Source organism: Mesoplodon bidens, assembly GCF_964165515.1.
Source record: "Mesoplodon bidens genome assembly, chromosome: 18".
Classification (NCBI taxonomy): Eukaryota; Metazoa; Chordata; class Mammalia; order Artiodactyla; family Ziphiidae; genus Mesoplodon; species Mesoplodon bidens.
The window spans coordinates 2,621,767-2,910,124 of record NC_138175.1 but is presented as its reverse complement, the minus strand read 5'-3'; the positions used below and the strand labels follow the sequence as shown (position 1 = coordinate 2,910,124).

Genomic DNA, 288,358 nt, shown 5'->3' with positions numbered 1-288,358 from the left:
GGCAGTTACTTAAAAACTTAAACATTCACCTACCATATGATCCAGCAATCTCACTCCTGGTATTTACCCAAGAGAAATAAAGACATGTTTACACAAAAACCTGTACACAAATGTTAACAGCAGCTTCGTTCATAATCGCCAAAATCTGGAAACAATCCAAAAGTCCTTCAACTGGCGAACGATAAACAAGTCACGGTCCATCCAAACCATGGAATACCACTCAGAAAGAAAAAAGAAGAGCCGTTGATACATGCAACGGCTTGGCTGGATCTCAAAGGCATTGTGCTGAGTGAAAGAAGCCAGCCTCTAAGGTTCCATTCTCTATGATTCCATTGATATGACACTCTGCAGAGGACAAAACTATCGTGATGGGGACTGACCAGGAGTTTCCAGGGGCTGGTGATGAGGGGAGGGTGTGACTGAACAGGGGTACATGAAGGAGATTTTTGGAGTGGTGCAGCTGCCCTGTATCTTGATTGCGATGATGATGACACAAATCTATACATGTGTTAACACTCATAGGACCATACAACAAAGAGAAAGTCAATTTTAGCATATGTTCACTTGAAAAAATAAAAAGGTAGGAAGGAGTGATGGGTGTTAGAGCTCTGTGGCCCGCCACCCTAGACCCTGTGTTAATGAAGAAAAACGTCTCCCAAACCATGTGACTCCAATCAGAGCAGTAGGACCCTGGCTCTGCATCGGTTGGTGTCCAGGAAAGGGGGACAGATCCTCCCTGTGCGAAATGGAGAAAATTCACATTTGTTGGAAATCGCATAACCATGATTCTCCCGCTCTGCCCATTTAGTCCTGAACCTAGAATGAGGTAATAATTATGCAGCCCAAGGAATCTTAACAGCATGGAGGAGAAACCCAAGCAAAGCCGGTGAGGGGGAAGTTCTACCAGAAACAGGAAATTTGAGCCTGACCAGAGGTCTCAGGGCTTTGCTCCCTCCCGCGATTGTGAGTTCTCAGCCAGGGTACTGTTAACCCCAAGGCGGCTCCGAGACTCCAAGTCTGCAGCAAACGTGCTTCAAAGGCAGACTTTGGGGTAAATCCCCACACATCGCTTGTCCTCAGCCCGCCACAGTGGTGAGATGGGTCTCGATGTACAGACTGACCACACGCACTGCAGGACATTTGTATTCCTGGTCCCTCCCCATCACTGTCAGAGCCAAAAGTTCCATCCCCGTGTTTGTCCAAACAACCCTTGGGCGGTGCCTCTGCTTGAGTGGCCGGAAAAAGAAAGGGATGTTGAGCTGGAAAAAACTGCTCTCTTCACCCTGATTGGAAGAGTGTCCCTAGGGCCCAGGGGATAACACAATTTCACGCAATGAGATGAAAAATCTTAATGTACAAACACCCTCAGTAGTTTTAGTCCCCTGTGAGGAAGGATGCCAGTTCTGACCACATAACCCCTCCCTTCCTCAGTGCCCTTTGAGGAGTGGTCTGTAACCCTCAGACTGAACTCCATGAAGGTTAAAGCCTTCAGCAGGGCTGCATCTGGACCACAGAACTTGCGGTTCAGACCATCAGCAAGGCAGCCTGAGGTCAAATAGAATGCCCTGGATTTTGAAACAGAAAACCTAAGTCCAAGCCTGGACCTCACTGCCTCACCTCTCTGAGCCTCAGTGTCCTCATCTGTAAAATGGGGATAACAGGACAAGCTCTTTCCCACGTCACAGTGCTTCCCACGTCACAGTGCTTCACACATTCTGTTCCCTCTTTCTGTGGATGCTCTTCCCAGGCTCTCACAGCTGTTTCCTTCCTGTCCCAGAAGTTTTCTTGCAAAATGCCACCTCCTCAGAGGCACTTTCACATCCAAAGTAAACTCCCACCCCAGTCACTTTGTATCACAGGGTCCTGTTGAATTCCACCAGGCATTTGTCACTACTTGGATCGTCTCTGTCCTCTCTAGGCCGTTGTTCTCTTCCAGACGAGAATGCAAGCACCAGGAAAGCAGAATCCTGGTCGTCTCACCTCCACTCTATACACCAGGACCCAATACACAGCACACGCACACTGCATTTTGCTTGGATGAGTGATGATTCCCCAATTTCCAGGGTCACTTCAGGGTCAGGGGAGCCTGGGCAAGCAAGTACTCTGCACCTCAGAGTTGGTGGGTCTCACTAAGTAGACCTCTGAGACACCCACTCACATGCTCCCTAGGAAACCAAGAGCAGGAGTTTGGTGTAAAAAGCCTCAAATCATAAGATTCGGAATGCTGCATTTCGCCAGCTTGCCAGAGTACAAGTTTGCTAGGAAATAAAAATACATAATATTGCCACAAAATTCAGAACCAGTAAGAGTCCCAGTTTATTAGCCAGACCAGATGCATCTTTCCCTCTGTGTCAGTTATGTTCACCAAACATTCAGGAATCGACTTACAACATTCTTTCAAAGCAGGAACCCAGCCGAGGGCTCCACACTGGAACTTAAATTACATTTGGACGCTAAGCTTAGCACCTAAAATAAAACTGAACTTCTCCATGGTGTCTCAACACCCCACCCGCCCGAGAGTGATCCATCAGCTGACATTTAAGTTAGGAGAGCAGGGTCTGCACTTTGTAGCAGTCAGACCCCAAGGGCATCACCCATCCTCTCAGTGCCTCAAATTTACTCATCAGTGAAATGGGGATAATACTCAGTACATAAATAGATAAATGGACACCAATCCTTACAACAGCGTTAGCCCATGGTAGGCACTCAATAAACACTCCTTGTGATCAGTATTCCTCGCCGGGAGGCTCTGAGCAAAAAGCCGTTTCACTTTTTGAGCCTCATTTTCTAGTCTGCAAAGTGGGTACAGAAATCCTTTCCTGCTTGCAAGGTTGCTGAGACAGTCAAATTAGATCACTTCCGAGAATGTGCTAGCTCCCCAGGGATGCGTGGTCTCCCCTTGCTGACTGAGGGGAATTAGAGAGAGGCTAACGAGGTTTTAAAAGCATTTCTTCTCTAAGCAAAACCCGTGGGGATGAAAATCCTTTCCTGAACTTGTAATCAGAGCTATGAACCAAGTGCTAGGGGAAAAGGGGGAGGGAGTGGGGGTATGTGCTATGATAGGCATTGGCATGGGGGTAACAGGACAGCAAGATGGAGTGGTGGCTAGGGATGCAGGCTCCAGGCCAGCTGCTGTAGGAGGGGGGAAAAGGGCAGTGGGGCTGGAGATCTAGAGGGTCTAGCTGCACAGCACCACAGCTAGCCCCAGATGGCACCCCTGTGCAAATTTCAAAAAGATATCCCTTCTCCAAGATACTTTGCTGCCACTTTCTGCAAAACTGACACAATAAATATACAAATCTACAATGACTATTACATGAGTGGTGCCTTGGATTGTGCAGTATACAACCTATACAACTGTACTTAGCAGCCCAAGGAGCCCATGCACCCAGTAAGGCTTAAGGAAATCAGCTGAGCACAGATATGTGGATTTTAAATGGTTACAAAACAGAACATGGAAAAGAACCTCAGCAGATGTGGAGAAATAGGAACCTTTATACATTACTGGTGGGGATGTAAAATGACTCAGTCACTGTGGAAAACAGTTTGGCAGTCCCTCAGAAAGTTAAACATAGAAATACCACATAACCAGTAATTCACTCCTAGGTATATACCCAAAAAGAATTGAAACAAAAAGTTGTACACAAATGTTCATGGCAGCATTATTCACAGTAGCTAGAAGGTGGCAACAGCCCAAATGTCCATTAGCAGAATGGATACATAAAATGTGATTTATCCACACAATAGAATAGTAATCAGTCATAAAAAGGAATGAAGTACTGACACATGCTACGATGTGGATTAGCCTCGAAAACATTATGCTGACAGAAGCCCATCACAAACAGCAGCATGATTCCATTATATGAACTGTCCAGAAGAGGTAAATCAAATCCACAGACATAGAAAGCAGACTAGTGATCGCCAGAGCCTGGGGAGAGGAGGAAACAAGGAATGACTCTTTAAAGGTACTGGGTCTCCTTTTGGGGTGACAAAAGTGTTTCAGAACTAGATAGAGGTGATGACTGTACAACGTTGAATGTACAAAATTCCACTGAATTTAACACTTTAAGATGGTTAAGTTTGTGTAATGTGAACGTCACCTCAATTTTCAAAATCCCTCAGTAGTTACATTTAGGAAAAGACAACAAGGACAGAGAATGACACACAGACCAGGTGCCCACCCCTTATGCTAAAAGGACACATAAGCCCTGGCATGAACTTAGATCCCCTTGGGACAGAGAAGAGAAGGGATGCAGAGGAAACTGACTCTCCAACATGAGAGTCTTAAACTCGGTGTGACCAAGTTCCTTGGAACCGGCACACTGGATCTTCCAGCACTCAGTGGAAACGGGATCTCAAGAGAGAAGTTTGATGATAGAGAAATAGGGAAAGGCACAGCTGTGCACACCAGATTCGAAAATGTGAAAGTCAGCATCTACACTTGGAGTAGAATCCTGTTATCATTCCCATTGCACAGACAAGCTCACCAAGACCTGGGGAAGCTAAACCACCTGCCCAGGAGACACGGGTAATCCCTAACAGGCGAACCCAGGCGGCCCCAGACTGCAAGCCCCAGTCTGGAACCACTCCCTCTACCACCTCCCACATGAAAAGAGCTCGTCAGGCTAAAACGGCTGTCAGAGCACAGGAGCAGAGGGTTAAACTGGAATGCATGCTTCTGGGGGTATTGCGAAGCTTGATCTGGGAGATGATGATGGTGGGGACGATGCTGATTATGAGGATGACAGTGATGACGATACTGATCATGAGGATGATGGTGATGATGGGGATGGGAAGAGTGTGCACAGCACAGGATAGTTTTAGTGATTGACTCAGGAAAAATATTTAAAACCCTTTGTATAACTTCTGGCATACAATAAAGCCCTCAGTGAATGCCATCTATTGTGACTGTTGCTGCTATCATTATAAACTTCTGGTTTTAACTGACTGGTAAGCAATTTTAAGTAGATTTTTAAGCACCCCTCAACCTGTGACCTGTATTAATTAAGACTTGAGGCCCATCTCAACCTGGCTCATGCCAGTCAGGGGATTACTTGCTTCTCCTAATTAAGAGTCTGTGCTGCAGTTAATATGGACGAGGCTCACACAGTGCTCCCAGGTCCCGGTCTCCCTCCTTCCCTCTGCTGTTTTCCTCTGCTCCGGGTTTCATTTTGGGTAGGCTCTCCCACAGAGATGGCAAGGAGCTTCAGGCAGCCTCACGTCCAAATCATCACAGCTTGACAATCCCAGGGCAAACGGAGCGTCTCTTTTGCAGTGTTCCAGCAGAAGACTCCTGGAGGGCCCTCACTAGATACATTTGGGTCATATGACATCTCCGAATCAGTCACTGTGGTCAGAAAGGGTGCAAAGGGTGTTCTTACTGCTGAGCCCGGGTCCTATGCTCCCGCAGTCCAGTGGACCGGGGGTGGAGGGAAGGTGATTCCTTGAAGGGGAACAAAGGGGAGATGGGTGCAGAGTGGGCAAAATCAGCAGATAGCCACTGCATGCCCAGGGCATTGGGAGGTCCAGGCATGGACAGCCTGCTCCTTAGGGGAAGCATCTATTCAGCTGGCATCTACTGAGGGCTTGCATGCACTAAGCAAGTGGACCATTTCCTGCAGATCTGGAGAAGCTGGCCTCTTACCCGCCTCCAGGAGAGAAGCTGGGGTCCACCACAGCTGTGGACGAGAGAAGACACTGCCTTCCTGGCCCTTCCACTACAAGAAAGGGTTAAAATCTTGGGGAGGAGCCTCCCCATTCAGGCAGCCCGATGGGAGGGAGCCCACCCACAGGCTTCCTGCAGGGGAGGGAAAGACTGGGTGGCCTGAGGCAAGGTATGCTGGGGTAGGCCTGCTTACTCAGAAAGCCCAGAGGCAGCAGACCCTGGGTCAGAGTTTAGCCCCGGAGAGAGCCGCTGGGTTGAGTTCATTCTTCTTAACTGATATCATGATGCATCTTCTGGAGAAGAAGGAAATGATCTCCCAGGAATGCATGTAAAGATGGTCTACGGGGTGTTTCTGGGATTACGCAGGCGACAGGACCTGCAGGATTGAAAGTGGTGTGTGTGTGGGAGAGCGAATGAGTGTGTGAGTGCGTGTGGTGTACAAGGAGGAGGAGGAGGAGTGCAGGGACCACCACTGTCTTAGCCACTAACCCCCTAAGACAGCTAGGGTCACAGTGAACCTCCCCTGAGTGCTGGGCACAGAGCCAAGCGCCCTGCTCTGCTGTCGGCAGCTAAAGTGAGGCGAGGCGCAGACTAACTCGGCTGCCATTTCTCAGAGACACTGACTGACCGACGTGGCCAGCGCTGCGGTCTGGGACTCACACCCAAACCTTCTGACTCCGAAACCACCACCTTCCCACTACAGCCCGTGACCTCCCATCCCCGACAAATGGCTATCTGTGTCTCTTTGTCCAGGCTTGGGAAACTCACTGAATTTGAAGAAAACAACCCTCCAGGCCAGTGGGTGCAAACTAGGGACCTTTGGGCTGGATTCACCCCTCACGTGGGTTGTGTTGGCCATCACTGTGTTTGGTAAAACTTTGGACTTTATTATCTTCAGGAAGTTCATCGTAGCTCACCACGCCATATTTCCTTACATCCCCAAAGGCCGATCATTTCTATTATCTGCCCTGCTACTCGGGGCCTTTCACGGAACAGGGAATAATCAGCTGTTGACAGTGCTGTCAGATAGGTCTTTGTCAAACTGAGCTGTGACTTTAGCCCTCCGGGACATAGTTCTACCTTGGTACACAGAAGGTGTCTAGTCCATCCTCCCATGATGATGAGGATGATGACAGTGATAGTGCGTAAGGTGGTGATGATGATGTTAAAGAAAAAAACCACTCATGACCCTTGTTAAAATGGTGAGGCAGCCTTTTCAAGACTGTTGCAATAGGTGTAGGGTCCACTGCAATGAGATTTTGCAGGAGGAAAGAAAGAGAGATTGGGTTCAACTCTGAATTCAACAATGAAAAGTGAGAATTTACAGCCAGTGTCAACAGATGGAACATTAATAGTAGAAAGCATCAGGGATGGACGAGGGAGACTCTGGCTACCCAGACCCAACAGGATTCTTGCTGAAGGCAGCCCAGGGGGTCAGACATCAGCAGAGAGGGTGGGGATGAGGAGCTCGGGTGGTCAGAAATCAAAGGTGGGCGATTCTGGCTAAACCGACTTAACAGGCTTCTTGCTAAAATTGGGCTCTTGAGGACAGGCCCAAGGATGAGGCCTCGTTGAAAAAGTGCTCAGAGATGCCTGACTAGAGTCTGGTCAAGGGAGAGTGGGTAAGTGGTGAGTGAGTGACTGGCCCCAAGCCCCACCCTCAACACGCCTGCAGTTGTGCAGCCCAACGCTGCCAGCATCTGCTCATCAAGTCTGACCAAGGCAAAGACAACTTTTGGCTGTGGTTTCATTTCAGTTATAAAGACACATGTTTTGAATTTTGAAACCACTCACAGGCCCTTCTTTCTCACCTTCACAGAACTCCCAGGGTCCTAGGGCACAATTAGGAAGTGCTGGTCTAGAATAAAACTGTGTTCCGGTCCCCAGTGGTAGGGAGTGTGGTCAGCTAGCTGTCAGTCCATTCAGGTCTGTCCCAGCTGCAGAGAGCTGCCCGGCCAAGCCAGCCTCCCGGAGGCGTAGGTATAAGGGCTGGGCATTTAAGCCGACAGACTCTCTGACCACAGTCCTCACTCCAAGTGCCCCATCAGACTGGCCCAGGCTCTACCAGGCCACATCGAAGTTCAGCTTCTTCCTCTACCCAGTCCTGCTTCCTCTGCCTTCCTTTCAAAAGTATTAATCCCCCCAAAAAGTCTTATACCCAACCTGTCTCAGTATCTAGTTCCAGAGGCCCACTTGTGACAGATGCAGTGAAGAATTCTGGGGCTTCCCTGGTGGCACAGTGGTTAAGAGACCGCCTGCCGATGCAGGGGACACAGGTTCGAGCCCTGGTCCAGAAGGATTCCACAGGCAACTAAGCCCGTGCACCACAACTACTGAGCCTGCGCTCTGGAGCCCGCGAGCCACAACTACTGAGCCCGCATGCCACAGCTGCTGAAGCCCACACACCTAGAGCCCATGCTCTGCAACAAGAGAAGCCACTGCAGTGAGACGCCCACACACCGCATCGAAGAGTGGCCCCCACTCGCCGCAACTAGAGAATGGCCACGCAGCAATGAAGACCCAACGCAGCCAAAGATAAAAAAAAAAAAGAAGAAGAAGAAGCATTCTGACCTTTCTCCCCTCACACAGTCTCAACGCTGGGGGTCATGGGCGCATCTGCTGGACACCTCCAAATACAGAGGAGAGCCTCCGTTCTCCGAGACAGAGCAGCCGGGCTGATGATGGAGATGGGATGAGGGAGGAAGGGGGAGGGAACCAGAGCCTCTGTGACCCTCCAGTTACCCTCTCCTGGCTGAATACACTGTGGGAAATCAGGGTTTACAGTTCCTTTCTCCAACAGAAAAGGAAGTGCCTTCAACACTAGAAAAAGACATTAACACGGGATTTTTAACACAGTGCCTGGCAGCCAGTCGGCCTTCAGCAAGTCGCAATTATGCCTGTCCCACCACGAGGGGTCCTCCAGATTCATTTCCATCACTGGAAAGAAACAGATCAGACTTTAAGTCTCATATCTGGAAAGGGGCACTGAGAAGGACTGTGTTCTTGCACAGACGGCTCTTTCTGCCGAGCGGGGGCAGGGAGGCCAGTCCTCTGTTGCAGGACTTGATTTCCAAGTCCAGGTTGCTGCTCTATCAACAAATCAAACTTTGTTTGGCAGCGAGCAGACGCTCGTCCCTTCTACCTTGCTAATCTGCTGCCTGGAAGCCTGACATAAAAAGCTTCTATGGCTGAGTAATATTCCATTGTATATATGTGCCACATCTTCTTTATCCATTCATCCGATGATGGACACTTAGGTTGTTTCCAGCTCTGGGCTATTGTGAATAGAGCTGCAATGAACATTTTGGTACATGTCTCTTTTTGAATTATGGTTTTCTCAGGGTATATGCCTAGTAGTGGGATTGCTGGGTCATATGGTAGTTCTATTTTTAGTTTTTTAAGGAACCTCCATACTGTTCTCCATAGTGGCTGTACCAATTCACATTCCCACCAGCTATTTGTAATGAGGTGGATAGACCTAGAGTCTGTCATACAGAGTGAAGTAAGTCAGAAAGAGAAAGACAAATACCGTATGCTAACACATATATACGGAATTTAAGAAAAAAAATGTCATGAAGAACCTAGGGGTAAAACGGGAATAAAGACACAGACCTACTTGAGAATGGACTTGAGGATATGGGGAGGGGGAAGGGTAAGCTGTGACAAAGCAAAAGAGAGGCATGGACATATATACACTACCAAACGTAAGGTAGATAGATAGTGGGAAGCAGCCGCAGAGCACAGGGAGATCAGCTCGGTGCTTTGTGACCGCCTGGAGGGGTGGGATGGGGAGAGTGGGAGGGAGGGAGATGCATGAGGGAAGGGATGTGGGAACAGATGTATATGTATGACTGATTCACTTTGTTATAAAGCAGAAACTAATTAAAAAAAAAAAAAGCTTCTAGATTTGACGCTCTCTGATAAAAGAGGAAAACATCCCAATTCCCCACAGCTGTGAGGCCCTGTGTCCTCTGCAGAGGGTGAGTGACACAGCCATTGTCAGCCCCAAAAAGGGTTCAGACAGGAAAGGTCGAGCCCCCAGGGACAAGGTGGAAAGGTGGGCGTGGCCCCATCAACAAGTAAGGGTTACCTGAGAGCTGAGATAGGTCTTGCAGGCCCTGTGTTTCCTGCATTCCAAGGAGAGAAGCATACACATGGACATTCCACGAATAATCCAGAGGCTCCACAGCCTCTCCTGGGTGTCTCCTTGGGTGCACACACACACACACACACACACAGGTCCAACTCACACCTGATCTTCCATTTTGTGTCAGCAGGAAGGGTGCGTGGGAAGGTGATTTTCCAGGTTGGAGGGTCACTGACCCTAGAACGCAGCAAGCAAACATCCTAAAACACCACAGAGAGCCTCTGGAAACTGATTGGAACCATTTGTGTGGTCGACAAGAATGAGGGCCGCAGAGGACTGGAAGGCCAGGACAATATCTGCTCTGTTCTGAGGCCGGGAACAGATGCCAGCGTTCTTTTGACTTTACAGCTTTTTCTTGGCTTGTGCGGGGAAAAAGAGGCTGATTAAAAATGGGGCCCGCACTGGCTGACGAGAAGCCTGCCAGAATGTGGCACAAGACACGGTGGGCCCGGCTGGAACCCTCGTTGATTCCAGCTCCCACTGGACACATGCATCAGGCAGCTGCCGCCAGCCTCCAAGGCCAAGAGGCCCCAGGGATGCTCCTTCCCTGTCTCTCGGGCCTTCTTCCTGCCCCTGCACCAGAGGCCAGGTCCAGGCTAAAAGCAGAGCTACACCAACACCCGTCCGCCTTCCTCCAATTAATAAAACCTTTCAGAAATGGATGGAAAGATATTCATCCCCTCCAAACCCATTTCTTCCTGTAGCGGTGTCGTAGGTAAAACTGAATAAGCCCAGGGCATTGAGTTTCACTGGGCGAGTCACTGTGTGGTCTGTTCTGAGAGCCAAGACTTTCCAACCATACATTTCAACGGCGGTTACTCAAGTTTGGGTAGGAAAACACTTACCCAATTTCCGAGCAGACGGTGAACCGCGGGGCCTGTAACAGATAGAGAGAAGGGGCACGCGTTTCCCGGCAGCGCCCGGCTCCCAGGCCCGCGTGCACGTCCATGGGGCTGATACAGGATGCGGCCAGGCCTGCCAATTAGCCTCTGGCCCCTTCAGTTGGAGATGGGGCAAGGTGCCCCCATGTGCAATTCAGAGAATTTCACACGGTGCCCGCTCCCCTGCTAGAGGGGTCGAGGCTCGCGGGAGGAAGCTGGAATGCAGATTGGAAAACGAAAATATTCTGTTAATGAGGAGCCAGAAAAGACTGGAAATGCCACAGCTAGAAGGGGCCTTGGAGAGGGGCGAACTCAGGTCTTGGGGCCTCGGTGGCCTCGTCCATAAAATGAGGGAGCGGGGGTGGAGAGGGGACTGAGGCCAGCGGTCCAAGGCCACCCAAGGTGTTAGTGGCTCAGCTGGGCTCAGACCCCTGACCCCAATCCAAGGCTCTTCCCAACACGTCATGCTCCCCGTCCAGAATGGAGCCCAGTGAGTGCTCAGCTCAAGGCAGCTTCCATGCAAGTGTTTGTTCTGCTTACACCCGAGTGGTAACTCTCCAGACCAGAGGATCGTCTGACCTTTCCTTTCCACAGCCCTCTGGGACGGATCTGACCCCTTGAGCCACTTCTAACCGGGCTCCTTCATTCATTCCACAGTGTTCTGAATTGTCCCACGGTGTGTGTGTGTGTGTGTGGTATTTACTGAGCCCCCGCCAGCTCCATCCCAGCCAGCGATGTGCTGCTCCTGTTCTGGGCTCTAGGGATGCAAGTACAAACAAGGCACCACCCCCACCCTACAGAAGTTCTAAGCCAGCTGAGGAGGCAGATGCTGAACCAACAATTGGTGCTAGTGTGATGAGCAGGACAGTAGTCCTCACTTTCCCACAGACTGGCAGTTCCCTAAGGATGGGGCGATATGTTCTCTCCACCCCAAAGTTCACTGATGACCAGAGGACTGATAGCAACACACGCTGTTGGTTGGTTGGTGGCTGGTTGACTCATGACTGGTTGGTTGTCATTGGTTGAGTGGGTGGTTGTGTTCATTGGTTGGCTGCTTGGTTGGATGGATAGTTAATTGATAGACTAATTATTGGTTGGTTGTTTTTGGTTGGGTAAATTGTTGTTAACAACAGGTTGGTTGGTTGGTTGGTTATATGGAGGGATGGATGGTTAGTTGATGGACTGTTTATTAGGGCGGTTGTTATTGGCTGGGTGGTGGTTGTTCATCAATTGGTTGAGTAGTCGATTGGTTGGCTGGCTAAAAACAAAAGCCAGATCTAAACCAGCATGGTGTCCTAAAGGGAACATGGACTTTGGCGTCAGAGAGCATGGATCGCACTCCCAGTTCTGCCACTTCCAAACTTTACAACCTAGAGCAAGTCCCTTCTCATTGACACTTCCAAGCCACAAGACCCTCATCTGCAAAACAGAAATAACAGCACCTACTTTGCAGTTAATATACGTAAAGTGACGAGTACATCAGTGGCACTCAGCAAATGGAAGCTATTATCATTACTATTATTCATCATGGAAATCAAGAATTAGAGTCTGTAACTTGTAAGGTGTCTTTCTTTCTCACACACCCCCAACGTAATGTCACTCACTTCAAGATCTGCACACGATCACACAGGCCCGTCTATGTGGTGAGTGATGGGCCCAGAAAGAAATAGGGCTCATCACAGCTGTTGCATAATAAGAACTAACCTGTAATTTAGTGCATAGACCTCTTAAAGGAGTTTTGAATGGTATTGTCTTTCAAGGCTCCCCCCGCTTGGTCATTTGGGATTAAAAGCCAGCACCAAATACAAGCATCTGATGGAGAGAAGTTCCCCGCAAAGCTCGCCTACCCATGATTCACAAGCATCCAAAATACTTTATGGTTTGCAAAGCACATTTATATCTATAGGTCATGTGACACCCGGTATACTCCTGGAAGGCAGGCAAAGCTCAATCAGTCTCCCCACTCTACAGATGAGGAAACTGAGGCTCAGAGAAGGAGACTTACTCAGACAAGTCACACAGCATAGCCCAAGGGAAGTCCTATGCCTTTGTACTGGGGCACAAGTTTAATGGGTATTGAACAGGAATCCTCCGTCCCAAAACATCTCTGAAGTTGATGTTCCAATTTGAAATCCAAGGCAGGTGCTTTTGTCAACATGCTCTCCAAGGACAACCCACTACTCAAACACAGAAAGGTTCTAAACCACCATTTTTAAAAATTTCCCATGAAAATCCAAAGAACCATAAATGAAAATAAACATCTGGATATTAACATTAAGTCAAACATCATACAATTCTGGAAAATACCAGGGTAACAAGATGCCAGCTCAAATGACACTGGCTCAGCTCCCATGACATGTGTGGCAGGGGCCAGTGTCCAACCTATCGCTCCAGGATTCTGGGAAGTGGGCATGGCTTCCTTCTTCTTCCTAGTCATGTCTGGCTCCAAGCTCTTGTTTGCACTGAAGTTTTCCATTTATACATCGTGTCACTGTCCTACATGTGACCGTCCCTGTTCTATTGGCCTAGTACAATAGATTAGACCCAGGGAAAAAGAAAATCAGTTAATTAGAAGATAGAGCTAAAAGATCACATAGAATGCAACATACAGAAATTAAGAGGTGGAAAATATTAAGAGGAGTTTAGAGACATGGAAGACAGAATGAAAAGCTCCAACAAATATTTAATAATATTCCTTAAGAAGAAAGTAGAGAATGAGAGAAAAGAACTTTTAGATGAAATAACACCTAAAGTTTTTCCAAAATCAAACAAGGACATGAATATTCAGACTGAAGGAACATACTGACTCACAAGCAGTTTGGGATGGATGGATGGAAGGATGGATAAATGGGTGGATGGATGAATAATCTAGTGGTGGACTTAAATAATGACATACCTGTGAAAAGATTCCCTCAGCTTAAAAAGAAACAATAAAATCCTAAATCACCTTGCTGCCAAGTTCATCTCCCAGAGGATGGAAAGAGATCTAAAACTCTTAAGCTCATTCTGACCAATGAAAAAGAACTAAAGAACTTCTTCAAGATGTGGCAATATAGGAATTTCTATAACAAAAATTAAATCCCTACCTCACCTCATAGACATAAATAAACTCCAGATGCACTAAATGCTAAAGATGAAAAGCAAAATATTAAAACATTTGGAAGAAAATATAGGAGAATAGCTTTATGAATTTTGAGAATAATTTTTTAAACAAAAGGTAAAAATATAAAGATGCATCATCATCATGATCACCATCATCAAAATCATCATCACCACCATCACCATCATCACTATCACCACCACCATCATCAAAATCATTATCATCACCACTATCATCATCATCACTACATCATCGTCATCACCATCATCATTATCATGAACAACTAACACATAATGAGCACTGACCATACACATTTAATCCTACACATTCCATCTGCATCTGCTCATTTCACGATTATGAAAACCATCAGAGGCATACGTAAAAACATTGTTCCCATTTTGTAGATGAGAAACCTAAGGTTCAGAGAGGTTATGAGACCTGCCCCTTGTCCCACGGCTGGGAAGTCATGGGTTTGATGCCAGGGCTGGCCCATGTCCATGTCTTCCATCCTGCCTCTTTAGGTCCTGGCTCATGCCTGTCATTCTGAGCTCTCCACCAAATGTCTATGACCTGCCACCTTGAAGTCTATCCTCTTCATGCAGGGGCCAAAATATATTCATTCACACATCTCACAGAGTTTGTTAAGACCTGCTAGGTCCTGGGGGTTCTGCAAGACCCCACAGAGGCTGATTTCAATTTCACATGACTCATTCATCAGACTGATAGGAAACACGAGGGCAAACATTTTTTTAAGTTTAGAAATACAAACAAACATACTGAATATTCTCCAAGGGTTCCATCATATAAGCATTGATATGAGGGCACTGAGCCTAATGGAAAGTGAAAGATCGACGCTGGGGAGGGTGGGAGTGAATAAACCCTCTCTGCACCCCCAGGTTTGCTGGAGAAAACTGTTTTTGCAGGTGGGAAAATGACTACATTTCAATCAGGATCAAATTCCGAAGGCTTTGCCAGCACTCACAAGTGCCCACATGGTATAGAGCCCTGGCCTGGCCAAGTTCCTGCTCAATAACCTATTTCTACAGCTCTTTGGATGTTAAAAAAATGAAACACAAGATAAACTCAGCTGAAACCCAAACGAATGGATTCGTTCCCATTTTAATGCCATTTGAGGGTGTTTTATAGCCTGCACTGTGTATCTATTGCACATCTATTTTTAAATACTGCAAACTTAGTGATCATGATAAAACATATAAAACCCTGTATGAAATTCCATCTACACAATTACAGCAAGATCTAGGCGGTAAAAATGTGCAGTCAATGTTGTTAGGCAGTGATGGCAGGGCCTGAATTGTACTGAATCATTCCTGTGAACAAGGGGCACAAGCTAAAATATCTTGGTCTTCTTCCTGAAGGTTGTCCCAACTGTAAACCCACCCCCTCCATGAAAATGCAGCTGAGTGAAAATGGGGGTCAGCTCATATTCTCGAGACCATCCTTCTATGAGGAAGGCCTTCTGCCACTTTAATAAAACCAGCTAACACTTAATGCAGGCTAGGGGCTTTTCTACATGCTTACGTATATAAATTCACTTAAGACTCACCACAGCCCTGTGAGACAGGTAATGTCATTGTCACTACTTTACAGAACTGGAAACTGAGGCACATAGAGGTTAAGCAAGTTGTCCAAAGACAAACAGCTAGTAGGTGGCAGGCCTAATGGCTCTTATCCCCGCTCTTAACCACCACGCTCCCTGCCTCTTGTGGATGCCTGCTAACAAGGTCATACTTGATTGTTGGTACTTTGCTGCCCGAAATAGAGAAAATATAAGAATCCTGGTTTTACCTGTTAGAATACGATTCCCTCCTTCCAGAAGAAGCAGGCAGTGATGCCATCCAATAACTGTGCCACTACTAGCCCATACAGAACTCTGGTGTGAATTAGAAAAAGGTACCCCTTCCTCAATCTGTCAGAAAATAGTCATAATATACTTTTTGTTGGAACAAATCACTTTATTACCAGATTTTATTATGAAAAGTGTCATAATAAGCCCCCATATCTATGATATCTGTGATGCAAATGGGGTCCTTAGGGTTGTGCAGTGCACAATCTGAGCAACCATACATAGCAGTCCTACCCTCCATCCTCAGCCAAGTCAAAACAAATGCAGTTTGGACAGTGTCTCTGCAAAACCAGAATGCAGTAAAGCAGAGACACTAGGAGAGTGGTCCCTAGAGTCACACCTCACATAGTCATTGTTAGGATTCAGCAAGGTAATACAATTGAAGTGTTTCTAGAAACTGCTCGACAGATGTTAGTTATTGCTCTCATTAGTCCATTCAAAACACCTTCCACTTTCTCATCCTCAGTTGCAGCCCACGGACAGCATTAGAGAGACTGGAAATTTCTCCTCCAGGGAGAATCCTCAGACAATCAAGTCTTAAAAGAACTTGCTCTTCAAGGAGGTACTCAGCCAAGTTTCCTTACATGTTCTGTTAAAACTTCACCACAATGTTACTTCCCTTTTTCCCCTTCGTGGAAATGCTGGGTTGCTCGTAAGCAACATGACCCAACATCGGCTTCGACTCTTCACCCCCCTAAGTACCATGAGCGTGCACTAACCCTCAAGGCAACACTCTGAAGGAGGTATTTTATGCCCATTTTACAGATAAGAAAACTGAGGCTCTGCCTGGGGAGCTGAGGACCAGACCTGACAATTCCAACCTGATGTATTTGCGCTTCATAGCTATTGTTCTAAACAAAGTGGTAATTCAGCCAAAATAGCCCATTTTGTAAATGTTATAGATAAAGCTGACAGCAGTCAATCACAGCCCCGAAGCACACACAGCAAATGAAGATAGTGGCCCTCCTTGGACAAGAATTACTTCTACTCACTTTCCTTGAAAGAAATAAGGAGAAACAGAATAGGTGATCACTGTTCATGGCATTTGGTTTCTCGTGGAAACAGAGGCTAGAACTCAAGGAGCTCTGAGATTTTTAATACCTTCTCAACTCAAAGCACCACATGGAGGGCTATCATGTGTGCAGGGAAACATGCTTTTCCACGTAATATTTCCCTTTCCAGTAGGACCCCATCACCCTTTTTTAAGTAACAGTGTTATTGAGATCTAACCTGGGCGTTTTTATAGCTGTCGTCTCATTGAATCCAAATCATCGTTCCACTGAACAGATCTGAAAACTGAGGCTCAGAGAGGTCAGTGTTCCCAAGGCCACCCAGTTGCTCCCTGGCAGGAGTGGGATTTGAACCTGGATCTGCCTGAGTCCATCTCCAAAGATCTTTCTACTCCTCCACGTTCTCTCTGCTGGAAGAGAAGGATGAGGCTGGAGGGTACAGTGACGGCAGCTGCGCTCTCACTATTTCACTGTGGGACATTTTAGAGACAGCTACAGAACTGCACTTTTATTTGGTTTACATAAACTCAAACGCATGCAATTTATCACTTCACCCATGCGTATCCTTGGGTTGGAGATGTGCCCACATCTAGGGAACCCCTAGGAACAAGCATTACACAAATAAACTTTTTTCCTAAATTCCCTCTGATTCCTGGAGCTACTGAAACAGCTCGCCAATATTTCTGTAACTTTTTAAATCCCACAAAAGAAAGTTAGTGTACAACAAAAGCCTCTGTGGTTCTCAGCTGCATCCTAACCATCCTCATGCCAAGTTTCTGAATAGACTGGCCCTAATAGTGGAGCCCGGGAGAGGACGGCCTGCCTAAGAACACTAGTTCTGATATTTTACTCTGAAGTAGGATGCCAGCCAGTGCTGAGGAGTTGAAAACAAGGGAGACAGGAGCTCTCAACAAACATCCTTCCATCATGGACCTGAGGGGCCAACCAATGGTTTAACCGTCATTAAAGCCAATGAATTAAAACCAGTAAAATACCATTATTTTACAATAAATTAATTCAATGCCTTAAAGCCAATTAATTTATTTTACAATAAATTTCAGCCAATAAAATACAATTGAAACCAAAATTCATTGCCTTTGGCACAATTACAAGACAACTGGAATATGATCTAGAGAGAGTGTCCTCAAGTGACAAGATCATGGACCAGCAAGGTGAGGACCCAAGGTCCCCAGGTGAGGACCCCAGGTCCCCATCCCAGACCCACTCACTGTCTGACAGGCCCTGGCCGACTTATTCATCAGTTTTCTTGTGGTAAAATGGGGACACAGGGTGTGGTATGGTATGAGGCTGTGTAAATGGTGTAGCACTCTTCAGGTGTGTGCTCCAGCTTGTCACTAGAGGACACTGTGATGTTTAACGTGTTCCTTCACAAATGACAACGAATGTGGGATCACGGAGTCCAGAGATGGCAAAAGGGTCAAGTCTAATGACTCAAGTCTAATGATTGGAAATGGAGAACTGTGCTAAGAAGGATTCTGAGGCCAAATGTAAAGTCGGTGGGATGGAACTCTGGGATCAGTCAGCAATGTCTGTCATGTTTGAGGTGGGGGGGAGGACTCAGGTTAAACAAACGATGTACACTCCCCATAAAAAACAACACACGATCACCCTCCCCAAACTATGAGGTTATTTTCTTTATAAAAATATTCAAAAAGTGAGACCTTTGGTAATATATTCCAGGCATTAGCCATTCTCCACAGGAAACGCTCTCTAAACAGGTTTAATGCTTGTGACCTTTCCAAGGAAGGCACAAATTCCATCTTTCTCTACTCCAGACTTGATACCCTAATGGAACGGGTGGTTTCCATTTTCTCAGGCCTCCTACTTTTCCAAACAGGACACAGAGATGAGCAGTCTTCAAAGGATTTTTCATGTTCATACAAAAAGGCAGATTTTCCCATCTGCCTGGAGGTTGCTTTTGGGCCAAGGCCATGGGAATCACAGAGAGCACTGCGACATTCGACATTCCGACGAGCTCCCCCGACAGAGCGACTTCACCCCTGCCAGGGAGGAGGGACCCTGCTCTGCACTCGCAGAGGCCACACTGCCCCCAGACGGCTCAGCTCTGCTCTCGGTCCCAAGGCCTGCAGCCCCTGGCTGCCGGCTGCTCCCCAGGCCGCCGCGTCCTGCTGGTGGAGCTGGCGCTGCTCAGAAGGCCCACATCTGCAGCCCTGGCCACGAGCGATTCGCGCTCCCCATCGCCAAGGGCTGCAGTGCCAGCCCCACATCGAGAGCCGGATTGCGGTGGTCTGTCTGTTTGTTGAAATTGGGCCGGGAGATACGGCCTCGCAGTCAAGATTGCCTGGAATGTGAGCCTGAGCGCTGTGCAGACGGCTCTGTCAGCAAGCTCAGGAAACGGGCTGGAAGGCTGGGACAAGGCCCAGGTGTGGACCACGCAGCTCGCCCAGGAGCATGCCATCGGGGAGGGGGAAACCGAGGGATGCCGCCAGTACAGACGTCCCTTCTGTGTTGATGCCGTCCTGCCTTCTCTCGGTTTGCAGCATGAGGCCCTGATTTCCTTGACCAAGTGGAAAACCCAGTAGGAAGCGCTGATTCTCTTATGTGAGCAGGAGGGCTTTTTCCAAAAGGGAAGATGAGTCCTGCTGACTTTCTGGAGAATGCTAGCACGTCTTACTTTCAAAGGCACAATCTCTGGGTCCCCTTCTTAAAATAAGAACAAAACAACATTCGTAGTAATGAAAGAAGTGCCCATTTACTGAGCATTACTAGAGAGAGTAGAGTGATATGCAAAATGTTTGCCCACCGCTAAGCCATAGGCACCGGCTATGCAAAGCACTGGAACGGGCCTCAGAAGCCCCCCACTCTGCCAAATGCTACTCTTCAGTTGCTGGGTCATGAGGTTTGGAGGGGGCAGCCCTAGGGGCATGGCGGGGGCAGCAGTTATTTATGAATGAGTGTGGCAAAACTGCAGCATTTAACCACAGCTGTGCTCCCAAAGCCTTGTCCCTGAGTGTTAGCCCCGCTGAGAAGCACCTGTGCAAGGGGATCTCCAAATGGCCCCCAACAATTCTGCCCACCTCCTATGCACAGGCCCTCTTCCCAGGACTCAAGAGGGCCTGTGACTGCTTGGCCAGCGGAAGTGATGTCTGGGGTCATTCGAGCCCAGGTATCAGGAAGACCTGGCCCTTGGAGGCCTGCGTCTCCTCTTAGGAAATCCAGGCCACCCTGTTGGAGAGAACAGCTGTGCGAAGAGACCTGGAGAACGAGACACCATGTGGAGAGAGGCTGTGGAATCACGAGGCTCACCCGAAGGCTGTTGTCTTCAGCCCCTGGGCGTGAGGACGGTTCGTTACGCAGCACTAGACAACCAGAACAGCACCTCATATAAGTCCCCTTCTGTATTCATTATTGCTGTGAGGTGGGCGTTATTATACCCATTTTACAGACTCAAGAGATTAATGCATTTGTCCAAAACCACACTAAATCCTGGAGACCAGCTCCGCTGGTCCTCTGACACCCTAAACCATCATAACTTACAGAAGAACCCGAAAGCTCCTCTCAGGCCCTCCCTCTCAGACCCCCACCCTTCACCAAATCATTTAATGTCTCCAGAAAACAGCTGTGTGCCCCGTGATTTCTGCTCATGACCTTGTCAACCTTCCCATTCTGCCCACTAGGGGTCTTGGCCCTGGGTGAACATCCCCGGTGCTATTAGAACCAGCAAGCCCACCGCTGTCCTGGGTGTAGCCTCCCTCACTTTCGGAGCCCCCACCCTGCCCCCTGCCCAAGCACCGTCCTGGGAAAGCCGCCCGGCCACATGACGAGCTCTGTGGGTATATTTAGCTGCTGGGAGACTTCTCAGGATGGCATTGTTGATCCTGGACCCCAAGCCAGCCTGAGTGGGAGAGCCGTCATGCGGTTTTCTCACTGCCCGCTCTTCATGTTTTACACACTCACTCCTCAAGTTCCTCCGAGGAACGGAGATGTTGTATAACATTTATGAGCTTTATTCCTGCTGGTGCTAACGGAACTGGAAAAAATTTTCTCCTTTTTTTTCCCTGCTGGAAAGTACTTTTCCGTATTTTTCTCTTTGTTATGAAATCTCCCCAGCTATGTTAGTTAATTATTCAAAACAAAACTGCCCAGTGAGACTGAATTCATACCACCAGAGGGTCAAGTGTTTTTATTCCTGTTGTGTGGTGGTTCCCGCCCCCACCCTGCTCTCCCCGAGGCCCTCATTAGGGTGATGGATGCCCGGTGTGTGCCACAACAGGCTGAGGAGGGGAAGAGAAGCACACCATGCCCCCCCATCCTTCATGTTCCTGCCTGGCCCCATTCTCCTGCTTCTCTGTGCTCATCCTTCAAGGCTCAGTTCAACTGCCACCTCTGCCAGGAAGTCCTCAGGGAACACTCCCTCATCTTCACCTACCATATCCTCATTGGTGCCTCTCATATAACCCTGAGTTCCTGTCTCTCATCTAATTTCTCTTTTTAAGGCTCATCTTCTCAGCCAAATCCTACGCTCCAAATTCCAACCTCATGTTCTTGCAGATGGCATCATTGTCATCACACACCCCACATTCAGACCCTATCCCCAGCACTTCCCAGGATTACCTCATTTCATAATAAATACACTGATATCCCCATTCGGCAAAGGAGAAACCCGGGCTCCAAAAATGTGCCCCATAAGGCGTAGCTGGGATGTGAGCCCAGGTAGCCTGAGGTCAGGATCTCTGTTGTTAACCACGTTAGTAATTAACCCACAACCCTAACTGAGCATTATAGGACAAAAGGAGAAAAAGCGGAAGAGCACAATCTAACTTTTTCCTGCAAATAAGCAGTAGAGAAAAGGACAGCTCTCCAGTGGGGATACCCCACACTGGACAAGACATACTGAGACAGGACCTCCATCACATTGCTTGTGAGAGTCAAAATCCATACACACATTCTCGGATTTGTTTTGGCAGTGTAGTGCAAGAAACCTAAAATCAGCCAAAAGATTTTACTCTATGACTCCTGCTGTCCAAATCTCTCTTAAGGATATGAGCAAAATGTGGGTCATGATTTATACACAGTGACAGTCACTGCACATGACTTCCAACAGCAAAAACTCGGAAACAATCTAAACAAACAGCAATAGGAATGGAGTGTGGAAACATGGTGATGTTTACTTTCTTCTTTCATTTTTCTGCATTTTCCAAATTACTTCAAAAGGCATGTGCTGCCTACAGGATCAGGGGAAAAATCAATAATGTTTTTAAGGCAAAGCAGGGACACAGGTCACGTCATTCCTGCTGGCAGAGAAGCATCTCTGTGGAGGGCATTCTAGCAGCACACATCCCAGTCCAGCAATTCTCCTTCTAGGAATTCACTCGATATAAATCCTGACACAAATGCTCCAAGATACACGCACAAGGACATTCAGTGGAGCATGACTTGTAATGGCAAAAGACTCAAATCAACCTAAAAGTTTACCCAAAGGGAATGGTTAAATAAATTATGGTACATCCATACAAAGGAATACTGTGTGATTAAAAGAAAGAAATGGAGTATAACTTGAAAAACTGGCCATGATATATTGTTGAGTGAAAAAGCAGGTTGCAGACCTGTATGCATAGCATAATCCCATTTGTGTAAAATAGTATAAATATATGTGATTGTTTATATAGACGTTGGAAAGTCTAGAAGGATATACATCAAACTCTCAACCAGTTGTTACCTGGATGGGGAACAAGGTGGAAGAATGAGGAACTTTTGTGTTTTACTCAGTTTTTATATTGATTGAATGGTTTCCAAACGTGGTATTGCTTTAGGTAAGTAAATATGTTCTTTCTTTACTTTCTGTTATGGAATAATAAAACATATGCAAAAATAGAAAGAACAGTACAATTAACTCAATGTACCCTACTCAAGGCTTCCTCACTTTCTGGTTGTATGACCCAGGGCGAGTTCCTACCCTCTCTGTGCCTCAGTTTCCCTGCTGTTATATGGGGATAACAAGGTCACCCACTTTCTAGGGTGGTAGCGAGAACTGGATTAGGGAATATGTAAAAGCTGCTGAAACCATGCTGGTACATCAGACGCTAGCTTATATTCCGTGACCTGAAGCAGGTAGGGACGGAGCCCAGTGAGCCCACGATGGATTAGCAGATCCTGGGGCATCGCATGGCAGGTAGCACAGTGGTGACAACTGTTTTGTTATGAAATCAGCCAATCATGGTGGTGCTACTTCCTACCTTTTCAACCTTGGGCAAGTTACTTCACCTCTCCCAGCCTCAGTTTTAGTATCTGTAAAATGGGGTGGTGATGAAACCCTAGCCTCATAGGGTGCTGTAAAGATTTGATAACCTAAAGCATGTAATGCTAAGAGCCAATGCTCATGGGAGGATGACTTTGCTCCAAGCACCTAGTTCCAGGCTTTGTCTGTCTTACCGCATTTAGTGGCACCAGTGCCCTGGGAGAACTGGTCAGTTTTTACCCCGTGTAAGGTTTCTAGAACTCTGCCAAGGATGCAGGACTTTAGCCGGTCCACAATCCCTTATCTAAAATCTCTGGGGCCAGGTGTGGTTCAGAGTTCAGAGTTTTGGGGATTTAAAAAGGCAATGAGGCATTCATCCCGTATGGTCTTCACACTCCAGCAGGGTCTGGGGCAGCCTCTGGGATCAAGCATGTTGACACCCTGACAGCAAAACATATGAACATTCCTCCACTAATTGGGATAAACAAAGACCCAAATCGACTCACATCAGTTCAGGTTAAGTTTTACCACCCAATCAGTTTGGGGCAAACTTCAGAAAAACATTTCAGTGTCCTGATATTCTGAGATTTTGGCACTGCAGAGAGAGGCAAGTGGGCCGACAGTATAAACATCAGAGAGACCACACATGGGGTGCAGTGGGCAGCAAGAGTGATTCATATGTCAGGACCTGGTGACAGGAACATCAGGCCAATAAGGGGCCTTGAAGACCCCCAGGCCCTTTCACAAATAAGAATCCCAAGAGCCCAAGCTTGGATAATCCTCTGGACTGTGGGGAGGGTCAGACAGTAATGGGGTCCAGGAAGGCTGAGATGAGGGTGGGGACAAGGTCTTTACCCTTGGTATCTTTGTCCATGCCCTCATTGTCAGGGGGCACTAGGATCCCTGAGCCCCTGTGAGGGCCACCAGAGGTGCTGTGGGCTCCAGCCTCCCTCGAGGCCCTGGGATCCAGGTAATAGCAGGGCCATGTCAGGGGCATGCAGTAGAGTCTAGTCTTGTCACTAGGGCGTCCCTCCTACCTTCCATATGACCCCTCCTCCTGATACACACACTATCTCTCCCCAACCCCTTCTTCTAGTGGGGGTGGCCATACTCTGCCATGGCTTCGTCTCTGTGGCCACAGCTGATTGGCCCAGGGGAGAACCTATGAGCCAGTCAGAGTGCTTCCTGAGATTTTTCTCGGCAACTGGGAGAAGGAGCAGGAGCAGCCCCTCTCCCCTGCGGCCTTATGAGCCAGGAGACAACAGCTCAGATGCTGTCTTTCTGCCCTCATGTGGAGGAATCTGTTTTGGAGAGTGAGTGGAGAGTGACATGCTGACAGAAGTGGATATGGGAGAGGCAGACATTTCTCTTGCTCCCCTGGCTGAGCTGACACAGAGACCCAGGTCCACACCTGCCCTCCCCATGGCCTGGATTTCATCCTTTCAATAAATCCCCATTTGTACCTAATTTCCATTGAGCTGGCGTGGGAACACGATGTGGGGGAAGAAAGGGTCCTAGCAGCTGGCCACGAGCAGCTATCTGGCTTGTGAATGAGAGCTGTGTTGCAAAGAAAGTTCCTCCTTCTGTATTTGTTCAGGAGGCTGGGGTGGGGGGTGGGCACATCTTACCCCAAACCCACCCAGCACCTGTTGAGAAACACTGATCCCACTGCGGAGCTTGGATTTACACGGACTCTGTATAACACCTTATAAAGAAAGCCACTGGTGCAGAAGATTAAAGAACACCATTAAGTTCCTTGTTTTATTTCTTCTGAGACTGAACGAAAGCTGGAAAAGCATAAGGAAACGTTGCTGAGTTATTCACTCTCTGTTACCAGGGGCCGTGCATCGCCTCACAGAAGCAGCCCCAGTCGGTCACAGTGGTGGTTTATAAGGTGTAAATGTAGGGGGAGCCAGTGCCATCCAAGCGAAGCTTGGTGCAGCCACACAGTCCAAAGAGAAGTCTGTGCCAATAAAAGCTCCTGGGGCCGGTCTGGCGTCCTGGCCCCGGAGGGACCAGGAAGGAGGCCTGTCCAGCTCCACGGAGTCCCTACCATTCCTGGGTGGAACATGTGTCAAGACCCTGCCCACTGGGGCGGCTCTGTCTCTTTATGGATTCTGCAAATATCTTTCTGGAGCCCAGGGCATGTGTCAGAGAGAAAGCAGCCCCTTTCACTTCTGGACCCCGTGCGGTGCGTGAGGAGGGGCAATTCACTCTAAGACCGAAGGAGGCTCGTCCCACATCCCACATGCGAGGCTATCTGGGCTTCTGGCCTCCCTTTTTGCTTGCTCCCTTTATTATCTTGGTAAAGCACCTGGGAGTCGCAGGGGACTGAAACTGACTTGAGTTGGCTGAAGCCAACTCAAGAGAGGGATTTGTTGTAAGGTGATATGGGTGGTTCATGAGACTCAGGTCTCAGAGGGCTGGAATGGAAACAAAAGGCCTTCAGAAATTGGGGCCCCCGTCACTAGGTTACTCATATATGTGTCCCATGTTCTTGCATGGGCATTTTCTGTCTCTTCCTAACTTCAGACCCACTTTCTCTGGTTCTCTGTGTGCATGGTGGAAAATGAACGCCCCACAGCTCCCAGCAGTACACCCACACTTCAAGCCACCTCTGAGAGCAGTTTCCAAATCCCAAACTTCTACATGAAAGAACTGGACTGGCCAAACTGCATTCAAATGTCCACCCCCTGCCCAAGTCATCGTGGCCAGGGGGCTCACATAAAAAGTCACCTGGAAGCCATTCTCATGTCCAGTCAGTCAACAAATAACACATTGAGCACCTACTGTGTGCAGGCCTGGTGCTGGGGGGCAAGAGGGGTGCCATGATGAGCAAAAGAGACCTTGTCCCTGCCCTCAGGATGTTGCTATCTTGATGGGGAGGGGCGGGGTGTGCAGATAGGAATTTAATAAGCACACCAATGGAGAGGAGAGGGTCACAGTGAAAATAACTTGTCATGGCGGGGGAGGGTGGGGAGTTGGCCTAGGATCTAAAGTGACACATGAGTTAAAATCTAAATTCTTTAGAAGGTAACCAGGCAAATGATGGAGAAAGAGCCCCCATGCAGAGGAAAGTGCAGGCAAGGCCCGCAGATGGGAAGGGTGAGGGTGACTGGCTGAGTGAGGAGGGGGACCTGGGGAGCAGGCAGGGCATGGGTGCAGCTAGGGGGGCGGGACGGGTGCCTGCAGTGCTGCCAAGGCACGGGCAGAATCTGATTCCCCATAGAAACAACAGCAGCCACTGGAAGGCTTTGGACCGAGAAGCAAGTCAGGTGTGGATGGGAACTCAGAGCGCAGCGCAGCTTCAGGTGAGGCTATGAGGAGCCCACCTGAGTCCAGTTCCTGTGAGTTTAACTCCCCAGGTCTCCATTCTCAGTCTCGGCTCTTAACTTCCATCATCTACCCAGAACTCTACCCTAGAGTGCCCAACGGTCTTCCTGACTCTCAGCGCCACCTCTGGCTTTCCCACCCTCAGCCCTGGGAAACTCACCAACATGGAGAAAAATATTTACCTTATATTTAGCCACATCTCCACCGGATGACTAACATCCCATCCCCACGCCACAGGGAAACACAGACTCAGCACACAGACTATGGGACAGCAGGCTGCCACAGCTGGCAGCCCTCAACCACAGAATCGGGGTGAAGGAGGGGTGCTAGGCAAACCATCACAAGACACCCATGACTCCCCGCTTTCTCTTTGCCTGTTAAGACGCAACTTCAAGCCTGAATCTTTGAGCCTGTCCAAGGAAAGCTGTGTGATAGCGGGTGGTGTGAGAACAGCTCAGACAGTGTGCACCACAGGCCAGGAGCTGCCACAGCACTGGGCAAGGTTAACTGGCTTGGCCACACATCCCGATGCAGCAGGTACTGTTATCTCGCCCATTCTGTTGATGAGAAAGCAAAGGCACAGAGAAGTGGAGCTTCTCGTCCGTGGTCACCAGCAGGCGGTGAAGCCAGTTTTGAAGGCATGATGGGGCTCCAGGGTCCCCACTTTTCACACTACAGACGACTGCCTCCTACAAGGGACTCCATGAATACAGACCAGATAAGCTAGGTTGTGTTTTGTTAATTATGTTCCCATCGAACGTGCAGTCAAATTCATACTCGAGACTGAGGCAGGGCCTGCAGGACCAAGCCCCGCCCATCCTGCCCACACTGGCTCCTTCCTGCCACGTGGCCAGGCATCCACACCCACCCTCTAAACCTCCTACTGAAGCTCATGGACAAAGAACACCCTGCTCCTCTCCCTCACAGCACCCTGTGCTCTTCCGTTAGAGCATGGATCTCCATCTGGAAGGTTACACTTACACGTGTGCTTAATTCTGTGATGGGACTTGGAACTTGCAACACGCAGAGACTGTTTCTGTTCTGCCCACTGCTGAATTCTCAGCATCCACTGCACGGATTAGAGCATAGGATTATTTATGGATAGAAGTGCGGGAGAGGGAGGGAGAGAAGGAGGGAGAGAAAGGGGGAGGTGAGACCCCAGTGGCCCAGGAGCGCACAGCGTCCACCAGCACCGACACAGCACGTGCCTTCCTACTGCCTCTCTCTCTGACGAGTTGGTCAATAGATATTTGATATAGTTTCAATTGTTTGAAAAGGAGACTTTAATAACTGTCATCAAGGATGGCTTCCGGAGGAAGATCAAAGATGAACTAGACCTGCAGGATGGCCTGGGTACGTGGGTGGCACTGGCCCATCAGGCAGAGGCAGGACAGTCCTCACCAGGCCCCAGGGGGCCAGCCCCACCCACACTGGTCCTCCTTTTCTACTTGGATGGTGCATCTATTTTGAATGTTACATCAGACGGAAAGACATGTTAGCAGGAATGGGTAAGATATTTTTAAGGAAAGAGACTGAATTATTCTGGCTCCAATGAGAGAAATCATGTAGGAGGAAAGTAAACTGGATGAATCTGTAGTGGTTAAATAAACCACTGTGCATCTAGATGATGGGACAGTCTGTATCATGGGCCAGAGTGAGTAGATATGTCTGCGCTGATACAGAAAGAGATCTAAGATATATTAAACATAACCTATTCCCAACAGTATCTGGGACACACGGGTAATTGTAAAAAAATATATAGTATTGAAAAAGTGGTATGGGTAGAATGATACCATTTATGATTAAAACTATACGGCTATGGATGTAAAAGTAAATATGATTTTCTATATCAAGAAAATTTCTAGAGAGATGATAATGAAAAATCACCCCCAACTTGGTCTCAGACAGAACCTTCTTCCATGATGTCATTAACAACCTCTTTTTGGGAAGAAACTGGCATTCCTGATAAATGCTAAAGCAATTTTCAAATAAACTTCAAGTTCACCCTCAGTCAGCAACCAATGATTGTCAACCAGTTATTCTTTTTTTCTTGTGTCCATGCTAAAGATTTAGGAGTTAGAAGAAGCTCTTAGTCTGTATTTGATATGGTTTTGTAATCTCTGAATTTTTTGCCATTGCCATCTATTATTTTAACAAATGGTTTTGAAGATTTAAACATATATCATGGCCAGGTTGTGGAAAAGCTTAAATGCCACATGGGAGTATCTAGAAACTATCACACTAGTGATAAGGAGCCATGGAAGGTCTTTGAGCCAAGAATTCCCTGGACTAAAGTGTCATTTTTAGAAGATTTACCTTGACCTAGTGGTGCCTTTGCTCCTTGCCTGACTGTGTTCTCCTGAGCTTCTCCTAAAATGAGGCTTGGAAATTACAGTCCTTCCATGTGAATATTCACAGTAGATTTAAATAAAAAGTGGGCCTCCCTGGTGGCTCAGTGGTTAAGAATCCACCTGCCAATGCAGGGGACATGGGTTCGAGCCCTGGTCCGGGAAGATCCCACATGCCACAGAGCAACTAAGCCCATGCACCACAACTACTGAGCCTGCGCTCTAGAGCCCGCGTGCCACAACTACTGAGTCTGCATGCCCAAACTACTGAAGCCTGCGTGCCCTAGAGCATGTACTCCGCAACGAGAGAAGCCACCGCAATGAGAAGCCTGCACACTGCAACGAAGAGTAGCCCCTGCTCGCAGCAACTAGAGAAAGCCCGCGTGTAGCAACAAAGACCCAACACAGCCAAAAATAAATAAATAAATATTTTTAAAAAAAGAATATGATCTCAGTTTGGAAAAATAAAGTTACCTATAAAAAATTAATTAATTAATTAATTTAAAGTGGCTGTTAAGAAAAATCGTGAAACACTCTGAAACAGACAAAGGATATCACTGGAATCAATGAAATCAACTGACTGAATTGAAATAGTAATGGACACTTCATTTGAATGCTGGGAATTGTCTTACAAAGCCTCTGGAGTTGCCCTGGTCTTCAAGTATGTATTGTACACACTACAAGACAAGTGTGTATCATAGAACACAGACTAATGCAAATGACTTGCCCCAGAAGTGCAAATAAATTCTGTCCTGTAGAGATACAATTCATTCACCCCGTAGAAAAGATGATTCCAAACACACATATTCCACCCCAGAGATAAAAACTAGGTGTGCACCTACTAGGAAATTCACTTCCATTTGCCTGATTGCCTACAGACATGTTTGTTCTTCACACTCTCCTTTGAACCGGCTGTAACATCATATCAACTTATTAGTGACCTAAATAAAATCTCTAATCTGTGTTCATTTTGTATTTGCACGAGAGACATGATCTTACCTTTTGAAAACTATATTTTAACATGACCAGGTCAGAATGGAAGAAATGAGACAGTGGCTCTGCCCCCCAGTTATCATCTGAGTAGAGAGGAATGAGAGATGACCAGAATTCAGGGCCTGAGTATATTATGACTGAGCGTATCAGGCAGCCAGGACTGGAAAAGAGATGTGAGTTGGAAACAGTTCAGCAGTCAGTTGGGCATGGAGTGGCAGGGGACTGCTCCAGATGTGGCAGAATGGGGTGGGGGTGGGGAGCAGATGGAGAAAGAGTTGGGAACAAGAGAAAATCTGATTATCAGTTGTGCAAACAGCTTACAGACATATTTCTGTAATTATGTGATGCTAAACAGGACAGAAAGAATGAAGAAAAATGAAGAGCTGAGGGGACTGGATGTGGAGAAACTTGTTATTCTTGAATCTGAACAATGAGATGTTTTCTTAGATAATCAGATAAGAGAGCAAAAAAGAGACTTGTTCCAAACTGCACCCAAGCCCATGATCAGACAATATTTACATTGAATTTAAAAGCTAATGAAATTACAGGTCAGTGATCAGGAAAGCAGTGTTTGCCTGTTAACCCCACTCTTCCTACCTGGGGACAAATGGGCAGGCAGGCTGTATTTTGAATAATAATAACCCAGATAGCACCAAGAAGGGGTGAGCTTTGGGGAGAAGATCCAGCCTCTAAGGGCTAGGTCTTCTCGGGGTGAAGGTGACCTCAACGAGGAACAGAAAGGAAGCACCCGGAGTCCTTTTCCTGGACTTCAGCAGCACTTGGGGTTTGGGCTCTGGGACACTGATTGCCCAGACTGTCACACACTGTGTCACTTGCTTTGCAGGGCAGGGAAGGGACATCCACCCAACTAGAGTGGGCTTTTTGCTCCATTCCCTCAGTACCTCTGTGAGGTTGGAAGAGATTTTCCTAGATGGACAAGGAACTGAACCTTCCACTGGTTTCATCTACTATGACCACAGACCAGAACAATGCTTCAGACTGAAACCTCCTGTTTTTTTCTTTTAAATAATGTGACTCTCTTGGTCTAAAACTCACATGGGGATCAGAGGAGTACAGCATTTTGGTCGACCCCAGAGATTTTGAAGTCAGGGCTCAAATTCTTTCAGCTTCTGCTTGTTGACCTTGGGTGGGCTCACCTTTCAGACCCTCAGGTCCCTTGTCTGTAAAGGGGGTTAACATCCCCCAGAGCTGGGTCCACTGGGGGCCCGTGACTGGAGAGCACTTCGCATGGTGCTTGGCTTACACTGGACGCTTACTCAGTGGCGGCTGAACTTCATGATGTTGATGGTGAGTAGTTGCAGGAATAGTAAAGTAAAACACACAAGCTGGATACCATCGTTGCATTAGGATAGTGGGAGATTGCTAATAATCGTTTCTTTAAATTTGTCTTGAGTTTTGTCACATTGCAGTCTTTTCATTTGTAAAATGAAGTCTTGGATTCACCAGGATTTATTTCTAGAATATGTAAATAATAATTAGTAGCACTTACTGTGTGCCCAGCACTGTTCTATTTAAGCCTCACAACTAATCTACGTGGTTGGTGTTATCACCGTTCCCATTTAACAAAGGGGAGAAGCCAAGGCCCAGAAGGGCTAAGAAAACTGCCAGGAGGTGGCAAGTGGAATATGTACCCAGCAGTCCAGCTCCAGGAATGCAGGGGCCCGTCTGCGGGGAAGACACTCCAGCCAAGAGAGACAGGGAAGGTGGAGGCCAGCACAGACCGAGCCTCTTGGCCGACAGCAGGCCTTCGGCACACCAGGCCTGAATGTGCCTCTGAGCTGAGTTAGGGGGTCCCTCAAAGATGCCCTGAAGGCCCTAGTTCCCTGCACCTTCCATTAAGACTGAACCTGTTCTGGCGGCCAGAAGCCAACTGCCTCTTCGTGGCACAGGAGAATCCCCCAGCTGCCTTTGTCAAGAAACACGCATGAAGGAGCAGCACCCTGGCCCAGCTGGCAGAGTGTCTGCTGTGGGCAGACTGCAAGACAGATTTCAGCTGGGACAGACAGCTTCTCCTGCCCAGGGACAGCCCACGCCAGCCACCAGGTGGGGGACCGATTAGCTCATGAAATCAACTTTCAAGACCCCCAGTGGCAAAGGCAGCATCCTATGCACACAGTTTTCCATTTGTGCAGGAAGCGGCAGCGATGAAGAGAGATGAGCCTGGAAGTAAAGTCAGGTTCGATGATTTTATTGAGGCCGGGGCTGCACTAACCAGCTTCATGGGCACCATGCCTTCCTGGAGATTTGGGAAGAGGTAAGCCAGTATCTGGAGATCGGAGCATGAAGACATCCGCAGAAGGCAGTGTTTGGGCACAAAAAATATGCTTCTGTGTAGAGCTTCAGGATGCCTGGGCTCGGCTCAGCCAAGCTAACAGAAAGACCTTTCATGGGGCTCTCAGGAGATATTTCAAAAAAAGAAAAGTAGAGCCTTTCAAAGAAGAAAGTTCAGCCCTCAGCAAAAACTGTTCTTTAAAAAAAAAAATTAATCAATTTTTGTGGTTTCAATAAAAGCAAAGGATTTTGTGGTTTTCCCTGAAACTTTTCACCATTTTCCATAAAAACAAAAGGCAATATTTGAAACCATTTTTTTCCCCAATGAAAGTGGCGATGTTTTTGCTCAGGGACGACTTCTTGAAAAAACCTCTTTGCAGTTTTTCAGCCTCGTGATAACCCTGTTTGAGCCCGAGAAGGCCTGACACCGTTGTCTGTGCCGATGTATTTCACCTGCAGCCAAATGTGTACACCTTGGATCACAGAAATGTGCTTCGGTTGGAAAAATTCCACATGATGAGATGAGATCTTTTCTTTCAAGAGGTTATATTAGAAGGGGGCCATTTTACTTTCTAGGGAGTCCAACAAGGCAGTCTCAAAGCGATTTCTGAGATGCAAGCTTTGTGCCTTAAGCAGGTCTGATTGTGGACAACAAAAGAATAATCCCCCCATACCATTATAATCACAGGAGCAGAACTCTCACTCAAAGGAGCCTGGTTTAACCCTCGTATTTTACTGATGAGGAAACTGAGGCCCAGAGAGGCTGTGGGACCTTCCCTAAAACACAGAGATTATTGGCAGAGCTGCAATTCAAACCCAGGTCTCTTTACCTCCACCCAGTGGTTTGGGGGTTTGTTTTGGTTTTTTTCCATATCACACATCCTCTTTCGGTAAGATTTGCTTATTTTTATCAGTTCTTAACTCCTGGGGAAAAATATCATCTATACTTTTGCCAGCAAACTTTAACATTTTTTGAGTACCTGAAACTGAAGGTCAGTAACTTTCAGCTTCTTGGATTTGAACTTAAGCAAGAGATTCCACACTCTCACAAAATCTTCCTTTTAGACCAGGATCAAGAATGTTCCAGGAACTTTAAGGAGACAACTGAGGACCGTCAGCCCCTTCTGAATTTCTGCCTCCCTAACCTTTAACATTAACAACACTCTCCTAGTTTTGCTTTTTTCCTTGGCTGCTAGGAAGCTCAGAGCTAAGTTGTATGCTTAATTCCCTCAGTCTAGATTTTGTAATATAATTTCTGTCTATCTCTGCACCTTTATTCTCCTCAATCTTGCCTTTTATTCTGGATTAATGATTTTTATGCTTTGTATTTTAGTTTAAGTCATTCTAAATTTCTTCTGAAATGGGTTAAGAATAAATATTAAAATAAATAAATACTTGCTCTCTCAGATCTCAAACCAAAATAAGTAATAAAATTACTCTGTGACAGAAAGAAGTGTGCAAGAGAAACACAAAAGTAACTATAAAAAGGATTTTCCCCAAAAAGCCAGCGAAAGAAAACCAATATGTTACTGGTCAACCTTTCAGAAACACAGAGTTTTCACTGTAAGGCTCTTGTCCTACTCTATTAACTGCCATGCAGAAGCAGTGAATCACATCTGTAATTCTGAATCTTAAACCTGAGGATTCATTCTTCCTCTAGTTGCCCAGGTTGTCAGAACTGGCAGGACTGCTGAGCCTATCAATTCAATTCCACAATTAACAGATAGGGAGAATGAGGCCCAGAGAAGGTAAGTAACTTTTCCAAGGCCACACAGCTTGGAAGTGGTGAAGTCAAGATCTGGGGGTTTTCTACAATATCACATCCTCCTTCACAAACCAGCCTGGTTCCACTAAACCACATGAAACACACTTAAGAATTTCATTCACTGACATAGGGTTTTGTAGCTGTTGTTGTTTTCAGGACAAGCTAAAAGCTAAATCAGAAGAAAAAAGGCTAAGTTTCTACTCACCAATCTATGACAATCAACAAGGTGTGTGTGTGTGTGTGTGTGTGTGTGTGTGTGTGTGTGTGTGTGTGTGTGTGTGTGTGTGTGTGTGTGTGTGTGTGTGTGTGTGTGTGTGTGTGTGTGTGTGTGTGTGTGTGTGTGTGTGTGTGTGTGTGTGTGTGTGTGTGTGTGTGTGTGTGTGTGTGTGTGTGTGTGTGTGTGTCTCCAAGTACCTTTGTTGGGGTAGGACAGATGATCTAAAATTCCAAGAATCTTTGTAGGTAAAATTTAGGAAATTATTTGTAAAACAAGTTGTCACACCTATTCAAGGAGCACTTTTTTATTCAATAAATATTATTTATTTATTTATTTTTGGCTGCGTTGGGTATTCGTTGTTCCACGCGAGTTTTCTCTAGTTGCGGTGAGCGGGGGCTACTCTTCATTGCGGTGCACGGGCTTCTCATTGCAGTGGCTTCTCTTGTTGCGGAGAACAGGCTTTAGGCTCGTGAGCTCAGTAGTTGTGACTTGCAGGCTCTAGAGCGCAGGCTCAGTAGTTGTGGCACACGGGCTTAGCTGCTCTGCGGCATGTGAGATCTTCCTGGACCAGGGCTCGAACCCGTGTCCCCTGCATTGGCAGGCGGATTCTTAACCACTGCACCACCAGGGAAGCCCTATTCAATAAATATTTAACAAGAGCCTCTTAGGTACCCAGCACCATGGAGGGGAGGGCAGCAGTAAACAGAACAGAAAGGTTCAAACTCTATGGACCTCCACATCCTTATTCCCAAGGAACTTACGTCTGAGAAAATACACTCTGTCCAACCCAGTACCTCGAAATAAACTCCAAACTGCTGGATGTTGAAGCGTGAGAGAAACCCACAGCCTCTCTATGAAACCAGTCTCTTTTTGAACAGAGAGAAGGAGAGCTTTACTTTCCATAAGCAGCTGCTCCTGTAAGGTGAATTGAGACAATACGATCATTTAAACTTTCCCCACAGAATGTGTGGTATCGCAGGAATGTGTGTTTGCAGCCTGGAAAACTTAGACTCACTGCGCCCACACAGTCAGCCCCTCCATCTTCGCAGAATCCCTGCTTTAGTGTCTGCTGAAAACTTAATGTCGAATTAAATGGCTTTCCCGAAATCTGGGACACACAGAGACAGGCTTGGGATCTAGAACATTAGTTTTCTGTGTGTTCATGGAGAGGGATTGATTTAAATATGTTGAGGGCGTCTTAGTGGTAAAAGCGAGTGGATTTTTTTAAGGAAAATTTTATTGGGAATATTTTTTCCCCTTAGGTGTGAAGTTTGGCAGGTAACTGCATTCTCTGATGGACTGTTGAAGACTCGGTTAATTAAAAACAAGATTTGGGTCCAAAGTAAACATCTTGAGCCTGCTAAGTCTTCTTAGGATGTCTGTCTGAAATGCTTCTGAAAATAGTATAGCTTTCTATAAAGAAATATTAACCGGTGTTCATAAATGGAGTTGACTATGTTCTAACTCAGCCCTTAATAAATTGGTATTAGACAAGGGATTAGTCTCTGATTTTATTTGAAAATCGCAAGAGGAAAAGCAACTCCAACCACTGCTTTCTTATTCATTTTTCAGAAATAAGGCAATGAAGCCTCCTCTTTAGTCAGAGCTGTGGGAGATTAAAACAGCCCCGTTGCCTTGGTGCAGGGAACGGGCACAGCTAATTGCCCTCCGCCTATTGATACAATCAGCTGCACAGACAGGAGGACAACGGCTCATCCATGGAGTCTTAGGTCGGGCCACCTAATCCTCACTCGTGCACCTGTGCATCACGCAGCCAGGGGCCACCTTCACCTTGAGATGCTCTTGTCTTCTCCATTCAACTTCCCTTAGTTCTTCTTTCAGTCTTCACACTACACCGTGCTAAGACAAATTTCAAGCCCCCTGGAATTCCCACGAGGAACACAGAATGAGAACAGTACCCTTTGATTCGGGGGAACAACACCCCCAGGAAGCCTTCCATCCTTCTGGGCTGGACATCCGAGGCCTCCTGGATGAAAGACAGTGAGCTTCTGCTGAGCACCCTCTGGAGGCCAGGCACCAGGCAGCAACACTCCCCCATTTTGGGGTAAGCTGATGAGCAGAAAAGTTAAGTCAATTGCCCTCCTGCCCACAACATGGTGAAAGGGGGATCTGAACACAGCCATATGGAGAAATAGGCAAGATAGTAAAGAGGACACAAGTCCCATGCCTGAGGACACAGGTCCGGAGTGAGCTGAGACAGTGGGAACTCCACTGCTCAGAGCAGAGGGTCAAGCAGAGAATGAGGACCCATTCCCAGGCCTCAGCCATGACCCCCAATCATGAAATCATAACTTCAGAAGCCGTAAACGCGTAAGCAAAACGAGTCCGGAACAAAAAGATGCGTGATCCAGTTACAGCCAGCTCCCCTGTGGGGGCGGGGCAGGGCAGGTCTCCTTCCCTGCAGCTCTGCTGGTCTGACTGCCCACGCCCCTCCTCAGCTGTTCACCAGGAGGCCCCACCCCCCCACCCCAAACGCTGCCAGTGCTTCTCCCACCCCCTTTTCTGGCGTTCACCAAGCTTTGCACAAGGACAAATGAGTGAGTGTACGCCTAAGCGCCGTCTCAGTAGAGTCGTCATTAATCACCAGGACATCAGCCCCAGGAGGGCGGGGATCTGGGCTCATTCACTCAGTACTAATGATGATGCCTGGCCACAGTAGGCGCTCAATAAATAAAAGTCAGACAAGTGGATTATGCAAAACCTATGGGGTCTCCTGGGTCCCCGTGCCAACTCAACGAGACTCCATCACTTCCCTGAGCACCAAAGGGATCTGATCCTGCACTCGGCCCCTCAAGCCCAGCCATACTCTGCCTTGTTCCCATCCACCTCAGGCCGTGAGAGAGAGAGGAGAAGCAGGAGCTGCTCCCTGGCTTCCCCTAAACCCTGCACGTGGCAGGGGTTTCTGGGAGAGGCCCCCAAGCCTGGCAGGCAAGGACTGGAGGTCACAGCCCCTGGCAGAAGAGGACCGGGACTTTGCTCCATGTAGCTGACCATATCCAGCCCGGGCATGAGGGTCCAGCCTCCAGGGCCCAGGCTTGTCCCGCTTTACCCCTGGTTCTGGGGTGTCCCCCGTTTTCCAGAGCACATGGGAGGAGGAAAGCTCACCCTGGCCGAAACCCTGGACATCTGTTTTCAAGGTTGAGGCTCTGTCCAGCAGGAGACACTCTGTGAGTGGGGAAGGGTCCCTCCTGCCCACAGGGAGCTCCCACCCTGGCTGGTACCTGAGCATCAGGTGAGCATCACTGCCTTTGTGGGTGAAAAACGAGGCGCTCCCCCTTGATCTCTGTTTGCCCAGAGATGGGGTGAGAAGGCAGGCCCTAAACATCAGCAATAAATTATCCAGTATGTATGAGTGTCACGTGGCTGCTGTAACAAAACTGCACAAACTGGGGCACTTAAAATGCAGAAATCTATTCTCTCACAGTTCTGAAGGCCAGAGTCCAAAACCAAGGTGTTGGCAGGGCCACACCCTCTGACACTTGTGGGAAAAATCTGTCCTATGCCCCTCTCTCAGCTTCTGGTGTTGCCGGAGGTCCCTGGCATTCATTGGCTTGTAGATACACCCCTCGAATCTCTGCCAACCCCATAGTCACATGGCCTCTCCCTGTATCTCTGTGTCTCCCTCTTCTTATAAGGACACAGTCACTGGATCAGGGCCCACCCTAATGACCTCATCTTAACTGGATCACGTGCAAAGACCCTATTTCCAAATAAGGTCACTGTCAAAGGTACCAGGGGTTAGAACTTGAACATATTTTTTCAAAGGAAACAATTCAATCTGCAATTGTGCTTGGAGAAAATCAAGCAGAAAAAAAGAAGTGCCAAAGTCGGGGGCAATGTGTGCCTGTGTCTCCAAATGGGGACATCTTCAGAGTTCGTGGTCTTGGTGTCCAGGACACGAGTGAGACCATCCCCTTCAGACCCTCAGGATTCTGAGGTCACTGTACCCCCTTTTCTTCTCACTCGCCCCCTCGAAGCTGAGGTGAAAGTCACCAACAGCATCATTTGGTCACCAAGCCTCTGGTGGCAACACTCTCAACCCCGCTCCACACCCGGGCATACGTCGGGCATGGGGGCAGGGCTCTGTCCAGCCTGCACTTTGGGCAAGAGGCTGACACGTCTCCACTAAAGCTGCCTCATAAAAGCTGGAAATATACTGAGCAGAGGGTTCCATTTCCTGTCCATGCCAGCAGGCGTTCATACCAGGCTTTCATTCTCAGCCAAGCACTCCGGGAAGGTAACGCTGCAAACCATTTTTCTGAATAAATGTTTACACTGTATAATTTTCCTTTGGTGCAAGGCATTTCATCTACACGGGAAAACAAGCCGGAGACAAGGCCGGCGAGCTGTGTAGAGGCAGGACTCTTCAAACTGAGGTGCGGGGGGGGGGGGGGGGGGAGGGGGAGGGGGAGGGAGGGAGGGCGGAGCATGCGGGGGGGGGAGGGCGGAGCCTTGAAGAGTCGAGTTAAAGGCAGACATAGCCACCCCGCAGCCCTCTCGCTCCCCTTCCTCGCCCTGGAGCTGCAAACAGCGTGCATCCCAAGATACCTCAGGGGGTGAGGGTTCTACACATTCACCCAGTTTCTCCTGGGCCCATCTGTCCCAAATATCCTAGATAAGTTTTTCTTTTGTTAATGCCCCCTTTGTTTAAGGGGCAATTTTCCTGAACAGACCAGGAAAGATTTTTTTTTTTTAATTAACAGACTTTAGTTTTTAGAGCAGTCTGGGATTTACAGAAAATTGAGCAGAGTTGCCACACGCCCAGGAGGCGGGCTCCTGCCCAGGCCGTGGCCGCCAGCTGATGTCCCATGTGAGGCAGGCGACCAGCTGTGACCGAGGCCACCGTGGGAGTGGGGACACCCCAATGGGCCCAGCCAAGAGGACCCACTCCCCGACACTTTGATTCTAGAGGGAGTGCAGACAAGTAGGCGAGAGGAGCTACTGCTAATGAGTGTATGACAAAGGGGATAACCAGGACAGTGTGACAGACACTGAAGGGGGAGCCTGCTCCAACCAGGTGCTCAGGAGCAAAACTTTTACATAGTGCCATTCGTGGCTGGCTTTTATTGGTGATATTGAAAAGTTAGAAACAGCCTCAAGGTTTAAATACAGGAGTGTAGTTAATTAGCCTCAGTACCCAATGAATGAAATACTACGTAGCCACCAAAAATAATTTAAAGACTGCGTAATGCCTGGGGAAATGCCTACAACATAATTTGAAGTGAAAAAAAAAAGCAGAATACAAAACTGCACTCACATGTACCAACTAGGAGCACTTAAAATATATATATACACTGGAGGACTTCCCTGGTGGCAAAGTGGTTAAGAATCTGCCTGCCAATGCAGGGGACACGGGTTCAAGCCCTGGTCTGGGAAGATCCCACATGCCGTGGAGCAACTAAGGCCATGCACCACAACTACTGAGCCTGCACTCTAGACCCCGCAAGCCACAACTAGTGAGCCCGCATGCCACAACTACTGAAGCCCACGCCCCTAGAGCCCATGCTGCACAAGAGAAGCCACCGCAATAAGAAGCCTGTGCACTGCAACTAAGAGTAGCCCCCGCTCGCTGCAACTACAGAAAGCCCATGCACAGCAACGAAGACCCGATGCAGCCAAAAATAAATAAATAAATTTATAAAATTTAAAAAAAAAAAAAAAATATATATATATATATATATATATACACACACACACACACACTGGAAAGAAACACATCACATTTAACAAGGGTTGTACTAGAATACAAAATTGTACTACGTGTACTAACTAGGAGTACATAAAAAAAATACACACTGGAAAGAAACACATCACATTTAACAGGCGTTGTATTTAGCAGCTGAAGAGGTGGAGGTGCATCTCTTTAATGAGTATATACACCGTATACAGTAGGTGGGAAGAAGTTGTAAACAAAGAAATGACCCAAAAGTTCAAATCAGTTCTGATGTCAGTCAGAGGCTATGATTTAAAAGTCAATATTTAAACCAGTATTACTGCATTTGACATTTAGCTATTTCTGATCACTCACTACTAGCTAGCCTAAAACCTGTGCTAAGATAATACGCATATATATCCACATGTATATATTTATACCTACACACATATATGTGTGTGTGTATGTGTGTTTGTGCGTGTGTATATATATCCATCAGGATTTTCTTTCCCAAGGAAAAGTTATAAATCTTAATTTGTTTGGAAAAAAAACCCCTAAAGGTGGGCTCCAAATGGTCTTATGAAAATAGATGACCAGCCGGGATTCAGGAATACACGATGCAGAGAGGAATAATTTTACACATGACATGTTCCTGGCAGAGTGTCAGCTATACATTTTCAAAATTATTTTTTAATTAATTTCAATAGTAAAAAAAAGGAAAGAAACAAGTCATTGAATAATTAAATTCCCTGCCTCTAAACATTTTCACTTAAATAGATTCATTTGGTTTTTAACTGACTCAGTAGAAATTCATAGGCCAAAAAACTGAGGTCTGAGCTAGTAACCCCAGCCTCAGACCGTAAACCTGGCTACTCTGAGCTCTAATCCGGGCCCAGTTTAAACTCCCCCTGTGGTCTGGGCAAGGTACTCAGGCCTGGCTTGCCACTTAGCAGAGAAAGTTAAAAATCACTGTGGATTCTGCAACGTTGGTTGTTGGCTAGTGAGCCTGGGTCTAGCCACAGTGTGGGCTGCAAACCCCTCTGGGCTCCACAGAGAGTACCCACCTGCCACTTGCCCGCTAGAGAATGTTCCTCTCCAAGCCTCATTTTCCTCATCTGAAAGAATAACAAAAGCACCTCTCGCATCAAGAGTGAACAAAATAAAACCGGGACTCATGTGTCAAGGGATCCCATGCAATGGTTTTCACTTCCTCCTCCCAATTCTTCTTTAATAATTGATTCACCAAATGACTGAGTTGAACCTTGTATTTTTTCCCTTTGGCAAAGGCTGGTTTTGAGCAAATGATAATGGTTAGTTTTACTGAGCACTTACTGTGTACCAGGTTATGACCATATTAGTACTACCCACATAACTCCACCAAGAGCCCTAGGAGTTACTAACCTCATTTTCCCATTAGACAGATGGTGGGAGCTGAGGCTCAGTAAGAGAACTAGGATTTCAACCCAGACAACTGGGCTCCAAGCCCACATGCTTCACCCCTCTCCATGCTACACGTGAGGGGGAACAGGAACACAGGTGTGGGTGACCTCACTCTCCACATGCGAATGCTAACTAGGATCAGCGATCCATAGGAATCCAAACAGCTCCCTCCTCCTGCCCACTCCCACCAGCCCTCAACTCCAGGATTCTAAGGTTAAGGATTCCAGTCTTGACTCCACCATTTGCAAGCTGTGTGATCTTGGGTGGGCTACTGGACCTCTCTGTTCCTCCTTTTCCTCAGTTTCAAGATAACAATAGAACCTACCTCATGGGCTGCTGTGAAGATTAAGTGAAATAATGTACATAAAGTGTGTACAGATCAGGAACTGAGATTCAGAGAAGCTGCATGCCTTGCCTGACACTCCATAGCCTAGTCCCCAAACCAGCTGTAATGGAAGCTGGGAGGTGAGCCATTGGCTTAGACCTGGGTTGGCAAATTGTTTCTGTAAAGGACCAGGTAGTAGGCATCTTGGGCTTTGTGAGCCACACAGTCTCTGTCACAACTACTCGACTGTCATTGCAACGCAACAGTACTCACGGAGGAGCCGTCAATGCGTGATGTGTCTGTGTGCCAATAAAACTTTATTTACACAGAGAGGTGGTGCCCTTGGGTTGTAGTTTGCTGACCCCTGACATAGATGGGGCTGGGGTTGGGTGCCCTGGACTAGGTCAGAGTTCTGGTGAGAGGAAAAGGAAGGGTGGATACTGGGTAGAAAAGAAACAGAATGTGCTGTCATCACTAAGCTAAATCTATGTATCAGGGGCTACAAAGTGCAACACAAAGGAAGAGCTGGGGGCACTGCAGAACAGAAGACGAGCTCTGCCCCAAGTGCACGGTGTTCCTTGCTCCATTCCACCCTTGGGATTCCCCAGCACACCCCAGTCAGGTCTGCTTTCTGGGACGGAAACTCCCACTTGGCTCCTAACAACATGGGCAATGGTGGGCACTGTGCCTGCTGCTGGGCAGTTGGGTGGGGACAGAGCTCCTTTCACAGTCAGGGTCTCCCACAGAAGGTCTCCTCTGCCAGTTTACGCCTGTGGCGCAGACTGGGGTCAAAATCCCCAGGCTCCTTCTAGTCTCAGGGCCTTTGCACATGCTGTTCCCTCTGCGTGCAGCACCCTGGCCCCTGTCTGCTCTTCACCTGGCCAAGTCCTCCCCCCTCAGGTCTCAGAGCAAGCATCAATTCCCAGGGACCACCTCCGTTGGCCAGACGCCACCCCCTTCCAGCTTAGGGCCCCCTGTACAAACCCCGATACACCTGCACTCCCCTTGCAATCCCAACCACACTGTGGTTCTGCAGTATTTACTTGTCTCCCCCACTGAACTCGGAGCCCCATGTGAGCAGGGACCTCATTGGTCTTATTCTCTGCGGTTTCCCCAGGTCCCAGCTCAGGATCTGACTCAAATATTTGTTGAACAAATTAATAAATGAACAGAAAGAAAACTAAATGTGCAAGTAGAATTCTCCCGTTCCAAAGGTGATGTTACACTCAACAGCATTCCATCATCAGAGTAAGCAGTGTGTTTTAACTCTTTTTTCCTCTTCTACATTTCCCCACTTCCTTGCTTTCCAAATTTATAAACTGAGGTAAAATGAGCTCACATAAAGGACTAAGCTATTTTTGAAAAAAGTTTTTCAGTGACTGATGTATTTCATTAGCATGGAAAACAAAATAGCTACATTATACGTTTTATTCAAACTACTAATCCACATGTGTGCAAATCTGCCTCTGAGGACCACTTAGTATTTTCACAATATGCTTTCATTATTTCCCCATTGTTCCAATGTAATTTTTTTTTGCTATTAAAATACATAATAGGGCCTCCCTGGTGGCGCAGTGGTTGGGAGTCCGCCTGCCGATGCAGGGGACACGGGTTCGTGCCCTGGTCCGGGAGGATCCCACGTGCTGCGGAGCGGCTGGGCCCGTGAGCCATGGCCGCTGAGCCTGCATGTCCGGAGCCTGTGCTCCACGGCGGGGGAGGCCACAACGGTGAGAGGCCCGCATAACGCCGGAAAAAAAAAAAAAAAGGTAAAAAAATACATAATAACGTTCTAGAGAAGAAAAAAGTGTCACTCTAACCAAGTAAAAGCAGAAGACTAAGGGCTTACAGATCCACTTTTCCCTTTGTCTTTGACAAGGGAAGGATCTGAAATTAACTTCACCACCTGGATTACAAAAACATATGGAAATGGTCATAGACAGGCTTGAACCCATCACACTACTTCAGCTTCCTTTCCTCAAAACGAAGAGGCTCAGCTCATCCTCCTCTGCAGAGACACCGCGATGTGCAGGTAAACATCCAACATCGCTTCTAAATCAGGGAGCCCTGTACAGGGGCATCTGTCGACTGCCCACTGTACCCTCACGTTGAGGAGAGAGCTCTGGCCTCTTCCTCTTCTTCTAAGGACACTGACTCCATCTTGGGGGCCCACCTTCACGACCTCATCTAACCCTAACCCTCCCAGAGCCACCACCTCCAAGTATCACTGCACTGGATTTGGGGGGACACAAACATTCTGCCCAAACACTCACTGATATTTATAATATTGATAATATTTTTGATATATTGAGTTAAATAAGGTATATTATTAAAATTAATTTCACTTTCACTCTTTATAATGGGCCTATCAGAAAATTTAGAATTATACATGAGTTCATTTATATTTCCACTGGATGGCACTGGTTTAGACAGACCATGAATGTGAATTCCATTTGCATAATGTACTGTGTGACCTTGAGCAACTAACTGTGCCAGGTTCCTAATCTATGAAATGGCCGTCATTCTGGCACATAAAGGTGAGCTGTTTTAATGTGCATCACCTGGTAAACAGCCCTTCCAAGTGGGCCACTTTCCCGGGAGCAGGTGTGTCTGCTGGAATCCTCTCCCTCAGTGAAAAGCTCCCCACTTCTCTTTAGTCCTAGCGACCTTTGGTGGTGAAGAACTGATTGGCAGGGAGACACTAAGCAAGAAAAATAAACGGGGCCCCTCTCTATGAGGTTATTTAAGAGAAAGCTTGAAAACAAACAAATGAAGAAAGAGGCAGTCGAGAAATCTAAGTCGTTAATGAGGCGCCCTTAGAACTCACTCCAAGCTCCAGTTTGGGGGTGGGAGGGGAGGCGGGCAGAGGAGGGCTGCAAAGGGCAGTGGAAACGGGGAGGTGGGGGGAAGATGGGGAAAGGAACACCCAGCTCAAACCAACACAAGTCTGACAGGCGGAAGCTGACAGGGAGCTCAGGTGAGGCGAGGAAGGAGGCCCCCACGTTTGAAGTAATTACTGAATCATTTTGCACCTTTCAAAAGAGCGAAGGGCAATTTCCAGCTCCAATTATCTTTGCAACATTCCCCACTGCAAAGCCACTCTGAACCCGGCTGACTGAGCAGCACTTTGAGCATCGGCTCTGCCAAGCTGGGCTTGGAGAGAGGGGCATTCTGCTGGGGTCTGTGTGCTGCCCTAGGGCCGGGGCTGCAGAGCAAAAATGCAAGGATGGTTTGTCTGCCGCCACTGGGATGGAACCAGCTGGAACCCACTCACATCCTGCACCAGACGGTAGTCACGCTGTGATGGATGAGGGTCAAGAACCTGCCCCTGACCTGTGTTCCTGGGGGGCTGGACTTTGCTTAGAGCTCCTGGGTCTTCTGGGGGGAGGGGGCTGAAGCTGGCTGAGCCACATGGCAACAGCTCCTGAGCCACTGAGAGGCCACTGTCAGTGGTATTCTGTGGATATTCTGATGACCAGGTGAGAGACTCTGGTTTTGCAGAAGTAAAGTCCTACATCCTGTTGGTTTCAGCAAGGACCGTGCCCTCGCACCCCATATGCCACCTGGAAATGCTGGTTCCTAAGCTGCTGAAGGACCAGGTCTAATGGAATTACTCACCTGCCTGCTTTTTCAGACGATTCTCATTAAAACCCTGCCTAGGCCAAGCTCACCAAGTCCAGGCTCCTCCCTGCCTCTGCTCTGCTCCCTCTCACAGCCCTCCACGCCGACCACATGCCCCGGGAGTTTCCCCAAAGGCACTGCATCATCACCTCTTCATGCCAAACGCCCCACCCTCCTCCTCCTGACCCCCTGGAGGAGGCTTCCTGACTTTCTCCTGCTTCTGAGTTCAGTGTTCCCCTCACTCCATTGGCCACTCTGGTCCCTGCACAGCTATTGCTGCCCTCTACTCTCTGCATCATAATTATTTCTAGGTTTATTCATTTCCGTGTCTGGCTGCCAACTCAATGGGAGGCCTATGAGTGCCTCTATCTAAATCACCTTGGCATTCACACAGCAGAGGTGCTGAATGCAAATGAAGAAGTGTATGAATGAATGAACAAATAACTGAATGAATGAAAATTGACTAGGCAGACGTTTCAGAGTCGTTCAGAGCCTTCCTCTTTAACAAGGAGCACAGGCATCAAGAGCATGGACTCTGAAGCAGCTGGTCTGGGTTTGAATCCCAACCCACACCCCCTCCGTACTATGTGACCTTGAGCAAATTACTTAACATCTCTGTGCATAACAACAGTACCCACTTCCTCCGGTAGGAGTAACCAAGTTACTCTATTTGAAGCCCTTAGAGCAGTGCCAGACACATAGTAGAACCAGGGACACTACATAGTGTCAGCACAGCATACAAAACCAAATGCTTTTTATGAAATTCTGATGTTGATCCCAACAGCCCACTTTGAGCTCACTGCCTTAAAACAGAAGGCAAGGAGTTAAACCCTTCAGCCTCAGGAAGAGGGATTAGCAGCACTGTGTCTGCTTCGTTATCCAGCTCACTGCCTCTCCAGATGAAAATATCCTTGAAAGAGTAGATCATGTAGTGAGAACTACAGCCACAGTGCCGAGAAGCGTTGCTGCCGCCTCCCAGCTAGGCTGAGGTCTCAGGCTAATTTCCCGTAGGTGGTCTGGACCAGATTTCCTGGAGGCCCGGGACAGAACAAACAGCCTTTCCTGTCCCCCAAGGATTATAGCGTGAAAGCACTTTTTAAACCTTAAATTAAAAAACTGAAAGGCCATGTCCATTCTGCACACTCCACATACTTAATTTTTAAAACAGCAACACGTCAAAGAGCTCTCACAAATGACGGGTCCCTGCTTTGGACTATTGTAATATGTTCTCCTTCAAGAAAAATAATTTAAGCAGAGTGACATGTACCTGAAAAAATGATTCAAAGGGCATCTCTCTTCCTCTGGAATGGTCTTCCATTCTCCAGGTGTCAGGGCTGTGGAGATGGTGACAAGCGACGCTTGGGAACTGTTCATACTCTGATATTATAATGTTCCAAGGGAGTCATGGCTTAGCACCCCTGGAATAGGAAAATCTCCTTGTTCCAGGTATGAAATGGACCATCATATGGAAGAGAAAAGGCCTGGCTTTCTGTCAGAGGTTGGAGATGGCTATGTGCTTCCTCTTCAGATTTGTGACAACTCCCAGAGACACTCACATGGGCAGAGATCAAACCTTGAGCATAGCAGCCAGACTCCAGATGGAGTTGAAATGGAAAGTTCTTGGGTAAGCATTACAAAGTCTGAACTCAAGGCTCTGCCGCTTCTGGGACCCTGGGGCAGTTTCACGACTTCTCTCAGCCTCAGTTTCCTCACCTGTATAATTGTAGAACTATCAGTATCTGCTTCCCAGGCTGGTAGTGAAGACTCAGTGAGAACTTGTACTTGAAGACTCTGTTTTGAAAACTGTAATTTGCAATACTATGGTATGCAAACGGGAGGGAGTCTCCTCTAGAAAAGGCTTGGTGTGTTGTGTCTTGCTGCCCTAAGAATCTTTTCTTTTTTTTTAATTTTTTTGATGTCGACCATTTTTAAAGTCTTTATTGAATTTGTTACAATATTGCTTCTGTTTTACAGTTTGGTTTTTTGGCCGGGAGGCATTTGGGATCTTAGCTCCCCGATCAGGGATCGAACTCACATTCCCTACATCGGAAAGCGAAGTCTCAACCAGTGGATTGCCAGGGACGTCCCAAAATCTTTAAATCTTATAAAACACCCAGGTGCTCAACGAGACCTTCACTGCTTCCTTTTTTATAATGGAAAATCATTTGGAACTCAATTTGCTGTCCATCAAAATTCAGTGTTCTCTCTCAACATTGAAGAGTACAGGACAGACATATAAGGATGACCATGGAGAGAACGCCTAGATACTCTGTTAAATGGAAGGGAAACTAAGTCCCAGCACAACATGCCTGCAGCCTGTGAGCTGTGTGACGGCTCACTATTGAATCTGCAGCTCCCAGTATCATACCTGGCACATAGCAGGTGCTCAGAAATATTAGCTGAACCAATAAATATGTATAGAATTATTCTATACATTGAATATATTGGTTACCATTGAATGTGGTATTAAATGACAGAAGTGTTACTATCTATACACATATATAAGTGCCTGGGAAGGAACCTGGAAGGAGGATCTGAAACTGAGATACTCTGTTACATGGAGAGTGATTCCCTGGGGAGGGAAGGGGCAGCACCTTTTGCCCTGAACTTCAGAATCATTTGAATATTTAACCCTGAAAATATACTCTTGCATAGCTTGGATACTCTAAAAAGTAATAAAGAAAAACAAAAACGAAACTCATTTATAACTAATACCTCCTACTGGATGACAAGAATTCAGGAACCATTACAGAACGAGTCTTTGGAGCCCCATAATTTGCAATTCAAATCTGTAAGCTCAGGGGAGAGAGTTGCTCAGCATTGACCCCAACCTCCAGGAGCAGGAACGGGGGTGGGGGGGATCAAAGTAGCGAGCTATTTTACCTTAATGAGCATGATAAAGGACCAAAACTGGAAACCAGAGAGCACCCAGCTTTTGCCTCTGTATTTTTATTAACCAAGATCACTTTGGGTTTATAATAAAACACTCAAAATACACAGGTGAGGACAGTTCTGGCATGGAGCCACTATGGGAGCAAGGCTCGGAGTGGCCTGATTTCCTTTCATTCTTTCAAAGCCAGATTCAAAGAAGACTGTGGACATGAGAGAGGCCCCAGGCCAGGCTATCCTCAAGGTACAGAGAGGGAACCCAGCCGGAGGAGGTTTCAGAGGAACATGACACGTTTTCTTCTTAGTGTTTCTTTTCTTACATACACACATGCACACACGTGTACACACATAAGCAGCCAAGGAACTTCTAAAACAAATTAATCCCAAAATTAAGGTTAGGAAAGGAAACTCCCCCAGGACACCAATCATGTTTGAAGCTGGGTTTTGTTTATTTGTTTTAGAGCTATCACAGTCTCTTTCCTGAACAGTAGGTGAAACTATCTTTAGGGATCAGACAAAGAGATCTCCCACTGGCTTTTAGTCAAAAGCTGAACAGATGTTCCATCAACTACAGAACCAGCCACCAAGACCCATTATTTGGTCGCGGCTTACGAACTTGCAAACCCACAGAACATGCACCCCGACACTCATGCCCACACTTGTGGTGTCACGTTGACTCAGGTGGTCAGAACTGCAAGTCTACGTGGCACTGAGATACCCGTTAATTGCCCAGTTCTCCGGGGAACCCACTGGGTGGTGGAGGCTGGCCCGTGGGACCTAGTCCATCGCCCTGTTCGGCCTTAATCTCAGAAGCACCCCCACGACCCCTTCCCAAATTTGCCATCATGACAGCTTTCCCAGGTGTGCCGCTCCCTGTCTGCCTCCTCCCTCCCCAAACAACCATGTCGGGGCTCTGGTCCAGGCTTCCATATGCACCCAAGAGGCCTTGGCGGGGAGGGAAGGGGAGTTACTCTACATGACCCTGAAGAAGACACAGACAGAGAGCCCATGGAGAGCTGTGGTGTGACTGAGCAACATTTACTCCAAGAGACAGTGCAGACCTGGCGTCCAGCCACCCGGCAACCAACCTCCACTCCATCCCTTGAGCAGTAACTGACCTTTCACTTGAATCTTGTCTCTGTCATATACACCCAAAGAGTCCTGCCAAAATCAGCTTGTGTGTTTGTGTGTGTTAAAATACACGTAACATAAAATTTACCACTATGACAATTTTTAAAGTGTACAACCGAGTGGCATTTAGTACATTCATAGGACTCTACAACTACCACCTCTGTCTAGTTCCAAGGTGCTTTCATCACCCCAAAAGGAAGCCCTGTACCCATTAGCAGTCACTCCCCATCCCCTTTCCTCCCAGGCCCTGGCAGCCCCTGGCTTTCTGTCTCCATAGGCTTATCTACTCTGGACATTCCATATAAATGGACTCATACAACATGGGACCTTTTGTCCGAATCTGGCTTTCGGGTGGTCCTGAAGCAGCACTTGCCCTCAGTGGGAGATGGCTTCCTTCCTTCTGACAAAGCACTCCATGGGAGGATGATAAAAGCGGCTTTCAGTCCTCTCCTCACAATGAACCGCTTGCTCACCGAAGCTGGAGTGGACGGCCTTGATCATGGGAAACCCTGTCAGAGTTTGAATCCTCTGTCTTCTCCTTCCTTCATTCCATTGTAAGCATTTATGTGGCACCAACTGTGTGCCAGGTGCTGTATGCCAGCACATGAGATGAACAAGGGGCAGCCACTGCCTTCCAAGAGCTCACATAGCCCAGGGGGGCTGGGGCAAGGCCTCTGTCCTGCTCTGCGACATGGGCCCATCCCCTTACCTGGCGAAGTTGGCATGGCATTTGTATGACAAAATGAGAGCCAGGATTCGGGCGAGGGGAGCAAGGCGCCCAGGGTGCATAATTCAAGGCGGTGGTCGGTCACTCTCAGGGAGGTGTACATGCAGGGTTGGGTGGGCACCACCTTAAACTTTGCACGCTGGGCCTCACTCCCCTCACCTGGTCCAGTCCTGACAGGACATAAATCGTGCAGCCAGCACAATGGGCAGGCTGATGTTCCAGGGCTTCCTGGTGTTTGAGGCTGGGCAGCATACCACAGAGAGCTTTATACCTTCAAGTTAATCACAACAGCAAGCCTGAGACAGCTCAGCTCCTCCCTTCCTCTACACACCAGGCTCAGAGAGGTTAAGGAACTTACCTAAAGCCACAGAGCTTGTGTGCGGCAGCACTGGGGCTTGGGCTCAATGCCAAATGGTCACTGAGCAGGAGCTTATCTTAATAATGAAAGTATCTGTCCTTACCTAGTGTCCCAAAGTGGGGAAACTTTTCTGAAGGCCTCACCTGCATCAACACATCTGTGCCTCAGAACCCTAAAGGCAGGTACTAAGTTGACACCCTTTTACACCTGTAGCCCAGAAGGGCTAACCTGCTTGCTCCACTGCCAGCTGGTGGATGAGCTGGGGTGGGCAACAGGATGGCACAATCCACCTGAATGCCTTCTGCGTTTCTTTGCATGACATGATGCCACATGCCTCTACTATACCTCTTGGTATACCTCATCAATATTTATTCACCCCTTGCCCATAAGCTCCGTGGTCCACCCCAGAAGTTCACCACCTGCAGCACCCTCTCCCAGAACCCTCTGCCTGTGGCCGTGAATTCAGCTGTGGTGGCTGGTTTCCAGTGAAGTGGGCACACCTGCCGGCAGAGCACACATACACTGATGCGGGTCCTGCGTGTTCGCATCACTGCGCGCCCCCACCACGACACACACGCTCGTTGGAAAACAACTCGAGATTCCTAGAAGGTCCTAGAGAGGCACAGAGAAGCTCGTTTCTAGACCCTCGGCCGGCAGCCTGGGACTGCTGTTCTCTTACGTAGCTCAGCCAGTTATCAGTCAGGGCCCCCCCTGAGAAAGAGAACCAACAGGAGATGTGTGTATATGATGAGACTCGTCCTAAGGAAGTGGCTCTCGTGGCTGTGGGGCAGGGCAAGCCCAGAATCCATAAGGGCAGCTGCAGGCTGAAAAGTCAGGCGGGATCTGATACTGCCGTCCTGAGGCAGAATTCTTCATCGCAGAGAAAACTCGGCTTTTGCTCGTAAGCCTTTCACGGGATTGGATGAGGCCCACCCAGATTCTCCAGGTTACTCACACAGCCTACTGATTGGCCACAGCTACCAAAAGCCTTCTCGGCAACCCCTAGATTAGCACTTGATCAGATAATTGGGTCCTAGAGCCTGACCACGTCTACACACAAAACTGACCAACCCATGGCCCATGGGGGTCTCAGCCAGGTGGCAGATCCTGCTCAGGTGTCAGACCCCACCGAGACCTCAGACCCACCCATGGCTGCACACGCCAAGAAGCCATAGTTGAGACACAAGCAGGTGTCACACCTGCTCCTTCTCACTCCAAAACGCTTCATCTTAGGACAGCATGCTGTTTCTCTACATGAAACATGATTTGGGATACTCTAGCGCACCATGCAAGACGCAAACAGTGACTTTACACACACGTGGGTATCTACCCACGTAGAAAATCCAGACAGGATGTTGCCAGAATCTTTTGGTTGTCTCACAAGAGCTGTCTTGCTCAGCAATTGCTTCTCAAAATTACTAAGCAACAAAAAGAAACTTCAAGTTTTAAATTTCAGGGGGCTAATTCTCCCACCTAGGAGAATTATTTAATAAAATGACTACTACGAAAAATCCCTATAACGGAAAAACCAATGGGCAATGTGACCCCAGCCACACCCAGGAGGATAAAATGGCATGGAGTTGTTGCTACACCATCTGACCCCTGGAAGTAAAATGTGTTCGGCTCTCCCTCATGAGGTGGCTTTTGGGGTTGGAGGGCTCAGCAAGAAGGTTACATTAAACCAGGTCCCAGGAAGTCAGGTTCTCCTAAAGCCCCCTGGTATGTGTAATTGCAAATACATGAGAGAAGAATCACAAATATACTTTTCACTGTGATTGAAGAAATGGCAGCAAAGTCTACTGGGCAGAAAAGGGGGGAAGCCCCCTTGTTTATGAAACAGGAGGGGGAGGGGAAGGGAAGGAAACATTTGGGATTAAATATTGCCGTTTTGAGTGGTGCAGCTGATAAAAGCCAGGAAATTCAAAATGGTTGCGCACCGACAACCTGCCACTCCAATTTTACCCTCCGGACCCCAAACAAAAGCTGCTCTGTGAGGTGCCAGGATGGCGGCCGGCGTGGCTGCTGAGGGAGGGACACAGGCCCCCTTTCCATTTAACGGCTATTCAGTGCCAAGGGTGAAAACGAAAATGTTCTGTGGCCCAACGCTGGGCCCCTACCCTGCCCCCAGCTCCAGTGACACGGTTCCATGGCTGGGGCAGATGCATCTGGCTTGTTCTTCACCTCAAAACACTGAAATACAAGGGTGCTTCCACCAGTGGGATCCCCCCATCCCCATCTGGACACAGACAGGCAGCTGTGATGCCCCCGGTCTTGAGCCCAACTCCCCTGGCACCGTCCCTGCCACAGTAGATCCAATGTGGCCTCAGCCCAAGCGGCCCCCTCCACAGAAAGCCAAATGCAGCACAAAGGATCAACCAGGAGGGGCTCCAGACTGGACCGTGTGCTGGTTCCAGTGAAAGAGCCCCTGAGGATGGCGGGCACTGCAGGCGTTCACACTCTGGGGAGAAATGGCAGGAAGTAGAGTCCCTGCATTTGTTTATTGAGTTCAGCCAACAGTCTTTGAAACTTCAGTTGAATGGTCCTCCAGATAAAACCCTTGGACACTCAAACGTAACCTTGCCGGGTGGGAGCCCGGGAGGCTGGAAGTGAGGCATAAGGACCCAGCTCTGTGAGCTCTGCGTCCTGGAGATAAAAGGTGAAGGCAGGCACGGCAAGGCCTCTGCCCAAGTGAGCAGCTGGACAGCGAGCGTGTTGAGGAGGCGCCCGGCCTTGAGAAGGAAGGGAGCCATCGGGTAAGGAGCAGGAGATAGGAGAACTGTGAATCCATCACTCTCCGTTTTATACAGCTTAAGGCTGAAATTTGGGCTCTGAGGAAAGCCACTGGGCAGCTGCACGGTGCACATCTCACCATGTTTCAGGAGAGCAGACGGTAATTTAAAAGTCACCAGACAAATACTGTATGCTAACACATATATATGGAATTTAAGAAAAAAAATAGATCATGAAGAACCTAGGGGTAAGACAGGAATAAAGACACAGACCTACTAGAGAATGGACTTGAGGATATGGGGAGGGGGAAGGGTAAGCTGTGACAAAGTGAAAGAGCGGCATGGACATATATACACTATCAAACGTAAGGTAGATAGCTAGTGGGAAGCAGCCGCATAGCACAGGGAGATCAGCTCGGTGCTTCGTGACCGCCTGGAGGGGTGGGATAGGGAGGGTGGGAGGGAGACGCAAAAGGGTGGGGATATGGAAACATATGTATATGTATAACTGATTAAATTTGTTATAAAGCAAAAAATTAAAAAAAAAAAAAAAAGTCACCTCCGGGGCCTCCCTGGTGGTGCAGTGGTTGAGAGTCCGCCTGCCGATGCAGGGGATATGGGTTCGTGCCCCGGTCCGGGAGGATCCCACATGCCGCGGAGCGGCTGGGCCCGTGAGCCATGGCCGCTGAGCCTGCGCGTCCGGAGCCTGTGCTCCGCAACGGGAGAGGCCACAGCAGTGAGAGGCCCGCGTACCACAAAAAAAAAAAAAAAAAAAAAGTCGCCTCCGAAGGCCCCTCCCAGAACCCATGGGCCTGTGGGAGTGAGGTCCACACCCGCATGGGTCCACCTTGCACCCCTGGCCCGCCCCCCGCCAAGCCTGAAGCTTTTCCACAGCCATGGCTTTGCCTGGACTGTGCTCTCTGCTCTAAACAGCCGTCCCATATGTCCCCTCCTGCGGAAATCCCACTGTCACCTCCTTTGTGACGCCCTATGCCAACTCACCCGGGCAGACCAGGTCCCTCTCCGTCCCTGTCCCCCGAGCACCTTGGTCGGAATCCCCAGAACGACTACCACTCACTTTCCCCTCTGAGGCCCACGAGGCGGGGTTGGGGGTTCTCATCTGTGTCCTCCCGGCTCCCTGTGCACAGATGGTGCTCTGAAGTGCCAGCTCCACCTCTCTACAACAATAAGGAGGGCTGCATTCCCCAACAAAACCCCTCGGTCAAAGTAGTGTGTCAGAGGCGCCCACCATCTTAACTTCAGCACCAAGACCCACCAGCCCAGACGCAGTGCTGCTTTCTACACAGTGGGCATCGGGCAAGCGCTTTATAGTCACCAACTCACAACCACAACCACCCATGGACATCGGGACGTTCATCTCCACTTCTCTCTTGCAACTTGCCCAGGGACACAGAGAAAGGGGCACAGCCCAGAGCCCACCTTCTCCGGCACTTAGAAAAACAAAATTGGGTTCTCAGCCCCACCAGCCCTTCCTGCAGGATTTCTAGGCAGAGCTAAAACAATCTCTTCTGACTTAAGATGGGTCCTCCTGTGAGCAGAACTCAAAACTCAGACACAGAACCTGAATGGAAGCCTTAACTCATCATTTTATTTTCGGAATTTTTTTTCTTCCAGAAAACTAGTCCAAATGCCCATGATTTTCCCTTGACCTTAAAGTCCCACTTGGGGGACAAAAACGGGGATTTCGGGAGGGGATATGGGAATATATGTATATGTATAACTGATTAAATTTGTAAAAAAAACCAAAAAAAAAAACCAAAAAACGGGGATTTCTCTGCTCTCCTTCACCTCCCAACCTATAAAATGTGGGACAGCGCCACCTGCTGGCCAGAGGGTACAGGACAGCAGGCGTCCAGCCGAGAGGTGTCCAGCGAGCAGGCCGTCCTTGTGATCTCCTGAGCAGTTTAGCCTCTTCAGTCCCAATCAGGACAGGAAATAAACATGGAAACGAGGTGTGGGAAGGAGATTGTATTGGCCTCCGTGCACTCGCTTATCTGCTGCAGGAGCTGCGATAACACAGGAGCTTCCAGGACTGCCCAGCAGCCTATTTCAAAGGTCAAGTACCAAACGGGCACATAAGCCAGAGGACACAGGGGTTCCCGGGACTGGGAGAGCAGCCAAAGGCAGGCTTTGGGGGAAGGCAACCAGGCCAAGCGAGCCCCGACCATGAGCCAGGTTGAGGGCCCCAGGGAACAAATCGAGGGCAGGAAGGCAAGTGCTTAGCGTCCAGTACAGGACCTGGAACAGGGGGAGCCCCAGTAAATACGTCAGGAAGCAAAACGAGCTGAGTCAATCAGCAAGCAGGCCTGCCTGCCCTGAGCCACAGCTGTGGGCATGCTGGGGGTACAGCCTGAACAAGGCAGACAGGGTCCCCGCCAGCCCAGCACACACATGGTAGAAGGAGACCCTGGAAACACACAAATAAATACATAGATAACAGTCCCACGTGGTTTGTTACAGTAAGTTAAAGTCTCCAGGTAAGGCCCTCCATATTGCTCCCAACAAACACTGCTGTAGGAGGAGACGGGTCCCCCAGAGACAGAGGCCACTTGAAACTTTCACTCATTCGTTCGTTCAGTAAATATGGACTGAGCATCTACACAATGCCAGGTACTGCAATAAGCACTTTGGTGCATTAGATCTTCACCACAACCCCTATGAGGCAGGAGCAGAATCTGTATTTCATAGATTCAGAAACTGTGTTCCAGAGAAGTTAATTAATTTTTCCAAGATCACACAGCTTCTCAGTAGCAGATTTGAGCTGAAGTTCAAGCCCAATGCCCAAGTATTAAGTGTGCTAAGCCCCATGATGGTCCTTCATTCACGAGATATTTACTGAGTTCCTGTCATGGGGAAGGCATTGAGCCAGTTCCTCAGGATACATCAGTGAGCAGAACAGAACAAGTGCCCTTCCCTCAAGGAGCTGAGCCTGGGAAGACAGATGATAAGCAAGCGAACAAGAGAATGAGATGCAGGGGGCTGTGGGAGACAAACTGCTCAAGAGCAGAGCTGGACAGACCCACTTTCAAACTTGGCTCTGATTTCCTCTTTCTGAACCTCAGTTTCCTCATCTGTAAAATGGAAATAAGAGTAGGGCCGATGTGAAGATTTAAGAATACCTGGCACCCAGGACACACCCAAGAGAAGTGGCTGTTTGTATGAGTAGTTCAGAAAGAAAGGCTGTATAAGGCAGGGGTTCCCAACCCCCAGGCCATGGATTAATTAAGATGGTGTCTGCCAGGCTTCTTCACTATGAAGTTCATTCTTTACCCTTTGTGATTAGTTTCTCATGGGGAGGTTCTTTGAGACCACATAGATACTCTGTTACTCAAGAAAACTTTACACTAGCATCCAGTAATGATTCTTGCCTGAATCAATTATGGCTATGATGGCTGTCCAGTGGTGAGTTTCTAACCATTTCCTCTAACTTTATTGGTTGGCACTGCAGTATACCTTTTCTCAGAGACAGATTACCACGTAACAGTGGGAAATTAGTCTCCCTGATTCCTTCTTGCCCCCAGCTTTTCTCCACACAGTAGTTAGAGAGATCCTTTGAACAAGGAAATCAAAGCCTGTTCACATGCAAAAGATTGAAGCTGGACCCCTACCTCACACCACACACAAAAATTAACCCAAATGGATCAAGAAGCTCAATGTAAGAGCTAAACTTTAAGCTCTTAAAAGAAAACACAGGGCTAAATCTTCATGACACTGGAATTTCCAGTGGGTTCTTAGATGTGACACCAAAAGCACAAGCAATAAAAGAAAAAAATTAGATAAATTGGACTTGATTAAAATTTTAAAGTTTCAAAATACACTATCAAGGAGTGAAGAGACAACCCCATACCTAGGGGAGCCATAGGAGGTGGCCCTCTTCTGGACTGAAGCCCTGTAGGGTATGGAGACATCCCCAGCTCAAGCCGCCTCTCCACAGGCCCCCATGAACCTCCTGCCCTTTCCATCTGACAGCTCCATCGTCTGCACCAAATGCTGCTTACTGCACACACCTGATGCTTCTGCTGCCCCGACTTTTCCTCATTGATCATGTAGACAGTGCATCTCAAACTTTAACGTGCATACGAATCACCTGGGCCTGTTAAGTTGCAGATTCTGATTCCATGGGTCCGGGGTGAGGTTGTTTCTGTGTTTCTAAGAAGCACCAGGGATGCCACTGCTCTGGCCCATGGACCACACTTTGAGTCACAAGGTAACAGAAGACCTGTTCACTGTATCAAGAAATGGACAAGAAGTCCTCCTCGCCTCTGCCACTCCCTTCCCCGCACTGCCCAGGGCCTTGGGAAGGGCTGCCTCCCTCTGAAGGCAGTGCCAGGTAGATGGGGCTTGTCCACTTGACCTAGAACTTGGAGATGGGGCAGAGGAGGGGCCCATGGACCACTGGCAAAGTCCTTTCCCCACCCCAAGAGCTCATCTCTAAAAAGAGACTGTCTTATAGAGAGGCAAAATTTTGCAATTCTTGTGTATTCCAAAGCTGATATTCTACTCTTTTCAGGATTCAGGGCAAACAGAAAAACTGACTTAAAGGTTTAGCTGGGCATGAAGGAGGAGACCAAAAGCAACAGCTAGTGCCAAGTGAGGACCAGAAAAAGAATCCTTCACATCACCCTACCTGTCCTCACTGGGTACCCTTTAAAGTCGGCTGGAGCCCCTGCCTACATCTAGTGAAGTCACAGGAGGGAACAGGTGATGGGGGAGTAAAAGGTAAGAGAGAAAATGGAGGATACTTAATATCTGAGACCAATTCTATGTCTGGCTCTCACACTTATCTTCAGCCACTTATCCCTCTTTTACAGACAAGGAAACTAAGGCTCAGAAAAGGTTAAAGGGTTTGTCCAAGGTCATATGGCAACCAAGCTGACAAGAAATGTTTGTGTTCCTGACTCCTAAATCAAGCTCCTTTCTAATAGGTCTCTTAAATTGAATGTTTATATTGAGAGAAAAATCAAAGTACAAATGGCATTTTGTGGGATGGCAACTGCATAAATCAATGTATTCCAATTAATTTGGAAAATCTTCTTGGAGAAAGCAAACATTGTATTGAATGAGGGGAGGCAGTGAAATTGGTGGTCAGGGCAAGAATCATTTTCCAGATATAGGATCTTAAGGAATGGAATGAACGGTTTGCAGTTATTTATTGATTTATTTTAATGAGCCAGCAGAACTCAAGAAAGCACCCATTCATTCAAAAGCATTTAATAAGCACCTACTGCGTACCAGGCCTTGTGGTAAAGGGGACAGAGAGAGAGACAGGGCCATTGCACTTAGTCCCTAGTACAATCATCTGTTATTCCTCTTTATACATGAGGAAACCAGGGCTCAGAGAGGCTAAGGAATCTGGCCAACTGGGATGTGAAGCCAGGTGTGTATGATCCCAAAGTCTATAGTCAGGGTACTACCCATATATCACCCCCTAGAGACAAGGACATCAAGTCCTCATCCCTGTGACTACATGGACACAGACTATACCTGATATTATTCTCAGTGTTGGCCTAGATTCAGAAAAACCACACTCTATCTGCTGATCCAAGTAAGTAGGAAACTAGTGACATGCTGTCTACAAGAAATAAACTTTAAAGACATGGACATATCTGAAGTAAAAGGATGGTTCTGGCAAGGATAGAGTAATAAGCACCAGATTTATCCTCCTACCTTATACACAAAGAGAAGAAATATGCAAGCAATCTCAGTTCAAGAGAGTCATGCCTGGGAGCATGAAAACAGAGGTGAGTCTCATGAGAGAACACACATGGTAATAGAGACAGAGAATGCCCTCACTGAGACCATCAGTAGATGCAATACAGCTGAGGAAAGGATCCCTGAAGCTAGGTCAATAGATATTATCCAAACTGTAAAACAAAGAGGAAGGAGGAGAAAAAGGAGCAGGAAGAGAAGGGGGAGAAAGGGAGAAAGGAAAAGAGAGGGAGGAAGAGGGTGATGACAATGAGGGGCTTTAAATACACTTGGGACAAGGTAAATAACCTAATATACACGTAAGTGAAATCCCAGAGGGAAAAAGAGAGACGTGATGGTGTAGAAGATATATCTGAAGAAGTAACGGCTGAGAATTTTACAAAAGTAATAAAATATATCGTCACAAATCCAAAAAGATCACAGGACCCCAAGCAGGATTATTAAAAATAAATTAATAAAAACAGACATATCGTATTCAAAATACTGAAAGACAAAGAGAAAATCTTAAAGGCAGGCCAGAGAAATTAAGGAATTAAGGAAATGTAAGAACGACAGCAAACTTCTCATCAGAAACTATACAACACAGAGAACAGTGAAGTGGCATCATAAAAGTGCTGAGAAAAAAAATAACTGTCAACACAGAATTCTACCCCCAGGAAAAAATACCTTTCATAATTGAAAGAAAAATTTAAAATTTTTTCAGAAAAACAAAATCTGAGATAATGAATTATCAGTAGACTTGTGCTACAAGATATTAAAGTTCAGTTTTTCAGGTGGAAGGAATATGAAACCAGACAGAAACATAGATCTACAGAGAGAAATGAAGAGCTCTGGAAACTGTATAAATGAAGGTAAATATAAAAGACCTTTTAAGTAACTTTTTAAGATTGTTTAAAGCTAAAATAGAAGCAAAGGATTGTGGACTTATAGCCTATGTAAAAGTAATAGGTGATAAGAATAGCACAAAAGATGGGAGAAACTGGGAGTAAACTGTTACAAAATTCTCACACTAGACATGAAGTGATATATTATTTGAAAGTAGACTGTGAAAAATTAAAGATGTATACTCTAAACCCTAGGACAGCTAATAAAATATCATTAACTGTTTAATGATATAATAACAATGTATTGTAGAGTTCATAACATCTGTAGAATAAAATGTATGAGAAAACTAACACCACGGTTGGGGTTGCAGGAAATTTTTACTCACATCTCTTTGACCAAACCAACCACACCTATAAAATGAGGACACTGCCCACCTCACAGGGCTATGAAGAGACCTAAATGAGATTACATGTGTGCAGTATGGAGCCCAGCCCTGACCTGTAGTAAGTGTTGAATGAATGCGTGAATGTTCAGTAGCATATATCCCATTCATTACACGACAGAGTCAGGATTTCTGCCAAAGCAGAGACCCCCAAAAAGCTGAATGTAGACTTCCTATTTGGGGCTCACAAGGAAGTGGGTTAACTGCCAACCAGCTCTGTGTCTTCAAGTCCTGGTCTGTAATATAATCTATAATCAATTCCACCTCCAGAAACTCCCCACCTCCCAGGAGCTTGTAAGTGAGGCAGACAGAGTTTAGTCAGTAATGGCAGTCAGGAAAAATAAACTTACCTAGAGAAAGGGACAGAGAGAACCACAAACAGCTTATGCTGAGAAAAGGAATTCTGTAATCCCCCCGACATCTGTAATGCACATTTACCTTGTGATGGGCATCGGCACTTCTGTGTCTGACCTTGGGAAGACCCTAAGAAGTCTGGCTGGTTTGAAGATGAATGTATAAACCACACACAAACTCCACAGCAAACCAGCCAAAACATTCTCCAATCTGCCCTTGACATGTAAATATTACTATGAATCTAATATTAGATAATACTGCTGTGAATCTAATAAATCACTAATGGAATAACAATTTCCATTAGGTTTTGTGTCCAAATCCTAGGCTAAGAGCAGCAAATAAAGCCTACAGAATGATATCTAAATGGGATGTTGGTCAAAGGAATTACCCATTTTCCATTTTGCATGGGAGAAACGTGACTCAACTTAGAAGGGGAACTGCTTGAGGAAAGGAGGTGAGGTGAAAGCCCAGGGCATGTCTGGGTGGCGCCAGCATATCTTTGAGGCTGGCATATTGGAAGTCTCATGCCCCGTAGGCTAATCTTCCCAGCCCACCATTCTGCACCACTTTTCTGCAGCAGCCAGCTGTGTGCACAGATGCAGTCCAGCAGCAGCGCACTTCACTGCACTGTGCGTGCCCTGCTTTCTGCCCAGCTTCTCTGCCTACTGCCTCCAGAAGCCCGTCCTGTCATGGAAGAGCCAAAGACGTACCACCCTGTGGGACTGCCCTCCACCAATGAGAGATCAGAGCCAGTGGGTAAACACTCACCCCTTCAGGCTCAGTGGACAATCTCTAAGCTCATTCTACATACTTCCTCAGAAAGCCCCGACAGAATCAAGCCCAATCGCCCACTACATGGGTTAGCAGCAGCCCTGACCGGGCTCAAACCGCCTCACGCCTCTTCCCCCAAAGAATCGGTTTGCTCAATGACCAACTTAACTTTCAGAATTTACCAAATTTAACAATTTACCAAAATTTTGTTTATTTCTTTATAACACTTAAAGTGATTTGTATTGGGTGGAACACTGTTAATACATTTTGAAGATTCTGCAAAGCTTTAGGTAGCTAATTTATTTTCTCTTCATGATAGCATTTTAAGGAACATGCAGCTGCAACCCTCCAGCAAGAGGGAGAAGGTAACCAGGAGACGAGCACACAGAACAGCCTGGGCTGATGATCCCAGGCGGGCAGTAGGAGACAGAGTGAGGTGGTGGGGAGGAGGCTGCCCCAAACCCTGCATCCTGGACCCACCATCTTCCTCAACCCTAACAATCCTTCCAGGTTGGGAGCCTGTGCTCTGGGCGGCTGCCGGGTTTAAGTATCAGCAACAATTCCTGACAGCTGTGGGGCCTTGGGTAAATAACTTCAGTTTCCATAACCTCCTCGATAAAAGGGGGAAAGTACCCCCCCCACCCCAGCCAGAGGACTTCAGTGAGGATGAGATAAGACGGCATGTGTTCAGCCCACAGTGCAGCAAGAGTATGATAAACATGGGATGCTTTAGTCATTGCTCTGGCCACAAATATTGCCTAAGGAGCTCCTGCAATTCTGAAGACGTAGCTGGAAGACAGAAGATTCCTCTTGGCTACAGATGTGGTCACTTTTTAAGAGACACTGATTCGTGTATGAACCTTCCTGCACCACCTCTTCCCCAAGCCCTGGGCCAAAAGCACTGAGAACATCACACACAATACTGCCCTCCAGAGGCTTCCAGCCAGGACACAGCAGGGAGAGGGGCACAGGGAAGAGGAGCAGCATCCACAAGAAAGGGACTCTGAAAGGGAGAAGCGCAGGTAGGGAGGGCTCTCCTGGCAGAGAGAGTGAGAGGAGCAAAGTAAAGGAAGCTGGAAATAAAAACTAGGGGACCAGTCTGGCTGGGGTGGGGGCCGGAAAAGCCTGTGGGAGATGGGGTTTCACAGGTCATAGGGCTCAGATGACTAAGGACTTTACCTACCAACAGAAAAAAAATCTATTCTTGCAATCAATGAAAGACTTCCTTTAGGGGGATGGAAATTTTTCCTTTGAAACTCCAAATTTTAATTTGCATCACTGGCACGGATATACATTACCCATTTAAGGAAATAGTTTCTGAACTCCTGAATCCTGCAGAAATTCTCCTGGGCATGTAGATCTTGGTCCTCCCTATTTGTCACCTCTGTGAAATTGCACTCAATCCTGCTCTAGCCCCAAACGCCTTTGAATAAATCTCACAGAATGCTGTGGTTGCCAGAACCCAATACGGATTACTTGATCTGGTGAAGACCAGCACATTAGGAGAAGGGTGTGATGTGTGGCATGAGACAGTGAACCTGAGTGGAGAGCACTTGGCAAACCCCTGCCTTGCTGAAAAACAATGACTCCTCTAAAAGGAAACTTACAGAGACTTCCCTGGTGGCGCAGTGGTTAAGAATCTGCCTGCCAATGCAGGGGAGAGTTCGAGCCCTGGTCCGGGAGGATCCCACATGCTGCGGAGCAACTAAGTCCGTGCGCCACAACTACTGAGCCTGTGCTCTAGAACCCATGAGCCACGACTACTGAGCCCGCATGCCACAACTACTGAAGCCCGTGTGCCTAGAGCCCGTGGTCCACAACGAGAAGCCACCGCAATGAGAAGCCAGCGCACTGCAACAAAGAGTAGCCCCCACTTGCCGCAACTAGAGAAAGCCCGTGCGCAGCAACGAAGACCCAACGCAGCCAAAAATAAATAAATTAATTAAATTTTTTTTAAAGGAAACTTACAGCTGCGGGAGCGAGAAAAAGTCCCTTATCTTAGTTTTGTCACCTGTAAAATGGGAATGACAACTGTGACCTACCTCAGAGCTGTTCTAAGGAATAAGTGAAATATTCATGTGGCACAGTTAATATAGTGCCTGAGACATATGAAGCATTCAATAAATGGTACCTAGCTATGTTTACATCATCATCATCACCATCACCACTAGGACCACCCTATAGCTAAGTGTGCCTAGATGGTAGCAACATTCAAATACAGGTTCCCCTCCTGGACATGGGGGTAGAAATGCTCAAATGTGAAACATTCTGGGACTGAAGGCAGATACTCAGCATGCATCACCCCTCTCTACTCCCATGCCTTCAACAGACATTGCTAGTTGATCACAGAGCTCAGATGCAGTCTCATCCTCATTCTTTTTTTTTTTTTTTTTGCGGTATGTGGGCCTCTCATTGTTGTGGTCTCTCCCGTTGCGAAGCACAGGCTCCGGACGCGCAGGCTCAGCAGCCATGGCTCACGGGCCCAGCCGCTCCGCGGCATGCGGGATCTTCCCGGACTGGGGCACGAACCCGTGTCCCCTGCATCGGCAGGCGGACTCTCAACCACTGCGCCACCAGGGAAGCCCTCATCCTCATTCTTGACACACCACTCAGACCCACCAACAGATCAGAAGTGGACCAGGAGATGAAACATATCTACCCACTGAGACGTCCATGCCACTAGAGGCAATGGGCTTAAATTGCAAGAAGTAATTGGGCTGCCATCTGTTAAGGGACAGGCTGAATGGATTCCTGATTAGCCAGCAGAACTTTAGCTCAGGGTCCAAGGTTTTAAAAGCAAATCCAGGTTCACTCAAAAAGTGTGAGAAATGCAGTAAGGTATCCTGAATTGAGTCCCAGGACATTAATGGGAAAGTTGGTGAAATTTGAATACCATCTACAGTTTACTTAAGAGCAATGTTCCTTAGTTTTGGCAAATCTAAAGTTATTACAAAATTAAAACTTTACTTAAAAATTAGTCTGACTGGGCTTCCCTGGTGGCGCAGTGGTTGAGAGTCCGCCTGCCGATGCAGGGGACACGGGTTCGTGCCCCAGTCCAGGAAGATCCCACATGCCGCGGAGCAGCTGGGCCCATGAGCCATGGCCGCTGAGCCTGCGCATCCAGAGCCTGTGCTCCACAGCGGGCGAGGCCACAGCGGTGGGAGGCCCACGTACGTCAAAAACAAACAAAAAAAAATTAGTCTGACACAGGAATAGCCAGGACCTGAAACCCAGCTAGCTGCTTCACCTGGAAGACAAGGTGACCAAAGCTTCAATCCCCAGAGCTAACCTGGAATAACCATGTCATGTAACCATGACAACCGTAAGTGCCCGATTTTCTAGGATCTTCCCAATTTCCAATATCCAGATATGATACTGACTAACACTGATAGGTATAAAACTTCCTGTATAATCTTTGGTTTCCCTTCATGGAATACTCTTCAAAACAAACAATTTATTTGACTATCTTTTAAGATTTTTTTCTCATAAATTCATACATCTGAGAAAAAAAATTTTGTCAGTCTGTAGGTCTCAATTTTTCTTTGTTTGATAACATGAACACAGTCTATAGATCCTCAGTGCCTTCAAGCTCTGAGGCTCTGTCTCTTCACATCTGTTCCATTCACTACTCACCCCTTTGGAAGGAGACATCCCTGGGTTGAACCCCCACTCACTCAGTGACCAGCTGTGTGACCTTGGGTAAATCACTATACCTCGCTGAGCACCTCCATTACCTCACCTGTTGAAGGCTGAATTAAGACCATGCATGTAAAAACTCTGTGGAGCAGGCAGAGGGGGGAAACAGTGAATAGTAGCTATCACCATTGTTGGCACTCAAAAATTATCAGTTCACTTCCCTTCCCCTTTCCCATCACAGAAAAGCAAAACGTTCTGATGTAATCATTAGTAACTGCAGCAAAGAAGGCTGTCTAGCTCATTTCATAGAAGCATCTTCTCACATCCTACATTCCTGAGCACATTCATGATCATCTTCCCACCTGACAGGTGGGTATTAACTGAGTGAACATCTCCAACTCTTACTAGATCCAAGATACTTTCCTGCAGGAAGAATCAACCAAGTAGATTGCCAAGGCTGCAGTCATGAAGGCTCTACAGGAGCAGAAGGATCTTCAGCCAGGTTCACTCAAGTGGCTTTTGAGGCTGAGGTTCCTTACCATGTGGCCTCTCCATAGGGGTGCTCAGGACATGGCCGCCAGCTTCCACAAAGGAAAGGATCCAAGAGAGAAGGGGAGAGGGCAGGGAGAGAGACAGAGAGACAGACAGAAAGATAGAGAGACAAAGAGACAGAGAGACGGAGGAAGAAGGGCGGGGGGGGGGGGAGATTCACAAGGCTGTGAATTCCAGGAGGTGGAACCACTGGGCATCATGGAGGCTGGCTGTCACGACCTGAGGTTTGTTCCCAAGGACAACGTCTGGGAGCACAAATGGGGGTGCCTACGTCATCCTCCGGGGCATGGTCAAGTGGCTGCCATCGATTAGGACGGAAACCAATCCTGAAAAGGATGAGAAGGCTGCGACTTGACAGTAAATGGGAGAGGTTGACACTGCTTAGCTGCAACACAACTGGCAGGCGTATACCTTAGGCATTAACACCTCCCTCGAGCAGAGGGTAATTATTTCAGCACATTAGCAGGCTCGGCCTCATATGCATTTCAGAAACTCAACCAAGAATCAAAGCCAAGAGGTCACCCCTGCAGCTCGTTTTCAGTGGTCTTAAATTTTATTTAAGAAGGAAGAATTTGGGATTGCATAAACAGGGGCCACCTGTGCCCGACCGACCGGGTCGTAATCAGCTTCTCTCTCACCTGGGAGTACAGAAACCAGAGAGAAGCTTGAAAACCCCGAGCAAACTTTGTTTGGAGTGCTTTGAGAAGAGTGGGAAGGAAAGCAGCTATTTTAATAGGAAAACAAATGAAGTGGTAATTAATCTTTTTGTTTTTAATCTTTTCACTGTGTCCAGAGGTAGGAAATTACAACCTGTGGCTTCCTCTCAGGTGAGCCCTTGGAACCCAGGCCCTCAGGGACGCCCAGGAATCTAGAAGTCACAACCACTCAAGTAGCAGTTCCAGGGGTCCAGCCTGGTGAGGCTCCTGCACATTTCACATCTGTGCTCTGAGAGGGGACAGAACCAGAGCACTCTACCTCAGTTTCCTCCTATGTAAAATGGGGTGAAAATTGTCTATTTCAGAGTATATTATTAATATTATTATTGATCATGGCTGTAACTTGGCTACATGTATTGAAGGCTTGCTTGCTCTAGGCCAGGCATTGGGCTAAACCTGTCACCAACACAGCCTCACTTGGCAAGTGAAGAAAAGGGAACTCAGAAAGGTGAAATCACTGGCCTCACACACTGGCTGGCTGGACACACACACTGACCCCAGGACTGGTAGAATAGAGCAGGCCTCAGCCTGTGATAGGTGGGTAGATGGGTGGGTGGGTGGATTGATGAATGGATTAGCAAATGGAGGAATAGGCCCACTGTACTGGTTGTGACAAGTCCAACTCCTTCCCTTAGAAGAAGTATTGGAAATTTCCATGTGTTTGCTTTCTGCAGTCTTTGAAAATGTTCCACAGGAGAACAAGGTTTGGCTGTGAAATACTTCATCTTTTCCTGAGGAAAAACAGCACCTCGTTTCTCTTTCTTGTAAGTGAGGTAAAACATTTTACATGGCCCCAAACAGATCTAGCACCTTAAGGGTCAGGAGCTGGGGACTTTACCCAAACACATACATCATTAAAGTTCCCCTGAAGTTAATGTTACCACTGTTTTGTGCCCATGAATAAAGCATTAAACAAATATTGAGCCTGAGACACCTCATTACCCAAGGTCGTTAAGCAGCTCAGGAACACCGCAAGCTACATTTGAAGCCAATTAAGAGGCCTCACACTAGGCGCTGGAACCACACGAGTGGCTGGCACATCCCCCAGCACATAGTAGGCACCTTGTAAAACACAGAGAGCAAGTCAACAGGATCCCCCTGCCCTGGAGATTAGCTGATTCCACCAACATGCTCTGTCTTGGGTCCCAGCCCACAGGTCCCCAAGGCTGCATGAGACACAAACCACAGCACTCAGAGTTAAGAACAGCTGTGAGCACAAAAAGCAAATGATCTACACCAATGATAAATACCAATGATTCAGGTTTTGTTTTCATTTATTTTTTTATTGCAGTAAAATGCACAAACAAAATTTACCACCTTTAAGTATATACTTCACTGGTATTAAATACATGCGTAATGTGATATTATCACCACCATCTATATCAAGACCACGTTCAACTTCACCAGCTGAAACTATTTGAGGACCCTTGAGATTCCATATGAAATTTAGGATGTGTTTTTCCATTTCTGCAAAAGACATCATTGGCATTTTGATAGGGGTTATGTTGGATCTGTAGATCACTTTGGGTAGTGTTGACATCTAAAGAATATGAAGCCTTCCAATCCATGAACATGGGATATCTTTCCAATTACTTGTGTCTTCTTTAACTTCTTTCACCAATGGCTTTAGTTTTCAGTATACATGTCTTTCACCTCCTTGGTTAGCTTTATTTCTAAATATTTTATTTTTTGATGGTACTGTAAATGGAACTGTTTTATTACTTTCCTTTGGGGATTGTTCATAGTTAGTGTACAGAAATGCAAGTGATTTTTGTGTATTGACTTTGCATCTTGCTACTTTGCTGAAATCATTTATTAATTCTAACAATTTTGTGAAATCTTTAAGATTTCCTACATATAAGATCATATCATCTGTGAAGAGAGATCATTTTAATTCTTCCTTTCCAATTTGAATGGCTTTTATTTCTCTTTCTTGCCTAGTTGCTCTGGCTACCACTTCTAGTACAACGTTGAATAAAGTGGTGAAAGCGGGCATCCTTGCCTTGCTCCTGATCTTAGAGAAAAAGCTTTCAATCTTTCACCACTGAGTATGGTGTTAGCTGTGGGGTTTTTATATATGGATTTTACTACGTTGAGTTAGTTTCCTTCTATTCCTCATTTGTTGAGCATTTTTATCATGACAGTTGTTTTTATTTAACAAATAATTCCTTGGCACTTATCTGTCAGGAACTGTTGAAACTGCTTTATAATTATTAATTCATTTAACGGCCACAGCAACCTTATGAGGTAGGAACTATTGTTATCTCCATTTTATAGATGAGGAAACCAAGGCACAGACCAAACACACAGTAAGCTGTAGAACTAGGATTCAAACCAGACCACCCAGCTCAGAGTCCATGTTTGAAATGACCAGGAAGCAGAAGAGAGGTCAGCAGGTTGAATATTTATCATATCACAGACACTTTAGACTTACCACATTACCTAATCCTTCCCCAAACTGTATGATGTAGATATTTGTAAACCCATCTTCCCCCTGGGAAACTGAGGTACACACACTTAGGAAACTTGCCCAGGGCCACACCATTAGTGAGAGATAAAGACTGGGTTTGAATTTAGTATGTTTAGACGATGGAGCCACAGAGCACCCTGACAACTCCTCAGTGGTGGGAGTGGCGAGGAGGAGGTCCTCCAAGGTTCTGCACCAGAAGAACACAGGCTGTGGGATCCCGAAGCTGGCCCTCCTAGGCTGTAGAGAGCGTCTAGTACATGATCACTGATGGCAGAAGATGACCCGGAGACAAGAGTCAGGGGAGCGGGGAGGAGAAAGGTGGGTAAGAGGGGGACAGGAGAAGGAAGGAGAGGAAATGAGGAAATGGGAGAGAAGAAGAGGGAGGAAGTGGTGGCTAGGGGGGTGGTGGTGGTAATGACACCAGAACCCATTTTTATTGCTATAGCACATGTTCAATCATGTAGGAATACCTAAGTATCGTTTTAGTGACCAGATCACAGTCTTTCTGCATGGTGTGTATTCTCAACTTTCTGCCATCCAAAAATCCCAGTAGTAGAGAACGTCCCGTTTGCTGGTGCCCTGGATGACCTGGAACATGCAGGTGGCAGGACCCACTGCAGCCAGCCCCCCTTCTGCTTCAGTCTCCATCCTCCCCACCCACACCAACACCCACTCCCCAGGTGACTGCATCCAGCCACAGGGCTCCAAAACAAGCCAGCTGGTAACTCGGATTTACACGTCTAGCCCAGACCTCACCCTTCCACGCAGACTCGGTTCTAACAGCCACGCCAGCACCTCCACGTGGCTCCTCTGCAGTGCCCACCACTCCCACTCCTTCCCCCCTGCTCTCCCACCCCAGCCAATCCACCAGTATCTCAGGCTCATTCCCACCATCCCAGGTCGCGAGGCCACCTCTCCTCAGCCAGTTCTCAGCATGGCCACCAGAGGGAGCGAGTTAGAATCCAGCCTGGGGCCACTCAGTCCAGGAGCTTCCAAAGGGTTTTCCCAAGTCAGAATAAACCCGAAGTCCCTCCCATGATGCCAAGGCTTCGGGACTGGACCTGAGCTGACCTCCAGACCTCCATTCCTGACCACAGTCCACTTCATTCTCCACTCTAGCCACACTGGGCTCCCGAACTTCTTCACACTCCCTGCATGTCCACCCTCAGAGCCTTCGCACCTGCCACCCCTCTGTCTGGCACTCTGTCCCCACACTCGCCCCATTCAATCCTCTGCCCAGGGTCTCCTCTTTAGAGAGGCCCCCAACCCAATCACCACCCATCCTTTTTCTGCTGTGCCTTTCTTCCTAGCACCGTCACCACCTGACCATCTCTTTGCTTACGTATATTTTATTGTCTTTCACTTTCTGTTGAGTCAGACCTGCTTGAGAAGAAAGCAATGTCTATGAAATGGCACATCTTGGTCCCCAATTTTGTCCACTGATGACAACTGGAGGCCCACGAGGGTTTAGGCATTGCCGTCCCAGCTCATAAATGTTAGTGACTCAGGGACCCACACAAGTCAGCATGTGCTGAGTTTTATGCCTGGCTAATTTTCCATGCTTCACACATGCCCTTGGCCATGACCTCAGCCCCCATTACTGCTGCAAGTCCAAGGACATTCCAGTTAAAGATGCCTCGCTCTTTTGTCTTGTTTTGTTTTTAGTATGTTGACTGGCGTTGTCAGCTGTTCTCAGCTGGAACCACATGGGATAACAAAGGCTATGGACAGACCACTTCCAGCAGAGGCAGTGCAAACACCAGCAAACTTGTGAGGAGCTGCTCACGCCTCAGTTAAACAATGCCAATTAAAATGACACAGCAACAGCATGCTTTACCTCTCAGGCTGGCAGAGATTCAAAAGAGGAGGAATGCCCGGCGCAGGTATGGGGAAGGGAGGCCCTTTCACTGCTGTGTGGAAGGGTCACATCATAGAGGCGCTCTGAGAAACATCAATACACCTGTGTCACAGAAATAGCAGACAGGAGTCACCGCACAACCAGCACTCATGGCAATGCCCTGTGTGCACAGGTCTCTTCAGACACACGTCTACAGTACACAGTCCCAAATGTATTTGACAATGGAACCCTCTAAGAGCACCAAACACAGTGAATGTTCCGTGGAATGCATTTTGGAAAGAACTGCTATCTGGAAAATTTCCAGCAATAGTGAAGCTGAGATATAGGCTAGGAAGGTATCAGCATTTAAAAGAAACAGGGTTATGGGACAGATCCTGGTTCTGTGTGGTCTTGTGTGGTCCCTTGTAGTCCCATGTGACCCCATGTGGCCACGGGTGGTCTGTGCAGCCACAAAAGACCCTCTCTGGGGCAACAGTTTCCCCTTTTTCAAAAACAGGATAACAATAATTATCTCAGCTTCCAAGAATTAAATGTGAGAATTGTAAGAATTAAATGAGGTCCCAGCCTAATGAAACTTAAAAGCTTTTGCACAGCAAAGGAAACCATAAACAAGACCAAAAGACAACCCTCAGAATGGGAGAAAATATTTGCAAATGAAGCAACTGACAAAGGATTAATCTCCAAAATTTATAAGCAGATCATGCAGCTCAATAACAAAAAAAACAAACAACCCAATCCAAAAATGGGCAGAAGACCTAAATAGACATTTCTCCACAGAAGATATACAGACTGCCAACAAACACATGAAAGGATGCTCAACATCTTTACTCATTAGAGAAATGCAAATCAAAACTACAATGAGATATCACCTCACACCAGTCAGAATGGCCATCATCAAAAAATCTAGAAACAATAAATGCTGGAGAGGGTGTGGAAAAAAGGGAACACTCTTGCACTGCTGGTGGGAATGTGAATTAGTACAGCCACTATGGAGAACGGTATGGAGGTTCCTTAAAAAACTACAAATAGAACTACCATATGACCCAGCAATCCCACTACTGGGCATATACCCTGAGAAAACCATAATTCAAAAAGAGAGATGTACCAAAATGTTCATAGCAGCCCTATTTACAATAGCCCGGAGATGGAAACAACCTAAGTGTCCATCATCGGATGAATGGGTAAAGAAGATGTGGCACATATATACAATGGAATATTACTCAGCCATAAAAAGAAACGAAATTGAGCTATTTGTAATGAGGTGGATGGACCTAGAGCCTGTCATACAGAGTGAAGTAAGTCAGAAAGAGAAAGACAAATACTGTATGCTGACACATATATATGGAATTTAAGAAAAAAAATGTCATGAAGAACATAGGGGTAAGACAGGAATAAAGACACAGACCTACTAGAGAATGGACTTGAGGATATGGGGAGGGGGAAGGGTAAGCTGTGACAAAGTGAAAGAGCGGCATGGACATATATACACTACCAAACGTAAGGTAGATAGCTAGTGGGAAGCAGCCGCAGAGCACAGGGAGATCAGCTCGGTGCTTCGTGACCGCCTGGAGGGGTGGGATAGGGAGGGTGGGAGGGAGACGCAAAAGGGAGGGGATATGGGAACATATGTATATGTATAACTGATTAAATTTGTCATAAAGCAAAAAAATAAAAATAAAAATAAATTTAAAAAAATGAGGTCCCAGGAATAAAAGTACATAATTTAGTACTTTTAAAATCTGTATATCACACGTTTCTCTATTCTCAGAATTTTCCAAAGCAAACTGTACTGCTTTTTAAATTAAACTTATTTTGAGATATTTGTAGATTTACATGAAAGAGAGATCCCATGTTACCCTTTCCAGTTTGCCCCAATTATAGTCTTGCAAAACTATAATACAATTTCACAGCAGAACATTGATAAAGTCAAGATAGAGGATATTTCTTTCATCTCGAGGATGCTTCATGTTGCTCTTGTATAGTCACACCCACATCCCTCCCACCTCACCCTCTCCTGAATCCCTGGTAACCACTTATCTGTTCTCTATTTCTATAATTTTATCACTTCAGGAATGTTATATAGGACAACTGGATATCCACATGCAAAAGAATGAACCCCGACCCCTACCCTCACACCATATACAAAAATTAACTCCAAATACGTCAAAGACCTAAATGTCAGAGCTAAACTATAAATCTTTAGGGAGAAAACATGAGTAAATCTTTGTGACCTTGGATTAGGCAATGATTTCTTAGATATGACCATATATCCTAAAGCACAAGCAACCTAAGAAATAACTGAAAATCGGATTTCACCAAAATTAAAACCTTTTGTACTTCAAAGGATATCATCAAGCAAGTGAAAAGGCAACCGGCAGAGGAGGAGAAAATATTTGCAGAAGATCTATCTGATAAAGATCTAGTATCCAGAATATATACAGAACACAAACTCAACAGTGACACAAAGAAAGAGATAACCAATCAAAATATACGCAATTGGTTTGAACAGACATTTCTCCAAAGAAGCTATACAAATGGCCAATAAGCACATGAAAATATGTTCAGTGTCATTAGTCATTAGGGAAATGCAAATCAAAATCACAATGAGATACCATTTCACAAGGATGGCTAAAATCAAAACAACGTATAATAACAAGTGTTGGCAAGGACACAGAGAAATCAGAAAGTTCATACCTTGCTGGTGGGGATATGAAATACAAAATGGTGTACAGTTTTCCACCGTGGAAAATTGAGGCAGCTCTTCAAAACATTAAAGAGAGTTACCTATGGCTCAGCACTCCTAGGTACATACCCGAGAGGAATGAAAGTGTGTTGACACAAAAATCTGTAAACAAATGTTCACAGCAGCATTATTCATAATAGTCAAAAAAGTAGAAACAAAACAATGTCCACCACCTGATGAATGGATAAACAAGATGTGGCATGTCCCTACAATACAATATTATTCAGCCATAAAAAGGAATGAAGCAGACTTCCTGGGTGGTCCAGTGGTTAAAACTCTGTGCTTCCACTGCAGGGGGTGTTGGTTCAATCCCTGGTCGGGAAACTAAGATCCCACATGCCGCAACGCAGCCAAAAACAAAAAGGAATGATGAAGCACTGACACATGCTACAATGTGGGTGAGCCTTGAAAACATTATGCCAAACAAAAAAAAGCCAGACACAAAGGACACATATTATATGATTCCATTTATATGAAATGTCCAGAGTCGGAAAAGTGAGAAAGTAGGTTAGTGGTTTCCAGGTGTGGGGAAAGAAGGGAAGGGGGAGTGAGTGCTTAATAGGTATAGGGTTTCTTTTGGGGGCAAAAAAGGTCTGGAATTAGATAGTAGTGATGATTGCACAACCTTGTAAATAGAGCAAAAACCACTAAATCATACACAGTAAAAAGGTGCATTTTATGGTATGTGAATGATATTTCAGTTTTTAAAAATTCAAATTACATGCAATTTTATGTTACTTAAAGTGAGACCCCCATGAAACAGGTGCTAAAACCATTTCAAGATCCTCGTCCAGAGGATCTGCTGTCCTTGCAAAGGGAAGAGAGACTCAGAGATGGCCCCTCTCCCACAGGGACACAGAGGTGAAGAACAAGTCCCACCTTCACAAAGGAAAATCAGAGGTTATCATTTTAAAAGTAGCCATTTTAAGAGTTTCACAAATAACATTTATTGACCATATTCATAATGGAATCCCACCCGCATTCACACAACTCCACTACAACCGAGAATCACCTGATGATAAATAATTTGGATTGACTCTTGGGTGTGAATTATATGATCTGAGAAAACAGTGGCTATTACAGACTCTTCCTGATGTGATGGCTTTCGTTAAAGACCTTGAGTATGACTGACATTTGTGTTGATGTTCTTGACAGTAGCTGTTGATTCCAACTTCAAACCCCAAAATACTGGCTAGAAAGCAAAGAGAAAGGCAATTACTAGGAACTGCCCCCCAAACTGAAACCACACTGCCCTTGCAGGGCCTGTTTGGGGAACCTCCGAGGGGTGGAGGGTGAAGGAAACCCCACCACAGAGCGGGATGTACAATTGGTCCCTGAGGAGCCCAGGCAGAAAACAGGGTGCAGCCTTGGTTGGCTCACTTTCCAGCTGTGGGACCTGAGGCGATGCACTCAACCCCCAGAGCCTACTCTCCCCTTCTGGAACTCCGAGGAGAAACCCAGCTTTGCAGAACTGTGGAAAGAATCAAATAAAACGAAGGCTATGGCAAGTCCAGCCAAGAAGGCAAGTGCTTGACTCATCACTACTCTTCAGGGATCCCTGTCGGGCAGTTCAGAGCTCACCTAATCTCCTGAGGCCTCTGAAGTTCTAGCAAGTCTCTGCCAGGCCAGCAGATGGGCCAGCAGCTTCTCCTGAGATAAGCTGGGCATGTGCTTTGGGGGATCTCACAGGGCACCCCACATACACCTCAGGCAGGTAAGATATTTCTCCTAAACAGGTGACTGGTGCCTGACCTCTGCCCTAAAATCCTGGCTCTGAAGCAAACACCTCTTACAAAAGCGTTAGCAATTTTCCTTTGGCCCACCTGGACCAACTACTTAACACAGACCATCTACAGACAAGTTTCTTTCTTTGCTCTTCCCAGAGTGGGAACCAGGGAGTCCAACTAAATTTGACATTGAGATGGCAAACACAGACAGAAAGATGAAACTTAAAAAAAAAAAAAAAAAAAAAAAAAAAAAGAAGGAAATCTCACAATGCTGCCCCACTAAGGTTCACAGATCACGCAAAGCTGACAGACCCCCGCCCAGCCCCTTCCTGGGGGCACTCGCCCTAGAGAAGTTGCAACCCAGGTCCATAGAGGCACTTGTATGCAGATGTGCATCACAACATCATATGTGACCGCAGGGAGTGCCCAATACTAGGAGAGTGGACAAGCAGTATGCTGGGAGAGGAACTTCCACTTCCAGACAAGATGGTGGGACAAAGACAGGGCTACCTTCCCGTCTGAACAACTAGAAAACTGGGCAGAAGACATCTGAAACTGTTTTCAGATACTGGACATTTTCTAAAATACTCCCCTTACAACTGTGTGGAGGAGACAGACAGAAAGCAAACAAGTCAATATATGTAAATTCTAATTGTGCACATTTACCTGTTGATATGTATTTGCATATTTACATATTTGTGTGTGTGTTTGCACGTATTTACATATAGGTGTGATAAAAGAAACAGGAAGAAGGGGGTGGATGGGGGTAATGGTTGGGGAGATGGGTAAACTGGGGCAGCAGAGTTTAGAGGAGAAGGAGGAGGAGAGTGTTTTCCAAGAAAACTAAAGCAAACAACCAGGTAAGGGGACATCCTGTCTTGAAACTGAAGTCACCCTAGAGGCTTCCTGGGTGGTGGTGGGGGACTAAGTGGGGTTCCAGGTGAGAAACACAGGCCTGGGCAAGGACAGTGGGTCCGAGGCCAGAGAAAGGGCTTTTCAATATGGAGACTTGATGGTTGGGGCTGGGCTGGGGGAGAGGCAGCAGGTACCCCAAGGGTGTGGTGCGCTCAGACCTCAGAAGGCTGGCTGGTCGAGCTGGCTTAAAATCCACTTCCAACCCCAACACAACAGAAATCTGCAGAAACTGGAACCAATGGTCTTTTGGGGGCAGGGGAATTTGGGAACTTGGGAACGGGGAAGAGGTGAGGAAAGAAAAGTGGGTGGTCCCAAGATGCCCCACCTCCCCACTATCAGCCCTGGCCCTGGCGTATCTGGATTGCTCTTCCTTGCATTTTCTGGAAGAAGATACCTATGTCAGGTATGAGCAAGAGTCCAGACAATGGTAACAACGTAACAGTAATCATGGCTGTGCTCATCTCTCACCCTCTGCTGAGCAACAACCAAGTTCTCCCACATCCTCAACTAAACCCTGGGAGTGAGATGAGCCCAAGGCCACCACTGCCCCACCCGCACCTGTTCACCAGATGACCATGATGACATTCAGTAGGGCCTGGAGGAGGGTCAGGAGGCTGAGGCTAAGGGGCAGGAGGGAGGCCGGGAGGCTTGCTGGCTGCCCCGGGGACACCGGCTCAGCCTGGTGAAGGGCCTGGAGCTGCTGCCACTTGAGACGGTGCCCTTCGCCGTCACACATTTGCCAGTGGTGGTACCCAGAGCGCAGGTCCAGGGGGACTTCTAGGCAGAGAAGGCGAGTCAGGCCTCGGTGGGGTGTGGGGACAGGATGCTCTCAAGTCTGCACCCATGAGAGAGCCCTCTGGAAGCCAGGGCAAGGAAACCAGGTGTCCCAACAAGGCAGGTCACAGCCCGGGGTGTGGGCGCTGACCCGGCACCCACTGAGATGAAGCGAGCACTGCTGTGTGTGTGTGTGTGTGTTTCCAGGGTGATTGCGGGCCTCGTGGCTGTGTTTCCTGAGTCTTTCTCTTTTAGAGCTGCCTACTGAAATATTTATGAATGACATGAGATGCTAGTCAGCTGGGATAGGCTCCACATTCCTCTGTTTCAGTTTTTTCTTTCTTCTGTTTTTTTTTTCGGAGTTGGGGATGGAGTGGGTGAAGCACATATGAAACCAGATCTACCAGGAGCTGATCATGGCTATAGATGAGTGACGGGAACTTGGGCTTTAGTGGAGTATTTGAAATTTCCCATAATAAGAAGTTAACCACCACCACATCCACAAACAGAATTCAAACATCTCCATCTCCTTGACGCTCTTTAGCTTTTTCAAGACCTGCTTTTGTCACATGTGACCTTCTTGATGTTATATCTCTTATTTACTTTATTACACTATTAATGTTACTACTATAAAATGTACACTCTAATTATACTAATATAAAATATGCTCAATATAAAGTATATTTTCCTTATAAAAAATTCTACCACAAAAGCATAAAGAAGAAAAGCACATGAGCCCTCTATTTACAAGGAAAATACAAGATCAGAAACACAGATTTTCTCTTTAAAATGGAAATCAGCTGGATTTGAGGCCAAGGGAACCATCCCATATTTTTAAGTCACTCTGTATAAAGCTCAGCTCAAGGAGAGAAGGATCCCGATCCTCCTGGCAGCACTGAGACTCGCACTCTCACTCCTGTCCTGTGAACACCTTCTGGCCTGAATGGGTTTGAGGCTTGAAACATTAACATAAATCACCTGAACTATGAAACAATGGCTGGAGTAAAAATTAATACTGGTTTTTAACAACGTATCAGTGGATGCATTATTCAACAATAAACTGACTGAGCTTTTAGGCTTTCTTAAAGATGCAGAGTGTTCAAAGCCAAAAACAACCAATAAAAATAAGCCCATAAATCGGTGATTATAGGGTGAGAAGAGTACTTTCTCAGGTGGTTCTCGTTCTACTGCCTGTTTTTTGTTTTTTCGTTTTTGTTTTTTGGTTTTTGTTTTTGATAAAGTGATCTCTGGCTCTTCCACCTGCAGCTTGAGGCAACGTGTTGCTACCTGTTTTGCTCATCATGCACCCCACCAACAGCCTCTCTTTGCTGGGCCTGACCTGCCCCCTGCCCCACCCACAGGAGTTACCTGTGACTGTCAGCTGAGACAAATGATACCAGCCTTCATCTACGCACAAACAGAGCTTTCCTTTTTAAAACTGACATTAATGGAGTCCTATTGCCTGGGCTACAATGACATCTTTTCCTACACTGCAATGTGTGTGGGAGTCCATTTCATCGTCCCTAACAGTTGTGAACTCTAGGCAGCTGGTGCCACATTTCAAATGCACCCCCATTCATGTCCATCCTCCCACTGAGAGACACTTAAGTTGCTTCCAGTTTTTTGCCAAGGAAATCACTGCTGCAGACAGACGTGCATAGAATGTCTACATGTATTACCCAGATGTGGGCTTGTTGGATTAAAGATTGTGCACCTTATAAAATTTGATAGATACCTCCAAACCTGCCGCCAAAGGCTGTGACAATTCGTGCTCCTCCTAACTGTGCTACTTTTAAAATCAGGTAAGAGTTAGGTATCTTCTGCATGAAGAGGTAGGCGTGTGGGGTTGTGGCTGCTCGTTTCCCAAGCACTCTCCCCCTTAGCTGAGTGCCCCTGGGCGGGCCTCTCAAATCACCTGCACATCACAGGAACCCCATGTCAGACATCCAACCTCTCGGTACCCGTCCAGTCCCTCCTTCACAGAGTCCATCAAGGGGACTCACTATGCCCTCTGGCCCCAGCACGAAAAGGGGAGGGTGTGATCTGAGCCAACAAAACGTCCACTCCTTTGCTCACATGCAATGCAGAGAAAGCAGACGTGTCAGCCATCTGCAAGGGAAAGCACCTCCACTCATTTTAGAGACAAAGAAAGTAAAGGTGTGGGTGGAGACACCACCTCCTGGTGCACCATGACTGAGCACGTGAGTACATGCATACATCAGGCCGCAGGTATATGGATATGCGAACACACCTTGTCATGACTACGCACTGCACGGTGAACATATGAACATGAGAGTATGTGCTATGCCTGTCATGAACATATGAATGTATGAATATACTGTATGATGAATATATGCATAAATGTGGTGCCATGAACATATAACGTGTCATGAATATATGAAAGTAGGAATACATCAACATACAAACATATATACTATGTCATAAATACATATTTATATACAACACATACATACACATACCATATCATGAATTATAGAAGATTAGAGCTTAAAAAACACTTCAGATACCACCTAACCCCAGGTTGCAAATTGGTTTCATCCTGAGAGCCAATGTTGATAACTGGTAGAGCCTGAGTCTTCTCTGGGTTCATTGGGAAAACATGGGGGATGATTAGTGATGCCTGGTGAGGGTAGGTGTGGGAGAAGTGGTGTGTGTGCCAGTCTGTGGACTTCTTTGTGTTACACCCATCTGAGGATGACAGAAGTCTCCCCTACCCCATCATGATGTTCATGAGACCCCTGCCTTCCTTGGGGACAGGGAAGGGATGAGACACATGAGCACTGAGTTACCTGGGATGCCTTTAAAACTCTGCTGCCTTTTCACCACCTAAGATAAAAGATAAGGATATGGGCAAGCGAGTCAGCCCCAGTGATCCACCAAGAAGGGGTCCCAGTGATTTGGCCTGGAAACCCCCTGGAAGGGGTCCATGGCCAGCTCAGAATGCAAGTTGTGTTCTCCTTTTAAAAAGCCTCTGGGTCTTAATTCTGGGGGCATTATGCTACTTGATGACAGAAAACCAGCAGCTGGAATGTGGGTGAAGGCAGAAGGAAGCCTCTAACTCCAGGACACTCAGAAAGCAAGGGAGAGAAGTGGCCCTGGAGCTGAGTTGGGCTGGGCCTGGCTGACCATCTCCCACCACAGTTGCTGACCTGGAACCCAGAGCTGTGGAGGTACCAGACAGAGCCAAAGAGCAAGGACAGACACTCGAGCAGCGGTCCTTCCCCAGCACCCTCCCTCCAGGCCTGCCAGGCTGGGGCTACAAGTGCAGAATGCTCAGACAGGCAGAGAGAGCTGAGGGGGAGAGGAGGCAAGGAGAGGGAGGAGGGGTGGGAAGGAAGAGGGAGGGAGGTGAGGGAGGTGGAGAAGAAGAGGGAAGAGGGAGGAGAAGGCAGGAGAGGAGAAGGCGACAGAAGAGATGGCCAGAAAGGTGACAGCAGCGGTGGGCACCCTCATCAGAAAGCAGTACACCCCACCCCTCCCAACACCACCGGGACACCTGGCCTGGGCCACAGCTTCCAGAAGGCTCCCAGACATCAGTGGAGGCCACTGTGGGGAAAGAACCCAGCACCCTTTCCCCTCATCTCTGGGTCCCTCCTTAGCCCGCCCCTCACTTTCAGGCCTCGCTGCCATGCGAGCCTCCCTCTTACCTTCTTGTGAGACCTCAGGACCTGGGGCGCCCAGGAGGGCATCACGGCCTGATCCCTAGGCATCGGGAGGCGGCCCCCAAAGTGGTGGCATGGGCAGGGGCATGCCTTGGTGGTTTTGGGGACATAAAACTGGACCATCTTTTGGATCTAACAGAGGAAGGGAAGAGAAGGTCCAAAGTGGGGTAGAGCCACACCCCAGACAACCTCAGCCTCGGGGACAGGGCCCTGGAGAGTGCCTCTCCTATGCCCCACCCACACACCCCTACAACCCAGCGGAGGGAGCAGGTCCCCACTTCACGATATTCCCAGGAGTGGCTGGCACCCTCACGACCCACCACCTGCGCCTCTGCAGTGGGGCATCTGCGTGGTACTGTGGCGGGACACATGGGTGGGAGCTGGGAGGCCTGGCTCTGTCCTGAGCCTGGCAGCCTCCAGGAACAACCCTTGGGCACAACGTTTAGCCTCTCTGAGCCTCAGAATTCTCGGCTAGAGAGAGGGCTCTGCCAGAATCTTGACAACATTGGTCAGAGTCTAACATGGATAGTCTTTGGTCCAGCAATTGCACTCCTGGGACTGTATCCCAGGAGGACACATGTGCATTTGCTCAAGAACACTCAGTACAGTACTGGCTGTAGTGACCAAATAGCCTGAATGCCTATAATAAGGGACAATAAATAATGGAGGTGGGAACAGACAGAATGGGTGGCCTTTGGAAAGAATGAGGCAGACCTGTCTGTCCTGACACAGAATGAGCATAGAGACGTGATATTAAGTGGGAAATGCAGCACTGTATGCTACCATTTACATTTTTTTAAAGGAAGGGGGGCTTTCCTGGTGGTGCAGTGGTTGAGAATCCGCCTGCCAATGCAGGCGACACGGGTTTGAGCCCCGGTCTGGGAAGATCCCACATGCCACGGAGCAACTAAGCCCGTGCGCCACAACTACTGAGCCTGAGCTCTAGAGCCCATGAGCCACAACTACTGAAGCCCACGTGCCACAACTACTGAAGCTGGTGCACCTAGAGTCCGTGCTCCACAACAAGAGAAGCCACCGCAATGAGAAGCCCGTGCACCGCAACCAAGAGTAGCCCCTGCTTGCCGCAACTAGAGAAAGCCCGTGTGCAGCAACGAAGACCCAATGCAGCCAAAAATAAATGAATAAAATATAAATAAATTTAAAAGAAACCCATTTTGTTCATGGGGCAAAGTGGCCCGGCCCCAGGGATCAGCCAGTCCCGCTGTGCCAGCAAAGAGTCTTGGTTGTGGGGTGGGGGGTAGTCAACCGGGGCTTCTGAGAATGTTTTATACCTGAGAAGAAAGAGAGAGTGGGAGAGTAAGCCTTTGGAAGGCTCTGAAAGACTCACCTTCTGCCGTGTGTAACACGGTGTAACACCGGCCCGTGGCCACCGTCTAAAAGCACGCGAAGTGTGACGGCACAAACGCTCTGGGTGAGACTGAAGGGAATCTGGGTCCCTGGAGACATCGTAAAGCCAGAAAACCAATACTCCAAGAATCCTCTCTCTACCAAAGACCCCGGTTGGACCCACTGTGGGTCAGTTTTCCGTTTCTTGCAGCTAACACTTCCCTGCTGATGGAACAGGAGCCTGAGGAGCAAGCGGAAAGGGGACTGGATATCCAGGCAGGGGCAAGGTCAAGAAGGACCCCAAGAGTTGTGTCAGGGAGTTTGGTCCATATTCTTAGGGAAATGGGTCTCCACGGGGGAGTGACAGGACCAGATATATGGTTTGAAAAGCTCACCAGCTACAGATCAGAAGATGGACACTCAGAGTTAGAAAGGATATAGGCAAGACCAGCTGGGGGGCTGGGCAGTCCTCCTGGTGAGATGTGCTGGGCACCTTGACTTCTATATTCCTTCCACCCTTACCCCTGACACCCAGCCACAAAACTCAGTGGGGAGAGTGCTGGAATCCGAGCCAGAGACCTAGATTCTAATCCCTGATCTGCTATGGACTGTGTGATCTTGGACAAGCCCCCGTCACTCTCTGGACCTCAGTTTGCCCATCTGCTAAAGGGAGATGATAATACTTACTCTGCCCAACTTTCAAATGATACAATGACCAACAGGAGGGACTGCGGCTATCACCTCTGCCTAGAACAATATGACTTAGTCATCTTGATACACTGACCCCTTTGAGAGTCTATTAAAAAACAAGAAACGAGAGATTCCACATTCTACAATCACTACAGAGTCTACTGATATTAAAAGGGCAATCAGGAAATATTATGAACAACATTATGCCAATAAATTCAACAACACTGATATAATAGACAAAGTCCTTGAAAGGTATAAACTATTAAGGCTCACTCATGAAGAAATAGATAAACTAAATAGCTCTGTATCTATGAAAGAAATTACATTTGTAGTTGAAAACCTTCCCACAAAGGAAGCTATAGGCCCACATGGATTCACCAGCAAATTCTACCAAACACTCAATGAAGAAATAATACCAATTCTACACAAAGTCTTCCTGAAAATGAAAGAATGCTTCCCAACTGATTCTACGATGCCAGGATTAATACATCATAATTAAATGGGTTTGAAAGGTTGGTTTAACTTTTGAAAACCAATCAATATAATTCATCACATTAACAAACCATAAAAGAAAAACTATAAAATGATTTCAATAGACACAGGCAAAATCCAATGCCCATTTCTGATAAAAGCTCTCAGCAAACTAGCAATAGAAGGGAACTTCCTCAGCCTGATAAAGGGCATCCAAACTTACAGCTAACGTCATACTTAATGGTAAAAACTCAAACGTATCCTCTAAGATCAGGGGGAAAAAAGGATGTCTGTCTTCCCCACTCCACTTCAATAGTTTACTAGAAGTTCTATCCATGTATCAGACAAGAAAAATAAATAAAAGGCATACAGATTGGAAAGGAAGAAATAAAGCCATCTCAATCTGGAGATAACATAATCATCCATGCAGAAATTCTGATGGAATCAGAAAACAGCTACCAGAATGAGTTTAACAATATTGTGGGATACAAGATCAAAATACAAAAATAAATGGTATTTCTAAATATTAGCAATGCGTAAACATAAACTGACTTTTAAGAACAATGTCATCAAAATATGAAATACTTATAAATAAAACTGACAAAAGATGTGCAAGACCTGTACACTAAGAACTGCAGAATACTGCTGAGAAATATTAAAGAAACCTAAATAAATATAGAAATTACCACGTTCATGGATCAGAAGACTCAATATGGCTAAGAAGACAATTTCTTCAAATTGATCTACACACAATCCCAATCAAAATCCCAGTAGGACATTTTTGTAAAAAATTGACAAACTGATTCTAAAATTCAGGTGGAAATGCCAAGAGCCTACAATAATCAACTTTGAAAAACAATGTTGGAGAGCTAACACTACCTGATTTCCAGACTTTTTATAATTATAAAGCCACAGTAATCAAGTTAGTGTAGTACCGGTACGAGAATAGTCAATCAGATCAGCAAACAGAATACCGCAACAGAAACAGACTCACGTGTATATGGACAATTGGTTTTTGACAAAGGTGTAAAGGCAAGTCAGTGGAGAAAGGATGAGCTTTATAAGATGTGGTATTTGAACAACTGGACATCCATGTGCAAAAAATGAACTTCAGTCCATACCTCATGCCATATACAAAAACTGACTTAAAATGGACCACAGACCTAAATATAAACAGTAAACTACAAAAATTCCAGAAGAAAGCATAGAGGAAACCTTTCTGACCTTGGGTTGGCAAAGGTTTTCTTAGAAATGCATAGAAAGCATGATCCATTGTTGTGCTGGGGACAGGCATGCCTAAATAAGATCCAGAAAAGATTAAATTGATAAATTGGACTTCATCAAAATTTAAAACTTCTGCCCTTTGAAAGACAGTGATAAGAGGATTAAAAGACAAGCCAAAGACGTGGAAAAAACACTTGCAAATTAAATATCTGGTAAAGAACTTGTATTCAGATATATAAAAAAAACTCTCAAAACTCACTAATCTAAAAAAAGCAGCCCAAGTTTTTTAAAGGGGCAAAAAAGACACAAATCAAGTAAGATATGCAGATGGCAAAAATATATGACGAGATGCTCAACATCATGAGTCATTGTGGAAATACAAGTTAAAACCTCAATGAGAGGGAATTCCCTGGTGGCCCAGTTGTTGGGACTCCACGTTTTCACTGCCAAGGGTATGGGTTCAATCCCTGCTCTGGGAACTGAGACCCCACAAGCTGTGCGGCCAAAAAAAAAAAAAAAAACCACACACACACACACAATGAGATACACACCTAATAAGATGGCCAAAATTTAAAAGACTGACCAAACCAAGTGTTAGTGAAGATGTGAAGAAACTGGAACTTTATACATTGTTGGAGAGATTGTGAAATGGTACAACCACTTTGGAAAACAGTTGACAGTTTCTTAAAAAGTTGAACAGATACCTACCAAATGATGCAGCAATGCCTTTCCTAGGTACTTGCCCAAGAAAAATGAAGGCTTGTTCACACAAAGACTTGTACACAAATGTTCACAGCAGCTTTATTTGTTGGACAAAATAGAAAAAGCTGGAAATGATCCACACATCCTTCATTGGATGAATGGATAAACTGTGGTTTACCCATATAACGATACACTACTCAGCAGTAAAAAGTAATGAACTATCAATGCACACAACCACGTGGATGAATCTGAAAAATAATCATGCTGAGTAAAAGAAGCCAGACAAAAAGAGTACATATTAGATGATTCCATTTATATAGTATGAGTTGGTGGACAGTGGTGAGCATAGCTGCCTTCCATTTATATAACATTCAAGGAAATGCAAATGAATCTATAGTGACAGAAACAGATGCACGGTCACCTGAGGGCCGCGGGGCAGAGAGGGTTGAGTGGAACTTCAAAAGGGCACAAGGAAACCTTTTAGGGTTGTGTACATGTACTACACTACTCCATTTTATACAAGGGACTTGAGCGCCCTGGATTTTGATATCCACAGGGCTCCTGGAACCAATCACCTTTGAATGCCTAGAGATGACTGTACATTGTCACAATTGTAGTGGTGGTTTCACAGGTGTGTGCATATGTCACGATTTATCAAACACTACGTTTTACATATGTGCCATTTATCATAGGCCAATCGTATCTCCATAAATCTGAACCCCTGATCCCAGTCACCTACCTGCTTTCGGGGTCTCAAGGACAGAGGGACCCAGTAAGGCAGCACTGCCTCAGCCCTGTGCACCGGCAGGCGGCCCCCAAATTTGGCCTGGCACTCACAGCAGATGGGCTCTCGGCGAACAGAGCTGGGGACAGGGCACATCTGAACAAGAGGCAGAAAAAAGAGAATTGAATGTGATGCTGCATTAGTGATGTGAGTCAAGGTACTCTCTGAAATAGTAAATCCATGCTCAGAGGCAGCAAGGTTAAGACAGGGCACCCAGGGGCAGGTGCAGGGACAGGAGCCGCAGCTCCCGAAGCTCACAAAGAGGCAGGCTATCTCGGCCTGCCCTGAGGCCCTCCAAAGTCACTTAGAGGGGGACCACCAGAGCCTGCAGACCAGGTATGCTGGGATGTGCGACCACTTACAGCCACATTACCATGAGCAAGTCTTGGATTTCCCCCCTAAAAATGAGGAAGTACAACCAACTCTAGCAGGGGTTGGGGGGGGAATGATTGCTCTTTTTGTGGTAATCCATGTCAATCTGCATACCGTGCTTTATGTTTGCAAAGGCTTCCACAACCATCCCATGTGATCCCACCACACCCACAGGCAGGAGGAGAGGAAAAGTCATCCTCTCCAGGGGCAGATGGAGCTGATGCCCAGAGCAGATACTTCAAGGGGCAACATTGGTTCTCCCAGGCCTCCTGAATCCCTGTCATGAAGAACGGAGCGGTGGGGGAGGCAGTGGGTAACCCTACATAGAGATCTGGGGGCTGGCATGGTCCCTGAAACCACGGACTCCCCTGACACACCCTCTCATGAGATGCTGCTTCTGGACCCACATTCTCTGCTCTCCCCACCCCAAAGGGGTGTGTCAGAGTTGGGGCAAAGTAGTTGAGATTTGCTTTCCTTACCGAATCATCTATGGGACACACTTCTTCCCCAAAAGTTTGAAATGTGCTTCTTTCCCTAGAAAAGAACAGGAAGGCTTAGAAAGTTCTGGGCTTTGTGTAAAGTGGGAGCAGGAGCACTAGGGTGAGGGCCTGGGCCAGCTTGGCTCATACCATTAAACCCCAAGAGTGGAAGGGGTTATCCTTCTGAGCCTAAGAGGGGGCAGGGGGTGACAACAGAAGCAGGTATGTGCACACTCACATGCTAAGGTCTGGGGGTTCCCAGATGTCAAGCTATTTGGGAATCCTGCATCCCCAAACCGACGTGCTTCAGGCACACTCTAACTAAACCCGTGCTAGGCCCTTTGGCAAAGACAGGAACTTTCCAACCTGGTGAGAATCTTCCAAGACGTGGAGCTGCCAACCACAACATATACGATGCTTTAACAGACACCCTGAGCATACTTGGAATACTGAAGGGAAACATCATCAAAGCTCCACATCCAATGAAACTCCTTGCAGTAGAAACACCTGGGTGCTTTGTCTCTGGGATGACACAGCACCTGGGGCTGCACAGACTGTGTTACTCGTCCCATGCTCCCCCAAACAAGTTGCTAGAAAGTTGGCCACTGTATGGAGAGTGTCCGGCGGGCATGAAACGAACACAAAGCAAAGCCCGGCTTCCCTGAGAGCGATGTGTACCGTGGAAATGGTAAAAGCGATGCCATCTTAATACTCACTATTATGGCTACCTCACTGCAGCAATAGCTTCAGGCCACTGAGCTCAAGTCCCCCAGCTGACCCCTGACCACACAGGACGTGGGACGCTGCCCTGCACAGCACCCACGCCCCCAGACGCTCCTGACAGCATTGCTGTCTCCTTGCGGGGGGCCACAACCCCAGCCAAGAAGGTGAAGCCAGCTAGTTTCCGAGGCTGGCTCAGAAGTGTATTAGAACCCAAGTCAACCCAGTGAAACCCATCCTGGGACTTCGTTAACATTACTGGGAAAGGGCATGTCCTTTCCTGTTGAGGCTGCAAGCCTCCGGAGGCCTTGGTGGTCAGTTGGCCTCCAGGAGGGGAAGAACGCAAAGCCGGAGATGGAGACGAACAGCCCTTGACCACCGTCTTGAGCATCAGGATACATCCGTTCCTGACGACTTACTCCTGACATCCTCCGGAGGAGCAGTGAAGTGCCCTTCTGGGCTCACATGACGTAGTATGGTATCCGTCCTGCCTACCCGGTACAAGCTTCTAGGGGACAGGGTGATTTGGGGGGCCTGGGGCTTCCCCCGGTGACTCGGGGTCCGGCTTCCCCCAGGTGACTCGGGGTCCGGCTTCCCCGGGTGACTCGGGGTCCGGCTTCCCCGGGTGACTCGGGGTCCGGGTTCCCTCAGGTGACTCGGGGTCCGGCTTCCCCCAGGTGACTCGGGGTCCGGCTTCCCCGGGTGACTCGGGGTCCGGGTTCACTCAGGTGACTCGGGGTCCGGCTTCCCTCAGGTGACTCGGGGTCCTGGGGCTTCCCTCAGGTGACTCGGGGTCCGGCTTCCCTCAGGTGACTCGGGGTCCGGCTTCCCCGGGTGACTCGGGGTCCGGCTTCCCCCAGGTGACTCGGGGTCCGGCTTCCCCGGGTGACTCGGGGTCCGGGTTCCCTCAGGTGACTCGGGGTCCGGCTTCCCCCAGGTGACTCGGGGTCCGGCTTCCCCGGGTGACTCGGGGTCCGGGTTCACTCAGGTGACTCGGGGTCCGGCTTCCCTCAGGTGACTCGGGGTCCTGGGGCTTCCCTCAGGTGACTCGGGGTCCGGCTTCCCCGGGTGACTCGGGGTCCGGCTTCCCCGGGTGACTCGGGGTCCGGCTTCCCTCAGGTGACTCGGGGTCCGGCTTCCCCGGGTGACTCGGGGTCCGGCTTCCCCCAGGTGACTCGGGGTCCGGCTTCCCCGGGTGACTCGGGGTCCGGGTTTCCCCGGGTGACTCGGGGTCCGGCTTCCCCGGGTGACTCGGGGTCCTGGGGCTTCCCTCAGGTGACTCGGGGTCCGGCTTCCCTCAGGTGACTCGGGGTCCGGCTTCCCCGGGTGACTCGGGGTCCGGCTTCCCCCAGGTGACTCGGGGTCCGGCTTCCCCGGGTGACTCGGGGTCCGGGTTCCCTCAGGTGACTCGGGGTCCGGCTTCCCCCAGGTGACTCGGGGTCCGGCTTCCCCGGGTGACTCGGGGTCCGGGTTCACTCAGGTGACTCGGGGTCCGGCTTCCCTCAGGTGACTCGGGGTCCTGGGGCTTCCCTCAGGTGACTCGGGGTCCGGCTTCCCCGGGTGACTCGGGGTCCGGCTTCCCCGGGTGACTCGGGGTCCGGCTTCCCTCAGGTGACTCGGGGTCCGGCTTCCCCGGGTGACTCGGGGTCCGGGTTCCCTCAGGTGACTCGGGGTCCGGCTTCCCCGGGTGACTCGGGGTCCGGCTTCCCCGGGTGACTCGGGGTCCTGGGGCTTCCCTCAGGTGACTCGGGGTCCGGCTTCCCCGGGTGACTCGGGGTCCGGGTTCCCTCAGGTGACTCGGGGTCCGGCTTCCCCGGGTGACTCGGGGTCCGGGTTCACTCAGGTGACTCGGGGTCCGGCTTCCCTCAGGTGACTCGGGGTCCTGGGGCTTCCCTCAGGTGACTCGGGGTCCGGCTTCCCCGGGTGACTCGGGGTCCGGCTTCCCCGGGTGACTCGGGGTCCGGGTTCACTCAGGTGACTCGGGGTCCGGCTTCCCTCAGGTGACTCGGGGTCCTGGGGCTTCCCTCAGGTGACTCGGGGTCCGGCTTCCCCGGGTGACTCGGGGTCCTGGGGCTTCCCTCAGGTGACTCGGGGTCCGGGTTTCCTCAGGTGACTCGGGGTCCGGCTTCCCTCAGGTGACTCGGGGTCCTGGGGCTTCCCCCAGGTGACTCGGGGTCCGGCTTCCCCGGGTGACTCGGGGTCCGGCTTCCCTCAGGTGACTCGGGGTCCGGCTTCCCCGGGTGACTCGGGGTCCGGGTTTCCTCAGGTGACTCGGGGTCCGGCTTCCCCGGGTGACTCGGGGTCCGGGTTCCCTCAGGTGACTCGGGGTCCGGCTTCCCCGGGTGACTCGGGGTCCGGCTTCCCCGGGTGACTCGGGGTCCGGCTTCCCTCAGGTGACTCGGGGTCCTGGGGCTTCCCCCAGGTGACTCGGGGTCCGGCTTCCCCGGGTGACTCGGGGTCCTGGGGCTTCCCTCAGGTGACTCGGGGGCCTGGGGCTTCCCTCAGGTGACTCGGGGTCCGGCTTCCCCGGGTGACTCGGGGTCCGGGTTCCCTCAGGTGACTCGGGGTCCTGGGGCTTCCCCCAGGTGACTCGGGGTCCGGCTTCCCCGGGTGACTCGGGGGCCTGGGGCTTCCCTCAGGTGACTCGGGGGCCTGGGGCTTCCCTCAGGTGACTCGGGGTCCGGCTTCCCCGGGTGACTCGGGGTCCGGGTTCCCTCAGGTGACTCGGGGTCCTGGGGCTTCCCTCAGGTGACTCGGGGTCCGGCTTCCCCGGGTGACTCGGGGTCCGGGTTCCCTCAGGTGACTCGGGGTCCGGCTTCCCCGGGTGACTCGGGGTCCTGGGGCTTCCCTCAGGTGACTCGGGGTCCGGCTTCCCTCAGGTGACTCGGGGTCCTGGGGCTTCCCTCAGGTGACTCGGGGTCCGGGTTCCCTCAGGTGACTCGGGGTCCGGCTTCCCCGGGTGACTCGGGGTCCTGGGGCTTCCCTCAGGTGACTCGGGGTCCGGGTTCCCTCAGGTGACTCGGGGTCCGGCTTCCCCAGGTGACTCGGGGTCTGGGTTCCCTCAGGTGACTCGGGTGCCGGGCCCCCAGGTGTGGAGTGGTGGCCCAGCGTTTAGGACTGAGGGGGCACTTGCCTGTCATGACGCGCTCGGGGTGACTGCGCGCTGACAGACCGAACGGACACCCGAGGGCTCCCGGAAGTGCCCGCCGCGACTCTAAGTCGTGGTGAGGGGGTTGACGAAGCTCAAGATGACGGCGGTGACGAAAGCGGGGACTGGCCCACGCGTGTCACTCCTCCCACAGACCGTCCTCCTCTCTGCGCCCTGTCCCTCCCAGGGGCCTCCTCCGACCCCCAAGGCCCCTCCTCTTCCGCCCCCCCGCCCCTCAGAGGCCAGGCTCTTCCGGCGACGGCCCTCTGCGCAAGCCGTTGACTGGCCCTCGTTCAGCCAATCAGACGCTGCCTTCTAGGCACTTACCTGGCAGCTGATTGGGCCCTGGCGCCACGGGCCTCGGGGTCAGCGGGGCGGGGCGGGGCGGAGCTCGGGGACGGAGCGGAGGTCGGGCAGGGCGCGGTTGACGGCGTTTCGGTTGTGGCCCCGGCCTGGCCTGGATGGGCGTCGGCCCTGGAAGACATCCCCCCCCCACTCCCGGGAATGCCCACTCACCATTTCCGATGGATGGGCCTGCGGGGTTGCGGTGCGCACCAGCCAGGGTCTCTGTCCCCTGGAAGGAGAGAAAGAGGTGGGACGCGCCCCCCGAGGCCGCAGGGGCGCGGTGCCGGCCCAGGGCCGATTCCGGGTACCGGGGGGCATCTCGGTAGGAGTGTGTCCCACGCAGGGCCCGGGACGTACTTGTAGTTGAAGTCGTTGTTTTTCTGACGTTCAGATTTAATCGGGCGCCCCGCATGTCACTGGCTGAATCGGGCTCAAATTGTGACTTTAGAGAATGTGTGTTTCTTAAGCAACCTGGGGGTTCGAAGGCTGTGGAATTCAAAACAACTGATATCCAGAGATGCCGTGCGGTTCTGAACGCTCGGCCCGTTTCTCTACCCGTTGGTCTCTCCTTCCTCCCCCTCGCACGTGTGCGCTCTGGGCAGTTTCCGAAATGAAGACACGATGTTTGTCTTCACATTTTAGTAAAATTGAATGTTTTCTTTTCTGCCTGTGATCTTTATCACAAGATCGTATTTGTATTTCTTGGAAGCATGGGAGTTCCCTGCTGACCTAGTAGTTAGGATTCCGAGCTTTCAGTGCCTTGGCCCGGCTTCAATCCCTGATCGGGGAACTGAGATCCTGCAAGCCACACCGTGGGGCAAAAAAAAAAAAAAAAGTATTTCTTGGAAACAGACTTCTCAGTGTTTGTTTTGCTTTTTTTCTTTTTTTTGGGGGGGGCACATCTCCACGTGCTGCGTTCTAGCCATGGACAAACAGGAGTTCCCAGGCACTGCTCAGGATTCTTAGCTCCTTTATTAAACTGGTAAGTTCATGACGTGTAAACAGGGCTGAGCTTCCAGCCAGTACCCCCACGCAGGCTCTCCGGGCCAGTACCGACGCTGATTGGGCAGCACCCCACCATGTTGGCTGCTAATTATTTCAGACACCACCCCCCACCGCATGTGTGTCTATAAATAATGTCACCACTGGTCTCTTAATAGCTAATGACAAAATTATCCAGGAATCTCACCATTAGCCTAGCATTTTATTTATGGCTGGCTCGTCTCTGCCAGCCTTGGAGGGCCCTTGGCTTCCTTGCACTCTCCATTCTCCTCCTGAGCCCACTGGAACATCGTGGTGGCATAGAAGACAGGTTTGTGCCCCCGCTAGAAACTCTGGCCCTCACCCCTGGGACTTGCCATCTCATGTCAAGAGTGACTCATCACCGTCCCCATCCCCACCAAAAATAGTTAAAATGTATATTCAGGATAGCCTTGCCTAACTGACCTGTGACAGGCATAGGAGTTCCACAAACCTGAATCCTACGGATTAAGTGACATCATGATTTTCAAATAAAATCTAAATAGGAACTGTAATTCTTCAGTTCTCATGTCTCATGCCTTTTTGGGTCTCTCTGATGTTGAGTACTCAAGTCCCTTCCCAGCCCCAGCCGCACAGCGGTTTTGGTCAAGATCACACCAGGTGCCACTGTCGCCACGGCCCTGGACATAGGACTCACTTTTTACACAGATGGGGGCCCTGCATGATGTGACAGGTTCCCACCGGTGGACAGCATGATGTCCACTCTGCTGCCCCAAACCTTACCCTTTCCTCGTGGGACCATAGGCTTCATCGTCACCCTCACTGACCGAGACTCCTAGACTTCTCTCTTCGGTGGCTGTGACATCAGCGTCTTGGCTTCCCTTCCCTTCTTCACTGTGAGCTCCTGCAATCTGCTGGGGCGCACAGGACCACTGCCATCCTCCTCCTCACTGTTGTCAGAGCACTGCGAAACGGCACAGCCAAGCCAGGCCACCAGGCTAGGAGAGTCTGTTCGTTTTCAGGTGCCTCTGTCACTGTCTCACCCCCACCTCCGAGGTACCAAGGTCCCCATCCTAGTGCTTTCCCCGAAATCACTGAAGTGTCCTTTAGGAGAGGGCTCGGCACCACGTTCCCTGCACCCACGGCGCCCCGTGGGAGCTTGCCTTCCAATAGAACTGTGGAACGCTGGGAACAGAAGAGACATTCCATGGCAGTGGGGCTATCCACCTGGGCTCACACAAGCACACAGACCCACACAAATGCATACAGTACATATAAACTGTATCTGTGGTGTTAAATTGTCATGGGGAGTATTAGGGGAAAAAATGTCTAAAAAGGCTCCTTGGAGGGCAATGATAATGAATAAAAGGCTGAGAAACTGCTGATGAAAGAAACCAGACTAAAAAAGCTACATACTATGCAATTCAGTTTGACATTCTAAAAAAGGCAAAACTAGGGATGGAGAACAGATGAGTGGTTTTGGAGCGGGGTGCTGACCAGGAAGGGGCAACACCAGGGATTTTGAGGAAGATGGAACATTCTGTATCTCGACTGTGGTGCCTGTTCACAGCTCTATGTGTTGGTCCACTGAAAAATATACTTACACTAAAAATTGACATAATTTATATCTCAAAAAACCTAACCATGAAATAAAATAAAAAAGGACAGTCCAGTGATTCCCACTACAGTGCCAAGAACAGCTATGTGTTTAAAATCATGTTCCTTGAGGTATTTTCTCTGGAATCCTCTTCCCAAAAGATTTTGGAAAAGGAGATATTTGTGCAACATCAGAATCCTTTGGGGGGTTTGCAAAACTAGACTGCTCAACCCCTCTCCCCAGAGATCACAGTTCAGCATGCCAGGGCTGAGCAGGCATCTCCCTCCTGCTGAGGACCTAGTGACGCTGAGCTTCACACCCACCCACCCTTCGGGAAGCCAAGCCACCAGCTCGAGTGGCAGGCAGTGCTGCTGTTGAGACAACAGCCATTGCCCCCTCCTGCCCACCAGGAGCCGGGGAAATGTGCCGAGGACGGTGCCGGTACCAGGGAGGAGCCCACGGCTCTGGAGCTTTGCGGACACCCCGTTCCTGGGCTCCTGCTGAGGTTCTGGGAGTGACATCCTCCTGGGTAGAGGGAGACAGGTGAGGACACAGCACCTCGCCCACCGTCTGGGCCCTGCAGGCCAGGTACCACATGACCACCTGCACCAGCTTCCATCTCAGCCTTGACCCCTCATTGCACTGGAGACAGATCATCACCTGATAGGGCACCCAAGCATCAAGGGGAGGCTACCTGAGCCCACTTGGGGGATGTTCTGTTCTGTGACCTGTGCAGGACTGAGACCCTGCCACCCGTTCACTGCTGTGTCCCCAACACTTGGCACCCTGTTTGGGGCATGGAGGTGCAGGTACTTACCCAGTGTTTCTCCACCAGGTGACAGTCCCCAGGGGACTCTGGCCTCATCTGGAGGCTTTTTTGGTTGTCACGATGGGGGAGGCCAGGGATGCGGCTCAGCCGCTACAGCAAGCGGGGTGGCCCAGCACAGAATCACCTGGCCCCAAACGTGGAGACCTCATGCCTGGTGGAGAAGCCCCGCCCCAAGCAAGCAGCCGGGCTTGGGGACTGAGCAGCTCTAGGGGCCGAGGCAGCGGCGGGGATGGTTTCCCCTCAACGGTCTTGTGTCTGGGGCTCGGCCTAGGCTGCGGGTGTGTGTGCGCACCCCGAGAGCAGGACCGTCGGGTGGGCCTCCGGTCTGCTGCTCAGGTCCGCCTCTGGGGCCCCCGCGGGTGTCCCGGGTGACCTGCTGCCTGCTTGCGAGTCCGCTCCCCGGGAAGCACCTGTTCACCCCAGGGCGGGGCAGAGCTGCCAGCTCCCCCTCCCCCAAGTGTCCTGAAAGGCAGCCTTCCATCCCTCATGGAGTTTCAAGTCAAAGTGGGGGGAAAGGTCTGAACACTTTACCCAAGTGGCATATCTTTCTTTGTTGTTTTCACCTTGCTGGCTGGGGTCACGCAGCATGTAGTGACTCTACGTGCCCACTAGAGGCCGGGCTACAAAGGGACCCGGTCACAGGGACGCCGGACTGGAGGGGAGCACACTCCCCAGGGCCACCTGCCGCAGGGAAGGGCGAGCACGGTGCCTTCAGGGATGGGGTGATGCGGCGCCCCAGATCGGGGAGGGGACCTAGCCCCAACCCTTCTCAGGGCTCCAGGCCCAGCTGGATGGGAACATGAGGTACTTTTACTTCCTACATAAAATATTTGAATTTTTCACAAGATTACTTTATTATAAACAGGTTAAAATAATACGTAAATGAGCTCCTCAGCTGTATGCCCAGCCGCTGAGCACATCCCCTGCCCTATCTGTCCTGCCCTTCTGTTCTCAGAAACAGCAACTTACTTAGACTTCGGACTAAGAAAACCCACTTCGGCCCTGCCCTCAGGGCTGCCTTGCTGGGGAGGGGGACACATGTCTGCTGGGTCAAAGGGAGGGATCCAGGGACCCAGGGTTGTCTGGGTTCCCTGGGGGTCACTCACCACTCCGTTCCATAACTGGGAAAATCAAACTTTTGTCAAGAACCAGTGTGAAAAGCACAGGCCCCTGGGGAGGCCCCCACCCGTGCCCCAGTCCCCTCCCACGACCGTCCCCTGTCCACATCCATAGGCCACGTTGCTTAGGGCTCCAGCCTCCATCTGAACCACATTCCAAAAGAAACAAATTACAAAGCACACGACAAGATTTCAGAAGCTGCTTTATGGAGAAACAACCCCGCATGGTTGTCGTGTCCGGGTCACAAGCCGGGGCCCAGGCTCGCGGCAGCTGCTTCCTCGGGTCCCGGCCCTGCCCCCGCCGCACCCAGCAAGCCCCAGCGGATGCCTGAGGGCGACCACAACTCTCTCCATCTGCACTGTTGTCTTTCTCACTCAGGGGGTGGGGTTTCAAGATCACACGGGATGAATGTTTTTCTTCTCCAAGCGGGCTATATGATCTCAAACAACAACCAAAAGTACTGAATTAAAGCTAAAAAGCAAAATGTTCTGATCCCTTCACATGTTCTGGCTGGTCTCCCGGCAAGCCCAGAAAGGACCCAGAAGAGGGGCTGCCTTTCTGTCTGAGCCTCAGGTGCCACTGCTGGTCACCTTGGCCCCATGGAAGGCTGGCCTGCAGGCCACCGAGCTGTAAATGACACCGCTCCGTATGGCTCCCATGCACAGCATCAGGCAAACGGACGGCATTGTGGCTTTCTTCTGTCTCTAAATTGTTCCGAGAACATACAAATTACACTTCAGATCTTCTCCCAAAAGGAAAGACAGAGAAGTTGGCCTACGTTAACACCGGGATGGACCATGAATTGGGTCATCTTATCCTCAAGGCAGGTGAGGGTTATATGACAACATTCCCGTAGGCATTCTTGAAAGTATCCAAAAGAACATGGCTACTGAGTCACAGTCAGGTGCTCCCAGTCTACACTGGAGACACCGTGGTCACAAGGAACTTAGGAAACTCCCCGAATGACAAAGGGCTGAGCAGGTTTCTGATCCTCTTCAGCTCAGCTCACAAGCACTGAAGTGACCTCACAGCAGCAGCTGTGCAACCTGGGCAACCCGCAAACTGCAACCAGCCCTGAAGGTGTCGGGCTGAGAGGGCAGCTGGCTAAGGGAGGGGTCTGGCCATCTAGAAACAACTCAGTAAGAAAGTCTGGCAGGACAACTGCACCCCTGCGCTTGTTCTGCAGGAAGCGGGAATGTAGCTAGTTAGACCGCTGTGCACTCTCCCACCCTCCGCGTTGGCCAGGGACGCAGGCACCTGGCACTGAGCAGCCTGGTGTCAGGGGCAGGAGGGGGCAAGGGGTGGAGCAGGGCAGCTGTGGCTGTGAGCATCACCCACAGTGAGCTGGACGGTACTGGAGCAGGGGCCAGGCCCACGTCCCACGGCCAAAAAATGTCATTTCCCACAGCTTCACACCAAAAAACGCTCAGCCCTAACAGGGAAAATCGCCAGTGACCCGTGTCTGAAATCTCCAATCACACCATTTCCAATCGACTTGCAGAGCGTGGAGCCCGCCCAGGTACGCAGAGGTGCACCTGAGCTTCCTTCCCCAACCTCACGGCAGCAAAGTGGCAGTGAAGGCTGTGCCAACCATGGGAAACATCCAAAGACCCTCCGAGGTCCACCCACCACCCCCAGATCACGCCCCATGTGGACGCTGCCAGTCCCTAACCTGGGTCGAGTGCACCACTGGAACCTGCTTTTTCCAAAGCCTGGTTGCCTTTAGGCCTCGGACAATGGCGTCAGCCTTTTTGAATCCTCCCCTACAAGTTAAATGGTTGGAAGTTCCCCTCCTGAGCTGGTTCACCGTCTGCCAGGAAGGGGAGCGGCCACTGCCGGCTTTGCACACAGAACCGCCACTGTCCCTACACCTCACCTACTGACATCAAGAGCTGGCTGAGCACGGGTCAGACTGGGAGACCTCTGCACGACCGGCTGTGCGGATGACAAGCCCTCACCCTTCATGGCTGCTGACCTGCCTGGCGTCACCCAGGCCACTGCCAGCTAGACAGACACCACCCACAGGCCCGGGGGCCCCGCCTGACACCAGACACAGAGGCCAACGTGAACGTGGCCAAGAGACCAGGGTTATTTTAGTCACTGTTAGTGGAAAGCATGCATAGGCCAGACACTAGAGGCAGAACAGCATTTAGTTTGAGACTGGTTTTTAATCAGAAGTGCTCATCTTCGATCTGTGTGCGCTTTGCAACGCTGGGAGCCTCAGACGGAGACGGTCCCTTAGCTCTGGGTAAAATACGCATTTTCTTGATTTTATTTAAACAATGATGAAACCTAGAGAGGAACAGCCTAGCCCAGCTGTCCTCCGTTTTCACGGTCCTCAAGGCTTTGCGGCCAGTTGTCACCATTGAGGAAGGCCATGCTTGGCACGAGATAAGAACAGCCACGTTGTGAGAGGCAGGGAGCAGCCTCACGCTCTGAGGCTCAGTCCTTCGAGAGTCGCAGGAGCTGGGACCACGTTCCCACCCAACCCCGGGTCCTGGTGGAAGGGTCTGGGAGGTGGGCCTACGTGCCTCGGACGAGACGGCCGACAGTGCCCAGCGTGCCCAGGGCAGCCCCATGGAGCTTCCGGGGAGGCCCAGTCTGCGTTTCTAGGGCATGCCCAGAGCTTGCTGCTTCTGTGATTCTGGGAGCAAAGGAAGGCCAGAGTCGCCAAATGTGCTGAAGCGGGGCGGTGCGGGGGTGTTATTTTAGAAAAGGGCCAGTCAGGGAGAACGCTATCACGAGACACAGGCCACGTTTCGTGGGACACCTCAGGTTGGTCTCTACATGAAGGCACCACAAAGCTGCCCCTTCCCTGGGGCCCCCACCCCCAGTGTGAGGGCTCAGCGCAGTCCAGCCGACAAGGACAAGCAACTGGGAAGGAACAGAGTCCGTCCACCTCGGGAAGCCACACGCCCTGGTAGGCAGCTGCAGCCTGGAGGGAGGGCTGAACAGAACTCCAGCAGGTCTGTGCACAGGCACGTGGGGCTCCGCTCTTCAGGAGACAGCAAGATCAGAGCTCACAGGGGTCCCCAAATGCAGGGGTCAACATGACACAGGGACAATGCCAGCAGAAGGGTCAGCGCTGAGGGTCTGCATGCTGGAGGCTCCCCGAGGGTCCTGGTCTCCAAAGTGCGCTCCCTACGTGCAGCGTCCAGAAAGCCCCCGGACCCCCCACAAAGGGACGTCACGCTCACCTGGCACAACCCCTTCTGCTGCTTTGCCTCTCTCAAGAGCGGCACCTGTGTAAACCAAGCAGGAGGAACAGACGCAGGTCATCTCAGAGGGTGCCCTGTCCTGGTTCTGAGACCAGCGGCTGCAGCTCAAGGTCTGACACCAGTGGGTGCGGGGCAGGGGCAGGGCGTGAACTAAGTGAATGCCTGTCTGAACAGCTGCAGTGAAGGTCTAGGTTCTAAAGCCTGAGAGAGGCCGGGCAGGCACATGGCACCGCAGGGACCAGGGTCGGGTGGTGCTTGCAGGGCATCCGAGCTGCTGGAAGGCCTGCAGTGGCGTTCCCTAGTGACCCGTATCATTGGCCCATTTCACTGATTTGGAAACTGAGATCAGGGTGATATGCCTTTGTCCAAAATCCAAGCAAGTCGGTAGAGAAGTGGGTCCCAAGCCCGACTTCCTGGAGCTCTTATTCCACACACAGTGCCCCCACCCGCCCAGGCTGTGTCAAAGTCACCAAGGCCCTCTGGCTCACTTCCTGCAGAGGGGACAGTGGAGCCCGCACACCTCACCCATGACCCCTTCCATCGGCTGGAGGCAACAGACTCTGTTGCGTTGTGAACCTCCCTGGAGGAGGATTTTGTTTTCCCTAGAAAATGGCCAATTTCTCCGGTTCAGTCACCTACATGCCCTGCAGCCCGTCCTCTAGGTCGGTTTGTTCTGGTTCTGTTGTTTGTTTCAGACATGCTCAGCTTTCCCATTGCTACTGGCAGATATGTGGGCATCCATGGAAAGCAGCTGGGGAGGCCGCGCTGAGGCTCCTATGAGGAGGTGGGTGTTCCGGTCAGAGGCCGCGTCTCCTGAGCGCACACTGCTGCCCTCCCAGCCCGGGCCGCCCGCCACGGGGGAGCGGGCCATCAGGAGGCGAGGGACTGGATGTTCTTGAGCATTTCCTCGAAGGCCTGTGGGGACGGGGCGTCCGCGTTCCGGAAGGCAGCCTGGACCCTGCTGTACAGGCTGAAGGACTTCAGCTCCAGCCAGATGAACCCAAAGCGATCCTCGTCGAACAGGACGAAGACCCCAGGGGTGCGCTCGGGGCTGGTGAAGCCGTGGCCGGCGATGAGGCCCGTGCCGTAGAAACTGAACAAGGACAAGAGGGAAAGCACGGGGAGAGGGGATGAGCGGGGCCTCGAAGGCACGTGCTGTCCCAAGCCCATCACCTGTGGTCCTGGACGTTCTGCAACATTCTCCATTCCACCTCCAGGCCACTTCCACCATCTGCCGGCAGCTCTGCACAGAGGTGGGGTCCTGTGCCTTTGGGGAGGCCGGCGCTCACCCCACACGGTGGGGCTCACCCCACCGACCACTGCTCTCTCTCTACCAGCTCGCCCAAAGGACGAGGGTCCCAGGCAGCCCCACCTCGTAGCTCTATCCCAAAGTACACGTCTTTATGGTGCAGACCCAGGTAACAGAAATCTCAATCCCTGGGACAGTTAGGTCCACGTATGAACAACTCAAATGTAATCAATAATGATTTATTGGCATGCAACTGACATTAACCAGAAGCAGAACTTTCAAATACCCATTACAGCCAAGTTTTGAGACTCAGGCTGTAATATGTTTATTTCTTTCCTGCAAAGAACAGGTGACGAGGAGTTAGGGGCTGGCCTGAACCTCCCAATGCGTGGAATGGTGACTGGGACGCCCACCTCTGCCCACCATGCTGAGGCTCTGCCTGGCGGGAGGGGGACAGTAGCCCTGCGCCTGAGGGCCCGTGGCTCAGAGAGTTTCGGGGGGGTGGGGTACCAAGCTTAGATACACAGAGACATGTGTTGCACAGGCACTGTGGCAGTGCCAGAGAACGGATGAGCCCCTCCTGGCCGAGCCCCTGATGTTTAGCACCGGGTGGAGGACCATCCCATGACACAGCCGGGGGCTGGGCCAGAGCTCCCAGGCCGGCGCTGCCAGAGGGCTCTGAGCTGGCCCTGAGATGCTGCAAGTTGTCAAGTTTCCCAGGGATGACAAAGCCTTTTCCTTTATGACCTTTCAAAAATTCACACATTCACTATGTGTACATCTCCCTCCAGAAAAACCCAAATTCAGCCTCTTTTATCACAGCAGTATTAACATGAAGAAAATGTAATGAATTTTTTCCATCAAGTCCACGCAGACGCCTAAATTCCCTTTGGGGAGCTCGGCGTGCACCCGCCTACATGTGAAAAGCCAAGGAGACCACTGCGGGCACACGAGAGGCAGGAGATGGCCCAGAGGTAAAGAAAGAAACCTTCACACGTAACGTGACAAAGGCAGAGACAAGTCGGCTGTGATAATCTGCCAGGAGGCTGACAGGTTCCTCCCTCAATGAACCCCGAGGTGACTGTCCGTGAGAACTCTCTATGGCAATGGAATGTTCTAGACCTGCACTGTCCAACACACGAGTGACCACTGAGCACGTGAAATGTGACCAGTGTGCCTGAGGACCTGAATTTTTCATTTTATTCTCTGTAATTAAACTAAACAGCCCTGGAGTGCAGGGGACCAGGGCAGGGCGTGCATCTCTAAGACAGGACCGTGCAAACAGCACGCCAAGGGAGGGGCTGGCAGCAGCGGGCAGGCTCTGTCCCAGACCGGGGCCCACGGCCTCTGTGGGGAGGCTGTTAGAGCCGGGGAGAAACCACACGAAGCAATGAGGAGGCGGGGAGACCCCAGGACAGGCCTTCCCTGCAAGGCCATCCAGGACGCTGCGAGCAGGCTTTCCAGGGGAGGCGCGGGGAGGGACGCCACGGCCTGCTTTCAGCGCTGCCCGACGTCTCACCTGTCTGCCTGTCTACCTTTGACCTTAGTGGCTATGCGGGGAGAGGCATTGGGGAGGAGGCCCACTGCCTGGCAGCTGAGGCCCCCAGAGGGGTGAGGGGACAGGAGCCTCACAGTCCGCTCGGCCCGGGCTGGGACCCGGCCCAAGTAGGCAGAGCTTCCCCACCGGTGCAGGGCCCCCAACGCGGGGTCGGCCCCACCCCAGGCCACCTCCCTGCTGGCCGGGCAGAGCCCCCCTCCGGGAAGCCCCGTCTTGCCCGCCCCGCGGCATCCTTACCACATCCTGCAGGTCCGGGGATAGTCCTCGTTCCTCGAGCTCACGCCCACCGGCAGCACAAACGGCTGCCCCTGCCCCGACTGGGCGGGCGGCTCAGCCGCGGCCTGGGCCCCTCCATCCCCGGGCCCCTCGGCCTGCTCGGCGGGCGGCTCCGCGCAGGACGGGGGGCTCTGCCGGCCGAGGCCCACGGCGTCCCCGCCTTCCTGCGGCTGCTCCTGGCGCAGCTGCTCGCGCACCTCCAGGACGACGCGCGAGAGCTCGTTAAAGTCGCGGAGGCGCTCAAGGTCGGGCAGATGGATGCGGCGCCTGAGGTCGATCTCTACCGTCTGCTGCCCGGCAGGGATGTTGGGGTCACCCTGCGGAGCCAGCGGGCGGCGGTCAGCAGGCTCAGAGACCGCGGCCTCCAGCCCCGGTCACACCTCCGGCCGAGGGCGCTCGCTCAGCCTTCCTACTGATTGGGTGGCGACCCCTTACAAGTCAGAAGGTCCTAGAAGCCCTTAAAAAGCAGCACCCGGCGCAGGCAGCCTTCTGTGAAGGACCTCTGAGGACAGGGAACAGCAGCACCCACGAGTGACCCTGGGAGGGCCTGCAGGCACATCTGCACCCAAAGACGTCAGGTGGGAGCCAGCCTGCGTGACAGCTGAAGAGATGCGCGGCCTAGAGAGGTCCACGGACCCTCCCCGGTCAGATGGGGGCAGGCCGGAAACACCAGCCCAGACCATCTGCCTGGAACACGAAAGCTCCCCAGCATGGACCTGGGAGGACGCCCGGGCCCCGCGGCCTGGTCCCAGGCCCCCGTCCACAGGGAGCCCGGCCGACGGAGCTGCAAGCCGTGCCCTGTGAGGACCAGGAAGAGGCCGCTCTGCGCCTCCACAGAGACGCCCCCAGCACCTGCGCCGCGACAGGCAAGCACGTGCATAGCAGCCCCTAGAGCGGGCGACAGAGGGCCTGTCGTCCGAGAACCCCACTCAGCTCAGAAATCCTCCCGGTGCGTGCCCCAGCTGCTGAGGCCAGGACGGGCCGCGGGGGCCGGAGTGCTAATGCAGAGGGTGTCCACCATGGCCACACCTCAGGGTCAGCCCCTCACCCAGCCCACCCCCATTAAATCAGAATCTCTGGGATGGGGCCCCATCATCAGTGTCTCCTCCACCTCCCCAGGGATCCAGGGTGTGGCCAGGGCTGAGAGCCGTGTGGGAAGGCTGCCTTGGAAACGTTCAGAATCGCCGGGGGATCTTGTGGAAGGTGGGCCCTGGATCAGCAGGTCTGGGTGGGGCCTGCGTTCCCAGCAAGCTCCCCGGGAAAGCGGTGCCACGGTCCGGGGCCCACACTGAGCAGCCAGCGTGCGGCCCGAGTCACACTACGCCACGCCGATGTGATGGAGTCCACGTGGTGCTGGGCCTGCCAGGGCAGCCCCTGGACTCACCGTGATCTTCGTGCCCCTGGCATGCTTCCCGTGGAAGCTGAGCATGACGATCTCCAGGCCGTGGCTGCCGTAGGTGCCCTTGAAGAGGCCAGGCCTGATCAGGTCGTCTGGGTGGCTGGGCGGGAGGTAGATGCGGCGGTAGGTCAGGCAGTTGCTGCAGGGGGAGCAGGCAGCATGAGAGCTCGGCCACAGAGTCGCACGGGAGCAGGGGCAGGAGTACAGAGCTCATGCACCTCCGGCCATGCTGCACAGGGCGGGCTGGGCAGGGTGGCCCAGGGCAGCCAGGGTTAGCTCCCCACTAGGGGCACCCCTCGTTCCTGAGCTACGCTCCCCCCAACGCACATGTGCACAGCACACCTCACACCTTCTCCATCACCCTGGGGCAGGGACCCCTGAGACTGCAAAGGGGCTAAACAGGGGCCATGGGACAGGGTCCGGGGGCAGAGGGCACAGCAGCAGGGAGGCTAAGAGGCCCCCCAGGTGGACGTGGGAAAGCAACTATGAGGCTCTAACACACAGGCCAGGCCCGTGACAGCAGACGCTGGTGGGTGATGATAGTCCAACAGACAGAAAACAGACACCGGGGTGGGCCAGGAGGCAGGGAGTGTGCTCATAGTACCCTGAGAAAAGGACCGTGTTCACAGTATGCAGAGAGAGGGACTGAGCACACAGCACCCACCAGGAGACCGTGTTCACAGTACCTGAGACAGAGGCTGCTCGCACCCAGCGAGGGGCCGCACTTACTCGTACTGACTGGTGTAGATGAACTTCATCAGGATGAGCTCCTGCATGTGCTCGTGGAAAATGTCCTCCAGCGTCCGCCCCCATTCTTCCCTCAGCCACGTGCGGAATTCCTTCGAGAGAACACAGGTCACGAAAACCGCCACAACGCTAGGGCTCGGAGAGGCTGTGATGCTGAGTGCATGGGATGAAGACAGAGGCTGGGCAGGAGGGAGGGGAGCTGCTGTGTGTTTGGTCTCCCAGCTCCTGGCCTCCCTTCCTGTTGAGGCGTGGCGCCAGGGGCTCTGGTCCCCGCTTTCCCCGACTTCAACAGGAAGGAAGCGCGGGGACCGTGGGGGTCCTTCGGGGAGGATTGGGCCGCAGCCCGTGTCGAGAGCACCTAGGAGGCAGCTGTGCAAGCCACACAGGTGGCATCTACACTGAGCCTGGTTCTCAGGTTTCTGGGGGAGTGGGCACAGCAGACCCCCGTGCCGGCCGAGTCAGCAGAACTGCTTTCTGCAGCCACCAATGAGGAACAGGATAGGGACAGGCGGGGCGGAGAGTGTGGGCGGATTTTCCTTTTTAAAATGCTCCTTCACTGGGATTGACATATACACACTACTATATATAAAACAGATAACTAATAAGGACCTACTTGTATAGCACAGGGAACTCTACTCAGTACTCTGTAATGACTTATATGGGAAAAGAATTTTAAAAAGTGTGGATATATATGCATATGTATAACTGATTCACTTTGTACAGCAGGAAATAACACCACATTGTAAATCAACTATACTTCAATAAAATTTTTTTTAATAAAATAAAATAAAATGTGCCTTCACAGTTATGTTCAGTAAGTATATTTGTAAAAAGAAAACTTTCATAAACACCTCATCCGCAAAGCCCAATAATTCATTATGGAATCGAACAATGAAGGATCGTTAGTGCTTAACAGTTTCATTCTGTACACTTAACATAACTAATCCACAGCTCTGAGATCCTGACTCAACACAGCATTTCTAATGAATATTTAGAATTAGCTCTACAAACAGAAGCAAAAGCAATTTACAAAAAAAAAAAAAAAAAAAAAGCTACAATCTGTCAATTGCTTTAATATGTTACTGCCCAAACCCTGGCAAAGAAGAGAAATTACTAGTGACTGAAATAAACAACTATTAGAACTACAAGGTCAACATATAAAATTAACTGAATTTTTGTATACTAGCAGCACAAAACCGGAAAGTAAAAAAAAACTTAAATATCCTACTTACAACAGCCTCAAAAGACATAGGACTTAGGAATAAACATTACAAAACATGTGTGATACCTCTACTCCGAAAACCACTAGATGCTGCTGAAAGGCGGGGGAAGAGGCCTACAGAGCAGAGGCACCTGCGAACCGGGAGACTTGGTATTAGGTCAACAACTGTCTCCAAACTGATCTACAGACTCAACATCAGGCCAATCGTAATCCCACCATGCTTTCTGTAGAAACTGACAAGCTGATTCTGGAATTTGTTTGGAACATCCAGAGCAATCTTGCAAAAGAACAAGGTTGGAGGATGTACACTAGCGCGCACTGTGACCCCACTACAAGACGACAGTAACCAAGATGGTACCTGAGCAAGAGGGCAGAGCTAAAGACAGAACCTGGAGGGAGTTCCCTGGTGGCCTAGTGGTTACGATTCCGGGCTTTTGCTGCCATGGCCTGGGTTCGATCCCTGGTCGGGGAACTGAGATGCCACAAGCCGTGTGGCCAAAAAAAAAAAAAGAGAAAGAGAGAGAGCCTGGAAATACCCACGTGTGTCTCAGGAGTGGACTTTCGATCACAGTGTCCAAGCCACCCCCCAGGGAAAGAAAGTCTTTTACACAAATGGTGCTCGAACAACTGCACAACCACAGGGAGCAAAGGAGCCCCGATTCCCACCTCACACCACACACAGGAACCATTCAAGATGGGTCACAGATCGAAAAGTAAAGTGAAGCTACCAAACTTCTAAAAGGAAGAGAGAGAGAGAGAGAGACACTCTCTTTGCAACTGGAGGGTAAGCAAAGTTTTTTAAGACAGAAAACAATAACCACTAAGGAAAAACCTTGACAAATTAGACTTCACCCAAACCAAAATCTTCCACTTAAGTGGCTTAACTCATGAAGGGTAATCCCTTAAAAAAAAATCAAATAGAGAAATAACAGATAAAAATGGAAGTAAAAGAATGTAGTGATTTCAGTGTTGCCATGGTGCATAATCAGACTTGAGCTAAATATCATGAAGCTGGCCTGTGAACAATCATAATCTTATTTACTTTGCATGAGAAGGTCAGTCATTAAGAATACCAAGCAGACCCAATTACTCAGAATAAATATGCTTACTATGAAATTATCTTACCAGATATGTATCCACAAGGAAAAACACAGGGGCCTAGAACATATCAGACAAGAGTAAGTCCACTATGGACCCAGGGCTCGTCCACCACGGCCAACACAGCCCCATCACTGCTTCACTCTGCACAGCGGCCTAGGAGCTGGGTGCTAACATCTTCCCTGTTCTACAGAGGTTTGGGGCTTGGAAAAGTCAACAGACCTTTCCAGAGCCACCCAGCTAGCAGGTGGCAGAATTAAACCTAACCAAAGGCCACGTGCTAACCGGTCTCATCTCTGCCAGGGCCAATGCCAAGGCTGGCAGGAACGTGGTGAGGCAGGGGGCTCACGTGCCCTGGTGGGCTGTAAATGGGGACCAGCAAACTGACAGCATGTAAAGAGAATTTGGAACATCTTCAGGGCCTTTTACCCAATTCCATTTCTGTACAATCCAAAACCACAACGTTTTTCCAGAGTTCAGGCAACGGGTCACAGTAATAATGCCCGGCATCTCTCCTGGGTGGCTCCAACCAGGCCTGGCACTAAGTCATTCACCTGCAGCGTCTTACTCAACCCTCCAGAATCACTCGGCACCACAGGTAATCTCATGGCCCCATTTTACAGACAAGGGCTGAGGCTCCCAGAGGCTAAGTCACTGAGGCACATGGTCAGGAGGGTAACAGGGGAATATCTGACCACAAACCCCAAGTCCAACTGCAGGACGGTCACACACCTACACACCTACAGTCATTACAGCGCAGCAGATGACAGATGGAACGCTGCATTAAAAATAAAGTTTGTAGGGACTTTCCTGGTGGCCCAGTGGTTAAGATTCTACACTTCCACTGCAGGGGGCATGGGTTCAATCCCTGGTCAGGGAACTAAGATCCAGTATGCTGCACAGCATAGCCAAAAAAAAAAAAAAAAAAGTTTGTAAAGAATTCTAATGAGACTGGGAAATGTTTCTGGAATAACGGTTAAGCTAAAAAAAAAGAAAAAGAAAAACTATCCAAATTAGATAGTTAGACTGCAATTACATCACGAAGGCTGAAGGAAACTTGAAGGGATGATGGAGGACGGGCACGGAGGCCGCTCCTCGTGGGGCTGTGTCAGCACTCTTTTCCCTCCCGATTCTGGGGATTTCGTATCTGATGATGACGAGGTATCACTTTAGGAATGTGGCAAGAAAGTACATAAGACAAAGGAAAGCAAAATAAAAGCCACTTGTGTGCAACTGAGGGGAGTCCAGCGCCAGAGCCTCTCTGCAGGGCCGAGCACACTGCAGGTAGGGCCAGGCCACACGCCCTTCCTTATCTCTGCTCCTCCTCACAGCGCCCCCCCCTCCCCCCCGATTTCCAGAAGCCTCAGGCTGCAGGGCCTGGACGGGCACGGGCAGGGAGGGAAGATGGTGGCTCAGCCACGCCATCATCCAGGAAGAAGAGCAGGCAGCGTCTGCAGCGGGAGCCAGAGAGCAGACGCACTGCTGGGGTCTGGGCGGGCGAAGGCCTGAGCTGCTCTCAGAGGCCCAGGAGATGAAGCTGCAGTTTGAGCAGCACACGGAGGGCCCCCTGGAGGGGCACGTAGGAGCAAGCAGGACACCCCAGTCCTGAGGGGCCAGATCCTGCCGCAGGACGTGGCCTTAGAAGGTGCACAGAGCTGGCAGAAGTCCCAGAACTGGGGACTGGGACAGGGAGTGGGGTGGTTGGCAAGCCTCAGGATGCAGCTTATGCAGAGCTGGCCTTGGGTGTTGACGAAGGGATCACAGCCAGCACGGCCTGCAGGGGCTGGGGCGGGCATCTCCACATCTCTCCACGGTACCAAGGACAGCCTTCTGCCTGGAGACAGTGATAAGCAAGGCCCGTTCACCTTCCTACCCTCCTAGGCCACCAGGAGTCCTCCATTCCCTTGGGAGGCACCCTTGTGGCCCAGAATTTTAAGTGACTATCAACCATCAGAGCACAGAGCAGCCTGGAACCCGAGGCTGAGACTTTCACCTCTTCTTCAGAGCTGTCAGGACACACGGCAGTGCCCACCACACGGCTCCTCCTCTCTCCCTGGAGCCTGAAGCCACGCTCTGGGTCTGAAAGACTCAGCTAGAGAGTGAAGATGTTTCAGGCTGACACAGGAATCCATGGGAGAACCCGTCCCCCAGTCCCCCAGCTCCCCCCTTGGAGGGCGAGAGGGAGGGAGACAGGAGACAACACAAGGAGCCGGCAAAGCGGCCCCGGGCAACTGAGATGGACAGACAGACTGTGCCTCAGACAGCAGGCCCCCCTGCCCCCACGACTCTAGGATGGTCTCTCGGCACCTCAGGCAGCCCAGCCCCTGCTCTGCCTGCAGGTGTGCGGCATCTCCCCACCCCAGCCCAGCAGGAGTCCCAAGTCCACTATTAAATGATTCCGAGGCCTAGAGACAAAAGAAAGGCTCCCCAGTTCTAGAAGCCAGCGAAAGACTGCTCCTAAAGCCAAAGACGGCACAAAAAACGTTAGACCAAGCCCGTTCGTCAATGCAGAAGTCCTAAATGAAACAGGACCAAAGAGCATCCAGGAGCAGAGAGAACTGTACCCCACGATCAAACGAGATCTCTTCTCACGACTTCAATGTGGTTAGAAATCTATTAACATAAGTCAGCTCATTACTAGATTAAGGGGAAAAAAATCACCTGATGGTTTCCACAGATGCTCAAAAAAACTGGTAAATTCAACATCATTTCTCAATTAAAACAAACAAAGCCCTCTTAATAAGACACGAATAAACAGCTCTATCCCTAGCATAATAATGTATATCTTGACCCGAGGCCACCTTGCTGCCTCGTGACAGGACCATGTGAACCACACCCACCACTAGACAAGGGTGTTGTCCTCACCACAAGGGGTTGAGGAAGAAGGAAATGTCATTATTTGCAGATAATCAGTATTATCCTGGAAAACTCAAGGTAATCAACTCAAAGATGCTCATAAAGGAAAGAGAAGGCAGTAAGATGGGTGGGTACAAAATTAATATGCAACAGCTTTTATATATAAAATCACCAGCTGAAAGATACAAGAGCCAAGAGTCCATTTACAACAGCAACAAAAGACCAGACACTTTACAACAAACGTGCAAGATCTACCTGAAGAAAATCAAATTCAAATGGCAGCACAGGACAAAGATGGCATTTTGAATCGTAGAGAAAATCTGGATTACTCAGCACCAGTGATGGGGTGACTGAGGGGTACCTGCACTATAGCCAAGGCAGGCTGAAGCTCACTCTACAGAATAAACCCACAGAACCAGCGATAAATGTGGGAAACACATGAAAATGAAAACACGAGCTCGTCTGTAAGTATAATTTCAAAGTGGGGAAAGGATTTTAAGATGACATCAAACTAAGAAGCTATTAAGGAAGGGGAACTCCCTGGCGGTCCAGTGGTTAGGACTCTGCGCTTTCACTGTCGAGAGCCCAGGTTTGATCCCTGGTCGGGGAGCTAAGATCCCGCAAGCCACACAGTGTGGCCAAAAAAAAAAAGGAAAAGACAGATACAACTGCAAATATAAAAATTAAAAACTAAATTCTACAAGTGAAAACATACCTCATATCAAACCAAAAGACGAAAGAATAAAGGAGGAAAAAATATTTGCATCTCGTATCTTGAAGGGTTCACTTCCTCACAGGATGAAAGCTCCTACAAATCAGTTAGAAACATAACAACACCAAACAGGACCAGGCAAAGGATATGAACACAGATTTCACAGAAGAGGAACCACAGGACACTAATCTTAGCCTCAGACATAAGATAAATGCAAATTAACCACCAAAGTCAGGATTCCAACAAAGCATTTTATTCTCACCTTAACTTCTAGGTGTTTTTCTAGTTTCCACAAGGAGCATGTTATTACCTTCATAATGAGAAAAAATATCATTCCGTCTCCAAATTGGTGAGGCCACACACGGTAGCTGGCTCACAGGAACTTTCTCTGATCCCAGAGTACATATTTCCAGAAATCCATTACGTGGCCCTTTTAAGGTCTCAACAGCTGAGGAGGTTCTATTCTTGGAAAATATGTTGTTGACGTCTTTCACTTAAATGTGGACTTGGAGCAGCCACTGATGGGTATGTGGTTGTATGTGAGACCGTGAATGACGGTGTCATTAGGGAAGGAAGCACGTCATTACCATCACCTCCACATACCATGCGTTTGGGAAAACAAGGGCCTCGTTTACCCTCAACAGATTCCAAGCAGCATGTGTGTACTGTCCATCTGCACTGTCTCCCCGCAGACCCCTGGCTACCAGGGACCCAGCAGACTCAGAAATGCTCAGAGATGCACCCGACAAATAAATGCAAGCTGCAACGAGCATCCTGTATTTAAAGGTCCGAGGTTTTCCTAAGACTGCTTCAAGATGGTGGTGTAACTAACACTCAAAGGCGATGTGAGATCATTCGTGTGGAAAGGAAATCTGAAGACACTCACGCAGGCTCACCCACCACATGGCTGTGACCTGGGAACCTCCACCACAGGGTTCACGCCAATAAAGGCCTCTGGTCTCCCTGTAATTCAAATCCAGGAAGAGACCCCACCACCCACGGGCCTCTTGTCAAAGGGGCAACAGAGAACCAGGTAGAGAACTATTTCTACTCGGCCCGTTCATCCTGGGGGTGGTGGGGACTCAGAAGCTGGGCCCAGCACACACGCCCACAGCGCCAGCATGAGCCCGGGAGGTGGCCCTCCCTTCAAACCACCCACCCTCTCGGCTGTCCCGCAGGACAGGAGGGTCCAGCCTCACCTCCTGCCTCCCACCAGACATCCTGTGGTGGTCCGTCTGGTTGCACTTGGTGGAGAACTCGTCCTTCTTCACGATCTTGAGGGTCCACAACAAGGAGAAAGGGTAACGAGTCAGCCCCTGACCCCCACCAGAGCAGGCGTGCACCAGTCCCTCCTGCACCCATGCATCCCACTCATCTACAGGAGCCCAAGAGGCCGCCAGATCGCGGCTGGTCTAAGAAGGAAGGTTGGAACCCCCCTGAGCACACGCTTCCCTCCCGGGGGCCAGGCGTCGCTGTCGTCCCCCGGGGCGTCCGAGAGCAGCACAAAGGGGCTGGCGCTCTCCTACTGAGACAGAGAACAGGCTTGCTCTCAGGCTGGCCACCTGCCAGGCCCACATCCGAGAGCAGAATGTCTGGTTCCAAGCTGATGCCCTTGCGAAGAGGAGAAAAAGGAACAGTGAGGAATCTCGCTTGGAAAGACAACTGGTTCTAACCAGAGGCAGAATCAGGGGAGGCTCCGGCAAGTGAATCCCTGAGGAGCGACAGCGGCATAAACAGCGCACAGAAGGGCCGGGCCAGGGCCCGCTTCCCGTTCCTGCTGACCGGCATGGGCGCGGTGCACAGCTGGGAAGACCCTGGCAAACAGCTGGCAGCAGGCCCGGGAGGAAGTGAGGAGACCCAGCCCCTTACCTGCACACGCTGCCCCGCGTGCTCACCTGGACGTGGCCATTGTGGGGCCCCCTGTGGCCGTACATGCACTCCACCGTGGCCGACTTCCTCTCCATCAGGTGGATTCGGAACAAGGGCTTGAACCGCATCGGGTCGTCCACATGAGGGTCGTGGGGAGGCAGGTACATCCAGCCAATGATGAACAAGCCATCCACCTGTGCAGAGGTCCACACACGGGTGAGGGGGAGGCGGAGGCTCAGCATCCGCACCCCCCAGATCACCTCGAGGACCATTCCTGTCTCCACACTCTGGTCCCGCGGGGACCTTGGGGTCCCATCTAGCGCAGCAGGACGAGCACGGCCCCGCCCACCAGTGTGTGTTAATCGAAAAGTGGTTTATGCAACATGAAACATGGTGACTAAAGTTGATAACACTGCTATACCACTGAAATCTACTAAGAAATAGAACTCAGTGCTCACCCCACCCCTCAAAAAAAATAAAAATGTGAGGTGATGGGTACGTTAATTAACTAGACGGGAGAATCCTTCCACGGTATGTACTTGTACATCAAATCAGATCACCACAAGGTACATTTTATATATCTTACAGTTTTGTCAATTATACTTAAATAAAGCTGAAAAAGTAACTAAATGTTTTAATAGAAAATATAGTGGTTAGCCCCAAATCCGAGCAAACCTTTTAGAGAGAACTTCCAGCTATGAAGTGGGGGTGGGTAGGTGCCGGGAGCACAAGCTAAAAGACATCAGAAAGAAGCAGGAATGATCCAGAAAGTGCGACACCCAATAGGGCAACTGACCAGAGGAATACGGGGGTGCTGCTTTCCACAGAAGAGACTCAGGAGGCAAAACAAACCAGGCAGCACGAGGGCCTGGTTAGATCCTCATGTGAACAAGCCAGCTGTCGAAGGCAGTTCTGAGACGGTCAGGGAGCCTCAAGCGTGGACTGGGTCTCAGGTAATCCAGGAATTACTACCACTGCTGTGAGGTGTGGTCAGGACCTCACATGTGTGGGAACGTGGGAAACACCCACGTGGTTAGAGATCCACACTGAAGTACAAACATGAACTGACACGGGCCTGGGATTTGCTTTAAAGTACTGAAAAGAAAAGGCAAAAGGGCAGAGACAGATACCGTGAACCTGGCGTGCTACGGCCAACCTCTGAGTCCAGGAGGTGGGCGTCTGTGGGCGTTCACCCTGCCATTCCCACTACCCTTGTATGTGTTCAAAATGGCAAATGATAGAAGTGGTGATCAGGTCAAAGGAGGGGGCAGTCTCCAGGCACATTCTCAGTGGAGGGGAGGGGGTGGCCTCTGGAGCCCACTTGGGATGCCCCAGCAGTTGCTCCTGCCTTCCTGGGGCAGCCTGGGTCCACAGCTTCCAGCTCTAGCGACAGAGGAGAGAACTTACTCGCTTACCGTCTGAGACAATAGCCAATTGGTACTGTTCTGTCATGGGCTCTGTTTTCCCCTAATTATCCCCTGCTTTCAGAAGGCTTTTTTTTTTTTTTTTTAACTCTATTACTCACTTCCAGTAAGACAAACAATTATCACCCTCCCTGACTAAAAGAAAGGAAAGAACCTGCCCACGCTGGGAGCTGTCTGTCTTGGCCCCTGTGAGAATGTTCTAAAAGCAAGGCTTCCCCAGTGATATTAAACAGAACAAATGTAAAGCAAGTTTCTTAACAGATGTTTCCACCAAATTATAAAGAATATGAAGCAATATTTATCCCTGCCCAAATCCCACCTGGTGAGCAAAATACAGAGTGACGAAGTAACCAGTCACCCCGTGGCCTACGTGAACCAGGCTCGGGGGAGGCCACAATGAGGCTCCCTGGGGGCCCCAAAGGCCACAGAGAGGCAGACCCACTAACCGTGACACGAGCTGCGGCCAGTCCGCTGGACTTGGCTTCTGGCCTGCCGAGCGCGTGTGCAGCGCCGGCCAAAGGGCACCTGGCTGTGTTTTCCCTGCATCATCAGCTGCGGCAACATCGAGGCCAGGCCCCTGCCCAGAGCTCAGCAAGTACAATGGCCCCACTCAGGTCCCGGCTTCTGTCCCAGAGGCACCACTCGTGCCTGGCAAGAGCACCGGCGAGGGCTGCATCCTGCTAGACACTGACAGCAGTTAAGCCCAAGAAAAGTCAGATCTGAGTTTCTCAAATGGACCCCAAAATGAGCAGCTATTATATGCTTCTAAGCAAGTGACCAAGAAGCATATAAAAATTAAAACCAGAAGACTCTTCTCCTGGCTACGACCAAGGAGCTTGTATCAAACAGCCCCTCCTGCTGAGACCAGCTATAAAGACTGAATAAAGTAAAGTTAAAATGCTGCTTGTAGACCTCAGGGGGCAAGCCTGAAGAGAAGGGACAGACACGTGCCATGACACCAAGCCTGTGCCACTTGGTAACCAGGTGGAGTGGGCCTGGCATGGGCTTTCTGTCTAGGGCCAGCCTCCAAGGGCCCCACACGGCCTCCTTTTCTTTTAGCCTGCAGACCCGATTTAGGGCAATGAACCAGTGCACAAACCAACACTGGAGTGTCCTGGAGGTGTGAAGGCCGATGGCCCTCAGTGTCCAAGAGGCAGGGACTGGGGAAGGCATCCCGTCATCACAAAGTTCGTGGGTGTGGCAGAAGCCAAGAGCTACTTAAAATGAATCTCTGTTTAGAAAATAAAATCTGGCCCAATGAGCCTTTGTGAACGACTGGCCTGCCCCTTGGAGGGAGAACACAGTCCCATCCGCAAGAACGCAGGCCCGACGCTCTGGGACTTACCACCACATTCAGCAGTCCTCCATACGGCCCGATATCCGGCTGCCACAGTCCCAGAATGTGTCTGTATCGGTGAAGCACTACAGGGAGAGAGAGAGGACAGGACTTCATTGTAGAGCCAGCTGATCTTCACTTTACAGTCAATAATTGGAGGAAAGGGCGTGAGAAAGAGGAGGAGGGACGTGTGAAGAAATCCCTCACCAAGGCTCATAACAGAGCCTTGCAAACAAATGTGGATTCAAGCAAACCTTACAAGTGTCTAAATCATTCTAAGAGTAAAAATGTAACAGACAACTGGGTCATTTTGAAACCCAGCCTCTGCGTATCAGCTCCAATGACAAGGAACTGCTGCCTTGAAGAACGTGCAGTGGGCGCCCTTGTGAAGCAATGAACCTCCCTTCCCATCAGTCTACACAACGGAGGAGATGTGGGATTCTTTACCAGGGGCAGAGTCCAAAACATCATGGGGCTGTAGAGTAAGATTTAATTGGGTCACCTGTCTTTCTTTTAAACACACACACACACACACACACAAACACACACCTTCCCCCTTATTTCAAAAGCAGTGCATGTATATTCACTGACGGCAACGGGAGAAAAGGGCACCTGATGCCGACCTGAGACCCCACTGCACAGCCATGGCCAGCACAGTAAATGCCCTGGGGAAGAGTCCTTTGCTTCCATTTCCTCTGCATGTGTATTTGTTGAGTGAACAGTGAACAAGTGAAAGAATGAGCAAACTGCACAAAGAAGACAATCAGCTCATGCAGGGCCCTGCCGGCCAGCTTCAGGGTCTGGGGTCTCTCTGCAGCCAGTGTGTGGTGGTAAAGTTTATATGTCAACTGGACTTGGCCATGGGGGGACCAGACATTCTTAATCAAACATTATTCTGGTATGTCTGTGTTCCCAGATGAGAGTAACATTTAAATCTGTGGACAGAGAAAACAGATTGCCCCCACCTAGTGTGGTGGGCCTTGTCCAATCAGTTGAATACCCGAGTAGAAGAAGGCTGGTGCTCCCACCAGTAAAGAGACGCTCCTGCTGCCTGGCTGCAGGCTGGGATATCAGTCTTTTCTAACTTTGAACTCTAACTAAATCATGGGCTCTTCCTGAAGAGGACAAAAAGGCTAACCCTCCCACAAATACAGGGGAATTTTCTCCTGCCTGACTGCATTGAGCTGGGACATTGGTCTTTTCCAGCCTCTGGATTCGAACTGAAACATGGGCTCTTCCTGGGTCTGGAGGCTGCCGGATTTCGGACTGGAACTACACCATCAGCTCCTGTGGGTCTCCAGCCTGCTGACTGGAGATCCTGGGACTTGTCAGCCTCCATAGCTGTGTGACGTAATTCCTTATAATAATCTCTTTATATATGAAGAAATTGGTTCTGTGTCTGAAAACCCTGGCTAATAGTGGGAGCCATGGATGGTCTCCAAGTGCTGGAGCTGCATCATCACAACAGACTTCAGGAAGGAAGACCAAGCAGTAGGGCCCAGAGGGACCTGAGCCCAGACAGCAGTTCTCTAGCCACCACTTGGTCTGGGGTACAGAGAAGAGAAATGTGAGGCCAGAACCATCCCAAGCCTGCAAGGCATGCAGACGGCTGGTGGGAAAATACCAACTGTTCCCCAAGGTTTCAGCCTAAAGACACACTTCTCTAAAGGAGCCTTGATGGTCTGCAGGGCGCCTACCACTCATGCCGAGTGCAATCCTCTGAGTTGGTTTACAAGACACACATTAAAGTCAGTGGTTATTTTATGGCCATATCCTGATGGGTTTTGTGTTTGTTAAACAAGCAATAATAAGCAGGGTCAGGAGCCATAAACAAATACTGAACTCAGACAGTGCAACACACACTCAGGTGTTTAGGGGTGAAATTGACTGATGGCTGCCAGTTACCTTGAAATGCATCGCAGAACAGGATGGACACAGATGGACGGATGGACGGGTGTGTGGGAGTGAAGTGGAGCAGGGTGCTATGGAATCGGGTAAAGGGGTGTTCGGGTCACTGCACAATTCTTTCTACTTTTCTGTGTGTTTTTAAAATTTCACGATAAAATAGTGGAGAAAAAATTAAATGGGCCCCTATAGCATGGTCTTCTCTTGTCTCCCCTCCCCTCATCTCCCAACTTGACTGCTGGCAACATCTGGTTCTTTCCAAGATCAATCAATCTGATCTCGAAGTCCCTGGAAAGACTGTTCAAAGAATATGCCACAGACTCAGCAATTCCCAAAAGGGAGTTCCTTGTTTTGATTTAAAAGCAACATCTCTTTGAAATAAAAGTTCAGCCTCCCATGTGTGCTTAGAGCAGCAACTGTCTCTGGATTTTAAGCTCTGTGCCCATTAGAAGACTCGGGTGTGCCCCTTGCTCCCACTGACACGACGCTGGCTCGCCCAGCCTGGGCCCACCCAGGACAATCCGAGGGGAAGTCAGAGACCAACACCATCAGGTGGACTGTGAGGCACAGGATTTCCTAAGGCCACGCGACACCTGTGTTTTATAACGTGTTCTTTAAGAAGTCTCAGAGTTAGTCCGGCAGAAATGACCTGAAAGACTCAGCAAGTCCAGGCAGCACTCAGACAGAAGGAGTCCACTTGAGTCACACGAAACTCTAGGTGTCAGGAGTGGGAGGGCAGCCTGTCCACACGGCGACCTTGTGCGCCCGGGGCCTGCTGGGCAGGGCAGCTCTAAGGCGTCACCACCACAGGAGGTACGGAGCACGATGAGCTCAGGCACCGGCCCCTGTGCACTCCTCTGACCCGCACCCGGACCCTGCCTAGGGCACACAAGGGGCCTGCAGGCTTAAGACAGAACCCACAGCACCTCCTGGCCCAGGCGCTGACCACACCCCAGGGCTCCTCGCCTGGAAGAAGATCCCAGCTCAACAAGCCCTCCCGATGCTGTTTCCAAACAACCACTGACCATGAAGGAGAGTAAATGGGATTAAGTCCCAGTGACACTGGCTCAGGTGCAGACAGCGGGCTTGGGACCTAAGACAGCAAGTGGACTGGGTCAGACCCTTCGGGTGCTTTCCTGTCAGAGACAGGTGTGCTCAAAGGGCCCAGCTCTCAGGAGACCACAGAAGGCAGGCATTCGTGGGCAAGGGGACCTAAACACCAGAGAAGCACACTTAAACTCTGTCAGAATAACAACAACACTCCTGCTCTCAGCCCCACGAAGCGGGACGTGGGCCTTCCAGAATGAACACCAGCTCAGAGACTCTTCCAACCATTGATCCCCGAGGTCAGCATGGCTGTGTTCAGAAAACCATCCCTGGCTCTAACGCAACCCTCCTACTCCCCAAAATAGGAACAATAGTCCAAGATGGCTAAGGGATGGCTCAGCTCAGGAGCTAACAGGAAAAGAGTCCTAGTCAGGGTTCTCATCTGCCAACAGGAAGGGTCACGTAACAAGCCAAGTGGGAAACTCCGATACACTGGACAACACCCAACCCAAAAGATCCAGCTTTCCTTGCATAGCATGCTCTGATACTGAGCAGTCGCTTCCCTGCTGTCCTACCAGCAGCTGCCATTGCCCACCACACTGGGGACAGTGGCCCACCACCCAGCAAGGCCATAACATCATTCTTGAATCACCACATCTGTCACTGCAGAACTGAGGTTTCTTGCCCAAAGGAAAATCATACATGCAACTAATGGTATCTCCTGCCACTTGCTAGGAGCTTTTGGTAATTAGAATAAAATCAGAGGAGGGAACACTTCCAAACTCATTCTATGAGGCCGGCATTACCCTGATACTAAAACCAGACACAGGCAGCACGATAAAAAAAAAATTACAGGCCAATATTCCTAATGAACATAGATGCAAAAATCCTCAACAAAATATCAGCAAACAAAAATGGATCATAAACCATGATCAAGTGGGATTTATCCCAGGGATGCAAGGATGGTGCAACATCTACAAATCAATCAATGTACTACACCACATTTACAAAATGAAGGCTAAAAAATCACATGATCATCTCAATATATGCAGAAAAGGCTTTTGACAAAATTCAACATCCATTTATGATAAATGGGTATGGAGAGAATGTACCTCAACACAGTAAAGGCCATGTATGACAAACCTACAGCCAGTATCACACTCAAAATGAAAAGCTGAAATCTTTCGAAAGACAAGGATGACCACTCTCCCCACTTTCATTCAATGTAGGATTGGAAGTCCTAGCCAGAGCAATTAGGCAAGAAAAAGAAATAAAAGGTATTCAAATTGAAAAAGAAGAAGTAATACAGTCACTATATGCAGATGACATGATACTATATATAGAAAATCCTAAGGACACCACCAAAAAGCTATTAGAGCTAATAAGAGAATTCAGTAACATTGCAAGATACAAAATCAATACACAGAACAAAATCAGGGGAAACATTCCATAGACACGTAATCAGCAGGGGGTCGCTCCTCTCTCAGACATAGATACCGTTGGTGCCCCACTGCCCTTTCCAGGAGCACCCTTCTGTTTTATTCTTACCAATGGTCTCCTTCCTTCCTCAGTAACCATCCTGCAATGTGTTCTTGGCTCCACTTGGCAGACTGGACTTTGGAGGGGCCTTCCCCTCCAAAGACTCTACCCTGTGTTATCTGCACCTGAGGATTAAAAGTGGTCTGTCCATCTCCTCACCAGTGGAGGGGGTGGGTTTCCACCAAATTCCTCGTATCTACTCGAGCAATATGAAGCACTGCCCAGATGCTGGGTGTGAACCTCAAAACCCAGAGCCCTACAGGTACATGACGTTATTTTTAAGTTCAAAGTGCACTCAGACAGTCACCATCGATTAGCACACACAGACACGTGTTAGACCCGTCGTAAAGGCAATCCCCTAGGACACTCCAGACGCCTTACAGACATGGATTATCAAGACCATCAGGAAGCTACATACACACATCAAGAGCAGCTGATCTGGGCCACAAGGCTGTGGGGAGACATCATCTCTTGGGTCCAAGGGAACGTGGCCCAGAGGACTTCAGGGGACCAGGGGACACAAGGCCCCACGGCTCTAGGAAGAGCACAAGTGGATAAGGAACAGCCCCAGGGCCTCGTTCCTTACAAGCCGGTCATCACAGCACACGTCTCTGGAGCTTTGGTGAGTGTCAGAGGATGAATTCCAAGCTGCCCTCGGTTAGGACACACTAGGACACTAGGACACTGGAACACAGAACACCTGGGCGTACAGAGGTTTCAAATTCAGTTGAAACTGGTTTTTTGTTCATGCATGTAAGTTTTTCACTGACGTTTTAGGAGACCATCCAGGTAACAGACCAGTCCACAGAGAAAGGCAACCAATGCTGACAACTGGTTATTTTCATTATGTTTTCTAGATCTTTCAAGTCTTCTACTGTATTTTTATAACTACACTCACACCTCAATGGGACAGTAGTCCCCAGTTAAAACAAGTCTGCAATACAGCTACAAGCAACTGGGGGGCATCTCGGTATGTGGCTCTAGTCCAGACACTCTGGACGTGGTCTCCTAGAAGCATGGTAGAAAGTCTGGACGTAAACTTGTCCTCATCAGCTGCAGGAGTTTCTGCCCCACTGCTTGGGGGCAAAAAGAACACCCCCCAAAACAACTCTAGGTGCTTCCTAGGTCCCAGCCACCCCCAGAGGTGGGTCAGAATTCCACATTAGCCCTATGGTATTAAGTTCCAGATAGGCTGTTGTTCCACAAGAAGCCTGTGACAGCGGTGTGACATAATGGACCTCTAAGTGCTTGTCTGCTTGTATCGAAAATCCCCCGGCACCCAGTTCCCGTCAGCACAGCCAGTGTCATTGATCCGCTGTTCTCATCAATACCCACTACGTCACCGTCTCTCCCGTGGGGCTGGAGAAGGCTCCGGGACTCACTGACTGCTAAGCAGAGAGAGCAGCGCAGTCCGTGACAAAATGTTCTAGAGAGCCTACTGCCGAGATGGCAGGGAAAAGAACAGAACTCGTGTCCTCATAGCCAGCCGGCCCAGCCCCAGACCTGTGGTGATGGCTCCCACACCCATCCCCCCGGGGCCTGGGTGACACACAAGGTGGGTTTGTTAGCCCAGACACAACCCCAAAGCATGCTGCCCATACCCGGGCAGCCCTGTCCGGACCCCAGGATAACCCCGAGTAAAACGGGGCCAGCCAGCACATGGCAGCTAGGTGGCTGAAGTCTGATGGGGGTTAGGAGAAAATCCACAAACGACTCTATTCCCTCTACTCTGAGTAGGTTTTCTTAGAAACTGGGCACTTCTTTTTTTTTAAAAAGATCTTTTTTGATGTGGACCAGTTTTAAAGTCTTTATTGACTTTCTTACAACATTGCTTCCGCTTTATGTTTCGGTTTTTTTGGCCGCTAGGCATGTGGGATCTTAGCTCCTTGACCAGGGATTGAACCCAAGCCCCTGCATTGGAAGGCGAAGTCTTAACCGCTGGACCACCAGGGAAGTCCCGAAACCGTGCACCTCTAAGACCCAGGAGTGGGTCTGCTCCACGGTGGCAATGCTGACATGAGGAGCACTCAGGGAGTAAAGAGCAGAAGGGGTGTCCCTGTGCTTCTCGAAATGTAAAAACAGCTTTCAGGACTTCCCTGGTGGCTCAGTGGTTAAGAATCCACCTGCCAACGCAGGGGACACAGGTTTGATCCCTGGTCCGGGAAGATCCCACATGCCGCAGAGCAACTAAGCCCAAGAGACACAACAACTGAAGCCTGTGCACCCTAGAGCCCGCAGGCTGCAACTACTGAGCCCACGTGCCGCAACTACTGAAGCTGCACACCTAGAGCCCGTGTTCCACAACAAGAGAAGCCACCGCAATGAGAAGCCCGCGCACTGCAATGAAGAGCAGCCCCTGCTTGCTGCAACTAGAGAAAGCCCGGGCGCAGTAACGAAGACCCAACGCAGCCAAAAATAAGTAAATAAAATTAATAACTTAAAGGAAAAAAAAACAGCTTTCAGTGCATCTCGGCTCAACCCAACAAAAGGCAGGGACAGCGGGCTTCCCTGGTGGCGCAGTGGATGAGAGTCCGCCTGCCGATGCAGGGGACGTGGGTTCGTGCCCCGGTCTGGGAAGATCCCACGTGCCACGGAGCGGCTGGGCCCGTGAGCCATGGCCGCTGAGCCTGCGCGTCCGGAGCCTGTGCTCCGCAATGGGAGAGGCCGCAGCAGTGAGGGGCCCGCATACCGCAAAAAAAAAAAAAAAAAAAAAAAGGCAGGGACAGCATTCATCACCTATGGAACGTGGCTTAGAAAATTTCCAGAGCTCAAGTAATGCCAATCAAAGGAGGAATTAGGACCTAAATAATCAACTGTTTCTACACACTTCTGTTGTGTGTGTGTATGTAAACTTTTTGAATTGACAAATGCTGTGAAAATGTGATTGACTAACAAAGCCTAGATGTGAATGCTTACGTTCCATTCTGGAATAGAGAGGTTTTGAGGCTTCTACTCTGCCTCAAGAAGCGATAAATGCTAAAATGCACAGCAACGTGGTGATCCTGCTTGGCACAACCCCAAAACCCAAAGCTGCCGCGGACACCCAGCCCGTCTGTGCAGCTGCCCTGGAGTCGCCGCTCGAGAGTGACCCTGGTTGTGCCAAGCCACGGAGGATGCTGCAGCAAAGTGAAAACCAGCAAAAGCCAAGGAGGTCAGCTCGCTCTCGGGACCAAAGCTGTCTCGTGCTGTCAGTGAGAAGCCCTATCCATGCAGCTTCTCGGTCTTGCTCGCCCACAAAAGCGGAAGCCAGCAGGAGATACGTACGGCAGGTGTAAACATCTCTGTATTCCATGTGCTCGTAATCGGGAAGAATTTTCATGAAACGGCCCGACTTCACACGAGGGTTTATACCTGAACAGACACAGCAGGGAAAGGGCTGAAGACGGTTCTGCCTCCTCGACTGTAGAAACCATTTTCACAGGACCCAACACCTGTCCCTCACCGGCAACACACGCTTCCCTACATCCTCGACCCCCAGAACCTTGGGAGGCAAGCGGTTGCCAAGGAGGCAGGCCTGGCCAGAAGGAATTGTGGTGACAGGTGTCCCTGTCAGTCAGTGATCCACACCAGGAACTCATGATGGCAGGCCCGCTCGGGACCCCCTCCAGGCTCTCTCCCCATCACCCACCACTATCAGCGGGGCTCACCGAGGTGGGAGGGCAGAGGTCGCAGCTCACAGATATTTGGGGTGACTGTATAGGGAACCCTGTGCTCCAACTAGGATCCCCAGCTTGCCCGCTGCACACCTGGCACTGTCCTTCACCTGCTGCACGTGTGTGTTTTGTTTTTGACAAAGGACGGTGTTTGCCAGCCTCCTAACTCAATCAGACCCCTTCACCCCTGGATTGAGGTAGCTGACTCTACCATCTAATTAGGAACTAGGGGCGACTGTCTTCTACCACCTATTCCAGAAGCTAAGTGATTTTCTCCTGGATAACGCCTTCAAAGCAAATTCACAAAAACACAGTTCCTGCACTGTGAAAATGAAAACTGAAGCTTGCTTTGGCCGGAGCAGATCAAACGCTCTGGGGCGCTGATAACAGATAATATGAATCAGTCTCTGGATTTGGCAACCATGTTCAAGGGGTTGAAAACCAGCAGTCAAAGAAGTCTCCAGATGTCCTCCTTTGCCTGTGACCTCATCGTGGCCCTTGTCCCCTCTCCCTGGCCCACCTGGACCTCCCCGTCTCCTACTCACCGGCCCATCCATCTGTGTCCAGACGTCCCCTCCACAGGACAGATGCCCCCAAGGCCCGGGCAACCCCTCCGCCCACAGCTGAGATGAGCTCTGTGGGGGCCTTCATTCTCACACGTGTTCTCCTCTGGGTGCTTCAGCCCCCAACACCTAGCAGGTATGAGCACCTGCCTCCCTCCAGGAGTATTTTGAGGGCTTACAACTCTTAGACAGAACTCAAGTTGCTTTGAGATGATATCATCAAATGGCCTAACAAACTCAAAAAGCAGTGAGATGATAAGGACTTCTCATATTAGATCCTCATGGAAACAGCTGACCGTCCCAAAAGCCAGGAACCTCTCGCTTCTGTGCGCTCACAGGGACTCCTGTGGGGAGTGTGCCTCTGACTTGGACACGACACCCATAGCGAGGGGGGCCTCCTGGATTCTCTGCTCTGGGAGACTTAAGACACTGACACTGGGGAGCAACACTGGAGCCGAGAGTGGAGCAGGGCCCTGGGGGCACCCCCAGAATGGAGGGTGGGAGGGGAGGGAAGGGGACACAACCACCTTTCCACCCCTGGAACTCCAGGCTTTGCAGGGTTCAAAGTGGCACTGTTCTCACCACTGAGACCACAAGACAGGAAGGAGTTACATTTTCACAAGACGTGACCACTCGGGACCCAAGACCCACTTCCCCTGTAGACACGCATTCTCTTGGGTGGGTGGGACACGAAGCAGAGGCCAGAGAAGGAACCAAAGTGCAAAGCTGCACAGGGAAGGAGGCGCGGGAGGCCTTGCGCAGACCAGCCCTGCCCTGGGCTTCAGGACCAAGGACAGAGGCACGGGGGTGGAGTGGGGTGCTGGCTTGGGATGGCGTCTGAGGGTAGGTGAGGATGCAGCCCGAGCCCCTCGGCAAGTGGGGAGAAGGGGATACTGGGAGGTGGCAGAAGTGGGGCTGGGACACGCAGGGCTGCCAGAGAAGGTGGGAGGGGGCGACAGCCTCGAAGGCACAGCCGAGCGCCAACACCGAAAACCACATGTGCCCAGGGCGGCCGGGGAAGGCCCACGAAGAACTGAGAGCCTCCAACAGGAGATCTCCCCACTCGTGAGCAAATTCTAACCCAGGAACACTGGCCAATCCAACATCCCAAATGGCCACGGGATCGAGGTGGAGAGAAGTCTGATGGGATGAAGAAATCAGCCCAGATTCAGGGACCAACTGCGCCCCCCCGGGCTGTCTCCCCACAGAGGTGATGCTCCGCAGAAGTCCACACTCTACCTGTGCGGGAGATGCGGGACACAGGAGGAGAGGCGTCTCCCAGGGGGGCTCTGAGAGCAGCAAATCCACTGAAAAGAGGGAACACAGCAAGCGACACCAACGAGCAAGCCCCTGACACTGGAAGGAAGCCTCCAGCACGCTGGCTCCCACCCAGCAGCCTGGCCCCCCGGGAAGTCCCTCCATCCTGAATCACAGGTTTTTCCGAGCAGGAGCCCGGTCCCCAGCCTCTGGGTGTTTAAGTAAGAAGCACCATCTGGTCTAAGTGTTCAGTGCAGAGCTGGTGCAGAGTTCAAAAGAATGTGTAAGCCAAAATCCACCAAGATGGTGTCAAGATGAACACTTAAGGTCCCTTTCAGCGAGGTCAGCAGGTCAACCTCAGGCCAGAGAGCAGTGGGCCGTCATGATCCTTCTTTCCCCGTCCTTTACTACCCAGCCCCGAGTGTTAACAACACACGCCACACGCCGCTGGGCAGGGACAGGCGGGCTGCTCCCCGCGGGATGGTGTGCCCACTGCCCCTGGGTGATGTCAGTGCCAACGGGCACCCTCACAGCCTCACGCAAAGGGCCCTGAGGAAGGGCCGGCAGAGAGGTGCTTGGGGCCGGGGGCTCTAGCATCACGGACTCTGGAAAGCAAAGGGGCGGGGACAAGAAATGGGGGCGCTGGGAGACTCAACGTGCCTGCAGGAAACAAGCCAAGGAAGGGCCGGGGCTGGTGCGGTCAGGGTCGCGGGGAGGAGCCCTGGCAGCTGTCACAGCTGCATGTCACAGTCGCTCCTGGTGTCCACGTCTCCAACCAGGCTGCGGGCCTGGGATCTAGAGAGACTGGCACCTCCAAGCACACCAGAGTTGTTTCCAGGGCAGCCACGTTTCCCAGAGGAAAGACACCTCCATCCACCTGCGCTGCAAAATCAGGGTCATGATTCACTCAGAAAGGGAGAAGAGAGCCCCCGACCTTTTCAGTGCTGTTACTACCAGCACTGTCTCTACAATGTCAAAACTGAATTTAAAGGGCATCTGAGAACAGACCTGTGGGCTGAGGGCCATGGACTTTTATTTTCCATGGCTGATGTCACTGAGCACCTGCTTCTGGAACAAGTTAAAAGAAGATGGTGACAGATTAACTTACGCTTCGCGTAGACGTCTCGACAAGACACGCCCGTGATCTCCAGCTTCCGCAAGTTTTCACAAACGCCGTACTCTGAAACAAGAAACGTTTGCTGGAAATTACAGTCCAAAAGTCATAAAGCAACAGAAATATTAATAGACAGACATGCGGGTGGGTGTGGAGCAGGCATGCCTCAGCCTTGGCCTTGTCTTCTCAGCCTGACCCTTCTTTCACTGTGGAGATTTCATGGGCCTTCTCCACATTCAGTCAACACCCTCACTCACCAAGGAAGCCACGATTCTATTTTTAGGCAACTCCACTCTGAATGAACTAGCAACCTGCCATGTCTATTCTGATAAGCTCTAGAAACCTAATCGCTCAAACCCACAACCAAACATCCTGGTTTATGACCACGGTGTGGCAGAAACTGAGACTGGAGACAATGCGAGTTCCCCTGGAAATGAGACCATCACTGGTGTCAGGGTTCCACAAAGGCCCCCCAACCCCCTCCTGATTCTGTTAAACGGAGACACAGCTGGCGCTGCCCAGGACGGCCTTGAAGCACATCCCTGACGCCCACCTCCACGGCCAGTACTCTGCCCCCACCTCTGGGAGAGAAACCCAGGCGCGGAGAGGTTGGTGACGCAGCAGTCCTTCCAGAAGGGGGACTGCAGTCTGGCCAGCAAAAGGCTGCCCACCTCGTCACATCACAGACCCCACCCCGGCCCCAAGGCCTGGTCTTTTCAGTGGAATGGATGATGACACTAACCCAACGCTTCTGAGAGGATTTTGACCATATCCAAGCCAAGCTCAAGATGCAGACGGTGGAGAAACTAGCTGGGCCAAGGCAGTTAGCACCTGGCAAACCTCCCTGAGATGGGCCTGCCCGACGGGGCGCTTTCCCTGCTTCCACGGCTGATGAGCAGACCATGGCCTTGCTCATCACCAGACAAAAACACACGTTTTATCCTCCTGCCAGGAAGAATGTGGGCTCCACTCTGGAGTGTTATGCAAGTTACAAGAACTTGTGAGGAACTAGATAACAAAATGTGCTTGTTTGTGACCTTGGACGGGGTGACACCTGCATGTCACATGAGTCACCAGCACCTGAGAGGCCCTGGTTTGTCAAAATCCTTGCAGACCATGCCAGGGACCAGCTGGAAGGGCCACTCCCGCCCCCTGGTTGGCGACCAAGCTGGAGCTGGTCTACCCGTGCTCTTGAGAAGAGCTCCGCTCCACCATGAGCTGTCTTCATGACTCCCCGTCTGCCCTGGGATGTCCACCACGGCCAGGCGGCCCTCCTGACGACCACAGCGGCTGTCACCACGTCGTGTGCTCTCCATAAACAGCGTCCTTCCCTCGCACCAACTGGGCGCTCCAAAACCGTCACCACACAAGACTGGTGCCTCGGTTTGTTTCCTACATGGTGCTACAGGACAGCTCCTCTCCCGGTTCCAGCAGCGACCAGCGCACAGGATAGACGGGATGCGCCTCTTGCCGCCTCGCTGACCAGACGGTTTGGGAGCCGGGGTAGAGGTGGGGCGGGGGGTAGTCTTCTCTGAACTGCGCACTTTTGTGATACATGTGGACACTCTGCCGGTGAGACGCAGGGCACAGACCCAAGGCACATCCGAGTGTGCGCCGGCGGCCTGCAGCACACTGAAGCAGCAGTGCTGCCCCACAGCACCTGCCAACCCAGTGGGTGATTCTCGCATCTGAGCCCAGGTCATCCTCCGACCTGCTAGAGACGATGCACCACCTCCCCGCACCCGCTCAGACTTCCAAGCGATTCTAAGGTTTTTAGCCAGGATGACCAAATTGTCAAGAATCTCTGCACATCGTGTCAAGAAAAGGTGCTGGTAATATCACACAACAGATGAACCTGCACGAGCAGACAAACCACCCACAGAAACGCCACTAACAATCAGAAGAAAAGCAAAAGTATGATGCAGTGCTAATAAATACAGCAACGCTTAGTGGGTTTTTCTTAATGTTCCCAAAAGATAATCAATTCACCAAAGTGGAACAACGTCATTCTGACCCAACTGCTCCTTCAAGAAATGTTCAGTATTTTTCACATGATGGAAAAATCTTTTTTTTTTAAACAGTGGCTCAGAACAATTCCACATCCTCTGACTGTTCCATAAACCTTCCCATAAGTCATCAGGGAAAGTGCCCTTAAAATAGCATTAAGGCCCGTGTACATGCAGCACCAGGGATCCTTCCCCCTAGAAAACCTCACCCAAGACCAGCGTCAACGCCGCCCTGCCCAAGATGGTTAAAGTTAGCTCAGCAAACCGTGCTGCCCACAGCTGCTTGCTAAGTGCCAAATTTGGGTTGCAGGCTGCCGATTCAAATACTTTCCTTGGTAATCTATGACATAAAGCAGCTTGTGAAAGTCTGTTTTGAAAGTGTCTACTCCAAAAATGGCAGCAAGTAAAAAACAGTTGGGAAGGGGGAGAGAAGTGGGTCAGCTGGACTTGAGGAAACTTAAATTAACCATGGCATTACCATATGATACAGCTATATCCTATTTCTGGGTACACACCCAAAAGAGATGAAAGCAGAGACTCCGAGATGTTTGCACACCCATGTTTAGAGCAGCACTATTCACAACAGCCAAGAAGGGGAAGTCACCCAAGCGCCCATCGATGGATGATGGGTAAGCAAAACAGGGTCCATCCACACGATGGAATATTATTCAGCCTTAAACAGGAAGGAGAGTCTGACACCTGCTAGAGCCTGGCCGAACTTGAGGGCGTTGTGCTGAGTGAGATAAGCAGTCACAAAAGGACAATATCGTATGATTCCACTTATATGAGGTCCCTATAGAATAGTCACATTTCACAGAGACAGGAAGTAGAATGGTGAGTGCAGGGGCTGAGGAAGGGAAAACAGGGAGTCAGTGTTTAATGGGGACTCAGTGTCAGCTGGATAAGATGGAAAGGTTCTGGAGATGACGGTGGTGACGGCTGCACAACAATGTGAACATACTTAATGACACTAAACTGTAGCTTAAAAATGGTTAAAGTGGGCTTCCCTGGTGGCGCAGTGGTTGGGAGTCCGCCTGCCGATGCAGGGGACACGGGTTCGTGCCCCGGTCTGGGAGGATCCCACATGCCGCAGAGCGGCTGGGCCCGTGAGCCATGGCCGCTGAGCCTGCGTGTCCGGAGCCTGTGCTCCACAACGGGAGAGGCCACAACAGTGACAGGCCCGCGTACCACAAAAAGGAAAAAAAAAAAAAAAAAAAAGGTTAAAGTGGTAAATTTTATTTTGTGTATATGTTACCACAATAAAAAATTAAGTTGCCACTTCAAATACTCCAATCAGAAAATTTCCAGAAAGCTATTGAACAAATGTTTTGCCAACACGGAAAAACAGCCCAGGAATCTGGGCCAAGTCGACACTGAAGCTCCATCCTCTGGTGACCTGACTGCCAGGGCACACTTCCTGTCCAGTGAGGTCACTACTGTGTGACGGTCATTACCGAAAACCCCTGCCCCCAGAGCATGTGTCTGAATGTGCAGGAAGTCTATCCAGTCTCTGCGGGTGGGAATGGGTGAGAAGAGTTTTCTCTCTCCCTCTTTCCCACTCTCTTGCCCCTACAGGAGAACCTAAGGAACACACGCTGCTTCCTGAGGCTCCTTCCCTCGAAGAGAAGATTAACGGAGATGAACGGAGGCAGTACCTGTGCCAGCCGTGGCTGAGATGTGCACACTCTCTGCATCGGAATGGAAGATGACGAAGTTAACATCATAATTCTATGCACTGCACCAGCCTTGGTACCTGCAATTAGAGGGAACTTAGCCCCATGCTCCCCATAAATGCCACTTATGAGGGTCCCTGCCACGTTGGAAGGGCACAGCACTAAGACAGTCTCTGAAGCAAGTTGGTGGGCACACAAGATAAGGCTGGAAAGGGGGTGGTCTCCTGGTCCTGCCAGAGCCAGAGTCCACAGGAAACGCAGAAGCACTGAAGAGTCTCAGGTAGAAAAGCAGCCTGGACTGGGTAACCTGTGGGTGGAGCCAGCAGAGACACACCTAGAGACGCAGGTTGGGGGGTCCCATGAGGAGGCCACTGCACCACCAGGTAAGGCAGAGGTGGCAGGAAAGGATGGGGGAACCCAGCTGGAACCCAGCTGTGGCCCCCGGCAGGCAGGAGAGAGTGGGAGAAGGAAGAGTGGAGGAGTGCTGCGGGCTTGTTTCCCACCTGCTGTAAACTCACACAGTTTTCCAAATCAAACCAAAAGGCAGTATTGATTGCAAATTTAGCGCATTTTTGTTTGCACTAAATTAGGAGATAATTATATCCCTTAATAAAATATGGTTAAAACTTTACTTCCGAGGGAGTTCCCTGGTGGTCCAGTGGTAAAGAATACGCCTTCCAACGCAGGGGACTCGGGTTTGATCCCTGGTGGGGGAACTAAGATCCCACATGCCACGGGACAACTAAGCCCGCGCGCCACAACAACTGAGCTCGTGCACCTCGATGAGAGAGCCCGCAGGCCGCAAACTAGAGAGCCCACGCGCCCTGGAGCCTGCGCACCACAACTAGAGAGAGAAAACCCGCACGCCACAACTAGAGAGAAGCCCTCAAGGAAGAGCCCGCACCAAAATGAAAGGTCCCCGCAACTAAGACCCAACGCAGCCAAAAAAATAAATAAGGAAAATAAATAAATAAAACCTTTACTTCTGAAGCTGAAAAAGGAGGCAGACGCAGGGGTGGGAGCTGGTGGGGAGGGGGCTCCGCCAGGCTCAGGGGTGTCAGGCAACTGGCCCCCAGGCTTCCTGACACAGCTGCTCCGAGGACACCCCTGCGACAGCAGGGTGCCGCTTCCAAACCCCTGTGTGTCCCCCAGCTCGCTGCTCTCCTTAGCTATTGCTATAACTGCATGAAATGCCTGTTTGTTTGTTTTTTAATAATGTAGCAGATCTGGAAAAACACTGTGCAGCGAGCTCATTTTAGGATGGGAAGAATGTAAAAACCAAAACCTGGATACAGCCCATAGGCATCTCCTATTCAACACCTAGAATATTCGGGATGCTAACCAATAGTTCCCAAGGACAGCTGACAGCGCCTACATACTCAGTGCGACTTCTTCCCAACCAGCTCCACCCCTGCAAAGATGAACAGTCTTTGGTGCCAAGAGCAGCCTCGAGAAGTCTCACCCTGCCAGCCAGAGGACGCTGACCCTGTCCAGCTCCACGACAGGTATCCCTGGCCAAGGGAGCCCCACTCCAGCTGAGGCCCACCTGTCATGCCCGGACACATCTTCCTGGTGCACGCACACCTGCTCGGTCTCGCCACCCACTCGTGAGACCAGGCAAGCAGAGTCTGACCCTGCCATCACCTCACCCCGGACCCCTTCTCAGATTTCAGATACTTCCCGACTCCCCACTAAAACTCCTCATACAGGCTTGGCTACTCTGGGTTTCCTCCCGGGTCCATCACCACTGGGCGGACAGTGAGGGTGTCACTGGCAAAGGACGCTGACTCATGAGTTAGAACCCAGGCCGCCTCCTGACCGGGCCTGGGTTTCTCACAGGACACCTGTTCCTCCAAAGTCCCAAAGACGCCCTTGTATTTGCACACTCTTTCCAGCCAGAAAGACAAACCAAGATCCTCAAATGCATTATGTAATCACTTTGTAAACACAGCGAAACAGTGAAAACGGCCCATCAGTTCTTCCTGGCAAGGCAACCATATCTGCCCAATTAAGCATGGCCAAGGGGAAATCTTCACTCGGTGCTTTCTGGGGGCCAAGTCCACTGTCCAGCTCGCTTTCGTAAGGTCAGCAATGTCCCTCAAGAGGCACCGCTTTCTTTTACCCTTTCCTACTTCGCTAACTGGACGGATTAGGTTTCTCTGTGAAGCAGCACATGAGATTCGACTTCCAAAAATACAGAGACTGCAGTCCCAACAATAGCAAAGCAGAAGAAAAGGATAAATGTTCCCCTACAATTCTGAGATCCTGCTGTATGTTCAGGAGGTGGCCTGCTTTCCTCTTCTCATGGTTGAGGCAGGTACACTTCTACAACCTCAACATCGCCCACCCCAGCCCCAAAACAGGAAGGCTCAACAAGCATCTGCTTAACAAGAATCATAAAATATGCCCAAAGCCGACTTCAAAGCCAACAACTTGCCCATTTCACCTCTTCCCAAGATGACCCTTCCAATTTCAGCCATGTTTAACAAAAGCCATATTTCTCACATTTCACATCAGCATATCAAACAGAATAGAAAGCGTTTTCTTCTGCATGCAAATACAAAATTACATATTGGTTTTTAACTTCCCATTTCTGTCATAAAGCTCACACATTATGGGAAAAGGGTATTTCTAATTATGATGGAATTTAAGCCCACTTTAGACTTACAACTGATCAAAATATTATACAAATATTATTCCAGGTGTCATTAAAACACTTACCATCAAGGGGAGAAATGGACAAATTGTATATTATAAATTCAAAACCTCACTCTGTGTCTCAATATTTAAGAGTTTGGTGTAGAAGGTGGGAGCACTTCCTTTGCATTTCCTTTGCTTTTAAATGTTTCTTTTGTTATTATTTGAATGTTCTGATTTAGAACCATGGTCTGAATTTTCTAAACAACTTAGCCTCAGGTAGACCAGCCAGCATTTCAAAATTCACCAACTAAACAGTGAAGGGTTAACCAAAAAAAGCCTCCGCTGGGTCAAAGGCAAAGAACTGACTCGGCTTCTACGCTATGCTCTGAGAAATGATGGCATATTTATAGTCCCACATGCCAGTAACTGCAGGAGGCCTGAAGCCAAAGGAGGGATGCATCAAAACATTGCTCAACAGATGTATATGTATGACTGATTCACTTTGTTATAAAGCAGAAACTAATTAAAAAAAAAAAAAAAAACATTGCTCGGCTCCTGACCCCGTGCCCACACTGCAGGCTGGGGTTGCTCTGGTTTGGTTTCCTGTAAGAGGGGAAATAGCGCCTATTTGGTGTATCTGCCCCCAAAACAGGAGCACAGATTGGGCTTTCTTTTTTCAACTTTCTTTCACCCGCCCACAGAAATACCACCTGAAAATAGTTAAAAATAGCTCCAACAGGCAGGGGGCTCAAAAGACCAAATTCTATAAAAACAACTGATTTATTATTGTTGACTTATTATTGCTAGGACACTGAAAATTGTGAGATTCTCACCAAGCGCTATAAAGCTTCTCACTTTAAGTTTGTAGTGTCCATACGCCCCCCGCCCCCCCCGCCCCGAGTCATCCTCTCATTTTACGAAGAGCCACCGACATGCTCGCCCTGCCCGTGCTCTGGAAGTCCGTCACGGCCCAAAACGCTCTGAAGCAATAAAATACAGGTTCGTGGCACCCTCCTCCCTGTGCCCCTTTCTGTGGCTTGTCTTCTCCTCTGGGAAACCCAATTATCAAAATACAGAAAGCAAACGTGTAAACACTGAGTAGTAAACGGGCAGACTCACTAACGTCTCACTCACCTTCCCAAGACACTGACAAATGGAAGCACCATCGTGCCGTGTCAGGGCCGGACCTGGAGCTTCTGGGCCAGGAAACCTGCTGGGCTAGGACCACCCACCTCCTGCTCACCAAGGCTGGGAGCACTTTGGTTTTTGCCTCTGTGGACATGACTTTGGCCTTAACACCCACCATAACCAAATGTCTAGTTCAGGATGGAAGAAGTTTGGGGCTCAGGGAAATAAGATCAGACTTGTCTCGCACATGACTATTCTTATACATATTCCAGACTAACCCTATGAGATGCCTATGAATTACGCACGGAACTGCCAACCATCCAATGTTGGACCCAGATGAGCTGGAAATGAAAGCTACCAGAATGAACTAGTGAAACTGAAGACCTTCATAACCTCGGGAGGACAATGATTACTTAAACCCAAAGTTAAAAGTTCGTAACTTTGATTAACGCTGTAACTTTTACAGAAGTCACTTTGACTAACGCGGTAACTTTTGCAAAAGTCACTGTAAACGAAGTTAAAAAGCAAAGGAATACTGACTACGAGAAAATGTTTTGCGTATATTAAACAGAAATTGACCCAGATTAAATAAATAAAACCTGCAAATCAATAAGAAAAAAATAATGATAGAGAAAAAGGGCAAAGTTTAAGGATACGCGAATAAGAGAAATCCAAATTGCCTATAATTTTATTTCTTAAATGTGCATCTTCACGAGTTATCAGCCATCTGCAAATTAAAATGAGATGCTGTTTCTCACCCAGATTGACACAGATTTTTAGAAATGAATCATTCAAACTAGAAAGAATTTAGAGGACGCTGGATTAAATGAGATAACTTAAAGGACCCAGACCACAAAGACAGCTACTTTGTGAATAAACACAGAGCATTCCTGTCACTTTCAGTGACTTGCCTGTGCACACCCTCGTGACAGGTGTGCAAAGAAGAAAATACAACTATGTTATATTTGGAGTGAAGAATCACTCCAAAAAAATAACTGGTCAGTATCTAGTAAAACTGCAAATCTCACAGCCCACTACACCGGCAACACCACTTCTGGATATATTCCTTAGAGAAATTTACAAATTTATCTGTGTCTGAAGACACGTAAGAGCTTCTTTGCTGTAACACTGTGTACACTGTATGAAAAAAATAAAAATGAGCAAAGGAACACGTGTGGCCTCTTCAAATTATGAACCACCACATAGTGTTCAAGAAGACTGAACCAGACTTAAATGTATTAACATGGACAGAATTTAAAAACACAAGTTGACAGGGGCAAAAGGCAGATGCACAATACTTATGGTATGATATATTTCTTAAAATTAAAGTACCATAAAACAATGTTATACATTGGGGATGTTACAGGAATATGTATATACAAGTAAACTCAACCCACAATAGTGGTTGCTTCTTGGGAGTGGGAAGGTCAGGGGTGATCAGGAGGGACTTAAATGCTGGCTGAGAGGTTTTCTTTTAAAAAAGGTAGAGGGCTTCCCTGGTGGCGCAGTGGTTGAGAGTCTGCCTGCCGATGCAGGGGACACGGGTTCGTGCCCCAGTTCGGGAAGATCCCACATGCCGCGGAGCAGCTGGGCCTGTGAGCCATGGCCACTGAGCCTGCACGTCCGGAGCCTGTGCTCTGCAACGGGAGAGGCCACAGCAGTGAGAGGCCCACGTACCGCAAAGGAAAAAATAATTTTAAAAAAATTTAAAAAATTAAAAAGGTAGAGATTTCAAAAGCAAATATGACAGAAGACTTAACTGTTATTTACTGGGGATGACTAGGAATATGCCTGTTTTACCATGTTTGTTTTTCATTTTTTTAATTTCTCAAAGTGAAAATTCTCCTAGCTGCTAAGCCACCTTGGTGAAGGAGAGACCTTGATCCTACCATCACGGTGTCTGCTGTCCCAGGAAAGCTGAACTGAGAAGCACAGAAGCAGGAAAAGAAGGACTGAAGAGTCCTTCTCTGTCTGCCCCCCAAAGTCTTTCTACATCTTCATGAGGACTTTTTATGCTTCCACTAGCAATGCTGAGAACTTGCCTGAGCTGTACCTCCAGTTAATTTTACTATGTGGCATACCTTCGACTTTTCTGATTATACAGAAGTCTTCTGTTACTCTCTCTTGCTACATACCTTACAGTTTCCCCAGAGACAACACCCGGAGACCACCACACAGGTTTGGCTGACTGATGGAGAAACTCCACAAAGCACAAAGGAACATCTGTGATGAACCTGGGTCTCACAGGTGTACAAAATGCAAAACAAAGCAAATGAAAAGGTGGAACTATCTTTGCCTCTGTTTTAAAATGTCAAAAGAAACTCACTTGCCAAATAGATGACAAAAGGTTAATACTGCTAATATTCAAAGAAAAGAGAATGAAAAGAAATGAAGACAGCCTAAGACACCTCTGGGACAACATTAAACGCACCAACATTCGCATTATTCAGTCCCAAAAGGAGTACAGACAGAGAAAGGACCCGAGAAAATATGTGAAGAGATTATAGTCGAAAACTTCCCTAACATGGGAAAGGAAATAGCCACCCAAGTCCAGGAAGCACAGAGAGTTCCAGGCAGGATAAATCCAAGGAGAAACACACCAAGACACATAGTAATCAAATGGACAAAAATTAAAGACAAAGAAAAATTATTAAAAGCAACAAGGGAAAAACGACAAATAACACACAAGGGAACTCCCATAAGGTGAACAGCTGATTTCTTAGCAGAAACTCTACAAGCCAGAAGGGAGTGGCACGATATATTAAAAGTGATAAAACGGAAGAAACTACAACCAAGATTACTCTACCCGGCAAGCTTTACAGACAAGCAAAAGCTAAGAGAATTCAGCACCACCAAACCAGCTCTACAACAAATGCTAAAGGAACTTCTCTAAGTGGGAAACAAGAGAAGAAAAGGGACTTCCCTGGTGGCGCAGTGGTTAAGAATCCACCTGCCAATGCAGGGGACACGGGTTCGAGCCCTGGTCCGGGAAGATCCCACATGCCATGGAGTAACTACGCCCATGCGCCACAACTACTGAGCCTGTGCTCTAGAGCCCGTGAGCCACAACAACTGAGCCCACATGCTACAACTACTGAAGCCCACGAGCCTAGAGCCCATGCTCTGCAACAACAGAAGCCACCACATTGAGAAGCCCACACACCACAATTAGAGAAAGCCCGCGCACAGCAACAAAGACCCAATGCAGCCAAAAATAAATAAATAAATAATTTTTTAATATAAAAAAAAGAGAGAGAAGAAAAGGACCTACAAAAACAAACCCAAAACAATTAAGAAAATGGTAATAGTAACATACATATCGATAATTACCTTAAATGTGAATGGATTAAATGCTCCAACCAGAAGACACAGGCTCACTGAATGGATACAAAAACAAGACCCATATATATGCTGTCTACAAGAGACCCACTTCAGACCTAGGGACACATACAGACTGTAAGTGAGGGGATGGAAAAAGATATTCCAAGCAAATGGAAATCAAAAGAAAACTAGAGTAGCAATACTCATATAAAATAAAATAGACTTTAAAATAAAGAATGTTTACAGCAAAAAAAAAAAAAAAAAAAAAGAAAACTCTGGGCTTCCCTGGTGGCGCAGTGGTTGAGAGTCCGCCTGCCGATGCAGGGGACACGGGTTCGTGCCCCTATCCCGGAAGATCCCACATGCCGCGCAGCAGCTGGGCCCGCGAGCCATGGCCGCGGAGCCTGTGTGTCCGGAGCCTGTGCTCCGCAACGGGAGAGGCCACAGCAGTGAGAGGCCCGCGTACAGCAAAAAAAAAAAAAAAAAAAAAAAGAATGTTACAAGAGACAAGGAAGGACAGTACATAATGATCAAGGGATCAATCCGAGAAGAAGATATAACAATTATAAATATATATGCACCCAACAAAGGAGCAGCTCAATACATAAGGCAAATGCTAACAGCTACAAAGAGGAAATCGACAGTAATACAATAATAGCAGGGGACTTTAACACCTCACTTACACCAACGGACAGATCATCCAGACAGAAAATTAATTAGGAAGCACAAGCTTTAAATGACACAATAGGCCAGATAGATTTAATTGATATTTATAGCACATTCCATCTGAAAACAGCAGATTACACTTTCTTCTCAAGTGCACATGGAACATTCTCCAGGATAGATCACATCTTGGGTCACAAATCAAGCCTCAGTGAATTTAAGGAAATTTAAATCATATCGAGCATCTTTTCTGACCACAATGCTATGAGATTAGAAATAAATTACAGGGAAAAAATGTAAAAAACACAAACACATGGAGGCTAAACAATATGCTACTAAATAACCAAGAGATCACTGAAGAAATCAAAGAGGAAATCAAAAAATACCTCGAGACAAATGACAATGAAAACATGATGATCCAAAACCTATGGGATACAGCAAAAGCAGTTCTAAGAGGGAAGTTTATAGCAATACAATCTTACCTCAAGAAACAAGAAAAATCTCAAATAAACAATCTAACCTCACACCTAAAGGAACTAGAGAAAGAAGAACAAACAAAACCCAAAGTTAGTAGAAGGAAAGAAATCATAAAGATCAGAGCAGAAATAAATGAAATAGAAACAAAGAAAGCAATAGCAAAGGTCAATAAAACTAAAAGCTGGTTCTTTAAAAAGATAAATAAAATTGATAAATCTTTAGTCAGACTCATCAAGAAAAAGAGGAAGAGGACTCAAATCAATAAAATTAGAAATGAAAAAGGAGAAGTTACAACGGACACCGCAGAAATACAAAGCATCATAAGAGACTACTACAGGCAACTCTATGCCAATAAAATGGACAACCTGGGAGAAACAGACAAATTCTTAGAAAGGTATAACCTTCCAAGACTGAACCAGGAAGAAATAGAAAATATGAACAGACCAATCACAAGTAATGAAATTGAAACTGTGATTAAAAATTTTCCAACAAACAAAAGTCCAGGACCAGATGGCTTCACGGGTGAATTCTATCAAATATTTAGAGAAGAGCTAACACCCATCCTTCTCAAACTCTTCCAAAAAACTGCAGAGGAAGGAACACTCCCAAACTCATTCTACGAGGCCACCTGATGCCAAAACCAGACAAAGATACTACAAAAAAGAAAATTACAGACCAATATCACTGATGAGTACAGATGCAAAAATCCTCAACAAAATACTAGCAAACAGAATCCAACAACACATTAAAAGGATCATACACCATGATCAAGTGGGATTTATCCCAGAGATGCAAGAATTCTTCAATATACGCAAATCAATCAATGTGATACACCATATTAACAAATTGAAAAATGAAAACCATATGATCGGGCTTCCCAGGTGGCGCAGTAGTTAAGACTCCGCCTGCCAAGGCAGAGGACATAGGCTCGAGCCCTGGTCTGGGATGATCCAACATTCTGTGGAGCAACTAAGCCCATGCGCCACAACTATTGAGCCTGCACTCTAGAGCCCGCAAGCTACAACTACTGATCCCGCGCGTGCCGTAGAGCCCGTGCTCCGCAACAAGAGAAGCCACCGCAATGAGAAGCCCACGCACTGCAACAAAGAGTAGCCCCCGCTCACCGCAACTAGAGAAAGCCCACACACAGCAACAAAGACCCAAAGCAGCCCAAAATAAATAAACAAAATAAATTAATTAACAAACAAACAAAAAACCCGTATGATCATCTCAATAGATGCAGCAAAATCTTTTGACAAAATTCAACACCCATTTATGATAAAAACTCTCCAGTAAGTGGGGATAGAGGGAACCTACCTCAACAGAAAAAATAATAATAATAAAAAACATACTGCTAATATTCAACAAGCTCTTACTAATTTGTAAGACAAAATAAACTCCCTAAGGGGCTTCCCTGGTGGCGCAGTGGTTGAGAGTCCGCCTGCCGATGCAGGGGACACAGGTTCGTGCCCCGGTCTGGGAAAATCCCACATGCCGCGGAGCGGCTGGGCCTGTGAGCCGTGGCCGCTGAGCCTGTGCGTCCAGAGCCTGTGCTCCGCAACGGGAGAGGCCACAACAGTGAGAGGCCCGCGTACCACAAAAAATAAATAAATAAATAAATAAATAAATAAATAAATAAATAAATAAATAAATAAATAAATAAATAGATAAATAGATAAACAAACAAACAAACTCCCTAAGAAATAAAGAGACCAAAAAAACCAAAACAAAACACAAAAAAAGAGGTGAAATTAAAATGGCCAAGAAGCATCATAACCATTTAGGAGGTGAGGGCTTCACCTGCATCATCCCATTTAACCCTGAAAGTCACCCTATGTGAGCAGCACTTGCCAATAACACTTGGGAAGGTGAAGCAACATCTCCAGGATCTCAGAACAGATAAAAAGATTACAAACCAGTCTTGACCACTGAGCATTATGGCAGAAAGAAGATGACTGACTGACTCCCTGCTGGGAAGGATTTCAGGAAAGCGGTCTTCTCATGCAGTCTTCCTGGGGGTGCAAATACCAACAACTGGGCAATGAGTATCTAAGGTGTTATCAGCGTGCACACCCTACTGCCCACAACCCCACTTTGGGAAGTACACTCCAAGAAGATAATCTCAGAAGTTCTGAAAGGTACATGTAAGTCCCATGAACTCATATAAAATGCACAAAGGCACTCTTGATAGCACTGTTTACAACAAGAAAAAACTGCAAACTTAAAAGTCTATCAGTAAGGGACTAGTCTGTGGCATACATAGACAGTGGAACACTATGAAGCTTTTTTATACTAAATTTTTCCAAAATTTTAAGAGTGGCTTATCTTTGATTGCAGGGGTCCCGGAAGATATTTTACTTTCTTCCCTTTGTTGTCCTTCACTGTTTGACTTTTTTTTCTTACCTATTGTTTTTACCAAAACATGAGAGCTTACTGAACATCAGAGATCTATCAACGTTTAAATGAACAGAGAGACTTGAACTGTGGATTAGATAAAGCTTTCTTCCTGGGATTTGTTACAAAACTACTCACTATTCCTCACTTCGGCCACCACCATCCCTGACGGGGGCATCAGTCCCCTGCAGCACTGCCCGGCTCCACCTACCGCTCCACAGACCAGGTCCTCGCCCTCAGGGGACACTCCAAACCCTCGGGCTCCCCTAACTATTCAAGTTCACCCTCATCGTTCCCATCAGCTCCGCCCCCAAGGACTGAGGACCAGGGACAGACGTCAGCTTGCTCCCCGGCCTAAACCCAGCCCCAGCTCGCGTCACTGCCCTCGGCGTCCTGGCCCCCGCAGCTGCGGGACCCCTCAGCCCCCTCTGATCACCCCATGCAGGCAGAGCCCGGTCCGCCGCCCACCCGGAACTCCACCGCGCCCGGAACCCGCGGTCCCGGGTCTGTGGCAGGGCCCTCCGGGGTCACAGCACGCCCCGGCGGCCGGGACCCTCCTTCTGGAGCACCGTTCCGAAGCAGGTGCCCTTCTAGAGCCCGTGGTGACCCCGCCCAGAGCTTCCCCCAGCCAAGCCCCCTCCACCAGGCCCCGCCCCGACGCACTTACCCTCCCGGCAGCGCCGCCTCCAGATGGTGTCGGTGTGCAGGATACGCCGGAACTTGGTGCAGACCTGGGCCAGGCTGGGCAGGTCGGTGCCGGGCAGCGAAGCGAAGATCTCCACAAGCAGCTCGGGCGGCAGCTCCAGCAGCGAGCAGCGCGGGGGCGACGAGGGGCCCGCGCTCCGGCCGCCCCCCGCCCCGGCCAGCGCCGCCGCGCCCGCCTCGATGCGCTCTTCCTCGGGGTCCGTGTCCGGCTCGCTGTCGGCCGCTGCCGCCTCGGCAGGGCCCCGGCGCTGCTGACGGCGCCGGCATCCCCGCGCCGGGCCCACGCCGCAGAGGCGAGCGCACACCGCCATGCCGGCGACTGACGGCCGCCGCGCCGCCGCCGCCGCCGGTGCGCACGCGCCGCCAGAGAGCCGAGCCCCGCCCCACCCCGGAAGGGAGCCTATCCCCGCCCCGCTGAGAGTCTGGCCCCGCCCCCTGGAGAGCCTAGCCCCGCCCACCAAAGGATCCGAGCCCCTGCCCCAGGAAGGCAAGACACGCCCCTGGGATTCGAGCCACACCCCTCCCGACTGTCAAGCCACGCCCACAATGCATAGGCGACCTCGCGGTCTAGGGCTTGGCCCCGCCCACCAGGGGGGACCTGCAAAGACCAGGGCCGAACCCGAATGCCTCCCGCCTACCCTCGCCCTCCCGTGTCATTGGGACCGTCTCCCCGTGGCCCCACGACCCCCGGGGGCACCGGCCCCTGGGCAGCAAATGGCGCGCTGTCGGGTGTGAGGGCCGAATTTACCACCTCCCGAGTATGGGGCTGACGCGCTCTTCCCGAGATCAGGCCCGAACACCCTACGGGGCACCTCCCCCCAACCCAGAATGCCCCAGGAAGGCCCGAAGGGCCCCCGCAGAACCCCCCAGGAAGGCCCAAAGTTGCCCCCCAAGAACCCCCCCTGAGCACCCTTCCATGAAGAATCCTCCAGGAAAGTCCAGAGGACACTGCTCCGAGGACATCCCAGGAAGGCCTGGAGGAGCCCACCAGAACTCCCCAGAGGACCCCAAGAACTTCACGCTAGGTGTGTAGTCTGTCTGATCTTGCTGTGCCCTAGTTACCTTATTTACTGGGTTCTGGAGGCTGACTGGGGCCTAGGGCGGGGGTGGAGAATGTGCAGACCTTCTCCTGACAGTGGCTTCACCTTAAGGAGCACTGATAACAAGAAACTGTCCAGAGAGGAGGGCCAAGGGTATGGATGTGATTACAAGATTACAGGATTATAGGAGCCTCCGCCTGGGTGGGCCCAACTCCTTTCTGGTCAAGACTGACTTCAACGCCCTGAAGTGCTGGAGAGCCCTTCAGGAGCCCAAAAAGAAGACTAACCAGAGCCCAAAAGGAAGTTAAGAATACACAGACCACCCCAGTGTTTCTGGTCAGCGTTTCTATTTCTACTCAAATAGAAAATAGTGACCGCGCCAGTTCCCTGGGCCCAGCCTCCACAAGGTCCTGGCTATTCACTACCTCCCTAAGGAGGTCTCCAAGCGGAAGAGAGGGCTGCCTACCCCAGTCCACAGAATCCCATAAACGGGGAAGTTCATCTTCTGACAGAAGTAACCATTTTGTACTTCAAACCTTGACCATCTCCCCTCCAGGCAATTGAAAAACAACATGTAGGGACTTCCCTGGTGGCGCAGTGGTTAAGAATCCGCCTGCCAATGCAGGGGACACGGGTTCGATCCCTGGTCCGGGAAGATCCTACATGCCACAGAGCAGCTAAGCCCGGGCCCCACAACTACTGAACCTGCGCTCTAGAGCCCGTGAGCCACAACAACTGAGTCCGTGTGCCACAACTACTGAAGCCTGCGCGCCTAGAGCCCGTGCTCCACAACAAGAGAAGCCACCAGGTGAGAAGCCCGCGCACTGCAACGAAGGGTAGCCCCAGCTCGCCGCAACTAGAGAAAAGCCCGCGTGCAGCAATGAAGACGCAACACAGCCAAAAATAAAAATAAATAAATTTAAAATAAAAAAGACTCCGCACTCAAAAAAAAAAAGAAAAACATGTAACTGCCCTCCCTGTATCTCAACGGTTTTTCAAACTGTCCTCCACCCTGTTATCAGAACTCTCTTCCTGCAAATAACAACACATAAACAAAAGCATACTCATCACTTCACTCACCTATTTAGAAATATTTAATGGCCCCATTGACTTCTTATGACATCACACAAAGTACCTCACAATCCTGTCCTAACCTCCCAGTCTGGCATCATCTCCTGTCTCTACTGAAACTCACCATGTCTGCCCCTTGTTCAAGCTGTCTTCCTCTGCCAGGAGAACCCTCTCCCCAGTCTATGCCAGTAAACAGCCACCCTTTCTCAGAATGTCCCTTTATTACAGCACCATCATTTGTTTTATTGCAAACATTTGCTTCCTTTGGTAGCAGCCTTACTAGATGTATCTCCTGTCACATGATAGACCTGCTAACATACATCATGTAATCGGCAAATGTGTACTGACTAAGTGTTTGTTCAATGAAAAAGGAACAAATGATAAACTGGCTAGAGGCTAAAAAGTGAGGAATGTGAACCAGATTTAGAGAAGACTAGTGGATTTATCACCTGAACTATCCAAGCTAGCAAGTCTCCCAGCAAACAGCAAACAAATGCATTAACTAATGTAATAAATATTTATAGAATGCCTGACTAACCTACATGCTATGTTCTGTTCATGGATTGTAAATCATGAGCTTTGCTGTTATATATTTCAATCAGTTTGTTTTTTAAATCTATCTACTCCCTACTAGGTCCTATTAATAAAATACAGTATTCAACAATTAATAAAATACAGTATTCTCCTATTAATAAAATACAGTATTCTCAGGTCCTATTAATAAAATACAGTATTAATAAAATACAGTTTAGAGTACATTAAAATGTACAAAAATTTCCATCTTTAGAAAAATGGTTAACGTATGTTCATAATTTGAATAATGCATAATTCAGTGAAAAGATACCTCTAAATCTATATACTCTTGACAGCAGGAACAACAGAGGGCTGTGTACAATAACCCACAAAGGTGTGAAAGGATGGAATTTGTGCTGACCATCAGAACAGAAAGAAAAGGATGGCCATGAGAGCTTGGGTAATCCATATCGGTGGAGAGGAAACAGAGGGGAAGAGTTAGGCTGTAGCAGAGAACTATTACACATCGAACCCTGAAAGCTTTGTGTCCTCGAAACTTTTACAATTCCTTATATAGAACGGTATCCCTTACAAAGATGCTAAGGAGCATACATTCATAAATGAGGAAAACCTAGATAGAAGAGGCCCTTTTATGGAAATTTTTTAAAATTTTATACAATTTTAAGGCTTACTTTTTATTTCCAGTTATTACAAAATTTTGGCTCTATTCCCCGTGTTGTACAATACATCCTTGAGCCTGTCTGACACCCAAACATTTGTGTCTCCCTCTCTCCCACTCCTATATTGCCCCCACCAGTGGTAACCACTAGTTTGTTCTCTGTATCTGTGAGTCTGCTTCTCTTTTGTTATGTTCAACTAGTTTGTTGTATTTTTAATTTAATTATTTTTTTTTCAAGAAAGCAAAGTGAGGATTTACTAAGTGAAAGTACCATCTCAGTGGGAGAGTGGGCAGACTCAGGTGAGTAGCTGCCTCGTTTGTTGTATTTTTTACTTATACCACGTATAAGTGATATCATACAGTATTTGTCTTTGTCTGGCTTATTTCACTTAGCATAATGCCCTCCGAGCCATCCATGTTGCTGCAAATGGCAAAATTTTGCTCTTTTTTATGGCTGAGTAGTATTCCACTTTGTGTGTGTGTGTGTGTGTGTGTGTGTGTGTGTGTGTGTGTGTGTGTGTGTGTGTGTGTATCTCACATCTTTATCCATTCATCTCTTGATGGACATTTAGGTTGCTTCCATATCTTGGCTGTTGCAAATAATGCTGCTATGAACATTGGGGTACATATATCTTTTCGAATTAGTGGGTTTTTTTCAGACATATATTCAGGAGTAGAACTGCTGGGTCATATGGTAGTTCTATTTTTAATTTTTTGAGAAACCTCCATACTGTCCTCCGCAGCGGCTGCACCAAGAGATCATTTGTTTTAACAGTATGTCGGGAATATAAGAATGAACTCTTTGTTAGTGAGAACTGATAACAACTAAGGAAATCAGTAGAGTACAGGACGAGGCATTTCTCAATTGGTTGCCTCAAAAGTAGTTCTTTCAGGTTGCCCCTGAAAGTAGTAGTTCTTGAACTTAAGAAAGCCCTGTTAACTTTCCCCATGCTGGTTCTCAGAATCCAGATGTGAAAAAATGGCGTCTTGCCTGCTGCTCAGAAGAAACAGTCAAGGTGAATGGAAAGAAGGGAAAATATTCAAAGGGTAAACAAGAGGTTTGAGGTGCGAAATAAGAGTCTCAATGATTACATCCTTTAGTCCCATACATGGGCAAAAAGCTGGAAAAATAGCAATCCTTCAGAATTTGTTTGGAATTAAACAAGCAAAAAACTACAACAGAGAAAAAACCCTGTGGAATGCCTGCCAGCTCCATTAGTTGTTACAGGCTCACTTAAAAGACAATGTTAGGTTTTAGGAGTGATTTGAGATCACTTTCCTGCATGCACCAGTGTGCTGGTTTCTAAAGTTGTACACCAGAGCCAGAGCGTCCTGGGAGAGGAAGCACTCCCACATGGTGCCTTTCTCGCTTCGGACAATCCCTCCTGGACCTGGTGAAGACACTCCTAAAGACTGCAAGCTATGGAGCATCAACTGCAAAACCCCCCTGGCTGAGTCCTTTCTGAGAACAGCGGGAACACTGCTCTTGAGCAATACTTGTTTGTTTACTTTAGCTAAAGAGCAGAGATGACACAAGCATGATTGGACCACTGGCCAATAGTGGCCCAGACAACAAGGAGGGTGGACTATCTTTCCCAATCAGAAAGAAGAGAGGCAGGACAGGCCGGGCAGGCCTGAAGAGCTCAACTAACTCTCAGTGTGACCTGCCCTCCATAGTGAGTGTGGCAAAATAACCCTAACGTGTTCTGCACTGCCAGTTAATGTTTCATGCTTTGTGTGTTTTTTTTTTTCATGCCTCGTTTAACAGATTCCTAGAAATAGCGAGACAGCATGATTTACAGCATGTTACTTCACTAATGCTGGGACATCATATTCAATTTCTAGCTGTTACCTTATAGAAAGAAATAGGGCAAGAGTTACTTAAAACTGACACTGCTTGGCTTTCTAGAATGATTATTAAATAGCTTAAAAGTACCATGAGATTTCTGGAGAAAACACTGAATAAATTCACATGGCAGATGTGGTCTTTTCTACTTTATGTGGATTATTTCAAAGAAGAGTAATATTTGTTAATCGTTTAAAAATAAATCGTACTACTCTTATATTAACTAGCTTAAAATAGATCATGATATTAATTTACCACTCTGAATATCATTTACTATGTCGAACATATATTAAACTGAAATCTGGGGGGATTTCCCTGGTGGTCCAGTGGTTAAGACTCTGCAGTTCCACTGCAGGGGGCACGGGTTCCATCCCTGGTCGGGGAACTAAGATCCCTCATGCCACATGGCACAGCCAAAAATAAACAAAAACAAAACTGCAATCTGGGGGCACATGAAATTTTTCACATACACTCAAGCACACTTGTTTTCAAATTTTACATGAAGTTATGGTACTTCTTAATTGATACTTATTTGCATATGACTAAATTAGTAAACTAAATATAATTTATATTTTTTTCAGTATGTTGTTCTTACATGCTCATGAGACACCTTTAACACCAACTGCTTTGGATGATTTTCTGAGACACCTATAGGGAAGTGTGGTTTTGGATTCAAGTAGGAAGTGAAGATAAGAGCATAGCAATCACTATGTGGACTTCAGTTCTTGAAAATCACAAAGAGTAATCCTGTCCCATCTCTATCACAGCCCTTGAGGTAATCCCTGGGGCAGTGAACCCAAGGCCTGAGGTTATTTGGTAAAGCTTTATGGATGCCTAAGGGACTAGGAAAATATGAAACTCTCCTTCCCCTCCCCCCAGCTCCAGATGCCTGATATTGATTTTTTTTTCACTCCTCTTGCATTTGGAACAGTTGTCCAGCAAGGGAACAAAAAGTCCATTTCTTACAAACTAGCAATTAAGCCAAAAAAGCACTCACCAGTCAATACTCAATATCATAAATACCCAGAAAAGAAAGCAATACACAGTCCACACTCTCATTTAAGACTTCGAAACTGATCATTTTGTGTGTGGCAGAAGGTAGGTACACTTACTGGATTTTTCCCCCCCAATTTTCACAGAATAAATAAAAAACAACCAAGATAGTACACTTGGAGCTTAAAACCTTCCTTTGGAACAGTGGAAAGCAGACAGAATGTTTAAGTCATCTTTATTAACTGTACACTATTAGAGATTTTTCAAGGTAAAGAACTGTGACAGAAAGGAGAAAAAAAAAAACCTGGGAAAGTGACATATGCACAAATGCACTTTTCTTTTGTAAACAGTGGCACAGTACAGACTAACTAACTAACATCACTGTTCTGGCAGATAATTATAGAAGATACTTGGCTACTCTGTAAAGAAAGAAATTCCAGGTGCATTGGAACCCCTTTGAGAAATATATATATATATATTTTAGTAGGTTTTGTATGTTTGTTTAATAACTGTATATTAGCACAATCCAATTACTTCATGAAACAGACACTTTAAGAAAGCCTTTTACAAACTCAAAAAGGGGAAAATACTTTCAAAGTATGAAATATTAAAGAGCAAAAACTGCCAAAGAATCACGTGTTCATTCAGATACATGTTTATCAGATGTTTGAGTTGGGCAATAACTGATTTGATAACTAAACGTTGCGTAGTATCTATATTCTACCAGGCCCCTTTCATTTGCTCCTCAGAAAGCACTTAGAGTTCTAAAATAGTATTGCCCTCTTACACACGAGTCGGAGACTGAGAAAAATGGTTACGTATTCAAGGTAGCTCAGCTAGTTAGTATTTGAAAGACTGAGGGGTCTGAACACGGGTAAGACTCCGTATCTGAGACCAGCAGAGATGAATGAAAGGCAGTGAACCCTGCCAGGTGTGGGCAGGCCCGCGCCCTGTCAGCGCAGGTGATGCCCAGGGCTCATTCGACCACCTGAGTTACCTGAGGCCGGATGCCGAGCCCAGGGCACGGACTTTCTCCAGGGCCGGACTCTACCGACCATAACCTGAAATAACACAGTTGCGGTTCTTTTCCTAGTTGGGACAATGCGTGCCGGAAGTTACCAGTGGACAGTTTCCTTAAAAAAGAAGAGAAAACTGAGACGTACTTGACGTGGAAGCCAACGAAAACAAAGACACAAAAAGCCGCCGGCGGAAAAGCACCAGCAGCTCCAAAGGAGGCAGGGGCACAACACCCCTTTATTTTCAGGTGCAAACATCACCAGGCATCAGAACAGGCACCCGGAACAGGAGCGAGGCCGAGCCGCGGCAGCTCGGCCGCGGGGGCAGCACCGTGCGTGTCTGCGCGGCGCGTTTCCGCGGGTCACAGGCTGGTCCAGCGCTCGCGCTCCCCACGCGGGTCGCCGGCCGCCCCCCCCCCGACCCCGCCAGCCCTGACCCCTCCCCGGGCGCTGCGCTCGTCCTGCTTCCGCCACGCCCGCCATGGCGGCGGCGGTGGCCCGCTCCTGGCCCCGCCTCCCGGGACGCCGCGCCGGTCACCTGACGCGGCTGCGGGCTGAGAAGACACAAGAGCCGTCGCTGTCGCCACAGTCGGAGCCGTCTCAGCCACCGCCTGGAGCCGCCGGGACTCTCCACCTCGCCGCCCCCGCCCAGCCTGCCGCGCCATGCCGTCGGAGAAGACCTTCAAACAGCGCCGAACCTTCGGTGGGTGCCGCGGGGCCGGCCGCTGACGGAGGGCCGGGGCCCTGAGGGGCCGAGGCGGCGGGGCCGGCCCTGGCGGACGGGCTCCGGCGAGGGCGGACGGGCCGAGGTGCCGAGGGCTGAGGGGCTGAGCCGGGCTGAGGCGGGGGCTGCGGGAGGGCCGGGCCCGGGCGGCCGAAGGGCCGAGGCGGGGGCCTGACGGGCCGAGGGCTGCCGGGCCCAGGGGGCTGCGGGCCCGAGGGGCCGGAGTGCGGGGGCCGGGGCCGAGGGCGCACTGGCGCGGAGCTGCTGACTCACCTTTTGGCCCCGGGAGGCCGGGCAGGCTGTGGGTTCGGGGCCCGTCAGCCCTCCAGCCCTGGGGTGTTAGGTCCCCCGACGAGACGAGCGGGAGCCGCGTAGGGGGTGCCCTCCTTGTAGGGGAGGCTGGCCCGGGCGCCGGCCTGGGACAGGTTCTCCGAAGTGGTAGCCCCGGGGGTGCAAGGCAGTCGTCTTCTGGTGCGTCGTCCGGGTCACACCTGGTCCATTTACGCGGCAGGACCTCCGCGGAGAGGAGTGACTCCGAGGCCGCGCCTCCTCACGCCTGCCCCTTCCCCTGCAGCCCCGCGTGGCCGGGACGTCTTGGTCCTATTTGTGGCACAAGAGCTAGGGTGGGTGGCTCTTCTAACTGGCTTGCGACAGCATTCTTTTGACAGCAGCGGCGAATCCGTTCTTTCCCAGTTCAGGCTAGAATCCCCACTTAGTTTGCTGGCATTTGGTTGAAACTGGAGGTGACACCATCACAATATTTACTCCTCCACAAAACCGATGGGAAGGAAGTGATTGGTGCCCGCTTTAAGCAAGACAGTTCCGCAGTAACAACGCGGCCTCCTTGCACATCGCTGTGTAGGGCTTGTTTATCTCAGCCCTGGAAGGCCAGGTGGAGTACGGCGGGACCAGCGTTCCTTCCTGCCTTAATCTTCAGGAGCTTGAGCAGTATCGCTTTCGTCTACTTTTGTCTAGTTTCCTGGAGTCTAGAAAGAGCCGAGCATTCACTTGAGCTAGGATATGGTTTTGTAGATCTCGTTATTGATAATTGTTTCTTCTGCCTTGGAAGCTCCAGTAGATGAAATTCACGTTGACCTGTGGAGCATAGCATTTTAGCCTCTTGAAGCGGTTGGTTAGCAAAACTTAGACGTGTCTTTTTTTTTAAAAGAAGTTTTCTCTTTAGTGACTTTCATGAACTCAAGTTGATACTCATGAATATTGCTTACTTTTTATGCAGCCATGAGAACAGCATTTAGAGCAGATTTGCCATTGTATCTGGCTTCTGTCCTTACAGACTCTGGCATTGAAAGCTAACTGGGGACATTTGTAGGGAAAGATGCCCATTTTCTCATGACCAATACTATAGTTACTTTCTTTTTGCTTAGAGTATTTTTAGGTTATCTAAAAAATCGCTCAATAAGAGTAGATGGTAAGAGTAGGAAAGGTGAGGAATAACTAGAATAAAAGTGAGAATAAATGAGAATAAAATAGCGAATTAGAAGGAATTCCCCTGGTGCCTGTGGCCTTGAGGGTAAACAAGCAGGTATGCCTCATTTTTTTCTCCATTGGTGTATTTGTGGGCTTTCCTCTTTGTTCACTTTTACTCCCACTTCTCCTTTTTTTCTCCCTGGTCTCCTGACTCTGATTCTTTTTTTTTCTACTTTTATTGAGAAATGACATTCATCACTGTATAAATTTAAGGTATTCAGCATGATGGCTTGGTTTACATATATTGTGAAATGATTACCATAATAGGTTCAGCTAACATGCATCTTCTCACAGATAAAATAAAAAAGGAAAATTTTCTCCTTGTGAAGAGAACTCATAGGATTACCCCCCTCCCCCCCTTTTTCTAAAAGGGCTCTTTAATAGTCATTTTGCAGGGCTTCCCTGGTGGCACAGTGGTTAAGAATCCGCCTGCCAATGCAGGGGACACGGGTTCAAGCCCTGGTCCAGGAAGATCCCACATGTCGCGGAGCAGCTAAGCCCATGTGCCACAACTACTGAGCCTGCGCTCTAGAGCCCGTGACCCACAACTACTGAGCTCATGTGCCACAACTACTGAGGCCCGCGTGCCTAGAGCCTGTGTTCCACAACAAGAAGCCACCACAGTGAGAAGCCCGCGCACCTCAACGAAGAGTAGCCCCTGCTCGCTGCAACTAGAAAAGCCCACGCACGGCAATGAAGACCCAACGCAGCCAAATAAATAAATAAAAATAATTTTTAAATAAGTAGTCATTTTGCAGAAAAATATCACATCATTTAATGGCTACTGCCTTTCCTTGCTACTGATTATGGTAATCAGCACGGACAATTTTCAGAGATTTGTAACACAGTAAATGAGGGAAATAAGTTGCTTGGAGATACCTTTTTTAAAATTTATTTATTTTTTTATTTTTGCGGTACGCGGGCCTCTCACTGCTGTGGCCTCTCCTGTTGCGGAGCACAGGCTCCAGATGCGCAGGGTCAGTGGCCATGGCTTACGGACCCAACCGCTCCGCGGCATGTGGGATCTTCCCGGACCGGGGCACGAACCCGCATCCCCTGCATCGGCAGGCAGACTCTCAACCACTGTGCCACCAGGGAAGCCCTGGAGATACCTTTTTTATAGAAACTAAGACCAGCCCCAGTTAGCTTGAGCAGTACTCTTCCCAAGTGAGTGAGTTTAGGTTAATTAAAAATTGAGTATAGCTCTGCTGCGATATATTCTACCAGGGTTGAAAGGGTTGAGATGAATCTTAGGGCTCGCCCAAAACAACCGCTTACTTTTGTGGCCAAAGAAACTGGGTGGGGCCCTGAGAGGTGGAAATCATGGTCCACCTAGTGGCAGAGTCTGGACTTGTACCCTTCCGATAGGAATTCTTCTGTCCTCCAGTAGGTAGCCATCATTTCCAGTACATGAAGTGGACCAACACTGAGCCAAGAGGCAATAGTGTTTCCTTTTAAATGTTTTGAAAATTTTTATGAACTTCAGAAGTTGTATTTGAGCAAATACTTTTGGATTCAGTCTTCTCAAATGTCATAATCTCACTCCCATTTTCTTCTAGGGTTGCCCTAGTTTGTTTAATAACAGATCTGTCTCCTAGACATCATTCTGCTGAGATTCAATGTTGAACCTAGATCTTAAGCTTCACCATCAATAACAAAAGGTCTGCAAGTTCATGTGATGGTCTAGAATAAATAGCTCCAGCTATGTAACAGGGAGACTGGAGAAGTAGCTTTATGCCAACAGCTAGGTAACACTCCCTGCTCTTAAGCTGTGTCACTCACTGATGGGTGGGATTTTATGTTTTCTATTTATAGGCGTATTGGGGAAAATATTTATGCTTCCACTTCAGTGAACTAAATCCTGGAAAATATATGTAAGCCTTACTTTAAATGCCCTAGGGAATCTATCTCAAAGCATCTTTGCAAATAAGACACCTTAGACTCCTAGTCTCTATTTTTGTAAGGCTTATAAGCGTTCTTAGAGACAGGAAGAGGAACCTGGGGAAGTATATCATCCATGTACAAGCCTGAGCCCTGGGGGAATACAGACATGACTAGAGCTGGATCCCCTGACTGCCAGGGGCAGTCTGTTGAGAAAGGCAAGTGATAAACAGATCATCACAGGATTAAGAAATAATTGAGTAAAAGAAGTGCTCTCATGTGCCTTTGATCCAGTGGCGTTGGTAATGCTTTTGTTAAATATACTGTTGGCTTCTGAAAACAGCCTTCTATTCAGAGTTAGGCGTCAGCATATACCATATTTATTTAAGCACTCTGGGCTCATCACTGGATTTTCATTACAACTGGCCAGGATGCTAAAGACATTCCTACAGGACTTTGATACTACTCTTTTCACCTTAAGGAAGTCACTTTTCTTCCTCTGTTGTCCCACCTTTAATGAAAATAATCATTTTTGCCTTCCTTTTTGGACCATATTTTGGGGATAAATCAAGATAAAGAAAACTTTTGACACTGTAGTTTGACTTTGAAGCCCCACATTTAGAGCCCATTTTGTTTTTTCCTGGTCCACTTAACAAAATAAACCTGTTTTCCTTGCATAAAAAATTCTCTCCCCCTTATGCCTGAATGATTCCTTGAACCTTTTAAATTTTTTTGGATGAGCTTTTAAATGTGAAACATTTCAGGGTATATTAAACTTACTATTTATTGGCTACAGTGAATTAATTAAATTGTGATTTCCCCTTGCTCGTGAAATCTACTCTGACAAGATGGAGGTTTTTGTTGTGAAGATGGCTGATAGCTAAGTGTAGATGGTAGAGCGTCTTTTCTGGGGTAGGACAGACACAGGGACAGGTCTTAGAGCTGAGAGAAATGCTGAAGTATCCATGACACCCCTAGAAATAGAGCGGGGTTCTAAGGATGAGAGAAAGGACGACTCTTCCTTTGTGTCCCCTCCGCTCTGCAGTACTCCATAAACACTGCAGCTCACTTCTGACACCAGACAAGCAATTCAGCTAGTTGTCATACAGTTTAACTCAATTCTAGCACTACCTGGTGATAGCCTCAGATCCAGCAGGTTAAGGGCTCCGTCCCACCTGGCAACCCACCCCCCACCCCCCACCAAAGGCTAATTGCAAGTACAGGTCGTTGCTCTGACTAGCTATAAATCAGTTTCCCAAGACCACCTTGTGTTTGATTAAATTACTAGAGTGGCTCCCAGAGCTCAGGAAAAGCCTTTAATTACTAGATTATCAGATTATTGCAAAGGATATTAAAGCATAGCGGTGAACAGCTGAATGAAGAGATACATGGGGTAAGGTCCTGAAGAGTGCTGAGCACAGGAGCTTCTGTCTCCATGGAGTTTGGTGATTGCACTCTCCTGCCACCTGGAAGCTCTCCAGACCCTTTGTAAATAAGTTCGTTTGTATTATTTTTTAGATTCTACATGTGATACCATATATGATATTTCTCTTTCTCTGTCTGACTTACTTAGTATGATAATCTCTAGGTCCATCCATGTTGTTGCAAGTGGCATTATTTCATTTTTTATTTAATAACAGCTAGCATTTATTAAGCATTTACAATGTGCCAGATATTTGCAAGGGACGTACCAACATTCTCACTGAATCTTTTTTCTTTTCTATTATGGTTTATTACAGAATATTGAATATAGTTCCCCGTGCTATAAAATAGGACCTTGTTGTTTATCCATTCTGTATATAGTAGTTTGCATCTGTTAGTCCCAAACTCCCAGTCCAGCACTCCCCACCCTGCTCTGCCTTGGCAACCAGAAGTCTGTTCTCTACGTCTGTTACTCTATTTCTGTTTCGTAGATAAATTCATTTGTGTCATATTTTAGACTCCATGTATAATTTATATCATATGGTATTTGTCTTTCTCTTTCTGACTTATTTCGCTTTGTATGATTATCTCTAGGTCCATCCACGTAGCTGCAAATGGCATTATTTCATTCTTTTTGGCTGAGTAGTATTCCATTGTATGTATGTAACACATCTTCTTTATCCATTCCTCTGTCGATGGACATTTAGGTTGCTTCCATGCCTTGGTTATTGTGAATAGTGCTGCTGCGAACATAGGGGTACACGTATCTTTTCGAGTTAGAGTTTTCTTCGGATATATGCCCAGGAGTGGAATTGCTGGATCATATGGTAGCTCTACTTTTAGCTTTTTGAGGAATCTCCATACTGTTCTCCATAGCAGCTGCACCAGCTAACATTCCCACCAACAGTGTAGGAGGGTTCCCTTTTCTCCACACCCTCTCCAGCATTTGTTATTTGTAGACTTTTTTTTTTTTTTTTTTTTTTTTTTTTTTGAGGTACACGGGCCTCTCACTGCTGTGGCCTCTCCCGTTGTGGAGCACAGGCTCCGGACACGCAGGCTCAGCGGCCATGGCTCGCAGGCCCAGCCGCTCCACGGCATGTGGGATCTTCCCAGACCGGGGCACGAACCTGTGTCCCCTGCATCGGCAGGCGGACTCTCAACCACTGCACCACCAGGGAAGCCCTATTTGTAGACTTTTTGATGATGGCCATTCTGACGGGTGTGAGATGATACCTCATTGTAGTTTTGATTTGCATTTCCCTAATAATTAGTGATGTTGAGCATCTTTTTATGTGCCTATTGGATGTCTTCGTGGATGTCTTCTTTGGAGAAATGTCTATTTAGGCCTTCTGCCCATTTTTTGATAGGGTTCTTCGTTTTGTTGAGTTGTATGACCTGTTTGTATATTTTGGAAATTAAGCCCTTGTTGGTCGCATCATTTGCAAGTATTTTCTCCCATTCTGTAGGTTGTCTTTTCGGGTTTTTTTTAATGTTTTCTTTGCTGTGCAAAAGCTTGTAAGTTTGATTACGTCCCGTTTGTTTATTTTTGCTTTTATTTTTATTGCCTTGGGAGACTGACCTATGAAAACATTGCAGTGATTTATGTCAAAGAATGTTTTACCTCTGCTCTCTTCTAGCTAGGAGTTTTATGGTTGTCCTCTCTTACATTTAGGTCTTTAAGCCATTTTGAGTTTATTTTTGTGCATGGTGTGAGGGTGTGTTCTAACTTCATTGATTTACATGCAGCTGTCCCACTTTCCCAGAACCACTTGCTGAAGAGACTGTCGTTTTTCCATTGTATATTCTTGACTCCTTTGTTGAAGATTAATTGACCATAGGTGTGTGGGTTTATTTCTGGGCTCTCTGCTCTGTTCCATTGATCCATATGTCTGTTTTTGTGCCAGTACCACACTTTTGGTTACTGTAGCTTTGTAGTATTGTCTGAAGTCTAGGAGGGTTATGCCTCCTGCTTTGCTCTTTTTCCCCGGGATTGCTTTGGCAATTCTGGATCTTTTATGGTTCCATATAAATTTTAGGATTATTTGTTCTAGTTCTGTGAAAAATGTCATGGGTAACTTGATAGGGATCACATTAAATCTGTAGATCGCTTTGTGTAGTATGGCCACTTTAACAATATTTTTCCAGGGACTTCCCTGGCGGTCCAGTGGTTAAGACTCTGCCCTTCCAATACAGGGGGTGCGCGTTCAATCCCTGGTCGGGGAACTAAGATCCCACATGCTGTGCAGCCAAAAAAAAACCCCAAAAAACCCAATATTCTTCCAATCGAAGGGCATGGGATATCTTTCTGTTTCTTTGAAACAGCTTTAATTTCTTTTATTAATGTTTTATAGTTCTCAGTGTATAAGTCTTTCACCTCCTTGGTCAGCTTTATTCCTAAGGTGTGGGTTTTCTGTTGTTGTTGTTGTTGTTGTTTTTCTGGCTGCGTTGGGTCTTTGTTGCTGCGCACAGGCTTTCTCTAGTTGTGGCGAGCGGGGGCTACTCTTCATTGCAGCACGTGGGCTTATTGCGGTGGCTTCTCTTGTTGCAGAGCACGGGCTCTAGGTACGTGGGCTCGGTAGTTGCGGTGCACGGGCTTAGTTGCACTGCGGCATGTGGGATCTTTCCGGACCAGGGCTCGAACCTGTGTCTCCTGCATTGGCAGGCAGATTCTTAACCACTGAGCCACCAGGAAAGTCCCTGGTGTGATTTTAAAAGGTAGTTTTTTAACATTCCCTTTCTGATATCTCATTGTTAATGTAAAGAAATGCAACCAATTTCTGTATGTTAATCTTGTGTACCGACCTTTGCCAGGTATGAAGTGTTAGTGTTCGGTCTCTCTCAGTTCTAGGGAAGATGTCTTTACTGCTTTGCCCTGCCACAGCTAAGGATAGGTGGATTCAGATGTGGAAGTCACCAGTAAAAATGCAGGAAAGAAGCTGCATGTTTGGCCCTTAATAATGCCTGTGTTTCTTCCTTTCCTTTGCAGAACAAAGAGTAGAAGATGTCCGACTTATCCGAGAGCAGCATCCCACCAAAATCCCGGTAGGTGGTCTGGGCTTCAGTCGTTACTAATGTGCGCAGAAGAGAGCACGGCTTCAATACGCCTTCAGTACAGCGCTGCTGTGTGCGACCGACTGACGGGCTTCTTTTTTTAATTTATATTTATTTATTTTTTATTTGTTTGATTATTTATTTATTTTTGGCTGCTTTGGGTCTTCGTTGCTGCACGCAGGCTTTCTCTAGTTGCAGCGAGGGGGGCGCTGCTCTTCATTGAGGTGTGCGGGCTTCTCATGCAGTGGCTTCTCTTGTTGTGGAGCACAGGCTCTAGGCACACAGGCTCAGTAGTTGTGGCGCACAAGCTTAGTTGCTCTGTGGCATGTGGGATCTTCCTGGACCGATCTTCCTGGACCGGGGATCGAACCCGTGTCCCCTGCATTGGCAGGCAGATTCTTAACCACTGCACCACCAGGGAAGTCCCTACCTGATGGGTTTCTATAGGAATCCTCAGCTATGCAACTGGTGTGTCAGGTTCATGACCTAGAAGGGAGATATGTTAATCTACAGTTTAATCTAATCACATTCTGTTTCCTCCTAAGTCTGAGTTTACTGTGTTAGTGTTACACACTTCATAGATCAAGGGTGTTTTCCTTGCAGGGGAAGGGATCGAGGGGCTGGACCTGTTGGTATTTTATCCGTGAAAGTTGGTATCCACCCTCTTTTGAAGCACGCAGAGACAGACTGCTGTGGGAAAATCAGTAGCCCTCCAGATTTAAATGTGACTGCACATTCCAGGCTGCCTGACTTTGATGCCCCAGAGAAAGAAGTCTCTCCTTATATTTTATTTCTTTGCAGGAGATGGAGGAAGGATGCTGCTCCTGTCCTATGTAGGGACCTCATCCAACAGTGTCCTGTGCCCTGGATCCTTTGGTGGTGGACCTTAAATAGGTTTCTGCTGAGGCACTAGGTCTAGAGAGAAATGGTCAAGGAGCTTTTGGCTTCAGACAGTGGCTGAGTTCAGGCCCTAGGTTCAAGGTCACTAAGTGATCTTGGGCTAATTACCAAAATTCTGAGAGGAGCTGCCATATCCTCATCTATACAATGGGAAGAGAATCCACCCATGTGGTTGGAAAATTTTGCATAATTCTGGGGACATGATTGTTACCTCTTACAGACCACTTCCAAAGAAACTCCACTGCTAAATTCTGCAGAAGCTTTCATGGTTGGCTTTCTGATTGATCATCTCATACCAAAGTGGGGGAAAAGAAGATGGGAAGATGTGTGGGGCTGGGGTTGTGAGGTGCACAGAAGGGAGAATAGGATGGGTCTGCTCAGCAGTGTCATGACTGTAGGGTTCTGTAGTTAGCAGATATGTTTCTTGGACTGGTTGTAAATTTCAGTCTGTCTTCACACTCAGGGCCAACATACGGCCTGGGGATGAGGCTTCTGGGTAATTTCCTTAATTTCAAGGTTTTTCTTCACTTTGGAGTACCTGCTGTGTCTCTTTGCTAGCAGGTACTCATCAGTCACTGGAAACAAATAGCCAGCCCAACAGTCTGCCAGTATTTGTTCCATAGCCTCCTTCTGAAATGTGAATATCTGCATATATCTACAGTCATCTTTTCTGCTAATAGTTTTAAGTTTTTTACAGAAGTCACATTCATACCTGTAGATACCGTGTTCTGAACACACCTCATAGATAAAGCTATTGATCTTACCAAGGAAGGTGATGACAGCCTGACTTGGCCTTACACAGAACCTCATGTAGGCCCCATGCAGTGCAACAATGCACATATAAGCATTTTTCCCTCTTGTGAAGACTTTCCATTCCTGTCTTCCAACTTCTCACCGTCATGACAGGGTAAAGCGTTGCTGTATGTCGAGAAGGATGTCTGTGGTGCTCAGTAAATAGGTAGTATTGAGGCTCAAGGGCAGGCAGCAGCTTGCTGTCAGAGCCACATGAAGTGGCTGAGAACTAGGAAAGATGCGTCTCCTTTATGGAAAGGAGGATGTATGGCACGGAGCTAATGGATGTATTTCAGGTCATAATGTGGAACTATGTTTGTTCCCCGCATAGTTCATCAAGGCTATTTGATCAAAATGGCAGGATCTTCGAGACTTATGCAAAAAAAATAGGTATCTCCAGACCAGCTACTCATGGTCTCTCCTTCTCAAATATGTACTTAGGATTTGACTCTATCACCAGAGTTAAGAGTTAAGATCTTACTTACACTTTTAATAAAAGTTTTATTAAAAGACTCTTGTCATGTCACAGGAAACGGTGATAGTAGAATCGGCATAGATTCAGACCTTTACACTTAAAGCTGGTACCCAGCGTCTCTGCTGTTCTAAGGCTTGGGGTCTTTTTCTGACTAGGTAGTATATTTTCATGGTTCCAAATAACAGAATTTATAGCAGTTTCTTTCCCCACCTCAAGGCTACCTTGCCCCTCCCTGATGGCAGCCATGTTGTCCTGTGCACCATATTTCAGAAGGAACCAAAGTGCTGTTTTAAACCCCATTTTGGCATGTGCCAGCTACAACATAGGAATTATTTTATTGGTTTTTCATTGTTAACGGCTATTTTTAAATCACTTTTCTGGCTTCTTTTCTAGGTAATAATAGAACGATACAAAGGTGAGAAGCAGCTTCCAGTCCTGGATAAAACAAAGTTCCTGGTGCCTGATCATGTCAACATGAGTGAGCTCATCAAGATAATTAGGTATTGAATCCTCTTTTTACTTTATTGCTTTGGGTAACTTCTCATTCTTTATCAGGCTTACAGATAAATCTTTAGTCTAGCTTGATAAAAATCTATGCAACTTAATAAAACTAAGACATTTCATTTCTGAGTTTTTCTATTTCTTACCTGCTGGATCTCAAGTCCCTTCTGATCCTTTCATCATAACATCTATGTAGATGTCTCTTAATCGAAAAGGTTTATATAGGAAAATAAGAGAATGTAGACGTGGTCCAATGGTAATAAGTTGTATCAGCTTAGATCTTAGTTTGTAAATTATATATATATATATATATATTTTTTTTTTTTTTTTTTTTTTGCGGTACACGGGCCTCTCACTGTTGTGGCCTCTCCCGTTGCAGAGCACAGGCTCTGGACGCGCAGGCTCAGCGGCCATGGCTCACGGGCCCAGCCACTCTGCGGCATGTGGGATCTTCCCACACCGGGGCATGAACTCGTCTCCCCTGCAACGGCAGGCGGACTCTCAACCACTGCGCCACCAGGGAAGCCCTGTAAATTATATTTTGAACTATTTTTATCACATTAGACACTGGTGGCTACTCAGATAGCATACTAGTTTTAAAACTGGCCTCAGGACTTCTCTGGTGACGCAGTGGTTAAGAATCCGCCTGCCATTGAAGGGGACACGGGTTCAAGCCCTGGTCCGGGAAGATCCCACATGCCGCGGAGCAACTAAGCCCGTGAGCCACAACTACTGAGCCCGCGCTGTGGAGCCCACGAGCCACAACTACTGAAGCCCGCGTGCCTAGAGCCCGTGCTCCACAACAAGAGAAGCCACCGCAACGAGAAGCCCCGCGCACCACAACAAAGACCCAACGCAGCCAAAAACAAATAAATAATTAATTAGCAAAATAAATAAATAAAACTGGCCTCAGGAAAGTAGTAAGAATGATCTAGCAAGGATTATCATTAATACTTACCATGCATATAGTCGTAGAAAACATCCTGTGTTTTATGAGAAGAAATATTCAGGTCATCGTCAGTAAGGCATATATTTCATTTTGCCAGAAGCAGCGTTTACAAAATCTTTATACTTTTATATTGATCCAGGGTGGGTGATATTTTTTACACATTCTCCCTAGGTATTGATATATCAATATTTCTTCACATGTTTTCTTTCAACAGAAGGCGCTTACAGCTCAACGCTAATCAAGCCTTCTTCCTGTTAGTGAATGGACATAGCATGGTGAGTGTGTCCACGCCAATTTGTGAAGTGTATGAAAGCGAGAAGGATGAAGATGGATTCCTGTATATGGTATACGCCTCTCAGGAGACTTTTGGAATGAAACTGTCTGTGTAAGACTAAAAAAATATGTGTCTGTTCTAGAATTTAAACCCTTACCAAGGAATAAAAAAGGGATGTTACCAGCTGAGATTGATCAGTTCACCTAATCACAGATCATCAAAACAGTAGTAGTGTTCCTGCCTAGGAGTTTTTAGGAAGTTGTTTTTTTGTACTTCAGGCAGAAAAACTGAGCTCCAAATGAGCACATTCAGCTTTGGGAAACTTCATTATTTAACCTAGGCTGTCTTGTTTTCAAATTTAGAAGTTTAAAAATAAAATACTTTGCATTCTAAGTTGCCAAGAAAATAGACCTTCAAGTTATTTTAATGTTTTTCCCCCAAAAGGAACTTGCAATTTGAGCATTCAGAGAGACATTCAGTCTTCTCCCTAGGTTCACAGAACCTGCCAGCTTTTTATAGAAGGGTTTCTGCTCAACTAGAGAAATCTCCTTAAGAGGATCTTTAAGCCTAAATTGTCAGGCATAGCCACCCCCCACCCCCAGCCCATTTGCCATAATAGCTGGCAGAAGAAAGCAGGGTGGACGGGGGTGTATAGGAAATAAGAAAGCTGAGCTGCTGTCCAGGGTTCCTGATTGCTAATAAGCGTATTTCACATCAGTGCTTTTGTCACGAAGTTTTCATTTGGTTTGTTCTCTAGGCAGTAACGCAGAAAAATAACCACTGCTCAACAGGAGCCTTGAATAATTTATAATTTTGGTCAAGTTTCTCAAAAGACCTAGAGAAAGAGAATGACATTTTTTTTTGTTTTGAATATTCTCTTAAGAGCTCAAAATAGTGCCTGCTTTGGTAAATAAACAAGCAGTTACATGGGTTTCATTCTTTGGGACAAAGGTAGAAAGCTACAGGATACTGAAACAAAAAGCATTAAAATTCAGATACACTTCCTCGACCTTTTGGCTTAAAGCTGTAGATGATCCGTGTTTTATGTTACGTGTGTGACTAAAATATGTTATTAAAAAGCATCTTTAAGGGTATTTCAGTTATCACTGTTAGGTCAAGCAGTCCTCAAAATTCCCCCACTCCATGTGCATGTCAGTTTTGAAAATAGCAAAAGGAAACAAGTTCTTCACCGATATTAATGTCAAACGTTAAGCATTTTCAGAGTCCAACTAGAATAAGTAACCAGTGCTTCCTACTACCTGCATGGGGTTCACTATGTACTGTTTTCGTGAGAGCTAATATATCACAGAGGATCACAGGCCCACTTGAGACTGTACGTGTGGCAGGTCACCATTTATTTACCCTTGTGTATTTAGATGTGTGTGGAGAGCTTGTATCTGTTAGTGGCAGTTATTTATTGTAACTGAGGAGGAAAAAGCAATATTACTGCATATGGGCCCTCAACCCCAATCAACTACTCTTCCCGATGCATGCATCTGTCCACGTGGCTAACTTTTAATATGTATATTTTTACATTATGTAAATTCTTAATTAGCCTGTCTTGTTTAGATTGTATATACATCATTATATCTGACATTCTTGTAACTACTATGTGATCAATAAGATTCCTTTAAGAAACTCTGCTTTTTAAAGACAAAAGTACCATGCTGAGAGGGGTGACTTACTTATATCCCACATTAGTGGGCGGTTACCCTATTTATAGGATCTTTAAAACAAGTACATTTTTAACGAACTAAGGTGAATAAAGGCACAACTAAAAACTGTCCTCAAAGTTCAGTTTAATGGATTAGTATTTGAGACTTGCAGTCTATACCACCCAAAGCCAAGTGGGTCATATCCTTTCTAATGAGGAGTGCTGAGGCTGGCTTCACTGTGCCAGGGTGGAGGGACACCCACCTCTGAAGGTCTCTGCCTTGTCACAAGCGCCTTGCTCACATTGGTCAAGGCCCTGCCTTCAAGAAACTCAATTCTCTTAAAGGTACAGATGTGCCACAAAGTATGGGGAGAAGGGATGGGGGAGCGACCTAGGTGTTTTCTGGGAACAGGCACTTGAAAACCTGATACAAATGAACAAAAGTGTAACACGAGGAGTACTGAGAGTGTGTGGGGCTTCGTGCGGCACATGGTACCTGACGTGGCCGTGTGGGGAGCCGCGTACAGTACAAACAGCAGATGCGCACATGCCCTCCACCCTCAGAGGCCCTGGAAGTGACCAAACAGAGGGGCTGCTAGCAGGTGCCAGGAGTGGCCAGCTCTGTCTCCTGATGCTACTTACCTGACGGGGGCCCTGACTAGTCCGAGAACCGTGTGCACGTTTTCCTCCGGGTAACCACAGGTCTGACGACAAGACCAAGAGAAAATGGGGACTCCTGCTGGGGAAAAAGCCCCAGAATTCTCCCTCTGGGGCCTGGCACTGCTCAGGACAGCACCGCAGTCCTGGGCGAGCACAGCACCAGCCCAAGTCCAGAGAGGACGTGGCCTTAGGTGGCAGGGCACATTCATCATGAGTTTGGAAACGTCCAAAGGATACTTGATCTAGTAATGCTGATAACCTTGATTGTTCACGGGTACCTGAGAGCTGGAACATCTTTAATCCAACCCCAAATCAATTCACATTTCTAGTCACAGCAAGGACATTTTAAAAAAAACCTAGGAAACTTGATAGAAAATGGATCTAAGACCAGGTGTCCCTTTTGTAATGCTGGGAAGAAGGAAGGCGGAAAGGACAGACTCCCTAGTTTGGAGGATCGTGATTTGAAAGGATGTGTGTGCCTCATACTCTATGAGACAAAGACCTAATAAAAAGAAACTTTTTTTTAAATTTTTATTTTCAGTACATTAAATTGACTCATAAAAACATTCTAAAAATGTACAATTTTTCCTTTTTAACAAAGTATAATAAAACATAAAAACCCCAAAAACAGAATACTTGACATTTACAATTCAAAATCAAATTAGCAGAATATTAAATATTTACAAAACTATATCTTTTAAAAATATTTATAAAGTTACATGCAATTTTGTAGAATTGACATAAAAGAATGGCTCAAAAATGGGAGAATTTTCCTTCATTCCTAAAAAGAAAATATGTCCAATAGAAGCTGTGAAGATTCTTGAGTGTACACGAGGTCTTCAGTTTCAGTACCAAAGCCTGTCTTTGTGCATCTAAGAACTTTACGCATGTGAGGCGCCTCTTAACACCGGGGTGACCTGGCAGGCGCGCCCCTCCCTCCAATAACAGTGTAGTAACATTGACCTTTGGCCTCAACCAGCACAGTACGTACGTAGTTTGCGAGTGTTGATTAAAGATAACTCACTTTGACTCAGAACCTCAGGGCTTTTCAGTAATGGAGCCCCTTCAGAACCCATGGCTTTAAATGTCCCCTGCCTCATTCTTTGGGAGTCATCTGCACTTTGGAAAGGACGGCCAACCCGCTCAGGCTCCACAGGCCCATCCACTGGGACGGGTGGTCGAGCTGAGCAGCGTCAGGGTTTCCCTTACAGCCTTTAAGACTTCAACGTGTAACGCCATCAGTTATCAGTGTGTAAAACTAGCAAGGCATCAAATAAGCCACCACAGAAGCAGGAAGAGTGACAACGACAGGGAGCGAGGAGGGCGCAACCCACTTCCTGCTCAGCAAGTGCTCACTAGCAACACTGCAGTGAGTGGATAGATATAAGCCTCGGTCAGCCTGCGCTCAAACAGGAACGCATTACAGCTGCTTAATGTCAGGCAAAGTTACTACCTGCTATGCGTCTCCATACGTAGTGTGCCGTGTAAACTAACTAGGTGGACTTCTTGCGCGATAAAGGACCTAGAATTCTAATTAGTGAATTAAAATACTGAACCTACTAACTACTGTCTTAACAAGCTGACTCGTGTAATTTTTTGGAGATTATAAATGATGCTGGTTTTTTAAAATACCCAACCACATGTCTGCTTTCAAGAAAATAGCTTTGTCTTTATTATTCTAAGTGCTAGCTCCCATTTTCTCAGTGCTCTTTAGCAATTAGAAGTTTTTAACATTTATACACTTTCCAATGTTCAATATAATCATAAAATAAAAATTAGAAAATAAGGTAGAAAATTGAGTGTTCTGCTTAAAAAAAAAAAAAAGATTAGTGTTTTATCCCAACGTTGTATTCTACTTCAATCTGTACATTCCACTTTCCCCATTCATGGAGATAAAAAAATGGGGTTAGAAACTTTAAAATATGACAGACTACACAGAGCAAAGTGGCTAGTGCCACACCTACCTGGTTGCCACAGCATTTGGAAACTGAGCCCACAATTTCAGGAAAATAAGTAGTTGAAAGGGTCAGTCTGATCTGTGTTTCTAGCTGATGAGGACGTCCTCTGAGGAAATGCCAAATGCTCTTTAGGCTCACTGACTGGTTGCTTCTGGAGAGAAATTTCATCAGAGAATACTGCTAGCAAATATTCCCAAGTTGAAGTACGGGATTCACTTGGGAAGAGGTCTCACGGAGCGGCAGCTGAATGCTGTGTGTCCTGGTGTCTCACGTTTACGTTTTACCACTCTCAACTCGGAATGGCCTCACTGGAGACCTCACTCTACACATGCACTTTCAAAGGCAGCTGGAAGTTTCTCTAAGACCTCTGATGACTGGAACACAGCCACACAATGTCTGAACTTATTTCCCTCAATTTGAATGTCATACTTCAAATTGAAGTTTGTTTAAATTTTTTGTCGTATTTAACGCTAACCTCTAATATTAAAACAGTTATAAGGGTAACAACAGACACACTTTCATTCCCCAATACTGACCACTAAAACAAAAAACCTAAATATGATTTTTTTCTTTTGTTATGAGACAGTTTTCAACAATTTCACTGCGTTGAAATAGGATTTATTTAAAATAGTTCTTTGTTTAAAAAACCAAAAATTTTAAAAGTTTGGCTTTCAGCACATATCCAGGCCACTGCAACGGCCTTCAGAAATATTAAAATCGTAAACATCAATGAACACTCTAAGTCTTCCTTAAACATAATATGACAAGTTCCAGTCTAGTACTCTTTAAGGCAAAGTTGTGTCAGTTCTCGTAATTTTGACATTTTGTAGTGTTTATAATTTAAGAGATCAATGTAACATTCCCCCAAAATGCTGTTGTAAGCATCATCATTACTTCAAAACTGTATGTAATACTGTGTACCAGGAAGAGAGAGAAGAATACAGAGGTCTGTCAATTCTGCATTGCATAGAAATAAAACTCTACTAAAATAAAACTCTTAAAAACTCTACTAAAAGCCTTTCATAAAAAAATGTAACAACTTTCTGCTTTAGTTCCCACGAAGCAGGAAACTGATCTCAAAATTTGAAGCCTTACATCACAATGCCTCAAATTCTTCGGTATTCTTTTGATTTACACCAATTTTCCATGAGGCTGATTGTCCCATTTTAAGAGTGGTCTGAGTATTGTGATTTTCTTTTTTTAAATAAATATTCAGCTGGAAAATCCCTGGGCAAGGCCTTACCAATCAATATTTTAATATTGAAGGCTTTAGCATTTAAAACAGTACTGTTTGAGCAGAAAGTTCCCTTTAGCCTTGAGGCTTCAAGCCCCTAACTTTCGGACCAAAAGCTATCAGCGCAATGGGGTGAAACTGAGAGCTGTGTGGTGGACTTTATTTCCCGCCTTGGTAAAACTAGACTTCTGCAGATCTTGTAGCTCTGTCCTGTCAGTGTGTTCTCTTTCAGAGTCTTACCACTTTCGATTGTAGTTTTCCGGGTACTTTTTAACGGAACTAACTATTGAGACACAGCCTAATACAAAAGAAGTTGACAGGAGAAACTTTCAAATCGTTTGCTCAGAGACTACAGGACTGTATTATTGTTGTTGAAATGTCTGTCTCAAGTGTGGATCCGTTAGCAGTGAGCCTTGGGGTCCTTGGGAGGTCCATGGGAGGAGGTAAAAGAACTTGCAGACTTGGCTAAGGACGTGCAACACCCATCAGTGCCGCTCACGAGGTGTGCTGCTATTGCGTCTCTGCCAGAGTTCCTTCGTGGGGGAGACGGCAGGACTCAAGGCTCGGAAGGGCTGGGGAGGAAGGTGTCCTCAAAGCTTTGACTACTAGGGATTCTCTGGGACTTGGACCCTTTTAGAAATGAAGTTGTTGCAAGTAACTATTTCTATTTAACAATGTAGTTTAAATTTATTTGCAGGGAAAAAAAAAAAAAAAAAACCCTGAAACTGCTACAAGTGCTTTTAAGGAGGGAAGGAAATACTAAAATCTCTGTTGTGTACTAAATCACGTAGCCTGCTGGTGCGGACTCTAAAAACGGATTCTCTGAGCATCTTGCACTGACTGGTCTCAGGGAGTTTGTCTCCCAGAACTGCAGAAATTGACATCAGTTTACATCCTTCGGTAGTGCAATCCTTAAAAAGCCCAGAGATTAGTGCCTAACCACTTGTAAGAACGAAACAGAACAGAACAAAACAAAGGCGACATTTTCCCTCACCAGGGGTGTCAAGAGTCCGACTGGTAGAACTCCACTTGGAGAACTCCGACCTTCAGTTTCTCGATTCCAACCTCACGTAGCTGCCCTGGAATTACGTGTGAGCCTAGAAGGACCAATTACGGCAATGCTCTTCAGGAGACGGGAGGCCTCTGCATTGCAACCAAGGGTGGAGGTGGCCAATTTTCACCCACAGTGGAGATACCCACTAGGCCAGTCCTGACATCAAGCTCCCGTCTAGGATTTTGGCAATAAAACTGAGTTTGATGCATTCCTACGCTAGGTTTTCTATCCAGTCTAGTAAAGTAAAGCACCTTTGGATTAAAAATATTGAGCTCAACAGCAACTAGACTTCTCAGTTTTGTATTTAATTTTCCTTAGGTCTCCATGGCTTAATAGTGTTCTGTTGCCAGAGAAAAATATCAATCTGTGGAGTCCAGACTTTCTGCTGGAGGGGCATATTTCAACCTAAAAGTACCTAGAGAGGGGAAAAAAAAGAGATCAAATTTGAATCACCATAGAATTACTGCCATGATCTGTCCAAAGTTATTTCCAGAGTCACTGGTCAAGATCTGGGTGCTGGGAATCTAGACCACCTGTTCTGACCACTCCCAACTCCCCTGGCTCCACCCCGCAAACTGGACGTTATCTTAACAAGTTTATCAAATCAGAGAAGGGTTGAAAAAGACTGAAGAGTTCCCAGTCTGTTTCTTCATTCTTTGGGAGCTCAGACAGCACAGAATTGGCCCCCTTCCTTGGGACAGGGCAAGGGAGGCCTGGCCGCCACCACAGGCCTCTGGGCTCGCTGCGTCAGGAGATGCAGCACCACCTCTATCAACGGGGGAGGGGGCGCGGCCACAGCCCACAGTCACTCCACCTGCCACCAGACCTGATTCCAAGTTGTCTGTAAAGCTCTCCAGGTGACATAAGGGGCACAGGCAGGTCTGGAACAACCCTCAAAAGTCTCCAGAAAGCAAGTGGCTGACTATCCGAGGTTGCACAGTGAGCAGTCGCAGGCTGGGGCCAGTTTTCCCAATGCCCAGCCTAATCTTTCCAAGAAAAACAGCAAGAACAAACCTGGTGTGGTAACGACAGCAGACACACACTTGACTAAAGGAGACAAGAAAGAGTAGCAAAGGGGGAAGGAAGAAGATGCAGCACAGAGAGTGAGGACACCACGTAGCCGCCACACAACACCCACGGCCATGGCCACTGCCACTCTAGACGGGGGAAGAGAAGCGGGGACAGCGAGTTCCACCTGTAGCGCCTGAACTCACATGCCACGCCCTCGGTTCTCAGTTAAAACACCGGCGGTGGCACGAAATCACCCATGCTTCCTCCCCAGTCACGTGGCACAAAATAACAGACCAAGGAGCCACTGGGCCACAGCCAGCTAGCCACACTCTAAAATGAGGAGCAGGCTGAAATCACAAAGACAGTCTCAGAACCAAAGCAGCCCTTCTGGGGGCTGCACAGCCCATCAAGAGTTTCGTGCTTTTTCAGAGAGCATTTGAAAAACCACTTCTTGCTTGCTTTAAAAAAAAAAAAAAAGGAAGTTGACTATTACTTTCACAGAAAGGACACTCCTGTCTGGAGCGCTCCACCTCGGGGGCCTTTACCTTGCCGGTTGAAGTCCATGGACGGCTGCTTGCAGTCCTGAGCGCGGTGACCGGTGGCCCCACAGTTGTAACACGACAGATTCCCGCTCTTTTTGTGACTGGAGCCGTTGCTACTGCCCACCAAGCCCTGGGCCTGGTAGACGCCCGCCGCCCCCATGAAGTTCTGCGCGGGCGGGACGGTGAAGGCCGACTGGCCGCCCAGCACGGGCTCGGGGCCCACGCCGCTGCCGTAGGGCGAGTGCACGACCGGGAAGGCGCCGCCGCCGTACTGCTGGGCGCCCACGTAGCCACTGCCGCACATGGGGCTGAAGGGCAGGAACGGGAAGGGGAAGACGGACGGCCCCGAGAACGGGTGCTGGAAGTAGTTGGCGTAGCTGACAGTTAGGCCGCTCGAGCCGCAGCTCCCGCTGCAGCCGCAGGACGTGCACACGACGCAGCCAGGGGGCGGGGCGGGCGCGGGCTGCTGGGGCGCCGGCTGCTGCTGATGGTGGTGGTGGTGGTGGTGGTTCTGGGCCGAGGCGGGGAGGTTTCCGGGGGAGCCACCGCCGCCGCCGCCGCCGCCGCCACTGCTGCTGTAGAAGCTGCTTTCAGGGACCGAGGAGAGCGCGGGGCTGGAGCTGGGGGCGGGGCAGCTGGGCACGGTGGCCATGTTGGCAAAGGACGTGGCAGGGTGGCTACTGGCAGAGGCAGTGTTGCTGTTTGCGCAGAAGCTGCCCTGCAGGGGGCCCACGGGCACACTGCTCATCGCAGAGAAGGCAGCTTTGGTGTTGGCTGTGTACAGAGCAGTCCGAGGGTTTATTATGGCAGGGGGCACGCTTATTTGCACGTTGCCGGAACAGGAGGTTTGCCCAGACACGGCAGAATCTGCAGGGACAGACGAGGACACCAGAAGTTTGATGGGTGGCCGAGCCACATGGAAGACGGTGCTGGAGGTCCCTGCGGCAGCAGTGCTGGTCTCCACCACCAGGGCCGGCTGCTGTGCCGGCTTCATCACCCTGTCGAGGGCGGACGCGTGGACGACTTTGGTGCGGGGACCAAAGGAGACGGTGGGCGACACAGAGCTGCTCTCGGTGAGTCCAGAAAGGACCTGCATGGGCTGATGGGGGGTGGACGCGGGCAGCATGTCCATCATGGTGCTGCCAAAGCTCTTGTCCACTTTGATGCCGCTTCTTGGTCCAGAGACTTTACTGCGCTCCTCGAGAGACAGCAGCGAGTGCACAGAGGACGAGAGGAGCTTCATGTCCGCGCCCCCCCTTTCCGCCTTGTGCACAGAGTTCAGCATCCGGATGGGCGCGATGTGCGAGGCCGCCGTCATCATCTGCGGGGGCAGCGGGTGGTGGCCCGACGGATTGGAGCCTGCTTCGTTCTGCACGGGGAGGACCTGGGCTGTGGGCCTGGCGGAGCTCGAAGTGAAATGGTTCAGCAGCATCACCGGCTTCTCCTTGTCAGAGCCCTCCAAGTGGATCTCCACACCTAGAGGGGTGGAAACAGCGTCAGCACGGCTTCCACAGACCAGGGCGGGGGCGGCACGGCGCGAGCCGCGCGGGGCGTCCTTACGTCTGTCGTTCTCCTCCGCGCTGTCCGAGCTCTCTTCCCGGGCCTGCACGCCCATCGGGCTGGGCGAGGAGCTGGAACACTCGGAGGAGCTGCCTTCCCGGGCCGTCTGGTGCGGGGTCTGCGCCACCTCCACCCGCAGCGCTGCGGACAAGGCACAGGTGACGGCCCAAAGGTGGCACCAAGGTCCACGAGCCACGGGACACCGACGGGGGCTGAGCCAGCCAGCGCCGACCGCGCCCTCCTCTCCCACCCACATGCATGCCTATCGGGCTCCTCAGCAATCCCAAGGAGCCAGGTCCTGTCCTGTCCCTATTCATACAGGGCTGAGGCTCACAAGCTCGCCAGGCGGCAGACACACACGTGGCCGTGCGCTCAGCCTCCCCAAGCAAACGCTGCAGGACAGGAGAAGGATCCCCAAACCACTGGGTGCTACAACAGCCTACCTCCACAAACAGAGACCTCCGTTTTCTGAGGCCCAGGGACATAAGACCTTTTCAGTCAAATAAGCACTGAAAAGATGCACTGACGTTTTTTCTTCCTGGTTTACTGTCACTCTTGATATTTCTAGTGCGTGAGGAAAACAGCAGAACAGCTGTTGCCGTGGTCCTCCAGCTCCTACCGAGGAGAGGACGGCAGGCAGCAGAGGAGGAAGGCTGGTGGTGCGGCATCAAGGACGTCAGGACGGACCTGCAGGGCGACGGCCTAAAGCCACCTCTCCGCACCTGCCACGGTCGGGGGGGTGGGGCGGGGGGAGAGGTTTTCATCTATTTTGCACGCTTCCTACTGTTTCCCTTTCGCCAGAGCAGTTTCTGGGTCTAATGCTTTTGCCCAAACCACTTCAGGCGAGTCACCAGTCTCCAGCTTCTAACCCAAATGTCCCTTCTATTTTCCTGTCGCAGAAACTATAAAAGCTAAAATAATGAAAAGTAACTCTTAAGTACGAGAAAATGGAAACAGAAAAGTCCCCATTTTGGGACTTCCGTGGTGGCTCAGTGGTCAAGAGTCCACCTGCCAATGCAGGGGACACGGGTTCAAGCCCTGGTCAGGGAACTAAGGTCCCACATGCCGCGGAGCAACTAAGCCCATGCACCACAACTACTGAGCCCACGAACCTAGAGCCCGTGCTCTGCAACAAGAGAAGCCACTGCAATGAGAAGCCCACGCACCACAACGAAGAGTGGCCCCCGCTCGCCCCAACTAGAGAAAGCCCGCGAGCAGCAACGAGGACCCGACACAGCCAAAAGTTAAATAAATTAATTTTAAAATAAACTAAAATAATGAAAAGTAACTCTAAGCACTAGAAAACAGAAAGGGAAAAGGGGCGTGACCTGTGGCCTGGCCCTCCTCCGAAGGGTCCCAGGTCCAGGCGCGCCCGGCCCCACCCACCTGCAGCATGGCTGCTTCGCACCGGCTGCACAGGCCCCACGTGGCTGGTGGGGGGAACGCGGGCCACTCCGCTGCTGCTGACTGGGGGAGGGGCCGAAGGGTTCAGGCACCGTTTCTCTGACTTCTCCCTGTGCGACAGGAAAGCACACCAACAAGCGCGCGTTCAGTTCTGCTGCGGAGCCTCTCCGTGCTTCACAGGCTCTACTCAAGACGGGTGATTGCCGTCCAAATAATCTCCAGGGCGGAAGATAACGCATCCTGACTTGTCAGATTCACTCTAAAGGGTCCTTCCTCGCAAACCAAAGCCACATTTGTAGAATTTTAAGAGCATTAATTAAGGTTTGATAAGCAATCAGCAGTAATAAGTCCTAGCATCTGTTCCGCATGTTAGAAACTAAAATGAAGATACATTTCGTAAACAATCTCACTCACTTCTCCAGCTCCAGTTGAGTCTTGAGTTTTTTCTTTGCTCCCATGGTGAGGGATTCAAATTTATTTAGATCTTCTTCCGTAAGGCTCAGAAACTTCCACAGAAGAAACAAATTACAAAGTTTGAGAATTAATTAGGATTCTGAAAACAAAGAACTTGGAGTTTAATTTCATAAACGTATTCTACCTCTAGGATATGTAAACAGATCAAACTTAAGTAGATAATAAAAGACTGGGGAACACTGTAAAACATTTACTTGCTAAATGACTTGGTGTCCAGGGTCCAAAATATAAGACGCTCATTGTGCGTCTGAGGGTCACGAGCTGTGTCCACTGAGCCTTCAGCACAGGCGTCCGAGTGACAGCTGGGTGAAGACTGGGCACCTGGAAGGTCCATGCTATGCGGGCAGGAGACTGAGACAGTGTTCTGCGTCTCAACTGCTGCAGAGATGCAGCGGGTGGAAGCGTCTCCCCTCCCAGGGCTCTCCCTCCAACAGACAGGAGCAGTCTTCTTTAGTGGCTCTTTTTTTCTTGAGATTATGGTCATTTTAGGGACAACAGCAACTTTGCTGGGTAGCCAGTGATCCAGAAAAGTAGGTGCCATCCAGACTAAACAGCGACCTAACCCATGGCCTCATACTAAGAAAAAGGATGATACTTGGTTCTCACAACGGTCCATAACATGATTTGTGATCTTAGCCTTTTCAACTCATACATTACGCTAAAACTTTTTAAACTGAGCATGACCAAAATTAGTAAAATCTGTTGTTTTTAAGACTTGTGAATCCTAAACTGAGAGTGTTGAAAATTTACTTAAAATGTGTTTTTTAGTAGCAGTAAAAGCTTGATTTCTAGATTCTTCAATTGCAGATTTCTGGACAAATGAAACATTTGCAGAGATAAAAGGCACCAAGTCACTTTATCCAGCAGGGGGAGCTCAGAGTTCAAACATCACATACAGGTCCAATTTACTTTTACCAGTGACACTGAAACTTAAGAAATTTCAGAATTTTTTTAACAGTGAAAAAATGTTCCTTGTCAATACTGTACTGTAAAAGATAACTGCTATGTAGGATTGCTTGAAAGACATAAAATTCATCTATTCCTTTAGCTCTAGGAGCCTATATGAAGGCAGGTCATCAGACAACCCTTTTGCACTGGGCTCTTGTAAAAGGCTGCGCTGAGGGGCGTCTAAGAAAGGGGGACGCGGGGCCCACAATTCACTACCTCTACCCACTGAAGGGCTGCTGGAGACATAGCCCTCAGTCACAGACAGTGAGTGTCTCGTTTGGGAAGACCCCAAACTATCTTAAGAAAGCTGTTTGTTTACAAACAACTGTGATCCAGCTTTTGCTTCAGCTGCAGGTAGCCTCCAAATTCAAATCCATGGCCCCTCCAGCAAGCTCACAGGACTTGTGGGGACACGCATCTGCAGGTGTTAAGGACCAGGTGGTATGACCTCCACGACACATACGCTGCAGAAACCCAACTCAGTTCCTCCAGGAATGAGGTCCACAGAATGACGGGTTACCTGAGACAACAAGCACATTCCCCCTGCCTGCTAGTAACCAACGTACCTTCTCCATCGTGAGCTGTTTAAAGACGGGGTAGTACTTGTGCAAACGCAGTTTCCGAAGCCAGTCTAAAATCCCATTTTGCTCCTGGGTCTGCGGGGCCTGCAGGCTAGAAGGCATCAAGATAGCGGGCGAGCTGTCCATCGGGGTCCGGTAGGCCAGAGCTGAGCCAGCACCCCCCGCGTGCGAGCAGTGGGGCAAGGCAGACGTGCTGGCCGAGTGCTGCACGTGATGCTGGGCGCCGCCCTGAGAGGACGGGATGCCGGCCACTCCGCACACAGGCCTGCGAGGACAGCAGACAGGTAGTTTTCAAAGACCATGGCCTCCACCGAGGACCAGCTCCTACAGCCTGGACTGCATCTGCAGCCATGTCCACTGCTGGCGCCAGAGCTACTGCCAACACCACCCTGGGGTGAACGTCTGTAGGCGCGGACGTGTGCATGCACGGACGTGTATGTACCCATCTCGATGCTGCGCTTGAGTACGTGTGTACATATTATATGTATACACACGTCTGTGTGTCACCACCAGACTTTTGGCTTTGCTGCCTAGTTTCTTTCTGTTGCTTCTATCACAGGATGATACTGATAATCATATATTAAAATCAACTCCAAAATCTTTAATATTCAAATTAATTGTTTTTTTGAAAAGTAAATTCTAGAAAGCTGAAGGAGCAAAAGCATCACTCTCTGTCCCTGCCCCTTCCACACTAAACTGCAAACTGACATATTCCATGTTTACACGCTCCAGGTAGAGGGTGAAGAAAGTCAGCACCTTCAAAGACCTCATTACCTGACTAGAGCTCACAGAACCATGTGTGTGTGCACGTGCACGCGTGTACACACCGTCTGTGATGTTAGCCCATTTTAATGTTGGCTGTCAGTCCAGATGTGCAGTCTGTCTGTCACCCGAGCACTGCCACCATCACTGTCGGGCCCCGTGCTGGCAGAGGGACCTCTAGAGCAGCAACTCTGGCCCTTCGTGGGCTTAATCACTCCCCAGGAGCTTGTAAAAATGAAGATTCTCAGAAATTTTGGTTTCCTAGAATGTGCAGGGCCCAGTAACTGGCATTTGCAATAAGGGTCTTTGGGAATTCTAATTCCAGGGGCTCAGAGAACCACTTTTTTTTTTTTAAGAAATCAAAAAGTGGATTATCTCTATCCAATTCTTCTCTCAATATTATTATTCAAGACTAAGATCAAGAATGACTTAAACTCTAGAAACAACTATTTACACAAAATGAAAAGTAAGCTCTGTAACAAGGCTGACTGGAAATGTGTTGGTTACATGGTAGAAGTCTCACCTTCCAGACACGCCCATCATGGTACCAACTTTAGACAGGGAAGGGTTGCCAGGACCTACAAGTTAAAAAAGATATAATTTATTTACAGACCACAAAAATGTTTCTACTTTTATTGAATTATATTTTACAAACTCACTTGGACTTTGAAGCTGTTGGATGGGAGATGAAGTGCTGAAAAATTTCTTAACATAGTCATTTTTTAGTATGTGAGAAGGTAAAGAAGCCAAATACCTAGAAATGAAACAGAGTGGTTTTATCAGCATTAAAACATGTTACCAAAAAGCAACTGGGAGAGAAATTTTAATTTTCAATTAAGAGATATATATAGCAGAGGAAAACTAAACAGAAGTGCCTTAACCTATATTTTTCTTGCTTTATTCAGTTTCATTCTTGGTATGATTCATACTGTTTCCTGGTGCCCCTTTCCTTATTTACACTGTATTACACTGTATGAATCAAGTCTTTCAGGGCCCACGACCTGGGCCATGAGCACAGCTGGGGCCGTCACAGCTGCTGTGTGGCACTCTGATGTCGGCCCCAGTCTCTGGGGCCCTCTGTGCGCATGTACAAGACCAACGCGCCAGGACGTCATCAAGGGTCCAGAGCCACTGGGCCCAGGAGACTTTTTATTAGGTCCTCATTTTATCCTTTCAACTACAGGACAGAAGCAGATTTTATTTCATTAAGACCGTCAAAATTACATTAAATGGTGGCATACACTTTGAAATTCCTTCACTTATATATTCTCAAAATCATGCCTAGATTATTAAGATCCTTCAAATTCTCCATAACTGATGAAAATCCCTAGAGGCAAACAGGAGACCTGAACCATCCAGACCACATGTCACCTGAGGAGCCCCTCAGACGACTCGGCAGCTCACGTGTGGCCCCGCCCACACGGCAGAGGGCCATCGGCTGCTGCAGCACCGCAGAGGGGCTGCTGGCCGTGGCCTTGGGTGGGCTGAGGAGCATTACCTCAGGTCCGCTTCCAGATCCATGTGGTTTCGCTCTACATAAAATGAATCTGGGCCAGCTAAGCAAGGAATGAATTTCTCCAAATTTTCTTCAGGATACAGCTGAGATAACTGAAAGACGAAAAGGCACAGGAAGTATGTCAAAATTCATCTTACAGAACCACAACTCCTCACTGTGGGAAACCCTTGGGCAGGTACTGGCTGCCAACACCTGCTGCTGTGATTCTGGGAGCCACCTGGGGTTCTCGGTCCAGTTGGGATGCGGAAAGCAACAACCCACCACAACATCAAGAAGAAGATCAACACCCCGCACAGCTGTGCCTGCTCTTGAGCCCAGCAGAGGGCTGAGCTGCAAGGCCACCATGTGAACCGAATTCCAAGAGGGACCTGCCCCTCTGAGGACAGGGTACGTGAACTGTCTCAGCCGTGGCAGAGCCCGGGGGAGAGATGGCTGCCATACAAGCAGGTAGAAGAGATCGGCTGGGATGAGCACATCGCCACAGGCTGAGTGTGCATCAGACAGCAGTCAGCCCGGAGCCCAGACACAGGGGGCCTGTGTCCTCATTCCCGAGCTCCCTTCCACAGGCGGGGAGGCTGGAGAGAGTCTGCACAGGTGGCACAGGGGTGGGGCAGCTGCCCCTGGGGGTGAGGCTGGAAACCCTATGCCTTTCCCTGGAGGCTGCTCTCAATCCAAAGCAAAAAGCCCGTAACCCGCTGGGGGAGGGACGAGATTGCTCGTGCTCCCAGAGCTCAAGCAAAACCCCCCATTTCTGGGGGGTGAGGCAGAGTGCCTTCGTGCCTCTGGAGGAGGAGGAGAAAGTCCTCCCGGCACCAGGTCACAGGCAGAGATAACCTGCTTCTCAGGGAAGATAAAAACAAAACCCCTCTGGCCCCAAAGAAGGGGCAAGAAGCCCTCCTGAGCCGAGTCAGCTGCTGCTGGGGAAGGGGCAGGGATGCTGAGAAAGGCCCCCCACGACCCTGTGGCTAGAGCTGAGGCTGCACCAGGAGGACGGGGAACCGCTCGACCCTCACCGCACGTCTATCACCAGGCAACACATAACAGCAGTCTCCCAGGGAGGGAGGAGTCAACGGAGCAGGGAGACCCCCTCTGTGCCACAGGTGAAGCAAGACCACTCCAGGCTCCTCTCAAGGCTCAGGGACCAGCAGGCCTCCCTGGAGGAACCTGAGGCCTGAGGTGCAACAGCAAAACCCCACCGGCTCTGCTCCTGGTGAGACCAGCCCGAAGCCCCACCGCTGGTCGGACGGATGCAGCAGCAGGCCCGTTCCCAGGCCAGCGTCTAGACATGACGTCTAACGTCCAGTCAAAATTTATAAGATAAAAAAGAGGGGGGAATCTATTGTCAAGATAATCATCGGAACTGGACTGGAAAATAACCCAGATGTTGGCACTATCAGACAAGGACTTGAAAATAACTGTGCTTAACATACTAAAGGACTTTGTTTAAAAAAATGAACAACATGCATGAACAAGTGGGAAACTTCACCAGAGAGATGGAGACTTTATTAAAAGACGTATCAAACAGAAAAGCTACAGAAAACAAAAGAACCAAAACCCCCAAAACCATGGTACTAGAGATGAAGAATTCAGCTCATCAGCAACCTGGACAGAGCTGAGGAGAAACGTTAAGTAAACCTGAAGACAGGGTCAAGTACACATAACTCAAGGCCCAGGAGAAGAGAGAGTGGGGCAGAAGAAATATTTGAAGAGATAATGGACAAGAATTTTTCAAAATTACTGAAAGACAGCAAGGCAGATACCAGGAAGGGCAGAGAACCCCAAGCCAGGTGAGTGTCAGCCACTGCAAGCACCCAGGCAAAGGAGTGGCAAGGTCCGCCAGCATCAGCGGAGTCCAGACAAGCGCTTTTTCACAAGACAGGAGGATAGGCACAAAGGAGAGGAGATCCGGTGCTCTAAGTGGTGCAGAGGAAACAGGGAACCCCCGGGGAGGATCAGTAGTCAAGCCTAGAAAGCACGGCGCTGTGGCGTCCTTCAGTGTATGGCAGGCCTAAGTAAGAGGCACACTCAAACAACTACCCAAGCTTCTCAAACAGGATCCATCAACTCGATTTTCTCCTACAGGATTATATCCTTAATTTTATAATCAAATTGCAAGCCACACTTTGGAGACACTTCAGCTATGTTATTCCACACAACAAAGGTGACTACTTCAGCTGCACAATTGCGGCAAAGATAGTGGTTCACTGCTCTGGTACAGGCCAGGCCAGGGGACTTTAGACACACAGGTGTGTACGTATATAACACGTGTACATGGGGGCAAAGAGGTAATTCTTTAGTAGTGCAGCTTGTTCAAGTGATATTTGTTGAATCAATTTTAAACCAAACAGGTTGTACATCATCTGTATTTCAATTTTAAAAAATAAAAACAAACAGGAAAATTCAATATGTAAACGGAATAAGGTGGAAAAAGGTGAAGTGTCTGCCCACTGCCGCCACGTGAGCCCCTCCCTCAGCCTCGGCTGAGCTGTAACAACCACCACCAGCCAAACACCCCTTGGGCACCTTCACACTCACATCTTTCTGTCCCATCTCGTTCTCCGCAACCAGAAGGAGTGTGGACCGTGGCCTTGAGGACCACTCGCCCTGTTGGAGCACGAAGCCCCGGCACTGCACTCACTGCACCCGCTGAAGGCCGCAACCACGGAAATTACTTGGCAGTCCAGGGGTCCGTGGGGAATGAGACCCTTTTAATTTTTGTAAGAGCCCTTAAATCACCTTACCTTTGAAATAAATTCAGTCACTTCAGAGGAAGATTTGGTTACTGATGTTATTGAAGAATCAGACCACAAGACCTTAAAAACAAATAAACAAACAAACCTTAAAAACAGACGCCACATACTTAATTCCCAACACACTTGTCCAGGGATTCGTGGCCGGTACAGGCGCGGTAGTGGGACGAGCCCTAGTGCACCTCTTGCATGGAGCGTTTACATACCCCTCGGCTTGTTACAGAAAGAATGTTCACGTAACTCAAGTCCATTAACGCTTAACTTCCTGTTTTGCGCAATTATTCAGAGATCAGTGTATCACTCAAGCGTGGAGCCTAAGGCTGCTCCTCAAAGCGTTAGAAAGTCCCTGACGACCCCGACTGCGAGTACGTGTGTGAGCACATCATCCTCACGTGGACCTCCTCTGTTCAGGTCAGTCTACGCAACTGTGGATGCGGAATCAAGAAATTACCAGAAATGACCTCATCCGAACAGTAAGTACTCCATACATGTTCAGTGCTGGGGGCGTGCTGACGGGAGGCCAGGTCCCAGCCCTCAGGAATCGGACAGAACTGGGGGGGGGCACACAGGCCAGGGCCGTCAGTACCAGAATAGCGGGGAGCATCCTCCATCGCAGGGGGCGGGGGGAGAATGCAGGGAGAAAACACCAGAAAGGTCTTTCTGGAAGTTCTACAAAGCCCGGTGTGTCTGTTTTTTCCTTCCTGCACCTACGACGACAGCAGGCAGTTTTACTTCATGACTCCACAAACCAACTGTAAGTTCCCCAGGGCAGAGGGCTCTCCTGCACCGAGGAAAGCGTGAGCTGAACTCAGAAGGCGCGAGGACGACAGAGGGGACAGGATGAGATGGGAGGGAAGCAGGGCCCAGCACAAGAAGGGTTAAACCACGACCGAAGACGTTTACCCTAAAACCCAGAAGAAGCGCTGGCCGATTTCAAGTCGGGAAGTAAAATGACTGAGTGTATTTTATCACCAATAGGAAAGCACTGTATGTACACTGAGTTAGAGAAAGCAGAGGTTGGAGACACCAAACGACTCTGATGCTCTCCTGCCACCCCGCGCTGGCCTTCATCTTCTGAGAAACAGCCAGTCGTGTTTGCTGGCTGACAGTCTCCGGGGCCGTCCCTCCTCTGTTGAAATTCACGTGAGTTCCCCTCTGCTCTGGTGGTTCACATCACATAACAATCACTAAGGAATGTTTTTCAAGCCCCCACAAAATACAAGCCAATCAAGGAAAGGGACCTCTCTTCTTCATCTCTAAATTCCCTAGGCCTCCCAGAATTTATCAAGGCAAGTGCTGGCATTTTTAAATGAATGTGCTGTGCCATCCAAAATCTACCTACACCAAAATCAAAGTACCTACACCATTTTTTCTGTCTAAAATAATTAAATCTTTTAACAACACTAAAAAGAAGTTTGGGGGAGAGTGAGCTGCTACCCACATAAAACACCAGTAACATCCACGATTAAAGGTGAGAACTTTCTAGCGTTAGATGTACGACCCAAAGTACTGCTGACGTGGTTTTCTAAGTAAAATATGCCGCATGTCACGTGGCACGAACGCACCCTAACCCAACTAAAGCATGAAGTCCAACACCCGAAGGGTGAGCACAGCACGGACACACCATTCTATGCTGAAACAGACAATCTGCTTCCCCGACAATTATATATTTTAAATAGGCACAGCTATTCTAGGTTGTCTGCTCCTGGTATATTTTTCTTTGACTTCCAAAAGGACTTGCTGCTCCAACCAAGGGCAAGGACTGGAAACCAGCAGACTTCAGCAGCACTCCGCTCTGCAGGTGACGCAGGTTGGCCTGACCCAGTCCCCTGAGGCAACCCCCTGACGCAGGTTGGCCTGACCCAGTCCCCTGAGAGGGCGGGCCCCTGGAGGGGCATGGACACGGGAGAGCAGCCTCTCATTGTGCCACGTGCTAGAGACACATGATCTACCACGTCCAAGACAGCACCGATCATAAGCTACCCCGCTGCTGATGTACCACCAAGAAGAAACACTGCCAATCAAATAACGGCACAGTATTTTTTTACCACCCATAGTCACTCAAAGAGCCACTGAGACCTGCTGAGATGGATTTTAATGTATCTTAAACATACACAAAAAAGCATGGGGACTTCCCTGTGGCACAGTGGTTAAGAATCCGCCTGCCAATGCAGGGGACACGGGTTCGAGCCCTGGTCTGGGAAGACCCACACGCCGCGGAGCAAATAAGCCCATGAGCCACAACTACTGAGCCTGCGCTCTAGAGCCCGCAAGCCACAACTACTGAGCCCACGTGCCACAACTACTGAAGCCCACACGCCTAGAGCCTGTACTCTGCAACAAGAGAAGCCACCTCAATGAGAAGCCCGCGCACCGCAACAAAGACCCAACGCAGCCAAAAAAAAAGGCACAGTATGCACAGAGTACATAAGAGTACTGAGGATTTCTTCACACTCAGAGTCTAACTCCTCTGACCCACTGTCCGTCTCAGCTCTCAGCACCCTCTGGAGAAGGGGGAGCAGCGTTTTCTTCACTCACACAGGCAGCAGCTCAGGCAAAGGCCCTGCCACTGCTCAGGCCACAGCCCTCACGTGAGCAAGCAGCCCAGTGCCACCAGACCTGCCACCAAACCTCTGAGGAGCTCTGAAGTCGAATACAAGGACAGGCAAAGCAGTCACAAAGAACAAGGCAGCCTGGAGGTGGCATGGACCATGCACTCAAAACTCGTTTTTAAAACTAAAAACTATCAACGATATTCTCAGTGAACTAAGAGCAGAAAGCATTGCCAAGAACAGGATGCTATGAAAAAAGAATTGCCAGGGAACAAGAGGTCTTTGTTGTTAAAAACAGGACAGCAGAAGTGAAAAATTCAATTTAAGAGATGGAAGATGAGGGAATCTTCCATAGGATAGAACAAAAAAGTCCAAGGGAAAGAAAATAGAGGAAAAATAAAAATAAAACAGAGGACCAGTCTTGAGGTCCAACAGGCAGACAGCAGGAGTTCCAAAACAAGAAAACTGAGAAAAACAGGACAGAGGAAATCAAAAGGAATGATTCAAGAAAAGGAACTCAAATTAATGGACTTAAGTTAAAAGGGCTGACTTGCGTCTCAGCACAGTGGATGATAACCTACACCCAAGCCTGGCTCTGAGAAATGTGCAAACGCTTGGGACTAAGAGAAGATCCTAAAACCTTTAGAAATTATAAAACAGGGCCAACACTGGATCAGGAGTCAGAACAGATCCATGTTTCTCAACAGCAACACTGCAAGACAGTAAATTAGAAGCGCTTCCGAGTTCCTAAGGAAAAATGACGCCTGGTCTAGAACTGTATTCCAGTCACATGTCAGGTCAGATGGATGAAGACACTGCCAAACATGAAAGTCAGAAACTGTACCTCCCCGGGACCCTTTCTAAGAAGCTACTAGAACAACTACTTAAACCTAGAACTAACCCAAGACAACAGATGAGCTAAGAGCTGAGAACAGGGTATCAGCGCCGGGAGGGAGGAAGGGACCCCCGCGGGTGATGGTACGGGGGCCCCGCAATGAGACTGCACCAGGCCGAGTCCAGGTTGGAGCAGGGCCGTAGCTCCAGAGATGAAACCAATGGAATGCCGGACGCATTTGAACACAACCAGGGAAAACTTTAGGGGTGAATTTGTTTTCTAAGTACTTGTTCACAAGCAACAAACAAACAAAAAGAGACAATTAACTCCAGGTAGAATAAAGTATCGGAAAGGAAAGGTACTAAGCATATGCCACATGGCTTGGGTAGCAACAACCTTCACACAGTCAGGCTAATTATCATACAAGCAATGAGGTGTATTATCACAAGAAACAGTTCCCTGCTCCTCCGGGTGATGTGGGCACAATTACTGGAGTCTATGCACACACAGAGCTGATGAAAACAAAAACTAAATAAAAAAAAGAATAGTTGTCAAGACTCATCCTTAGCTAACAGTGATAAAATATTCAGAGCAGTTAAGATTGTTTCAAGATGAAAAACTGTTAAAGAAAAGATATAGCACTAAAATAAAATGTAATGTCTGGGTTCTTAACAAAGATTGGCGTAAAAAGAATGGGTGTTTTAATTAGTATTGCTCCACAGTTCCTTTTAAGTCAATACAACTCTCCCGTCTAGGGGCATCTCAAGCGTTTGGGTAATCAATCTTCTGAGGTTTTTTTCCCACCCTGTCCTTTGTGTGTAATAAGTATACTTTTAAAAAGTTTTAGTTATTCAACAGTGAATTTGGAAAAGCTGGTAACATTTGGACATTTCACATGTACATAGATATAAAATAATTTTGTATTTTAAAAGATTTTGTCATCTTCTTCCTGTATTTGCTTTCCTCAGTAACTAGTAATTACAACTTCAGCAAAAACAAAACCAACTCCATGAAAAAAAAAGAACAGGAAACTCAAACTCCTGCTTGTAGTTCATTTGTTACTTAAGTCTCCCTATAAAAGAATAACCTTTCATTTGTATCCTGGAAAACAATGACACATAAAAACTAAAAGTAGAGATAAACAAAGCTGAGAAAAAGGGGAGGGGGGGAAGTCGCTGACTTCTTGAATAAGTGAAAGCTTTCAGAAAAAAACGCTTCTAGAGTCTTCCTATACTGTTAGCAATAGAGGGTACATCTCACCGTAGTAAGGCAGACACTTCTAATAAAGTTCTTTATTGTTCTGGCCACAGTACAATAGCTATTTATATCCATGTTCAAAAGACAACCTATTTGGGCTTCCCTGGTGGCGCAGTGGTTAAGAATCTGCCTGCCGATGCAGGGGATACGGGTTCGAGCCCTGGTCCGGGAAGGTCCCACATGCCGCAGAGCAACTAGGCCCGTGAGCCACAACTACTGAGCCTGCGCGTCTGGAGCCTGTGCTCCACAAGAGAAGCCACCGCAATGAGAAGCCCGCACACCACAACGAAGAGTGGCCCCCGCTCACCGTAACTAGAGAAAGCCCACATGCAGCAACAAAGGCCCAGTGCGGCCAGAAATAAATAAGTAAATAAATTTATAAAAAAAAAAAAAAAAAAAAAAAGACAACCTATTTAAAGGACAATTTATCCTAATTATTTAGGGCTCTGTGGACAAAAATTAATCCTCAGGTAAATTTCTTCTCTTTTTTTTTTTGGCTGCATTGGGTCTTCGTTGCTGTGTGCGGGCTTTTCTCTAGTTGCGGCGAATGGGGGCTACTCTTCACTGCGGTGCGCGGGCTTCTCATGGTGGTGGCTTCTCTTATTGTGGAGCACGGGCTCCAGGCACGTGGGCTTCAGCAGTTGTGGCACGCGGGCTTCTCATTGTGGTGGCTTCTCTTATTGTGGAGCATGGGCTCCAGGCACGTGGGCTTCAGTAGTTGTGGCCCGTGGGCTCTAGAGCACAGGCTCAGTAGTTGTGGTGCATGGGCTTAGTTGCTTTGCAACATGTGGGATCTTCCCGGACCATGTGTCCCCTGCATTGGCAGGCAGATTCCTAACCATTGTGCCACCAGGGAAGCCCTGGCGGGCGGATTCTTAACCTCTGCGCCACCAGGGAAGTCCCAATCCTCAGGTAATTTTTTTAAAGGTTTTATTGAGTATAACTGACAATGAAATGCACACGTTTAAAGTGTACAATCTGATCAGTTTGGACATACGTATATACCCATGAAACCATCACTGCAATCAATATAATGAACATATCCATCACTCCCTCCCCAGGAAGCTATTGATCTGCTTTCTATCACTGCAGATTATTTTGCATTTTCTAAATTTATATAAATAAACTCATACAGTATATGCTCTTTTTTTCCGGTTTCTTTCACACAGCACAATTACGCAGTTTCCTCCATATTGCCAAGTGTATCAGTAATTCACTCCTCTATTCTGAACGTTGAACTGTGTGGCTACGATAACACAGTGTATATCCAGCCTCCTGATAATGGATATTTGGGGCGTTACAAATAAAGCTGTTATAAACATTCGTGTACAAACCTCTGTATGACATGTACTTTCATTTCCTTTGGTTATTGACCTAGAAGTGGGACTGATGAATCAGATTTTAGGGATATGTTTGACTTTTTAAAAAACTGCCAAACTGTCTTCCAAAGTAATCTCACCATTTTACACTCCCACGGCAGCCCCTCCACACACCTGCCAGCAGCTGGCGTGGTCATCCTGTCAACTTCAGCCACTGTGACGGGCGTGCAGGATTAGCTCACCGTGGTTTTAATCGGTGTTTTCCTAATGGCCAATGAAGCTGAACATCTGTTCACGTGTGCTAGTTGCCATCCATACATCTTTCTTGGTAAAATGTTCATTTTTTTAATTGGGTTATTTTCTCATCATTGCATTTTGAGAGTTCTTTTTATAGTTTGAATACAAATCCTCTATCAGACATGCAATTTACAAATGTTTTTCTCCTAGTTCTGTGGCTTGGCTTAATTTTCTCCACAGTGCCTGTCAAAGAGCAAGTTTTAAACTCTGATGAAGTTTAATTCGTTTTGTCTTTTATGGCTCATGTTTTTGGTATCCTACCTAAGAAATCTTTGCCTGTTTAAGTCACAAACTTTTCTATGCTTTCTTCTAGAGGTTTTATGGTTTTAGGTTTTACATTTAGGTCTGTCATCAGTTTTGAGTTGATTTCTATATAAAGGGTGAGGTTTGATGAAGGTTCCTTTTTTTGGCATATGGTTATCTGCTCCTGAACCATTTGTTGAAAAGACCATCTTTTCTTCACTGAACTGCCTTTATACCTTTGTCAATAATCAGTTGACCAGGGCGGTGTGGCGTCCGGGGCCCTTAGCCCGAAGCAGACGAGGCCTGGCCTGCGGGATAGAGCAGTCGCCACCGCCAGTCCCCGAGCCCACCCCAGGGCCACCACCCTGCAAGGAGCCGCGGACAGCAGGAGCCTGAGTTGCTGCCAGTGCTGGCACCAAAACTGACAAGCTGCTCCTAAAATTCACGTGGAAATGCAGTATCCCCAGAACAGCCAAGACAATCCTGAGAAAGAAGACCAAGCCTAAGAGGACTCACACTTCCCAATTTCAACGTCAAAGCCACAGTACTCAAGACAGAGCAGTGCTGGCCTAACGACAACAGAGATGAATGGAACGGAGAGTCCAGAAACAACCCCTCACAATTTCGCTCAACTGATTCTCAGCAATGGTGTGAAGACCCTTCAGTGGGGGGAAGAATGGTCTTTTCAACAAATGGTGCTGTCCAATAAAGATGTTTAAAAAATTATAGAATAAGCAAACAAACAAACAAATGTTGCTGGACAACAGGACGTCCACACGCAAAAGGACACATTTGAACCCCTACCTCACACCATACACAAAAAATTAATTCAAAATGAATCAAAGACCTAAATATAAAAGCAAAAACAATAAAATTCTTATCAGAAAACACAGGAGTGAATCTTTGTGACCTTGGCTTAGGCAACGATTTCTTAAATATAATACCAAAAGCACAAGGAATGAAAGAAGTAGGTAAACTGGACTTCATCAAAATTAAAAACTTTTGTGTGTCAAAGGAGAGCATCAAGAAAATGAAGAAAATTCCCACCCAATGGAAGAAAATATCTGCAAGCCACATGGCCCAGTAATTCCAGTCCTAGGTGTGTATCCAAGAGAAATGAAAACATTTGTCCACACAAAAACTTGTACATAAATGTTCACAGCAGCATTACTCCTAAGAGGCAAAAAGTGGAAACAACCCAGAAGTGCATCAACTAACTGCTGAGTGGATGAACTAAATGTGGTCCATCCACACGGTGGAATATCACTCAGCCGTAAAAAGGGGAGCACTAATACATGATATAACATAGAGAAGCCTTGAAAACATTATTTGCATGAAAGAAACCAATCACGAAAGACCACATATTGTATGATTCCATTTATGTGAAAAATTCAGCATAGGTAAATCCACTGAGGCAGAAAGTAGGTTAGTATTTGCCAGGGACTTGGGGAGGAAAAGTGGGGAATGACTGCTAATGGGTATGGGGCTTCTTCCTGGGATGATGGAAATATTAAAATTAAATTGTGATGATGGTTACAAAATTCTGAATAAATAAAAAAAAGCCACTGAGGGGCTTCCCTGGTGGCGCAGTGGTTGGGAGTCCGCCTGCCAATGCAGGGGATGCAGGTTCATGCCCCGGTCCAGGAGGATCCCACGTGCCGCGGAGCGGCTGGGCCCATGAGCCATGGCCACTGAGCCTGCGCGTCCGGAGTCTGTGCTCCGCGGCGGGAGAGGCCACAACAGGTGAGAGGCCCACGTACCGCAAAAAAAAAAAAAAAAAAAAAAAAGCCACTGAACAGTTTAAATGGATGAATTTTATGTTATGTGAAATCTATCTCATCAGAGGTATAAAGAAGAAAGTCAATTAGAAACTTTTAAAACCGTCTAATCTTTAAAACTGCCATCAAGGATATTCTCCTAAAGTCTTCGAAACCACCAGCTGAGCGTTTACATGTGAGTCTAGCTCGGGCCCACTGCCTCGGGGCACGGTGCCTCCTCCCTCTCAGCAGCACCTTTAACAGGAGGTGCTGAAATCAGGTACTGGGAGTCTTCCAGTGTTTTCTTCGTTTCAGAATTGTTTGGACTGCTCTATAGTGTTCTCCTTATAAACTTTATTTTATTTACTATTTATTTATTTACTCAGGCTGCGCTGTGAGGCTTGAGGAATCTTAACTCCCTGACCAGGGACTGAACCCGCGCCCTCGGCAGTGAAAGCACGGAGTCCTAACCACTGGACCACCAGGGAATTCCCTCCATATAAATTTTAGAATCGTCTTATTTCTTTTTTTTCTTTTAAATTTATTTATTTATTTATTTATTTATGGCTGTGCTGGGTCTTAGTTTCTGTGAGAAGGCTTTCTCTAGTTGCGGTGAGCGGGGACCACTCTTCATCGCGGTGCACGGGCCTCTCACTGTCGCGGCCTCTCTTGTTGCGGAGCATAGGCTCCAGACGCGCAGGCTCAGTAGTTGTGGCTCACGGGCCCAGTTGCTCCGCGGCATGTGGGATCTACCCAGATCAGGGCTCGAACCCGTGTCCCCTGCATTGGCAGGCGGATTCTCAACCACTGCGCCACCAGAGAAGCCCCTCGTCTTGTTGATTTCTAAAACAGAAAAATGCTACTGGGACTTACTTTTGCTGGGCAGTCATGTAAGATGACAGAAAGTTTGTAAGTTTAACGGTACATGGAGTGATGTCCTCCCGCTGTCCACAGGTTCTCCCTCTTACAGAACTGTAGTCCTGACCACAGCGAGCTTGAGAGACCGGGTTAAACGCCCAAAGCTATGTAACTACAAGCCGCTTCACTTTTCGAGTGTGACAGGAGTCCCAAACCTAAGCACATGCATATCACACATTCGTATCCTACAAGCAGCCATTTATTTATGAGTAGGAGAGTGCAACTCACCTGCAGAGAACAAGCACACAGTTTAAGCTGCGCAAATGAATGGTGCGCTTTATAAATAAGAAGATAGTTGTGTTTTTTAAAAATCTTCCTTGTATCTTTCCTCTGTGCCTCAAATTACCATCAACAAATGTAGTGTGGGCAGTAAATCCCTTAGGGCATATCAAGTTAGTATCCCAAAAGAAAATGAGTCGGACTGCTGGCTAGTGAAGGATTATCACCTTCCTAAACACAAGAATCCTTTTATCAGTTATCACATCAGGAAAAGCAAGCTTTTCCGATAACCAAACCTTTGTCTGTAAGTACCAAAACACTTCATTCAGCTTAACCATTTGGGGTCAGAAGCATCTTAAACTGAACGTTAACCTGTGGGACAGTTATCTCAGAGCTGCGACCGGCCTCCAGGCACCTTTTGCAGCTGTCCACTGCTTTCAGAAGACTCACGGCGCCCCATCCTGCCAGCCTGCCGCCTCCCCACCCTGATCACAAGGCCCTCCTCTGGGGAAAGGCCACGAGAGGCCAAGTGTCTACCCTGCCAAAGTTCATTTCTTTGCAGAGAGGCTGTGGACTGGGGCCAAGCCCAGTTTGATCAGACGGGCTGTGAGTGGGATCTGAAGGGCTTGACCCTCAGCAGTTCCCACACAGGCAGGCCCTGTGCAGGGGGACCACGCCCGCCACCAGCCCCTCAGGGGATATCCGCCAGCCAGACTGCAAAGGAGAGGAGCCAACACACCGAGCGTTTCAGGGACTCGCTGGGCTCCCCAACCCCAGCAGGCCTTGAAGATGCTGGGGTCCTGAGGTTCTCTGGTTGCTGACACTTGGCTGCTGGTCGCAAGCTCTGACAACCTCCAAAACCGAAGGGAAGCCTTTCCCATACATTTTGAAAAGACACATCTATGGAGTAACAACTGATTTGCACAATGCAGGACTTCCCAAATCAAATGAGGGTTTTATCCTTGTGGTATTAAAAGTACCTGAAGTATTTTGATGTAGCTACACTCTTTGCAAGGTTAGTAAGCTGCACAGTGTAAATACTAGATACTAACCAGAAGCTGCTATGCCTGAGAACACTCCCCAGTAAAGCTGGAAGCAGATTTTCCTTATCAACCAGTTTCCAACCATGCCTGTGGTCAAAGGAGAACCCCGCACAACAATGGGGTAGTAACAGAACCCTGGTGACACAGCCAGCCACGCACACGCAGCTAAGTGGGACCAGGAAACTCAGTCTGGCCAGTGAGACATAAGTGGAAGTGTCTAGTGGCTTTTTTTTGCCACATCTCGTGACATTTGGGATCTTAGTTCCCCGACCAGGGATCGAACCCGCGCTCCTGGCAGTGGAAGCGAGGAGCCCTAACCACTGGACTGCCAGGGAAGTCCCTCTAGTGGCTGTTTTTAAGAATGCTCCATGAAAAAGAGGCAAAAGTAACCTTTCACTCTCCTCTTCATCCCATGTCCTGTTGCCTGGAATGAAAACGTGAGGGCTGGAGTCCTAGCTGCCATCTTGGACCATGAGGCTAAGGGCCACCTCCCAGAGATGTCAAAGCAATCACCTGGAGGGAGCCTGGCTCCCTGCGTACTTTATGGAGCACAGCTGCCACTCCAGCCCCGGAGCCGACTCCTTGTACACTCCGATGTTGTTCAAGCCACTGTTATCGTAGATCTGAAATTCTAATAAACAGTATGCCTCAATTTTCACAATTCTCTACTTTAGCCAACTCTGGTGACCAGCCACCAGCAGCTGAGCATGTCAGTCTAGAGAATGTTCCCCACACACACCAAGGAGTTTCTGTCATCCAGGAGGTACAGAAGAACAACAGCTCATCTTTGCAGGCACTTACTATATCCAGACCCTGTACTGAGTGCTTTGAATGAACTGTCTCATTTAATTCTGCCCCAAACTCCATCCTGTTTGACTGAATGGAGGTGCTGGGGTACAGAGAAGTCCAGCATTGTCCTCGGTCACACGGCGAACAGGGACACAAACAGGACTGCGCACTCCAGGCTGTGCCTGAGCCCAGCCCCTCCCCTTCGTGGAGCCTGCTGAGGTCCAGGGGGAGCAGCCCCCCAGGCCCAACAAGCCCACCGTGGAGATGGTCCACCCGCAGGGCCCAGTCCCCACTTCTATCTCCCGCAGCAGTGGCACAGTGCTTCGCAAAAGACTCGTATTTAGAGAAATAAAAGTACCACTTCATGGTAAATGTTTCCTTCCTATCCCTTAGAGGAGAAAAGGAAAAAAAAACTTAGCATCTTACCTCAAAGGAACATTCAACATTTCTTTCATTTTTTTTGTGTGATAATCCCTTCAGGTCTATCTTTTCAACACTCACTGTAAAGGTAAACAAAACAAAACAAAACAACAACAAACAAAATTATAAAAATGAAGTAAGAGCTTGAAGTACATATGATTAGTTTGTATCGATACATTAGCAACTTTTCACAGTACGGCTCCCAACGCCCAGCCCCGTCTCCTCTGCGGTGGGTGAGCTCGCCAGGAACGAGGAGGCTGCTCGCTCGGGAATGGAGGGTGAAGTTGAAAGTGACACAGAAAAAACAGGCAAAAAATAAAAACAAATCATAGAAAAGAAAGAGATCGGTGCTTGAAAATGCACAAGGGCACAGACCATAATTATAAGATTAGTTATGATCTGTTCTCATTTCTGAAAAACTAATGCTCAACGTTTTCCACTGTGATTATTTAGAGACACAGCTGCCCAGAACCTCTCACTGGCATCTCCTCGTCTCCTCCTTCTAGGACAAAGCCAGGCTGGAGGTGTGAGGACAGCAGCTGCGGAGGAGACCCTGCAGACCCCTAGCACTGCCTCTGCAAAACAGAGCCAGGATGGGCAGAGGCCGCAGTTGCACAGGTGGACAGGGATGAGAAAAGGCAGTCACCGTCAGAGAGTTCCAAAGCCATCACCTCTGCATACCTCTCTTTTCACACGCAAGGGTGCATTTTTTTTTTCTCCTCAAAAAGAAAATGATACAATTAAGCTTCTAAGCCCTTAAGCTTTAAGATGCAAATATTTGAGCGCAAATATCTGTTGAAAATAAAACAGCACTTATCAAACATGATGTAGTTTCCAAACTCCCAAACCACATTAAGGTACGTATGTCCTATTTCTGATTCAAATACTAAAGTTTCGGAAGTACCAAGTTAACTGATTCTTCAAGCTTATGAACCTTGGGCAGGCACGGGCAGTCAGCTCTTATGCAAAGACCCCGGCAAATGAGGGAGGCTTTACTTTCTGAACAGCACACACCCCTTCTTGCACTATTTTTCACCAACATTTCCAGAGGTCCCTTGGCTCTGCACTATGAGGATTTCTACAAAGCTTCAAAACCCGTCTAGCAGGACACACTCAACATAACCTATTAAAGCTATTAAGTTACACTTTCTGCAGACGCCCCATCTCCTGGTCGGCCATACCCTCCATAGTTTTCTCCGGGCCACCCCCAGAAAGCTTTGTGCTCAAAAGTTTGGAGGGAAAATCTGAGAAACTCCTTTTTGTAGGCTGCCTATGTACATTTAGCATATTAAAGGCTCTGAGAAGTCCTGCAACAAATAAATCTACATCTTTAAACCACAATTCCTCAACTGCTTTGGCCGCAGAACTCTCTCCTCCCCTAACATGTCTGAGCACCCCAGAGAACAACGAGCGGCTCTGTGCACCGGGCTTCGGGGAAGGTTCTAACTCTGCACTGCCCACTGCTGCAGCCACTGACCACATGGGACCACTTAAGTTGGTACTAATTACAATTGAGTAAAATTAAAAATCTCACTCCTCGGTTGCACTAACCCCATTTTAAGCGCTCCCACACGTGGCTAGCAGCTACCACACTGCAGCAGACACAGAAGCCCGGTCATCCCAGGGAGCTCTACTGGGCGGCGCTGCTCTAAGCAAGGGGCAGGCAGGCTGCAGGCTGCCCTCGGCCTGTCTGTCTGTGTAAACGGGCTCTGGGGCACACGGCCACGCCGTGGGCAGACGTACCGTCAACTGGTGCTCTCCACCCGGCGACGGCAGAGCCCGGCGGTGGTGCCAGACTCCGCACACTTCCCAGAGCCAGAAATACTGACTTTCTGGATCTTTGCAGAAAAAAGGGTGCCAATCCCTGCCCTAAACCAACAACTGTTCATTCACCAACTCGTCTTACAAAGCTCCTGCTGTGTACCGGGCCACGTTCCAAGGGCTGGGCACACAGCGACCAGCACCGTCGATGTGTTCTCGCACTCACAGAGGTTACGGCCTGGTGGGGAAAAGAGCTTCCACGCCCTGAATTTTTCCCATGAGTCTCTCTAATTTTATAAAGTTGCATCAGGGTTGATATGGATCTTGGGAGACACTAGAACCCATTTGGTTTAGAGTATTTTAAGCTTAAAATAGCATCTCACAGGAAGGAATTACTCTAAAGAAAAAAATAAGAATGTTTTCTTCCTTTCTGGCAAAACAAAGAAAACACTACATTTAGCAGCTGTGCACTGCCCGACCTCACTCAGTGAAACTACTCACTGTTCCTGTCTGACTTCCCCAGTCAGATTGTCAGCAAATAAACAGCTCTTATGTTTTCCCAATCACTATTTTTAAAAACTTACCCACAATGACCTCACCCTAATCCAGATCCTTTACTTTTTTAAACAACAGAATATACAAAGTCAATGAATACAGAAAAATGTTATTCGGCATTTTCCCAGGCCACAGAACACCAACGTGTACCTAAAAGTTCCAGGACTGAGTATGAGGATTTATGAAAAAAAAAGAAAAAACCCCAACTGGACTGAAAGCGGGAAGTGACTCATATCTGGACAGGAAAATGTGAAAAGCAGATGAATGTTACTCAGCTGTTTTCAAATAAAAGAGGCATTTTGGACCACAGGACTGAAACGTTTGCGAGACCTCTTCAAAATCACCAGCCCACCTGACTGGGTGCTCTCTGTCCGTGCCATCGGCCCTCTGCAGGCAGCTGCAGCGGCCCCGGTACTGCCAGGATGGCTCTGGACCAGATACATGGCTGGCCGACAAGCTCTGCTGCTTTTCTCTTGGTGCCGCGCCCACTGTGTGGCCACTAGGGGCTCTGAGGGTGGGAGGACAGCCCGCTGGGGCGGGGGTGAGGGGGAGGGGAGAGATCGTGCAGACGGACTTCTGTAGCAGATGAGAGTGGCGACGGTGGCTAACACAAGGGGCGGCTGGGGGGTGCTGAACTGGGCAGGCTTCAAAGGTGTGTAAGCATACTCTCGATTTTGGTACTATTAGAGACTATGTTTATAAAAATAAAAACATGAAAAATGCTTATAGTATTACCTGAAAAATTATAAACTGTATGTATAACATGATTATAGTTGTTTAAAATGTTAAAGAAAGATTGACTAAAAATAAGTTATCAAAAATGATAGGGTTGGGCTTCCCTGGTGGCGCAGTGGTTGAGAGTCCACCTGCCGACGCAGGGGACATGGGTTCGTGCCCCGGTCTGGGAGGATACCACATGCCATGGAGCGGCTGGGCCCGTGAGCCATGGCCCCTGAGCCTGCGTGTCTGGAGCCTGTGCTCCGCCACGGGAGAGGCCACAGCAGTGAGAGGCCTGCGTACCGCAAAAAAAAAAAAAAAAAAAAGATAGGGTTAATTGTGTTTGGTTGTGGAATTATGGGTAGTTTCCCTGCCACATTTCTGTAATGCGGTCTCATAATTTTAGAGTGTTTACCTACACGCATACAAATTTGCTGACGGCCCACTTAAAGTCTACTGGTAGATAATGCGGCCTCCCTCCCTCCCACCACCCTGGTGAGCCCTGTAGATGGTGTCATCTGTCACACACGAAGTCCCAGTACTTTCTGAAAAGTGCCAGCAAACTTGTGTCAACTTGAGGGGCTAGATACCAAACCATCACCTGCAGGGAGAGAACACATCCAAAGACAGGATTAGCACCGACTGGAAAGACCCCGAGCCCGAACGGGCGCGGTGGGAAGAGCGCTAGGGGGCTGGGAAGGACATGAGCCTCGCTGGGGTCCAGACTGTGCAGAGGCTCAGGGCAGGGCACCCAGGGCTGGGACCCCGGGACTCGAGGCCACCAGCCTGCTCTCACGTAGAGATGCGAAGAGCAAGGTGGTGTGCTGTTTGCTTTTAACATTTCGTGTGTTCAAACCTTTCTTCTTTTCTTATTCATGACGTACGCTAGGAATTCTCCTCAAATCTTACAAGTTAGAGCACACCGCCTTCACTAAGATGTGTAATTGCACTGAACTACCATTTTTATAATTGGATCAATGCCTAATTTAAAAACCAGAACACTAACGTAACTGAAAAAGGAGGGAGGGAGGGAGATGTGCGTAGAAGAGACTGTAAAAGGCCCCGCAGTAACAGCCCAGGCAAGCATCCCGAAAGGCCTGAGCGGGGTCTGGAGGAGTCACAGACGATTTTCACACCGCCAGGACCAGAAAACCACTCCCCGGACCTCAGCCCAGGGAGCTCCTGCTAAAACCGCCACAGCCTAAGGGCCACCTTCGCTCAGCCTAACTGCCACAGCCTAAGGGCCACCAAGGGCCTTCAAACGATCTACAGGAGCTGATGGCCGGCCACCTCGCACTGAGAGAACACGGCACCTAGAGGTGACGGCTTTAACATGTCCCAAGAACGCGGCACTCCTTTGGAACATTTTCCCTAAAGTCTTCTGGAAAAAACCGGTGGTTGGTAGTTTTCTGCCAATTATGTGTTTTACTTGATTTCAAAGTATCTTTATTAAATAGCTTAATTCTGTACGCTCAATAACAAGAAACCAAAACTGTGCCAAAAGAAAGCACAGTAAAGAGGGTAACATTCATGAGTAAAAGCAAAGATAGAAACAATCATGTTCCAGCACAACACCTTCTTCTCTCACATCCTATACAACAGTACTCAGTGTCTTCAGACTTAAAGAAACTGAACCAGACTAATATTTGAGATGCCTCCAGCTTTACAATTGTTATTACTGAAATCTAGTTTTCATCTAAAACTTGAAAACCCGTATTCTTAAAAGTCTCAGTTGAATAATGATGTTCCTAAAATATCAAGTTACTTTCTCACTTTCATTTAGTTGTCTGTGTTAACGGGAATAATTTTTTAAAACACTGCTTCTTTTAACTGTCCTTAAAATTCAAACATTCACTACTATGCTGATTAAACTGATCCTCTTTCCTACATCTTTTTAGGTCATGTCATATTTAAGAACTCTGTAACTTATTTTTCTTTGATTTTTTATCATCTAGCTACCTTGCACTAATTTGATTTGTTAGTTCTCCAGAAATATAGAAACAAAAGCAGTACATGATCCAGAAAACATAAAGCTGATAAAACATATTTCTAAAGTAGCAAAAGTAGGAAATGAACACACATTCCATTGGAATGGTTAGTGATATGGCACTTGAATCTAGGGGCCTGAGGAGTTCACTTGTTTATGTATTAAGGCAAACGTTTTATTCAGCCTTAGTACACACGAGGCACAGGAGCAGCCGTAAGTGATGGAAAACTGACACAGTTCACAGCAGTGCTGTGGGGCTAGACCTCGAAGGGAAGGGCCCAGCGGGCAGAGTGACATGGCGGTCAAGACCCAGGTATGCCAGCACCTGTGCTGGACGAAGCTGTGTGGTGGCGGAGACGGGTGACAGGAGGCCAGGGCAGAGAGGACAGACCCACAACCCACTCGGCAGGGCCAGGGAAGCCCAGGGGCTCTGCAGCCAGACAGGATGTCTGAAATGTGACACTTTCCAGCCCCGTGACCTTGGGCGCAGTTATTTTATCCCTGAACAAAACGAGCTCTGTGGGGCTGCGGCATCACCTGGCGGCCTTCCACAAACTCCAAGAGGCTTCCCAAGGAAGGCTGTACCTGAAAACCTTCACAAGCAATAGTACAGAGAAAAAGGTAATGCCTTCACTTCACGTGTACCTGAGTTTCCTTTTCTCTTCTCTTCTAACACAAGTGTTGGGATCTCAGGGTTGAGATCCCAGCTTACCTTAGGAACGCTGCTTATCTGAGACTCAGTTCTCCTGTCTATGAAATGGGGACTGTCGTTAGAACGAACCAGCTTATACCTGAGCCCCACAGGTTCTTAGGAAGACCAGATGAGTTAATGTCTGTAACGAGCTTGGACACCACCTGGCAAGAGCAGTCAGGGTTTCAAACTGTCCTTACTGCCGTCCTCTGAGCCTCAGTATGGAAGAAATACAAAAGTCTGACCTCTTTACAAGCTAAACTGTGTCACTGAAAACTTCTAAGAAGCAGAGACAAGCCACAACAGAAGTGGGATACAGAAAAGACAGCAAGAAAACTTTAACAACACTCAGAGTGGCTTCAGACTTTCCGAAGAGCAGTAACAGGGCACCGGGGAAAGTGCGAACAACAAAACCAGGTTTACCTGATGGTCAATTTCCAGGCGGAGGAGACCACCTTCCCCGTGACCACTGGCTGGAGAATACCGTAGATAATTAGCAAGGTCTGACTATTGTCTAAGGATTATGATGTCTGCGAGCAGACAGTAACGGTCCTACCACAGATCTGCCTTCCCGCACCCAGGCACATGGGCAAGAGTGACAGACACAGCCGTTCAACTGGCAATTACATTAAAAAACAGGAACGAGGGGAGTCTTGATAATTGTGCCTACAGGAAAAAGCACAATGGTGAAGGAAAGGCCTTCCCCTTAAGACTGCGAGGGTATAGGACACAGGCTCCAAAGGTGCGGGGACAGGCTGGGGACAAAGGAAGCAACGCCCCATCGGGAGGCGCTCCTCCCTGGGCGACACATGCAAGGAAGAAGTGCCTCGGAGCGAGTGCGCGACAACCACCCACCCGGAAACTGAGGTCCTGCTGTGTCTTCAGAAAGACTGACCCTCCAGCTGAGCCAGAGGTGAGCCGACCACGCGCTCCCAGGGCTGCTAGGAGGGCGATCTTCCCCCCCACACACCGAGCGCGTTTCCAGGCACCCGCTCCCGGCTCTAGACCAGGAGGCCCGGACAGCCCTGTCTCTCCCCAGCGAGCCCCCCAAACCCCACACAGCTGGCCTGGGGCCAGCCGGCCCGACTCTTGTCTAGTGTGGCTGCACAAAGCCAGACCTTCAAGAAGCAGGGAGCTCGGCCTCCGTCCAGACGTGCCCTGCCATCTCCAGAGCTGCACTGTCCACGTTGAGCTAGCGCAACTGCATGAAATAAAGCTAAAAGTTCAGGCCCTTACTCGCGTGAGCCACATTTTCCAGGCTCGGAAGGCACGCATGGCTGGTGGCGACTACGTCAGTGCAGAGAGAACATACCATTACTGCACAGAGCGCTACAGGACGGCGCTGCCCTACAATTCAGGACCCACTGCAGTGTGGGGCGGGGAGAGGCACAACAACTTTCACTTTTTCCCCCTTAATAAACATCAAGACATGAGATGTTTACAGCCGAGATCCACTGGTGTATAACTTGCAGAATTTAGAAAAATAGTACATCCTACTAAGACCAGCATCCCCAGAGACCTGAGAGCATTTAACCGAACGCCACTGCGAACATCTCCTCCTACATCCGATGCTGCTCCCCTCTGACCCTGCAGACCAAGCGCTCACCTCTGGAGTGCTTCCCTCCAGGCCTCTTGGGCAGCGACTCCTCAGTGGAATGCGCAGATGTGTGCAGGGCGTTCTCCAAACTGTTACCGACACTGCTGACGGGGGTCTCCGTCCTGGGAGTGACCTCAGGGGACAAAAATAGAAACATCTTATTTTCTTCCATGTAGTTCATATGGAATGATTTCCATTTTTATTTAAAAGACATTTCAGTTTATTGTAGCTTCAAACTTTTCTATAAAATGTGTATCACTAGTGCAACTACAAAGCACTTCCGGCGAAAGACAAAAATTTCACCAACCCACTCCTCAGCACTGAAATTTAAAAACATCCCAAGTTTGAGCAAACGTGGAAGTTCATGTCTTGTGCCAGTGGTTCACTTGCTGGATAGAAACTGTTAACCAAGCCATCAGGAATCATATACCTAAATCTGAGGCACAACCTGATTTTTTATTTCTTCAAATCATAGAGTTTCCTATAAAATTAATTACACAGCAGGACTTAATACAGTCCTTCTATAAATCTTGAAAAAAAAATAATAAAATGCTCTTTAAAAAAAACCAGTAAAGAACAGAATACAACTTGATCTATTTGGGGGTACATTTTTAAAAAGCAGATTCTAAAATTACATTACAATTCCATTTCTGGGAATTTGTCATACGAAGTACTTACACGTGAGAAAGATGTGGGGCGGGACGCTCACTGCAGCATTTGTAATAGTAAGATACTGAAAACACCTTAAACAGCTACTGAGAGAGACCCAATAAATAAAGGACTGCTGCCCACAGATCCCCACTCTGCACGGTAAGGAAAGCTCACCCAGACCAAGTGTCCAAGACAAGCCAGAAGGAGTGTTCCGTGCCCCCTCCCGTCTTAGGGTTACAGTGAACGTGTCCATGTGTAAATAAACAGTCAGGGCCCGGAAGGATACGGCAAACTCGTACCCATAAGTGATTTCAAGAAATGAGAGGAGGCTTTCTTGGGCAGGGCGGGGAGGGTGCAATAACTTTCTTTTTTTCCCCGTAATAATGACCAGTATTTGAAAATTTTATAGCCAAATATATTTACTACTTGTAGGATTTAGAAGAATAAAAATGACCAATGCTTTAATGTCTTCATATTCACAATTTAATGTACATCAAAATTTCAACGGACAGTAGAGAAAAATTAAAATTTTAAAGTTTATCAAAAGAGGTGAGTTTTAGGGCTTCCCTGGTGGCGCAGTGGTTGAGAGTCCGCCTGCCAATGTAGGGGACACGGGTTTGTGCCCCGGTCCGGGAAGATCCCACATGCCGCGGAGCAACTAAGCCCGTGCGCCACAACTACTGAGCCTGTGCTCTAGAACCTGCAAGCCACAACTACTGAGCCCACGTGCCACAACTACTGAAGCCCGTGTGCTAGAGCCTGTGCTCCACAACAAGAGAAGCCACCACAATGAGAAGCCCGTGCACCGCAATGAAGGAGTGGCCCCGCTCGCCGCAACTAGAGAAAGCCCAAGCCCAGCAAGGAAGACCCAACGCAGCCAAAAATGAATGAATTAATTAATTAATTAAAAAAAAAAAGGTGGAGAAACACCATGCTACATACACAACAAAGGAGAAGATTTGGGAAAAAGTGGAGCATGCCTTCTGGTCCCAACCCTGACCCATGTCAGGAAGCTCTCTGGCCTTCACTGTCCCTGGTTCTCCTTGTTACCTGGACAGCAGGTGGGCGGCAGCACAGCCCTGTGCCCTGCTGTGTAAAGCCCAGGCCCGGGGCATCAGGCAGAGGCAGAGGGAGCGGAGCAGGCGGTGGTGGCACCACTCCTGCAGGGCAGGACGGTACATGCCATCTCGGAGACGGGACACCCAACCCTTCACAGATGGAGCCGCAGCGACACCACAGGCTGCCCACAACAAGCTCCACCTGCTCTGCCTGCCAGCTTCTGGCCAGGAAGGCCTCCTGCTGTGCACGGGGCCATGCAAGGACCCCACGCAAGGACAGCAACTCACCGCAGGCCTGGTTAGTCCGCAAGTTTATGTAGCTCAAGGAAAGATCTCCTCCCCACCCAGTATTCCTCCAAAAGGCCAATTCATTTGATAACATTTACCAAGATGTTATCAAGACAGCTACATTTTTCAGTTACTTATATTTATAATTTAACTAAATTGGATTATTTCCTTTAGGTGTGGCAAAGTTTCTTTCATCATCCAATGGTCAGAGTATTCCAGAAATGAACTTCTCTCCTATTAAATAAGATAATAGCACTAACAGGTACAAGTAATTACTCAAAGAGCAAGAGTTTAAATTCCAAACAGTAAATATTACTTTGGGAAACAACTCAGGAGGTTACTATTTTCAGCTATACACTGAACATAATGGCAGCAGACTCCCCGCATCTGACCTGACTCCTAGGAACCCCTGTGTTCTCTTAGCTACCCTGGCAAGTAATTCTAAGTCCTGGTCCTAAGGAGAGAGAGGCTGAGCTGTCTCAACAACCGACAACAGAAACACTGGGCCTGCTGGCCAGTGAGGAACCTCTCTGCCCCAAGCAGAGACACACATGCCCCTGCCCACCCTGCAGCAGCCCAAACGGCGCGAGCAGAACGCCATGCTCCAGACTCTCAGCCTGTGGGGAGGTGGAGGCAAGAGTAGGCCAAGTGCCCTGCAGACCCTCTGGTTAACACCGTGGCTGGAGAACGCAGCTTGTGGAGCAGGGGAAGCAGACCCGCATGGGGTTCTCAGCCCCGCCTGCACGCGGAACCCCGGGGCACTAGAAGAATGCAGGCCAACACCCCGCCAAGCCGACCAGGACTTCTGGACTGCGGCCGGGACGCTGGTGTGGTTCTTTTGTTTTGTGCGTGAAGCTCCCAGGGCCCCACGTCCAGGTGTCTGACTGTCCCCAGAGGAGAACAGCGAGCTCCTTCCCTGGATTCACAGGAAAAGCTACAGGGTGTAGGTCAATGTGCCGTGGCTACAAACAGAAAGGGAAAATCTGTGAGTTCCCCATCGAAATGTATGCACTGCATCTGACATAAATACATGAAAGAAAACTCTTTAAAACTGTAACTACTGGGAAAAAAATACATGTTTTCCTCGGTACTTTTTCCCCAAAGCATTTCTTCCTAGTCTTCCAAATGTTCACTTTTTCCAACCAAGCCTTTATCTTTGCTCCTTTGTTTACATTGAAAGCTGTCTTCACTTGCATTTCCCAGAAATGCTGTTTGGGGTTATTTTTGGTCAAGTTAATTTGCCCCATGTGACCTATGCAGTTCAGCTCAAGTGCTCTCTGACTCAGGCTCACAAGCAGGGCCCAGTCAGCAGCTGGGTGGACGCAAGAATAAAGACTCGCTCGGCTCCCAGTGTCGCCTTCTGCTGCTGCGGGGAAGGCGCTGAGAAGATGCTCTCCGACTCCAGGGCCCAGCTCAACCCTGACGGATGTTTCCCATTGGGCTCAAAGTCCCTTTCCCTGCAAGTGGCTCTATTTCTAAACGACGCCCGACATGCTTGCCGGCCAGCTCACCTCCCGTTTCACCTTCACGGCCGGCCTCTCCTACGGCCCATGGGGTCTGGCTCCTGTCATGGCCCTGACATCCCCCATGGCTCCCCTCCGCTCCATCCACTGCGGCCACCGGGGGTGGGACCGACGGCCGGGAGGCCTTTGCCCACCTGTGCCCTCAGCCGGGAGCCCCTCGACCCCATCTCATGCACGGCTCCGGCTCGACAGCCACGGCCGCAGCCCACTGACCATGCCACCATGGCCAAAACTTCATCTGGCAAAGGTTCAGCTTCCTCCACTGCACCTAGCTCGTAGGGTTTTTGTGAGAATTAAATGAAAAGCATTTAAAGTAGTTAAGTGTGCTGGAAAAACAGCCAGGACTCAGTGAGATGTTAGCGGCTGTTATGACCATTGCACGTGCCGGCCAGCCATGAAGGCCATTACACAGGCTCAAGTGCCAACACACGGCGCTGTGAGGACACGTGGAGGCGACACATGCCCACGAGGTCCCACAGAGAACTCCCCTGGGCAGCCTCGAATCTGGGGGCAGGGTCCATGCTTGACCCCACTGTCCGCACCCCGAGTGCAGCACGCAAAGCTGCACTGCTGACCACACCCAGGGTCCAGGTCCAGGGAGCCCCACGGTGTCCACATCCCCGTCCCTGGAATCTGCGGGCTGCCTCCCCCTCTAAACAGACACTCCACCTACAGATGGACTCTTCCGTGACAAGCGATCAGCACACTGCAACTACAGGTAGACAAATGCCCTTACGAGCAATGCTCACATGTCACAGGCGAGCAATCTCATCCCCAACCAGCAAGTGCAAATCGGTGCAAGTGTCTCAACAGCGACTAGGTGTATGTAACCAACTTTTATTACATTTGTACCTTTGGACCCACTAACCCCGCTGGGAGGAATCTATCCTAAGAATATAGCCAGCGATACAAAGGTTTGTGCGCAAGAAGGTTCATCTTAGCTTTAGAAGACAAAAACAGGGAATTCCCTGGCAGTCCAGGGGTGAGGACTTTGAGCTTTCACCGCTGAGGGTGTGGGTTCAATCCCTGGTAAAGTAAGATCCCGCAAGCCATGCAGCACAGCCAAAAACAAAAAAAAAAGACATCAATATCCAGCAAGATTAATATTTAAGTATGTAAATAAATTTACACCCAGGGGCTTCCCTGATAGCGCAGTGGTTAAGAATCCGCCTGCCAATGCAGGGGACACAGGTTCGAGCCCGGGTCCGGGAAGATCCTACATGCCGCAGAGCAACTAAGCCCGTGAGCCACAACTACTGAGCCTGAGCTCTAGAGCCCACGAGCCACAACTACGGAAGTTCTCACACATACAGCCCGTGCTCCGCAACAAGAGAAGCCACCACAATGAGAAGCCCGCGCACCCCCTCGCCACAACTAGAGAAAGCCCACGCGCAGCAACGAACACCCAACGCAGCCAAGTAAATAAATAAATAAATAAATTTACATCCATATGATTAAATGTTATGCAGCCTTTAAAAAATAATTTCAGAAAATGAAAGGCAAGGAGAACACTCACACTTAGACATGTGAATTTTGTAATATATAAATCATGTAGATACATATATTACAGGCATTGAAAAAAGAAGAAAACATGCCATAATTTTAATAGTATTTACTATCTGAGCGATTAAAAATATACTTTTCTGTTTTTCAATTTTTCTGGAAGGAACGATCACTATCAGAATTAGGGGAAAAGTTAAAGACACTAAGTCTAAATGAGAGCACCTTCCTACGAGATGCAAACAGCATGAAAAAGTCCAACAAAAGCAACTCCTAAAACCGCAACCGCTCATCCCTCGCACGGCTGTCCTGTCTCCCCAGGCCTGGCGCTGTCTGGGAGCTGTCGGAGGTGCTGAGCAGCACCGGCAGGACAGGAAACCCGTGGTCCAGGGAGGACGGCGGAGCTGAGGCCTCGTGGGGCCGGAGTCAGCCGAGCAAACACCTGCAGGAAGGGCTCCCAGGAGCAGGGACAGATGGGTCGGGGCCCCACGTCTCCAAGAGCTGGGCAGGAAGGCCTCCTGGGCTGAAGCTCAGGAACGCCAGGGACCTCCAAGCACAAGCATGAACTCCAGCAACTACAAACAGAGTCCCTGATTTTCAACGTGTTTTCCAAGTACCACCTCTATACTGGAAAGAGCAACATGTTAAATACTTCTAAGTCAGTGGGAAAAAAATACATAAAATCAAAAAGAAAAGTGATTTGTAAGCATTTTACTAAAATAGTGATTATGTGTCTCTAAAACCCAGAACGAGAAAATAGATAGTTTAATAGTGAAAGCTATTTGCTGACTTAGGACAAGCGAAAGCCAGAGCTAACCAAAAACCATTTTCCACATAAAAACACTGCTTTTAATATTTCTTACCCTAGGGCTCTGCTCATTAAAAAAGAGAAAAGGAGGGAGAAAAAACGATTACTGCTCAAAAATCTCAGCACAAGGTACCAAGTACGTAACCAGATGAGTTCCAGCAAAGCGGCTCGAAAGCCATGCTCTTCCCTAGCCGCCTTCAGGGCAGTGCAGCCCCACTGCACACCCAGCCTCACTGTGCACATCGGGAAGCTCAGCAATTCAACTTCAGGCCACCCTGCAGCCGGCAGCCGGCGGTTAAACCAGAGCCCGGCGGTGGGGAAAGGCGCCCGGAGCCTGTCACCTAGCAGGGGCCACCATCGTCCAGCTGGAGACATGGCCGAGGCGCAGGGCGTAGCAGGACAGGCTTCGTCTGAACAGCCGCACTGCCAGCCTCTCATTCAAAGGTTTATTTTAAACAGTGTCAACAGCTTAGGTGTATTCTCCTAGATCTGAACAGACAACAGGCAGCAAATTTAAGGCGGGGGCGGGAGAGCATTAAAAACAGTGGTGTCGAGAGAAAGGTGCAATGTTAGTGGGGAGGACCACGAATGACGCAAGGGGTCACGCAGGGTCACGCAGGAGTATTATTATTAAACCCAGAACTTCAAAAGGCAGAGCCACGTGGGATCTCAATAAACTCTGAAGACAACACTGAATGTAAAATACATTCAGGGGCTTCCCTGGTGGTGCAGTGGTTGAGAGTCCGCCTGCAAATGCAGGGGACACGGGTTCGTGCCCCGGTCCGGGAAGATCCCACGTGCCGCGGAGCAGCTCGGCCCGTGAGCCGTGGCCGCTGAGCCTGCGCGTCCGGAGCCTGTGCTCCGCAACGGGAGAGGCCACAACAGGGATAGGCCCCCGTATCGCGCAAAAAAAAAAAAAAAAAAAAACCCATTCAAGAAGGCATCCCCTCCCCCTTTAGGAAAAACGTAAGGCATGTGACTGGTGTACTCGTGGAAACCACTTCAAATGCAGGGCTGCGGTCCTCTGCACAGCAATGTCAATTTCAGGTAGTTTCTTCTCGTGGACATCACAGCCAAAGTCGGTCCTTTTTACCCTCAGGACTTTTGACATTAAGTGCATACTACACACCATATTGTTAGCGTGCACATTTTGGCCAGAGTGTGCTTAAATATTGGGGTTTTCTTTGAGAACATGAGTCAAAGTCTAGTCATAATGAGTAAACCGGGCTCTAATGACCATTTTGGTTCTTGACGTAATATTCAAGCACCAGAGATTAACCTCGCAGAGCAGCACGTGTTCCAGTGGTTCCTGTACGATCCCCCGGGGTGCGAGCCACAATACAGGTTCAGTCCAGAACCCTGGGGCATCCAGGATGGGGGACAACAGGCACCCAAAGCAGCTGGAAATGAGCAGGAGCCACCCAGCTGAAGGCAAGGACGTACCAAAGGTCCAGAAAGCATGAGTAGGCCCTGGGGATTTACTTCTACAGGAGCCACTTGAGCAGACGCCTGTTACGAGCACAGCCAAACTGCTCAGTCTCTCAGGGCCAGGTAGCTGTTCAGGGAAAGATCAGGCCGGAAAGGGCCCAACGCATGATCAGAGAAGACACTCAGGTCAAGAAATTCAAGAGGCACCTCCAGCCGCAGATGTCAGCAGACCCTGCACATGAGAGGCACACAGGTATGGGCGCTGAGCCTGCCCTTTCACACATGAGACCCTCCTCAGCACCCTGAGTGCCAGAACATTTCAACAAGCATCTTATGTGCAGTCTCCAAAGGACATGCGAATCTCAAGGCACCGGGCCAGCCCATTTCTCCGCCTCTGCCCAGAGCCTCACCTTTACAGTGACGCGAGTCACAGCAAGCAGGAAGCACTCCTTCACAGCTATACTTCCTTGGGGAGCATTACTCCTTCTTGGACACATGGTCTACACTGAGCACAACACTTGGATTACAAAACACAGGTGGTTCTTCATTCAATAACAGCTGAGTAGTCAGAGCAATATTTTGCAGATAACCATAAGCTCTGGACAAAGCATATAAAACAATGAACCGACACAGCCCAACACAGGAGAAACCAGGGGGAGGTCTCAGCTTGGAAGTGAGACGTGCATGGATGAGCTCATGTCCAGCAGGCCCGGGCCTCACCAGAGAGAAGAGCAGCTGAAGCTCAGGGAGGGCCCCAAGCCTCACCAACTAGGAAAGCCAGAGATCGGAATGCTGGTGGACTCCAGCAGCTGGAAAGCGAGAGGGAAACCCCAAAAGGAGAGCGCCCGGAGGGGAACAGCAAATTCTGCATATGACTCCTGCCCACACTCCACATGAGCCCTGAGCCGGGCGCCAAGGGCAGGCTCCGGGTGGTCACCCCAAGACCAATCAACTGCACAGACCGCAGCAGCCAGCGGACACCGGAGAGGGGCCTGGGAGGAGCCCAGCCAGGTCTACTACACCAAACAAACACAACTGGGCACCAACACCCTTCAGGAGGACAGAACAAAATGCAGAGTTTCTACAACGCCTCACACACAAAGTCCAAGAAGCGATCTGTAATTACCAGACACGTAAACCAGACACGTAAAGAAACGACAACGAGACCCACACAGAGAGAAAAGGAGGGCAGGCACAAGACAAGCCGTAGCTGGGGCCCGAGGCAAGGGGCGAGAAGCGGCTGCTGTAACGAGGCTCCAGGACGGGAGGGAAAATATGCCCATGGTATACGAACCAAGAGGAGATCTCAGGAGAGAAACAGAAACTGTTTCTAAAAATGGAAATTCAGGAAGCAACCAATGTCCTTCAGGAAGTGAATGGATGAATAAACTGTGAACTTCCAGACAATGAACTATGACCCAGCTCTGTAGAGAAATGAGCTCTCCAGCCATGAAAAGATGTGGGGGAGGCTTAAATCCATGTTCCTAAGTGAAGAAGCCCATCTGATCCCAACCATGTGACATCTGGAAAAGGCAAAACTATGGAGACAGTCAAAAGATCAGTGGTGGCCAGGGGTTGGGGGAGTTATGAATGGGTGGAACACAGAGGATTTTAACGACAGTGAAGATACTCTGTAATACTGTAACAGTGGATATACGTCATTACACATTTTCCAGACCTATAAAATATACAACACCAAGACTGAGCCCTAATGTAAACTGTGGACTTTGGGTGATTATGATCAATTTTTCTGGGAACCTAAAAGTGCTCTAAAAAATTGTCCTGGGCCTCCCTGGTGGCGCAGTGGTTGAGAGTCCGCCTGCCGATGCGGGGGACATGGGTTCGTGCCCCGGTCCGGGAGGATCCCACATGCCGCGGAGCGGCTGGGCCCGTGGGCCATGGCCGCTGAGCCTGCGCGTCCGGAGCCTGTGCTCCGCAACGGGAGAGGTCACAGCAGTGAGAGGCCCGTGTACCACAAAAAAATAAATAAATAAAAATAAAAAATTGTCCTAAAATAACAAAGAAAATTTTAATGGAAATTCTAAAACAAAAAATGCTATTTCTGGAGGGGTGGGATGGGGAGGGTGGGAGGGAGGGAGATGCATGAGGGAAGGGATGTGGGAACAGATGTATATATATGACTGATTCACTTTGTTATAAAGCAGAAAAAAATGTAAAAAAAAATAAAAATAAAAAAATAAAAAACCATTCTACTAATGCAAAAAAAAAAAAAAAATGCTATTTCTGAAATAAAAAACCCACTGGGTGGCCTTAACAGCAGTTTGGAATTAACAGAAGAGTCAATGAATTTCAAGACAGATCAGCAGAAAGTGTCCAATCCAAAACACAGAGAGAGAGAAATATTTTGGGGGAAAAAAAAAAAGAAGAACAAAGCTTCCAGAACCTGTGGAATAATATCAAAAGGTTTAACATACCTGCAGCTAGAGTCCCAGAAGGAAAGAGGTGGAGACAGGAAAAACCATGGAGAAATTATGGCTGAAAATCTCCCCAATTTAGTAAAAGACATAAATTTACAGATCCAGTAAGTTCAAAGAACAGCAAACAAGATAAATTCAAGAAAACAACACAGTCAAGCTGCTCCAATACCAAAGCCAGAGGTGATCTTGAAACCAGCCAGAGGAAAACAGCACTTTGGATACAGAACCATAAAACAGATGATGGCCAGAAGACATGTCTCAACTTTTTTAAAAGCCAGAAGAAAAAGAACAGTCAACAAAGAATCCTACACCCAGTGAGAACACCCTTTAACAATACAGGGCAAAACAAAGCATTTTTGGATAAAAGAAAACAGAGAATTTCTTGCCATCGGCCCTGCACTCTAAAACATGCTGAAGAAAAGATTTCCAGACTGAAGGGATATGGTAACAAACTGGTTCTTCTGTAAGAAATGGCAAATACATGGGTAAACATAAAAGACTATATTTTATTTTAACTTAAAAAAATATATTCCTATTAAAGCAAAAAATATATTGTAGAACTAAACAGCATATACAGAAGCAATACATATTTAACCACAGCATGAAGGACAGAGAAACCTTACGGGGACAATACAACTGCAAGATTCTCACTCTCCACATGAACTCCAGGAAGGCAGACTGTGAAACTTCAGTAACCCCTGGACCAGCCACTAAAAATCATGCAACAAAGCAAGCCCATAGCTCAAATGGAGTCTATGAGTCCCCTTAAATGACGTTCCAGAAAAGGTGGAACTAATCAGTGGTGGGGGGAAAATAGAAGAGAAAAAAAAGAAAAAAGGCAGGAGGTAGGAGATAGCAGGGTTTGGTGGCAGTAAAGGTGGGAACTGACCCAAAACAGAATGAGGACATTTTCTGGGGTGACAGTAACGTTCTGTATCTTGGTAGGGGTTCATTCATTTACCAAAACTCAAGTGGTGAAAAACACTCACTCACTCACATGATACACTTAAAATGTGTGCATTTTGTGATACACCATGTTAACAATTGAAGAATAAAAACCGTATTATCATCTCAATAGATGAAGAAAAAGTTTCTGATAAAATTCAACATCCATTTATGATAAAAACTCTTCAGAAAGTGGGCAAAGATGGAATATACCTCAACATAATAAAGACCATAGATGACAAACCCACAGCCAACATCATTCTCAACAGTGAAAAGCTGAAAGCTTTCAGCTAAGATCAGGAGTAAGACAAGGATGCCCACTCTCGCCACTTTTATTCAATGTAGTTTTGGAAGTCCTAGCCATGGCAATCAGAGACAAAAAAGAAATAAAAGGAATCCAAATTGGAAAAGAAGTAAAACTGTCACTCTTTGCAGATGACATGATACTATACATAGAAAATCCTAAAGATGCTACCAGGAAACTGCTAGAGCTTATGAATGAATTTGGTAAAGTTGCTGGATACAAAATCAAATACTATCCTATGCCCCAGCTGCTTAACTTCATTAAATTCTTTAATTCACTGTGTATCTGAAAGCTCCTGGCAATGGTGGAAAGCTTTTATCCCAGAGGGGTGGGTGGGGGAGTGGGAGCCAGAGTCCACTTCTGTCAAAATTCATTTTTATTGGTGGAGAATAGACACTTATTCCAGTTGTTATACTTGAAGTCGCTAATAAAAAAAAAGAATTTAAAATTAAAAAAAAATCTGTTGCATTTCTATACACTAACAATGAAATATCAGAAAGAGAAATTAAGGAAACAAGCCCATTTACCATCTCATCACAAAGAATAAAATACCTAGTAATAAACCTACCAAAGGAGGCAAAAGACCTGTACTCTGAAAATTACAAGATGAAAGAAACTGAAGTCGACACAAACAGGTGGAAACATATACCATGTTCTTAGATTGGGAGGATTAACATTGTTAAAATGACCACACTACCCAAGGCAATCTACAGATTCAATGCAATCCCTATCAAATTACCAATGGCATTTTTCACAGAAATAGAACAAAACACTTTTTAATTTGTATGGCAGCAAAAAAGACCCTCAGTAGCCAAAACCACCTTGAGAAAGAAGAATGCAGCTGGAGGAATCATGCTCCCTGACTTCAGAGTATACTACAAAACTACAGTAATCAAAACAGTAATGGTATTAGCACAAAAACAGAAATATAGATCAACGGAACAGAACAAAAAGCCCAGAAATAAACCCACACACTTACAGTCAGGAGGCAAGAATATAAAATAGAGAAAAGACAGTCTCTTAAATAAGTGGTGCTGGGAAAACTGGACAACTACATGTAAAAGAATGAAATTAGAACATTCTCTAACACCATATACAAAAATAAACTCAAAATGGATCAAAGACCTAAATGTAAGACTGGATACTATAAAACTCCTAGAGGAAAACACAGGCAAAACACTCTTTGACGTAAATCGTAGCAGTATTCTTTTGATCTGTCTCCTAGAATAATGGAAGTAAAAACAAAAATAAACAAATGGGATCTAATTAAACTTAAAAGCTTTTTACACAGCACAGAAAACCATAAACAAAACGAAAAGACAACCTATGGAATGGAAGAAAATATTTGCAAACAATGCGACCAATAAGGGATGAATTTCCAAAATATACAAACAGCTCATGTGGCTTAATATCCAAAAAGCAAACAACCCAATCAAAAAAATGGGCAGAAGGACTCCCCTGGTGGCGCAGTGGTTGAGAATCCACCCACTAATGCAGGGGACACAGGTTAGAGCCCTGGTCCGGGAAGATCCCACATGCTGCCGAGCAACTAAGCCCGTGCGCCACAACTACTGAAGCCCGTGCACCTAAGAGCCCGTGCTCCGCAACAAGAAAGCCACTGCAATGACAAGCCCGCACACCGCAATGAAGAGTAGCCCCTGCTCGCCACAACTCAGAGAAAGCCCGCGTAAAGCAACGAAGACCCAACACAGCCAAAAATAAATAAAATAAATAAATTTTTTTTAAATGGGCAGGAAACCTAAATAAGCATTTCTCAAAAAAAGATATACAGATGGCCAACGGGCACATGAAAAGATGCTCCACATCACTAATCGTTAGAGAAATGCAAAACAAAACTACAGTGAGGTATCATCTCACACCCGTCAGAATGGTCATCATCAAAAAGTCTACAAATAACAAATGCTGGAGAGGGTGTGGAGAAAAGGGAACCCTCCTACACTGTTGGTGGGAATGTAAATTGGTGCAGCCACTATGCAGGACAGTATGGAGGTTCCTTAAAAACTAAAAACAGAGCTACCATATGATCCAGCAATCCCACTCCTGGGCATATATCCAGAAAAGATGAAAACTCTAATTCAAAAAGATACATGCACCACAATGTTCATAGCAGCACTATTTATAATACCCAAGACATGGAATGTCCATCAACAGATGAATGGGTAAAGAAGATATGGTATATACACACAATGGAATATTATTCGGCCATAAAAAAGAATGAAATAATGCCACGTGCAGCAACATGGATGGACCTAGAGATTATCATACTAAGTGAAGTTAGACAAAGAAAGACAAACGTCATATGATATCACTTATATGTGGAATCTAAAAAATGGCACAAATGAACTTACTTACAAAACAGAAATAGACTTATGATTACCAAAGGGGATAGCGGGGCGGGGGGACAGGGGGACAGTACAGATAAACTAGGAGGTTGGGATTAACATACATACACTACTATATATAAAATAGGTAAACAACAAGGGCCTACTGTATAGCACAGGGAATTATATTCAGTATTTTGTAATAATCTATAATGGAAAAGAATCTGAAAATTCTTTATATACATATATGTATGTATAAGTGAATTGCTATGCTGTACACCTGAAACTAACAAAACATTGTCCATTAACTATACTCCAATTTAAAAAAATGGTTAACAAATATAAAATAGCTGGCTAGCGGGAAGCAGCCGCATAGCACAGGGAGATCAGCTCGATGCTTTGTGACCACCTAGAGGGGTGGGATAGGGAGGGTGGGAGGGAGACACAAGAGGGCGGGGATATATGTATACGTATAGCTGATCCACTTTGTTATAAAGCAGAAACTAACACAGCATTGTAAAGCAACTATACTCCAGTAAAGATGATAAAAAAATAAATTAGTTAAATTAAATTAAAAAATGGTTAGGGCTTCCCTGGTGGTGCAGTGGTTGAGAGTCCGCCTGCCGATGCAGGGGACGCGGGTTCGTGCCCCGGTCCGGGAAGATCCCACATGCCGCGGAGAGGCTGGGCCCGTGAGCCATGGCCGCTGAGCCTGCGTGTCCGGAGCCTGTGCTCCGTAACGGGAGAGGCCACAACAATGAGAGACCCGCGTACCACAAAAAAAAAAAAAAAAAAAAAAAGTTAAAACAGAAAAATAAAAGTGTGCAAGTCATAGAATGTAAGTTTTACCTTTAAACTAAACTATACATACACTGAGCTGTAATACTGAGGATATCAACGAAAGGTTACTGAACGAATAAAAATGAATAAGTAGGGGTGGGGTGGCTGGGAGAAGAACTACATCACTACGACAAAAGGTTCCGAGGAACAATCAGAGCTGCCCAGAGGTGGCTGGGCGCCCGCAGCTCACACAACTGCCAATGCCTCCCACTTCCTACTCCACGAGCCACAGAGCTTAGCCTCCTTTGTCTTCTCATTTCATATTCTTCAGGGTTTTCCTCTCAGTTTTAATGATGAAGTAAAAAAACAAAAAAATACACACCACTTTTAACATAATTTTGGTGTCACATAATACACACAGCCCCTTACTCATGTCACCTCTGAAGTTACTCATCCTTAAGCCCTGTGTCTGTCTCCTTGCTGCCAGAATGGGGACAGGACGGGATGGGATGGAACCTCCCTCACAGGCTCACTGGGCAGACGGCGCACACCCATCAGAAGCACCCTGCAGAGCGCCCCGCGCAGGGCACGTGCGCCTCTTGTGTGCGTGCTACCTGTCCTCTGCTCATCTCTTACTAACGATTCTGAAAGAAAAAGAGGCATTGTGATTGGTCAACCAGCCCCCCCACACGAATATGAACAGCACACTGGTTCACGAGCTTCATACCCAGTCTTGAAAGTACATGAAAAAACCCACACAAAATAAGTGTTTTCAGAAAAATCCCACCCTGCAAAGTACCCGTACCAGAAACATACTCTGCCAGGAAGCTGGCGACAGGAGGATCATCCTCCCACAGGGAAGAGCGGAGTTCCGAAGAGTATTTTCATACTTAATTGCGTCCAGGTGGAGAACACGCACCACCCGGTGCTTCCCACACAACCTCAACACCCAGTACGTTCAAAGTATCTCATTAATTTAATTGACTTTATTATAGCTAGGTTGTTACCATTATTCCCAGGCTTAATTTTTATTAAAATGCCCAAATGTGATGGGAGAAGGGACTGTTTTTCTTCCCCACAAGTTAATTCTCCTCCTTTTTCAAAGTTATTTTTTCTAGTCTAGACTATAATATTTCTAGAAGTAGTTCCTACATATACATGTTTTAATTAGATTCACTGTGAATCAGTAAGAAAATTGAGGATACAATTTCTTTCTAGTAATTCTACTGAAGTTCTTATGTAAAAGTCCCAAATAACTAGGAAATGATGCTATAATGCTCCCTTCTTATAATGAATCTGATGTCAATGTTTAAAGTATAAAAGACATATAAACTAACAACTGGGATGATAACAGTCGCTCAGTTTACTGCCGTTCTATAGCACATTAAAAAACATCTAGGCTTACCATGATTTACAATTCTGCAAACACTAAAGGAATATAGTGAAAGTCTTACATTTAGAGATACAAGCTCTAAGCTATCTCTCCAAGACGACTTGATCCACGTGCACAGCTCCACAAGTGACCAGCCCACCAGAGCACCGGAAGACCACACGCCCTGTCCCCAGCTCTCACCTCCGCCCCAGCTCTGGGTGTACTTGTCTATAAACTTGGTTTTGTCACAGCGTAATATAGAGCCAAACCATTCCACTCAGAGTGTTTCTCCCAACAGAAGCTTTTGCACACTGACTTTTGAAAAAAAACAAAGTAGGATACAGATGTTAAAATTCACTAGAATCTACGGCTGTGTAATGCGTAAGAGAAACAGCCATTGGGTAAAGGCTATGGAGAGTGTGAGTTGGTAACAGATATTACTAATAGGGCCACAGAGAAGAAAAGCACCAAGGAAGAAAACGTGTTCACTGGGGGGGCCTTTCATAAACACCAACACGTCCCTTCCACTGGGTTTTCACAGACGCTCAGGACACAGCTCCTACTAGGTGGCAGGGACCGCTGGCCTCTGGGATTGAAAGACAGAGACACAGTCTCTGCCCTCCAATAAGGCCAAGTTTGGTGATGAAAACTTAAAGAACCCTACTACAGTAGGGTAAGGGCTAGGACCGAAGGAGCCAGAAGAAGGCTTATTTAATATGTGTGCGCCAGGAAGTGTGGGTTGGGGTGCCCCAGGCGGCAGGTGTCCCATCTGAGAGAACAGCACCTGCAGAGGCTCAGGGCAACGAGGCAGCACAGTGAACAGGAGCGATATAAAAGCTGAATGAATATAGCCAGGCAAGGGGCAGGTCACAAAGGACGCAGCACACCATGCTAAGAACTGCACGCCAGAGAGTAACCCTCCTACGGGCATCTTACCAGGACCGTGGTAAGATGTGTGCCATCTGTGCCATCTGTGCCTCCCTGGGAACTGCTGTTAGAGGCTAAGAGGGGCCCAGGGCGACTACGGGGTGTTACAGTACACAGACCCAGGCCAGGGAGACGAGTACGTGTGGTACTAGACTACAACCAGGTTAAGGTCGGCACCTGAACATGTCACTGTTATCTCTAAAAGGAGTTAAGGTACCGAAATTTCTGTTTTAAATTTAATCCAAAAACAAAAGAGAGAAGTTATAAAGTTGCCTCTTGTAGACTTAAAACAATGGCATCAGTTAATTCTACAAAGAGGTCTTCACTCACTCACATTCCAGTCTGCTTCTTGACTTGGGATGAGGCGGGGCCGCGCGGGGCTAGGGCTGTGCTTGTCCCCAGAGGATGGCTTTAATCTGTGCCCTGAATCCCTGATAAACCACCCCAAATCCACCTACTAAGGAGTGTCCCACAGATGTAACCATCATGCCAAGTGTGTTAGGGAGAGGTGAGGGGGGGAGAGAGCAAGGGACAGACAGACAGACAGACAGACAGACCGAACCAACGCTGACCTGGGCTGCGGCAGTGCCGATGGAGAACAATAAGTCTATGGAGATGCTTGGGACCTGAGAACAAGCTGGTTGAAAATGAGAAAGCAGGCGTGGGCTCCTGGCTGGGGATCAGGACAAGGGCGCAGCAATAGAGGATGGGAAGAGAGGACCTTGCCTCTGGACACACTGAGCTCCCTGGGCCATCCAGCTGTAGCTCAGTCCCAGTTAATTAGAGATTTGGGGGTAACCAGAGAGAGTGGCAAAATCACAGCTGAATATGTCATGAATTATAAAGTAACAAGAGAAGAGAAAGGAGGAGAGAAGCCTGAGGAATACCATCATCAAAAGGGCAGGAAAGCAGGAGAGAAACGGAAAACAAACGCTCATAGAGCAGGAGGAAGTCAGCGGTGCCAGAGAAGTAAGGGAGGGGGCCCGGCTCCCAGGCAGCGGGTGACTAGGCCCCGCCCAGACCCTTTAACCCAGCATCTCAGCAGCCCCATTTGTATAAAAAAACAAAACAAAAAAAACACCATCCCCTGGGGAATTTCACTGCGCAGGGAACCCACAGAACAAATGAGAGATGAGAAGGATAAGGGCTGAAAAGTAGCCAATGAATCTGGCAAATAAGAGGTCATCAAGATAAAGACATCAGTGAGACCCAATAGAGTCTAGAAGTAAACCGAAGCATACTTGGGGAACACGCCATACCGTAACAGACAGCACTTCAAATCTGAGAGGGAAAGGATGCATTATTCAACAAATGGCACTGGGACAACTAGGTGGTCATAAGGAAAATATAAAACCAGCTTTGTACCTTATACCAAATAAATTCCAGATGGATCTGTTAAATGTAAAATGAGAAACCACACAAGTTTTGTAAGAAGACACCACAGGGAATGGTTATCGTGTATAACGCATGATGTGTATGTGAGCACAGTCTATGCACATGTATAGTAATATGTACGATGCATTATGTATACTGCATCTAATTGTGACACAACACCCAGACGCCAAATGAGACTGGTAAGAATGACATTAAAAACAAACAAACAAACAAACAAAACTGCATGGTAAAGTCTTGGAAAAAACCCAAACATGGAAAACAAATACCTACAACTTCCACTAAAGACAAAAGGACAATTTCCTTGAAACTTAAAGAGCTCCTAAAAAACAATAAAGAAAAGATCAACAACCCAACAGAAAGGGGCAAAGGATACGGAGAGCTCAACAAAAAATAAATAAAATGGATCACCTGCAAACATGTCCCTGCACTGAGCAGCATTCCTCGCCTAAGTGCCCGGCAGCAGCCAGCCGGTGCGCTGACGCCCCGCGGGAGGGGAGGGACGCAGACAGGCGCTCACACACGCTGTGGAGGTCCCACAAGGTGCAGCTCAGCAACACCCCAAATAATTACCTAAGCGCAGACCATGTGACCTGCCACCAATCCCACGTCCAGGCTTCTGCTCTGGAGACACACTTACCAACGTGTGAAAGGCCATATACAGGTGACGTGTACATGATATGGAAGTGACAGACATTGTTTGTCACAGTAAGATGGGAACAGTGCTCATCAGTAGAGACGCACAGGGCAGCCACAAAAGAGAATGAAGCAGCTCTGTGGACTGACGTGAGAATGCTCATCAAGAAAGACGCCAAGAGAAGCAAACAAGGGACAGACCTGTGTGTGCAGCAAGACACCAGTTACCTATTTGTAAAGACAGAGAGTCTTTCTGGAAGGTTCTACAAGGAACAAAGTGGGGAACGGAACTGCATGGGTTCCTGGGTAAAAAAAAAGAAAAAAACAAAAACTTGTTTTATTAATGTGAAATAAAAGGTATCAACAACCAGGTAAAGGAAAGGAACCTTTCCTGATTGCATGGGGGATGGGGGGGGGAGAAGGGGATGTTTCATTGAATATTCTTTTGTAGCTTTTCAATTTTCTTTTTACCTCTCATTATCTATTAAAATATTTTTTATTTAAAGATTTATTGGGTTCCCTTTAATAAAAACTGTTCTAGTTGAAGAGGCTGGGGGCAGAAGCCAGGTTCCAGGAGGCTGGCTGTATTCTGTATCACTGGGTTTGGGTTTGGGTGGGGTGTGTGTGTGTGCGTGTGTGTGTGCGCGCGCATGTGTGTGCGTGTGTGTGTGCGCGCGCGCGCGCGCGCGCGTGCATGCGGGCAGAACAGCATGTATGGGAGATCCTATTTGTATTTAATTATGTATATATGATGTTTTCAAAGAATACATAAGTATATATTTATATAGGCATTAGAACATCAGAAGGATTCACACCAAACTGTTGAAAATGGGCTCTCCCTGGAGAGCAGGCCTGCTGGCTGCTCTGGGGCAGGACTCGGTCACAAAGGAACTAAGACGTGAGTGGATGACTGAGGGGACACGTGGAAGGAAGGGTCTTGCTGTTTCCACGAAAGTGCTGATGCTCCAAGTGGGAAAACGGTGGAGGTCAAAGGTTGGTGTGGGGAGGTGGGGAGGTCAGGAAATAGCAAAGCACAGCACGTGACCTAACAATGTCCCTGAGGAAACAGGCAGGTGTGACCAGAAGAGAGACAGAGGGACTGCCTGGGACAGAAAGGCAACCTCTGCCCCGAAACGACAGGACGGGTACAGATAACCTGAAAAACATCCACCCCAAGCTCCAGTCCCCCAGAGGGGAGTCCCTTGGCCCTGCCTCTGAGGTCCTGGCCATATACTGTGTCAAAGAGATTATGTGAAATTAGCAATTATTTGAAAGATAGTCTGTCTTGCCTTTGTCTTCTCTTCACTCTAAATAACTTCAGGTCTTCTAACCCAAAACAAAACAAACTGCTTAAGAATTAACCAAATATTTTATTAGTTCTCGATAATTGCTTTTCCCTTTTGACAGGAAACGCTGCTATAATATGTTAGGTCTCACAGGGCAGCCATAAAATAGAGTGGCTATTATACATAGGGAGGCTCCCACAAAACCGCTACAGAGACTGGAGAAAAGCTGCCTGGTTGAAACCGACTTCTAAACTGCATATGTCAAGGGTAAAGTCAAAAATCAGAAACCCTTCAGTAATCTGTAAACCAGTTAGTGAACTTGGGGCAACAGTTCCTACTCAAACTAATGAGAGAAGTAGTGTTCTGAGGGGGGTTCTCAAAAAAAAAAAGATACCCAAAGGATCTTTTTTTCTAAAATCCAATCCATCTAAGGCAGGAAAAAATAAAAAGAATACTGAAGTAGAGACTATTTTTCCTAGATGTGATAAAATTTTTCCTTTGATTTACTAACAGTTTCTAAGGAGGCCAGCAGTCAACAATTTAGCAAACAGAAAGGATGTACCAGCTCGGGTCCCTTCTCCCAGCTTCCCCTCAAGTTGTAAAACTCGTAAGTGAATTTGTTGGGAAAATATGTATATTAATCCAAAATGTCCTCAATCCAAAAGGTAGGTAAATAAAGTGTCCAGGACTGAGAAGAAAAATGGGTAAAATAAAGCCTAAGTAAACAATGAACTTCAAAAACTGCAGAAACAAGGCTAATGTTGATGTTTACCTGCAATTACGTTCTAACTTGTATCAGTAATGCTACCCTACCCCATCGCTCATCACACCCTAATATGACATGAAACTTCCAGCTTCTACAACTATACTCCAGAACACATGTGGAACAGGTACTCAAAAATGTTTGTTGAGTTAAATAAAGCAAATGTGAACTAGCTCGCGTCAAAGTAAATAGCCTTAAATTAACCTGAGGGCAAAAGACAGTCATTCAAGTGCCACACAATCTGAGCCATTATACAGGAGAAAAACAGCAGGACTGCAACTCCAAGGAGAGGCGAGGGGTCTTCATTTTCAATGAATACACCAGCAGCAGAAAAGCGATTAAAACTGCACCCCAGGATGTCTCAATTCCTTACCATGTACTTCACTACAAAAAGAGGACACTCTTTGGGACCTATAAAAGCTGGCCAGAAAAAAAAAGTCCAATCTATCTCGGGACACCCTCTCCTGCAGTGTGACGAAGGAAGCCAGACTTGCTTGGAGACTGGTGACCTTGGACCTCAGCTGCCTGGAACAAGTGTGAACAGGGAGCCGCACTGGCCTTCCAGGCACAGCTCTTCCTTTAACCTGAGCGGGAACAGCAGCAGCTCCAGGCAAAGCCCCTTCCTGTGGTTTCAGAGTACTTTCAGCTCCAACGGTCCAGGGTTGAGGGTTAAAGGAGAAACCAGAGGAACCCATTTCTACCGCACAAGACAAACTACCAGGTGTCTCACCTCTGAACTGCAACGATTTCCAACAGCTTACGAAACGCAACGAGACAAAGCAAGCTCTCCTTGCCTTGGGCAAGAGATTATTAGCAGGTTTGTTCACCGTACCTGCGTGGACCCCAAGTTTCTCGGGCACTCGGCCCACAGAGGAGGACTCCGGAGCTGTACCACAGGACACACACCCAGAGGACGGCCATCACCCACCACACTCCTGCACTGAGCACTTTAGAAACAGTTTTGACACCCTCTGGAAGTAGGTCCGTGAGGATCCTGATCACGAGGATTCCGGAACGCGAGGGCAGGAGGGGCTCACAGCGTGACCACGGAGCTGACCATCAGTCCTGAGAGCAGAGCGGCCTCTGCCACCTCTCACTGCAGCTCCTCTGGGAGGCCAGGGACAGACCTGCCGGGCGCTGTGCCGACGCCCAGCAATCCACCAGGTGGACTCTTACCGTGAGAGCCAGTGCCTCTGGACGGCCGTGTGTGGGCGACACTCCGGAGACAACTGAGCAAGTGTTAGGTGGAAGGGATTAAGACACGAGCCTACTAGCCATGAGTGAAAAAGTCTAGAAGCAAGCACCGGAGACAACTCACAAACCCATCAACTGATGGATGGACAGACAAAACGGGGTAGAGCCACACAACAGAAATTACTCAACCTGAAAGGAGTGAAGTGCTGACACAGGCTCCACAGAATGTGAGTGAACCTTGAGAACAGTACGCTGAGTGAAAGCAGCCAACCACAGAAGGCCACCTAGCGTGTGACCCCATTTACACGAAATGCCCGTAACAGGCAAATCCACAGACAGGAAGTAGATTAGTGGTTGTCACGGCTGGGGGAGGGTGAATGGGAAGGGACTGCAAATAGGTACAGGTTTCTTTTAGAGGTGATGAAAATGGTTCTGGCTGCACAGCTCTGTGAATATACTAGAAACCACTGAACTATACACTTCAAAGGAGTGAATTTCATGATATACGAATTAAATCTCAATAAATAAATAGGCATATGCCACAGCACTTTATCACTTATACAGAGAAAAGATGGTAAAGGATAAATTTAAACTTTTCCAAAAACTATGGCTTTGTAATTAAATAAAATGGAAAGACAGTTTTTCGCACTGCACACCTGCAGCGCCTAAGCTACTGAGCGCAGGGAAGCCACCCACTCTCCCTCCAGCCTATGAACACCTTCCTTTCTGAAAGTAAAAATGTCTATTTTACTTTCTTCACACTTTTAAACTTCTTCTACAAGTCCTTGGAGCAAGAAGAATTTTAAAATGACCCAGTGAGACTTTGGAGAAGGAACTGCAAATACTGACTATATCAGAAAATTTGGTTACAAGTATGTCCCTTTAAATAGGATAAAGAATAAAAAACAATCAGCATCTTTATCTCTAAAAGATAAACACAAAGTCTCTAAGCTCAAAGAGTTCAAAACAAAACACAACATCTTACAAAAGAAATGCAAACAGAGCTTTAAGGAGCTGCTTTTTCAGGACTGCACTAAATATTAGATTTAGGGATACTAACAAGGCAAAAGGCTTACTTGTTAAGATTTCACGGGACTTGTGCATCAGTGTCAGGCATAAATTTGAAAGCAGCAAAGGAACAGAAAGTTAAATGAATACGAGTGAAGTTAAGTTCAACAGTGACACAGGGGATGTTCTAGGTAAAACTAGACACCATGGGCTTCCCTGGTGGCGCAGTGGTTAAGAATCCGCCTGCCAATGCAGGGGACACGGGTTTGAGTCCTGGTCCAGGGAGATCCCACATGCCGCAGAGCAACTAAGACCGTGTGCCCCAACTACTGAGCCTGTGCTCTAGAGCGCGCGAGCCACAACTACTGAACCCGTGTGCCACAACTACTGAAGCCCACGTGCCTAGAGCCCGTGCTCCGCAACAAGCAAAGCCACTGCAACGAGAAGCCTGCACACCACAACGAAGAGTAGCTCCTGCTCGCTGCAACTAGAGAAAGCCTGCACACAGCAACAAAGACCCAATGCGGCCAAAAGTAAATAATAAAATAAAATAAATAAATTTATTTAAAAAAAAAAACTAGACACCATGATTGTTTCTGAAACGTGGAAGCAATGGCCCCAAGGTTACTCATTATAACCTCATTATTAAATGTCAGGCAAAATTCTCCAATTTCTCACGGATGAACAGAAAAAAAAAAAAAAAGCCTGCTCCAAGTAACTACATATTCAAAAATCAACTTAGAAAACACCAAAACTCCAAAACATAAATATTTCACTCCCTGACAACGTGCCTTGCTTAAGTTAGTACTCCTAGGGAATTCCCTGGCGGTCCAGTGGTTAGGACTTGGCGTTCTCACTGTCAGGGTCCGGGGTTCCATCCCTGGTCGGGGAACTAAGATCCTACAAGCCCAGCATTGTAGCCAAAAAAAAGTTAGCGGTCCTCTATGGAAAGCCAGAGAGGACAAGGCCAAGAGAGCACTCACAGAACATCTCCTGGGCGCTTCACCTGGGACCTCATGGAACCCTCCAAACGAGCCCATGAGACAGGTAACCTGCCTTCCACCCCAAAAGGGAAAACCAGGAGAGAGGATTCTGGCCAAGGTCACACAGCTGGTCAATTCCGAGCCCCTGCATCTCATCAAAGGGGTTTCTGGCTTGACAAAAAGTCTCTCTTATAAAAGGTATTTTTGTTCTAGCTTTAGCTCGCTGCCCCGCCAAAATAATCGCCATCTTCTGCTTTTATAAAGTGATTCATCCGTATACACAAAGGAATCCCCTTCAAGAGGTGAATATGACTGGTGTAACAGCCACAGTCACTATCAGTGTTTACTAACACGAACAGAGGACTGACACCTCATGAAACTGGCCACCAGGGACTGAAACCCCATGAACACCAGCACCCCAGAGCCTACTGAGTGCCCTATGGACAACCACATTTTATAGGACCCTACTCTCCCTTTGTTGTAGCTGGAAAAACATTTTTAGGATGGGATTTGAACACACGCTTAAAAAAGGAAACCAAACTCTCAGAGGTGGTTCATATCTCAAAAAAGATACGACAAGCTAAAAGCCAATGTAGGGGGGGTTTCCTGGTGGCACAGTGTTTAAGAATCCGCCTGCCAATGCATGGGACAGGGGTTTGAGCCCTGGTCTGGGAAGATCCCACATGCTGCGGAGCAACTAAGCCCGTGCGCCACAACTACTGAGCCTGCAGTCTAAAGCCTGCGAGCCACAACTACTGAGCCTGCGTTTCACAACTACTTAAGTCTGCGCACCTAGAGCCTGTGCTCCACAACAAGACACTGCAATGAGAAGCCCACGTACCACAAGGAAGAGTAGCCCCTGACTGCGGAAGCCAGAGAAAGCCCGCGCTAGCCCACGCTCAGCAACGAAGACCCAATGAAGCTAAAAAAAAAAAAAAACCACCAATGTAGGTATCACAACCCCGCCTCAAAGGAAATCATTAAAAGCCACAATCCACAGTTGAAAGAGCTTAAAAACCACCACTAGCAAACCAGAGAAACAAAACTTTAGTTTCAGACAGCGCAGACACTATCAAAAAGCACTTAGACTACTGGTATGGCTGCAATCTTTTACTACCAAAGTCAGTTTTAATCCCAAATCACACAACACACGTGGTCAAAGATAAATCCTTTTGCTTGGAGCACAATTCTGGCACAGGGTCCCAGGGGGCTGTTAAAAAGACACTGGAGCCCCAAATGCTTTGTGTTTACATAGTTTTTAAACATTTAGACAAAAGTTCACATTTCTAACTGAATGACCACTCTGCCCTTCCTGTTTAATTTGGAGACAGGAGATCTTTTAACTAATCCTAGTTGGACTCTCAATCATCCTAGGATTTGTTTCTAAAAAGGAAGGCGGGTCACGGAGAAATAACTGTTTCACATGCGTTGAAGGCTCCAAACCTGCTTTTCCGTCTGTTACAACAGACCGGTTCTTACACACGATATAAATACAGACACACGTACACATTCAGAAATACACATATACACTCTATACACATATATACGTGCGCATACACACAATGCACATACACTCGAGCAGACGTGTACTCACGTACACGCACACACACGTGCACACGGCGGCCTGCGGCCCACGCCGACCCTAACCTCCTCGGGGCGACGCCGACCCCACCACTCCCGGGAAATGGACACCTAGGCCGTGGGAGCCCCAGCACAGCACCCCGCGAACGTCTCCTATCGTTACAGCGCCTTCTAATCTCCACCTCACTAGCGGCTTCCTTTTCTGATAATAAACACCAGATTTGGAGAAACCAAGAGGACACGATGTGTAACGGTTATCTGTCGCCCAAGAGCCCGATGAAGGGGACAAAGGCCTTATCGCGCTTCCAGCTTCCCGCGGAAGACGTGTACCGAAGGCCCGGCGGGCCGCGAACTCTGCCCGGAGCCCCCTCCCCCGGGCCCCGAGCAAGGCGGGTGCGATGGGCCCCAGGGGACGTGGGGTGCCGGGCGGGGTCTAGGGGTGCGGGTTTGGAGTGCAAGGAGAGAATAGGGGGTTGAGGTGAGGGTGGGGTCTGAAGTGCAGGAGGGAGGCGTGGGACACGGAGTGAAGTGCGGAGTGGAAGCCTGGGGTGACGAGGAGACGGTGGGGCGGAAGCCTGGGGTGTGGGTAGGGGTTTGCGGTGATGTGGGGTGCCAGTGGGAGCTTGGGAGCGAGGTGTGAGGTTTGGGGCTCCGGCGGGGTCTTGGGGCGCGGGCACGCACCTTGTGGCAGGCCGGGCATGTGGGCAACGCGTTCTTGCCCCCGGGGCCCACGCCGCCGCCGCCGCCGCCGCCGCCGCCGCCGCCGCTCAGGCTGCTCTGGATCTGCGTGAGCTCCTGGCGCAGCACCTGCTTCTGGTGGAAGCTGAAGGCCGGGTGGTTGGAGGCCATGGTGAAAAGCAGCAGGAACTCATCGCCCGTGCGGCCCTCGTTGAGCTGCAGCCCGTAGTTGTGGATGATGGAGTCGATGTGCGTGAGCGTGCGGTAGAGCACGCCCGCCGCCTCGCGCTGCTCCGAGCCCAGCAGCGCCAGCGACACGAGCAGTTTGCTGCGCACCACCTCGTCTGTCAGGTTGGTGAGGCTGCCCAGATCGGCCGGGTTGTTGGCCTTGATCTCCGAGTCGCGCAGCGAGTGGTAGTCCTTGCGGGCCAGGTCCTCAAGGCACGAGCCGAGGAAGCGCAGCTCGAGCGGGATGCACAGGTCCAGCAGGCCGCACAGGAACTCCACGCGCTGCGGCGACGGTAGCTCCGAGAACCAGCGGTACACGCCGTCCCTCTGCAGCGGGCAGCGCTTCTCCACCATGCTGCCGCCCGCGCCGCGCCGCCACGCGGGGCCGGGGGCCGCCGCCCGGGGCCGGGGCCGGGGCCGGGGGCGCGGGCGGGCGCGGGCGGGGGCGCGGCCGGGGCCGGGCGAGGGCGAGGGCGGCCGGGCGCCGAGGGCCGCGCCGGGGCCGGGGGCGCGCGGCGCGGGCGAGACCCCCGCCAGGGGCCGGCGGGCGGGCGCGCGCGGGACGCCGGGGGGGCCCGGGGCGGCCGGGGCGGCCGGGGGCGGCGATCGGCCTCGGGCCCCCCGCTCACGGGCGGGCTCCTGGCCCGCGCCCGTCCCCGGCGGCGGCCAGTGCGCGGCGGCGGCGGCGGCTGCTCCTCGTCGTCGTCGTCGTCGCCCGGGAGGCGGCCGCCCCCATCTCCCCCCGCGCCGCAGGGTCTGTCACTGCGGGCCGCCCCCCGACGGAGCCGCCCGGGCCATGCCGCCGCGCCGCCGCGCTGGGCCGACGGCCGTTACCCGGGACGGAGGCCGCGGCGGCTCGGAAGCGGCGCTCGGAGCGGACTCGGGAGCGGGCGGCGGAGGGATCTGCGCCGGCACTTGCCACGGCCTCGCGCCTTTGCTCCCAGCGCCGCGGACGGATCCGGGCCGAGCGCCGCGTTCGCAGCTGACGGGCGCCGGGACGAGGCGCAAGTGGGCGGGGAGGCCGCCTCTCACGACAGCCAGGCGGCCTGGCCCGCCCCCCGAGCTGATTGGCTCGGGCTGCGCCTTCTCTGCCCATGATTGTTCCGGGTCCCCAATCCGATTCGCCCCTGCCCCGGCCACGCCTCCCCGGGGCTGTCGATCACGTTGGAACCGCCCCGGCCCGCCCCGCGGCGGCCGGCGGAGTCAATTGGCCGGCGGGCCGGGCGGGCCGAAAACCCGAGGCGGATTTCTGGTTGCTTTTGTTCACACAGATCTGCGTGGAGCATTGTTTTAGGTGAAAGCGGGCGTCCGGGCTTCCCGTTTTATTCCTGAGCGTCACAATAGGAAGGTAGCGAGTGTCTTCGAAAAGCCGCTGGAGCGGGGCTCCAGAGACCCGCGTCCCCATCCCCCCTCTGTCTCTGTGAAGCTGTGTGACCTTGGGCGAGTGGCTTGGCCTCTCTGAGCCCTGGGAGCCTCCCCCGAAAATGAGGGTGATGACAACCGCCCCCGGGGCCCGTGAGAAGGTCGTGAGCTGACAGAGGCCCGGCGCCCGCTGGCCTGCCTTGAGATGTGACGGGAACAAACTCTGTGAGAAAACCTCATCCAAATGGAGCCATTAAGTCGGCCTCCTTTCAGCGGGTTACTTCCTCAGCTCTGGGAACCGAGAGGATGCAAGCGCACCGGCCAGGGTCAGGGAGCGTTTGCATTGGCACGGGTTGTGGGTTGGGGACAGGCGGGGGAGAAGCTGGTGGCCCAGACTCCTATAACCCTATAGCTGCAGGCAGCGGTCCACCATCTCCAGATAAGGAAACCGAGGCCCGGGAGCAAGAAATTCATTCTTCCCTGCCCTTTCAGTAGAACCTTTCTTCTGACGTCCTGTGGTCTAGGACGGGGCCTGTTCCTGCATTTGTTCAGCAGCTCAACGGGGGCCTGGTGGACGCCAGGTTCTGAGCCCTGAGGGGCCCCTTGCGAACAAAGCCTGCCCTCCCGCCTTTGGAGCTGACAACCTGGTCCTGGGCAGTACACAACAGAGATTGATTGAATAAATGAATGCATTTCTTCAGGACATGGTCCAAGGTACTAGAAACTTCCTAACAAGACGTTCTGCAACCTCTGGATTTCAAAGTTGAACAGACATTGCAGAGCCATACTTGGGGTGGGGGGAGAAGATTTGCTTCCCAATCCCCCACCCCCTCCACTCCTGGGACAAATCTTCCCTGAACCACCTGGTGTTCTTGGCCGGTGCGGGAAGGAGCAGGCATCCAGGTGAAGGTCAGCGTAGCTTCCCAAGTGTATTAGGTCCTCATAGGCAACAGGGGCAAGGCTGGGTCCAGCTGGCTCTCCGCACCTTACTTCCCCAGTACAGACTAATTTCTACGAATAATTTAATCCTTCTTCTCTTCGTCCTCACTTTCTCAAGTGATTCCAGGGAAGTAGCCGCATTCCAAAATCTACGACATGAGGAAGTGAAGGAACATGAAAACCAAAACAGTTCACCTTTGCTTTCTTTTGATAAATTAAGTTCCTTGGAGTGGCAAGGTCTTGGGACCTTATCGGTGCTGAGGTTTTCCTCAAACCCAGCCCTTCCTGGCTGTGAAATCCCTAAGCTCCAGTGCCAGTCGACCTGGATTCTACTCACAGCTCTAGCAGGCTGTGGGACCTTGGCCGTACATTCAACCCCTCCGAGCCTCAGTTTCCTCATTTGTAAAAGGCAGCCGAGAACCCCGCCTCCCAGCTGGCAGTGGAAGTCAGAGATGCTAATGGGAGCCCTTGACAGCTGGGACAACTGAGCCACAAGTAACTGGATCAAGATCTCCCAGCCGCCTTCTTGCCACTTCTGCCTGTGCTCTTTGCTATTTAATGTATGCACTGGGGTGAAGAGTGTCCCCCAAAAGGTCCTGTTCACCCAGAACCTCAGACTGTGACTTTATTTCGAAATACGGTCTTTGTAATGATAATTCAGATGAGAATCAAGATGAGATCATGGACTAGAGTGGGCCCTAAAGGAGAGTGTCCTTGTAAGAGGCAGAAAAAAAACAGAGACTCGGGAAGAAAAAGCCATGCAAAGGCAGAGGCAGAGCTTTGGAGCCAAGGGACACCTGGAGACACCAGGAGCTGGAAGAGGCAGGAAGGACCCTCCCCTGGAGCCTTCAGAGGGAGCATGGCCCTGCCGACACCTTGACTTTGATCTTCTGGCCTCCAGAACTGTAAAAGAGTACATTTCTGTTGTGTTAAGCCACCAAGTTTGTGGTTGTTTGTTACAGCAGCCCCAGGAAACTCATACAGTGTTGTTTCCCCCTCAACTTCAGTCTAGCTCAATATAATTCAACACATATTAAATCCCTGCCCTGCTGGACCAGACCCCACTAAGGGTTTGGGGCTTCTAAGGAGAATGAGACCCAGGCCCCCAGACTCTAAGGAACTGCGGGCCTGGACTCCCTGCTGTGAAGCAGGTGGGCCACCAGTCCACAAGGGAGCTGTCCCTTCCGCACACTGTTCCCTTCCCCAGAGGCCTCCCGGGGAGCGGAGAGGGTGGGTGCTGACTCCCAGCCGGCCCTGAGGCTGCAATTTTCTCTGTTTTCTCTGCTCTCCTTGCTCTCCCTGCCACCCGGGGATCCTTCCCTAAAACAGCCTCCAGCCCTGGGCTCTTTGGAGCTTCTCACTTTCCCTTGCTCTGCAGGAGGTGATCCCTGGCTTCCACTGGGACTTGAGTGTTTCTCCAGCTGCTACAAAGTGGAGGGGTCGGGGACCCATGGGAGGAGGTTGAAGGAACATCCCTCCATGTGAGAGAAAGGGGCTACAGGTAACAGGGAGGTGGGGCTGTGTGTCAGCAGGGAGAGATACCCCACACAGCGCTGAGCAGGACAGCAGGCTCACTCGTTCCTTCAGGCCATACCTGCCACGTGCCTGACACAGGGCCCAGGGATGACAGTGCGGTCTAGGAGAGCTCTTGGTCTACAGTAGGACAATGTGTCTGTCTGCATTTTCCATAGAGCTAGGGTGGAGCAGAAATTAATATTATTTTTGAGAAAGAGAAAGATTTGGGGTTCACCCGAAATTCCCCAAATGATTTTGCAATGAAGCTATGATGTGCGAGGGATGACTTCTTGCGTCTGAATCAGTGACACTGTTGAATTACTTCAGTAGGCAGGGACCAGGCTGAGACGAGATCAGCCAGCTGGAGTATGGCTCTCCATCTCCCCCACCCCATGGCCTTGCTTCTCTCACTTAGAATCCCCGCCAGAGAGGAAGAGCCTGGAGGCCAGGTTGTGGTTAGGCAAATGAAAACAATTAAGATTGAGACTCTGATTAAGACGAGGGTGCCTTAAAAACATAGGCTCCGTGCCTGGACCCACCACTTATGTTTCCCTGAGATGTATGGCCAGAATGTGTGTGGTCTCCACTTAGATGTTTTTGTTTGTCCTAGGCCCTGCCTTCCTGTGATTGAGAAAGGAAAGGGACCCCTAATGTGCAGGACTTAAGAAGCGCGTCCCTAATCCTACTGCGGGATCCTTGCTCGGTGCCTGGGCTCCTTATAGCCTCAAGTGATGGCCATGAACCAGTGATGGCCACTAGCCTGTGCGAGGAATCCTGATAGTGCTGTCGTTGTTCCCATTTTACAGATGCAGAGCGGTCAGTTGTGGGCCTGGGGGCTCGCGGTTCAGATATGTTGGAAGCAGATCCTGACCTAAGTCAACTGCCAGGACTCTGTCCCTCAGGGAGGAAAGCACAAAGGTGACAAGTCATTATTCGCTGTTTCTGCAAACTGGAGATTCCAAAGGTATCTGTGGCATGCCACTTCTTCCTAGCCGTGACTGCTGACAGAGTCCACCTGGGGTCATAAATGGGTAGTTGACCCCAGCCACATCTGGCCCTGTTTCTGCATGACCACACATTCTCCTCCAGGGCAGACCTTTCCAGGGTGTCTTTGACCTTGGGCTGGATGCAGTGTTTCCCCAGTGGGAGCTACCTGGGCTCTTACTTAAGATGCAGATTCCCAAACCCACCCCAGGTGTTGAGTCAGACTCTGTGGGGCGGGGCCTTGGAATCTGCATGTGGTGAGCTCCCTGGGGCACACCGAAGTTGGACGACACCCCTCGGGCAAGGCGTTCTTGCTCTCAGCCTTCTAGTGTGCTTCCCTGGGCCGACAACTGCAGTCATGATCAGAGTGAAGTCCGTGTTACAGGTCTACCATTCTGCAAGGATCTCCCTATTTTAGTTTATTTTTTTGTTTTTTTTTGTTTTATTTTTATTTTGGCTGCGCTGTGCGGCATGTGGGATCTTAGTTCCCTGACCAGGGATGGAACTCGTGCCCCCTGCATTGGGAACACGGAGTCTTAACCACTGGACTGCCAGGGAAGTCCTGGATCTCCCTATTTTACAGGTGGGGAGACTGAGGCTTAAAGAGGCCACACAGCCAATGAATACTGAATTCTCATCATTAAGTTCTGCAGCCTTATTTCTGTTGTATATTTGCTTGTTATTCACATTTCTATGTTTCTTACGCTGAAAGAATGATATCCTCTGAAAGCTAACTGTTCACTGCTGCTCTTGGTTTTGAGTGTTTTGGGTTTCTTTTGTTTACCTTTTTGCAATGGAAGTTTTCAAACATACCCAAAAGTCAAGTGAATAGCGTAGTCGTTCCCCACATCCCTATGGCCCAGGTCTAACAGAGATGACATTTTACCACTTTTATTTCATCTATTTCTCTCTGGATGGGAGAAATACATACATTTTCTTTCTGCAGTATTTTAAAGCAAATAAATTGGGGATTATATATATATTAAAAAAACACTGTTATTTTGTCTGATTGTGAGATAATACATGCTCCTTGTAAAGAGATTACATCTCACTGAAAAACAACTTAAAAGTCAAATAATGTCCCTTCTCAATCATAACCAACATTAACATTTTAAAATATATTTTCTAGACACTTGTATTCATATATACACACGCACACCTATTTTTACAAAAATGATATATTTCTCGAAATTAGGATTGTGCTCCCCATTTTGCCATCTGTTTTTTCCACCTAACAGTATACCCCAGATGTCTATCCATGTCATGGAATGTCTTCCAAATCGTGATTTTCAAGGGCGGCCCAGAATCTTGTTTCAATGTATCATGATTTATTCAACTAATCCCCTATTGTCAGGCATTCAGGTTGTTTCTGTGATCTGCTGAGTTTGAAAAGGCAGTTCTGCTTGTCCTGGACTTTGCACTAGGCTGAAGCCTGACCCGCCTCCTCTAGATCCTGCATGGGTTTCTGAGAAGTGTCAGGCAGGGGCAGAGACAGAGGCACTGGGTAGTTGCCAGTGCCTCCCCAACCAAGTCTTCAGTTCTTGGTTTGAAGTCTCAAGACACAAGACACACCCAGACCCAAGTGTGGGTGAAAACCGCATTCCAAAGGGAGAGAACGTGTTGTTTGGGTGACAAGGTGTAACTCTAAAATACGGAAAGTTTCTTTTCAAACAATCGTACCAGAGCTTACCCAACACAGTAACTCTCCCTCCTTCAAAGTAATCACCCCAGAATGCAGTCCTCTTATTGAAAGAAAACTGTGATTGCTTGAAAATACATCCATGAACTCTTTTAAAACTGTCTCCAGAGTCTTGTGTAAATAATGTTTGGATGTACTGTAGGCTGAAAAGTCTTTATGCTTCTAGGTACATTGAGATCTGGGAATAGCCTGTGTTCACCAAATAAATTGCAAACACAGAATTTGCCATGTCTAGTTTGAGCAGAAACAGATTTATTAAATTATAACAGAGAAGTGAGAATCTGGCAGGGTCGGAGAACCAGGTGTGGATGCTATTCTTGTGTCTTTTTGTAAATGAATTGCCTGTTCACGTTTTTTGCCTATTTTTCTATCAAGTTTTGGGTCTTTGTTTCTGTCCATTTTTAAGATTTTTTTTTAGTATATTAGGGATATTAGCCCTTTATCTGTGATTTATGTTGTAAATACTCTCTCTCAATTTGTCAATTGCCTTTGACTTCGTTTATGGTGTTTTTACCTTGAAAAGATTTCTTTTATTTTTATGTAGTTAAATTTATTCATCTCTCATTGCATGGGGATTTGGAATTGTGGTTTGAAAACCTTTCCTTACACCCAGGTTATAAAGAAATTGACCCATGTTCTCTTCTACTATGTATACGGTTTCATTTTGTCATATTTAGATCCCTGATCTGTTTGGAGTTTACTCTTATGTAAAATATGAGGTATTTGCTTTTGAAACCCAGTTCTATTAGATGTATTCATTAAACCATCTGTTTTTTGGGTTACAAATTAAAATGCTTTCAAGAGCCAGGCAGAAAGCTAATGAGCAAAGCTAGATGGTAGAATAAAATAGGGAGTGGTGAGGTCTATGGCCAACCAGAGATTACATTTAAAAAACACAGCCACACAGTGGGTATATTAGTTTCCTAGGGCTGCCAAAAACAAATGATCACAAATTCGGTGGCTTAAAACAACAGAAATTTATTCTCTCACAGTTCTGGAGACCAGAAGTTTGAAATCAAGGTGTCAGCAGGGTTGGTTCCTTCTGATGTCTCTGAGGGAGAACCTGGTCCAGGCCGCTCTCCCAGCTTCTGTGATTCACAGCAATCCCTGGCTTTCCTTGCCTCATGGCCACAACACTCCAGTCTCTGCCTCTGTCTTCACGTGGCTTCTTCCCTGTGTGTCTGTGTCCAGACTTCCCTCTTTTCATGAGGACACTAATTGGATTCAGGGGCCACCCTTATCCAGGATGACCCCGTTTAACTTGATTACATCTCCAAAGACCCTATTTCCAAATAAGGTCTCCTTCATAGGTTCGAGGTAGACATGAATTCTGGGGGGACGGAGAGGGAGAAGCAGAACTATCTGGACCCCCTGCAGCCTGTGTGCTGAGAGCCTGGGGGCCCTCCATGGACGCCTTATGCTGCTGTTGAAGTCGTTCAGGAGTGACAAAGAGTCTGCCGAATTGGGAAACTCATCAGACTTTACTCTGAGAATCAGTTTTGAAAAGCACTGACAGGTGGTCACTTTAAAATGTTCTGAGAAAGGGACTTCCCTGTGGTCCAGTGGTTAAGAATCCGCCTGCCAATGCAGGGGACATGGGTTCGATCCCTGGTCCGGGAAGATCCCACATGCCATAGAGCAACTAAGCCCACGAGCCACAACTACTGAGCCCACGTGCCACAACTACTGAAGCCCATGCGCCTAGAGCCTATGTTCCACAACAAGAGAAGCCACCGCAATGAGAAGCCTGTGCACTGCAACGAAGAGTAGCCCCCACTCGCCACAACTAGAGAAAGCCCATGCGCAGCAACGATGACCCAACACAGCCAAAAATAAATAAATAAATAATAAAAATAAATTAACTGTAAAAAACAACTAAATAAATAAATAAAATGTTCTGAGAAAAGGAAAAAGAAACCAGAGGCCAACTCTCCTAAGTGTGAACGAATCGTTGGCCTGCCCCACAGCCTTACAGAAGACAGGCTTGTTCGGTATAAATATTTGGGTTTCCCCCTGGAGGCCAGGCCTCTGTTATGCTTTTTCCTTCAATGTAAGGGGTGAATTAATATTATAAATCCGTCTGTGCCAAAAGTCAGCCCATTTTGTACCAGAGAAGGAGAGGGGTGGTGTCTCTACCCGGAGATCTGGGGGAGGGCTGTCTTTGCAGCTAATCCCCCCTAAAGACTCCCCGCGAGGGTAGGTAGAGTTCTAAGGATGCCCCCAGCCTCCACCCCAGCCCCAGTCCCTGGTTATCCAAACACTAACCCAGGTGCTGCTGTGAAGTGATTTTGCAGATTAAAGTCCCAGGTCAGGTGATCTTAAGATATGCAGATTATCTGGGCGGCCCTGACTCATTCAGGTGAATCTTGTAAAAGCAGAGCGTTTTCTCTGGCTGGAGGCCGAGGGGGCTGATAGAGATGTTAGAAGAGTCAGGAGGCCGTGACACGCTGTTTCTGCTCTGAAGACAGCTGGGGCCACGTGGGAAAGAATGTGGGTGGCCTCCAGGGCAGAGCATGGCCCCAGCCCACAGCCAGCAAGGACACGGGACCTCAGACCCACAGCCTCAGGGAAGCAGATTCTCCCGCAGATGGGAGCCCAGCTGGGGGATGCAGGGCTTTTCGGCTGTGAGACCTGAACAGAGAACCCAGTAGAGCCTATTCAGATTTCTGGCCCACGGAACTGTCAGGTGATAAGTGGGTGTTATTTTGAGCCACTAAGTTTGTGGTAACTTGTGCAGCAGGAGATGCTAACCCGCCTCTGCTCTTGATGCAGGTCTGGGAGGATGCAGAGATTGGGGTCCAGCAATTCCATCTCTACCGCTGGCGCACCTCCATCCTGTGTCCACCCATGGGATCTACCAGAGCTCCTGGTCCCTGCACGCGATGTAAAGACATGACGATGAGCTGGCTGTGGGGGTCATCTGCTCCAGAGGTTGATGGAAAACAGCCAAGTGCCCCTCCTGTGGTCAACCAGTTACTGAAGACCCGGGAACCAGGTGAGTCTAACCACATTTTATCCGGGTGTTTTAGACCTTCCTAGAACCAAGGAATCTTGATAAAGTCCCTTAACACAATCAATTCCCCCTTTAGGGTAACATCCCAGAAAATTGCATTCCCGTCCCCCCACCGAAAAAACAAAACATAAGTAAGCGGCAGAGTGTTGGGCATGTCACAGCTCTGGGTACGCTGCGCCTTGCTACTCTCCTCCCTCGTAGAGTTGAGTGGTAGGTGTGGAGCACTTGGCGTCCAGCAGATGCTCAGTTAACGTTAGCAGTTGGGATGATGACCCTCAGGTGGAAGGCTGATTGCACCACCCATCCTGGATATCACCGTTGTGAAGCTGCGTGACCCAGGGCAGGTCTCCCAGTCCCGTCACAAAGGTGAGACTAGACGGGGGACTTGCAGCCCTGACTGCACCAGAGCATCCCCTGGGCTAGGGAGGAGCTGAGCCTCTGCCTGGGAAGATGACCCAGACCCCTGAGCATCACTGAACGGCAGTGTCAGGTGTGGGTGGGAGGAGGGGTCGGTGCCGAGCGGGGCAGTTAGGGCTTTGAAAACCATTGTCTCAGGCATGTCCGAGACAACCCTCACGCAGGAGGAAGAGCAATCAGAGGACGCTGGAAGGTTTCGTGAGCAGGCGGGCATGAGGCAGGAGAGGGGGTTGGGGACGGCCCTTGCTCAGGCAAGAATGACCCCAGACATGGGAGCAGGGGTAGGGGGGTCTGATCTTGGAGGAAGACGGCACAGGTGTGGCCCTTATCTCCCCTCCCGAAGAAGACAGACAGAAGGCCGATGTGGTCTCTGTTCTGAGCTGAATTGCTTCCTCCCATAAGATGTGTTGAAGTCCTGACCCCTGTTACATGGGAATGCGGCCTTATTGGAAATAGAGTCTTTGCAGATATAATCAGGTTGAGATGAAGTCGTTAGGGTGGATCTTAATCCAATAGGCCTGGTGTCCTTATATGAAGAGGAAACACAAAGGGGAGAGGCCTTGTGAAGACGGAGGCAGAGACTGGGGGGAAGCAGCCACAAGCCAAGGCCACCTGGACCCCCAGAAACTGGAAGAGGCAGGAAGGACCCTCCCTAGAGCCCCCAAGAGGAAGCACGGCCCTGCCCACACATGGACTTCAGACTTTAGGTCTCCAAACTGTGAGAGAATCCGTTGCTGTTGTTTTAACGCCCCCCCACCCCCAGTTCATGGTCCTTTGTTATGGCCACCCCAGGACACTGATCCAGTCTCCAAGGCCAGGGCGGGGATGGCCGATTGGTGAATGTGCAACACTGCCCATGAACTACCTGAGAGCCATCCCAACCTGTTCTGTCTTGCTGTCTCAGACTACAAAGGTGGGAAAACAAATTTTTATGTGCCCAGCTTCCCTTGCATCCAGGAATCACTGTATGATCCCATTCTGGCCAACAAGACCCAAGCACGTCTGCCGAGAAGTTTCTAGAACATTTCTGCTTCTTTAATAGAAGTGTATCAGGCATCCCTCTTTACCCTCCCTGACGAGGCTTCCTTGAGCACAGCATGGCCACAGTGTAGGGGAGCACGGCACTGGGGACCATGCTGCCAGTGATGCTGGGACATCACCCAGGTGCTCAACTCAGCTTCTCCCACGAGAAAAATAAAACCACATTTGTTCAGGTTACTCGGGCTTTCTGCTACCTGCTGCTGAATGCATGCCTTCCTCGATACCGTGGTCTGCCCCTGGAAGCCTTCCCAAACCCGTCTTCCCTCTGGTGGACCAGAGGGGTAAGGGCAGGCGCTCTGGACGTCAGATGAGCAAACTCTAACCGCGGCTCCCTCACCCCCAGCTTGCAATTCGCCCCCTCCTCCCAGCGCCTCAGCCCCCTCGATATGGAGATGAAGATATCGACTTGGGAAGGTGGCTAGATAGTTAAGATAATGCAAGTGCTTGGCAGATGCTTGAGAAGTAGCGGTTGCCACCATTTCCAGGAGCATCTTCAGCCCCAGGTTCTGATGTACGTAGGGGCTCCACATAAGCCCCAGCACTGGAAATGCTGTAGACAGGGCTAGGGTGAGGACTGGCCCATCTCACCAGGACTGTGAACAAGCACTTGACACCATATGGGTCCCCTCACCTCAGTGCGTGGGCATATTTACATCACAGACACCCGTGTCAAAGAACAAGAATGGCCCTGTATCACTATGGTCATTGCCACTGAGGGCGTGGGTTCTGTGCACAGAGCACGGCGCAGGAAGTCACCTGCCAGAAGACAGCAAGTGACAGAGCTAGGCCTCGAGGCCGGCAGCTCCTGGGGCCTCTGGCCAAGCTACGGGTTTTGGCACGGAGAGCAGGAAGGGCAGAAGTGCCAGGGGACAAAGCGCTTTCATGCCTCATTTAACCTTGTAACATGCTTTGAAATCAATAGATCCTTATCCTCACCTGGTAAAGGAGGCGATCAGGCCCCGGGGAAGGAGAATAGATACTGGTGGAGCTCAGCCTAGAACAAAAGATTCCTGACCCCAAATCCTATGGCCCTGTGCCCTCCAGAAAGGCTGAAGATGAAGCCCAGGTCACGATGACACCTCTGTGGGCGAGGAGGGTCACTGGGGCTCAGGTGACCCTGGTGTCAAGGAGCTAACACCTGTCGAGACCTACTGGAGGCTGGGTGCTTTGCATCATAATCTTGCTCGGCTCTCTTTGGATTCAGGCCACTTGCCCATGTAGACAGCCAGCAAGGACAGACCCCATATCCTCCCCGCTGTGTGACACTAATCACCATGGGGGTTTCCTGACCAAGTAGGGACCTTTGCCCGGCGTTTTAACCAGAGCCAGTCTGATACGTATGTATGATGTATGTTTATATATTAATATGTATTTGGCCTCTGCTTAAGATTTTGTTTGAAGAGGATGTCCGGTGGCTAATGTTTTTAACCATTGGTCCACATATCACACGTGTGATTCTTGGTGATGAGACTTATTTTCTTTCCTGCAGGGACAGTACTCCTCAAGAACTTCTGGACAGAGCATTCAGAACCATTCCTGGCTACAACATACAGCAAGGCCATGCTGGCATGTCCCAGGTGAAGGTTAGTACTGTCAAAACACATGTGCTGGTGGCTTAATTAAATTCTGAGTTCCCTGAGAGCAGGGGCCAGGTCTGATACTTTTTTGTCACTTCGGGTTTCCAGCTCTAGACAGTTGCCTTGTACATAGTAGGCGTTTATTAAATGTTTGAGATGGTCATTCTGAATTGCCAAGTAAGTTTTTGTGATGCTTCTCCCAAAGAGAAACGTTTTCTTCTGTAAAGATCATGGTACTGTGCTAATTTCTCCAATTAGTGGGATAGCTTGTCTATCAATTATGATCTCTTGTGTATAATTATGGTTCTACCCAAGTGCTTGCAAAGTGGAATGTTTTCAAAAATATTGTTGATATTTTCTTATAACATAGCATCAATCCCAGGATGGGAAAGACTTGAGCTGAAAGAGAATTTAGCAGTCAGGCAGGTTAACTTCTTAACTAGCAGATGAAGAAAAGAGGTAAAGGGCTACCAGGGATCATCCAGCCAGCCCACTTATCACCCGCGTTGGGGAGTGGTTGCTGGTGCAGAAAGTAATTGATGTGGTTTACAACCTTTTCAGATTTTTGATCAACTGTATGCTTTTTTAATATATATAATTTAATCTATTTCTTTGGCTGCATTGGGTCTTCATTGCTACACGTGGGCTTTCTGTAGTTGCGGCAAGCAGGAGCTACTACTCTTCGTTGTGGTGCGCGGGCTTCTCACTGTGGTGGCTTCTCTTGCTGTGGAGCACGGGCTCTAGGCCTGTGGGCTTCAGTAGTTGTGGCACGTGGGCTCAGTAGTTGTGGCTCGCAGGCTGTAGAGCGCAGGCTCAGCAGTTGTGGCGCATGGGCTTAGTTGCTCTGCGGCATGTGGGATCCTCCCGGACCAGGGTTTGAACCCATGTCCCCTGCATTGGCAGGCGGATTCTTAGCCGCTGCACCACCAGGGAAGTCCGGATCAACGACATGTTTGACCAAATTTCTCTGTTTTTCATATGTGTTAACGTTTTGCAATAGCATGTGCTAGTCACTATCGATCCATGCGTCTGACATCAGATTTGACTTTATCCACGTACCCTGCTAACTAGCAGCTCTGCTTGCTCACGGTGACTAGTACGTGTGAGGTAATCGACTGAATGATTGATGAAACTTGGATTGAAATGTTGCATATGACTTTCTCATTAAGTCTGATGGCCCACTCAGCAGGCATCCTAGACCATCCTGTCTAATTGCTGCTGGGTTTTAGTGAGAAATATCTTTGGTTGCAGTGGACAGTGATGTTAAACATTTAGGGTTTGTTTTTCTCACATGACAAGAAATCCAGAGATGGGTAGTGTTGGTGGTGCTGCTCCAGCAATGATTCTCAGTGACGTCAGGGACAGCATCCGTGATTCTTTTTGGTCTTTCCTCATGGTACCAATATGGCTGCCACAGCTCCAGGCATCACATCCTACACTAAATGCAGGAAAATCAGAAGAAGGGAAGAAATCAGCAGTGTACAATTCAATAGTTTTTAGTTAAAAATTAAAAGAGTACAACCATGCACAACCATCACTACCATTTTAGAACATTTTAACCACCCCAAAAGAAACCCTCCTGTGAGCCATGGCCGCTGAGCCTGCGTGTCCGGAGCCTGTGCTCCGCAACGGGAGAGGCCACAACAGTGAGAGGCCCGCATACCACACACAAAAAAAAACAAACCCGGTACCTATTACTATCACCCCTTAGTTATCCACAACAACCCCAGCCCTGGCAACCACTGGTCTATTTTCCACCTCTATGGATTTGCCTCTTCTGGGCATTTCATATAGATGCAATTGTACAATATTTGGTCTTTTGCCACTGACTGCTTTAAGTTAGCATGATGTTTACAAGGTTCATCCATGTTGTAGCATGTGTCAGCTTTCCCCATCTTTTTGAGGTATAACTGACAAATAAAATTAAATACATTTAAGGTGTACAACCTGATGATCTGATGTACACATACACTGTGAAGTGATTACCGCAATCAAGCTAATTAACATTTCCATCACCTCACATAGTTACCTTCTTTTTTTATTAATTGAAGTATAATTGACCTACGACACTACGTTGGTTCCAGGTGCACAACATAGTGACTCAGTGTTTCTATACTTAACAAAATGGTCCCCACTATAAGTCTAGTTACCATCTGTCACCATACAAAGTTACTACAATATTATTGTTTGTATTCCCCATGCTGTACAATTCCATCCCCGTGACTCATTTATTGTGTAACTGGAAGTTTGTACCTGTTAATCTCCCTCACCTATTTCACTCATTCCTCCCACCCCCATCCCCTCTGGCAACCGTGTATAAGTCTGTTTCTGTTTTGTTATGTTTGTTCATTTGTTTTGATTTTTAGATTCCACATATAAGTGAAATCATGATATTTGTCTTTCTCTGCCTGACTTATTTCACTCAGCATAATACCCTCCAGGTCCATCCATGTTGTCACAAATGGCAAGATTTCATTCTTTTTTTTTTTTTTTACATCTTTATTGGAGTATAATTGCTTTACAGTGGTGTGTTAGTTTCTGCTTTATAACAAAGTGAATCAGTTATACATATACATATGTTCCCATATCTCTTCCCTCTTGCATCTCCCTCCCTCCCACCCTCCCTATACCACCCCTCTAGGTGGTCACAAAGCACCGAGCTGATCTCCCTGTGCTATGCGGCTGCTTCCCACTAGCTATCTATTTTACATTTGGTAGTGTATATATGTCCATACCTCTCTCTCGCTTTGTCACAGCTTACCCTTCCCCCTCCCCATATCCTCAAGTCCATTCTCTAGTAGGTCTGTGTCTTTAAGGTTTCATTCTTTATTATGGCTGGGTAATAGTCCTTGACTATGCGTACCACATTTTCTTTATCCATTTATCCATCAATGAACAGTTGGGTTGCTTCACTATCTTGGCTATTGTAAATAATGCTGCAGTGAACATAGGGGTGCATATATCTTTTCAAATTAATGTTTTTGTGTTCTTCAGAAAAATACCCAGAAGTGGAATTGCTGGATCATATGGTAGTTCTATTTTTAATTTTTAAAGGAAGCTCCATGTTGTTTTCAGAGTGGCTGCACCAATTTACATTCCCACCAACAATGTACGAGGGTTCCTTTTTCTCCACCTCCTCGCCAATACTTCTTATTTGTTGTCTTTTTGAGAATAGCCATTGTGACAGGTGTGAGGTGATATCTCATTGTGGTTTTGATTTGTATTTCCCTGATGATTAGTGATGTTGAGCATCTTTTCATGTAATGTTGGCCATCTGTATGTCTGCCTGGAAAAGTGTCTATTCAGATCCTCTGCCCATTTTTCAAGCGGGTCATTTTTTTTTATGTTGAGTTGTATGAGTGCTTTGTATATTTGGATATTAACCTCTTATCAGAAATCTCATTTGCAAATATCTGTCTCCCATTCAGTAGGCTGCCTTTTCGTTTTGTTGATAGTTTCCTTTGCTGTACAAAAGATTTTGTTTGATATAGTACCATTTGTTTATTTTTGCATTTGTCCCTTGCCTGAGGAGACAGGTACAAAAAAAAAAAAAGAAAATACTGCTAAAACCACTGTCAAAGAATGTACTGCCTATGTTTTCTTCAAGGATTTTTATGGTTTCAGGTCTTACATCTAAGTCTTTAATCCATTTTCAGTTTATTTTTATATATGGTTAAGAAAGTAGTCCAGTTTGATTCTTTCACATGTAGCTGTGTAGTTTTCCCAACACCATTTATTGAAGAAGCTGTCTTTCCCCCATTGTATATTCTTGCCTCCTTTGTCATAGATTAATTGACCATATGTGTGTGGGTTTATTTCTGGGCTCTCTATTCTGTTGCATTTATCTTTGTGTCTGGTTTTGTGCCAGTACCATACTGTTTTGATCACTTTAGCTATGTAGTATAGTCTAAAGTCAGGAAGTACGATGCCTCCAGCTTTGTTCTTCTTTCTCAAGATTGTTTTGCCTATTTGGGGTCTTTTGTGTTTATATACAAATTTCAGAATTATTTGTTCTAGTTCTGTGAAAAATGCCACTGGTATTTTGATATAGATTGCATTGAATCTGTAGACTGCTTCAAGGAGTATGGTCATTTCAGCAACATTAATTCTTCCTATCCGTGAGTACTGTAAATCTTTCCATTTGTTTGTATTGTCTTCAATTTCTTTCATCAGTGTCTTATAGTTACCTTTTTTGGTCTGTGATGAGAACACTTAAAAGTCTACTGTCTTAGCAAATTTCAGGGGCACTATACAGTATTAACTCTAGTCACCATGCTGTATATTAGATCCCCAGAACTTATTCATCTTGTAACTGAATGTTTGTACCCTTTGATCAACATTGACTGCTCTTTGTGATGACATTTTATTTAGCATTGTTGGGGCCATGGTTACCTGATACAGTAGGCAAACCTCATTGTTTACCCCTGGGGTAGTAGGAGAGCATTCATTAAGCAGACACTGGAGCATAGCACAGAGGTCCAAGGCACTGTCTCTCTTAGGGAGTTTACATCTCTAGCCAGGGAGCATAATGTACACACATGAATGAAGAAAGCCCTTGGAATCATGGAGGTTTGCTGTGCTTGCTTCTTATATTATCACCTCACAAGGCAATGAAAGCTGCCGGCTGCCAGGGATTATAGTGGGCACTTTATATATTTAATTCTCAGCACGGCCCTGCAATAGAATGGATGCTCTTGACTACATGTACTGGAATATCCAACCCAAAGGGGCTTAAACAAAAAAGAAATTCATTGTCAAAAAGTCCTGAGGGGCTTCCCTGGTGGCGCAGTGGTTGAGAGTCCACCTGCCAATGCAGGCGACACCGGTTCGTGCCCCGGTCCGGGAAGGTCCCACATGCCGCAGAGCGGCTGGGCCCATGAGCCATGGCAGCTGAGCCTGCGCGTCTGGAGCCTGTGCTTCGCAACGGGAGAGGCCACAACAGTGAGAGGCCCGCATACCGTAAAAAAAAAAAAAAAAAAAAAAAAATCCTGAGGTGTGAAGATTCTAGAGTTGGTGAATGTATTGGCTCAAGGACACTGTTGAGGACCCAAGCTTCTTTTGCCCTCCTCTGTGTGTCAGCCTTGACCTTAGTTTGGCTCTCCTCATGCTCACAAGTGGCTGCAGCTGTTCCAGGCATCACATCTGGCATCCGGAAGAAGAATAAAGATTATCTTTCTTTGTGTAACAATTTTAAGGGCAAAAGAATAAAAACAAACAAAACAAAAATCTTTTACTGAAGCCCCTTAACTTAGGTTGTATCATATGCCCATGCTTAAATTAATCACAGACAAGAGGAAGAGAGTCATCATGGTGGCCCTTGACCAATCAGGATATGCCTTTTGGGGCTGGAGCCAGCCTGTCCTGAAGCCCACGGATGTGCAGAGAGTGTGGAAGCCAGAACAATGTTAGGGTTCTGCTTGCAAATGAGGACAGTGGGGCTCACAGAGGTTATATAACTTGCAGGAGGTAGATCTGCGTTAGAAACCTGGCATACAGTATACATCTGGTATACTGTATGCCAGATTTCTAACACAGATCTGTCTGACCCCAAATCTCTCTCCACCAGACTACACTGGTTCTTTACACGAGGTGGCAAGGTTGGATAGGGAAGAGCTTATATCATTACAGGGCCGTTATTACCTTTTTTACGGTCATAATCACGGTGACCATCGTACTCCATTAGAGCCAGCTTATGAGTGTGAGGGTGCTCCGTAATCATTATTCTTATAGCTGGGCAGATACAGTCTAGGCCCAGATAATCCCGTAGCTCATTCCAACATTGTGTGAAGGTCAAGTCTGCCAGCTTAATCACCTCCACTTCTCTGGAGATGGACTCTGCAGCCTGTCGCGCTTTCTTCCTCCTTGTCCACCCCTCAGCTAGTTCTCCGAATGAGTGCCATGCTAGGATTGGGAGGGAAGTTGTTGTGTCTGCCTGCATCATTCATTAGCATCCCTGGGAAGTTTGGCGAGGGAGGAGGTTCGAGTGGCTGTGCGTCATGAGGCTGGGGCATCCCTGGATTTGCTGTCTAACCCATCTCTGGTCCACTGCCGCGGCTAAGGGGGGGAGTGGGCTCCTCGGCCACAGGCTCCTTGTCCTCATGTCTCACTCGACACTCACACGGCACTGCACGTCACTAGCATGGAAACGGGCTGTGCCCTGCCTTGGTCCTGAGCTGATCGGGGCTAAAACCTTCCTGCCATCTGGGTTCATGAACAGTTAGTGACGTCAGAAGCGGGACAGTGGGAAAGCCCAGAGCTTTGGAAACTTGGGTTCTGTCTTTCCTACCTTGGCTTTGGGCGTGCCACTTATTCCCTCTGTACCCCAGTTTTCTTATCTGTGTAATGGGGCGCCGCATTGCAGGGCTGCTATGTAGCTCAGGGACCAAGGATACTGAAACTTGACAAATGGCTGGCACCCAGGAGCAGCGGCCATGAGTGCCATTATCACCGGACTCAGGCCAGTAAAACTTGGGATGAAGTCAGGACTCCTCCATGAAACTGTTGAGTTTTTAAAGTATGGGCCAATTTCTTACCACACTTGGGCGTGGCCGAGTTGGATTCAAATGAAGTGAATTGATCCGGTAGTCACCTGACATCTTGGCATACTCTGAAATGACAGTTTGAATTTTCCTATGAAGGCAGACTTCAAAGTCTCGTGAGCTTCCTCACTTCGTCCAGGGAACTCCGAAAGAAACATTCCATGGATTTATGTTTCCTCCCGGGTGAGTGTACCAGCTCCCTCTGGCTGCTTGGTACCTTAACATGTATTTATTATCTTACAGTTCTGGGGGTCAGAAGTCTGAAATTAGTCTTTTTTTTTAATATTTATTATGTTTTTATTTATTTAGGCTGTGCCGTGTCTTAGTTGCGGCATGCATGTGCGATCTAGTTCCCTGACCAGGGATCGAACCTGGGCCCCTGCATTGGGAGTGTGGAGTCTTACCCACTGGACCGCCAGGGAAGTCCCTGAAATTAGTCTTACAAGTTTAAAACACGTGCATTAAAAGTGCGGTGTGCTTGGGACTTCCCTGGCCGTCCAGTGGTTAAGACTTCGCCTTCCAATGTAGGGGGTGAGGGTTCGATCCCTGATCAGGGAGCTAAGATCCCACAGGCCTTGCAGCCAAAAAAACAAAACATAAAACAGAAGCAATATTGTAACAAATTCAAAAAAGACTTTAAAAACGGTCCACATCAAAAAAAAAAAAATAGTGCAGTGTGCTCAATACTTCAGACTGTGACCACACTCCTGGGGTGACACCATCTGCTGAGCACCAGGAAGAGATCCTATGTCATTTCTGAAGACTAAGAGATCTGGCTCTGGATTGACATTGGCCCTCTGTATCCACGGGAGTCCAGACAGGAGAACAGACCACCCCAGCTCTTTTGGCAGGAGAATTCAACACAGGGCACTGGTGGAACAGGTGTGGAAGGCTGGAGAGGCAGAGGGGTAACATGCAGTAGCAGAGGGCAGCACAAGCTTGGCCCCCGGAGGGGTGATGCTGCACGCGGTCACTCCTCACCCGTCTCCCAGCGCGTATCCTTTGGGAAGAGCGAGAATTCTCCTGCGAAGTCCCGTTGGCTGGTTTGCTAGCTCTTAGCCTACTGCCACATAGAGTTGTGACATGTTGGCTTCACAAAGTGGATTTGCCGGTTCTATACCCACCTCGCCTAGTCCTAACTAAATTAAACACGTGCCTTAGAAAGATTCCTGCAAAGAAACTGAGGATTGAAGCAAGTACTACGAAACTTGAACACAAGTAAGAGCCAGAAAGCGGCAGAGGCAACTGTCCTATTCCTGCCCAAGCTCTCTGTCAGACCTGTCCCATGGAGAAAACAAAGACGGTCATCCAATCTGACCTCAGAGACAGCCCCAGATTCCAGACGATCAAGGAGTCTGTTTGAAACATGTATTCAAAAAGCCATGATCATTGGCAAAAATCCTCACCCAAGGGCATCTTTCTGCCTTGAGTCACTGATGATAGAAGCTGACAATTAGCAGGACATTAAAAAACATCATTTCATCTTTTACTCAGCCCTTAAAAATTTCCCTGTTGAGGGAATTCCCTGATGGTCCAATGGTTAGGACTCACCAGGGTTCAATCCCTGGTCAGTCCCACAAGCCACACGGTACGTGCCCCCCACCAAATTTCCGTGTTGATATGGGTCTTATGATTTTTGCATAAAATATGAGAACAGAGGCACATGTGTATAATTCATAAATTTTAAAACACACATATATTGTGCTGGAAAGTTTTTGCCCTAAAGAATTCATGTCTATTAGCTGTCAAAACAAAAACGGGGGCTTCCCTGGTGGCGCAGTGGTTGAGAGTCCGCCTGCCGATGCAGGGGACACGGGTTCGTGCCCCGGTCCGGGAAGATCCCACATGCTGCAGAGCGGCTGGGCCCGTGAGCCATGGCCGCTGAGCCTGCGCATCCGGAGCCTGTGCTCCGCAACGGGAGAGGCCACAACAGTGAGAGGCCCGCGTACCGCAAAAAATAAAAAAATAAAAAAAACGGAAACAAAAACCCCATATCAAACAGTGACTGATTGTAGGAAACATTTTAGCTTTATGCACTATGTAATCGAGAACTCTGTAATGGGGAAGGCTACAGGCAAATGGTGAGGGCCTAGATGGTTTTTTTATTGGTGGGGAGAGCCTGCGGTACAGAGAAGGCGTTTGCTAGAGGATTTTGTCTGTTTGTTTGTTTGTTTACTGATTTATTAGAACTGGACTAAGGAGCCCCTTCCCCCCTCCGTGCTGTTCTTACTTCTCAGCAGAGTGAGGGTTGGGTGGTGGGGAGACTAGAGCATCTAAGAGCCAGAAATGGAGGGACGGCTCTGGCTCCCCTACCGTACCTGGGTGCCAGTCCTAAGTGCACAGGACCTTACCGAGAAAACACAGTTGTGGATCTTTCTCCCCTTCAAGGCTTCAAGGGGCAGGAAGTGGAGACCAGTGTCCCTCCCCCGCTTCACCCAGAGCCCATGCCTGGCTTGGCGATGGAGTGTGGAGACATATGCATTTGGATGGTTGGTAGGGATTCTTATCCAAGGCTTTCAAGGAGAACTTGACCTCCCTGAAATTATACACAACATTTGCATGTAAATGCCTGTACCCACTTTTTACAGCGAAGGGTCCATAACTTTCACCGTATTCCCAGATAAGCCTGAGACCCAAGGGAGGTTGACAAGAGTTGGGAAAACATGGGTCTGAGCTCAGGCTGGGTTCTGGCCGCGGGACCGTGACATCACCTCTCTGAGCCTCTGCTTTCCTCATCTGGACGATGGGACAATCCTGCCCGCACCCCCCACCCCCAGTTGTTGCCATGGACATGCAGAGCAGTGGTGCCCAGTACCAGCAACACCAGCCTTTGCTGACCCTGTCCTGCGCCCCAGGGCTGCGCTGGCCTCCCTGGGCTCCTGGCTACCAGGTTCCCCAGCAGCTGTTTTGTTTCTTGGGAACAAGTTCCTGGGGTCTCCTGGAGAAAAGATTCTCAGCCGAGTTCCAGAAAACAAACGTGCTCCTCCCCACTTGGAGGTCTCCCAGCTGCTCCCTTGGCCCCCCAGCTGAGGAAAAGTGGTGTTCGGAATGTTTATCTCTTGAGGAAGCCAAAGAGCACCTTGTAGCAGAACAAGCAGGAACCGTAGGAGGGCTGCAGGGGGCCTTGCCAAAGCGTCCTAGTGTGGCACTCTGGGAATACCCATTTCCTTCGTTCTGCCTCGGCCAACAGTGCCTCCACGAGGAGCTGTCAGCGGGGCTGGAGACATTGGCTTTCTTGGCCCAGTCATGGTCGTTTCGTGTCACAAAACACACTGATGTCTCAGACCAAAGAGACTGGTCCTCAACTCCAGCTTTCAGCCTTTAGGCAATGTGCGGGGCCCTATACTGTGGTCGATGTCTCGGCATCCCTTCCTGTCCTTAGGTGCCCTCTTGCGTGAAGAAGCAGGGCTCTTGGCAAGGTTTGTGCTGATCACATCATGGTTAAGGGCCTCAGTTCTGGAATCACATCGACCAGGGTTTGAATCCTGGCTCCACCACTGAAGAGCTGTGTGGCCTTGGGGAAATTACTCCATCCTTCTGAGCCTCAGTTTTCTAATCTGCAAAATGGCAATAACAAGCATTCTCACCACAATGGGTGGTTCCGAGACCTGAATGTGGTCATCGTAATAAAGCGTTCAGTATAGGTAAGTGCAGACACGTGGAAAGGGGGTCACCAGGGGTAGCTAGTGTTACTTCAGTTGTCTGATTATAAAATCGGAAAGTGGCAAAACACAAAAAATTTCAAAGGAGAAAACCAAAAGCACTCGTGACCCCGTGCTCTGGAAGCAAACACTTCTGGCCTGTGGTTAGGTTGCCCTTCAGTCTATTTTCTTCCTTTCTCTTTTTTTTTCATTGAAATATAGTTGATTTCCAGTCTATTTTCTATGCATGTGTATTTCATAGACTCAGCTCACTGGGGAATGAGTACAGCTTACATACGTATATACATGCTAAGTTTTCTTAATTCCAGGCATGATGTTTCTTAACCCACTTTTTTAAACTTAAAAATATACCGAGAACATTTTCTCCAAATCATTACATTTTACCATATTGCACATTTTCCCACACTTTGATGTTTCTGAAATAAAGATGTGTTTTAGAATCAATGTCAAAAGAAACATGCCAGCTATTTCTTCTCTTTCTCTTTTTCCCCTGAAAAGGGGGTTATGAAACGGGTGTTACACGTAAGGAATGATGGTATCTCAGACTCAAAATAACGACGCTTTCAGAAAAACACTTCTTAAAAACCATATAGTATTCTTGGGTGCCTTTGCCATAATTAATGTAACCCACTTCTAATTTTGGACATTTCAGCTCCTTCCGGTTTTTTTTTTTGTGTGTGTTTTTTTTTTAACTATCATCAACAATGCTGCCAAAGAAAACGTGCGGCAGGAAGTACAGTCTGGTGGGTTGCTGACCCAGTGGGATGGAGGTGGGTGGAGAGGTCAAGGGCACAGGCAGCCTGTGGTGACCTTGTAGAGAGGAAGGTGGGAGATAAGTACCGGCCCCCTTCCCCTTCCTCCCTACCTCCAATCTCATGCCAGGGCTCCCTGCTGGCGAGGAAGGGGGGCACAGTTCTTCAGGTCAGCCCCCCGGGCACCGTGGGGAGGCGCCCCAGATGTGCAGACATGGTGCCCAGCACACATCTGCCCTGGTGAATCGAGGCACCGGCTTTAGGCTGGGAGCTTACCGCACGGGCTTTCCCTTCCCGTGGAACAGAAGGCGCAAACCGAGCGCGGCCCCCACCAGCACCAGGCACAGACTGGGGAGCTCACATGCTCCGAGGCAAGAGCGGAGATGCTTTCTCCTTTTCTGGAGTTCTGGCTCATGCCTCCGTCTTGGGTAGGATGCTATTCTTAAGCGCCTGGCTCTGTGGATTTGTACACGGGAAGGGAGGAGAGGGGATTGACACTGTGCAGGGGTGGGCAAGGGGGCGCTGCCTGTGTGCTGTGCTAACAATGGGGCTGGGGTTGGCGGGCTGTCACACCCACTGCCGACATTAATCACATCCTGCCTTGCCTTCCCCAGCAGCTCTGACACAGGAGGCCACACCCCACTTCTGGAAAGCTCTGCTCAGACTCTAAGGGTGCTTCTTGGCCACGCTTCCCCTGTTGGGTGCCTTCCACCCCCCTCCCCGCCACGGATCCTGCTGCTGGCTTTGGAGGCTGGGTGGGCCCTGGGCCACCACGAGAAGCTGATAAAGCACTTTGTACAGCAGGCTCTTTGACGGGAGGACACCTGTCCCCTTTGGGATGTCAGCGGTTGTGTGGGGCAGGCTCACAGGCAGGGTGTGAGGCCCAACCCGGTCACTTGCAGCCAGGGTTTTGGGGTTGCAAGCAACAGAAGTGGTTGGGGGAGGGGGTTACTGGAAGGAGGTGAGCTAGTTTACAGAACAGAGAGGAAAGATGGACAGCAGATTACAGGACAGAGAGGAGAGGCACAGCACCAGGGCTGTGGGAGAGGCACGGTTAACAAACAGCCTGGGGGCATGGGGGGGCTCAATTTGCTCCATTTTACAATCGGGAAGTCAGAGGGGAGGGGACTTGCCCAGGGTCATGTGGCTCATTGGAGGCACAGCCAGCCCTGAGCTCAGACCCCTGACATGGTGCGGTGGGACCAGCGCAGGTCCCCAAAGAAATCCAAAGCCAGCAGGTCCTTCCGGCAAAGGGAGTGCTTATTCCAGGGCTGCCTCCCCTCCTGGATCCTGACCCCTGGGCGTTGCTTTTTTGGGATTGGCGGGCAGGCTGTGCCCCAGGCAGAGGGAGGGGGGCTCAAGCAGGACCGGGGTGTGACTCATTTCTGCCTACCCAGCCAAGCCCCAAATGGGGAGGCTGGCCAGCAGGAGCCCGTGCGCAGCCACTAACCAGCTGCCGGAATCCTGCTCAGTGGCCTCAGTTTGCAGAGGCCACAGAAGCACGGTCTTGGCAAGATTCCAGGCGCTGCCTCTCTGACCACCAGCAAGCCCACCCCGTCAGCGTCCACTGCCATGACGAGCCCCGCCCTTTGGGCTCCGGACACACCAGACATCTCAGACATCCCTACCCCCTCCCCACCCATTATCACCTCACCCGGAACGCCACCGCCCCCCCCACCAGCCACACCGTGCTCCTCCCAGCCCACTAACTTGGCGTGTGAAAGAATTCAGGCTCTGCAGTCAGAAAACCACGCTGCCGTCACAACTTCCTGGTGTGGATCTTGAGCAAGTTGCCTAGCTTGTCTCCACGTCGGTTTCCTCCTTTGTAACATGAACATAAGACCTCCCCTGCAAGGTTGCGGTAAAGATGAGGGGTAGGGTGTGCAAATGCCGAAGTCTGGCACACAATAGATCCCAGAGATGATGGCTGTTTTTGTCATTCCAAGGCCCGGCATCTCCCTCTGGGACCCAGGCTGGAGGAATGTTCCAGGCCGCAGGGTCGCTTTCCCTTGTGCTGCCTCTCACCTTGATCTGGGTCGTTTTTGTAGCACTTCCCAAATGCTACCCTGTACTGTCCTCGTGGCAGAAGGGAACATTCTGGCTGCTTAAAACCAAGCCACACAGAAAACTCACTGTCATCAGTTCTTGCCTCCAAAAGTGGCAAATCACACGGGGCTGCTGGCCTCGGGATTCTGGTTAGCCAAGAACGGAGGAAAACGTGTCATTTCAGAGCACCGACTAGTGCTTCGTGCTGCTAACTGCTGGAGTCCTGGCTTACCCGAGCATCTTAGTGACCTTGTATGTTACTCAGGACTCGTTTCGCTGCGAATGACAGATATTCAACCCAAATCTCTAAAGTAAAAATAATATTTATTGGTTCACTAAGTGGAAAACAGAATCTATAGGTGTGCCTAGCTTCGGGTACAGCTGTATCCAGGGGCTCATATGGTGTCTTTCCTTCTCTTTGTTCTGCTTTCTTCTGTGTGTTGGCCTCGTTTTGTAGATACCCTCATTTGTTTGACGAAGGGTGATGGTAGCTCTAGGTTTCTGTGTCAGGTTGTATATTCCAAATTTGGCCACATCTACATATGTCCCATCCCACATGCTCTTCTAAAATGTAATGTCGACATACTCCCATGAAAAGGGAGGGTTTGGGCTTCCCTGGTGGCGCAGTGGTTGAGAATCTGCCTGCCAGTGCAGGGGACACGGGTTCGAATCCTGGTCCGGGAAGATCCCACATGCCGCGGAGCAACTAAGCCCATTCGCGACAACTACTAACCCTGCGTTCTAGAGCCTGCGAGCCACAACTACGGAGCCTGCACTCTAGAGGCCGTGCTCCACAACAAGAGAAGCCACCGCAATGAGAAGCCCGTGCACCACAACGAAGAGTAGCCCCCACTGACCACAACTAGAGAAAGCCCGCACGGAGCAACGAAGACCCAATGCAGCCAAAAATAAATAAATAAATTTTTTTTTAAAAGATAGGGAGGGTTTATGTTCTTTCCTCTTGACCTTGAATGCCCTTTGTAACCGCCTCAACAAATAGAAAATTGTAGAAATGATGTTAGGTACCTTCCAAGGCTAGGTCTTAAAAGGCATACAGCTGCTGCCTGGCCTGTTCTCTTTCTGGACACTTGGAAGCCAGCAACCATGCTATAAGGAAGCCCAAGCTGGCCTGCGCAGAGAGACGGCCCACATGGAGAGGAACAGAGGCCCTTTGCTGACAGCCAGCATCAACCTCCAGCTTTGGAGTCTTCCAGCTGAGGCCCCAGACAGTGTAGGGCAGAAAGGTTATCCACACCATGCCCTTGTCTTGGCCCGGCCCACAGAATGTGTAAGCATAGTATAGGTCTGTTTTCTGTCCCTAGGTTTTGGGGTAATTTGTTATACAGCCTTAGCAACTGCAATAGATTTCGTGATCCCTACAGCTGAAAATGTTTGTTGAGGTGATTGATAGATCTTCATTCTCCCAACATCCACATCATCAGTTCTTGGTAAAGATGCAGATCAGCTCAGCATGGGTGAGTCTCATCTCCAAACCACCTCTTGTGGCCAAAGGGATGGAAAACTCTGGCTGGTTAGGCTGGACCATGAGTCATGGTCTGGCCTGGTGAAGAGTGGAGACAGAGATAGCCAAACCTGGTCAGGATCCCAGCAAGGAAAATGGGGATGGAGCTGTTAGATGAAGGAGGAACCATTCTAGCCTGTAAAGGCAGGTCCAAGCTGACTTGTGAATTGCTCTACCAATGAAGAAAATGTTTGATTTGTAAAGGCAGAGGTGATGGGGAGTGGGGAAAAGGAACCCAGAAAAATAACATTCATGTTGTTTTTCCTGCCACACATGGGTAGGATTTGGAGAAAACAGGAGAATGTCAAGATATGCAGGCAACTAATGCCTGAGTTACCATTGTCTGTGTGAGGAACTAATATTCTTTGCCCAGCATTGCATTGGGTGTTTTATATGCATTCTCACTGAATGAGCCTGTACTCTTGGAGGGGAGGAACTGAGCCTCCAGGGCAGTATCTGGCATGTAATAGTGTGTTTTAATTAGGATTACATCTTGGCTGCTGTAACAAAGGCCAAAATAACAGTGGTTTAAATAAAATAGAAGTTTCTTTTTTTCTGTCACAATTGCCCAAGATTAAGCAAATAAGGCCCATGTGGCAATTCTAGCTGCTCTTATAAATATACGATCTTGGTGTTCTGCCAACCCCAATATGTGACTTCTATCTTCAGATCTAAGATGGCTGCTCCAGCTCCTGCCAGCACATGTACATTCCAGCCAGGGCAACAAGGGAAGAGGAGACACAGGGTGCCGCTTCCTCCTTGTAAGGACTGGCCCAGAAGTGTTAGCCCTCTCTTCTGCTTACATCCCATTAGCCAGAACTTAGTCACATGGCCACATGTAGCTGCAAGGGTTGCTGGGAAATGTAGTTTCTAGCCAGCAACCATGTGCCCACTGAAACTCAAGGGTTGTATTGCTGAAGAAAGAAAGGGGAGAATGGGTATTGGGTGATGACCAGCAGTCTTGGCCTAAAACACTCCAAGCGGTATTCCTAATGAGAGAGGCAGTGTGTACACTGATTAAGAGCTCAGGCCCCGAGCAAGCTTCCAGAGGATTTTATCTCGGTTCTACCCTTTAATAGCGATGTGATGTTAGCCTCAATTTTCTTACCCATAAAATAGGGGTGATGATAAAACTATATTTCACTGATTCTAAGATTCACACGTTGGGATCTGTTTACAAGTAATGACAGGTTTTTTCATTCTTTTTTTTTTCTTTCTTTCTTTTTTTGGCTGCACTGCGCGGCTTGCAGGATCTTAGTTCCCTGACCAGGGATGGAACCCATGCCCCCTGCAGTGGAAGTGTGGAGTCCTAACCACTGGACTGCCAGGGAATTCCCATTTTTTTTCATTCTTAATAGTGTATAACATAATGGTCTATCTTACAACTAGTAGTGTCTAATATTCAATGAAATATAATTGTTTTGAGGATAAAATATGGAATATGCATACTCTATTAGTAGAATTATCAATAGAATATATAGAATGTTTACACTGATGTTTTCCACTTGAATAGTTCCAGGATCATAGTAAGAACTCAATAAATGCCAGGATCTTCAGAGGGTAGAAGGAAGTGGCTCATTCCGCTGGGGCTAGAATAATACCCAGGGCTCAGAGAGTATAAACCACCCAGCTGTTGTCAAGACAGGAGACAGGCAGGTCCTTCATCCCACGCACCACTGATTATAAAATCAATTTTGCAACTGATGGCTGCATGGTGGGGATGGGGGTTATGTGGGAAGGGGTGGGGACCAGCTCACTTACTGTCTTAGCTCAAGATGCTATAACAAAATACCATGAACTGGGGGTGGGGTGGGGCTTGCAGACAGCAGAAATGTATTTCTCACAGCTCTGGAGGCTGGAGTCCGAGATCAGGGAGCAGCGTGGTCGGGTTCTGGTGAGAGCCCTCTTCTGGGTCGTGGGCTGCCAACTTCTCATTGTATCCTCACGTGGCAGAGAGCAGAGCCCGGGCAGCCAGCTCCCTAGAAGGACCCTGATCCCATTCATGGGGGCTCCACCCCGAGCCATCCACCAATCCTAATTGCCTCCCAAAGGCTCCACCTCCTGATACCATCATATTAGGGGTAGAGTTTCAACATACGAATTTTGGGCAGGACACAAACATTCAGTCCCTAACACTTACCTTCTCAGGTTTTCCTTCATAAGCCCTGGGGCTGCCATAACAAACCACCACAAGCTGGAGGGCTTAAGACAATAGAAATGTATTCTCTCACCATTCCAGAAGCCAGAAGTCTGAAATCAAGGTGTGGGCAGGGACGTGCTCCCTCGGGAGTCTCAAGAGGCGGGTCCTTTCTGCCTCTTCCGGTGGTACATCACTCCAGCCTCTGCCTCCGTTGTCACCTGGCCTTCCGCTCTGTGTCACTCTGGATCCTGTCCTTTCTTTACAAGAAGAGGGCCCACCCTAATGCTAGATGACCTCCTCATAACCTACCTGTATACCTGCGAAGACCCTGTTCTTTGCACGTAAGGGCGTGTTCTGAGGTTTGGGGGGGATGTGACTCTTTGCGGAGCACTGTTCAATGCAGAACATCCCTCACTGCAGTCTGTTCCCTCTCTGGCTTTGCGTGATTCTGCTCTTTTTTTTTTTTTTTTTTTTTTTTTTGCCGTTTTTCACTCCCTGGCACATCTGCCAGTTCCATGCAGCATCCCTGATTCCGACCGTTTTGAACATTCTGTTCCACGCAGATGGGGAAGGCAGTGCCCCAACCGTTCCGCTAGCTGCCGTTAAAATATAATAAGTTCGCGAAGATGGGGGAAGATAAGCCTGGGAGAAATAATTAACAGGAAGGAATGTCACATGGCGTGACCTCACTCAAGCACATCAAAATCTGTTACCGTAGACTTCCTCAGAGCTCCACTTACTTTCTCCTCTTCAGTAAAACGTTCTAGGTAAGCGCGGAACTTGTCAAAACACAAAGAGATGGCGTAAGGAAGACTTTTCTCTTGTTTGAGGTGAAAAGGAAATAAACAAGGCAAGTGTTATGTTACAAGCCAGGTGGTTTTTCTACCAGCGTCAGAAGGCAGCCTCTTAAGAGTCCACAGGCCCAGCTTGTTGAAATCAGCTGCTGGCTGCACTTGGGCCACGGTGGTGCAATGATGCTTTGGGGATTATTTAAAAGGCATTGTGCACTTGGTTTCATTAGGATTATGGAAAAAGTTTTCGGAGGTCAGGTTTAATTATTTAAAATCTGGAAGGGATCTGCAGAAATGATGTAGCTCAGTGGTTCCCAGATCTCTCTCAGCCCTAATTAACACCTTTTAAAGAAGATAACAAATATTTTGTAACACTCCTTTTCTTATTCTGAAATGTAATTCGTAGAAATTGTAACCTACGTACACACCAATTGCAAAAAAAAAAAAATATATATATATATATATAATGCCCTAACTGCAACATAAAGGAAAAGTCATTTAAAATAAAACAGTGTGGATTTCAAAAGGTAAATGTTCAGGTCTGAGCATCCTGGATGACACAGTGAAGTGGTAGACGCTTGGCCCAGAGAGGGAATCATGGTGACACAGGTGCATCATATGGAGGCTCAGACACCGTGAAGGCATGGCTGCTGGTGATGGGCTTTTCCAAAATGGTGAACAGCTTTTAGTCAAGCTCTGAACAGAGGAAATGACCATCTGCCCTTGACCACATGATATTATAGTTGCCTTCCCAGAGCTTCCAATGTATATTCCAGCTCTGCTAAAGACACATAAACAGAAAACAGAGCTGGTTCTAGACCCGTACATTACAAGAGGACTTTTCCTTTACATGAAGGTCTGGTGGGACATTGCAAAGTGGAGGGATTAGAGGAATTCTTCATTTTGGGGGACTGTCCCACTCGTGGAATGCCTGCACATTTTCAGAACACCCCCTAGGAGGCAGCACTGCCCCTGTTGAGGACCCCAGATTTTCATGGCCCCTCAATTTTTAAGGTAAACAGAATGAGGCTGAGAGATGCAAGGGGCTTGTGTGTGTCACACAGCTGTTCAGCCACAGAACTGAGCACTGAGGTGGGGAGGTTGATGCACAAGCACAGGGACCCTGTTGCCTTAGCACAGGGCTGCCTGCCCTCCCAGCCCCAGGTCTTACCTGCTGAGGGAGGGTGCGGACTGGAAGACAGAAGCTTCTAGGCTAAGCAGCCCTACGAGCTGCAGAGTCACCTGACCTTGCATCCTGGAGGGAGGAAAAGGAAGCCTCCAGTGACCTGGACCTCACTTGACAGTGGAGGGTTTAGAGCACATGCTTTGGGGTCAGATAGACCTGCATCCAAGTCCTGGCTCTGCTGTCAACTGACTGTGTGCTCTCGGCCAGTTGCTTAATTGCTCTCTGAGCCTCAGTTTTCCCATCTGTAATATAGGGTTAATAATATGACCCCATTATCGGGTGGTTGAGAGTACTTAATAAGCAAGATGCATATAAAATGCTCACTTAGCACAGTACATGGTGACCTGAAACATCCTGCTCAACGATGATGAGACATTTATACGAAGGCCTCAGCCTGGGGGAGAGGAGAGCAAAGAAAATCCCTTTTCAATTAATTCTCCACTTTTTGTTGTTGTTGTTGTTGCTTTGTTTTACAATTCAGTGCTTTGTAGGCTATCCACAGAGTTAGGCAACCCTCATCACTACCTAGTTCCAGAACATTTTTATCAGCCCCAAAAAGAAGCCCCTGCCCATTAGTGATCACTCCCCATTCCCTCCTCCCTTCAGGCCCTGGCAACCCTGTCACTGTAGTTTTGCCCATTCTGGACATTCACATAAGTGGAATTATATAATGTGGTCCTCTGTGAGTAACTTCTTTCACTTAGCATGATGTTTTCGAGGCTCATCTATACAGTAGCATGCAGCAGGACTTCATTCCTTTTGATGGAGAAATAATATTCCACTGTTTGGATGGACCGCAGTTTACTTATTCATTTTTCCGTTCATGGACATTTGGTTTTTTCCCACTTTTTGGCATTATGAGTAATGCTCCACTTTTAGGGCACCAGCCAGCCCCTGACACATCATCGGTGCAGAATGAGAGCTAATGGAATCTATTCTGCATCTGGGCCTTGTTTTGAATGAAAGGACATGAACAAGACAGGCTGGATTTGGATTCTGATTCCACATAAGTCACTGTGTGCCTTAGCCCCTCTGAATTTCAGTTTCCTCACTATGCAAGTGGATGGTCACGGGGAATCAGCATAGTGTTTGTACATCAACCCTCTCTCCATCATCTCAGCCAGCCCTTTTGATGCCTTTATTTTAAATTAATTAACTTAGCTGCATTGGGTCTTTGTTGTGGTATGCGAGCTTCTCATTGCAGTGGCTTTTCTTGTTGCAGAGAACAGGCTCTAGGCACGTGGGCTTCAGTAGTTGTGGCATGCAGGCTCAGTAGTTGTGGCTCGCGGGCTCTAGAGCGCAGGCTCAGAAGTTGTGGCGCACAGGCTTAGTTGCTCTGTGGCATGTGGCATCTTCCTGGACCAGGGCTCAAACCTATGTCCCCTGCATTGGCAGGTGGATTCTTAACCACTGCGGCACAAAGGAAGTCCCTTGATGCCTTAATTAACAGGATTTAGCGGGTTCTGGTCTGGGCTGCCTGGGAGCTGGCCCGTGCTGGCTGCCTTGCGTGTCTCCTCCCAGCTCTGTAGTCAATGATGTCATGTTGATGGCTTGAAATCAACCGAAATGAGAGTATTTACACCCTGGAAATCAAACCTTCAAATCAGGGCTTCCCCCAACCCGAGAGCCTGCTATTAAGATTAACAAGCACACCACAGGTTCTAATACTTTCTGTCAAGCTGGCCTGGGTGGCAACAGGCCAGAGAGATCAGGAAGGGGTCAGATGGGACAGTCAGGGCTTAAACCCTAAGGTGCTGGAGCTGACGTGGTTTTCTGCACTCCAGCCCTGCCCACTCCTGCAGGGCTGCCACCCACTACAGAGGTGGAGAACTTCACATCCTCACCGCCCCAGAATTTCCCTGGAGCCCAGCACAGCCAATAGGGTCTGGGGGAAGGTCTGTTGGGTGTGTGGGGTGTACTTCTGGGAAAGCTTTCCTCCCCAGTAAAAAGTAATGCAAAACTTAATCCAAAAATGAAGACCTAAATAGACATTTCTCCAGAGAAGATATACAGATGGCCACCAGGCACATGAAAAGATGCTCAACATTGCTAATTATTAGAGAAAAACAAAACTGCAATGAGATATCACCTCACACTGGTCAAAATGGCCATCATCAAAAAGTCTACAAATAATAAATGCTGGAGAGGGTGTGGAGAGAAGGGAACCCTCATACACTGTTGGTGGGAATGTAAATTGGTGCAGCCACTATGGAGAACAGTATGAACATTCCTTAAAAAAACTAAAAATAGAGTTATCGTACGATCCTGCAGTTCCACTCCTGGGCATATATCCGGAGAAAACTCTACTTCAGAGAGACACATGCACCCCAATGTTCATTGCAGCACTATTTACAGTAGCCAAGACTTGGAACCAACCTAAGTGTCCATCAACAAATGAATGGATAAAGAAGATGTGGTATAAACACACACACACACACACACAGAGACACACAGGAATACTACTCAGTCATAAAAAATGAAATAATGCCATTTGCAGCAACATTGATGGACCTAGAGATTATCATACTAAGTAAGTCAGACAGAAAAAGACAAATATTATATGCTATCACTTATATGTGGAATCTAAAAAAAATACAAATCAACTTATTTACAAAACTGAAGCAGACTCAAAGACATAGAAAGCAAACTTATGGTTGCCAAAGGGGAAAGGAGAAGAGAGGGATAAATTAGGAGTTTGGTATTAACAGATACATACTACTGTATATATAAAACAGATAAACAATAAGGATTTACTGCATAGCACAGAGAACTATATTCAATATCTTGTAATAACCTATAATGGAAAAGAATCTGAAGCTGTATACCTGAAACTAACACAGTGTTGTAACTCAACTATAGTTAATTTTTTTTTAAAAAGTGATGCAAAGTATGAGATGTCCCTATTCCTGGGAGCTTTCATGTCCACACACAGATGCCTGGAACTACAGCAGTGATCATGTAAAAAGCAGGCCAATGTGCTAAGGATGGGAGGAACAGAAAGAGAGAGTTTGGGTCCCCAGTGATATCATTGTGCCCCTGGACCAGCCCTGGAACTGCCTGCCTTTGGACTGCTCACAAGCATTGGTAAAAATACTTTGCCATTTAAGCCATTTTTGGTCACATATTCTACTACCTGCAGCCCAAACAGTACTGATACAGATGCCAACATAGGAGAAGGCTGGAATTTCAAAGAGATGAGGGCAAATTCAGAGTGATCTGCCTAAGATTTAGAAGGTAGAAACCTCGGGGTAGCCAGGTAAGGATTTTTCCTATTCAAGGAGTGGCAGAGAAAAAGGAAAATTCTTAGGAAAAAAAATGTAATTGACTAATACTGGCCCCAAAAGAAATAGAAAGTCTGAACAGTTCTACAACCAATAATGAAATTGAACAGTAATTTAAAATCCTCCCACAAAGAAAACACCAGTCCCAGTGAGTTTTACAGAAGAGTTCTACCAAATATTTAAAGTCTATCATTCTAGTCCCACAAAACTCTTCCAAGAAATACAAAAAGAAGGAATAGTTCCAGACTCATTCTGTAGGGCCCGTATAATCTTGATGTGAAACCTGACAAGAGTAGTGTGAGAACAGAAAGTTACAGGTCAAAACCACCCATAAAAATAGACCCTAAAATCTTACACATAATATTAGCAAACCCAATCTTCAATATATAAAAAAATAATGTATCGTGACAAACGTAAATTTATGCCAAGAATGCAGGAGTGATATAACATTAGAGAATCTGTAAATGTCATTCATCACATTAACAGGTCAAAGGAGAAAAACCATTCCATCATTCACAGGGATGCAGAAAGAGCAAGGGCTAAAACTCAGCATCCTTTTCTTGTAAGAAGTCTTGAAAGATTAAGAACAAAATGAAGGGCTTCCCTGGTGGTGCAGTGGTTAGGAATCTGCCTACCAGTGCAGGGGACACAGATTCGAGCCCTGGTCCTGGAAGATCCCACGTGCTGCGGAGCAGCTAGGCCCGTGTGCCACAACTACTGAGCCCACATGCCACAACTACTGAAGCCCACACGCCTAGAGCCCGTGCTCTGCAACAGGAGAAGCCACCACAATGAGAAGCCCGTGCACTGCAACGAAGAGTAGCCCCCACTCGCCGCAACTAGAGAAAGCCCACGCACAGCAACGAAGACCCAAAGCAGTGAAAAATTAAATAAATTTTTAAAAAAGAACAGAATTAAATTTTCTTAATATCTTAAGCCTATCTACCAAAATGCTACAGTACGTATAATTCTTAATGGTGCACAAAAGTTTTTTTTTTTACATTTTAAAAAAATTTATTTATTTAATTTATTTATTTTTGGCTTTGTTGGGTCTTTATTGCTGCGCACAGGCTTTCTCTAGTTGTGGCGATCAGGGGCTACTCTTCGTTGCGGTGCGCGGGCTTCTCATTGTGGTGGCTTCTCTTGTTGCGGAGCATGGGCCCTAGGCACACGAGCTTCAGTAGTTGTGGCTCACAGGCTCAGTAGCTATGACTTGTGGGCTCTAGAACACAGGCTCAGTAGTTGTGATGCGTGGGCTTAGTTGCTCCACGGCATGTAGGGTCTTCACAGACTGGGGCTAGAACCCGTGTCCCCGGCATTGGCAGGCGGATTCTTAACCACTGCACCACCAGGGAAGCCCAACATAGTGTCTTTAAAATCAGGAACAAGGCAAGGATGGGTGTCTCTTTGCTTCTGTTTAACATTGTATGGGAGGAGTTACCAGCATAGGAAAATAGGAAAAGTAATATTTATCAGGGTTGGAAGGGAAGAAACAAAACTATCATTGCCTGTCAGATAATATGACTACATTGAAAAACTAGAATCTACAGGAAAAATTATTAGAAATGAAAAAAGAGTTTAGCAAGGTAATGTCCCGTCACTGAAAGTTAAAATCTAAGAGCCCAGGGTACAAACAGAGCAACAGGGAGCGTGACAGGTGAGAGGCACAGGGTTCTATCTGCAAGAGCTGAGCCCACCGCAGAGCCGCTGGTCCCCAGAAGAGGTTCTGCCCAGGGACAGAGCTGCTTCAGGAACGTGGGTGGGTCCGAGCCCAGGCGTAGCTCTGTGGTTCCAGCTGGTTGGAGGGAAGGCATGGGAGGGTGGGGAGCAGGGCTGTTCCGCCGTTGGTGCCAACTGTGAGTGCAGCTAGCGTGGCTCTTCTCTGCTCTACGTGGCCTCATCCTCGGTAGACAGGTTGGGCCTCTTGGCGGCCTCCAGAGGGTGAGAGTGGGCACGGTAGGGTCTCTCGGGACTGAGATCAGAAGTCACTCAACATCACCACTTCATCTCAGCTCCCCAGCCGTATCGTCTCCTTTGGCAATGTACCCCCCAAATCTGCAGTTTTTTCCTCTGTACGATTTCCTACTGCTGTTGTCACAAATCACCACAAACCTGGTGACTTGAAATAGCACAAGTATCATCTGAGGTCAGAAGTCTAAAATGGTCTGCAGGCTGCATTCCTTCTGGAGGCTCTAGAAGCAAACCCGTCCTCTTGCTTTTTCCAGCCTCTAGAGGTGCTGCATCCCTGGCTCGCGGCTTCTCCTGTGTCTTCAAGGCCAGGGGCCCGGCATCTCCTCTCCTCTCTCCTCCTGCCTCCCTCCTGTAAGGACACTGGCATTGCACATGGGGCCCATTGGATACTCCAGGGTAATCCCCTCCTCTCAGCATCCTTAATCACATCTGCAAAGTTTCTTCTGCCAAGTAAGGTAAATACAGCTTCTGAGGATTAGGACACGGAGGTCGTTGGGGGCTGTTGTCCTCTCTGCCAGACTCTCACCCATTCTTTCTAATATGGTACTTTCCAGACTTTTTCAAACATATTCCAGTACAAGTTAAAAAAAAAAAAAAAAAAAAAAAGAGCGTGGCCTAACGTATGTAACGAAAGGCCTGGGCTTTGCAGCCAAACACCTGGATTCAAGCCCTGGTCCCACCTCCTGGCCGTGCTGCCTTGTCCAGACTCCTTAACTTCCCCACACCTCCACCTCCTCACCTGCATGAGGCGGGTGGTAGTTTCCTGCGGGGACCTCAACAGACGGGCACAGACTCGGTGGTTTAAGCCACAGACATTGTCTTACCGTTCTGGAAGCCAGAGGCCCAAGGTCAAGGTTCTAGTGATTCGGTGTCTGGAGAAGACTCTCCTTCCGGCTTGCAGACTGCCGCCTTCTCTCTGTGTCCTCACAGGGAGGGGAGAGAGGCCAGCTAATCCTATGGGATCTCACTAATCCAGTGGGACCAGGGCCCCACCCTTAGGACCTTATTTCCTCTTTATTACTTCCTTGTTCCAAATGCAGCCATGCTTGGGGTCAGGACATCAGCTTGTGAATCTAGTGGGGGGGACACAATTCAGTCCATAGCAGGAGGTAACGGTACCTTGCAGAGCTGTGAGGAGTAAATGAATGAATACCCATAAAGAGCTTGGAGCAGGGCTATGGCACACGGGCAGTACAAGGGCTAGCTATTCTTAGTATTATTTTTAAATCAAAGGTCAAGTTAACTGCTTCCTTTCTATTTATTTATTTTTAAATATTTATTTTCTTTCTTTTTTTTTTGGCTGCGTCGGGTCTTAGTTGAGGCATGCAGGATCTTTCATTGTGGTGCTCCGGCTTGTCTCTAGTTGTGGTGTGAGGGGTTTTCGCTCTCTAGTTGTGGCACACAGGCTCCAGAGCGCGTGGGCTCTGTAGTTTGCAGCACACGGACTCTCTCATTGAAGTGCACGGGCTCAGTAGTTGCGGCCTGCGGGCTTAGTTGCCCCTCAGCCTGTGGGATGTTAGTTCCCTCACCAGGGATCGAACCTGCGTCCCCTGCATTGGAAGGGCGGATTCTTCACCACTGGGCCAACAGGGAAGCCCCAGCTAGGTATTATTATGATTCTGTATAAAGCCTGCATCTGTACTCTGCTGCCCCCCTTTAATGCGCATCACCAAACACCAAAGAGAGATTTTACAAGGATGAGGTGAACTGAAGTTGAAATGATAGTACTTCCCCCCCATTCTGTTAACAGACCGTCTTTCATATATATATGCCTGGGGCGCCCAGCGTCTGCGTTTTCCAGACGTGATCTTGGTGTTTGAGAAAACGCTCGAGGCAGGTGCGGGGAAACGCTGAAGACCTGCTTACATCCCTCCTAACACAGGCTCCCAAGCCAAGGTCACCCCACCTGCTGAGCCTGACACCCTAGCTGACCACATGGAGTTCTTATATTCACGAGGTCAAAGTCACCACACCAACACCCACACTCCCCAGCCCGCAGTTCCCATCTTCTTCCCTTGAGACGAAAAACCATTTTTTTTTTTGTTTGAGACTCTTATGTCACACCCAGGCCACCACTCTGTTTAAGGGGGGACGCCCTTTGACCTTCACCACCAGTGCCAGCCTCCCCCCACCATTAGCACAGCGACCCTCTAGAGATACGAGTCTTGAAGCCCAATTGCATGAGATCTGGATTAATTTGGAAATGTGAAAAACTTATTTCCCAACTCCTTCTCATGCATTTTCCCCCCTTTTCTCAGTTGCCCACGAGGTGGACAGCAGCTGGGCTGAGGGTCAGTGAAGCTACCCCCTGAGGGCTGCTTCTCGGAGAATTTGAAACCCCTGCCGTCCTTCGGGTCGGGGAAAACAAATTCACGGGTTTCCCAGGAGTGGGTGCAGCGTTGGAGCAAAACACTCTGGAATCTGGTTTGCATTTCCGTTGCCTCTGGCCGAGTCCCTGCATCCTCTGACCTTGGCAGCGCCAGGATTAGAAGAAGAGAAGGTTCCAGCCTCCATTGCTGCCTCTCTCCCTTCCTCCTGCCTTGTTTCCTCTTTCTCCCTTCCTTTTCCTCCATTTATCTGGTTTTTTTGGCTGCGCTGGGTCTTCGTTGCGGTGCGCAGGCTGTCTACTCTCTAGTTGTGACATGTGGGCTCCAGGGCATGAGTCCACTCATCTGTTTTTAATTGAAAAATTAATGTATGCAGATGATGAAACCAAACCCAAGCCCTACAGAAAAGTGTGCAATGAAAGTAAGTCTCCCTCCAGCCTACCTCTTCAGAGCGCCAGAGCCGCCTTCACAGAGCTAAGCAAAGTCATCTGGTTCTTGTGTACGTTTTCAGAAGTAGTCTCTATCCACGTCCGTTCACTCGTAGATATGTGTATGTATATGTATCCCATGTACATGTGTACACACATGTACGTGCATGTTTGCAGTGCATCATACATTTCTTACAGAAGCAGGAGCATCTATACATCTTGCTCTTTTTCATCAGTTTATCCTAGAGACTGTTGTGCATCGGCTCAGACAACCCGGCACTTCTTTTTGTCTGACTGTGTGCTTGTTGTTGGTATGTGGGTGTCAAGCTGTATGTACCCAGCCACCCTCCCGGCAGACATCAGTCCCCATCTTTGCTATAGTAAACACAGCCGCATGGACGTGGCTGCTCGCACGCCTGTGCAATATACCTCGGCACACACGAGCCAGGCATTGGTCAGAAAGAACCCCTAGAGGCAGGACGGCTGCACGGAGGGACCCACCTTGTCAGTGCTGAGAGCTGTCATTTCCCTACCTTCCAAAGGGGCTGCCCCACTCCCATGCCCACCCACCATATGTCAGAGCAATGCCCAGCCCTTCTCCCGACACCATGCAGCGCGCCACGTGCCAGGGGCCCTGCGGGCCTCCCACCAGAGAACTCACCCTCATCAGAGAGCAACGGCATCCATCGGCTTGATTTTCAAATGACTTCACCACAGATCACCTCCTTCACCCTTGGATTGGGAAAGTGAGTCTTCCCTGGAAACACTGATATTAAAAAACACAGAAAGCTATCCTTAGGACACAGACAGAATCGCTGCCTGCACCAGGGGATCCGGATCCTCAGACCCCAGCCCTCCCGTCCTGCCAGAGCTCACCCAGCAAGACTGAGACACGCAATAGGCACCATCCTCGCCAGCACAGAAATAGCCCCTCCGCACCCTCCTCGGTCTCCGCGTCCCCACAAGGGACTTGGAGCCCACCTGCCCGCCCAGCCCCAGCGTAGCCAGCTGGGTGCACGCATGTCAGATTCACAGAGGTGGAACACTCCCAGCTACGTTCTCTGAAGCAGAAATGGCTGCAGAATCGGAGGAGACCGCCCTTACCACTGGACAGAGTCAGGTTTAAGACGGACCTCCCTTCCCCGAGGGCCACGCTTCTGGTGGACAGTGGCCTGGCCTGCTGGTCCCCACGAACCACCCTGCGGAGTCCACCCGTTCCCACCCCAACGACTGATCTAGACATTATTTATAGACCCGAACTCCACGGAAACCATTGTGTCTGCTGTTGCTGTGGCAACGGGATGAGGAGCGGGCGCCAGGAGAAGGCGGTTGACGTCTACCCCGCAGCCTGGCTCACAGGTGTCATCAGGGGTCACCCGGGAATGAGAGGAGATTTTCCATCGCACGTCCCATGGGGGCCGGCTCGTGTCCCGGAAGCAGCACCACCTGGGTGTGGAGCTGCCGGCTGCCTGTTGGGTTTCATCAGACCTCTTGATGAAACCACCCAGGACGACGTCCCCCAGCCTGGCTGAGCTGCGGTCAGCCCAGGAGCCTCTCAAGACCCTGACTGCTCACCCCAGGCCAGCTGCATCAGGCTCCCTGGAGAGGGGGGCTCAGGAATTGTGTTTAATTTTCTGGATTGGTGGAATCGGCAGTCTAAACATGCAGAGGGCTTGTGACTTCCTGCACCCTGAGTATCTGCTTTCATTACTTTCATGTATTTCCTTCTTTTAAAAATTTTTTAAAATATTTATTTATTTTTTGCCACTTTGGGTCTTAGTTGTGGCATACGGGATCTCTCGTTGTGATGCGCAGCTTCTCTCTAGTCATGGCGCACGGGCTTAGTTGCCCCTGGGATTTTAGTTCCCTGACCAGGGATCGAACCAGCATCCCCTGCACAGCAAGATGGATTCTTAACCACTGGACCGCCAGCAAAGTCCCCATGTATTTCCTTCTTGATGGAGATGCAAGCATGTATATAATACACGTTCTTATCCTTCCCCCTTCAAAAAACAAGGATACCACATCTACTGTTAACAGTCTGTTCTTTTTTTTTTCCACTCTAAATGCATGTACTTTTTTTCAATTGAAGTATAGTTGATGTACAATATTGTGTTAGTTTCAGATGTGTAGCACAGTGATTCAGTTATATATATATTCCATAGGTATAGTATAATATATATATTCCCTTTCAGATTCTTTTCCCTTATAGGTTATTACAAAATATTGAGTAGAGTTCCCTGTGCTACACAGTAGGTCCTTGTTGATTATCTGTTTTATCTATAGTGGTGTGTATATTTACCAGTCGATTCTAAAGGTGTCCCCGGAGCAGTAGCTGCTGCTCCCTCCTTTTTCCAACCACAGCTGTGCCGTTTCCTTTGTGTGGATGACTAAGGAATCGTTAAGCCATATCTGTTTCCTGGGACAGGTTGCCCAGAAGCAGAACCTACCATGACGATTTGTTTTGAAGTGACAATTAGGGAGTGAGGGAATCTGGACAGGAGGGACGGAGGCCACGCGAGGATGCCTAGGGAGCAGGCTTTCACACTCCTGCCCAAGCCCACCGTCTTGGTGAAGGACTGGCCGAAGTGATATAAATCGCAGGCATCTCGCTTATGCAGGCAGGTGACCTGCAAGAGTCAAGGCAGTTGTCCAGACACAGCGCAGGTGCCAGCTGCTGGAGGTGTGGACACTCCCGCACTCTGGGTACACGGAGACAGCACGAAGGGCTCCAGAGATCCCTGGCGGATCCTGACGGTATCCGCCCCACGGCTGAAACCGAAGCTGCTTCCATTGTCTGTGGTTCAGACTGGCAGCTTCTCAGCAGCTGGAAAGCAAGATGCAAAGGCACTTAGCTAGTTTAGGGACCATAAGTGACCAAGTCGTCATCTGTTTATGTAGCGCCCCCATGAACAAGACCTTGTGAGGGGTTCTGGAGGCCTGGCCCCCAGCGGGAGCATCAGACCTGTGGGCACAGTTTCCATCAGTGGGGTGGCCCTGCGTTCTCACGGCAGATTCTCAGGAAAACGCTGCCTGCTGCACTGCCCAGCCTTGGTGTATGCCGAGCCCCGTTGCCAAAATCACTCTGGTCCTCAGCTCATCTTATTTATCTGTTTATGGAGTCGGCATAAAATGTGTTCATTGGTAATTACTTGGTAATTGATTCTGACATTTGATACTAAAGTCCAAGGCCTGGGAGATAAGCAGAAAATCCTTGTAAGTGCTGGCAGAGATCGCGTTACCGGAGGTCTCTTAACAGCCTCGTAATCACTTGCTGCCGCTTCCCACCTAGGCCTGCCTCGTGTGGTCCGTAAATCACCCTGCACATGGAGGCTGGATCTCAGGAAGGGGCTGTGTGGTCCTGTGGAAGCCACGTGTTTCGCGGACCAGAGGCGTTTCTGTAAGGAGTTCCTCATAAGGATTTCCGACTCTTCCTTGGCCACCCTTTTGTACAGTGTTCCCAATCCCGCGTGGATCTCGCCTTTGGCAGGAAGGGACCCTCATTGTCTTCTCCCAAGCGCGTCATCAAGCCCACGCTGCAGGTGGGACCTGAGCCAGTCCATGGGATGTCTGTGCAAATCAGAAGAAAGGTACCCCTATCTGGACTAAGTTTAAAAAGGCATGGCCTTCTGGGTGGAGGAAGTTTAAAGGGCGCCCTGTGATTATAGGGGCTCAATCCTTTTGGGCTGCCCGTGCATCCGTGCAGCCTGGTATATTAATTAAGGTATCGACTGCAGTGCCCTAGCAAAGAAAACCAAAATAGCAGAGCCGGAAGTGTCTCTGTCTGTCTCTTTCACGTCAAGGTCAAGCTGACTTGGTGCAGGCAACTTCTCACCTGTGGCTTCCCTGTCCTGCGGTGCCTTTCTCTGGGTGCAGGTTGGGTCCCCCGGTGGAGATCTTCAGGAGGAGGGTCCCGGGGGTGCTGCCTGGCCAAGGGAGATCCTCACTGTGATGCAGCCTCCACAGGCCTCACCCCACGGGGAGCTCCGAGGCTGGGTGGCCCTTCAGGGGTGTCCTAAGCAAGGCGAGGGGCTGGGCCTTTGTGTCTTGGACCAGAGTGGGTATGGCTCCAGGCAGGGCAGCTGTCTTCAGCTGAGGGTATTTCTGGAAAGGCTATGACCCAGAAGAGTGGGTACGAGCTCTCCAGTCCAGAAGGGTGGCCCGGCTGGTGGACACACAGTCAGTCAGGTACACAGTGCGTACCTAGTGGGCTCACATGGGCTGCGTTCCAGCTGGCAGGGAGGGAGGGAGGGAAGGCGGGCCCTGGTCTACAAGGACATGGTTCAGAAGCTTCGCACCTCCCCTCCTCGCAGGTCCCTGGCCAGAAGTCGCTCACATGGCTGCATCCCCCTGCCAGGAGTTGCAGTGTTGACTGTGGGCAGCCACGTGCCTGTTGGAAGCCAGAGGTCTCCGTCCAAGAGAGAGAGACGGGCAGAGCATAGTACCTGGCACAGACGCGGCCCACCCAGAGCCCAGGTGCTCAGTACATCCTTGAGCGAGCAAAGGGGGGTGAAGGGTCTGGCCACCCACTGTACGTAGGAAAAGGGGGTGTTTTCTCATGGTCCAGGAGGACTCAGAGGGATCATGTGTGTGTTAGTTTCCTGTGCTGAGTAATAAATTGGCACAAACTTAGCAGCCGGAAACAACCCCCAGTACTGTCTCGCAGTTTCTGAGGGTCAGGAGTCCAGGCTCAGCTGGGCCGGGTCTCTGCTCAGGGTCTCATGCGCTATAATCAAGGTGTCAGCTGGGCTGCGTGCTCATTCGGAGGCTCGACTGGGAGGGCCCAGCTTCCCAGCTCGCTCTGGTTGTCGGCAGGATTTATTTCCTCGTGGCTAAGGGACCGAGGGCCCCGCTTTGTCCCTGGGTGTCAGCTGGAGGCTGCTCTTGGGCCCTCCCCGTGGCAGTTCATGGCCTGGCTCTTTCCTTCTGTGTCACTCCCTCTACCAAGACAGAGTCTTGTATAATGAAACGTAACCATGAGAGTAACATCCCATATTCTCATGGTTGGAAACAAGTCACAGGTCCTGCCCACACTCGAGGGGAGGGGGCCACCCTAGGATGTGTCTGCCACGGCACGAGGTTGTGAAAACACATTCAGGAGGCCTGGGCTCCAGACCCGGTTCTGCTACTGCTGTGTGACCTCAGTCAAGCCACTCACCTTCTCTGGGCCTCAGTGTCCTCATCTGGACGGCAAAGCAGTAGAGGCCAATGGTCATTAGCTTCAACATTGAAATAGATGCACATTTTTCTTATATTCAAAGAACATGTTTAGCAGTTGTATTTTTCGTGTTAATCATACGAATGCTCCCAACTGCGGCTACAAGAGCCGATGGTAACGGAGAACTTGCTCTAGGTGGAATGTTTCCTGTTCACTTCTGTAATCCTCTCCGCGGTTCTACACGGAGGTATTGCTGTCCTCACTCTGGAATTGCCGAGGGGCCTGCCCTGGACACCCAGCTAGCGAATGGGCACTGGGCACAGGCGGGCCTGACTTCAAAGCCCCTGCACTTCCGCTGCCGCCCTCTGTCCCTTATTGGCCGCTGTCTCCTCTCGCTGATGGAGTTTAACTTTCAGCGGGAGGGGTGGGAAGGGAGGAGGCTGCCTCCCTTGACCTTGATAAAGTGCTTGGGAAAACCTGGGCCTCGCCTCGCCTTCCCACCCCCTCCCTCCACCTTGCTGCTTCCATCAGAGCTCAGGGCAGAGCCAGGGGAGGCCTGGGGATGGTTTGACTTTCCGGCAGCAAGGTTGGCCCTCGAGTGTGCCGACCATCATCGTAAATCTTTATGACATCTCATCTCGAGAACAATGATCTGACCCAGACGCAGTCCTCAGCAGTGAAATTGATCATCACTGGAACCTGCTAGCGCATTTGCCTGCCAGAGCCTTCCTGACGTTTACAGGGGTTCCTATCTCGCTTGATGGGCCTCGGGGGGTTCTGAAGAAGAAAGGGTGGCCCTTGGTCTGTCCGTCAGGAGATGCACGGCACACTCACATCAGGGTACCCTGAGGAGGGCACTGACGGGGTGTGATTCCCAGAGGTGTGGGCAGGCAGGGGGCCAGCAGGAATAATGCAGTAAAGCTGCAGAGCTGCTACCACTGCTGGGCCTTGGAGTACGAAGTCGGGCATTGCTGGAACCGGGAGGGGGAGGTGTGTGGAGCCCACCGCCTTGACCTTCAAGGGATACCCCAGCCCGAGGCAGTCCTACAGGAAGGGATCCAGAGACTGAACACCCAGCTCTCACTCTAAACCTTCATGCTGACTGCATCAGGGCCCCCGGGGGCAGCCAGAGCCCAGAGAGCAAGGGTGTCCCCTTCCGCTGAAAGCACAGGCCAGCTCCTGGGGTGGGAACAGGGCGCATAGGGTGCAGCATGGTTCCGGTGTGGAGGCTGAAGGCAGAGCAGGCATTCGTGGCTGGGCATTCCTGTCAAGCTCTGTGGCAGGTGTGTGTGGCAGGTGTTTGTGGCAGGCTGAGAACCGTGGCCAAGATCACACGGTGAGCAAGTATCAGAGCTGCTGCGTCAGTCAGGGCTCTTCAACAGCGAGCAAGAGCAGGGGGCGGCAGGGGCCTGGGGAGAGCGGAATTGTCCTGCACCATCAACTGAGGAGAATTTGGAGTTGGGGGTGTGGGCCAGGTGGGGGAAGTGAGGAGAGCCAGAGTGCAGAGAGGAGAAGGGACCAGTGAGAGGGCAGGACACCAGGTGGGACCAAGTGGGGGACACTGTCTCTGATGATTCTTTGACAGCAGGTTGGCTTTTGGCAGCAGAACGGTCTATAATGGCAAAAAAGCAAAACGCATAAAACTTTTGCGGGAAAAAGCTGTATCTTATGACATTAAAGTAAGGAAGGATTTCTTTCTTTTCTTTAATAAATTTACTTATTTTTATTTTTGGCTGCGTTGGGTCTTTGTTGCTGCACACAGGCTTTCTCTAGTTGCGGTGAGTGGGGGCTACTCTTTGTTGCAGTGTGCAGGCTTCTCATTGTGGTGACTTCTCTTGTTGCAGAGCACGGGCTCTAGGCGCACGGGCTTCAGTAGTTGTGACACATGGGCTCAGTAGTTGTGGCTCACCGGCTCTAGAGCACTGGCTTAGTAGTTCTGGCAAATGGACTTAGTTTGCGGCAGGTGGGATCTTCCCAGACCAGGGATCAAACCCGTGTCCCCTGCATTGGCAGGCAGATTCCCTGCGCCACCAGGGAAATCCCAGGAAGGATTTCTTTAACAAAATCCCCAAAGCACAAACTGTAGAAGACAAGATTGTTGACTTTGACATCAAAATGAACAGGCAAGTGGAAGAGGAGAGACGTGCCTGGTGGGCAAAACGCGGGCCCCGGCCAGGCAGCAGGGCATGCACACCAGTCACAGTGTGGCCCTCTCCTCGCTGGCAGGTTGGCAAAACTCAAAGAACCCGAGCACACCAGGTGATGCCAAGGATGAGAGCACAGCCAGCTGGTCCTTTGCTGCAGAGAAGGTCCCCATGTGCAGTGTCCAGGAGCAGAGGCCACGCTGGCCGGAGACCCCACAGTGACCTTCCAAGTGCGGCTGCAGGAAATGCTCACAAACGTGTAGAGACGCACAGATGTTCGCAGTGGAATCCCTTGCAGTAGAAGCAGCCTGGAAGCTTCCGTCAGCAGGAGAAGGAGTCAGGTGACTTCGGGGTCACCACCAAGGTCTCTGCTCCCTTCGCCTCCCTCCTGTCACCGGGTCAGGAGCGGGGAACACACGAGGAACGAGGTCCCTGGTCGCCCTAGGGGTTGTGCCTTCGAGGGAGGAACCCAGTGACGGTGATGGGGGCCCAGGTGTGAGGACGTCATGGCCAAGAGCTTTTTCTGGAATGTTCCCACCCATGCACTACCCCCGCCGTCCAGCAGGTGGCGGCACCAGGCAGTTTGCAGCAGGGTCGGGGCTGGGGGGTGGGGGTGGGGGTGGGGGTGGGGGTGGGGGTGGGGCCCTCCCAACCCCCTGTATGCAAGCTGGGGACACTGAGGCCTGAGTTCTCCTTCCTACCTCTGCAGGCTTTCCTACTCCCAGGATCTTCCTTCCGCACCAGGGGGTTTGTTGCTGTGGGTGCCACGTGTTCATGGCCCTTGCTCTGTGCTGGGGGCTCCCTCTGGAGTTTGCATCCCTGAGAGGGGAACAGGTGTATGCCTGATGGGAAGTGCCTGGCCCTGAAACATTGCCCTCATCCCACACCCAGCACAGTGTCCATGAAATTGTGTCCCCCAAAGATGTGTTTGAGTTCTAACCCAATTACTTATGGATGTGGCCTTACTTGGAAATAGGGTCTTTGCAAATGTCCTCAAGTTAAGATGAGGGCATGCTGGCATAGGATGGAGCTCCAAATTTTGGAGCCCCAAATCCAATGTCAAATGTCCTTATAAGAAAAGACACAGAGACAGACACACACCAAGGCAGAGACTGGAGGGATGCATCCGCAAGCCGGGAGCACCAAGGATGGCCAGCAACACCCGGAGATGGGAGTGGCAGGAAGGACCCTCCCCTGGAGCCTCCAGAGAGCACGGCCCTGCCCACACCTCGATCTCAGGCTTCTGGGCCCAGAATGTGGGAGAATAGATTTCTGTTGTTTTAAGCCCCGTGGTTTGTGGTCCTTTGTCACGGTAGCCCAGGAAGCTGGTGCAGAGGGCGTGCACTGGAGTAGGAAGGGGGCAGGCCTGGCCCAGCACCTGGCTCCCTGCAGCCCTGGGGCAGGCTGGCTCCCTGCAGCCCTGGGGCAGGCTGGCTCCCTGGCTGCCTGTTCTCTGAGACCTGCTGAGCAGTGGCCACACGTGGGGAGGTGGTTCCTCCCCAGACTCAGCACAGCTCTCTGTTCAGGGGCAGACCTCTTGGCCAGTGCTTTGTGTATACGTGCCCCGTGTGTGCTCTGAGGACATGCCTGCGCCGTGCTCCAGGATGAGGCACGGTCAAGAATCCCGCCTCTGCTGCTTATAAGTGTGAGCAGGGGACTTTACCTCTGAGCTCAGTTTTTTCATCTGTAAAAGGGGCTGCTTACACACAGCTCATCGTGCTGTTGTAAGGACAGAACCAGACACTGAAGCACGTGCATAGCAGGTGCTCAGTAAATGCCCCATAGCTACTGTAAGTATCAAACGCTTCTCAAAATGATGGACGAGGGAAAGGACGAGAGACGGCCAACCCCTTGATTTCCACTGGGCAGTGACCGGCCCCGGAGTGGGGAAGCTGGGGGTGGGTCAGCTGGGAGGGTCAGAGCATTTGGCTCTGGCTGGGCCCTTACTCAGAGAGGGTTCACCGGAGAGCAGCGAGGAGGAAGCCCGTCCACGTGTAAGATTCACCCTCAAGAGACTCCTGACGTTCCCGTGCTCTTCTGGGGTTAAACTCAGGAATTTAAGGGAAAACAGAGGTTCCGCTGGAAGAGTGTTGGAAACACATGAAGAGACGCTGTGAGTTTCCTGGGTGGAACATGAGAGCTTCGGAAGCCTTGAATACACCTGGAAGATCTCTGAAATAGGGTGGGACGCAAGGCACACGTCGGATTGTGTGGTTTTCTGGCAATGCAGGTTGGAAATCCAGCTTCAGAGACTTCGCTTTTCAGTGCTCCCTGCCTTAAAATTCACTGACAAGGATCACAACAGCAAGTGCAGGCAGGGGAGCGCAGAGGGCCTGGGGGCCTGAGGACAAGGGTGCCAAAAGGAGACAGAGGGGCCGAGGTCTCCCTCCGCATCGTGGGCCTGCCCCGTCCAGCCCTCTGGAGCATCCCCTGTGGCCCGAAGTATTTGCTTCCATTTGTAGGAGGCATAGGGAGCTGAAGCCCTGGTTATGAGAGAAGGTTGGGGTTAGATTTTTGTTGCTTTATTTTCAGGTTAGGTCTTTCCATGGGACTCCATGGGCTGCCTCCTAATGGGGGTGCTACAGCCTGGATGTGAGTGGACACATAGCCCTCTCAAAATAAAGCTGTGATTCTTGTTAGATTGGTCACTCACTCAAACTTCAACTTGGTGGGTATGGCTGTTTTTTTTGTTGTTGTTGTTTGTTTGTTTGTTTTTTGTGGTACTCAGGCCTCTCACTGTTGTGGCCTCTCCCGTTGCGGAGCACAGGCTCCGGACGCACGGGCTCAGCGGCCATGGCTCACGGGCCCAGCCGCTCCGCGGCATGTGGGATCTTCCCAGACCAGGGGCACGAACCCGTGTCCCCTGCATCGGCAGGCGGACTCTCAACCACTGCGCCACCAGGGAAGGGTATGGCTGTTTTAAATGAAACATGGGCCCAAAGGTCGCTGTACATCTTCTCTGTAGCCGATTCAGATTCTCAGGCAAGGCAGGCGAGAGCACAATCCCAGATACACAAGGTGCCTTGTGCATGAAGATGTTCCTCTCGGTGTTAGTTACCATAGAAAATACTGGAAACAACTGACATGTCCCATTATAGGAGCTGGCAAAATAAATGATGCTGTTTTCCCGAGACGAAACGTTGTGGGATCATGAGAAAAGAGGGTTAGCAATATTAAAAGGGGCCTGTCCTATGATCCAGCAATTTCAGTTCCCCGAATTCATCTCAAAGACATACTTGGAAAGTGTGCCAGAGTTTCACAATTATTGTGAAAAATTGGAAACCACTGTCACCCAACAGAGACTTGGTTGAATAAACTGCTGACGTGGATAGAACAGAGAGTGTGATGCAGTTTTAGGGTAGAAACAGATGAGCAAGTTCAAGGAATTGAGTGAAGGGACAACGTAAAAGGTGCTGGTGGGGTTGAAGGAGATTCACATGGGAAACAGAAGCAACCCTGGTCTGGGTCGGGGTAGCTGCTAGCCCCTCAGGCCTCCAGGAGGGAACGCAGCCCCTGCCCAGGCAGAGCCGGATGTGGAGGGGCCAGGGGAACAGCAGTCATGTTAGAAATTTGGCCACCGCATTTAGAAACGTATATGTGGGACGTCCCTGGTGGTGCAGTGGTTAAGAATGCGCCTGCCAATGCAGGGGACACGGTTTGAGCCCTGGTCCAGGAAGACCCCACATGCTGCGGAGCAACTAAGCCCGGGCGCCACAACTACTGAGCCTGCGCTCTAGAGCCCGCGAGCCACAACTACGGAGCCCACGTGCCACAACTACTGAAGCCTGTGTGCCCTAGAGCCTGTGCTCTGCAACAAGAGAAGCCACCACAATGAGAAGCCCGTGCACCACAACAAAGAGTAGCCTCAGCTCGCCGCAACTAGAGAAAACGTGCACACCGCAACCAGAGAAAACCCGTGCGCAGCAACGAAGACCCAACACAGCCCCTCCCCCCCCCAAAAAAAGTATATGTGTACATTCAAAAATCCTAAATACAGTAGATTTCAGTGTCCTTGCTCTCCTAATCTCAGTGGAGGTATAAGACTATAAAAAGAAATAAAAAACATCGTATGAATATATGTATATATGTGAATACATGTGTGTATATAATGAAAAAAATATATAATAGCAAGCACATAAGTAGGTATGATCTTAAGTTTGTAAGTGAACAAATAGATAGAGTTTTTTTTTTTTTTTAATCACAATCTGGCCAAGTGAGCATCCAGAGGTAACGGTGACAACCCCAGGCATTGGGGTTGAGGGTGATCTTTTTATCTTCTCTCTCCTCATCACACTTTTTGGTCTCTGAATATTTTGCAACAAGTATGTACTATTCTTACAACCAGAAAGATGGCGATTTTGCAATAAATGCATAAATAAATGTTGCAAGGATAAGCGGTGTTTGCCAGGATTACGAAATACCGTGGACAGATGCTTACTGACACGCTGTGGAGTGACGAGGAGGTCAGGCTGCCCACACGTGTGCCTGCGACCCGGCAGACAGAGCTGCCCACCTGGGGAGACGAGGCCCGTGGGGCCTCCCTGTCAGGGCCGCGTGGGAGGGCCTGCTCTGCCCTTCCTCTACGCTCGGGTTTTCTTTAAGACCCACACCCCAAAATTAACCAAACAGGCTTTTAAAAGAGGACAGGGAGGGTCAGCGGCAAGGAAGGTAGCGGGACTCCATTTCCAGGTGACAGGAGGGGTCAGGTCAGGTCTAGACGGTTCTGTAGGATGGGCCAGAGAGGCCTCTACTGTGAACTGCAGCCAACACTCCTTCCCAGGGCCTCCTGCAGAGCAGGTTTGGCTCCTGGAGCCTGACTCCCGAGATGATGCTTACCGTCTCCTGCAAGGGCTTCTCCCGGGCCAGGGCCCAGTCCTTGCTGGACGCCACTGCCCTGCCTTTGCCCCTGATGTGAAATGCCCTCACTTCTCCACTCTGCCCCGGGGGAGGAGTGGCTGGGCTGCTGTGTGGGCGGAGTCCCTCTCCACCCACGGAGACCTGCCAGCAACCTCAGGCTGCACCACCCACCCCCAAATCCCGGCCATGGCAGCTGGTTGGTTACTCACAGCTGGGTGATGTCTCTGCTTCCTGGCCGGCCAGCGCCTTCCCATCCTGCCAAGACTTTCAGGAACACAGCTGGGGTGGCTGGTGACCTGAGGGGTCTGGCCCTGAGTGGCCTTCCTGGCTGGCTGGGCCCAGGGACATGCCAGGCACAGAAACAGCCTTGCTCCTCTCCAGCTGCCCAGAGGGGAGCCCGGCTGCGGGCTCAAGGTCTGCGTGACCCTGACAGGCCTGTCCCTGCCTCAGGGCTGGTCTTGTTTCCCTTCCAGGAGGAATAAAAAGCAAAACCTCAACCTTTAGGCCCAAGGGTTTCCAGGCCGGCGGGTGGGGGGCTCCGGCTTGAGGGGCAGAGGCCATGGCCCTCTGACAGCCTCGACATGCTTGCTCACTGCCACTGGGGCTCACGAGGTTAACAAATTCCCACTGGTCAGGGAGGACAGGGTGGGCCCAGAGTCCCTGCCAGCCGCAGCCAAGGGCAAATGCCCATGGGCTCCCATGGGGCTCATGGAGGGACTTCAGAGGTCGATGAACTTAGGAAGAAAAAATTGCATCCTTGTTTTCACCAACCTTTCCCTGATGCACACAGGCCCCAGACTTAGTGGGAGTAGACCTCAGGTGGGGTTCTATCAGCCAGAGTCAGGGCAGGCATCTCAGAGCAACACCATCCTCACCTCCAACCTCCCCACTTTACAGATGAGAGAACCGAGGATGGGCAGGGTGATGTCATTACTCAAGGTTCTGCTTGTGAATAGTGGATCAGGATTCAAGCCCAGGTCCATCTGACCCCAGTGCTCACGCACTGGACCCGTGCACCAGAACATACCATCCCACAGCTGCTGGTGGTCCCCCCCAAGGTCCCACCCCCAGAAGGAGGGTCAGTCATATTAGAGCTTGTTATTTAATGTGCTAATAAAGAAATACACATCACTAGATCTCAATCTGAAATGATACTTTTACACTTATATAACTGTTTTGCTTATACCCTATGCATTCTAGTTTGTGCTTTTAAAACATTATTCTGAGCATGGATCCATAGCTTTCACCAGAATGCCAAAAGGGTCTATGGCACAAAAAAGGCTAAGAACATGCTTTAGAGCATGCCTGGAAAATGATGACAATGAGGAGGAGGAAAATTGCCAGTCTTCGAGGCAGGGATTGCCTCTTTAGTTTACTGCTCTATTTCAGCATCTAAGTGAGCTCCCACTCCGGGGAGTGCCAAGGGTGCCTCAGGGAAACTTACAGCTTTTAACCAGCCCCCACCCCGTTATCCCTGTAGACAGACTCCCTGGGAACCACCCCCCTTCTGGTCAGGGTGCTGCCAGGGCTCCTTTCCCGCAGAAACCCTGGGGTGGCTGTGGCCCTTGATGCCCTCCCGAGGAAGGGATGAGTCCTCCAGGGTGGACAGAGCACAGCTCTGGGCCAGACTAACCTGGGTTCAAATCCTGGCCCTCACGATTTACTGGGTGACCTTGAGTAATGTCTCTAATCTTTTGAACCCTTGGTTTCCTCATCTGTAACATGATTTAATCAAACTTTAATAGAAGTGTTCTGTACCCGCTCACACATATCTGTGCATCCATCCATCCATCCATCCCCTGTCTGTCCATCCACCTATCCACTCATCCATCCACCCAGCCTTCCATCCATGCATCTTACTTTTCTGTATTTCAGGGTATGTACATTTCTTCCTAAATACTTCAACATGAATATCATTAACAAGGCTTTAATATTTCAGAAACTTAATCTTACTTCTGGATATGCAGATGACCAAGTCCTGCCTCCCCCCTGAGCTAAGGACCAGCAGGACCCCCTTAATTCCCACCCAGACCCCTGGTTCCTGGCAGACCCTCTTCCATGGCAAACCTGAGGACAGACAGGAGCTGGTGTCTTAGCTCACTGGAGGCTCGTTTCTCTCCAAGGCTTCAGCATGAGCTGAGTGCTGCTTTTCTGCTGTGGAGACATACGTGCAAATTCTCCCCCTAGATGTCCTGCCATCTCTGGTTTTGACGCAAAGCCCATCACCTTGGACCAGCTGCTCTTAGAGGTAGCGAGCCCCCCATCACTGGGGTTAAGCAAAGACTGAAACGGCTCTGGAGGGGGTGGGAGGATGCCAGAGAGAGGATTTAAACCCACAACAGAGGCTGAACTACATCAGGGTTTCTCAGCCTTGGCACTGTTGATGTTCTGGGCTGCATACCTGCTGTGGGGCACCCTGTGCACTGCTGGATGTTTTGCAGCGTCCCTGGTCTCTGTCCACTGGAGGCCAGTAGCACCTCCCACCCAACCAGAATAGCAAACCAAAAATGCCTCCAGCCATTGCCAAACGTCCCCCAGGGGGAACTCGCCCCCAGTTGAGAACTCGCCCCCAGTTGAGAACTCCTGGGCTAGAGGACATTGAAGGTCCCTTCTGTCTTGAAATTCCATGATTTTTCCTGCTCCCAGGATATTCCCTGCCCCCCGCCCCCCCCATAGTGCTGCATCCTTTCTGTTGCTATGGAAACTGGGGATTATCTTGCCTCTTCTGTTTCTCTTTGCCCCACTCATTTGTGCCTTCTTTCAACCGACAAACCCACGTGTGGAGCCCAGGGGACACTAACACGCAGCCCTGTTTGCTCTCCTGTCAGACAGGAGCAGTTGTAGCCAGACCTCCCGAGGCGGATTGAGGATTGAGCGAGAGGTGCCAGGAGAAGCACAGCGAGGTGCGGCAGGCGCAGGGCACGGCAGCCAGTAGAGCTGGGATGGAGGTCGGCGGGGGCGGCCGCGGCAAAGGAGAGCGCCCAGGTCTCGCTGGGCGGGCAGGGGGCGGACGCCCGACCTGAGGTTGAAGGAAGGATTTTCCGCGGAGAGGAGAGCCGTGGTTTGCAAGAGCAGAGGTGTGGCGGGGCTTGACAGGGTGTCCTCGATGCAGAAGAGACTAGTCTGGGGGCGGTCCTTGCCCCTGGAGGCAACAAGCCCCCCGAAGGGTTTTAAGCAGGGGGTGAATACATCTACTGGGGGTGAGAAAGGGGCAGGGAGGGGACTGGGAGGCTGGCGGGAGGCAGTTACAGCAGCCCGGGAACTAGATGGTGAGGGCTGGTCCCAGTGGTGATGTCCAGAGGAGGGGCTGGGTAGGAGGAAGGCAGCGGGGACACAGGTACTAAGAAAAAGGAAAAAGCCAGGGATGGGGCCAGGTGTCCTGAGGGTGAGGCAGACTTCCTAAGGGCGGAGCCAGGCCTCCTGGGATGAAACCAGACCTCCTAGGGGTGGAGCCAGGCCTCCTGGAGGTGGGACCACGCTTTCTGGGAGCGGGTGCCATGTAGCCTGGGGTGGAGACTGTGGGGCGGGGCCAGGTCTGGGGGCGGAGCCAGGCCATTGACTGGATGGAGAAGGCAGACATAAATTCGCCCCTCCTTGACAGCCGTCTCGCAGGCCTGGTTTTCACGGGGCCACCGCTGTGTCTCCATCACCGTCTTAACCATCTGGGCAAACAGTATCTTTAGACATCACTGACAGAGCATGTGCCTGGAAGGGTTTGAAACAGCCTAGTGTCCATCAGTGGGGGAGTGGTGACGCCACCCCAAGTCACAGCACACAGTGAAGGGTGCATGCACCACCCCTGTGATGCCGCACTCCGTCCCTGGGGGAGTCTGAGCTTTCCTGCAGAGTGGACACGTACAGAGTCGTGTGCTCCCCGCTGCCGCTTGGGGAAAAAGAACAACCTGCGATCGCGGTGCTTGTATGTGCATCCATATTCCTGGGAAGACCTCAAGAATCTGGTCAGCTGCTTGCCTCCAGGGAAGCTAGGTGCTGGGACAGGGCTGAGAAGGAGACCTCACTTTGGTCTCATTTTATCCCCGAGCCTGTTGGGATCTGCACGTGGCTGCAGGGAACAGAACCAGACTCAGACCGTGGAATCAGCGTCTTTCGTCCTGGGGCCCTGAGGCATCCAGACATAGGCGTCCTGGCTGGAGCAGCAGCTCCACGCTGGCAACGGTGACCTCACCCAGCTCCTATCCTCGCGGCCACAGGATGGGCTGCTGCACTGCCAACATCCTGCCTTCAGGCGGGAAGGAGGGCAGACACCAGCTGAGTGGGAAGGGCTTTTCCAGAAGCCCCTCCCTGACACCCATGTGCCATTGGCGGTGCTGGGCCCACACCTGCAGGGAGGGCTGGGCCACAGGCATTTTCAGCCCGGACCCTGATGCCCTGGGCAAAGTTGCAAATCTGGTAGGAAAAAGGAAGGGAGGCATGGAGACAGGGCTGGCACCCCATGTGCCTTTTAAATTATGTCCTAGGGATTGCTGTTACTTGTCTAGGACAAACAGACAGCTCCAACACTTCTTGAGGAGGTGCCCAGCCTGGGCCGCGGCCCCCCGCGGGAACAGGATGCAGGCACAATATGGAGGGAGCAGGCTCAAGGCAGCCTGGGATGGGGACATGCCAGGTGACAGGTGAGGTGGCAGATGGTGGCTGAGGGGAATGACAGTCTGAGAGGTAATGAGGTAGCTCATTATCAGGCCATTTTTGTTGGTGGTGGAGAGCCCAGCTGCCGTCCAGCTTACTCAGCCCAGGAAGCTGAGCTCTGGGCCTGCGCTGCCTGTCCAGAGAAGGCACAGCCCTGTCTGCATGCACAGGGTCCTTTATCACCCCTCCGTGATGAGCCAGGGTTCCCAGATCTGCCCCCTGGAAACAGATATGCTTCACATGCAGACCCTGGGCTCCCCCACCCACAGAGGAGGAGCCAGTGGGTCAGAGGGGCCCAGCAACCTGCTGTCTGAGACAAGCTCCAGGTGATTTTCAGACAGTCGAGTCCCTGGCTCAGTTACAGAGCCACACCCAGATGCGGCTTGTTGAGCACCCCCTATGGGTACAATTCCCTTTATCTACATTAGGTTCTGTTTAATCCTCACGGTGCGGGGGGGAATCACCACCCACAAAGTGTCAGTAGTCCATTTCACGGACAAGGAAATGAAGCCCAGGGCATGAAATCTCTGTCAGGGTCACAAAGCTGTCCACGAGGAGCCGCCATCCTGGCAGACAGCCTTGTCCTCTGACTGAGCCTGGCACCTACGTTGTCTGGTGTAGGCTCACAACATACTTGAAGGTCTGGCATTGCTGCTCCCCTTTAACAGATGGGCAGCCTGGGGCCTTAGGGGCTGTGTCACCACTCTGAGTTCCAGCCCTACCAGAGAGTGGATGCTTGGGGAGGGGAGGTGGTCCACCAGTCACACATCTTCTCTCCACTGTAAACATCCTACCTGCCCGTCCCATCAGGCCGACCGTGAGTGAGGAACCTCGGCCCGCCTTTGCCTTGATCTCCGGAAGTGTGTCCTCGCACAGCCCGGGAGAGGCAGCTGCCTACCTGCCTACGAGTGTGGCCTTAGACAGAGCCGCTCAAGCCCCATTCTGCCACCCTCAACCGGACAGGAAGCCCGGCCTTTTGGGGCATCCAATTCCTCATCTGTAAAATGGGGGTGATGATGCTTCCTAGACGGTTTTGAAAATGCAGTGAGATCTTGTAGGAAGAGGGCTCATCCTAGATTTTGGCCATAGCAAGTACTCAAAATACATACTGAGGTGTAGTTCACAGGGCCATGTTCATTCGAGATTCCAGCTCTGTCTATACCGGGCCAGCCTCTTGATACCACCACTCTTGTTGACATAAGATTCACCACTGAACTCTTTTAAAGTGTACAATTCAGTGGCATTTAGTACATTGTCAGCATTGTTACAACCATCACCACCATCTAATTCCAGAAGATTTTCATCACCCCCAAAAGAAACCCTATTCCCTTCAGCAGTCATTCCCTGTTTCCCCTTTCCCAGCTCTTGGCAACCGTGAATCTGCTTTCTCTCTCTAAGGATTTACCCACTCTGGACAGTCCATATCAATGCAATCAGACAGTATGTGATCTTCTGTGTTTGGCTGTTTTCACGCAGCATGTTTTCAAGGTCCATCCATGTTATAGCCTGTGTCAGCACTTTATTCCTTTCTGTGGCTGGATAATAGTGCATTGTAGGGACATACGGTGTTTATCTATTTGCAAGTTGATGGACATTTGGGTTGTTTCCTTTGATTAACTTTTGTAACATATTTTTATTAGTAGACTTTTAAAATTAAAGTATAGGGCTTCCCTGGTGGCGCAGTGGTTGAGAGTCCGCCTGCCGATGCAGAGGACACGGGTTCCTGCCCTGGTCCGGGAGGATCCCACATGCCGCGGAGCGGCTGAGCCCGTGAGCCACGGCCGCTGAGCCTGCACGTCCGGAGCCTGTGCTCAGCAACGGGAGAGGCCACAACAGTGAGAGGCCCACGTACCGCAAAAAAAAAAAAAAAAAAAAGTATAATTAACTTACAATTTTACATTAGTTTCAGGTGTACAACATAATGAATGATTACATACATTTTGAAATGGTCACCACAATGAGTCCAGTTACCATCTGTCACCATACAAAGTTATTATAGCATTATTACAACACTCGGCTGGATATTACATTCCCGTGACTTATTTTATAGCTGGAATTTTGTGCCTTTTAATCCCCTTCACCCATTTCACCCCTTCCCCTACCCCCCTCTCCTCTGGCAACCACTAGTTTATTCTCTGTGTCTATGAGTCTGTTTCTGTTTTATTTTGTTTGCTCATTTGCTTTGTTCTTTGGATTCCACATATAAGTGAAATCATACAGTCTTTCTCTCTCTGGCATATTTCACTTAGCATAATACCTCCAGGTGCATCCACGTTGTCGCAGATGTCAAGATTTCATTCTTTTTTTTAAGGCTGAGTAATATTCCATTGTGTATATATGCCATATCTTCTTTATCCATTTACCCATTGATAGACACTTAGGTTGCTTCCATATCTGTGCTATTGTGAATAGCGCTGCAACAAACAAGGGAGTATATATGTCTTTGCCAGTTAGTGCTTTCATTTTCTTTGGATAAATACCCAGAAGTCGAATTGCTGGATCACATGGTAGTTCTATTGTTAATTTTTTGAGGAATATCTGTACTGTTTTTCATAGTGGCTGCTCCAATTTACCTTCCCACCAATAGTGCACGAGGGTTCCCTTTTCTCCACATCCTCACTAACACTTGTTATTTGCTGTCTTTTTGATAATAGCCATTCTGACAGGTGTGAGGTGATACCTCATTGTGGTTTTGGTTTGTATTCCCTGGTAATTAATGATGTGGAGCATCTTTTCACGTGCCCGTTGTGTATGTCCTCTTTGGGAAAATGTCTATTCAGATCCTCTGTCCATTTTTTAATTGGATTGTTTGTTTCTTTGATATTGAGTCATATGAGTTGTTTATAGATTTTGGACTTCCTGTATTTTCTTTATATATTATCAGACTCAAATAGATTAAAGAGTTAAATGTAAGACCTGAAATCATAAAACTCCTAAAAGAAAACGTAAGCAGTACGATCTTAGACATTGGTCTTAGCAACGTTGTTTTGACTGTCTCCTCAGGCAAGGGGAACGAAAGCAAAAGTAAACAAATGGGATCCCATTAAACTAAAAAGCTTTTGCACAGCAAAGGGAACCATCAGCAGAACACAAGGGCCGCCTACAGAATGGGAGAAGATATTTACAAATGATGTCTCACAAGGGGTTAATATCCACACTATATAAAGAACTCCCGTGCTTTCCTGGAGGCTGAGTGGAATGTGTTGATATTCCGGAGCAGAGGAATGCCTCGTTCCTGGAGACGGGCATCCGCAGGGCCCTTGGGCCTCCCAGTGGCGAGGAGGGAGAAGGGACAGCTGGTGGGGACCCAGAGTTTCCAAATCTGACCAGCCCAGGGGTTTGCTCGGACCACGAGGCTTTTTTCCTCTCTCTCATTCGCTCAGCTTTTAGCTTTGGGCATGTGACAAATACGTGTGAGTGAGTGATTCATTCATTTGCTTATTTACTCAATGAAAAATATTAAAGTCTTATTCAGAAATGGTGGCCACAGGGGCAGCACAGCCACCGCAGAGGCCGTGTCGCCAAGGCAGCAGCCCACCTCTGGACGTGGTGGAGGGGGAAGGATAAAGTCAGCGTGAGCTGAGCATCTGCGGGAAGGACCCCCCAGCCTCCCCTCTGGCCCTCCCTCTTCCCTGAAGGCCCGTTCCTGGTAACGGGATGTCCATTCACTTCTCAGCACCAACGGAGACTTGCTCAGGGAGAGTTCACAGCCTCTTCAAGCCTAAGGACAGGATCACTGCCAAGCAGCAGCGGTGGCGGGCAGAGTGGTCCCTGTGGGAAAAAGGCAGATGAGGCAGGACTAGGGGGACGGCCTGGGGAGCCCTGGTCCAGGTCATGTGTCGGGGGAGACCCAGAGTGGGGGCCGCACTGCCTTCTTATCCCACAGTAATGGCTCAGTTCAAGACTTAGACGAGTGGGGGCCTCCCTGGGCGCGCAGTGGTTGGGAATCCACCTGCCAATGCAGGAGACACGGGTTCGAGCCCTGGTCCGGGAAGATTCCCCCATGCCGTGGAGCAACTAGGCCCGTGCACCACAACTACTGAGCCTGTGCTCTAGAGCCTGCTAGCCACAACTACTGAAGCCCGCGTGCCACAACTACTGAAACCCGCGAGCCACAACTACTGAAGCCCGCGTGCCACAACTACTGAAACCCGCGAGCCACAACTACTGAAGCCCACATGCCACAACTACTGAAGCCCGCAAGCCACAACTACTGAAGCCCGTGTGGCTAGAGCCCGTGCTCCGCAACAGGAGAAGCCACCGCAATGAGAAGCCCGCGCACTGCAACAAAGAGTAGCCCTTGCTTGCCATAACTAGAGAAAGCCCGTGCGCAGCAACGAAGACCCCACGCAGAAAAAAATAAACAAATTAATTAATTAAAAAAAAATTTAGACGAGTGGCACTCTGAGGTCTCTCTTTCTGGCGTTTTCCTGCCTGACCCATGAGATCTGTGAGTCCTCGCCGTGGCCTCTGCCCTCTGCCCTCCGCCCTCCCCTGCCTCCAATCGATCACAGTGACCAGCACACCCAGGCCAAGGTGGGGCCGCCCAGATCTCATTGCAGTCTCATTCCAGAGCTCCACCTTCCAATGCCAGGCCCTGGCATTGCCCCACTCCGGGTCCCTACTTGCCTCCCCGCCTGGGAAGACAGCCCTGAGAAGCCTGGTCCACCTGGTTCTCTGCCCCTGCCACATGGGGGACCCTAGTCTGGGTCACCGCTGTGGTCCCCGCCCACTCCTGCTTCGAGGCCGCCATCATTTCCGGGAAAGGGAATCCAAGCCGGCTCCCCTGAGTCCTGGCGGACTGCCCAGCAGAGTGGGCACTGCCTCCCCTAGAGGCCGACTTGGAAGTTTCTGGAAGGAAGTCGTTTGTCACAGTGATAGGGTGCCACCCGCACTTAAGGGTGTGGGCAGGGATCTCAGACACACCACCGGAGCAGCTTCTGACATCTCACCTGGTTCTAGGACATCCTTTGGGACAGTCATGCAGGTGAAAAACCTGTTTGTAACGGTGCTCGTTTAGGACCAAACTCTATTTTACACACCCGTGGGAAGCATGGTTTTGCCCGAGTTTGCACCGTTGGCAAGAATGCAGCCATTTTGCAAATGGAGGGGACGCTGCGTCAGGTTCAGAATTTTGCCAAGAGGTTTCCACCACGTTGGAAAGCCATGTGACTGGCAGGTGGGTCCCACTGTCACACCCGGGTTAGGTGCCATCTGTCACTGTTGGGCTCACATGAGCCTGTGCGCCAGTGCAGTCAGCTGAGGTCCAGGGAGGCTGGGCTGAGCATGGACACCTTGAAAAACCTGTTATTTTATGTTTATGTCTACTCTTTCTAGAGCTGCTGCATATTACAGCTGGGGCATTATGTGGAGTTGAAAATATTGTTCAGAATTCTACGAGTTTCATTTCAGGATAGCAATGGGGATATAAAATTGTTTGCTATGAGGAAGGGCATTGGTCTGTTGGATTGGGTGCCCTTGGCTGAGTGTACTAACCCTAGTGGTTGTGCCCATGTTGCTTTTCTTTTCTAGCTCTGCCACTTGCTCTTTTTTTAAAAAACAACTTTATCGAGGTATAATTGATATACAGAAACCTGCATATATTTAGTGTATACAATTTGATGAGTTTGGACATCTGCATACACCCATGAAATCATCCCTGCAATCAAGTAATAGACATACCCACCCATCACCTCCAGAAGTTTCCTCATGTCCCTTTGTCATTGTTTTTTGGTTTGGGGGTTTGGGGTGGCAAAACACTTAACATAAAATCTACCCTCTTAACAAATTTTAATGTGCCCAAACAGAATTGTTGACTATAGGCACCATGTCATGCAGTATATCTACAAAATGTATTGACCAATGCTTTTTTTTTTTTAGAAAAATTAGTTTCCACTTTTTATTATGAACCATTTGAAACATACACAAAAGTAGAGAGAATACCGTAATACCCCCCCATGGAGCCATCTCCCAATTTCAACATTTTGCCAATCTTGTTTTAGCTACCTGCTGCTCTTTTTTTTTTTTTTGCCCCAAAATTTCAAAACAAATTCCAGACATTTCATCATGCCACACCTAAGTATGTTAGTATGCTCTCTGATAAAGATGTTAAAAAAAAAAGTGCCCGTTGTACCATTAGGACACCTAACACAATGATTAGTGTTTCCTTAATATCATCAATAACCACGTTGGGTTCAAATTTCTCCAATGCACCAATGATATCTTTATGTAATTTCTTTTAACATCTTTATTGGAGTATAATTGCTTTACAGTGTTGTGTTAGTTTCTGCTGTATACTTAATTTTTATTGGAGTATATTTGGTTTACTATGTTGTGTTAGACTGCAGTTTCTTATAATTAGGACCCAACATGGGTCGCACGATGCGTTTTATGTTTTTGCCCCATGCTTTTCCCCTCCCTGGCCCCTTCCTCCTCCCCCCTCCCACCCTATCCCTCCACGGTGCACCTACTGCATGCCAGGCACTGTGCTGCGGACATGGTTGTGATAAAATTGGCCTCCTTGATCTGAAATGACTTCAAATGATATGGGTTCTTATAGGGGGACTGGAGGGAAGCAATAAAAAAGGACACAAAAAATAACATAAATTTAGCAAGAAAATTAACATAGATTTAGCAAATCTATGGGAAAAATTGTGTATATGCGTGGGAAAATGTCCGCGAGGAAACGCCCCAAAATGTTAATAGTGGTGATCCCTTGGGAATAGAAAGGGCAAGTATTCAGTAAAGATGGTGTTGGACCTACATGTGCATCATACACACACAGCTTGGGGCCTTTTCACAGGTGCAAACACCATGTAGAGTCCAAGCAGCAGAGGCCCAGCCTCCCTTCCAGGCCCGGCACCTCCTCCAGGCTGGCCGCCCTCCTGGCTTCTAATTCACAGGTCAGTCAGGGCACCTGAGAGGGCCCGGCTTCTTGCCTGTGAGGGTCATCCTTGTGCCAGGTCAAGTTGGTTCATTTCCTCGCCATATAGTGGAATTGGGATGTTTTAAACTCTTCTTATGCTTATTTATATTTTCTCATTTTTCTACAGCAAGTATATACTCCATAATGAAACATATTTTTTTAAAATCAAAGGGGGAAAAGAAAAGCTAGGAGAATTCAAGGCATTGCAAGGAGAATTCAAACATTAACCACAAAAAAGGCAGAGTCCTGGGGCTTGTGGTTCAGGAACAGCTTCAGAACAGATAATTTCTGGCCAAGGCCAGCCTGTCTGTCGGCCAAGTGGGGGGAGCGCAGGCAGCGGTCACCACAGGCGACGTCCTCCTCTGGTCCCGTGACCCCGCCCGCCCGGAGCAAGCGTCTGAGGCCAGAAGCCAGGGAGGAGGTCATGAGCGCCTCTGTTTGCGGAGCACACCGCTCCCAGCCTCTTGGTCTCTAGCCTTTTTCTTTCCCACTAGAGCTTGCAGTAGGGAGAAAAGGAAACCACCCTCGGAAGAATGAATGGTCAGGCGGGAGGTGCCGTGGGGAGTGGACACGGCCCAGCATGCTGCGGGCAGACGCTCACTCCCTCCTGGTGGCTGTCGGAGAAAGGACACAGGAGCTCGCACAGGCTCTTGGTGACGGTTCTTCAATTTGGAGGATACACAGGGTCTCGCCTCCCGTCTGGGCCCTCAGGGTCCAGGCGGGTCTGGACCCACACCTGTCACTTCAGGCCGTGTGAGCTTGGGGGAGTCACTTGTCTCCCTGGAGTCTTTTATCCTGACTGTAAAGTGAACAGTCAGACCAGATGCACTCTAGATATGCACCTAGGCTGAGAAGGAACCGGAACGAAAGGAAAGGTGGTGGGTGGAGGCGTCACTCTGCTGTGTGGCTCAGAAGGGAAAAGAGGCTTGTTTACATCTTCAGATACAAGCCTTAGAGGCTCAGAGTGTGGGCTGCGGAGTCAGGCTGTCTGGCTTGGCATCCTGGCCCCACCATCTGCCAGCTGTGTGGTTTTACGAAAACCGCTTTGCCTCTCTGAGCCTCGGTTCTCTCATCTGCAAATTGAGGATAATAGTAGGACCCATTTACAGGGCTCTTGTGAGGTTTGAAAGGGTAATAAGTGTAAAGCTCTTAGGACGGCGTTGGACCCATGATGAGTGCTCAGTAACTGTTATTAGGTGTGCAAACACATGTATACACACATAGTCCACACAGTAGGGTATTATTCAGTTGTAAAAAGGAATGAAGGCAACCTACCGAATGGGAGAAGATATTAGCAAATCATGTATCTGATAAGGGGTTAGTGTCCAAAATATATAAAGAACTCATACAACTCTGTATCACAAAAACAATCCAATTTATTTTATTTATTTATTTTTAAATATTTATTTATTTATTTATTTGGCTGCACTGGGTCTTAGTTGCGGGGATCTAGTTCATTGACCAGGGAGCGAACCCGTGTCCCCTGCATTGGGAGCACAGAGTCTTAGCCACTGGACCACCAGGGAAGTCCCTCCAATTTAAAAATAGAGTATCTGAGTAGACATTTTCCCAAAGAAGATATACAGATGGCCAACAGGTACATGCAAAGATGCTCAACATCACCAGCTCCTGCTGTCTTGGTATTAATAAGGTGAATGATAACCCACAGCCCTGTTTGCTGAGGGCTCTCCCCTGATCACCGGCTCCCTTCACCTGCCTGAATTCTCTCTGCTGTCCTGAAGATGGTCCTGGAAATGGGTACAGTTTTGACCCTGCTTTACAGATGAGGAGAGTGGGGCTCGGGGAGGAGAAGAGGTGGTGGTAGGGGATTGAAAACCCAGGTCCGTCTGACTCCAAAACTTCTTGACATGGGGGAAATTCCAGAACACTGCATGTGGCAGAAGTTGCTGGATTCTGTGTCAGTCATGTACCCTCAGGAAGAAAACTCAACAGGGAGCTAGTTGCCTGCAGCTGGGAGCTGGGTGTGAGTTTATTTTGTAGTATTACAGTCCCTGGAGGGGCAGCCAGTCAGGGCTGCGAGGGAATTGGCAGAGGATGGTGGAGTCGGAGGAGAAAGAGGAGGAGGCTTTTACCACCGTGCTCAGCCCCGTGTGCTGATGGCTCCACGCTGGTGGCTCCTGGGCCATCACACTCCTTCTGAGGCCAGGGTGCTGTGAGGTGTGTGTGGTGAAGCCAGCTGGACTCCCAAGTCTGCCTGCGTCCCACCTCCTGGCCTCTGAGGGAGGCTGAATAGGTGTGTCAGTTATCTGCTGCTGCATAACAAATACCCCCAAACTCAGGGGCTGAAAGTAGCACATGTGTATTAGCTCATGGTTTTTGTGGGGCAGGAGCCCAGGAGCTGCCTGAGTGGCTGCAGTCAAGGTGGTTGTGCAGGGTGTCAAGGATCCAGTTCCAAGCTAACGCTGCGGCCGTCGGCAGCCCTCAGGGCCTCGCTGGCTGTTCACGGGAGGCCTCCATTCCTTGCCTTGTCTCTGCAGAGGGCAGCTGGCTTCCCACAGAGTGAGTGATCACAGAGAGAGGGAGAGAGACAGACAGACAAAGACAGAAGCCCCAGTCCTCTTATAACCTGATGATGCCACCCCACTGCCGCCTGTTCTATTTGTTAGGGGTGGGTGTGGCCCATGCTTAGGGCGGGAGAATTGAGCTGCACCTCTCAAGGGGCAGAGGATCCAGGGATCTGTGGACGGACCTTCAAACCACCACGACGGGGGGCCTCACCCCGCTAGGGCGTGCGGCTCAACCGGAGCTCTGAGCCGGCTGTGATATTCTGCCGGGGAAGCAGAGGACACGGTGGGTTTGGAGGCTGCAGACCTGTGCCCGTCTCCCGCCTCTGAGCATGTTG

General features: G+C 48.9%; 4 protein-coding genes across 9 annotated transcripts; 1 reads left to right on the top strand and 3 right to left on the bottom strand.

Moving 5' to 3' along the window:
• Positions 1–79,528: 79,528 nt before the first annotated feature.
• Positions 79,529–90,030, bottom strand: LOC308606017 (uncharacterized protein C16orf95 homolog). The gene is made up of 4 exons (XM_081216429.1): positions 89,845–90,030; positions 85,992–86,046; positions 85,096–85,236; positions 79,529–80,054 (listed from the first exon to the last, which is right to left on the bottom strand). The coding sequence occupies exons 3-4, from the start codon at positions 85,234–85,236 to the stop codon at positions 79,794–79,796; spliced, it is 402 nt and encodes a 133-aa protein (XP_081072555.1). The 5' UTR covers positions 85,992–86,046; positions 89,845–90,030; the 3' UTR covers positions 79,529–79,793.
• A 6,848-nt stretch (positions 90,031–96,878) lies between these two features.
• Positions 96,879–140,113, bottom strand: FBXO31 (F-box protein 31). 6 transcript variants are annotated; one of them, XM_081216122.1, is made up of 10 exons: positions 139,742–140,113; positions 124,767–124,838; positions 121,450–121,536; positions 113,704–113,780; positions 110,961–111,128; positions 110,265–110,339; positions 103,160–103,269; positions 102,416–102,569; positions 100,993–101,348; positions 96,879–99,041 (listed from the first exon to the last, which is right to left on the bottom strand). In XM_081216122.1, the coding sequence occupies exons 1-10, from the start codon at positions 140,088–140,090 to the stop codon at positions 98,819–98,821; spliced, it is 1,671 nt and encodes a 556-aa protein (XP_081072248.1). In that variant the 5' UTR covers positions 140,091–140,113; the 3' UTR covers positions 96,879–98,818. The 6 variants fall into 6 exon arrangements, with proteins under 6 accessions (XP_081072248.1, XP_081072253.1, XP_081072251.1 ...); XM_081216127.1 differs by lacking the exon at positions 139,742–140,113 and adding an exon at positions 139,543–139,590; XM_081216125.1 differs by lacking the exon at positions 139,742–140,113 and adding an exon at positions 139,213–139,500.
• A 7,347-nt stretch (positions 140,114–147,460) lies between these two features.
• Positions 147,461–161,180, top strand: MAP1LC3B (microtubule associated protein 1 light chain 3 beta). The gene is made up of 4 exons (XM_081215774.1): positions 147,461–147,640; positions 155,439–155,494; positions 158,064–158,170; positions 159,335–161,180. The coding sequence occupies exons 1-4, from the start codon at positions 147,601–147,603 to the stop codon at positions 159,507–159,509; spliced, it is 378 nt and encodes a 125-aa protein (XP_081071900.1). The 5' UTR covers positions 147,461–147,600; the 3' UTR covers positions 159,510–161,180.
• Positions 161,181–164,268: 3,088 nt separating this feature from the next.
• Positions 164,269–222,961, bottom strand: ZCCHC14 (zinc finger CCHC-type containing 14). Its single transcript, XM_081215773.1, has 13 exons — positions 222,348–222,961; positions 196,469–196,592; positions 189,158–189,231; positions 177,494–177,565; positions 174,735–174,844; positions 173,896–173,990; positions 173,760–173,814; positions 172,460–172,739; positions 170,886–170,977; positions 170,454–170,581; positions 169,068–169,208; positions 167,511–168,983; positions 164,269–166,369 (listed from the first exon to the last, which is right to left on the bottom strand). Exons 1-13 carry the CDS (start codon positions 222,924–222,926, stop codon positions 166,314–166,316), a joined length of 3,279 nt encoding a protein of 1,092 aa, XP_081071899.1. The 5' UTR covers positions 222,927–222,961; the 3' UTR covers positions 164,269–166,313.
• Positions 222,962–288,358: the final 65,397 nt, after the last annotated feature.

Bases quoted from the DNA above. Each gene is read 5' to 3' on its own strand.
- LOC308606017 (XM_081216429.1), bottom strand. From the start codon at position 85,236: ATGTGCCCTGTCCCCAGCTCTGTTCGCCGAGAGCCCATCTGCTGTGAG. The intron at 80,055-85,095 runs GTAGGTGACTGG...TTCCTCTGTTAG, and splicing joins CCTTGAGACCCCGAAAGCAG to ATCCAAAAGATGGTCCAGTT.
- FBXO31 (XM_081216122.1), bottom strand. From the start codon at position 140,090: ATGGCGGTGTGCGCTCGCCTCTGCGGCGTGGGCCCGGCGCGGGGATGC. The intron at 110,340-110,960 runs GTGAGCACGCGG...TGGACCCTCAAG, and splicing joins CCCACAATGGCCACGTCCAG to ATCGTGAAGAAGGACGAGTT. The intron at 101,349-102,415 runs GTGAGTCCAGGG...CTGGCTCCGCAG, and splicing joins CCAGGGGCACGAAGATCACG to GGTGACCCCAACATCCCTGC.
- MAP1LC3B (XM_081215774.1), top strand. From the start codon at position 147,601: ATGCCGTCGGAGAAGACCTTCAAACAGCGCCGAACCTTCG. The intron at 147,641-155,438 runs GTGGGTGCCGCG...TTTCCTTTGCAG, and splicing joins CAAACAGCGCCGAACCTTCG to AACAAAGAGTAGAAGATGTC. The intron at 155,495-158,063 runs GTAGGTGGTCTG...CTTCTTTTCTAG, and splicing joins AGCATCCCACCAAAATCCCG to GTAATAATAGAACGATACAA.
- ZCCHC14 (XM_081215773.1), bottom strand. From the start codon at position 222,926: ATGGTGGAGAAGCGCTGCCCGCTGCAGAGGGACGGCGTGTACCGCTGG. The intron at 172,740-173,759 runs GTGAGACTTCTA...CTGTCCTCGCAG, and splicing joins ATGATGGGCGTGTCTGGAAG to GCCTGTGTGCGGAGTGGCCG. The intron at 166,370-167,510 runs GTAAAGGCCCCC...TCCCCTCTCTAG, and splicing joins CATGGACTTCAACCGGCAAG to GTACTTTTAGGTTGAAATAT.